Source organism: Mesoplodon mirus (assembly GCF_964341445.2).
Source record: "Mesoplodon mirus genome assembly, chromosome: 4".
NCBI lineage: Eukaryota > Metazoa > Chordata > Mammalia > Artiodactyla > Ziphiidae > Mesoplodon > Mesoplodon mirus.
This window is the reverse complement of record NC_138979.1, coordinates 24,208,172-24,496,529: the sequence shown is the minus strand read 5'-3', so window position 1 is coordinate 24,496,529 and position 288,358 is coordinate 24,208,172. Positions and strand designations below refer to the sequence as shown.

Below are 288,358 nucleotides of genomic sequence, written 5' to 3'. Positions count from 1 at the left end.
TGCTACAGTTTCAAATGTCCAAATTGTTTCCTCAAATGATTATTCTGGTCTTTTTTCTTGGGGGGGGTCTATTTTCTCCTTTCTTGATATTATATTTAGCATTCTAAGGAGCCAGTTTTACATCCAAGTGGGAACCCAAATCCAGTGGTAATTCCCCATGATTCTAGGAAGGTATCCCTGTAGCCTGACATCCACAGTGCTCTGTGTGTGCCTCCTAGATCCCCCAGCTCTTCTTTCACAACTCCCTTTACCACAATTTGTTCCAAAAGCTAATCCTGACAGTGTGATGATGATAGAGCATCATGACTCCTGTGATCCTTGAGGAGCCCCAAACAGAAGAATCTCTGGACAAATAAGAAGTGAAAAGGCAACCCACAGAAAGGGAGTAAATATTTGCAAATAATATATCTGATGAGGGTCAAGTATCCAGAATATATAAAGAACTCTTACAACGTAACCATAAGAAGACAAACAACCCAGTTAAAAAATGGCAAAGTATTTGAATGGCAAAAAACAAACAAACAAAAAAAGAAGGTTCTGCCCCATTAGCACCAAATACTGTCCATATCCATCTTAACTAAACCACGAAGGGACTGAGATTTATGGAGACATCTATTCAAATAACACAGGGTTTTTAGCTTCTTATCTTTGTGAAATGAGAATTACCCAACAGGGGTCCATACCCTTCTCATTTATTTATTATATCATTTCTACAAGGCTGCACCATGCATTATTGGAAAATAAAAATGCCACTAACATCTTCTCTACCATTTTTTTCCTGGGGATAATTCTGATATTAAAAGCATTGAGGACAGTACATAGTGGGTATTCAGTAAATGTCAACAATCAGGAATAAATGTCACTAGTCAAGAATAATTGCAAAGGAAAAACAAGAGAGCAGAAACCTTGATGTGGTTCTGGGAAAGCTAGGGGCGGAGGCAAGAATGTTGCTTCTTGTATTGTTTCTTTTCTTTTTTCTTTTTTTTTAACATCTTTATTAGAGTATAATTGCTTTACAATGGTGTGTTAGTTTCTGCTGTATAGCAAAGTGAATCAGCTATATGTATACATATATCCCCATATCCCCTCCGCCTTGCATCTCCCTTCCATCCTCTCTATCCCACCCCCTAGTTGGACACAAAGCACCGAGCTGATCTCCCTGTGCTATGTGGCTGCTTCCCACTAGCTATTTGTTTTACATTTGGTAGTGTATATATATGTCCATGCCACTCTCTCACTTCATCCCAGCTTACCCTTCCCCGTCCCCATGTCCTTAAGTCCATTCTTTATGTCTGCGTCTTTATTCCTGTCCTGCCCCTAGGTTCTTCATAACCACTTTTTTTTTTTTTAGATTCCATATATATGTGTTAGCATACGGCATTTATTTTTCTCTTTCTGACTTACTTCACTCTGTATGACAGTCTCTACGTCCATCCACCTCACTACAAATAACTCAATTTCGTTTCTTTTTATGGCTGAGTAATATTCCATTGTATATATGTGCCACATCTTCTTTGTCCATTCATCTGTCGATGGACACTTAGGTTGCTTCCATGTCCTGGCTGTTGTAAATAGAGCTGCAATGAACATTGTGGTACATGATTCTTTTTGAATTTTGTTTTTCTCAGGGTATATGCCCAGTAGTGGAATTGCTGGGTCGTATGGTAGTTCTATTTTTAGTTTTTTAAGGAACCTCCATCCTTTTCTCCATAGTGGCTGTATCAATTTACATTCCCACCAACAGTGCAAGAGGGTTCCCTTTCCTCCACACCCTCTCCAGCATTTATTGATTGTAGAATTTTTGATGATGGCCATTCTGACTGGTGTGAGGTCATACCTCATTGTAGTTTTGATTTGCTTTTCTCTAAAGATTAGTGATGTTGAGCATCCTTTCATGTGTTTGTTAGCAATCTGTATATCTTCTTTAGAGAAATGTCTATTTAGGTCTTCTGCCCAGTTTTTGGACTGGGTTGTTTGTTTTTTTCGATATTGAGCTGCATGCGATGCTTGTATATTTTGGAGATTAATCCTTTGTCAGTTGCTTCATTTGCAAATATTTTCTCCCATTCTGAGGGTTGTCTTTTCGTCTTGTTTATGGTTTCCTTTGTTGTTCAAAAGCTTTTAAGTTTCTTTTAAAGATGCAAACAAGCCATCACAGGTTCGTTACAAGTCCTGTATTTCCTGTTCAAAACAGCCCTCAAGGGTTATTGTTTCATGGGTATAGAGTTTCAGTTTTACACAATGAAAAGAATTATGGGAGACAGGTGATGGTGATGGTAGCACAATTAAATGACTGCATTTAACACACTGAACTGTGCACTCAAAAATGGCTAAGATGGTAAATTTTATGTTGTGTGCATTTTACCGCAATAGAAAAAACTGGGAAGAAAAAAACTACCATCCAGCATTCCAGTAACACAAGATAACTAAGTTCCCCAGATCTAATGTACAACAAAATGACAGTAGTTAATAATACCATAATTGTATACTTGAAATTTGTTAAAAGAGTAGCTCTTAAGTGTTCTAACCACACAAATACACAAGTAGTAACTATGTGAAGTGATGGAAATGTTAATTAGTTTGATTGTGGTGAATATTTTATAATGTATATACATATCAAAACATCAAGTTATATACTTAAATATATACAATTTTTAATTGCCAACTATACCTCAATAAAGCTGGAAAAATACTAATAATTTTTTTTTAAGTTACCTAAAACCAAGGCTGATTCTGGGAAAGTGTCAATGCCTTGTCACCCCACATTCCCCAATTCCTGACCCTAGATAGCCTCTCTCTGGTTAGGGCCATTCTCCCAGGAGTGAAAGTGAAGGAAGGAGGTGAGGGGTGGAGGTGTCAGGGGATGGGCACGAGGACTCCACTTCAAAGGGGAGTTGTGACATAAAGCACTTGACCTGCCACATGGAGAGTGGGAAACCTCAGAAGACAGAACTTACATCCCCACCATCTTGCCTAAGGCTGGCCCTACGCATCATTTCCCAAGAGGAGGTGGTCCTCAGTTCTAAAACAACACATTCCTGCATCTCCCTGCTTTGGACCCTGCACTCTGGCCACAGGAAACTGCCTCTGTTTCCCACTTACACAACATTCACTCTTCTTGCACCGCCAAATCATTTAAATAAAAAATCATTTAAAGTTTCTTAACCTCAGTTTCTTCTTTGACCAAAGGGCCATCACTGTACTATCTCAGAAAGGCCGTGTGTCAGATAAATTACACAGGCTCTCCCAGCATACTGCATGCAAAAGGCTGCATCCGCCTTGAAAATAAACATAGCTCTGGTTCAAATTTGATTTGGAGGCTTGAGTCAAACATGAAAAGAGAGTTGTGGAATCTTTAGCCTTGCTCCCATGTATATACGCCCTTAAGACTGTGTGCTTTCTCCTCTTAGCTCACTATGCTGGTAAATATTTACTTAAGGTTCATAATCCCTAGTGGACTGTAAAATCCATGTGGTGCCACAGAATTCATAGTCACCGCTTCATCCCCAGGACCTGGCGTTGGTGGAAAGTGCTCAGTAACATTTACTGGTTGAATGACCAACCGGCCGACTAGATGGAAACCCAGTACATTTCCATAGGTCTAAACAAGGCTCCTTTACAGATTCGATCAGTGCTTTCTTGGAGAAACACCTCTGAACAGGAATCAGATCATCCAAGTCCTGCTTCTCTGTGACCTTAGGTAAACTGCATTTTCTTCCCTGTCTAGGTTTCCTCGTTTGTAAAACAAAGGAGTTAAACTGGGTGATCTGTGACACCTCTTTCAGTTCTGCATTGAAAGTCATAGACATTTGATCATTGGCTGGTTTATGCAATGTCCTGGTGATCCTTTCAGAACTACTCATTTCTCCTTAATTAATCTGAAGCAATTCTATATGACAGAAGTGCTGGTCTGCAGATTAACCTCGAAACAATAAAGGGCAGAGAAACAATAAAGAAAGGATGATCTAGATGCTCCCAGAGAAAACACGAAAGGAGCTAGCAAAGACTGTGGTTCTTTGTTGGCAGAAAGAAGTTGAAATGAAGGTGATTTCCCATGTTCCCCAAAAAGGAGATGAGGGAATGTGGAAATCCGCTGAAGGTGTCCCATGGGACCCATCTCCCTGAAGTGGTTTCTCACTGTTCTTTTAGATGCAAATGGAGATCATATGACTTGGCCTGTGGACCCAGGTGCCCCCCTTGTTTGGTTCTCGGAAAGTTCCCACCAAGCTGTAGAGGTGACTTAAGCCAGGAATCCACACTCTCCACCACCACTTTCCTGAATTAAGAACCCCACACACACTGTCATACTCACACTCACACTGATGTGGCCTGTAGACTGGCCAAACATATTTGAGGGGATTCAAAGGGAAAATAGGTTATACACTTTTTCACTGGTTTGTACTCAAAACCCAGAGCTTGTTTCCCAGGCCAGGGCAGGGTCCTGTCTGGAATGAAATGAGGATGGGAGCTCAGGCCCCATTAAGAAGGGACTGTCTTCTTCATCTCAGCCTTGTCAGTCACTGAGGAAATTAAGGAAGGTACACAGTCAGCAAGAGGCAAATAGAAGTATCTCAGCCCATTTCATGCTTTGCTAAACCTCAGGGCAAACCTGAAAGTGTGGACAGCTTTCAAATCTTCATGAGAATGTTTCCTAACTAGTGAAAGTTGGGGTCGTAGGATGGTAAAGCTAAATGCAGAAAACAAAGGTTTTTAAGAGAAGAACAAACAAAACAGAAATGAGGACAAAATGGCGTCTAGGTTAGAGGCTCAGAATGAGCAGAAATGGGAAAGGAGCACATTTTCTTTTAAGCTTTCACTCCCTTATTAAGTTCCAGCTCCTCCTCTACCTGACTTTTCACATGGTCCCTCCCAGTGTTTCAGAGCTACCCAGGCTCCTTTTCCACTCAACCTGCCCCCGCCATCCTGGGCTGACACTTGTACTCTCTAGTTAATGTCTTTTTTCAACTTCTTGCAAGGAGACTTGGACCCTGCCTCAAGAGACAAACAACCATCAACGGACCCGCCCAGTCCTCAAGTTGCCCGTGAACCTGTCACACTTCATGCCCTTCTGTGCACAAACCAAACCCTTCATCAGCGCTCCATATATATTTGTATTACAAATTATTTTAAAGTTTTCCAAATTTCATGAGCTCTTTGGACATGCATCTTTGCATACCTGGCTCATTTTTTTCTGGGGTTAAATCCCTACCTTCCTAAATTCCAGGGTCAAGGCTGTGTGTGTTTTAAATTTTGAAGCGTATTTTTCCCAGCCCTCCAAACCAATTTACACCCTCACCCCCAGGACATGAAAAAACCCTCTTACCCAGAAATTTTAGGTGGAATACAGTTAAGAAGGAAATCTAGAACAGAATAGAATTTGAACCTTTGTCCAGCTGACACTTTTTGACTCTCCTTGATAAAAACAAAACAAAACAAAAACAAACATATTATACAGAGTTTTAAACTCCACTGAAACCTTTGAAAATTAAAACTAAGGCAATAATTCAAGCTGTTATTATTTGGGGATAGAAATCTCTTTACCCCTGGGAGCAGACACAGAAACAGTCAAACAAAAGAGAATTTCTTTTTGTCCTCTTGGGGTTTCCTAAAGCATCCTCACATTTAATTAGTGGCATCATCTTATCCATTTCTTCGAACACGTGCTGGGTAATCAGTTGTCCTCATACCCGATCCATAGCTGCCATGGGACGTGTCCAGAGGAAAAGTACATTAGCATTATTATTTATTTCCACAGTTCTCTAAACTGAACAGTAAATCCTCATAATGTTAAATGCAAGAGACAGAGCAAAATGTGCTTCGAAGTTTGAGTTCATGTTAATCACAGGTTGTATTAAAAACCACATGGCACTCAGCTGACCAGAGAAAGCTGCTTTGAACAATGAGAATGATCATGTCCAATGGTATTTGCATTTTCAATGTAATTTTTAGTCAACTATGTTGATGACGATGATTAAACAAACATTCTGTAGCTCATAAGAAAATGCACACAGACAAAATAATTATTGTGAAGAGACATGCAGATTACCTAGGCTGAAGACTGTCATTCAACAGGAGCTGAATACCCACGTTGGCCACACTGCCTGGTCTTAGGTTTTAGTTAGAGGATGAAGAACTGCAGGGTAGAAAGGCAAATTCTTCGTACTTGGGCTTTGCTATCAAGTACTACTTTTGGGACTTTGCAAAATGTCTGTAGGGCAAGTTGAATCAGTTCAGCACTTCACAGAGAGTTTAGCCTCCAAATTTGGAGGCAGTGACAATTTTAGCCTAAAAGCAACCATCTTCATTCATTTTTTTAGCTTAAAAGTGATCTTTTCACCACCATGTCAGATTCCCTATAACAGGGTATGCTCCAGGCTTACCATTATCTCTCCTAGAAAACCTAGGAGCACCATTAATGATTGTTGAATGAATGAACGAGGGCTTGTTGTGTTGGTTTATCTGTGCCATGTTCTGCATCTTCAACTCTTTCAGTTTTCCTTTGAAAGTGTCTAGGTGGGAATTTTTCCCCCTAGGATGCAACCAAGTGAGTAGATTTTTGCTATTACTCTTTGGACATAGAAGGCCTGGCTCATGAAGCCTATGGTTCCATTCAAAGGTCATGACGATTCTTGGTGTAGTAACCTTAAAATGGTTGCTGAGTTTCTGGAAGAGCCTGTTTGCTGATCCAGCAATGCACAAAGAAATAAAAAATATCATCCTAAGGCTGATATAATACCTGCCATTAAATATTGGAAACGGTGTCTCGACGAAGAGGGAATACATTTGTGGAGACTGAAAAGGCAAAACAACAGCCATGGATTGGAGTGATGGGAGGACAACTTTCAGCTCAATGTGAGTGTTATGGACTGTGCGTTAGACAGGGTTCTCCAGAGAAACAGAACCATTAGGAGACAGATAGATACATATACAAATAAGGGATTTTTTTTTTTTTTTTTTTTTTTTTTTTTTGCCATACACGGGCCTCTCACTGTTGCGGCTTCTCCTGTTGCAGAGCACAGGCTCCGGACACGCAGGCTCAGCCTGAACGCGCAGGCTCCGGACGCGCAGGCTCAGTGGCCATGGCTCACGGGCCCAGCCGCTCCGCGGCATGCGGGATCTTCCCAGACCGGGGCACGAACCCATGTCCCCTGCATCGGCAGGCGGACTCTCAACCACTGCGCCACCAGGGAAGCCCCAAATAAGGGATTTTTGATCGGAATTGGCTCGTGTGGCTATGGAGGCTGAGATGTCTCACTTTCGGCCATCAGCACGCTACAGAACCAGGAAAGCCAGTAACGGAATTCAATCCAAGTTCAAAGGCTTGAGAACCAGGGGTTGATGGTGTAAGTTCTGGAGTCTGAAGACCCAAGAACCAGGCATTCTGATGTCAGAAGGCAGGAGAATATAAACGTTCCAGCTCGAAAAGAAAGAGGGAGTTCACCCCTTCCTCTGCCTTTCTGTTCTATTTGGGTCCCTCAAGGAATTGGAGGAAGCCCACCCACATTGGGGAGGGCAGATCTTTTGTATTCAGTCTATCAATTCAAATGCTAATCTCTTCCAAAACACCCTCAAAGTCACACACAGAAATAATGTTTTACCAACCGTATGGACATCCCTTAGCCCAGCCAAGTTGACACATAAAACTAACCATCACAGACCACGTGTCTGTGTCCCCCCAAAAGTCATATGTTGAAACCCTAATCCCCAATTTCATGGTGTTTGGAGATGGAACTTTGGGGAGGTGATTGTCCTGAGGGTGGAGACTTCACGATGGGATCGGTGCCCTTATAAGAAGAGACGGATGAGAGCTTGCTTCTTGCTCTGCCATCCGCCATGCAAGGATACAACATGAAGACCATCATCTGTAAACCAGGAAGAGAACCTTCACCAAGAACCCAGCCATGCTGACACTCTGGTCTCAGACTTCTAGCCCCCAGAACTGTGAGAAATAAATATTTGCTGTTTAAGCCAGCTATTTATGGTATTTGTTATGGCAGCCTGAGCTAAGATAATGAGTAAGGTTTTCCTGACAACTAGACCTGGAACAGTTAACTCTCCATCAAAGAAAGTAATCAATAAAGTTAAGGCAATTCTGTTGCTTTAACAAATAACCCCCCAAATTTCCATGGCTTAGCACAAAAGAAGTTTCTTTCTTGCCCACATAATGGCTTGATGCCAGAGCTCCTGGTCAGCTAGTCCTTTCTTCCACGCTGTGACTCAGGATCCCAGGCTCTTGCATCTCGCTGCACTGACCCCCTGGAGAGCTCTGGAGTCCTCTGCTTCCCTCCAGCGGAGAGGAAGTAAAAAGTGGAGAAAATGCAAGTGCTTTTTAAAGAACCAGGCCCGTACTAGTTCTGCGCATATCCGCCAGCAAGAGCCAATGACATGACTGTGTGTGGAGGCAAGAGAGGCTAGGACATGTGTGACACATCATCCATCCCAGCTGGGAGGGCTCCTGCCAGGGGCAGCTCCAGAAGGAAGAGGACATCCTTGCATCTCCACCTCCTCAGTGATGCCACGGACGTCATTTCCACATCGGGGAGGAAGCTGGGCTCCATGGACGCTGTGTTCCAACTCTGAGATTTAATTTCACTAATACAAGAGGGTAATGTTTTTTTGGTTTTTTTAAATTTATTTATTTATTTATTTATGGCTATGTTGGGTCTTCGTTTCTGTGCGAGGGCTTTCTCTAGTTGTGGCAAGCGGGGGCCACTCTTAATTGCGGTGCACGGGCCTCTCACTATCGCGGCCTCTCTTGTTGCGGAGCACAGGCTCCAGACGCGCAGGCTCAGTAATTGTGGCTCACGGGCCCAGTTGCTCCGCGGCATGTGGGATCTCCCCAGACCAGGGTTCGAACCCGTGTCCCCTGCATTAGCAGGCAGATTCTCAACCACTGTGCCACCAGGGAAGCCCGAGAGTAATGTTGAGTACCAAATGAAAACACTGTTCTTCTCTACCCATAGAACACTTTGGACACCAAACATGTGGGTTTTTTTTCCCACATCAACCAATTCTCCAACTGTCCAGACACCAGCTGTGTGTCCTACCATTCAATGATGACAGTAGTTACCCAGTGTTAATGCAGACTCACAGGTGAAGGGCTCAGTCCCACAGGAATTCTCAACCCCACTTCAGACGCCAATTGTAAGTCCTGGTCTCTTGTACTTAAGATTGAATAAATGTGGAGTTCCCATGACCCCCTCCTCCCGTTCATTAATTTGCTAGAAGGGCTCACAGAACTCATGGAAACACTTTGTCTCCTGGTTTATTATAAAGGATACAAGTCAGGAAGAGTGAAATGGAAGAGATGCAGAGGGCAAGGTAGACAGGAAGAGCGTGGGGCTACCATATTCTCCAGGTACCACCCTCCCAGCACCTCTGTGTGCTCACCAACTTGGAAGCTCTCTGAACCTCATAGTTTATGGATTTTTGTGGAGGATTCATCTCATAAATATGATTGATTATGAATGCAATCTCCAGCCCCTCTCCCCTCCCTGGAGGATGGGGTGGGGAGGTCTGAAAGTTCCAAGCTTCTAATCATGGCTTGGTCTTTCTGGTGACCAGCCCTCATCCTAATGTTAATCAGGAGCCCACCCAGAGTTGTCTCATTAGAACAAAAACACTTCTATTACTGAGGAAATTACAAGGGATTTAGGGGCTCTCTGTCAGGAGCTGGGGGCAGAGACCAAATACATGTTTCTTATTATGTCACAAGTACTTACTCTATCCATAATTGATCATGCCAAGGAATGAAAAACAAACTAAATGCACATGGGAACTACCACCTGGAAGCTTACATTTTAGAAAGGAAAGCAAGACAAATACACACAATGATATTACACAGCACAATGTTATTGGAGAGGTTTAAAATACAATGGGGGGCTTCCCTGGTGGCGCAATGGTTGAGAGTCTGCCTGCCGATGCAGGGGACATGGATTCGTGTCCCCGTCCGGGAGGATCCCACATGCCGCGGAGCGGCTGGGCCCGTGAGCCATGGCCACTGAGCCTGCGTGTCCGGAGCCTGTGCTCCGCAATGGGAGAGGCCACAACAGTGAGAGGCCCGCATACCGCAAAAAAAATAAATAAATAAAATAAAATACAATGGGAATTCAGGGAAGAATGAGGTCATCTGAAAAGTTTGCCCTGGAGTAAATGGCTTCAGGATGGACCTTGAAAGAAGGGTTGGATTTTAACATGTAGAGAAGTGAGGAAGGTCTTCAGGGCAAAATAACCAGCATGCATATGGTACAAAAAGATTATTGAAATTCCAGTTGCTATTACTTTGTTTTCTATGAGCCCATATTAATATATTTTCTTAGTAGAAATGAATAAATGCCTTAATCATTAGTAACATAGAAAAAACCTCAATAAATGGTAGCTACTAGTAGCTGTAGGTGTAGAAGTATTTAAAATATGGGATATTATGGATTTATTTGTTTATTTCACACTGTAATCATACTTGGGGGCCCTCAAGCTCTCTTAAATCCCCTTGATATACAGGGAATCCACATTCATAGATCCCCCACTAACTTATAGTTTAGATCTGTTAACAGCGAAAAGCAAAAAGTGAATTTTCTCTGAAATAATATAAACAGAGTCACTGCTTTACCTGAATTAGTGGGATGATCACGCAGATTCTTGGGCTAGTTTTGTACTGGAGACTAAACACCAGTGTCCCAACATAGGTCACTTGGCCTTCATATACCTTGCTCATTCCCTTGAAAAATGGAAATTATACCCAGTGCCATCCATGACAGAATGAGGTAATGTCTGCAAAGTACACTGCATTCCTTCCAGAGCCGGCCCACCCCCATGATCCCAGATAATTACAAACAAATACTTCAATCCTGTCTGAGTTCATTGGATAGGTTATATCTGAAAGGAATCTCCTTGGAGATATTCTAATTTAATTCACCTGGTGTCAGCCCAAGATTTCCACACTGTCCTTTATAAATAGATTCATCCTATAAAGTGATGGAAACTCTTGAATTCTTGGTATATACTTAGATTTTTTGGTCTCTTCCATAGTAGCTCAGGGACTTTAAATCATTAGCTGATCCTGACAATGAAGGATGAACAACAAATTTCAAAGCCTCAAAAAATCTACCCTAGTAGATGCTGCTAAGAGTTAGAATTAAATGTTCATTTTCAGGCAAAATCAGGAATCTTCAGTGTCACCCAAAGAATTAACAAACACTCTATCAGGCAGCATTGAAACACATTATTTGCTAATGAATTTTAATTTGATGAGACTTGATGGGTATTTTGGAATGACTTGGACCTCAAAATTTCTAGAACCTACATATTTCAGTGAATGTCATTCCTCCAATTTTTAGGAAAAAAATATGGAACAAGGGTTTCACTTTCTGTTACAATCCATGGTTATTTGAATTATGGGATGAACTAAAAAGATATGAGGACTAACAAGTGAAGGAGGAAAGCATCAGGGAGGAGAAATAGATTCTATTTCATAATTAAGTTAAAAGGAAAACAAGTGAGTAAGTAGGTGGACCCAAGGTCAGCATTAGGAGATTGAGGTCCTATGAAGAATCATGAACAGAGGAAGCATCATCACAGTAGTTACTTCATAGTTCTGTTTGCAAAAATGAAACGGTGAATGTGTGTGATGCTCTTAGCACAGTGCACAGTAAGCCCTCCGTGGAGCCCAGCTTCCATTACTATTACCAAGATCCAGGGAAAGTGCTGACTATTATTTTTCTCTCAACCCATAAAATACATATTTGTGATGTAAGAGAAGTGAGGAGGGGAGGGCATATCGGAAAAATAAATTAGTAACATATATATGTATATAGGCACACAACATACATATCTGTATGTGTATGGAAAAGGAAAAATATGGGGTTACAGGAAGTCTGTGAAGCCTAATTTAGCCACGTGTTTGCAAAAATATTGCATGACCAATTTCAGATCTCTTCCAATCCAGGCTGACACCAGGTTGCACAACTGTAACTCATCCCACTACCTAAATTCCCTTTGGATTTCCAACTATGCAGAATGAGCTTTCATTCCCAATTCCCAAACTGCACATTGACGCTTCCCAGCTGTTTACTCTAAACCTGGTCTGGTCCCGTTATATGGTACACGAGTGTCATTCATCCCCCAATGACCACGTGAAAATAGAGGCTGGTCCATAAGTGGGTCTTCTCTAGCCAATCAAGTCCAGGGGAATGTTGAGAAGATTTCCTCTAAAGCAAGATACAGAAGGGGAGAGTGCAGCCACCTGTGTATTTATTTGTCCTATGGAAGGGCTTCCATAGTTAGAATAAGACAGCAGACATCTTTCTTCCTCACTGGACTGTCAGCAACTTTGCGGAGGCCACAAGTCCTGCTCATCACGGGTCCCCCTGTGCTTGGCATTTGCTCCCCATGTGTTTTTTTGTTGCATAATTGAAGAAATGTTATTTTTAGAGTAGGCTATCAGTAGTCTGGTTGGAAGGTAATTAGAGTCTGAAATAAGATAATGGCAGAGATGATAGTCAGGGATAGATTTGACAGATGTTTAGGATATAGAACTGTTAATATTTTGTAGAAAGATATATGGAGTGATGAATAATAAAGCGTCCAAGTTTTCTAGGTTTTTTGACTTGTGTAAGCCTGTGGATAATAATAAATGAATGAATGAATGAATCCTCCCAGTAAGGCTCAGTTCTGTGGTGGGGTAGGGTAGTGGTAAATGTTGCTATTGGCCTAGAAGTTAGAATATCTACATCCTAGACCTCTCTCTGACATAAATAATACATTTTCTATTGTGCGCAAGTCATTTATGATCTATGGGTTCAGTTTCTTTATCTGGAAAATGCAGGGATCTGTTGAGTTGATATTCCTTTGAGCGCCATCATTCTGGCTCTTTCTCTCCCTTCCTTGGGAGTGATTTCAGTTCTCAGTTAACTTCAGTATAATGGAAATAACTCTTCTCTAAGGGTACGTGGCTGTCTTTCAAGATACAAGCATTCTCAAACCTCATTTGGGTGTCCCACAAATGCAGAAGATGACTTCCACTCTTGCAACAAGATACTTTGAGGAACCTGCCTCTGCTGGCAAAGCTGAATTACATCGCCTCATCCAGCAATGCAAATCTCAACCTCGGGTTTACAAAGGAACGGAGTCTACAAGTACGAATGACAATAATACCAACACTGTGTGTAGATTTGTGGGTGCATCTGCTCTTCCTGAAGGGACCTGACTCCCTTCAGGGGGTGACGTCCACCAGCAAGCCAGCCTGACTCTTTCTTAGGAGGTGTACAGCAGTGGCAACTTGCGGGGGGAAAGTCTACAGTTTTCAGAGTATGTTCCCACAGTAACCTCTCCTCCTGAGATCTACCAGTGGAGTACGTGTTTCCAAAGTTGGTCATTCTCTTTTCTAGCCTATGAAGGTTGAGTTGGAACCTGCATGGTGAAGCTCTTGTTCAGAACCTCATTTCTCTTTCAAGACAAATCAGCCCACTTAAGTGTCTTATTCTCTACACATGTCAAATCGAGAGTGGGAAGGTGCCTCAGATGGAGAGAAATGGGGCCACACATGGGGACACCAAACAACAGGTAGGACATTCTAGTGGATGCTGGCAGGGTTGCAAGTCACAGCCTGTCTTGTGAGCAAGATGGTAGTTTCTAGGAGGAGAAAGGTCTGATTTGCAAGGAAGGGGAAGAAAAGAATCTCTTAAATTCAGAAATTGAAAACAATAAAAGAGATGTTAGTCTATCCACGTTCTTGTAGAAATGCAGTTTGGCAAAGTGGTTAAGATCAAGGGCTCTGAAATTCATAGCAAGGCTCCACTACTATTCAGCTGTGTGACTCTGGGTGAGGGAGTTAACATCTCCCACTGTGTTTTCTCATCTGTAAAGCAGGGGAGATAACAGTACCAATCTTGTAGGGAATCAAATGAAGATAAAGATGGTCAAAATGCTTAGCACAATTACTGACACCCATAAATCCTCAGTCAATGTAAGGGATCATACTTTATATATCAGTCTAGAGATATAGGCAAGTACAGAACTAGCTTTAACCTGAAGTCCCTTTTTCACAGGAAACCGTATACACTTTTCTTAGTGATTGACTGTGGCTTCTATATTTTCAAAACCCAACATCAGGATAGGTGGTTTCTAAAGTTCAGAGTACTTTGGGGACAATGGAATAGAGTATTTTAAATCAACATGACTAAGAAAAATAAATCAGAACATACAGTGCGATAATGTTTATTCTTGTTGAACTCTCCCTGTAAAGAACAATGAACACTAAGGATTTAATAGTAAACGAGCTATTCACAATCACATGAAAATATATAGACCAAGAAACTGTCTTGCATTGAACACCATCAATGCCTTCACTGTAACCAGGGGGTCAACCTCTTCTGAACAGACAGGTTTGCATTTTATTTGTGTTACCTGCTCAATACAAGGCAAGGATCCCAGGGGTGTAACTTGAGCCAGAGATTTATTTTGAAGAAAACAATAACAAAAATGGCTACTGTGATGGCTCAAGAATGGGTGGCTCCCCCCACCCAATCCCCAGAATTCTAGGCCATGGCTAGTGTTTGGAGAACAACATTTTACTGCACCTTGAAGAGAGAAAGAAATGCCCACTCACTCTGATGATGACCAGCCCTGGTTCTCATACACTCTAAGTACATTGGGAACAGACTGTCGAGAGGAAAAAAAAGTCCATACCATACAAATTTATAGACAAAGTTTTCGTTGAGGTTCAATATTATTTCAAAAATACCTGAAGTTTTTAAAAATATATGCTTGGGGGACTTCCCTGATGGTCCAGTGGTTAAGACTCCACACTTCCAATGCTAGGGACATGGGTTCAATCCCCAGTCAGGGAACTACTATCCCACATGCCTCACGGCACAGTGAAAAAATATATATATATATGTATGTAAACATATATATATGTGTATGTAAATATATATATTTGGGAGGATTTCTTTTCATTGATGTGTGCAGAGGCTGAGCTCCCTGCTCACATACAGGGAAAAAGGAGGAAAAGTACACTTGGCAGATTTCTGAACACAGTAATACAGTGTCAAGTGCTAAATAAATATTGAAACGAATTTCCACATAGGGAAATCTACTTGCCATAAGTAACCAGGATGGAGAAGTAAATGAAAGGCCTCATTTCTCAACCTCAGCACAATGCATACAAGTCCTCTGGCTTGCCAGACGAATCTTTGCGTGGACCGTGTTGCTTGGTTGTTAGCATAGAGATGACAGAATGAGCTATTTCTGAAGACCATGGATAGTCCCTGTAGCCTAAACCAAGTGGAATCAAATCTGAATAAAAAGCTTGCTTAGTAAGTAATAGTAAGGACTAGCCACTGAAGGCTTCTTAGAGGAGAACCAGGTGGTAGATGGGAAGCAGACAATGTTAATATCCTGCTTAGTCTTATAAATTGAGTTCCAGTCATGAGCTGTGGAATTTGATTCAAAACCAAAGTAGGTCACAGAATTGTTTCTAGAACACAGGAGTTTCAGAGTTCTAGAACTCTAGGCTTCAGTTTCCTCCTTTGGAAAATGTGAATGCTTATTTGCACCCACCTCAGAGGATTTGGGGGGGATTAAATGACCTGATTAATGACCTGATTAATTAACTGACCTGATCTGTAAAGTGTAAAGCACTCAGAGCAGTGCCTGACACACAGTAAGCACCTCTACAGTGTTAGCTGTTGTTTGGTCACCATGGTTGTTGCTGCGACCTTCTTATTCTCCACCCCTCCAGACCTTGTGTATGCAGAGAGCTCGTGAGGGCAGCAGACAGAGGTCCCTAGACTGTAGGCTTTCATCAAGGATAAATTTTTTTTTTTTTCCGATATGCGGGCCTCTCACTGTTGTGGCCTCTCCCGTTGCGGAGCACAGGCTCCGGACGCACAGGCTCAGTGGCCATGGCTCACGGGCCTAGCTGCTCCACGGCATGTGGGATCCCCCTGGACCGGGGCACAAACCCGTGTCCCCTGCATCGGCAGGCGGACTCTCAACCACTGCGCCACCAGGGAAGCCCAAGGATAAAATTTTAAATCTGGAATATTATTGTAGGATTGACTAGTCTATGCTTTGGTCAAATAAATACATTAAAAACAAAGTAGAGAACAAACTTATGGATACCAAGGAGGGAAGGGGGGTGGGATGAATTGGGAGGTTGGGATTGACATATATACACTACTATGTATAAAATAGATAAATAATGAGAACCTACTGTACAGGGAACTCAGTGCTCTGTGGTGACCTAAATGGGAAGGAAATCTAAAAAAAGGGGGATATATGTATATGTATAACAGATTCACTTTGCTGTAAAGCAGAAACCAACACAACATTGTAGAGCAACTATACTCAAATAAAAATTTTTTTAAATAAAATAAAACAAAAAACAAAACCCCATCATTGAATAGGACAGGAGAGCATAATCTGGGAATAAAGAGCAATTCCTTAAATTGAATGAATTTAGCCTGATGAAAAACTCATATTTTTCTCTTCTCATTTTGCTACTGACCAATGAAAATTTGTCATGAGCTGCCAGAGGCTCACGGCCCCAGACTTAGGACCAACAATGCTATATATAGGCTAGAATCTCACATAAACAGGCTCTGAGATGGTGCAAAAATGTAGTTTCTAAAACATGCACAGATGAAGCCCAATTTTGCCTATTTGTATTTCTTCCTGAAAATCATTTTATATCATGAAGGAATTTATATTCTAGGTGATCAAAGGGTCATTAACCTCAGAATTTTTTACTATTTGATATAATTGAGAAAATAGACCCAAAGTAATTCAGAAAGGTGAGAAAAGTTAAGAACAAGGAGTTAACCAGCAGCACGTAATCTGAACAATCTCCAGTTTTCATTTTTCCCTCAACTGCCTATTTGGATTGTTTTGTTGTTGTTTTTCATAAGTGAGTATGGTTCTATAGGGCTTCAGAGGGACATTCTTGGACAATTTCATCAATGCAGCTGCCAGTCCTTCTGCCTTGTTTAAGGCATGTGCAGCCAGTGAGTTAACTACTGGCAAACAAAGCCATTATGACTAAGGTGAAGAAAAATATGCATGGGGCAAAAAACCAAAGAGAATGGAAGGAAATAGACCAAAATGGGGGTGGGGGTGGTTAGGAGTGATTTTTCTTTTTCCTCTCTTTTTTTTTTAACTTCAAAACACTGATTTAGCTGGACACTGATCACATAGCTATTCCAAAATGGCTTTGGAATGCTCCTTGCTTTACCTTCAGATCTCTCCCGTGGAAATCACTGCTTTCCACAATTATCTGTAACCCCTGTATTGTCAGAAACATTGTCATTTCTGAAAATGAGCCTACAGTAACCTTGGTTGAGTCTGAAACATTTCTGGATTGGACCCTTATCAACGTTGTCACCAGTATACCTCGTCTCCTTCAAGGAAATTGTCAGGCTGAAAGGTTGGGGCTGGTCACCAGGGACCCCTAGAGTGAAGTGTTGGAGGATCTGGCCAAGAAAATGCTAACTTCTCATCACACACTTTGTTGCAAGAAGTCAGCCACACTGAAAATTTCTGATGACTCACACTTTACCTCCATCCAGACTTAGAGGAATGCTTTCACGAAAGGCTGGAGTGAATTCTGAGTGCTGCTCTGGGTTTTGTTTATGGAAACCAAGGGTTTTTTCCAACAGTCGATGTACCTTTGTAATTGAACAAGAACTACATGTGTCCATCAAGTTCCCATGTGCAAAGAGGGCCTCTATGCCTTGCCAATAGACACCTAAAGAAAAGGTACCACTAGAAACAACTCTTCCAGATCCATCTGACATCTGTTGTTTGGCAACCTCTCCTGAGAATACCATCAAAACGAAACAAACAAATCAAGAGTTACTTTACTCTGGTCACTGAAACTCCTGAGGTAGAAGTAGTTGAAACTGTACACCCACTTGAAAACCCTTCATGTTTTGTGCAATTAAAGTTCCACTTCTTAAGTGGGTTGAGGTGTCCCCAGCTAAGCCATTTCCTCTGACAATACTTTTATGGTTTCACATAACCTTCCACTGTCACAGGTGTGTTGCCGGCATTTCAGCACAGGCATGAGTAAGAATACAACACAGAAAAAGAATTACCAATTTCCCTTCCCACTCCAAGCGTCGGCACCTTGAGAAAAGAACTCATTAGCAAGAAGAGAGGAAAATCCAATTTCCAACTTGCTGTCTCTCTGCTGCAAATGTTGATAGCAATTTCAGTCATTAGTCTCTTTCATAAATGCTGAAATCATTATGGTAACAGAATGGCCAAGGGACACCCTGATCCCAGGTTCATTCTGAGTCATACAGGGGTGTGACTACTCGCCTTTCAAAATAATTACTGGAGCGGCCACCTCGGCCGTGAGAGAAGACGGTGTCTAATAAACCTGGTCTTTAACCTAAGCCAGGGCAGACTCTGGTTTTATTGTTATTTTTTTCTTTTAGAATGAAGCAATGTGGTTTTTCCCTGTCTCTGCAACATAAAATCCCCACTGGCCTTTAGAAGAGTTATTTGTTCACCAAGAGAAAGAACAAAGTAGGGGCAAAGAACTTTTGTTTTTTATTTGTGGCTGGCAGTAGTGTCTTTTGAGCAGATTTTGCAAGCATAGGAGCATAAGCCTGTAAGATCAATACAGTGTAGTGGTGAAGACGGGGGTTTTATAGAATCAGTCTGCCCCAGGTTTGAGGGAAGTCTCTATCTCATAATAGCTGCATCTTCCAGGGCGAGTGATTTAACTATTCTGTACCTTCCTTTTCCGAACTGTAAAATTAGTATGCAGTAGACCCTGATTCATAAAGTTATGCGTAGCACCTGATGCATGACACTCAATAAATGGTAGCTTTTATTACAGTTATATTTATAATAGCTTCCATTTTTCATGGCGTGACAGCTGCTTCTTGTAGGAATCCGTTGCTTCTGTGATCTCTATGGTGGGTCTTCCCAGCCAACACCTCTAGGGGACAGCAAAGTGCAGTGCCTGATGATGCTCCCTAATGGGAAGTCTAGAAGGTTCTTTGAGAAGTACTTCTCTGGGAAGTCTTCTTGGTGGTGGGGTGGGGGTGGGGTGTTGATTTATTTTGTTTGAGACATTCAGAGAAACAAACCTTTGTGATACGACAAATATCCAATCCTTGAGAAAATAAGTGGCATTTCAACAAGTGTAACATTAACAATAAAAACAATTAGAACTACTGTAACTGAAGACCTTCTCTACAAGAGGGGTTTCTCCACCACAGATACTTTACCTAAACCATCACTAAGCCCACAGCATTCTTGAGGGTTGATATGCTAGTCCTCATCTTAAAAATGTGGAAGCTGAGGGTCACAGGGGTCAACGAATTTTCTTTCATACGGAAGTGATGGATGCCAACAAGATTTGAATGCAGGTCTGTCTGATTTTAAAGGCCCTGTTCTTTCTGTCCTGCCACATTGGTGGGAGGGTTCATCAGTTAAGTCATGCTGCAGTAACAACCAGCCCCCAGCTCTCCGTGGACTGTCATCACAAGGGTTTATTTCTCACTCAGGTGACGTGTCAGGTGTGGGTTGGCTTTGACTCACTCTTCTGTACGTCTTCTTGACTCCAGGACTCAGTTGGAAGAGTAGCTACTGTTTGAGGCATGCTGCTCTCATGGCAAAGAGCAAACACCATCAGGGGAACCCTGTGATGGCTCTGAGAGCCTCTGCTCTATCAACCTCACGGTTCAATAGCCAGAACAAGTCATGTGGCCAACAGTGATGTCAGTGGATGAGAAAAATGGCAGGAAGGCCATGGAGGGATGGGCCTGGTAGAGAGGGATGGTAAGCATTTCAGACAAATAGGAGAGGGTACCACAGAGGGTCTTCTGGGAAGAAAGATCTGTGTACACGACTCCAGGGTGACACAGAGTTTTCAGGAACATTGAGTTGTCCAGTCTGTCAGGCTTAACGTGTACATATTGGAGTTAGATAAGGTTTGAAACTTTATGTTGACTTTATGTTGTGAAGAGTTGTGAATGCTCAGCCAAGGAAGAGGTGCTCAATTCAATGGGCCATGAAGAACATTCAAGTAGGGGTTCAAGACCAAACGTGAGGTCAAGTACCAACAGCACAGACAGGGCACCCACTTTGACATACTTCGAGGAACGTTTCATTAGAGGAAAGACAAATGTAGGTAATTTTCACAATAGCAATAAAAACAGATGTTTTAACCCATTCACAGGATCCCTATTTGACCCTCCCACATATGTGTAGATTGCCATGGTAGGTTACATTGTTTTCAATTCTTCGCTTCCTCCGTATTATAAAATTATATTTTCCATGTGACTCTGCAGCAGCTCCCATGGTGGAAGGTGTGAACTGCTCTCCTGTTTGATGTTGGCTTTGGCTCTGAGACTTGCTTTGACTGATGGAATGTGGGCTTAAGTAACTGTGCCATTTCCAAGTAGAGGCCATCAGGAGCCATGGGTATCCCTCCCACTTTCTTACAGTCCTGTTGTCCATCCAGAGGAAGGCATGCCCTGAATACTTCCTGCCCCCCAGCCATGGCCCCAGTGAGACACGTGGAAAAGATATGAACTCAACATTCAGCCCAGAGCCAAGCCCAGCTGAGATTCACCAAACCATAGCCAATCCACAGACCCTAGAGAAAGAAAAATATTTGTTTGGGGATGTTTGTTACATAGCATTATTGCACCAATAACTATCTAATAAAGGTCCATTTTACAGATGGAGAAAAGCAAATAGAGAACTGTGTGCCCAAGTCATAGAACCTGACATCCAAACCCAGGTCTTCTTTCCTCAAGGCTATGCTCTCCTACAGACCATCATATTCTCCATTAGGTGGATGGGAAGAGATTGAAGATGCAAGGTACTTTATTCATAGAGAATGAGGGGCCCAAAGACTCAAGGGAAGAACCAATGAAGCAGGCCTGGAGAAGAAGCGGGGCAAATCTTGATCATGATCAACAAAAGCCACAAACATAGCTGTGGAAGCCATAATGATTAATAATGGATATGCAGGAGGGAAGCTGTTTCCAATATCTTGGTGCCCTCGATTATCTGTTCACTGAGTCATCTAAGTCATGTCTTCTCTTTAATCTCTGTTGTTTCACTTCCTTAGGAAAACTTGTGCTTGGTCAAGTCACATGTATTCTTTCTTCATTCATTCATTCCTTTAACAAACATTTATTAAGTAACTGTATGTACTAGTCACAACTGTCCTCTTATACAACTTACAGCCTAAGGCAAATAATCAAATTGTTAAATCAACCAAGATATAACTACTAATTAAGCATTTTAAAAGAAAATAACAATGAACAAGGAGAACTTATTACAGAGGTATCTGATCTAGTCTCAGTGGGCTGGAACATGGCCTTTGAGCTAAGATCGGAAGGCTGCATCAGGACTAACCATGGAAAGAAGGCTGAGGGTAGATGTTCCAGAAAGAGAGACTAGCATGTGCAAAGACCCTGTGGTAGGGGGTTCTATCATTGTCTTCATATACGGCTACCATGGGTTTGTAGTACAGTAGTGCTATCCAAAAATTCTCTTTAAGAGCATATGTGTCATCACTGTCAACACCGTCTCTATCAACGCGTTATACTCATCATATAGAGACTTGAGAATTTTCATTAACTTATAGTCTCTACTTCCAAGGTTCATAAGCAGAGAAACACATGCATGTAAACGCACATAACCTTTCTTTAACTAATAATGAAATGACTAAAACTTGCCAGCATAAGTTTGAAGTTAAGACATGTTTACTGTTTTCCCTCAGCTTTGTTGGCCGACGACAGAGCAATTTTAAGGGTTTTGTGCTGTTAGCTGACCACACTCCAGACAGACCACACAGCCCTCTGAAGTTTCCAAATAAACTTGGAGACCCTTCTCTAAATGGGTTTTTCACGTTGACTTCCTTCTTCGGATTTGGAGCAGGAATGGCTTTTCCATGACTTTGGGGGCTGGTTCCAATTAGACTTCCTCAGGGCTACAAATGTTCCCTTCTGGGAAGGGCATCACGCCTAAAACTTCAGTTGGAGGCTGAGGGACTGGAGAAAAATTTTGCTGACTAATAAGTAAAACTCAGATCTGTGTCAGAATAACAGATGGTATTGCCAAAGTCAAAACCTCCTCTCTTTAATCACTCATCTGTGTAAGTATACAAAGTCAGTGGCAGACAGACAAAATTTACAGATGGAGAAACGCAAAGAGAAGGTTCAGTGATGGGTTTGAAGTCCTATCAGAACTACACTGAGAGGGGTAATTCTAGAATTGTAATCTAGGAGTCTGAGCATCTAATTTGCTCCTTAATTACTCAAATTCTCTTTAATTTCTGCATCTCTAAAATAAAAGCAGTAACATCAAACCTAATAGTCACATTACAAGAAATAATGATGGGATTCAACAGACACCCCTAGCACAGGGTCTGGTACGGGGTAAGCAGTGCTTAAATGTTAAACCTCTTCCATTAGTTATAAAAAAATTTCAACACCACGTGTCTTTCTGAACAGGTGTACTCTGAAGTGATGTTGCCTGCTTCAATTACACCAAATTTGACAAAGAAGTCTCATTGCCAGATTTCAAGAAGGAAACATTTTGGAAGAGTCATGATCAAGATTGTGGAAAGGAAACACAGCATTGTAAATCAACTACACTTCAATAAAATACATTTTTAGGGCTTCCCTGGTGGCGCAGTGGTTGAGAGTCCACCTGCCGATGCAGGGGACACGGGTTCGTGCCCCGGTCCGGGAAGATCCCACATGCCGTGGAGCGGCTGGGCCTGTGAGCCATGGCCACTGAGCCTGTGAGTCCGGAGCCTATGCTCTGCAACGGGAGAGGCCACAACAGTGAGAGGCCTGCGTACCGCAAAAAAGTAATAATAATAAAAAATAAAATACATTTTTAAAAAAGATTGCATAAAGGAGTAATAAAGTAGAAATGCTAATGTGAGCGCCATATGCTTTCAGAAACCCTTGCCCAGGTGTTGGCGGGATGAATTGATCCAGGTAGAAATTAAGAACACCTTTGAAACGCATTTGATTTTATCACCAAGGCCACCAAACCTAATTAAAGGGGGAACATGTACAAATGGGTGATGTTGGCATGAGGGTGTGAACAGTCAAACCTTAGGAAAGGAATTTCCTCTTCTCAATATTTATAAATGGACAGAGTATCAGAGCTGGAACTTACAGAAAATGAGGTCAATGGGTAGACTCCAGAAGTTGCGTGATTTCCTGGAATCTTATGTAAAATATCATGTGCACGTTCATATGTGTGTCTTCTAGGGACATGACCCATATATTTCATCAGATTCTCAGAGGAACAGAAGACACCCCAAAAGTTCAGAGTCACTGATTCAAACTAGTCTTATCTTTAGCCCTGGCCCTTTCTAATCAATAAGCACATGCCTCACTCTCTTCCTAGTTTCTGATACTGTCTGGAGCCTGCCAGAACTTTGGAGGTCCCACCATTTGTTCTTCTGGTCTCCCCAGAATGCTTCCATCCTGGGGAATTAAAGGTGGTGGGAAGAAGAAATTAAAATCAAGAAATGTCAACCTGGTGGTCTTTTAATATGAAAAGCTAACTCATATAGATGGTAAGTTTACATATAGATTTCATAGCCCTCCTCTGTGTTACCGTAAGAGCCGACCCTTGGAGGAAATGTTGTTATAAGAAATTCATCATTAGAAGTTGTCACCAGGACTAACATGAAATCTCAAAAGAGCTCACAGGTGGAGTTCAGTGGTGGCCCTGCCAGCACTTGCCCTAAGAGATGGAGCAAATCCATCCTTCCCTCTTCCTGCCATGTCCTCACCTGGATAATTAAGTGATGGGCCAAGTGGTCTCAGTGTCCCCTCCATTGGCCACCACGAGTTACAGAGGCTCTAGTCTGCTTTATGCCAGGCAATGAACACACATAATCATATTTCCCCCAATCCTCTCAAACTCTGCAGGACAGCTCTGCTCTTCACCCATCAGCTCTGACTTGTATGAGGTACCACGTATTAAGGGCAGAACTTGAACTAGGACTTGGGTCTTCTAAATCCGCCATAAATATTCTTTCCTCTATACCCATGGTCTCTAAACGTTGAACAAAAAAATGGTTTCGAGCACATACTCTCAAAGTATGTATATATTTTCCTTGTAAATTATAAAGATATGCACATATACAAGTTACTTATAAAATATATGTGTATACATGTTGTACTATCCTCATATATATCATACACGTTACATGTATATTGTCCCATGTAAATACATGTATTGACTTGTAAATATCCCATGTATATTACAAAATAGATACAGATACAAGTTTGCAAAGGATGAACTAAAATTTAATAATGGATTATTTGTTGAAGGTACAAAATTGTGGTCTTTATAAGCAATTATTATTAATATTCTAGGGACCATAATGTAATTGAACATCATTATTTTTGAAAATTTTGATTAAACATTTGTGATTGAACAACCTACAGTTTATTGTAATTCAATTTACAAAATTTACAATTTACTAAATTCAGCCTATTCCTCAATGCAGTCTTAATGGCTGTTGTAACCCAGGTGGAGGAAGTCATTTTTTGTTCCCTGAATCTTCTGTTTTCAGTCCCTTCCTTCAAGCACACAAAAATTTGTTGAAATTCAGCTAATACATTTCTCTCTTTGCAAATGTTTTCATTTACTAACCGGAAGGTGCTACATTTTTTTATTTTCAACAAATTGGCTCAAAATGCTCTGAAACTCTTCTGTTTAAACATTGTTTCCAAGTTTTTTAAGTATAAAAATATGAAAGTCTCTGTAAGTGATTCATTTAAACCATTTTCCTCAGAAAAGTCACATAATGATAGTAACATTTCCCAAGACCCATGTTCAAAATGCTTTCTCCATAGCACTAGCTTCTTTCCAAAAGCTCTTTTTTTTTAATGTCTTTATTGGAATATAATTGCTTTACAATGTTGTGTTACTTTCTGCTGTATAACAAAGTGAATCAGCTATACATATACATATATCCCCATATCCCCTCCCTCTTGTGTCTCCCTCCCAACCCCCCATCCCACCCCTCTAGTTGGTCACAAAGCACTGAGCTGATCTCCCTGTGCAATGCAGCTGCTTCCCACTAGCTATCTATTTTACATTTGGTAGTGTATATATGTCAATGCTACTCTCTCGCTTCATCCCAGCTTACCCTTCCCCCTCCCCGTGTCCTTAAGTCCATTCTCTACGTATGCATCTTTATTCCTGTCCTGACTCTAGGTTCATCAGAACCATTTTTTTGTTGTTGTTTTTTAGATTCCATATATATGTGTTAGCATATGGTCTTTTTCTCTTTCTGACTTACTTCACTCTGTAGGACAGACTCTAGGTCCATCCATCTCACTGCAAATAACTCAATTTCATTTCTTTTTATGGTTGAGTAATATTCCATTGTATATATGTGCCACATCTTCTTTATCCATACATCTGTTGATGGACATTTAGGTTGCTTCCATGTCCTGGCTATCGTAAATAGAGCTGCAGTGAACATTGTGGTACATGACTCTTTGAATTATGGTTTCTCAGGGTATATGCCCAGTAGTGGGATTGCTGGGTCGTATGGTAGTTCTATTTTTAGTTTTTTAAGGAACCTCCATACTGTTCTCCATAGTGGCTGTATCAATTTACGTTCCCACCAACGAAAAGACAACCCTTAGAATGGGAGAAAATATTTGCAAATGAAGCAACTGACAAAGGATAATCTCCAAAATATACAAGCAGCTCATGCGGCTCAATATCAAAAAAACAAACAATCCAATCCAAAAATGGGCGGAAGACCTAAATAGACATTTCTCCAAAGAAGACATACAAATGGCCAAGGAACACATGAAAGGATGCTCAATGTCATTAATCATTAGACAAAAGCCCTTATTTTTTTTCCAATGTTAAGTTGCATTGGCCACAGAAGGATGGATTAAGTGCATCTATTATTGCTAGGTAGCACACTCTGACAGCCACTTTTCATCATAGGAAATGCCCACAACTCGAAGCTCTTGTCTTTTTGCAAAAAACAAACAAACAAACAAAAAACCGTGCAATTCATCTTTCCGTTCCCAACTGTTTTAAGTTTTCCACAAAATAAGCAGCAAACCTCTGGGTGGTAGAAAAGATATTCACAGTCACTCCTTATCTTTACGAAGTATGTTAAATATTCTACTACTTTTTAAAAACTTTTTATTTTATACTGGGGTATAGCCAATTAACAATGTTGTGATAGTTTCAGGTGCACAGCAAAGGGACTCAGCCATACATAAACATGTATCCATTCTGCCCCAAACTCCCCTCCCATCCAGGCTGCCACATAACTTTGAGCAAAGTTCCCTGTGCTATACAGTAAGTCCTTGTTGGTTATCCATCTTAAAAATAGCAGTGTGTATATATTTAAAATGTGTAAATGCATAAAACCACTTTCCCAGGCATGAATCAGCTGATGACTCCTCAACATGCAGAAAGGAAGCAAAAGGAAGAATAAGACCCAGCAGAATGCCTGGTCTTAACTCAGAAACCATCAAGCCACATGACCACCTGACCTGCAGATCAAATGTAAATGTGTACATTAAATATTCTCCAAAGATTCATTTCTTTCATATCTTTTTGGTATAAATAGCATTAAAACATTTCTTCCCATATGCTAATGACTTGCTTATGCCCTCCCTCCGTATTTGCCCACTGCCCATTGAAAGGCTCCCCCCCGGCCCCCCAGAACTCCAGTCAACACTGATCTCACCCTTTCTCTGTGCATCATATCTGTACTCTAGACATTGTCGTTTGATGATAATATTCTTTCCGTTACACCCCGAGACTTCTCTAGAATCCAAGGATCATTACTCCTCTGTTTAAAATGATAGCCAAGAACAGTCTGTGTAGAAGGGGTCTCCCTCTGACTTGCTGTCTCTCTTCTACGTCTTATGGAATAAACCCTCCACCCCAGGTCCCTTCTGTCGGCTTTTCTTGCCCACACGAAGCCATCACAGATGGTTTTATCTTCCTTTCCCTTGAAGGTATTGTGTGTGTGGTGTTTATTTATAGCTAATCTCCTTTTTAAGTGTGAGTATCTACATTTAAAGCGTGAGTTTCTGCATTTTAGAATAAGAACACCTTATAAATCAAGAAGCAAAACAGCGTAACAGCTTTTCAGAGAATATCCAATAAACTTTTGAAATCTCTGTCCCATTTTCAAAAGGTCAGAGTGTAATTTAAATGAAGCATGGAAGGGTTGCAATAAAGTAGCAGCTGTGTAGAATGAATACCTTTCTCGGTACCCACCAAAAAGTGATTCATATAACAGCAAAGGTCTCTTGAACTAATGAATAGCTGTTAAAGATCTGTGCAGAGAATAATATGTAGGTGCAGGGCAGAGACTTCTGGAATTATAGCTACACTATAATTGAGTTCCCGGCTGGCAGAAAGACCTTTGAAGACCGATTATCTCTGTTTACCCACAGAACAATAAAAGTTTGTAGAAGCCTATTTCCAATCATTCACTTTTTCCACTAAGCTAAAATTCCTCCAGTGCAGCCCAGGATGTGGGGCAGAGAGCTTTTCAGTTCTGCACATGGACTCAGAGACACCAGCTCAGGTCTGGCCGGGGGTTTATGTTTTAGGGCTGAAGATCTGATTAGATGGTCAGAAATCCTAACTCTCCCCCCACCCCATCCATTCACTTTATAATAAAATACAAGCTTTTTTTAAAAAATCCATTTGCTCACCTATAAAAAGTCCCTGCTCGTCATTGCTCATTCATTTTGATATTGACAAATAATCTTCTATGCTTTTTACTGATGGCACCCACTCATTCAATGATTTCCAATCTGCGGTCACATATATGTTCAAATGCATAAACGATGGAGCAAAAACGCAGTGTATTTACATCGTTCACTTTTTAACTGATTGCCATGAACACAAAGCCCCAGGAAATGGGAATCATTTCCAAATCAAGAGTATTTTGTTTACAGTGGTTTTGAAAATAATTAGAGGGATTGGTTCCAGTGCCCTAGAGTCTGCACTTCCTGAAAATTCCCTACTAAAGATTTTTCTCAGGGTAAAGATTTATTCAGTGAGCTGAACTATTCATGTCTTTATTTTTTTTCATTTTTATTGGAGTATACTTGCTTTACAATGTTGTGTTAGTTTCTACTGTACAGCAAAGTGAAATCCGCTATACGTATACATATATCCCCTCTTTTTTGGATTTCCTTCCCATTTAGGTCACCACAGAACACTGAGTAGAGTTCTCTGTGCTATACGGTAGTTATCTAATTTATACATAGTATCAATAGTGTATATATGTCAATCCCAATCTCCCAATTCATCTTAAAGAAACAAAGAATGGACATGTGGTATACTTCATTCAGTGCCCACCTCCTTCCTTTATTTCATTAGCAAACAGATTACATGCAAGTATATCTAGGGTAGAAACCTCACTTCCTAAAACTTAGAGTTAAAAGTCGATAACTTACTATTTATTAACCACCTACACGTTTGCAATATATAATAGATGATTCTTAGAGGGTAAAACACAAATACTCTATAAAAGTGCTGAAAACACTATTACGAAGAGACTTCGGCGTTGCCCTCCAGCGCGCGTGATGAAAACCGAGCCGGAGTGGGAGGCGGCGTGGCTGCAGCGCCGCGGGGAGGGCGCCTCAGGTCGCCTTCTGCAGCCGCGTCTCCGTCAGTTCCCGTTGCCGTCACGGGGGCGCCGAGCGGCTCCAGTCCTGGGCCGGGGCGGAAGCTGCGGTCCCGCCTCAGCGCCCGGAGGACACGCGGGAGGGAGAATGAGCCAGAGGGCCACGCAGGCGCGTCTGTTTGCCGCGGGAGGATGTGGTGGCACAGTGGGAGGTATTCTGACATGTCCACTGGAAGTTGTAAAAACACGGCTGCAGGGCTTCCCTGGTGGCGCAGTGGTTGAGAGTCCGCCTGCCAATGCAGGGGACACGGGTTCGAGCCCCGGTCTGGGAAGATCCCACATGCCGCGGAGTGGCTGGGCCCGTGAGCCATGGCCGCAGGGCCTGTGCGTCTGGAGCCTGTGCTCCGCAACGGGAGAGGCCACAACAGTGAGAGGCCCGCGTACCGCAAAAAAAACCAAACCAAAACAAAACAAAACACAGCTGCAGTCATCTTCTGTGACACTTCACATCTCTGAAGTTCAGCTGAACACCATGGCTGGAGCCAGTGTCCATCGAGTAGTGTCTCCCGGACCTCTCCGTTGTCTAAAGGTGATCTTGGAAAAAGAAGGGCCTCGTTCTCTGTTTAGAGGATTAGGCCGCAATTTGCTGGGGGTGGCCCCTTCCAGTACTTCGCTGCTTATTCAAACTGCACGGAAGATTTGAATGGTTTATTTGATCCTGATTCTACCCAGGTACACGATTTCAGCTGCAATGGCAGGCATTTACTGCACATTTCTCCCGAGAAAAGAGTGAGATTGTGTCATCTCATGCTCCCCCTCTGCAGGTCACTTCCTGTAGAAATATGGACTGACTTACACCTCGTTTTACCGCAATCACAGCGACCAACCCCATTTGGCTGATAAAGACTCGGTGACAGCTTGATGCAAGGAGCTGTGGGGAAAAGCGAATGGGCACTTTTGAGTGTGTCTGTAAAGTGTATCAGACAGATGGACTTAGAGGATTTTATAGGGGCATGTCTGCTTCATGTGCTGGCATATCAGAGACTGTTATCCATTTTGTTATTTATGAAAGTATTAAGTAAAAACTACTGGAATATAAGGTTGCTTCTATGATGGAGAATGAAGAAGAGTCTGTAAAAGAAGCATCAGATTTTGTGGGAATGATGCTAGCTGCCGTCACCTCAAAAATGTGTGCCACACTATAGCATATCCACATGAAGCTGTAAGAACAAGACTGCGTGAAGAGGGAAAAAAATTAGATCCTTTTTTCAGACACTGCTTTTGCTTGTTCAAGAAGAAGGCTACGGGTCTGTCTCTTTTTGTGTGTGTGTGTGTGTGTGGTACGCGGGCCTCTCACTGCTGTGGCCTCTCCCGTCGCGGAGCAGAGGCTCCAGACGCACAGGCTCAGCGGCCATGACTCACGGGCCCAGCCGCTCCACGGCATGTGGGACCCTCCTGGACCGGGGCACGAACCCGTGTCCCCTGCATCGGCAGGCGGACTCTCAACCACTGTGCCACCAGGGTCTCTTTACTGTGGTCTGACAGCTCATCTGGTGAGACAGATTCCAAACACAGCCATTATGATGGTCACCTATGAATTAGTGGTCTACCTGCTCAACGGATAACCACCAGGCTGCTGCTATAAAGGGGGAAGACCAAAAGATACAGTGGACCATGGAGTACCGAAGCCAGCTTGGCGGACAGAAGGAAAATAGTGTGGGAACACGGAACTATACCTAAGTGGAAGTTTGGTTGTAGGAATTAAAGTAATCATAAACACATTACTTAGTCTTTTAGTAATGTGAAAAAAACCCCTGGCTGCCTCCAAGAGAAAGCCTTTAGAAGCGCTCCTTCTTCAAAATTGCCATTTTCTCTGCCATGTCCACAGGACACAGTTGGCATTTTGTTGATTTATGGCAATCAGAGTATAGTGTTTATTCCATGAGCACTTTTCCAGTCTTCTAGACAAAGCCATCTGTAACTATATACTATACTATAACTCTCCAAAGATGGTATTGACAGTCATAAATTTCTAACTTCTGTATAATTCCTATAAAATTGAAAAATAACAATGATAATAGTATTTTTACATTTCCTTGAGAGGATCTGGCACTATATTTTAAAGTTAATCATTTGGCATTAGTAGTCACGGTTTTTTTTTTTTTTTTTTTTTTTGCTGTACGCGGGCCTCTCACCGCTGTGGCCTCTCCCGTTGCAGAGCACAGGCTCCGGACGCACAGGCTCAGCGGCCATGGCTCACGGGCCCAGCCGCTCCGCGGCATATGGGATCCTCCCAGACCGGGGCACGAACCCGTATCCCCTGCATCGGCAGGCGGACTCTCAACCACTGCGCCACCAGGGAGGCCCAGTAGTCACCGTTTTTGACAACAAATGAAGTAGTGTCTAAACGTGTTTATTTTTAGCTTTAAAATGTTTTGGTTTCCACTGCTCACAGGTGCTTTATGTTTAGCATAATTGAACACAAATTTTTTATTGAGTATCAACTCAAATGGTAATAGTCTGGGACACAATAAATCAGTAAAATGTTGACTCTTGGCCAGTTCAGTGACTTGAGCATGTCCTCTTATCTTTTCTAACCTAATGATACATGAATGAATGCAATGTCTTTTCAGTGACTTATTAATTATGAACTTGAATTATCCCCTGTCATACCTTCTTAAAGTGGAAAAAATTTACTGCTTCTGAATCTTTCTCTATTTGGTTTCACATTAAGAATTTGAGGGCTTCCCTGGTGGCGCAGTGGTTGAGAGTCCACCTGCCGATGCAGGGGACCGGGTTCGTGCCCCGGTCTGGGAGGATCCCACATGCCGCCAAGCGGTTGGGCTCGTGAGCCATGGCCGTTGAGCCTGCGCATCCGGAGCCTGTGTTCTGCAACAGGAGAGGCCACAACAGTGAGAGGCCTGTGTACCAAAAAAAAAAAAAAAAAAAGAATTTGAACCTTTGAATTATTTCCAGAAGCTCTGCATACATTGCATTTATTTAGTAGAGAAAATGGTAATTTTCAGCTTTGCCCTTACAAAGTGTTGTTTTTTTTTTAAGGTGACGTTATAAATATCTGGGGCAGCATAAACATAATGAAGAAGGGCCCTCTGCTATCTGACTGAGCAGGTAGTGATCCTAATTAACTTATAGTTTTATAAATGAACAAACTGCTTTGGACAAGGAATGTATTCCATCCTAATTTCTTGAATGGTAAATCATAGAAAGATTCAAGTTAATTCAGATTAAGCGTGTTAACAGGATATAGCTTTTACATTTTGCTGTTGAGTTCAACTGCACCTTTTAATACTTTAAATGTATTATATGTATGGCCCTTATGAAGATATTTGCTGTAATTCTATGAAAAGACTTTCACTTATGGATGTTGCTATACTGATGTATGAAACTTATACAATTAAACTCCAGTGTGGTACTCAGAAAAAAAAAAAAGGAGAGATTTCGTCTTGCAGGATTTTAGAGCTAGGAAGAGATTATCTAGATTAAACTCTTCATTCTACAGGTGACAGAATTAAAGTCCAGAGAGGTGACGAGTCATTCCCAAAGTCAACCAGTAGTGATGGTACCAAGACAGGTCCCAACTGGGCTGCACCTGTGTCCTAGTCCCTTACTGCTGTGCTTTCTGATTGGCTAGAAACATATATGTAAGTGATCTTAATTATTTCCCTGAGTCTGTCTATCACAAGTGAATTAACAACAAAAATGATACCAAGGCTTTAGAAAAACGATTTTTTTTGAGCCCTCCCAGCCACACACAATAGAAAGCAAATATCATCCGCTGCTATTTATGCTCAGGAATTCAGTTTTCTATTTCACAATCTCACAGAACAATTTCTGGCTCCTGGCAAGTCTGATGTAAATCCTGGAGCATGTAACTGACACTGTGTGCTAGAAGGATCAGAGAACTCGGTGGGATAAAGGACCCCAGCCCACCAAGGGCCACGTGACTCACACATTCAATCCGATGAAGAGGCTGGTGACATAGCACCATCAGTTCTGTTAAATGCATTTCTCCTCCTCTTTCAAAGCCCCACTCACTGCTGGTCCTTCCTTAGCCAAGACTTTTCCAACCACATTATTATTTCCCTATTATCTGTTTCATGTCATACTAATGTAATTAGGGGTGGGGATGCATCTTTCCTAATCACACCCAATTTCTCTTTATTTTATCTTCTGGGAAGAGAGACTATTTCAGGTCACCATCCATCCATGCACTAGACACAGACTTTAAAATGACTTGCTGTTTTCCGACAGGCATATCTCTGGAACACTGGAAAGTTGATATTACACTTGCAGAATGGTGGCCCTTGAAATTAGGTCAATAGTAAAAGAGCTCCTGTGACTAGGAGTTTTGTTTGTCAGTAAATATTTGCTGAGCACCTGTGTGTGCTAAGCTGTGCGGCTACAGAAATCAAGACATCTTTCAAGATCTCTAGAATTCACTCTCCTTGGGAAGGAAGCTGAATGGAGATTTCGGTGTGACAAGGGAGATAAATGAGGAATCAAAGAAACAGAGAGGAGGAGTGTCTGGGGCCAGCTGGGCAAGTCAGTGAAATCTTACCTGGGGGAGGTGATGTCTGCGCTCTTATCCGATAGCCAGGCAGAGAGAAGACAGTGGCAACAACATCCAACTGGGGAATTATAAGTAGTTCCAACAGTGCCAAAGGGTGGCTCAGGAACTAGCAGTCCCAGCAGATGGGGTGCAGCAGGTAAAAGGGGTTGAAGCACTCCTTCCTCTTCTGTAGTTTTCTCTCCGCAGAGCTCTTAGCTGCCAAATGCCAAAGATGACCCGATCTGTTTAGCCTAGTTGCCCAAAATACGTTTCAGAATTCCTAGACATCTTTAAAATTCAACTCCCATTCACTGAGGTTTTCCACCTCTCCCAAGGACACGGGCAATCAGTGCCTGGTTTTTGGAATATTGCCCTCAGGTTCACAGCTGCTAAATTATTTTATTTTATTTTATTTTTGGCTGTGTTGGGTCTTCGTTTCTGTGCAAGGGCTTTCTCTAATTGCGGCAAGCGGGGGCCACTCTTCATCGCGGTGCGCGGCCCTCTCACTATTGCGGCCTCTCTTGTTGGAGCACAGGCTCCAGACGCGCAGGCTCAGTAGTTGTGGCTCACAGGCCTAGTTGCTCCGCGGCATGTGGGATCTTTCCAGACCAGGGCTCGAACCCGTGTCCCCTGCATTGGCAGGCAGATTCCCAACCACTGCGCCACCAGGGAAGCCCAGCACAGCTGCTAAATTCTTAAAGCACAATCAACAGAGCACTGAAGCGAACATGAGAGGCATCCTTTCCCCATTAAATGAAGAACTTTGGGGGGTATTAACCAACTCCTTCTTAATGAAAAGTGATTTCCCACTTCGAAGAAAGGCTTTCCCCTTAGAGAAAAATCTGTATTTCTCAAATTGTTATTTCTTAAAATAGCTAGCAGCCCCGCATTATTTGTGGGGTTTTTTCTGTGTTTTGTCTTTGGAACTCTGAACTGTTCTTAAAATATAGTATATTTTCAACAGTTAAATGGGAGAGAAGGGGGTATGGGTGGTTCAGAGAATTAAAAGTATATGAACATTTTTTGGAGACTACTGGAATTTTTATGTCCTTGGCCAGAGATTGTCTGAAAGGAGTAGAAAAATCCTGATTTTTTAAGGAGTAGGTAAAAGTCCTGTAATACCTCTGGAGAGAATACTTCAGTTGGATTCAAAGGGGTCAGGTCTCTTTGTATAGATAATAGAGGCCATACAAAGAATGGATAATATTAACCATAGAAAGAAAGATGAAATATTTAGGTTGGTGTCTCCACAGGACCTACGACAAAGAATAACACCAACTTCATCTTACAAGTCTTTTTTTTTTTTGCTACGTAATTATGCCTTTTTTTTCCTCCTCTGCAGGGTACTGCTCAGTGCCTAACTCTGGCTTAAATTTTAAAGGCAGTAATTAAGCCCTAGAAACTTCTGGTGCCAAAGCTGTTCTGCGGTGCTGTTAGTACAGTAAATCACCAAGCTACCCCCTTGGGGCTCCTTCCCAGAAGCTGTCAGAGGCAACTCCATGTTTATGGGAGAGTCTCTCGATGCTTTATACTCACTGGGATAAAATTAAATCAAGGAGCATTCAGTTAAAATGGCAGGGTAAGTAAATGAGCTGTACAGGGCCCCTCCATTTAATTTGCATCAAAGACTTCAAACTGGGGGAATAAAGATGCTGGCGCCGTGTTCTGGCTGAGTAATTCTGGGCTACAGCAGGTATGAGTTTGCTGATTAGGTCATGGAAGACTGGAGACGTACCATCTCTTCTGTGGATGCTCAAAAAAAAAAAATAACACAGGCATTTAGAGGCTCTGATACCAACCCCCAAACTGGACAAGAACTGGTGAAGCACCAATGGGATAATATGCAACTCTCATACCTCGTTGGAGATGCAGAGAAGAAAGAGCACATGTGGTTTGTGGCCTCTGGGAGTTTACAGATTAGTGGGGAAAACAATTTAACAAACAAGGGTACAGTGAACAAAAGAGATGCAATAGAAATGATCCTGGATGTTTGGCTATAAGCGGTATTAATTAGAGAAAATTTGAAACTGTGAAATTTTGAGAGCCAAGAGACACCATAGACACTGTCTCATCTATAGGTCCAAGCCTTGTCTCATGGATTCTGCTGAAAGTGTCCCATAATGTCCCCTCTGCAAGGTTGCCAGGAGAGGTTAACCCAGGTGGCAGTAGCAAATTGTCCTCATGTCACACTGAGGACGTTTTTGTAATCAGTCAGCCCCCATCACCAGCCACAATTCCATCCACATGCATCTCTACATACACCCACGTGAGGCCTTCCTCGATGCACTTACCCAGTGTGTGAACTACTCCAAGAGTGTATACATCACCCTTCATTGATATTCCTGCTGACGCTCCACAGGTGAGCCAGCCTCCTTGCCCCTCCTACTTGTACTCATGCTTCCTCCGTCCAGTCAGCACCAACCAGCCCAGCCCTTCCATCTGGAGTCTTCTCCAGAAGACTCCAAACCCCCTTCCTTGACCAGCAGCCTCCCAAACACTCCGAAGTGAGCTGTATTCAGCTCTCCTAACCTGGATCAATTGTTCTGCTTTGTTCATTGACTTTGTCATTATACCATGTTAGTCTTTGAGGATCAGTATCTTTCATTTTTCACCCACTGTCCAATGTGAGAGCATCATGTAATGGATGTTTACTGAGTTCAACTTAAAGAATGAGTCCCTGCTAAATGATTTCTGAATGACACTCTTTAGCACATTTAGAAGTGCGTGCTTTACTGTATTTTGATTTACTCTTATCCGTTTACATAAGTTTAATTCCAAACAATCCACCAACATTTTACCAAAGACTTCCCTTCCTAGTAGTTGGGCATTCATTTTCCTAATACCTTGCATCCATTTAAAGGCAGTTTCCTGTTTTCATGCATTTCAAGCATAACAAAGATTGAATAAAGAGTAGACATCTATGGGACATCCCAACAGAATCTGCTCTAGTTTTGCCAAGTTCATATAAAACTCCGCTATTCTGCTCTCAATTACTCTTTGCTTGGTAACCAGCCCAGCATCAGTCAGAAGGCACATAAAGTCTCCTTGGTTAAGTCCAAGTATTGATATAATATCTGGATCTCGCTGATTCTGTACCTTTGTAACAGTTGCTTAGAACCACTTTTGGAGGAAATGTGTGAGAATCGTTGCTATCCTAAGCACATTTATCCTCCCCTGGCATTCAAGACTGGCTTGACCACGAGGACAGGGCCACTTGGCTTGCCCTGATCCTTTAAGTGTTGCCTCTGGTACAGTATTTCCATCTCAGCATCATGCCTGTCTACATACTTCAGAAACTTCCCCTGGGCTGACCTGTTGTCTCTGTAAATATGAGGCAACTCACTTTCATTAGAAAATGAGCAGGTGAAAAGCAAAATCTTCCAACTCCATGTAGGGGGAAGTTAAGACTCACCCAAACTTTCAAGGAAACAGTTATAGTGAAGGTGGAATTGGCAGTGGCAAGACAGAAATAAACAAAGATTGCCCACTTCAAAGACCTGGTATAAACCTAGGACATGCACCCTTGCATTGAATATGGCAATTCCAGGTGACTCATGTGAATGAAAGAAAGAAATGATCAACACCAACACGAGTCAGACATTTCCCTATGCGTCTTTGGTCAGATTTCTCACATCCATATTGATGTGAGTTTTGCCTTCTTTGTGTCCTTTCACTATAGGCAGTGAAATTGATAAGGCAAGGCCTTAGAAGATGAGATGAGCAAGCTTTTTAAATAATCAGGAGTTGACTAAAGACATGGATCTTGCAACATGCATTTTGTGGTTTTTTTTCCCTTATAACACATCATTTTTTCTCTCTCATTTAGATATGTATGTGTGTATGTATGCATACATATTAACTATGCATTTTTAAAAATTGTACCTGCTATTCTTTGAACTGCTTTTTCTCCCACACAATATATTTTATTTTCCCTTACAATTAAATGTTCTTTGTAAACATGTTTTTTTAACAGCTCATCTATCAAAAGGCTTCATTATCCGATATACTACTGTATTTGACCAGGACTCCACTGTTGGATATTTTGGTTGTTAATCTTTGCTATTATATATAACACTACAATAAACATCCTATATATCTCTAAAAAAAGACATGGATCTTGCAGTGAATGCTGCTTTGAGAGTGAGAACCAGACCAATGTTAAAAACTCTGATTCCGGGCTTCTCTGGTGGCGCAGTGGTTGAGAGTCCGCCTGCCGATGCAGGGGACACGGGTTCATGCCCCGGTCCGGGAAGATCCCACATGTCACGGAGCAGCTGGGCCCGTGAGCCATGGCCACTGAGCCTGCACGTCCGGAGCCTGTGCTCTGCAACGGGAGAGGCCACAACAGTGAGAGGCCCACGTACCAGAAAAACAAACAAACAAAGAAAAAAACTCTGATTCCAACAATTCTTTAAAGAGCTGTAAATTGCTAAAAGGCAAATCTGTGTGCTGTGCTTACTGCATCCTTCATAATATTGAGCTCTGAGGTCTTAAAGTAGAGAACACTCCCCAAAGTTTTGTCAACTAAAATGAATTAACATTATCGTCCCCACCAGTATCGAATTTCCATATCATATTCCACAGAAAAGCACGAAGAGGGCTTCCCTGGTGGCGCAGTGGTTGAGAGCCCGCCTGCCGATGCAGGGGGCACGGGTTCGTGCCCCGGTCTGGGAAGATCCCACGTGGCGCGGAGCGGCTGGGCCCGTGAGCCATGGCCGTTGGGCCTGCGCATCCGGAGCCTGTGCTCCGCAACGGGAGAGGCCACAGCAGCGCGAGGCCCACATACCGAAAAAAAAAAAAAAAAAAAAAAAAAGAAAAGCACGAAGAGACACAATCTTATTAAGATTCTATCAAGATTGTAAAAATATTTCTGGCAGAATTAAACTTTTCTATTTCTTTAGGACCAAGGTTACTATGTATAATAATAGGTTGACAAGACATGGAAGCAACTTAAATGTCCATTGACAGATGAATGGGTAAAGATGTGGTACATATATATACAATGGAATATTACTCAGCCATAAAAAAGAATGAAACAATGCCATTTACAGCAACATGGATGGACCTAGAGATTATCATACTAAGTAAGTCAGAGAAAGACAAATACCATATGATATCATTTACATGTGGAATCTAAAAAATACATACAAATGAATTTATTTACAAAACAGAAACAGACTCACAGACATAGAAAACAAACTTATGGTTACCAAACAGGAAAGGCTGGGGGGAGGGATAAATTAGTAGTTTGGAATTAACATATACACACTACTGCATAGAAAATAGATAATCAACAAAGACCTACTGTGTAGCACAGGGAACTCTACTCAATATTCTGTAACAACCTATATGGGAAAAGAAAATGAAAAAAGATAGATATGTATATGTAAACTGAATCTTTTTGCTGTACACCTGAAGCTAACATAATATTGTAAATCAACTATACTCCAATATAAAATAAAAACTAAAAAAAAAAGAAAAAAGATAGGCTGAAAGCAGACTAGAAAAATTCCCTGATATAAAGAAGAGTTAGCATTACCATAAAAAAGTAGAGTGTTCAGAAAAAATGAAGATATTTTAAAAGATTTATGCCATGGGTTGCCAGAGCCTTCTGATATTTCCTGATGGCACTTTATGTAAAAGCTGAACTTTAAAAAAGTTTTACAGTTTATTTTAAACTTAATTTTGTGCATTAATTATTAACTGGGAAGTATGCAACTGTGATAAAGTAGCTTGCTAACCGTAGCTACCGAGGGATTACACAAACTCTACTGTATTATGTAGTTGTTCTTTTGCATATTTCATTTACTCAAGGGGAAAATATTATAATTTGTAATTTCCATATTGCCAGATTATTGTGCACCCTCCAATGGTTACTCTCTCTATTTGTTTGGAATCTGTCAATTTCTGCACCATTTAATACGACAATTTGACTTCCCAAACACCAGAAGAATCACGGAGGGCTGCATTTCCATGGAAAATTCCCTTCTCAGGAACTCAAGCTCAGCATTACCATTTGACACCACTCCTCCCCGCTCCCGTGAAGCTTAACTATTCGATTTCATCTTGCAATGATACCACTTACATGAATATCATCTTCAATATATTATTTTAATGCTGAAATAAGAGATGCAGGCGATGCAGTTATTACAAGTTTGCTCTCTGTAGCAACTACCTTACAAATACACAGAGATTGCTGGGGAGACTGAATGCAGTCACTCTCTTGCAAAGACGCAAAAACAATTTCCACAGCATTTCATATGCCGACTGTATAAACAGCTTCCAAAATGATTGTTAAAGAAATTCTATTTGGCCCTTGCCCACACGTTGTCCACACTTAACAACATTCTCTTCAACTGCCTTTCAGTCCAGAAACCAAGATGCTCAAATACCATCACACGGCCTTCACATTGGCCCATTTAGTTTTGTTTTCTTTCATCAAGTTGTTCCCCAAATAGGTTTTGCAATTAGTTCCCATGTTGTATCAATCACGAAAGTCTATTTGTTTGATTCCATCCAGTCAGCAAATGTGTATTGAATGTCTTCTCGAAGTTGGATGCTGAAAATACTCTTTTCTGCAATGTTATGAGCTGCTGGCTGGTTGGATCCTTTAAGGATTTTTTCAGGCTTGTTTAAGCTCTCAGTTCTTCAAACCAGAGATTTTTTTTTGTTTAACAATAAGCTTTAGTTAACTTTATTTTTCATGCCCATTAGTGTTGTTATGGAGTAATTTTCCTGAGTTCAACACTTTGCCTAGGCGCTGTACAATATGGAGGATATAATAAAAATTATAAATATATACAAATGTAGAAGCCATCAATTAGACTGAATCTATATGCCAATGTATCACTGAGAGCTGGACTCGAGTCCCTGACCTGTCCGTTACTGGTTGATGACCGTAAATTAGCTTAATTTCTCTAAGTCTCAGTTTTCTCATCTGTAAAATGGAAATAATAATAGAGAATGCCTCATAAGGCTGTCGGGGGATGAGATGAGATAATCCCTACAATCCACTGGGGTGAGACAGCGAATCTGGATGGCCCGGAGGCTGACTTGGGTCACTAGGCAGAGAGCTGGCTCTAGGGGGCTGAGTTAGCAAAGGAAGAGCTGATACAACTGTTCATCTCCAGAGGGTCCCCCAAACCGGGAGGCTTCCATAGTCACACAGTCACATAGTCGTCACATAGCTCTGTGGGCCCAGAACTATAAGTATGTGGACCATGCTCAGGGCAGGACTTCCTTCCCTCCTTAAATTGTGACCAGAGTACGCAGCCCATTTATGCCTGCTCTGAAACACAGGTTAAGACATCAGGAGATGGTATGGGCTCTAATTCCTCTTTGCTTGTAAGTCATCCCTGCCCCCATAAACTATTTATATTTGTATCTCAGTGTGCTGCTGCTGAGCATCCATCATCCTTCAGCTAACAAGAAATCAGCACAGAGCCTGGCACATAGTAAATGCTCGATAGATGTTCCCATGATGTCATTGATGATGTCGATGATGACGATGATAATAATAATGATGTCATTGATGATGATGATGTCATTGTACTTGTTTGAACTCTGGGTCCTAATATCTTAGCGTGAGCCAGAGGATTGAGTTGCCATCTGTAAGAGGTGTGAATTCAAACAGACTTGGAACATTTAAGCATATTCAGTTATGCCAAATGTTGATGCAAGTGGTATTAAAAATTATTTTTTAAAAAACAAATGATCAGAATTGGCCTTTGTAAAGTGAAAATGGCACCCTATGTTTTTATTAAAATTATACCAGACTATTAGAAGACTATGTTTTAGCCTCAGATCTTATATCTGATTTTTCCATTAAAACGTATGTGCCTTGAGGTTGAGGATTATGCTAATGTTTAGACACAAGAGAGTTAACGATATAGTACAAGCATTTGTAATATACTGAATAAATGAATAAAGAGATAAATCTTTCCAGGATTAATCTCCATCCACGACGATCCTTCCATCCTTTTAAGTCTCTGCTTCTTAAAGCTTGTATACCACAAAATCAAGCGTTGCACTACAAAATATCTTGGGTTATTTTCCAACTCTTTCATATACATGATTATCTAATTTCTCTAAACTTTAAAACCCTCAAGCTGAGCTGAAGTCCTTTCTCCAAATTGGACAATACACAACAAGTGATTAATTTACATTTTTAAAGCCTTAGAGGGGTCATGCAACATGCTAGAATGTGGAGATTCCTTAGACAAGGAACAAGACACAGTGCCCACTTTCAAGAAATTCCCAGTGTGGTGAGGAAGACAGATCGGGAGCCAGAATTTAATATACTGTGGATAAAGCTAAGCCCAGGGCTCTGGGTGAACACGGGGGAGGGAAGCGTAGCCCAGGTGGCACGTTTCATATGGTTGTTGTCAGGACTGGATGACATAATAAGTACCGGGCACATGGCACAGGTGTCTGCTCCACAAATGTTCATTCACAGAACCTTCTTCCTTCTCACCTATCCTTGCTGCAAAGGACTCTATTGCTAGAATAAATTAAGCTGCTTTTTATGCTGATCTTAAGAGCACTGGTTGATGTGGCTGTTATTTTAGGCTAGAAATAGGCCAGGTTGTATTAAATTCACTATATGCCTTGCAACACAGTTTGATCACCCTGAAAACAGGGTGAAAACATCTCTCTACAAAAGTGTCTGTTTACTGATTCTAACATAAGCTCCTGTTCCTCTGGCTCATGACTCTTGGAGGAGTAACAGCATTCTGGACTTGGAGAGACTCGAGTTCTATATCCTGACACAATCTTTCTGATCATGGTCAAGTTCATCCCCTAAACCTCATTTTCTTTGGCTATAAATGAGGGAAAACGGTACCCACCTCAAGCAATCGTTGTGATGATTCAGGAAGATGATTCATGTAAAGATCTTGTCTCATTTATTTATTCAATAAATATTAATTGAGCACCTATTCAAATTCCGAAAGGGAGAAAACGATCAAAGACCCAAGGGGGTAGCACCTGGTACAGGTAAATACGCGGTCAAGTTTAGGTATTTTATCAGTACACACCTTTGTTCCACTTCTCTGGAATTGGAATCCAGGAGATTCCGAAAAGAAGAAACATAAATAACCAATAAATGTATGAAAAACTAAAATATTTTTACTATTCAAAGAATGCAAATAGAGAATTAGGAGTCACGATTTCTTTTCTCCTACCAATTGACAAAAATTACAGGGAGACTCTAACCATTGCCAATGAGAATATATAAAAAGAACGACACTTTTGTACAGTTTGATCAGAATATCAGTTGGGACAACCTGTAGGAAGGCATTAGGACTGTGAATATGCAAATCTCTGGATTTAATGATTTTACCTAGAAGTTTGTCCTAAGGAAATAGAAAAATAAAAGAACATAAAGGACAAAATATTACATATATTTTCATACTTATACATCATGGCTTTATTATACCTATAGACTTTAAGCCAAAATAAATTCGAGAAGAATTAACGACTGGAATGTTAAAATAATAAATGTGTATGTGTAGAAAGTATGTGTAAAGATGTTCACTGAATCATTGTTTACAATACAGAGAATTAGAAACAACCTAAGTATCTCTCTTGGAGGATTGCTTAAATAAATGGCAGTATAGCTATGTAGGAAAACACTGTGCAACTGTTAAAAAGGAAAAGGTAGATTTTTACTTTATTGAGATATTATTATGTATAAAAAGGTTGTCAGATGATATGTAAGAAATACATATATATGCACATATGTAATTTATATTGATGTTTGCATTTTAAAAATCTGAAAAAACATGAAACAAATTGCCACAGTGTGACTTACGCTTGGGATTACAAAATTATGATAATTATTTGTTGTCTGAAAAGATGACAATTGTACTATTTTTAAAAGATATACAGGGAGCTTGTTAATCCTTAATACACACACACACACACACACACACACACACACTCTAAAGATCTTAATTTCACACACGAGTACTTTGCTAGGTCCGAAGAGACAGCTAAGCCATTTTGAGTGAGTCATTCATTTTGGAGTCATTGGTACAATTATTCCTTGTCAACTGGCCACATCCTGTTTTCCCTTTATCCACCAGTCAGCATCGTTTCATCCACCTGTTGGCATCGTCTCTCTGACCACACAAGAAGCCCTTAGAGAACTGGCTCTTGGTGTCGCTCTTTCCATAGCTCACAAAATCCTCCATCACAGGGTCTCAATTCCACCAGGTTAGTCCTCATTCCCATTTCACAGAAGGAACAACCAAGGCCTAAGTTGAATGACGAGCCCAGGATCACACAGCTGGGTCCCACCCTCAGCAGCCAGCATGGAGGGACCACATTGTAGACACTGAGCCGTTATTGACTAAAGCTGGGAAGGACAGGCTCAAAAGCTTGACAAGCATGAAAAAAGAGAGGGTGAAAGGATGCAAAAGGAAAGATCAGATCAAATTATTTCTTGCTTTAGGAATTCCAGGAGTTTTTGGCCAGAAGAGATGCGAGAGAATCTTTCCTCTCTTCTCCTCAGCCACCAGAGACAACGGTCTCAAGTTTGCCCCCAGTCCCCCGGATTGTGGTGTAGTGTTAACTCAGTAACCAAACGTGCTGGCCCTGGGTATTTCTATTTGTAATCTTCCTGTCATTTAGAATGTCATCTAAACGTGTTCTACATTGTATGCCATTTAGCATCTGATGAGAAACAATTACGGAAAAGCAAGTGGTCCTTTCATGGGACAGGTCCTTGTGAGAGATGCAAAAGCACATGCTTTAGTCGGTCGGTGGTTCTCTGGTGGCAAGATTGCCCCAGAGGGGATGATTATTTGTTCGTTTTGAGAAAAGACCCTTGGGATGTGATGATCAGATCTGCATAAGGAAAGAGAGGGGGGAAAACCCAGCAATAGCCAGTAACACATTCATTAACTAGTGTCAATGACAAATCTAGTTACAAGAGCAGGTTGGGACAGCTCCAAACTACCATATAAAGTTAGTTTTCTCCAAGCCATGTTGGCCACAATGTTCTCCAATTTTTCTTCCTTTGGGGAGTCCATATTTTTCATTTATTTTTTTGAGGACTCTTTGATTACTAATAATAGTGATCTTCTGTCATAAAAGTACAAACAATTTTCTAAACTTTGTTTACTGTGTCTCTCAAAGTCACACTTGTTATTTTATTCTCCTTTGGTGTTATATAAAGACTACCTTTCATGAAAATATTCCCCTATTTTGGTGCACATTCATTACCTTAGCATTCCATCTTTAATTCTTCTTGAATTTATTTAGGCTTAATATCTATGCATATATGTATAAGTAATGCTGTTGTAAGTATGAAAATGAATGTAGTATCTTGGTAAATAAAAATTTAAACATTTATATAACATTTTATTATTTTCAAACATTTATACATATAAGCTCTTAATCTTCACATCAATTTGAGATTTAGTTCCATATCCTTATTTGTAGGAGACAAAATTAGACTCATAATGATAAAGAATATTAACTTCTACCTACAGTCAGTGGGGAGTAGGTGGTTATAGACTCAGCCTCCCACTGGAAGCAATTAGAGGATAACACCTAGGAAACAATAATTTTCAGAAGTAGGACACAAAAGAGGTCATCCCTGTGGACACCTGGACTTCCTGTTTGGAGTCATGTCCAGATTGACTACCAGGAACCAGTGGTCCCAGTTTACCCAGCACTGGCCTGGTTTTAGCACTTGCAAGTGCCCCCCAGACACCCCTCCATCCCAGGCAAAATGGAATGGTTGGTCCCCTCCTTGCCCCCAAAGAAGGAACTCAAACTCAGTGACCTCAATGTGTCGAGATTACAGAGGTCAGAATTCAGAAGGCCTAGAAGGCTAGGATTTATGGTGCACCATCATCCTTAAAATGTTTGAATTTCATTCCAGCCTTGAACAATTTGAGATTTCTGGTTCCCCTGGGAAAATGAGAAGATAAAGCAGCAACTGGCCCAGAGTCTTCCTGACGGCGGCTAAGAGGGCAGGTGCGTCCTCTCTGGTTCCCAGGTGCCCACCAGGTCCCTGCACTCATCTATGTGTCCTGCTGACCCCTGCAGGCATTTGAGTTTTCAATCCCACTTTACAGCCAGTAACAAAGGCTGGGACCTTGCACGGGAATCCGGGAAGCAGTATAAACATCCCTTGTCTCCTTAGTTTCAGCCTGACCTGCCATTGTACACACATCAGCTCCTGTTTTCCTTGACAGGGATTTCCAGGCTTCATCTACACCCCTCCTAGGTGGCTTCTGCCCTCTTAAGAGCAGCAAACACAAGGCTGTTCTTTTTCCTAATGGGCTTAGCACAATATATCCACTTAGTAAGTGTGAAATATTTTTGTTATATGAATTCATGTTCTCTTAAGATTCTCATAAGAATGACTAGCTTCATATATGCTTAAGCATCTCATAAAATGTTTCCATTTCTGTTCACTCGCATAAATTATTGGGACAGCATAGATAAGCTCTTTTTTTTTTTTTTTTTTTTTTTGGCTGTACGCGGGCCTCTCACTGTTGTGGCCTCTCCCGTTTTGGAGCACAGGCTCCGGATGCGCAGGCTCAGCGGCCATGGCTCACAGGCCCAGCCGCTCCGCGGCATGTGGGATCTTCCCAGACCGGGGCACGAACCCGTGTACCCTGCATCGGCAGGCCGACTCTCAACCACTGTGCCACCAGGGAAGCCCGATCAGCTCATTTATATGTGAAGGATACCTGGTTTCAGGTCGGTCAGATGATAGGTAGCCTGTAGCACCAAAATCTGTATTTAGACAGTGTCCATACTTAATCATTCATGCCAACAGTGGGGAGAGAATGGATCACTTTGCTCAAATTATAGGAGGCCTAAGCATTATTAGTGTGTGATCTAGAACAGAACAGACCACTCTCACATTTAACAACACTCCAACTTCACGCCTCTCAGGAATTTATGACAAAAAGTCACAGGGGATAAAATGCAAAGCAGTTTTTTCAAACCATTTGTGGAAAAACGAGGTTTTACTAAGAGTTAAACTATGCAGAAGAGACATTTAGAAATGTCAACTAGCTGAGCGTTTTGGGAATTGTAACTCAAATGAACCCCATGTGAATATGAATTTTCATATGGGCTAAAGATCTCATTTCTAAATAGTCTGAATAAGGCAAAAATTATTTTCAGTCTCCAAACATGCTCTAATACCACCTATTACTTGGAAGAATTTTTTTGAAAGGTAATTTTGGAGAGACTTTCAGTCAAGATAGCTCTGTAAGTTTAAACTTAGACACACATCCTCTCTTCAAAACACAGAACAAGGACAGATAAATTAGAAAATCGTGGATGAACTCAAAAATAAGGTGAAGATCTCCACTGACAAGAAAGGTAGAGAAACAAAACGTGGTAAGTAGGGCTGCAGCCAAAGGCTTGCTGGGCTCTGGAGCAGGGCCCAAACAAGTGTAACTGGAAGCTCTGTCCTTGTGGAGAAAGCGGTCCATGAGGGATGGGGTGGGAGCTGGGCTCAGGGTTTGGAGCAAGGCTAAGGCGGATTTTCTCCAACGGCAAGGAAAGGCTGACCCTGGTGTAATGGGCTTGGAAAGCAGGAGGATGAGGACAAAGCTTAACCACTGGAAAATGAAATAAGTTGACCATTGATTAGCTCAATGGCTGGATACACAATAGCATGACAAAATCGCCATGGGCCAGGAATGCTGCCTTCCCCAAAAATATCAGACCTGGTTCTGTTTTGTTGGTCTACAGGATGATGGAAGCACGTGCCAAACCATTAATTCAATAAGCAGGAGAAGAAAAGGGAAAACAAAAACCTCCACTCAAAGTGATCTTGCACATCAAAATTCCAAAACCATAAAAAACACCTACTGCTAAGGAAAGCAGGGCAAAACATTCAGGATGGAAATTTCTTTCAGTTGGGTTCACAGAAGTTTCTAGATAGAATACTAGCATATAAAAATCAATAGAGCTCCCAGTAATAGCTAGCAAAACCTAATAGAAAAAAAGGTAGTCCAAAAATTATAAAATATATATAGGGAATGTATTTAACAAAATATGTGTAAGACTTTTATGGAGAAAGAAATCACAACCTTGTTGAAGGACTTATAAAAGACATAAATCTTGATAAATAAAGGATTACACCGTCTTCTGGTGCAAAAGATTCAACAGGATAAAAGAAGTCAATTCTTTCCGAATTTTCCCATAAATTTAATTTAATTCCAATCAATATCCCAACAGAGTTTTCTACAGAATTCAACAAGTTGTGCCTAAAATTCATGATGAAGAATGGCAAGTCAAAAATAGCCAAGGGCTTCCCTGGTGGCGCAGTGGTTGAGAGTCCGCCTGCCGATGCAGGGGATATGGGTTCGTGCCCCGGTCCGGGAAGATCCCACATGCCGCGGAGCGGCTGGGCCCGTGAGCCATGGCCGCTGAGCCTGCGCGTCCGGAGCCTGTGCTCCGCAACCGGAGAGGCCACAACAGTGAGAGGCCCACGTACCGCAAAACAAACAAACAAACAAAAAAAATAGCCAAGACAACTTTGAATAAGAAGAATAAGATGGGGAGATTTCCCTTTCTAAGCATCAAAGGTAGTACGAAGCCATAATACTTAGTGTGGTAATTGCACAGGGATAGACAAACAGACCAATGAAACAGGATATAGAGTCAGACACAGACCCACACATATCTATAAACTTGAAACACGTGGATGGCAGGTCACTGGGAAAAGCATAAATTTCTGGGCAATTTAACTGCCTTATTCTTTCCATTACTACCCCATTTCCACACTCATCAGATTGGCAATAATTAAAACCATGGCCAAGTACAGGTGAGGATGTGAAGCAGGGAGTGTAAACTGGTACCACCTTGTAGGGCAGGAGTGTAAACTGGCACCGCCACTTTGGATAACACAGGAAATACCAGCCCCCCAAAAAATATTCTAGAGAGATTGGAAAAAGGAAAACGTATTAACCCTTAAAAAGAAATAAAAGGGACCATCTTAAAGTCTTCAGAGTAGAAGTGGTTTCCTAAACAAGAGAATAAAAGTAAGAATCATAGAGGAAGGATGTGACATATTGAAGTACATTCAGATTGAAACCTTCCTGGATTACAAGGGGCAAAATGAAGTAAAAGGACAAAAGCGGAGTGGAGAAACACATTTGCAACACAGACGATTGATACGGGGTTAATACCAAGAAGTTACTTTTTAAAACTCTTATAAATCAGAGGGAGAGAAGGAGAGAGGAGGGAAGGAGGGAGAGAGAGTGAGCACCATCGGTACAGGTGGTGAGCAGGCCTTCACAAAAGAAAAAAAAGCATAAATGGCCAATAAGCATATGAAAAGATGACAGACTTCTCTCACGATTAGAGCTGTGCCAGTCAAAACTATCTTGAGTTACCATTTCCACACTCATCAGATGGGCAAGAATGAAAACCTCTGCCAAGTATGGACAAGGCTGTGGAGCAGGGAAAGTGCATCCACTCCTGGCAGGAGTGCAAACTGGTACCACCACGTGGGACGCCACTGCAGTGCCCAGTAAAGTCGAAAACGTGCACAGTCCGTGCCCAGCAATTCTGGTTTTGGAAATGTCCTTTAGAGACGCTGTGACGTGTGTGTATAAGAAGAATCGTGTGGAAACTTTCATGGCAGCGTTCTTGGAAATAGCAGAAGAACCGAGAATGTCAAGGTCCACCAACAGGAGACTGGATAAGTCAATCACGGTATAGCTGATGGAATTCGTGCCGCAGTGGAAATGAAGGAATTAGATATATTTATATTAACACACATAAATCTCATAAATATAACATTGAGCAAAAAGAGTCAATTGCAATACGATGCAAGAAGCACGATAACACTCACTAAAGTATTGAAAACCCACAAAACAGTGGTGTACATTACTATGGTCCTATTAAAACGTAGTAATAGTATAAAAATTGTGCCTAGGAATGGAAAAATTGGAATTGTGGTTACCTCTGGGATGTGAGGGAGGGAAACAGAATCAGCGGGATGTTAAAGGGGTTTTCAACTCCATCTATAGGATTTTATAAAATACATAAATCTCAAGCAAATATGGCAAAATGCTATTATTTCTAGAAGCTGGCTGGATGGTACATAAATATTTGTAATGTTGACTTATTTAAGTATTTATCGAAACATTAAAACTATTAGCTGGATAAAGATGTTTAACTCCACCCCACAGAACATGATTATAAAATAACTGTTAGTGGGAGTTTTTTAAATGGTATAAACAACTAGATTCAAGATTGTGTTATAAATCCACATGGAAATATGATAAAGTGGTCATTGGTCACAGTGAGATAACAGGGCAATTTAATCACTGTCCCTTACTTTCCAAATTTTCTTTAACGCACACATATTACTTTAATAACCAGAAAGAACATTTTCAATTTAAACTTTCAACCCGTGTTGTAAAGTCATTCCAAAAGGATTCATGTTACGAGCAGTCCCAATTACACGAGGCTGGTAGGTTTCCCAGGCTGGATTACACCAGCATATTTTGTCCTTATTATTTGCACATTGCCTATGTGAGTGTAACCATAGCTGCCTCCTGTTTCAGGCTTGTTCCCTAGAAAACAGATCCTGAAGATAAGCTCACAAGCTGAGGCTTTATTGGTAGAATCCCAGGCTGTGGGAAGTTAAGTGTGGAAGGAAGGAAAGTCAGTGCAAAGTAGTGCATCATGGAGCTGGCCACGGTTTCATGAGAGAGCAGGGGTCTTGTTCAGACACGTGGGGTGTCTCTGGACCACCAGATGTGGGAAAGTCCATCTTGGGGGAGGATGGGAGAGGAATCTCCTTGCTGGCTACATCCTGTCTCTTATGAATCAACATTTGCTTGTGGGACAAGAACTCCCGAGCACGTCCAGGTTCTGTCACCTGAAGCAGCCACAGTCCACGCCCCAGCGCTTCATCTGGGCCCAGGGATGATGGGAGGAATGAAAGCTTTGATGGGTCTGGAGCAATGGATCCTGAGCGCCAGAGGGCTTGTGGCTGCCACCATGACAGCCCTCGCCCTGGGGGTGGCCACAGCAGCTGGCGGCGTCGGGAGGTGATGTAACAGCCGCAGTGGCCGAGTTTATCCACAAAGGAGCTGCAAGCCTGGGAGCAGTGGAGGAACTGAACTGACCCAACACCGGCAATCCACTGTGCCTCTCAGATGCACCACGCGGTCCCGTGATCCCCAACTCTCACAGGCTGAGGACAAGATGCCCTCATTTTTTCCCCAGGAGGGCAAGTGCAAGGCCCTGCAAACTACAAAAATGAATGAGCCTTAGCACAGCCCTGATGTACATAGTATATCCATCACATTCCTATAGTTTTTCTGACTCCTTCCTCAGTACCATGAACAGGATGCTCTGGATTTCCACCTTGTTTATTGTAGGCCAACATCTGGAAACCATTCCAGGTAATCACGGAACTGGCTTCCAAGTCATCCTTACAAGAATATGAAACCCCAAGTCACAGGTAAACACCCAACGTCCTGAAGTTCCCAGATCCAGTCTAGTATTCTGTCCAGCTTGGTCTAACACCCTCATCTACCCCCACTAGAGTCCCTCAGCTTCTGCCAGGGTGCACTGGCCACATCTTGCCTTTCCTTCGGTGAGTGGACTGTCCTTCCATGATCAGGCTTTGTCATTCCCAGCCCGACTGTGCCGAGACCTGTCTGGTTACCATGGAAGCGATGGTGAGCAGGAAAAGGGTAGGGGCATATCTTAGAATAACGTCATGTTGCAAAGCGCCCCCCGCCCCCTCAGGTGACGTTGTTCTACAGGGTTTAGGCCAGGGGCCTGCTTCTGCCAACTAGGGAGGGGTCGGGGCAATGTGAGGTTCAAGATACTTGGATCATGTGCCCAGTAACCCCACCCCAGGTTTCAGAGGTTCACACTGTCAGCATCAGGGTCCTGACTCTGCAGAAGGAAAACTGTCCGTTCTGCACATTTCACATCCTTTGCAGCTCTGCCATCCTTGTTGCCTGAGGTTTCAGCGGGTCTTCCCTGTGGCTGGCATCTTTGAAAACCACCTTCCTAAGCCTGCCACTTGCCTTTTTCTTTATTAATGTCACTGTTCTTGCTCACAGCCTTGCCTTCCACCTGCTGCTCATCCAGAGGCCAAAGCTTTAGTAACTGCAATGCTGCTGTGGGGATTTGTCACCCCTGCTTACTAAGAGTGACAGGGTCCCTACTGCTTTCAGACGGGTGACAATCCCATCCCAGATCCCATCTGCAGGCTCTGTTTTCTAGAAAATATCTGGCACCTATGATCTTACTTGACATTCCAAAGATAACAGAGTAGGAGGCTATGCTCATATGGTAGTATTTTTACTGTGGAATAAACTACCAGGACAGCAGCAATGAGGGAATATGGAAATCGAGGCAGGGGAAGGAGGGAAAACATATAAAGGTGATACGTCACAGAGTTCGCCTCTAAGAAAACAAAGATGGCTCCTCCAGTAGGCGAGACCCCTCTGGACATGCCACATAGAGCGGTCACGTTCCTGCCAGGTCCCTCCCACTTCCTTCATGGATCTGAGCTGATATTCTAAGGTACTCATGCCTGGAGAGTCAGCTTGGATCACCCAGCCCTTCTGGTCAACTGCTGTCCCTGGAAGCCAGATCCTGCAGCTGGTGGTATGTATTTCATCTGAATCCAGAAATGGTGAGACGGGCACCAGCTCTCAAGGGTTTGATTGGTTTGGGCCTGGGTATCTGAGGTTCCCACCAAGGAGGGAGTGAAGGAACCAGTTAGTGGTGGCCCAGACATTCCAATGAATAAGTGCTTAAGGGCCCAGGAGTCGATGGTGCCCAGTGAATGAGGATCTGAGTCACCTACTACGGGCCAGACTCGCTGCCTAGAATCACACACGACTTCTAGTCCTATCAACCCTGGATGGATATGTTACTCTCTACCTTCTATAGAAACAAAAACTGAGGTTTTGTGTTACATACCTGGCAAATGTGAGAAAAAGGATTTGAACCTAGGACTGTCCGAAAAGTACAATTTGTACTTTTCCTGCAAGCCAGTGCTATCTGTCTTCATCTGGGTCTCTCTCTCTAGGCAACGTACACCTAGATAGATGTAGCGCATCTGTCACTCCCGAAGTTTGAAACCAGTTATTTGGCAATACCTATTATAAAGCAGATCTTGAGGCTGGGTGGGAAGGTGGGGTGGTGGTCATCGTGCTTTGATCTGACTTCAGAAGAGTATTCTTGGAGAATCCACATTGCAGAGGGCACTTCAGACATAACCAAGGAACCGCATTACATGGGATGTGTGGCAGCTCGGGTTGGGCTGACTTCCAGAAAAGGTCTCGATGAAGTTACTCCCTAGTAAATCTTTGTGGCCCATCTATTATCTTGATGGAGTATTTTTACCCCAGCGGTTAAATGTCCAGCCTTCACGCTGGAGTCACCCAAGGTCACATCCACATACAGTATTTTTTTTTTGCGGTACGCGGGCCTCTCACTGTTGTGGCCTCTCCCATTGCGGAGCACAGGCTCTGGACGCGCAGGCTCAGTGGCCACAGCTCACGGGCCCAGCCGCTCCGCGGCATGAGGGATCTTCCTGGACCGGGGCACAAACCCACGTCCCCTGCATCGGCAGGCAGACTCTCAACCACTGCGCCACCAGGGAAGCCCCAAATACGGTGTTTTTTAATGCAGTCTTTGCACCCCCCCTTAAACAGGATGCAGTCCCAGAGGCTTGGAATAAAGCTGCAGCACCAGCAGGAGCCAGCTCAAAGGGGAAGCGGCTTCCAGTGAACTGGGAGCTGTAAGCAGCCTTGCGAGATGGCGGAAGAATTAGAAATAGGCTTTGGGTGGCAACATGGAGAGAAACGTAGATATTGTTTTGCCTTAATTCATTCAATCTAGAAGTCTGGAAAAGTGTTTGGCTTTCACTTTATTATAAATTTAGTCTTTAGATTTGTTGTCAAAGGTCTTCATCACAAGTAGAAATACGATGATCATATGTACTTGGCCACATAATCCTGCCCTAGATGCTTCTAGAATATTTTGAGAAAACGAACAATAGGCTTCCGCTCTTGTCTGCCCTCGTAGGCTTTGTTTTGTTATTAAGTCTTTGCTAGGAGGCAAAGCTCTCATAATTAAAAACCAAACAAAAAAATCTATACGCAGAACTTGATTGCCAGCAGGGCAAAAGAAAATGTTTAAAGCGAAGTAAGATGCTGGAGATTGTCTGTGGTTGGAAGCAAGAATTGCTCAGCACTCCCCCACCTCCCTTCCCTAAATGCCCCTTATTCCCCTCACCTTACCTCTCCCTCCATGATGCTACCAGCAGCAGCAGTGGGGGAGGGGAAAGGAGCATCCTAATCTGGCGACAGAGACAGAGATGGCAGGATGGGTGCGAAGATATCTCTTCCTCTTCCAACTTGGATGCCCAAGACCTATTTGTGACACTTCAGGGGCAATGAAAAATGTAAATACGGCTGTTTACTTATCGTTCTCATAGACATAAAGGAGTGTTTCTACTAATGCACCAGGTAATCATAAAATAACTAAAGTAATGGAAAATGGGAAGGCTAGAGGCGATCGTGAGGATGTATAGTAATGTTTTAATAAAAAGAATAAACCCAAGTTCCTGAGTAAAAGGAACCAGAGCTAGCAGGTGACCTTGAAAGGTAACGTAGGATTTTGAGAGCCATGGTTATTAAAACCCTATAAACATTTGCTTCAGTGCATGGTGAGAAAAAAAAAAAATCTTAATGCAAACCTTAGAACCAATATTTAATAACTTCCCACATAAAGACACAAACACCACCATAGAATTTATTCTCACTTTATTAACAACGTGGCTTACAATTTTTTCAAGTAAAAAGGGTTTTTCATTTAGAATAAAAATTAAAATATAACTCTGATATAGATTTTCATTTATTTACATGAAAACATATATACAGAATACAATCTTACAGCAAACCACGACATGCCCTTTGTCCTGCAAATATCTAAAGTAAAAACACCAACTTTTCCCTTTTATGCACCAAAACATACACAAGATATGAATCAAATTCCAATACAAACTATTCAAACTGGAATGCAAAGCAGTAAAAGGGCTTTCGACATTCACAACTAGGGGTAGTTTATGCTTCTAGATATCATGCTGGCTCCCATTTTGAACAACAAATGAGATGATTTTTTTTCTGTCATTTAAAAACTTTTGTCTCCGATTGCCCATCGTAAAGTGATTTTCAGCAAATGCTTGTTAGAACTTTACTTTTTCTTCAACACATCTCTTCGGTCCACACGAAGTACCCACTCTGCCTGGTGATGTAGGTCTTGACCTACTGGGACTCCCTGGTACTGTATCCTAGCCTTTTTTAAACAAAACCAAGAAAATGGAAAGTCTGCAGCTCAGGAAATTGTATTATTACTGATCATCTAAACCAGAGATTCTTTTCTTAACCAAAACCCAGGGCAGCATCATGTATCAACACTTAGAATTTTTAGGTGAATTAAGTGGGTCAAAAAGAGCACAGTTGGATCTTACCACATCGTGTTTGGGATACGTAGAAATCAACTCTAGTGATAAAAGCTATGAGAGTCACCCAACGTAAAAACTCAACTAAGTTGAAGTGAGTAAAGCAATTTCCAGAAAACTCTTTAACAGAAAAAAAAAAGTGAAGGAAAAAGAGAATCATTACAGTGTAATCGTTGCCAATAGAGCCTCCCTTGCTATTTAGTTACTGCACCAGAGAGACATGGGCAGTATGTATGTCTCCCCAATGATTACTTCTTCCTTAAAAACTACAGATACTTTAAAATTTACTATTTTTCCCTTCAAATAATTGCACGCTTAGCCACAGCTTCCTAAAGACAGAATAGTGTAGGACTTGGAGCCTAGACTCACCATCTTAACCAAAAAAGCAACAATGATGCTCAAACCACAAAGACTTAACACTACTGTTTTTATAGTTCCATCTACAGAAATAAATACAAACGGGTGTTCGACAAAAGAAGTATGAAACCCCTAACGCTTCCAAAAAGAAGGGAGAACAGCCCTTAGAAAGGGGCGTTTGGTTTAAGATAAAAGGCAAATCTCAGAACTTGCCTGATAACAACACTCAAGATTCTATGACACAAATTAAGGAAACTGAGACCAATCTTCAAAGGCTGATCAAAATCAACCTTCCAGAGACTTCAGTGTGGGGCAAAAGGGGGCAGTTTGAAAGGCCTGAGTCATTTTAATTTATTGAGGAACAAATCAAAGCAAACACAAGAAATCATCTTTCAAATATGATCAAATAAGGCAAAGCAACCTAATAGCTGTACAGCTCAAGCACGCTGAGTCAAACTTTGATCAAATGAACCTAATTTTAAAAGTGATGCATTTCTCCATGCTATGCAACTCTGTGGTGAAGCAAACTGGGTTTTTGCTGTTGCTATTTTTCTTTTTAAAGCGAAGAAGTTCTTCCGGAATGGTGGCCTTTCTACGTTTATATTTTTGTGGACAGGATATTTTCCTCACACAGGACAAAAGCAGTCAAGAGGTCAGAGGTCGATACAAGCTCCATTAGTTTTAGGGCGGGACTCAGTGATGGACTCTCAGCCTTAGAGATGAGGTGGCATTTCTGCTTTTCAAGTGATACACACTGTACATACAGACTGCAGGGTCTGCTTGGCCGGGAAGGGGTACACAGTTCTCGGGCCATTCCCAGAGGCAATGAGCAGCCCGGTGTATGCCGGACGCAGGTACACAGATCAGAGGACTCTGACCCCAGAGCACTGTCAGAGAGACAGCGGGGAGACGGGAGCATCTGGCGATGAAGAGGGGAGGGGGCATTGCCAGCTGGAGTGTTTCAACCAAGAAACGTTTATCTTAGGGGCTGGGGTGCCTTGGGGGCTACAGGTGTGAAAGCAAGTCTTCCCGCCATAAGGGACGAAGACAGAGTAACAACACTGTAAAATGTTCCTTGAAAACTGGCCCTTTCTCTAAGGCAGAAGCTGGTGAGAGGTGAATCCTACAGAGAAATGAACACCACCTGATACTCCTGCAGCCCAAGTCCTGCTGATGTGGAGAAGCACAGACCCCCATCACAGAAGTCCCCAAAGAATCTGAATCGGAGGGCAACGCTGGCAACACTCAGAGCAAAAGCATCTTCCTGCCCCTAAAATGTTTCCTGGCTCGCAGCAGGCAGGGAGATGGCATGCAGACAGCCTTTAGGACGCTTGCCCCGGAGCCGGGCGTCCTCTGCCTCGGCCACAGCCGTCTCCCCACCAGGCACACGCAGAGCGCATGTGGTTGACAGGGCGGATCCCACAAAGAGACTGAGGACAAGCAGAGTTCTGGGCATCTGGTCCCTCGGGAAGAGGATGCCTCCCCAGCAATGGTGGCCGCGTCTCCCCCGGGCTGCCGGGCAGGAGGCCTCCAGTTCCTCTGGATGGGCCCCAGGGACTCCCCCTACCCCCCCGGAGATCCACTTATTCCCATGCAGCACCCTCTCCTCTGGGCCATTCCTGGAACGGGCACGAGAAGGTGCCATTCATTCTGAAAGGAGCCTGCAGCCCTCACATCCCTTCATTCCCGTCCCACGTGCAACGGGAAGAACTCAGCTCAAAAAGGCCACAGTGAAGGATCACAAACGTGTCAGCGACGGGAAAGTGCCCCACACCATGAAAAGGATGCCCTCTCCAACTGGTTGACAGAGTTCAACTCCACGGGACTGAGCCTTTAAGGCCAAAAGCACATGGCTGAGGAGGCAGCGGTGGGGAACCAAAGAGAGAAATGGGACCGCAGGCCAGGCTGGGATCCTCACGGACGCCGCCCATCTGCACAGGCCAGGCACTGGGCCTCCCAGCAGAGGCAACCAGGCAAGTCCAGCGCCAAATGTTTAAACTTGACTTAGGATCAGCTACAGGGGTGACGACAGTCTCGACCACTAAATATATGTTTTCTCTTTTCATCAGTAACGGTGACAGAATGTTGACAAAGGTTAGCCTTAGTGATGGAGTCTCTCGAAATCTGACAGATAACCAGCCCTCATGTGGCAGGAACATGAGCCGCTCGTCAGCCAACCCAGGATATTCGGCCTGGAATTGCTGGCGCTCTCGTCAAAGAGAAGAGGTCAAGGTAATCACGCTGCTAAAGGAAGAGAAGGGCGTGCAGTACCCACTTTTCCTGGGCAACGTGGAGCCTGAGCTTCCTCACACGAGTTTAAAAAGGCATCTGGGCAACAACCAGCACAGAATACAGTGGTCCGTTTGGGCTTCAAAGAATATACTGGATCCATCCAGGGTGCACATAGACGAAGCACCTGGTACAAAAGACTAGCTGGTCCCCAGAGCCACACGTCTCTCTACAAATGACTAGATCCACTTCATGAAAACAGCCAAGAAATGTCCTAAGCAAACCAGAGCCGGAGTGAGCTGCAGGAATTACACACTCTCTTTTGCTCGCTTTGGCCAATGTGGACTCTTCCCTGACAGCAGGAGCAGGATAGGGACAGGGGCACACGTGTCCGTGCCACACGCCTACGAGTTCAAACCTGTTACTCTACCGGAAGGAGGTCCAGGGTGATTCAGAGTCAGCCCAGATGACGGGGTCAGTCAATGGCCGAGCCAGCAGAACGTGGGGCTGCCTCCAGGGCCAGGGCCCCTCATCACCCTGTGGTACAGGCGTGTGCCGGGGCAGGGGTGACTGAGCAGGGCGGGGCTTGGAGGGAACCTCCTCGGGAGACCCAGCGCAGCGCCCCTCTAAGGGAAGGAGCTGTCGGATCAACAGCCTCCCTCGGGTCTTTTCCCCGCTCTTGCTCTCTGGAATGAAGCTCTGCCTTCAATACACAATTCAAGATGCCCCAAGAGACTAGAGGAGACCCTCCCTGACCTGGTCACAGTTAAATGAGCATATCGGAGATCTCAGAGGTTCCGTACAAGGCTGCAAGCACACCTCCTCCCTGCAGGCTTCCTGGATGCCCATCTCCCTGTCATGACACCCGGCCTTCCTTCTCTGCCCAGACTTCCTGAAGTCTCCTCCGACAGGCGGAGTCCCTCATTTGCTAACTGCCATCCTGAAACATCGCCTAGAGCTGTGCGTGAGAAATGAGTCACCACCAGATCAAACTGCAGTGACAGCTACATGCGTGTCGACCTGGAAGAAGCATCTATGGACGTGCCTGGGAACAATCACTCTAAAGCCGTCTGCAAGGCCTCCTCCTGGGTCACAACCTAAAAGACATCACTTGCGCCTTAGTTTTCAAAGAAGTGTGGGCCTTGGTTTAGGAAACCTTGTTCCGAGGAAGCTGCCTGGTTTGGGGTGGGAGAAAGGCGGGGGGCGTGGTCTGCAGAGATGCACGTCCACATCTGCAGGGTACAAACTTAAATTCACACCCTCTGGGAGCCACTGCTGCGGGGCCTGGGGTGCTTTGGAAACATGGAAACCTCGAGCAGGCTGGTGGGCAGAGGAGGCCCTCGTGCTTCTCGCCTTGTGGGGACACAGCATGTGCACCGCCTCACGCATCCCGGGAAAACGGAAGTTCCAGTCCCGGAAACCTTTCGAGACACGAGACGCTGCATCACCGGGACGGCGGGTGGAGCGGGCGGGGTCAGTTGGCATACTGGGCATAGAAAGCCACCTTGACTCTCTCGATCTGATGGCACAGCTTGATGGCGGGCCCCAGCTTCAGCTCCATGCACTCCTGCACCGTGGGGAGGGTCAGCAACAGGAGCGCCTGGCCGTCGATATCCTGCCAGGAGACAAAGCCGGGTTAGAGCCCAGGCGGGACAGGGTGCACGGGGGTAGGGGGTGGGGAACACGTGAGCCACGGCGGGCTTCCTCCCGGGCCCAGGGCATGGGGGTGGCTCTCGTTCCCTCTGAGCCTGCAGAGCGCGGGCCAAGACGGCGAGTTGGCTTGATGGCTGCCTGATCTCCTGGCTAATAAAATCTTTCTGCTGAGATAACATTGGCTGCTGTGAAATTCACCAGCCTGGGCTGGAGGGGATGAAGAGCTGGACTGGGCTCTCGCTAAGCCCTTCGCCTCTTGCTGGTGAGCCCCAGGCCCCCAGATCCAGTCCTTCCTGGGCTTTGGTGTCCTCCCTCTGCTCTGCTGTGACCATCTGAGCCCTGGAAAGGGTTCTGCAGGAACAACAGAAACGTTCTCTCTTCCCTGCCAAGCCCGGACAGTTTACCATCAGAAGGGGTGAGAAGATGCCACAGCACGATCTTCCACAGAGGAGAACACGTGTACTTGGACACGTGTGTGTGTGCACGTGCACACACACACACCCCGCATCTACAACCTGTGTCACCCAGAATGAGGGGTCTGAGGTCTACTCTCTGTGCTATCTTACTTAGCCCTTCTGCATCCATACCCAGGGGTCTCCACGATGGAGATATTCACTCAATCACCGTGAAATTGCATTCACTGTAGAAAGAAAAGGGCACAAAGGCTCAGCCCCAAGCTTTACGATCACCCCAGTGGGCTTTGTCTCTTCACCAGCTTGCTTCCTGTAAGAATCGGGTTTATTTATCTAGACATCGTTTGATTGGGTTACTGAGTGTCAAGGCAACCCCTCTTCCTGTTCACCCAGGCTTCATGTTCTGGAGGAAATAAACGAGGGCCCAAGAGCCAGCAGGCCCGAGGTAATGATAAAGGTCGTGGTGGAACAGGTGCAGACACTGAAGTCGGCACACACACCAGGCTCTCTGCCACGCGGAGAAGCAGTGCCCTAGGGCTACCATGAGACACAGAGATGCAGCAGCCACACCATCGACGCAGGCACGTATCTCAGTGACCACGTGTCGGTGAGTTTCACATAGGCAGCTTTTTTTCTTAAACTAACAGTTTATTTAGCTGTCTTGAAAGCAACTAAAGCAAAAAAACCCAAAATGGGTATAACTGTTGGCCTTGCCTTCGAAGACTAATGTTAAGGATAAGCAACATTTATCATTTGATCGGTTTTGAAAGCCACCTTGATGCACTATTATCCCCTAAGACGTATGGAAGCAATAAAGAACTTAAAAAGCATCAATGCAAATGCCATTTATTATCGTTAAATTACGGACAAGCACTGGCTGTGATGTGTGCGACTATAAGCCACGTCTCAACCAAGACTCCAACTTGACCTCGTCAACCACAAAGTGAGAGCATAGCGGCCTTGAGTACACCCTGAAAGTAGGAGACAAACTCATAAAACTGTCAATGAATTTCTGATGCTATATCTTTTTTTCCCTTTACATGTGCCTTTACACCTTATTTTACATTCTTTTCACATGCTACCTATAAGACCACGAAGCAAATAATGGTACCCCGTGGCCCGGGGCCTGTTAGCTGAGTCCACTTTCAGAGCCAAATCCACATATATTCTATCGAAACTAGACCTGGAGAGTGCAGGCCAGCAACACTGGCTGGTCTAATTAAGATCACATAGCTGGTGAGAGACAGCGGTGGAACTACGATCATGGTTTTCTGAAATTAAACTTTGGGGGGAAAATTGGAGCTCAGCTCTTCACATCTGCACCAGGTTGTGATGGCTATCCTTGGGCACACAGATTAATTACAATCGAAAATCAGCCCTAAAATATTTGTATAACTCTCCACAGTCAGTTTCAGTGAAGGTGGCTGCCATATGCATGCACCACATTGAGTGGAGGATGTCACTGATTTAATCACTCAACGGGCATTTATTGAGCAACTACTAGGTGCCAGGCACTCTGAAGGCCTCTGGGTGCATCACACTGAACAAAACGAAGACTCGTGCCCTGGAGACGCCAGGAATCTTAAGGGAGGTAGACAAATAAGCAGACCCCTATGATATAGGGAACTTTATGTATGGACGTAGTGCTACGGGCCCCATCAGGCCAGGCTACAGAGCCTATCTTACAGGAGTCAAGGAAGGCTTCAGAGATTAGACGATGAGGTACTCAGACCTAGGGGACCAGTGGGAAGTATTAAGGTGAGGATGGACTCAGGGAACACAAGTGGTTCATCAGTGCATGGAATTCAAGGGGCGCGGGGAGACACTGAAGGCAGAATTGAGATGGGCCCAGACAGGAAATGGGGACTTATTCTGGAGATGTGTGGTAAGTAGTCACTGAAGGACGTTAAGCAGATAAGTGACTTTATCAGGTGTCTCTGCAATCTAATATTGGCCACAGGGTATCAGAATGAATTAGGCGGTAGGGTGGGAAAGGGATGAGAGGCTGAAGGCAAGGACCTTTATTAGGAGGTGGCAAACTGAGTCCACTGAGAGAGCACGTTGGCCAGAACTCGGATGCTTCCCGTCGGATGCGTTGAAGTTTACTGTAAAGCAGATAAACCAACCACAGAGCGGGGGGAAAAGCCTGCTACGTAAACAACTGACAAAGGACGGCAGCAGTATCCAGAATACAGAAGGAGCTACTACAAATCAATGAAAAGAAGATAAACTTTTTAAAAAAATTAGGCAAAAACCATGAGTAGGTATTTCACAGATGAAACAAAAATAGTGAAAAATTTAAGAAAAGATGCTTAACCTTCACAGGAATCAGGGAAGTGCAAATTAAGCCCACACTACAATATAATTCTATACCCACAAAAGTTAAGAAGTCTGACAATATTAAGTGTTGACACAGAAGCCTCTACGTGACGAGTAGAAAGGTACATTCATATGCTACTCTGGGAAACATTTTGGAAATCAAACAAGAGCACAATAAACACAAAATTCAGAATAGTATTAACTGCCAGTGGAAATAAAGAGGAGTGTGAGAGGGAGGACGGCCTTGGTAGATGCAGCCATGTTGCAAAGTTCCTGATTCTTCCTTGGGTTACTGGCTTTCATGGGTGTCCCTTTTCTTAATAAGCCCCATATGTACAAATAGAACATATACTCTTCTGTATGCACAAACTAGTTCTCAATAAAAGCATTTCAGTGCATCTACATCTCTGATGTGAATCGGTATTTCTCACTGGTTTTCTTTCTGAAGTGAAAGTTTCTACACTTTCCTGACACACCACAGCCAAGGAAATTCATGGATCCTAAATTCATGGATCTTAATTTTGGGGAAGGTGTTATAAGCCTTTTAAAGCTGTTTTCATGTCTTTGCCAAATATTTATTAAATTATTCATATGTCAGACCCCAAAGGAGATGTGGGACATACAAAATGAGTGAGACTTGGCTTCCTCCTTCTGCAGCTGGGGAGCAGAAACACCTGAGCAAGCAGCTACCAACGGCAAATTTGGAAAGATACCCAGAGCCAGAGATGGGCCCTGGGACACTCACCCCGGCTGGGGGAGCCAGGGTGGCCTCACGTTTAACTGTCTTGCGATAAGGCATATCAATGTGGGCATGGAGTTTTGTTTTTCCCTGCTCTATCCTCAGCACCTAGAAAAATGCCTGCCGGGCACATAACAGGTGCTCATTAAACATTTGCTGAATAAATAAATGGGAAGAATTGGCCTTGGTAAACTTAAAAGTCAACAGAAGGGTAAAAGAAAAGGGTAAAAGATGAAGAAAAGGAGGTGGAGGAGCAAGACAGGGGTGGAGATTAAGAGCCCCCAAATGGCCAATATTTTGAAATAACTATAAACACAATATAACCTTTAAAAATTGTGAATCACTAGTTGTACACCTGAAACTTATACAATATGTGCATCAACTGTACCTCAATAAAAGTTTTTTTAAATAAAGGAGAGGGTAAGAGAGAATCTGGAAGGTGGACAGAAGTGGAGGAGAAAGAATAGGGTATTCTTGGGCTACCTTAGTCTGTTCCGGCTGCTATAAAAGAACACCATGGAATGGGATGGTAGCTTATAAACAACCAACATGGATTTCTCAGAGTTCTGGAGGCTGCAAGTCTAACGTCAAGTAGATTCAGTGGGGTGTCTGATGAGGGCCTGCTTCCAGGTTCATAGACTTCTCGCTGTGTCCTCACAGCAGGGAGGAAGCTGTCTGAGGTCTCTTTGATAAGGACACTGATCCCAACGTGAGGGCCTCACCCTCACGACCTCATGACCTCCCAAAAGACTCACCTCCAAATACCATCACACTGGGGGTTAGGATTTCTACATATGGGTTTTGGAGGAGACATAGACATTCAGTCTATAGCACAGACACCACAAGCAGTGTCATGAGGCTCCTGCAGGGAGAGCTGTACCGTCTGTCGGGTGAGCTGGAATGTACCAGAACGCACCCCCCCACAGTGCTTCCTGCGAGGTGCCTCAAGCAGGCTGACAGGGACCAAGAGTAGCTCCTTTAATTCAAGTCCTCAGCTCCCGAGGACTCCCTACTCTCTTATGGGAAGAAATGAGGACGATGACAGTGAACTGACTGAGCCGCATATAGCCTCAAAATAAAAACTCACATCCAGTGGTGAGGGGGTCTCCAAATCCCCAAACAGAAACTCGAAGATGGCCCTTCAGTTTGTCTTTTCCAGGGCAGAGAGTGGGAGTAAATGCAGTGTTTATGGAGCTTTGAGGACCATGGATTCCTTCCCATACGGCCCAAGTGTTGACCCTGGGGGATCCACAGCGCCTTAAATCAACCACGAAGACATGCCGGTTTACATACGCACAGAGTCTGATCCACTTCCATAAATGACTCCCCGAACTCTGACCTCCTGCCTGTTGGGACAAATGTGCTTGGTCCCGCGATCCTATAATTGATTGTGCAGTCAGCACCAGGGTGGCCGCTGCTATCAAATTCCAAGCTCATCGGAAGAGTGACAGTGACTTCGAGAAACACAAGATGTGTTTGCAAGTGTGTGGGGCAGCATTCAGAAGCGCACAGCGGACACGCAAGGATTCCCGAAATGGTGAGGTGTTGTAAAATATGCCTGAGATAAAGTGGGGCCTCAAGATTAAGTGCTAAATCTGCCAAATTACTTTTACAAAGTTGGATAAAGAATCTGGGCTCTTTCCCGGGACACTTTTTGGGAAAACACGTTGTTTGGACAGGTAGCATGACTGACTATCAGCCACGCGGACCACAGCCCTGCTCTCCAACCTTGCAGCTAGCAGCTGCTCCGGGCACCTCAGCTGTAAGCCCACCTTCCTGCAAAGACCCCTTGTGTGTGCTCTGGCTCAGCCGACCCAGCCTCACTCCCGCAGTCGGCATCACCTTCTATGGCCCTATTCTGGGCTATATCTTCCCAGATTTCTCTGCCTACAGCTGCGTCCTCTCCTGCACCGAGGATGACACTGTTTCAGTCTCACGTGCTGCTGCCAGCTGCTGATGTGTCTGTTGTCCCCAGTCGATCGGAAGCATTCAGAATTGCAAGCATCTTACCCACCTTTTTCTTCAGGCAGCTTTTAATAGAGCGCCTTGCACATAGGTTATCTGTAAATTCTTGTTGAGATGAGGAGAGATCTTACACATCATCGGCTAACAGGAAATCAAGGGCTTTCTCAATGATCCACCTCCTCTGACTTGGAGAAACCTGAGCATCAGAAGGTCGTGACCTCCCATTCCACGCCCACAGTGCCCAGCACCACGCCAGCACACATGTAGGTGCTCGGATGATGGCTGATCCTCGGAAGAGCGATGGGAGATTTGGAAATGGCATTTAAAGCAAGAAGAACACAGGCTGAGGCCTCTGTGAGCTTCCTCACATTTCCTAGAACTGGGGTTCACGGCATGGAGAACTAACCTGCCCTTTATTACAATGGATATATTTCAGCCCTCTGTTTTGGAAACTTTGGATGAGAATGCTAAAATGGATACAGCTCAGGGATACTCAGCATTTTTACAAAGGCAGAGAGGTATCTGTCTGTCAGATGCCAGGCTGGCAATCTAAAAATGTGGTTTAACTCGGGCTTCCCTGGTGGTGCAGTGGTTGAGAGTCCGCCTGCCGATGCAGGGGACACGGGTTCGTGCCCCGGTCTGGGAAGATCCCACATGCCGCGGAGCAGCTGGACCCGTGAGCCATGGCCACTGAGCCTGTGCGTCCGGAGCCTGTGCTCCGCAATGGGAGAGGCCACAACAGTGAGAGGCCTGCGTACCGCAAAAATAAATAAATAAAAAAATAAAAATGTAGTTTAACTAGAAATAAGAATGGTGTATTTAAAGGGAGAGTTAAACAAAATTAGCAAGAAAATTCCACCTGCTGATTACATGATTAGTTTTTTTTTTTTTAATCTATAAAGGTGTGCAAGTTATAGAAGGACCAGCAAACTGTAGTCTGAGTTCTGTAGAATTATCTTAGCAAATGAGTTGTGAGAAATAATGAGCTAAATTCCAGCTACTGGAGTGAAATCATGCAAGTCACCACTGTAGGCAGTGAAAAATTGAGGGGGCGGGGGGAACCCCCCTTATAATCCCTCTCATCGTAGCTTTTGTTTTGGTTCCAAAGAAGTTATTTTTTTCATTGATCATGTAGTTACAGACCTCACAGTTGATTTAATTTTTAGAAATATGCTCCCGTATAATTCAGAGTGGCTGGCAAATCACTTGTTATGTTAAATACAGAATTACCATAAATGGACTACTAATTTTTAAGAAATGAAATAAGATAAAATACAGAACATAAAAGTTATACTTAGTACATGGGAAAATCACATTTATTTTGATACAGAGGTCAGTTTAGGAGTTGGTGGTTCCTTAGAGGGGATATTCAGGGCTTACAGCAGTAGAAAGAGAAGGGAATTAGTCTAAATGTGGATTACACCTGAAGCTATCCTGGAATTTCTTTATTAAAAGTAAACCACTAGGGGGCTTCCCTGGTGGCGCAGTGGTTGGGAGTCCGCCTGCCGATGCGGGGGATGTGGGTTCGTGCCCCGGTCCGGGAGGGTCCCGTGTGCTGGGGAGCGGGCTGGGTCCGTGAGCCGTGGCCGCTGGGCCTGCGCGTCCAGAGCCTGTGCTCCACAATGGGAGAGGCCGCAGCAGTGAGAGGCCCGCGTACAGCAAAAAAAAAAAAAAAAAAAAAAAAAAAGTAAACCACTAGGGCTTCCCTGGTGGTGCAGTGGTTGAGAGTCGGCCTGCCGATGCAGGGGACACGGGTTCGTGCCCCGGTCTGGGAAGATCCCACATGCCGCGGAGTGGCTGGGCCCGTAAGCCATGGCCGCTGAGCCTGCGTGTCCGGAGCCTGTGCTCCGCACCGGGAGAGGCCACAGCAAGTGACAGGCGCGCGTACCGCAAAAAAAAAAAAAAAGGAAACCACTAATTTGGGTAGTTTGCTTATTGCATGGCTCTGATTCACAAAAGGTGAATGAATAGGCAAATTTTTATTTAAGACTTTCCTATTTTTTATAGATGTGTGGAGTTTCCCTGTATAATGTACATATTTGCAGCATGAAATTATAGAGTATAGATTTTTTAAGCAGTTACTATAACATTTCAGAGTTAAAAAGCATATATTCTGGTAATGGGAAGTTTATAAATTTTGTAAATGCTCCGTGATTACGGTAGTCTCTGAATTTATGACTTGGAATCCAGGGAGTGAAGGCGCTGTGATTTCTCTCACATGCTGGCGGATAAACCCCCAGCTCCTCCCCATTCATCTAAAAACTCATACGACGCCTGGAGTGACCCACTGGAGACCCCATCAAATCAGAGCTGTGGTGTCTGACCTCAAAGGTGATAGAACAAATTAGTAATTAAAGGTCTGGTTGAACAAAAAACACGCTCAAGTGCCCACGGACTTCAGGCAGCCCCGCCTGGAACAACCTTTTACTGTGACAGATGAAACGGTCTAACGTAGAATTTTAAATAGAAATAAGGCTATAATCAATTAAATTCTACCTATTTTTCTCTCTTATAAGAGAAATAAGTAGGTATGTAAGGCCAAGTTTTTAGGTGATGTGAGCAGATGCCCCTTGTTGATCCTAGAAGTGGCCGAGTGTCGGGAATGTTTCCTTCTTAGATGCCTTGGCTTGGGAAGGCACGAAACTTCCCGACATGTTGTTATAAACAGGGATTAAAGTCCAATTAAGGATGATTTAGTATAAGTAGTATTTTAGCCTTTTTCACAAATCAGCTTTGTTTTCACCTTCTTGCTTATTACCAGATATTTATGAAAGGAATCAACACTGAGTTTGTCTGTCCTTCACAGCTTAAATAGCCTCTGGTCTTTGTCCCATGAGAGGCCCAACTGGAAAGCATTTGTCAGTTCAAAGCGGCACGTGAGTCTCAAAACAAGACCTTGGACTAACACAGACCAATACCTTTGGTATCTGCCTCGTGGATATTCCGAGGTCTGTACCAGACACTCAGTGGGTGCAGACTGAATGAACATAGGACCGGCTGGAACACGTGTTAAATCTGTGTCATCAGCACTTGTCACGTATACAGATGCGATGCTGTTTTCAAGGTGCTGCTAGTAATAAATACCAGACCGGACAAATGCTGCATCGGGCAATGCTTTAAGCAGGATTTCAGCCTCCTGCTTTGTTCTCATTTTCAAGACCGAGATGCAGTTTCTCAACAAGCCCCAAATCATGTGAGTCCTCACGTTTCTCACAATTCTCTTTCTTTCCTGTTTGTGTGTTTAAATGAAGGGACATGCTCATTACCACGTTCTTTACGGACAAGGAACCTTTTTCTTTTTGTCTGCTTTTAAGTGTCGCCCAGAGAGGAAGTGCAGCTGGTGTCAGACAGCGAGGAGGTGGCCTGGCCTTCCAGCCACCATTCACTCGTTCGGTGCCCTTACTGGGTGTCTACAGAAGACGCTAATGGCCCATCAGTGGAAACCCTGGGAACACTGAGAACTCCCCTCTCCTGGGAGGAGCTTGGAACCACATTAATTTGCTTTTTACAATTCATTACTGCATTTTGGTGGCCTTTGGAGAAAATCTGAGAAATTCACTGGGTACGGGGGAAATCAGAGGCCTTTCTTGTTTTCTTAATGATTTAATGCTTGAATTACCCTCTTTCTAGACTATTGGTTTGTATAATCTAAAAAAAGCTAGATGGACATATCTTTAATTTATGACATGGAAAACAGTACTTTAGTGAAATGCAAGGTTGTGAAAGATACTTACACTGTGAAACAATGCAAGAAATGTCAACAAATTGAGCAAACATAGTAGAGCAAGTGACAGGCTTCCACTTGAACCTTCTATGTGAGGCCAGTGAGAAGTGTGCAAGGTGGATTATATTTAGAGTGGGGATTTATTTTCATACTAACTTAAGGGAAAACATAGATAAAAACCCTCCCTTCCTTATGGCACATCATTTCATCTGCTAGATTAAAAAATTTTAAGGTATAAATTATATCAATAGTTCTCCCATTTATCCATAATTTACCATAGTACCTAACACACCATAGGCTTTAAAATAATTTACAAAGAAAGAAGTGAAGACAGTAAGAAAACAGTGACAAAAGCAGCATTAAATAAAATGCAATGGCCCGAGGGCTTCTGCCTCTGGGAAGATCAAGTAGACTTTTCCCTCTTTCTCTGGAGAAGTAAAAGCCCTGAATGTTATAAATAAGACAAACATAAGAAGGCTCTGGAAGGTGGAGAAAAGAAGGCAGACCAGCCAGGGACAGTGGGACTCCAGATCTGACACGGTAGCCAGTTCTTTTGAGTTTTTGTTTGTTGGCCTCCTATGTCTTTAGTATTACACAAGCTGGCAGCCCAGAAATGCCAACGGGCACAAATGAAAAGAGGGCCAACGGAAGCCTGTTTCTCTACTGGAAAGGGGGAGCTGGGGAGACAAAAGCCTTTCAGACGACAACTGCTCCACCACGGGACAATGCGCACCCCACGCGCCAGCCAAGTCAGAGCTGGGAGCCCTGACCTCCAGCCTGGCCAGGCTGCATAAGACCCAGCCCTCACCAAAGGGCATCCGAGAACCCCTAGTAGAGGCCAGAGCTGCTGACTCCACTGCACGGCAAAGAGACCCCACGGAGCTGCAGGTGGGACCGCACGTGGAGCCCAGGTGTCCTGCTCCCCTGCCCCCAGGGACGAGGAAGCCCCCCACCCCCTGCCGTGGCCAAGCCCCAGGAAGCCAGCTAACACAGAAGACCCAGAGGCTCAGAACCAGAACACCTGCTGCGCAGCGGAACCCCGTACCTGCTCCTGAAATATTTTGGCCAGGGGGGCACAGTCCGTCAGCTTGATGAACCTCACCACGTCTGTCACCGACCACTCCAAGGGGTTGCTCTCCAGGACCAGCCTCTCCTCCTCCTCTTGCTTCACCGCCTGCAGAGGGAAGGGAAGCAGGAGGCTGTTTTATCGCTTCCTGGACAGCGGGACCCTCTCTGAACCCTGAGGGCTGGAGCCGGGCTTTTGGGACCACTCGCGGCCTCCTCACTAGGCACCTGGACAGGTGCAGAGGCGGCCGGTATCCAGGGATGCTCTTAGCAACTCGTCTGGGTTATGACTTTGCTCCAAAGACTTGTGTATCTTTAGAGGTTAAAAAAAAAGGCACAGTGACGGCCGCTGTTGACCCCCAAGTTCAGGAGTCTGGGGCTGAGTGCGGGATCTCTGGTCGAGGAGGAGACAGGGCAGGAGCCGGTGTAGGCGCGCGAGGCCGCTATGCCCCCATTTACGTGTGTGATGCTGGTGCCAGCGACCTTCCAGCTGATCGTGTAACACGTGGGCTCAGGGGAGACCAGATACCCCGACTACACATTTTATAGCATCACAAGGTCTCCTAAGGAGGGAAAGCCTAGTGTTTAATGAGGCCCTGAGGACTTATTCTGTCTGTTCTCCTGACAAGAATCCCTGTGGTTTTAAAACCTTCCAGAAAAAGAGGTGCTATTACTTCTCCCAGAACCGCAGCCTGAGGTTCACCGTCCTGCTCCGTGGGATGTGGAATCACCAAGCTTTCTGCCCCTGATTTAGCAACACAGCCGGAGCAGCTGCTAGTGTTTAACTAAAACAGGGGTTCCCCAAGCGAGGCCCTGTGCTGCCCCACTGGGGACACTAGACGGGCCAGCTGAAGTGGCCTGAGCTTTACCTCCGCTGCTTCCTGGCTGGAGGCCGGGCCCCTGGGGGCCCCCTCGGTGCTGGGGGTGGCCTGGGCCCTCCGGCCCCTCCGCGTCCTCTCCACGGGCGCCCGGCGCTCGGGCTCCGAGCTGCTTCTCAGGGTCACGGCCCTCCGGGGCCGGGCGGAGGGTACCTCGGCCGAGGATGTGTCCGTCTGGTCATCACGGAGCTCGGAGCCGGTCTCCTCACTCCCGGTGTCATCATCCAGGGCATCCGCATCCTCCTCTTCACTTTCCTAGGAGGACAGAAGATGCACTGAGGCGGCGGGGAAGGGGGCCTCCGGGAAGGCGGGGGAGGGGGCCTGCAACTCCACCCCAGACCCTCTCCTGCCCAGGTGCTGGTGCCACCCTCCCACTGAGATTTGTCCAAGGAGGCCTCGGAAAATAGATCCTACGGTCCCACCCCGGGTCCCACCTGCAGCCCCTTTCCAGCCGAGATACTGCAACGTTAAGTCTGCGTTCGACAAATAAGGAGGGGCTTCTGGCAGTTCACGATTCTCACCATTTAGCACCAAACTTCAACCTGGCCTTGGCTATGAAGCCAGGGCCCCGCTTCCCGATCGAATGTGGGAAGCTTCCGAGCAGAACATACCTCCCCGGAGCCTGCGGCAAAGCCCACGGTAGAGGACCTCCGTTTCTTCTGCACAAAAATGGATTTTCGTCGTTTCCTGCGTCTGGCCGGTTTAGGGTGTCCGCTTTCAGCACTGCTTTCTCCAATCGGGGGCTTAATGATCTTCTTTCTCTTCCCATAATAATAAGCTACAGGGAGAGAGATGATGAGATTAAAAACTGCATTAAAAGGTTACACCCATGGGCATGCATGGATGGGGAGGATGGAGACAGGAGCAAGGCAGAGGGAGGAGAGAAGGGAAAGTAAAAGGAGAGGAAGGGGGAAAGTGAGAGAGATCATTCCTTCACTTGAGACCATCAAAACTTCACATCCCGGGACTTCCTTGGTGGCGCAGCGGTTGAGAGTCCGCCTGCCGATGCAGGGGACGCGGGTTCGTGCCCCGGTCCGGGAAGATCCCACATGCCGCAGAGCGGCTGGGCCCGTGAGCCACGGCCGCTGAGCCTGCGCGTCCGGAGCCTGTGCTCCGCAACGGGAGAGGCCACAACAGTGAGAGGCCAGCGTACCGCAAAAAACAAACAAACAAACAAACAAAAAAAAATTCACATCCCATTTACACCTCAGGAGTTCTGAGGAAAACAGCTCCACAGGGGGGAAACCTGTCCCCAGTGCCCTCGTGTTTACAAGCTGTTACGGACAGAACAGCGTCATCTGCCACCTACAAATTCAAATGTAGAAGCCCTAATCCCCAATGTGACTGCATCTGGAGATGGGCCTTTAGGGAGGTGATTATGGTTAATGAGGTCATAAGGGGGAGGCCCTGACCCAACAGGACCGATATCCTGACAAGATGAGGAAGAGACACCAGGGATGCACAGAGGGAGGACCCTGTGGGGACACAGCGAGGAGGCGGCCGACTGCAAGGCAAGGAGGGAGGCCTCAGGAGAAACCAGCCCCACTGACACCTCGATCTGGACGTGCAGCCTCCAAAACTGGGAGAAATGAATGTCTGTCGTTTAAGCCCCCCAGTCTGTGGGACTTTGCTGTGGTGGCCTGAGCAGACTGAGACAGAAGGTGAGCCACACAAGCTTAGAGTTATTTCAGGAGTTTCTCTCTGCTCCCCACCTTCCTTGCCCCCAACACTGCACACAGTGGTGGCAACCACTCCCACTGGAGACGCTCCGACAGCTGCCCCCGAGTCTGAAGCTCGAAGAGCCAATAAGCACAGTGAGCACCTACTGCAGGGTCCTGGTCACGAAGGATTTCCCCATCTCTCGACCTGACCGAGACCAACTGGCAAACACATAGCCCCAATTAATGGGGCACTTTCTGTCTTTTCAAATAGTGTTCCTTACCTACTACATAATTATACACTTTATTCTTTTCTCTCTCAGTGGAGACTTTCATTACTTCTGAATTCAATAACAGAGTTATATGTCTGTATTACCACCTAGAGCAATAGTTAGAAAATTATTTACCAACTTTCAATAATGATTGATGTATTTTATCATTTGAATGTATAATCAACTAACTAAAACCTATTATGGGTCCAGTTTTCAATTATGATCAACACTGAGATGCTTCCTCATTAGCCAAAGCCTCAACTGTTCCACGTGGAACTCCCATTATTCCATAAAAGAACTAGATGCACCAAAGGGAACTTTATCTATGGCTGGAGGCATACAAAGGAAAACACCAAATGCACAGCTCCTGGATGACAGCGGCTGTTTCCCACCCTGCAGTGAAGCACGTGTTCACACATCCCCACACCACTGTACCCTAGAGGAAAGTCACTCAGCCTCCACACCTCAAATTCCTTATATGCAAAATGACCGACTAGTGTAGGTTTCTTTCAGGACTAAAGCTGTCTATTTCCAGTACCTTCCACTTGAATTTGGTCCATAAAGATGGCACTTATAAAACTGTCAAGAAACGCCATGGGGTTCTTGGGTGTGAACAAACACTTATCCATTAGTGTCTGACACCTAGAGAGAACCACAAAGCAGCTCATCCTGGAGTGTGGTCACAGCAGAGCTTGAGACATCCCCATCCCTTCCTTATTCTAGGAGAGAAACAAGTATCTACTAAGTAAACCTTAAAGAATTCCCCCGTAGCAATTCCTAGGAAAAACTATGCAAAAGGTGTTTAAACAAAAACAAACAAATAAACAAACGAACAAAAAAACAGTCCACCAACTACATGACTACATGGTCCGCGGGTAGGCCCACAGACCAACGTTCTTTTCCGATTTGCACTTACTGTATTTGGTTTTGGTGTGAATGGAGCAGTTCTCCGGGCAGTTTTCAGAAACCAGCACAGGACTGAACAAATTTGGACAGCATTCGAGCTTGGCACAAACACGGCGGCAGAAATCCGCTACTTGGTCAGATGTTCGGACGATCTTGGCCACGGCCCTGTATGTTTTGCCTCTATACCTAGAAACAAAGAAGAAAAGTGATGGAGAGACCACACACTTACTCAGATCTATTTTGTACAGTGGATTCCAAAGCAGCACCATTCACTTTCTAAAAACAAAGCAGGTTGTGTGTGGTTTCTCTGTCATTTGTTTTCATTGTTCCTTATGAGTTCACAAAAATATTTTTAAGAAATGCCCAGTGCCATGGGCAATGTATGTGGCGACCAGGCTAAAACAGGATCCCAAAATAAAGATTCCAAGTTGGCGTATTCTCACCGGGGTCTACGTAATTGAACACCCCTCCAGAATGCTTCTGGAATCTAGATAGTATCACTCGTTGCTCATGACCCCTGAGAAAAAAAAACTTTGTCCTCCCCAAGAAAAACCGCATGAAGTCACCAACGAAAAACTAGAAACCAGATCTTCTGGAAAGCAGGTTGGATGGACTCCTGTTTTCAAAATAAGTACTTACAGCCCTCATCCAAATGCCTATTTAATAATGATGGAAACCATGCTGGCTGAAAAGGTGAGCTCTTTGAAATAGTTTGAGTCACGTTTCAATACAGTTTTTAAAACTATCATTGGTACAAAATAATGATAAATTTCTCAGTTGGCAGCAGATCATATGTCTTTATTTACTTCACATCTCACTAAACTTAAGAGTCCACTGAAATGAGAATACATCCAAATAGCTGGGCCTATTAAACTATGTCCTTGATGTGCACCCTAATTTTCAAGTTGAAATCCTGAACGATAATTTATTTTCCAGAAAAACTGCATGTAGTGGCAGCTCTGGCTGACAGCACTTGTGTTAATTTTTGGAAAACTAAGCAAAATTGAGAGAGAAAGAACCGCCAAGGAAGGCTGACCTTGTCAGTTTCCACATCAGCAGTGTCAACCTGCTCCTTTGCAGAGCTGTATGCAGATCTTCCTTGACTTCCGATGGGGGTGACATCCCAATAAACCCACCTTAAGTTGAAAATATCGTAACTCGGAAATGCACGTAATACACCCAACCTACTGAACATCAGAGCTTAGCCTGGCCTACCTTAAATGTGCTCAGGACACTCACATTAACCTATGGCTGGGCAAAATCATCCAACACAAAGCTTCTATCATAATAAAGTGTTGAATATCTCGTGTAATTTATTGAATACAGGAAGTAAAAAACAGAATGGTTGTCTGGGTCCAGAATGGCTGTTAAGAGTACCTGCTGTCCACCCTCGTGATTGCAGGGCTGACTGGGAGCACACTTTGAAACAGTACAGGAAGGCAGCACGAGGGAGAGACCAGGAAGGATTGCCTCCCTGCTGCGAACGTGGGGACCCACTCAGAGTCTCAGAGTGCACACAAAGACTATTTTAAGAGGAAGATGTTTACGATTCAACAGATACAGAAAACAGCTTTCTTGGAGTTTCCATTATCTGACTAAAGGCAGAAATTTCTGAGCAATGAGGATCGCCATAAATCTCCTCTTTGGGGGGCGCTTCTCATCCTAGGGATAAACCTACCATAAATCCCCTCTTGGAGGAGTTTCATGACCTTGAAGAAGACAGAAAGGCCACTCCTGCCTGCATAAACAAACTATTCCAAACTTTCTTCTCTCCCAGTTTTTCTCCTAAAAACCCATTTGTCTTTCCCAAAGAAACCTATTTGCTCTTCCCCAGAGGCCTTTTCTCCCCACTCCCTTCCCCCCAACTAAGTTAGGGATGACTTAGGTATAAGCTCCAAACCCTAACTGTCCCTTTGAGTTACACATCATAGGGCATTTCTGTGTGTACATCCATTGCACCAGGAAAGAAATGGTCTTTTTTTTTTTTTGCTGTCTTTTGTCAGTTTAGTTTGCAGGCTCCCAGGTACTGAACCTAAGAGGGTAGATGAAGGGGTTTTCACCCTGACATCAATAAGGAAGTGTGGGTAGCCTTCCAATAATTTCCTATCAGCCAAAGTAGGGATTTATGTCCACATGTGAGTGCATGTGGCAGGGTAGAGACAGACAGATGAAGATGGACAAACAAGAGTTCTGGGGAAAATGGTCTCTTCTCTTTCAGTTAAGAGTTGAGAAAAATCAAAATGGATGTTGAGTCAAAAAGAAATACAAAGTGAAAACACCAACGCTGATCCAAGCAGAATGACTTCAATTTGGCCTAAGTTCTATCATTCATCTTTCAAAATCACCCATATCAGGACCTTTCTTAAAAATCTTGTGATGCAAGATTTACTTGTGACAGGACTGTGATGACAGTGGAGAATAAGGCTCCAGTCTGTCAAGTTGAATTCACATCCTCAAATATTGAAGGAAGAATTAAAAGGGGAAAAAAAGATGGTAACTGCAGAAACAAGGATGCATGGCACACAGTGAGAAAAATCACTCTTCTCATTAGCAATAAATAGTAAGAGATGGCCCTGACTTCCTTCAAAACAAAACTTTTACTTCACTGGTCACAGATTCTTAATCTAGAACTAGAGTCACTGCAACACTGGTTGTCAGTCTTAAGATACTCAACCTCAGAAATTGTTCTCATCCTTCTTGATTCCTTATTTCAAGTCATGGGAACTCTGTGTGATAAATGGGGTGGGCGTTTATTTTATGAAAGACAACCTCTAATTCAGAACATCCTAAACTGGTCTGTGTGTGACCCAGAAATGCCATGCCCATAACCTGATGAATTTATTACACACCGAAATTCAGTCTTCTCTTCAGAAACGGGTTCACCCGCTTACTTAACATAATTTTTACGGCATACATTTTCACGAGAGCAAATTTCACAAATCTGAGCAAAGTAAAAATTAACATATGAACCAACAAAATCTTTTTTCAGTGAAAAGTCTCTCCATTTGGGAATCCTTTTTCACATAAATCTCCTTGATAGTCAAATATTACATCTTACTGTTCATAAAGCATGGGCATGAATAAATGTCCCCAAAAGGTAAAATAAATGAAAACACATACAAAATTGTCATTGCTTATGAAAAAAGAAACCAAAATATCATTTCCATAGAGCTGAACATGACTCACCTAAAAGTAAAGATTTGACTTTATCTCCTTGCTTCTGCCTAAGTGATAGTGAAATCTAGTTCACTCAGAATTACATCAGGATATTTCCACTTTAAATATTCTGCATAACTGTAACAAAAGAAGACTGGGAAAATCTATGAAACCTCTGCCTGGCTTTTATAAAGGTTGTCACAAAAGCCATTCAAACAAGAGTTAACAATTTTTCCCCCTCAGGAAGATTCTATAACATGTTGGAAAACACATGTAAATGTCTCTAAAAGCATAGGACTGGATTTTTTTTAATCCCCCTAAGGTATAGCCAGGTATAGCCTAAATTCCTCCTCCTGAAATTCTAAATAATGTAGGTCAATTTAGTAACTTCAGTCCATCGGAAAGAAACAATGTCCTCTTCCACAGCTGCTGAAGTGAACCACACTAGCATCCCATTTTCCTTTAGCACAAGCTATTCCTGGTTCTGCCTTTCCATCCAGATTGAAGACTCATTATATGATAGGCTTCTTATACAGTGTTCAAACATTTCGATAATTTGTTCTAGTATAAAAGGTATGGTTGTTGGCTAAATAGGCAAAATCACTGGGGGACGACTGTAGATGACAGTGTCCGTTTTTCGCCTATTTATAGATCAACCCTTGTCAATGCCACCCCTACCCTCTCAACTAAATGGGTCTTTTCAGAAGAGGAAAAAACCAATCAGAACCCCCAGGTGCTAAGTGACAATGTTCCCAAAGGTCTACAGAGAAGAATCTCATGCCCTTTCTTACTGAGAACACTCTCTGTGGTTAATATAATTCAAGGACCACAACCAAGACAACTGAATGCCTTAAACGCAGGTCTCCGCCCTCGCTGAGTTAATTTATTCACGAAAGAAAGCATCTTAGCCTTTCAGCAAAATGGGAAGAAGTCAACTCTCTCTCCTCCCTTTGGCACCAATGAAAACATCAAAGTTATCAAGATCTAAAACGTTGTCGTTTTACATCAGAAGGAAAGAGGTGACTCAACATGTAGTATTATAAGGGATATTCCCGCTGACTGTAAATCTGTCATTGTTAGCAGCTGCTTTAAGATGCTACTGTGATCCAGACACTTGAAATCCAGTTCAGACACACATTTTCTCATTATAAGTTGCTGTGTAAGATTCTGCTAAGGAACGCGCTGTCATGTTTGATATAATAGGTAATACGTTGCCTTTACGATACAGCAGGGCTGGGTCGTGCTGTGTCTGTTTTGATTGTATCAGGCTGGTTTCATAAAAGCTCTGATCAACTTGGCAATGGGAAAATGAGTGCAAACAGTGCAAAATGAACTCTCCCTGTCACTCTGGGAATCTGGAGTGAGTTTCTGGCTAGCTTAGGGAGCAGGGGAGGTTTTAATGGAATTTAAGATTGTTGTACTTTTACTATTTCCATATCCTTGGGTGTATTTTGGATGTACTGAATTTTACAGAAAAATTTTAAAACAAGACATAAGAAGGGTTTCTCTCTATAAATACTTGCCGGGGTTTCCTGCCACCACTATCAGTATGAATCGACATTATAACAAAGTATTCTACTGTGGCTGATGATCTCCAGCTTATATAAAGTAGAAAAATACAGAATGTTAGATTGGAAAAATAACATGTTTTATTTTTTTCTGGGCTACAGGTGAAGCTCAATTAAATATTTATTGGGAAAGAAGGGAAGCGTGAGGTATGGTGTCCATCTTCATTGACATGACACCTTCCAACAAACCAAAACTCTCCTTCCTTATTTACATGTACTCCCTTTAACTTTTGTGGTTTAGTGGAGTATCATTAGACCATACATGACTTTTGTTGAATCTAAAATTATAGAGATGCTCAAAAAAGACACAGGAAAGGCTGAGTGGATAACTAACAATGAATGCGAATAACTGTGAATTTCTCCACGTCTGTACTCAGTTCTGGTGTAAGTTAACCATGGAGGAAAATACCACTGGTCATATAAGTTATTTAATATTCCTTAATTTTCACTACAAATAGGACAGGCACTTTCCCTCAAGGAGGACTTAGGTATGTTCTAGCCATTGAAAAGTAGTTCACTGTTTAAACAGCATCATTTTCCAAATGTTACAGCTAAGTGATACCTTTTGACACCATTATACAGGAAGTGGATCAATGAAGATCTATTCCATTTGAAAAGAATTAAGTGGATATGAAAAGCCCTCTCAAACCACCAAAAGTATTATTAAACATAAAGTTATCTTGAGACATGGGTCTTTTTCTATCTGTCTCCTAAACAACTGAGTTCTCGCAAAGCAGGCCAGGGGGTGTTCCCAATTTCAGAGTTCAAGAAACTTAAAGCAAAGCAAACATTACCTTTCCAATTAGCCTGTTTCCAAATAAAATAAGTGACCAACTACATGTCCAGCCACAGCCTATTAACCAAAACCAAAGAGAGGTATTGGTTCTTCCTATTTTTTAAAACTGGTCGCAGAGTAAGGAACATTGTATCTGGCATAAACTCTATAGTATCAGATATTAAGATCTGTTCATGAAAAACGTATAATAATGATAAGAGAAATCCTCTCTTTATGTAAATGTTTCCCTTTGGATCAAACAACCCATCAGTACATTTTTATTCTGAATATTTAACACAATACACTCTGTGTGTGGTGCACAGAACTGCAGAACAACAAGCCTTCTGTTGGTTTCCACTTCTCTGGGCCATGTGAAAAAGAGGAAGGACAAGTTTCAAAGTGGCAGGCAAAGAACGCTGAGAACCCTGGTTTTCCAGAATTGAAAACACTTACTTGGCCTTCAGTGTCTCCTCCTGAAAATTCCAGTGTGGGTCTTCCACCAGCTGTAATTCCCGTAATACCCTTCCAGGTTTGTAAGCTGCATTGATGATCATGCTGAGAACCTGTCGGGAAAAAGGAATCACCGTGAATGTCAACTGCATCCATTTCTGCTGAAACAAGGGTGTTTTAGAAACCACTCCGCTGATACTTCAAAGCTGTCTGCCCTGCACCTCCAGTCAGCAAAGGGCTGGGATGGAGTCAGAGCGAATGTTTTGCAGCTTGGCACTGACGTGCTCGCCATCAAGGGGATAGAAAGGGCGGTGAAATCCGACGCCTCTGCCTGGGAGAGTGTGAACCACTGGCCAGAGGGGACGGCTGGCTCTCACTAATGTTGCTGGTTGCAGAAAAACTGAACCATTTTCTCCAAAGAGCCATGGATCATCCTTCAACTGGATTCCTCTTCAGTAGTATCGGTTACTAAGAATTCCATTTTATCCTCAAAAATATATTTCAAAAGGAATCACTAAGATGGAGATGGGAGGTTTGTTCCAACGCTTCTGGATAAGCTTCAGATACTTGTACGGAGGGCTAACAAATTACTTGAAACTCACCTGACGCTGACCCAATTTATGGACATTTAACATCAGGACATTTCTCAGAGACGTGAGTGTTTTGAAAGGAAGCCTGAGCGTCTAACACCATCTGACAGCTTCCTCAAGCTACCCCTTCACTCCCAAGTCCCAAGTGCGAGAAAATGAACACGTGGTCAGAACCACTGCAACAGTCCCAGAGGGACCAGACATCTCCCTTCTAAAGCCTCAACTTCACGCTCTGAGGCACTCGTTTTCCATAAGCAAATCCTCATTAGCGATGAACATTTAGGAGTTCTGGCAAGCTCGTGAGCTGCTGTTATTTGGAAAGAGAGCTCAAGAAAATGTGAAGATGCAATGCAGCACATAAAGGAACACCGAGACCTCGGGGGCTTCATTCCATGAAACGCCCATTCGTTGAGGATCTGCCCTGTGCCAAGCCCTGGAGCATACAGACAGCACACAGTACCCGCCGTTCCTGAAGCCCCTCCCCGTCCAGAAGAGGAACGAGCCGGGCACTGAGTTCACATGCCATGTTTCAGAGCAAAACCCCACTGAGAGAGTGAGAAAAATTCCTTATTGAGTTGGTAGGACACTGGCTATATTGCTGAAGCGCCTACTATTTTGTGAAGGAGACCAGCACAGTATTAACGGGAAGAAAGAAGATGAAAAGTATGCTGCAGAAATTTTCAAGTCCCAGTTTTCATGTACCTGGTGTGTTCTGGAATGTAATTGGTGTGGTCTGCACCCTGATTTAATTAAGAGAAACAAAGCCTTCTCATAACTTAGGATTCGATCTTGAAATATTCTATACTCTGCAGTCAGCAGGACAACTGTCTTTTTCTTGCCTGGGTGGCATTTTGCTATGTTCCCAGGTCCCTGTAAAGCCCCATCAACAGAACATGTTTCAGCCAAGACGCTAAAAGGCCAGGACGCAGCAATACAAGCAGTTCTATTGTGTTTGTTTTCTCTATTAGAATAATCATCTGATTTTATTATTTACTGTCAGTACAATTTACAGAAACCGAGTTTAAAAATAAATCCATTTGAAACTGGCTGAAATCATGCACCAAGTGTTTATCAACAGACAATAAAGTTTCAACTGAATCTTTTCATTGTGTTTCGTTGAGAAAACCCCAGAGCTACATCTTATTTGCTGCATAAAGAAATGCATTTTGTGACTGTGAAAAGAAAATGCCTTCCAGAGTTCAATTCAGAGTGGAAACAGGCAGCAATTAAATCGTAAAAGGCATGTGATATTGAATAATTTTCCCCTGGCTTTTCCCAATGTCACATCATTTGTCTCTAAATTCAACAAGCTCTCTATAAAACTTTGGAATTGTGAGCTGAATAATTTATGTACCTGACATCTTAGTGTATTATAGTTACTCCATGAAAATAACTAAATTGACAGCTGTTATTATGACCCAAGTTAGACTGAATTACTGTACCTTGCAAAACATCAGAATTCAAGTTATTACACTCTTGATCACAAAGGGTAGCTCAGACCCTGCCCCCAATTAACTAACAGGATATTAGCTGTGAGGCTGATGAACACTCTTCCCAATAAACTGGCATTAAGATTGCTTTGAGTATCTCAAGGAGGAAATTAGCGCTAGAGCAATGCCTCACTGGATTTCCTAGGCTTCATGAAATGTTTATTGGGAACATGCTTCTACACAGAAGTCCCCACAGTATATTATAGCAGAGAAGCAATAGCCTTTGTAAAGTTGGACAGATATGGGATGGGATCCCAGGTCCACCCCTTAGAAGTTAATCAAGCTTAGGCAAGATGCTTGATTGACTTTCCTCATCTGTATAATGGGGGTGCTGCCATTTACCTGGTTCACAATGAAGGGGGTCAGAACTTGTCACCTCAAAATATGCCACTTTGGCATAGGATTAATTTTGCCCTGACACAACTGAGAAACAGAAGACACGGCAGGAACTCTCTGCCCTCCCCCTTTCTGCCTAAAACACTGTGAAAGCGTCCCCCTCCCTGTTCTTGGACCAGGAGGAAAACAACCCTTGTCACTGGAGAAACAAAGATGGCCCAGAGATGACTCTGCACAAATAAATATTACTAGGAAAAAAAAAAAACCCTATCTTCCGTTAGATTCCCACATATACTTAACAGTCCTGGAGCCCAGACCCCTTTCCCTTTGTCTGATCACCTCTCCACAATGTACTGTCTTTTATTAAAATGGTATGTAAAAATCTCAAGCTTAATGGCTTCTTTGGTTTTTAATTTCTTTTCTGTTTTCATTTCTTTCAACCCTTTTCTCCTGTTAATCTGTCTTTTGTCAGTTTAATTTACAGGCCCTCCGTACAGAACCTAAGAGGGTAGAGGAAGAGATTTTCTCCCCTGTCATAAGGATGTTGTGAGAAATAAAGGAGGTTAACAGCTCGGCATATGAAAAATGTTTAAGGTAGCCCTCTTCTTGATATCCAAGCAGTCCTCATCCACCCACAAAATAAACTCTCCCTGAGCCTTCCTCTCTCTACTCTTGTTGGCCTGTATTGATGTTTCAGTCTCGCACCTTCGCTAAATAACTCTCCTTCGAAGCTCCTGACTTTCTTGCTACCGCCTCTTCTTCAGAACCCAACTTCTCAAAAAAAAAAAAAAAAAAGTCTATACTTTTAAATTCTTCATCTTCAATTCTCAACCCACCCAAATCTGGCTTCTTCTCCAAGCGGTGCAGAAAACTGAAGGGCACCGATGACCTAATTCTCAAATCCGATTTGCGCTCCCATCTCTCTGAACCTCCGAGGACTCCGACAGTGCATTCCATGGCCCCGTCCTGCTGCACCTCTTGTTCTCCTACCTGTGCTCCATCAGACGCAAACGTTTGCTCAGCAAACGGTGAGTGAGTCAGTTACAGGAGAAGAGAGAAGGGTCACCAGAGGGCGGAAGAGACAAATAGAACAGAGCGTAGGTGGTGTCGGCAGGGGGAGAAGCAAACAGCGCCAGGCGCCTGGTACCCGGGAGCCCCTCAGTGAATGCGTGTCTCCTTCTCTTGCCCCTGCCCTTTCAGGTACAAAGTCAGCACTCAAAGGATTCCGTAAATCGATGGGATTTTTTTCTGTTCACTTCGTGAAATCACGGAATTCCGTTATTTCCTTTCACATGCACTATCATGAAAACTTCTCCCCAAACACCGAAAGTAACTAAGATGGTTTCCAACCTCAACTATATCATATGATTAAAGTTGTAACAATGTTGAAAGTGCAGGAAACCACTTAATAGGAAAATTAGTTCTCTGAGTGTTAAAATTAGAAAACACTTCAGAAGGCAAATATGAGCTCCCACAGCTCAGGCTGGGCTAACTTAATGGAAAGAAGACAGGTTCCTGGGCTTCCCTGGTGGCGCAGTGGTTGAGAGTGCGCCTGCTGATGCAGGGGACGCGGGTTCGTGCCCCGGTCCGGGAAGATCCCACATGCCGCGGAGCGGCTGGGCCCGTGAGCCATGGCCACTGAGCCTGCGCGTCTGGAGCCTGTGCTCCGCGACGGGAGAGGCCACAACACTGAGAGGCCCGCGTAACGCAAAAAACAAAAAAAACAAAAACAAAAAAAGACAGGTTCCTGGGCTCCCCTGGTGGCACAGTGGTTGAGAGTCCGCCTGCCGATGCAGGGGACAAGGGTTCGTGCCCCGGTCTGGGAAGATCCCACATGCCACGGAGTGGCTGGGCCCGTGAGCCATGGCTGCTGAGCCTGCGCGTCCGGAGCCTGTGCTCCACAACGGGAGAGGCCACAACAGTGAGAGGCCCGCGTACCGCAAAAAAAAAAAGACAGGTTCCTGACCTCAAAGGTTTGTCATCTGTTGAATTCTAGTGGCCAGGGTGGGAGATGCCTCTTTAGGGCAAACATTTAGAGAGAGACTGGCCCACAGGGAAACAGGAAGGAGGATAATCTCTCTCTGGCGAAGTCAGAAGAAGGATCTGGATGCAAAGGAGCCCCTCCACACATGTTCACTGTTACAGCAGACCTTTCTGCTCTGCAGTCTATCCAAGAGCCAGTTACAATAATTAGCTCTTTATAGAAATCGGGACCATCAAAGGCCCTCATGGGCCTCAAAGATGATTTCTTTCAATTTCAAAATCAGATGAAATGGAGATAATTTTATGAATGGGTTTTTTTAAATAATAAAATGATAAAAAATTTCTCTTGCCTAACCAGCAATTTCTCCATCAGTAGGGCTTCACCAGGTGGATGGGATACATAAAGTGCGAGAGGACCAAAATGAGACAAGACTCTGATGTGAGCACCTGTGCTGTCGATACAATTAGAGGCCCGGCGAGTTGCAGAGCAGACAGACAAGCAGAGTTTTATTTTTGTAACTAGATTTAAATGGAGAATATTAATTAAAACATGTCTCCAAACCCAAAGAAGGAGTTTGGGTTTCAGACGAACTGTAGCAGCTGTGCTTCTTTTCCCGGAGTGAAGTCACATTTATCCTACACCCCCCAGAGGTCCCCAGTGTATCAATGGAGTACGCAGCACTTCTTCTTCTTCTTCTTTTTTTTTTTGCGTTACGTGGGCCTCTCACTGTTGTGGCCTCTCCCGTTGCGGAGCACAGGCTCTGGACGCGCAGGCTCAGCAGCCATGGCTCACGGGCCCAGCCACTCTGCGGCATGTGGGATCCTCCCGGACCAGGGCACGAACCCGTGTCCCCTGCATCGGCAGGCGGACTCTCAACCACTGCGCCACCAGAGAAGCCCCAAAGTGACTCTTTTAGGTACATTAGACATAGATAGATAGATAACGATTAATGGATAGAAAGATGAAAAATGATGGAGAGATGAATGGGTGAATATGATATATAGAGATAAATGATAGAAAGATAGATATAGACAGATGATGGATGGATGGGTAGGTGGGTGGAGTGAGGGGAGGATAGTGGACGCGTGCACATGTGTGTCTCTGTATTTTACGAATCAGGAACAACTTTCCCCCTTTGGTGGAGCAGGGCTGTGTCTAGCCTCACTTATTTTATCTTATCCACTTAGCCCGTCGTATTCAGACTGGTCCCTCAGTGTCAGGGTGAGTCAGAGGTCCCAAGCCTGGCGATCTCCACTAAGTGGGGCCGACAGTTGTGCTAGAGGGAAAGAAGCAACCAGGGAGGCTCATGGATCCAGAAAGTTTCCTGAGTGTCCAGGACTCATATTGCTTTCTCCTAAGTTCCACATCAGAAAGAAAAGGCAATAAAAATCCAGTGCCGTATTTTTGCTTTTCCACAGAAAAGGCACAACCTGTCGATTTTCCCTCTATAAATGTTCATTTCTTAAACGGCTGAAACCCTGCTGCCCAAAGGCAGCAAGTGAAACACAGGTCACCCCTGCTGCTGAGGAGCAATTCCGTTAGCACCTGTAGCTTCACGCGTCGGAAGGTGATGTGGAAAATGGGAAAAAGGACTCCTATCGACTCCCCACCGAAAATGATACGTTTCTCTCTTTTGCTAAAAACAGAGGTTACACGCCGCAAATAATTTAAACCAAATAATGTTTAAGAAAAACCCTGGGCTCCCCCCAAATCTCTGTAAGCCACGTGGGATTTTATCCTGGCAGGCTGCCTTCAAACCCATGGCCTTTAGAGTTGCTATGAAAATACAGACTCTCATTCTTCCTGAGCAGGTGTTTTCAGAGCCATTTCTGCCAGGAGGACCCGGTCGGTGTTCTCCCATCTCATTGTGTGTCTGCATTAGAAGCTGAACTTTCCATCACAGGACACATGGACAGGAGTGAATACATCAGGTGCCCCCCACCACCTTTTCCTCCTGTGCTCACTAGCTCTCTCTCTCTGTCACACACCGACACAGGCACACAACGTCTGACTTACTGCACTGTAGACAAAGTCAATACCACGGACCTGGCCACTCACGAGCTTGCATATAAAGCACGATGCAGAAGTTCTTTGAATGCCTCTGCGAATGGCCGACAAGACTCCATCCCACAATGCTGATGATCTCAGAGGCGTGGGAGGCGTGGGATGCAAAACCTCCCAAGTTCACCGAGGGCCCCCAGGGACCTGCAGTTTAGTTCACTCGGGGAGACCCTGGCGTGACTGGGGCAGGCGTGCATGGCAAAGTACTGGGGATAGAAAAGGACAGTCCTGGGTGGCGGCGACCATCCTGATCCTGCGAGTTTCATTTATGACAAACACCATCACTTCCTGTCTGTCGTCACAGGGCCCACTCTCCCTGCGACTGCACCCGGGGGTCCCACAAAATGCCCCGGGGACCTGAGGGGCTGTGGATGGGCTCGACCTGCCCCCTCCCCTCCAGGCTACTCGCTGGCAGCCCCTTGTTCGAGGTGACTGGACCTGACTGGGCTCCTGTTCTTAGAGGTTGCCTATCTCCCTCCACCGCCCTCCTTCTGGAATCGAGGTCCCTATGCCCTCAGCCCCACTCAAGCTCAGGATGGTCACTGCCCAGAAAGCGAACATGCGTTCATCCTCCCATTTGCCAGAAACTTCCTCCCCTCTGGTCCACCGCCCTCTCAGCGCTCAGGACCCCTCTCCAAAGGCCGGCTCCACATCCACGCCCACAGACCTTACGTATTTCTCCAAGAACCAGACAGAGGGAAAACAGCCATCACTGTACATTTTCCAAAGACAGAAAAATGTTAACATCCCTGATGGCCTGAAGAAGCGAACGTGCTCCGTCTTTGCTCTACTGCCCTCATTTTCTGTAAGCGAAATGCAATTGGAAACCATGCCCAGGTCCTGGGCTGAAGCAGGAGTATTAGCATGAACGCTGGTTTGGTGGGACTTACATTTTTCTTGCATTCACGGAACTGAAGTGCTTGCTTTTCTTCTTTCTTTCTTTCCTGCCTCATGCTTTTTCTGAACATCAGCAAAAAAACTAGTTCCTGTCATCAGAAGACTGCTCTGGCCTAGCTTTTTTTTTTTTTTTTTTTTTTGGTTGCGGAGCACAGGCTCCGGATGTGCAGCCTCAGCGGCCATGGCTCACGGGCCCAGCCGCTCCGCGGCATGTGGGATCTTCCCGGACCGGAGCACGAACCCGCGTCCCCTGCATCGGCAGGTGGACTCTCAACCACTGCGCCACCAGGGAAGCCCAACATACTCTTTTATACCAGTGAATTTTACACCTATACGTAAGGACAAATGCTGTCCTCCAGCCATACGTGACCACTCTGAACTCCACCGGTGCAGCCTTATCTGTGCTGTGCACTCAAGGCGCCATCACTTTGCCTACTTCAGATCAAGTGTCACATCCAGAGATCCATCACATCCCACCCTGCGCCCAGACCACACGCTCTGGTCTCCACCGAGCCTTCACCCGACTGTACGTCTCACTTAGAATTATGTCATCTCCCCAAGAGGACCGTGAAACCCAAACGGGCAGAGGGCAGGGGGTGTTTATTTCTTGACCTGGTGCTTGATGCCGTGCCTGGCTCCCAGAAGTTGCGGAACACACATTTGTTCAATGGATAAATGGACGGATAAATGGATAACTGGATCGTTGTGCCCAAGGAATTAAAACACACTCATCATGGTATAGTTTGATGTTTGGGGGGTGCTTTTTTGTCACAAAAAACAGGAATGTACCTACACAAAGGCTCAAAATAGGCCATCTTTTAAAACAAAAAAGCGATGATTCACAAAAGACTTTACTCAAATGTAGAGCAGCGTTTCCCTGACTCGGGGTGGAAGGCACATCCCTCCCACTAGACAGGGAGTGTTTCCGGGGCAGGAACACCATTTCTATCTCTATACCACCAGCCTCCAGCTCACAGGATTGAGAGGAAAGAGGTGCATGTCATGGTTCATGTTGCCTGAATGGACTCAAATTCCTATGACCCCCTTCTGCAGGGATTGTGCCCACGTGGCCACCACCCCGTGAAAACCAGTCCCCTGTGGCTGTGGATGTGCTTTACCTCTTTAAGGACCAGCACACATTTGCCTGGTCCCACCGACTGAGGCAGCTCTGCGATCCTCCCCTTGTTGAGGTAGGGGCCCGAGAAACACCTGTGGTTGATGAAAAGCTGAGGACAGCAGTACTTCCCGTTGACGGTACCTGCAGGGAAGAGAAACACAGCTGATGCTTTCGGACCGGAGAAACCTGCATAACCCACTGCGTTGGCAAAACTACCCAGAGGTGCACTGTGTCTTCATATCAGAACGTTTTACATCCACAGTAATATCTTAGGAATCCTGATTATTTTTTTCTACCATATAAATGAACCTTTCTGTTTATGACGCAGGACTCAAAACACACAAAACACAAAAAATAAGACAATGACAACTAAGGTATCCTCCAACGTAGCTTAAAGAGAAAAACACCAGTTACATAGCTAAGTTCCCCTAACCTACCTCAGGAAATCCCGCACCCAACGCCCCAGAAAGAACCCACTACCCTGAAGCTGGCATTTACCATTCCCACGAGTCTAGAAACTTTACCACACAACATATATGTGTATGCACAAGCAATTCAGGATACTTAGGTTATTTTTAAAATATTCCATAAAGGTTTTCTGCAACATTTTGTCAGTTCAACATGAGGTTTCTGAGATCCACCCAAACGGGTAAATGTATATCCAGAAAATTCATTCACTTTTCACTTTGTGTAGTATTCCACTGTGTGAATGTAACACAATTGAATTTTCTATTCTCTTACTGATGGACATTTAGTTGTTTCTACTTTTTAAATATTACCTATGGTGCCTTAATGAACACAACTGTGAAAATCCACTCCTGCTTACGTAAGGACAAGAGATTCTTCCAGGTCTACAACAAGGGGTGGAGCCGCTCAGCCACTGGGTCTGTGTACCGTTTTACTAGAAGGGGCCAAGCTATTCACCACAGGGACCCGAATTACACTCGAATAAGCACTGCCCAGTTCCTGTTTTTTTTTTTCAACTGAAGTATAGTTGATTTACAATGTTGTGTTAGTTTCAGGTATACAACAGGTATACAACACAGTGATTCAGTCATACATATGTATGTATATATCTATATTCTTTCTCAGATTTTTTTCCCTTATATGTTATTACCAAATACTGAGTAGAGTTCCCTGTGCTATACAGCAGGTGCCTGTTGGTTATCTATTTTGTATATAATCATGTGTATCTGTTAGTCTTTGCCCCACACCCAGGCCAACCCTAGGTATGGTCAAGCTTCCTCACTTTGCCAGTCCATGGATGTGAAACGCGCCTCCCAGGGGCCTAACTCTGCATCTTCCTCATTAGCCTTTCCACTTAAAAAGCAAAAGGGCAAGGTGCTGATCTAATTGTGTCTCAAGCTGCCATGGGGAAAAAGCAGAACAACTAAATGGTGAAGTATCCCTGTCATCACTGGGATGCGTCCTGACGTCTACACACACGGACTGCGGTCACACAGCCAGCTCAGATTCATCTTCTCCTGCCACTGTTTCAAGTCAAGCTGCACTAACAGTATGAAAACTTTCTTTCTGTATAAAAACTTGTTATTCGGGCCTCCCTGGTGGCGCAGTGGTTGAGAGTCCGCCTGCCGATGCAGGGGATACGGGTTCGTGCCCCGGTCTGGGAGGATCCCATATGCCGCGGAGCGGCTGGGCCCGTGAGCCATGGCCGCTGGGCCTGCGCATCCGGAGCCTGTGCTCCGCAACGGGAGAGGCCACAACAGTGAGAGGCCCGCATACCGCAAAAAAAAAAAAAAAAAAAAAAAAAAAACTTGTTATTCATTTGGGATGGTGATTTGACAGTCTGGGAAGCTTTGTTCTCACAGGACTTCAACTGAGAACCAACAGGTAAGGAGGGAGACATGTTACTTTTCTGGGTATAAAACAGAAGAAGTAAAATAACAATTACCAACTCTGAAAGATGACATGGTTCTTTTAAAACCATTCTGAAGTTTGAATTTTATACAACAGGAAAAAAAAAAAAAAGTCCATAGCTGCATTTACATGGTAATTTGGGGACAGGATTACTCTGCCCAGACCTTTAGGAAAAAACAACCTTAGTAAGTCTACTCACAAAACCGCTCTCTTTACTACAAAGAAAACTTTGCCTAATAGGATTCTTCCACAGTATATAGGTTTTAATCCTGGAATTCAGAACAGGCTTCGTTTGGGCTGGAAAAAAGAATTCTTAATCAAATACATTACTTAATGTACAAAGATGTCTATAATCAGATTTGTGGTCAAAGGGTAATTCACATCTGTGTTTTTAAAGGTTATTATAAGACACAGGACTTCATACATTAAAACACATATACTGTTCCCAACCAGCTATTCAAACAGACGGTTTTAGGGAACAATTCAAAAGCCCACAGGGACCTAAGGATTAACCACGAGTGTAAACATGCAAGTGCAACTGGCATAAAATGTCCAAAGAGAAATGCCTAATAACGATATTTTCAACTCCTTCTTTTTCCACATGATTATTCATGATACACAGTCCTAACTGGGCTCGTAATTTCCAAGTAACACATGGACCCTTTTCCTCAGACCACGGGAAGTGTCCAGAGCTACTGACCAAGAAGCAGAAAAGAAGAGGCACCAAGAATTTAGCTTAGAAAATTTTTTAAAAAGAGTAGGTATCTGTAAATAAGCAGCAAGAAAAAAAGACAGTTGGGGCTTCCCTGGTGGCGCAGTGGTTGAGAGTCCGCCTGCCAATGCAGGGGACACGGGTTCATACCCCGGTCCGGGAAGATCCCACATGCCGCGGAGTGGCTAGGCCCGTGAGCCATGGCCGCTGAGCCTGCGCGTCCGGAGCCTGTGCTCCGCAACGGGAGAGGCCACGACAGTGAGAGGCCTGCGTACCGCAAAAAAAAAAAAAAAAAAAAAAAAAAAAAAGAAAGAAAAAAAGACAGTTGGCTCAAAGTTGAGTATTCTCATGTTGAACTAAAAATATATCCATGTCTCCAGTCACAGCGACATACTGGGAAGTGTCAGGGCGTCCTAAGTAGCTCGTTTACCTGTGGTGTCCAGGTGAGGGAATAAACAAAGGTCGTGAGGTATTTTCTCAACAGGCACTGTGGATGACGATCTGTGGATAAAGAAAAAACTCCCATGGGTTTCACGGTACCTTCCAAAGTCTTTTCATAACTTAAAGCAACTATTAGAGAAATCTAAGCTAACAATGTGGTCAGATACAATGTGTGCATGTATAACAACAGGTAAGATCTTTGCAGGCAAGTCTTACAATAATTCCAAGAAGCCTATGGGTCTCCAGCCCCTGGAGGGGTCATCACTGATCACTGAGATTCCTCTAGGGCACTCCTGGACTTGTCACTTGTTACAGAATTATAATAATGTCCTTAATTATATTTAGGACACGCAGAAAGTCAGCTTGCATTGACTATTAAAGTCAGCTTGCACTAACTTTAATTAAAGTCAGACTTCTCATCAATGACTTTCTCTTGACGTTTGATTTCTGGTGTCCATGCTTGTGTGGGTCATGGCCGCACTGAAAACAAAATCTCCAAAGAAAATCTAAGAAGTGATGATTCTTAAAATATGAAGTAGGTTTATGAGTCTAAGACGGAAGTCTGTTCTGTTGTTCAGTAAAACGTTGCTGAACAAATATAAAAACTGTCACCTTGGGGGAAAAGAGGCAACTTGGCTCTCCCGGGGATGTACAGGTTGGCTGTGTAGAAACCGCATAGCTGGAAAACTATGTAAACTCCAAGTAAACGGTAATGAGAGATCTTAGTGGGGTCATCTATGGTGCTGGTTCCCAAAGTGGGGTCCCCCAGCTGTCAGATCAGCATCACCTGTTACACCTGGAGATGCTCAGGCCCCATCACAGACATCCTGAGTCAGAAATTCTGCAGAAGGGGCCCAGCAACTTGTGTTTTAACGAGCTGTCTAGCGACAGATGCGAGTAAAGGGTGAAAACCACTGATCCACGGACTGCAAATTGAGGAGTCATGAATTCAAATTTGGCCTCCGTGATGTGACTGTTAGTTTAGTTTTTCCTCTCTATTTCAACGTTATCCAGATAAAACTGGAGTGAGATGATTAACCTGAAACACTGTTAGAACTGTAAAAAGAATACCCAGAAAACTGTTATTTGCATCAAATAACAATGCAGTTATTATTCACTTTCATTTTATTTAAGTTTCAATTCAGGTACATGAAAAAAAAAAGCTGTTTTCAACTCCCTTTCCAACAGTCTACTAAGAAAACATAATGATTTGGTAAGGGATGTGCATCATAGTATATTCCAGACGTTTTCCAATATATAAGAATGTTACCAACAGTGACGATTTTCCAAAAATATACAGCCGGCCTGTCCACAGGCTGTCAAACACCCTCCTTCCTCATAAAATTACGATAGAAATGTGGCGTAACCTAGATTTATTCAGCAACAGAGGGCCCACACATTTTCACATAGAATCTAATTTAATCTTCTTAAAACACCTGAGAAATGGGTATTTTACAGAGGAGGGCATTGAGATGGGGAGAAATAAAGCAACCTGCTCCAGCTCACTGGGCTGAGAGCAGGCAGAGACGAGGCCTGGATGGGCAGCTCTGCGGGGCCCCTGGGGGCATTAAGAACCATGGGCACAGAGTGCCTTTACCAGCAATGCAGGGCACTGGGCATCCTTCAGGTCAGCTGAGCTGGGAGGAAGGTGAGAAGTTACGATCTGGAGAAGAAGCTGCTTTAGAAGCAAGACCTGTGTCCTGCACGTAACAGCTGCACAATAAATAACAGGAGCTATGTGTTACTGTCCTCTCTACTACCGTGCTAGGTGTTGACTAGCTCTCTACTGAAAACAGCCCTGTTTCCCATCCTCTTGAAAGACACTTCAGAGTTTACCACGGAGTTTTTGTGAAAAAACAAACTTACTGTTTTTCTGGTTGCACAACTGCGATCTTTCTCTTCTTTTGTGCTGTAAAACAGGCAAAAAGGGAAAAAAAGAAAAGCAGCTTTGATAGCTAGCGAGGAAGAAGCATTTTTTTAAATGGCTCGGTAGGTATAGAACTGTCTGTTTTAAAGTAACAATTTAAAAACTGAAAAGTTATTTCATTCAGGCCACAATTTTATCTTAATTTCTTCTAGCATAAAATAGACTTTGACTTTTCAGAAATGAAATCTAAATAGAATGTAGTACATTTAACTTTATCACTACACTCCCTACTTTATTCTAAAATGTGCTTCTAATAAAAAGAAAAAGAGCACACATATCAGACCTCCCAGGAACACAGCTGGTAAGATGGATTGGTATAAACATGATTACCCAGATGACTTTTTTCCCCACAGAAAATGTGATAAGTCAAAAAATTTTACCATAGCAGCATGCTCCCAAATTAGGATTAGAGGCATGTTTATAAACTACAACTTTTTATCATTAAAAGGAGGATTGGTGCCTAGCAAACATATACGTCTGTCAAATAGTGACATAAACCAGCCAATAATAAACTTGGGGTTAAGAACATTTCCAGTTTACATTTATAACTGGTTAGAGTCACCTTCACAAAGACAGACCAGAGCTTCTGGCATATATAAATTTGGGCAGAGATAAGCCTGCATCTTCCAACATTAGCAAAAATTAATTCTAACAGAACTTCTAAAGCTGTCAGAGTTTGGCAGATTCATTTAGACTTTGTGTCTTCAAAGCAAAATGTACGTGTGAGAAACAAGACAAAAACAAAAATAAATAAGAGAAATAGTGACTCAAATTTTATCTATTCTTGATTTTATTTAGTATCCAATTCTAGTACAGGCAGACCTCAGAGATATTGTGGGTTCAGTTCTGGACCACCCCAATAGAGTGAATATCGCAATAAAAGAGTCACAGGAACGTTTTTGTTTCCCAGTGAATATAAAAGTTATGTTTACGCTATACTGTAGTCTACTAAGTGTGTAATAACATTATGTCTAAAAAACAATGTACATACCATAATTAAAAAATACTATATTGCTAAAAAATGCTAACTGTCATCTGAGATTCAGTGAGTCGTAGTAGTAACATCAAAAGTCCCTGATCACAGATCACCACAATGAATACAATAATAAAGAAAAAGTTAGAAAAATTGCAAGAATTACCAAAATGCGACACAGAGACACGAAGTGAACAAATGCTGTCGGAAAAGGGGCATCATAGCTTTGCTTGATGCAGGGTTGCCTCAAACCTTCAATTTGTAAAAAACGCAGTATCTGTGACAAGAGGTCTGCCTGTAATTACTACTAAAAAGTATGAACTCTGTGATCTCTAAAGTGAAAAATGAGTGTAGACTAACTTGCCTAACTCAGTCTTTGCTAATTACGGTGAGATGCGTGAAGTGTGTGATGTTTTGATGAGAAGCCACACACAACAGACCGGGAAGCGAAGTGCGAAACAGAGAGGAAACATCATTATGTTCATCTTAACCCCGTGGGATTTCATCCAGAAAAACTCAAAACTCAGAATGCTCGTCACCTCCCAAATCCATGTGAAGGAAGGAGGAAGAGGATCAGGGCACAGATTTCTTTCTGAGGCACAACCAGGCACAGGGGATCTGGCCCAAACCCGGAGAACCCGGGGAGAACCTGCCCAGTGGCTGTGGAGGCTGAAAGCCAAGGAACCGTGTCATTTTAAGTGAAAATAAAAGAAAAAGAAAAAGAATGCCCTTGAGACTGAAATCATTATTCTAAGTTCAAATTTTTAGAAATATTTTAAAGTGAGGGACAGTGATGTCACTGTTATTGGATCAGATTCAGTGTGCAGTATGGGGTACAGAAGAATCCCTTAAAATCCGCCTCTGTCTATAACCTGGGCCCCCTACTTTGATTCACACGGATAATGCCCCATCCAACTCGTAATGAATATGTAGTAGGTCTCTTAAGTGTCCTTCAAAATCTGTTGACATCAGGGAACAGGAAGCCGACTATGGGATGGAATTCTCTTTATGGCAAAGTTCTGAGCATCTGCGTAAGCGGACCTTAGGGTAGGATGCTACAAAGAAGTCAGCTAGCATATAAATTAATAAAGAAAACATTAGAAATATAATATATTTCACAAAAAATTAAAGCCCCTTACCTTTAAGGACTCACATTTTAAAATAATACTTCTGTTACCCATTGTGGGGAGTAATAAATGCCGAGATTGATTAGGTTTGAAGATTTTTAAATGGTTACCATTTCAGGAAAATGACCTACAATAATATATGTTAAAACACACACTTGTAGGTATTTAAGTGGGGTGTGTGTGTGTGTGTGTGTGTGTGTGTGTGATGCTGTGTTGTTTAATTACTAATATTGTTTTAATTTGGCATTTTTGTGATCAGATATTTTATAATGCACTTTTCAAAGTCCAGTTGAAATCTCACTGGTTTAGTTAGTGCTCAGAGTAGTTAAGTGTTTATATCTATGTCAGTAAATTATTGGGACCAATTATGATTATTTTGGGGTAAACCTCATGAGGAAAAGTAGTTCTTTCTCAGATATGATCATACAAACATATAGTATTTAGCTGAAATTTTTTCCAATCGAGATCACGAATTGTACACAAAATGGGGAGTGAAGATTCCAGATCCTCTCTCTGACTCATTATGTGACTTAGTCTGTCAACCAGGGAAATGCTTCCGAATATTCATCTCACGCAGACATTAAAAGGATAAATGAGACAAAAGTACTGGTGCTCTGTGTGAAATCAACAACCTTTTGTGATTTTTACAATTTGGCCCCACTAACTTATCTTTACCAAACTGCCTGTTTATTCACCCAAGTCCCAGATGTTACCCAGTTGGGCTCCGAGCAGGGTGATACTTACAGACTGTCTTGTGCGGTGTGGTCAGAGGGTAGGAGTTGGCTTCACACCAGCCCACGGGGAAGATGTCCATGGATTCAACGTCAACAATGAACTCTGGAGCCGGACTCTGCAGGCCTGCAAGGAGTCAAGACAGCAGGTGAAAACAGGTTTTACCAACAAAGACACAGAAGAAGGAGGGAAAACACAGGGCACCCCTGAGATGGAGGAAGACATTCCTCTGAATGTTAAACACAAAGCCGACAGTATCTTACAACAGATACAAATGCCTGAAATGTAAAGTAGCAGGAGTACAAGGCATTCACGTGAAGTGGGGGTCTGGAGAGGAGAGCTACTTCCCCCTGAAAATGGAAGGAAGAGGAAGGAATCTGGGGACAACTGGCATCTAAGCCAGAAAGGCTGGAAGGAACAAGCCTACTTCTTTCCTAAGAACAGCTTTGAAATTAAGGAAGGTGGTCCAGCTTGTGGGGTGGAAGCGACAAGACTTCTTCACCCAACATCAACCCATGAAAGTTAAATGCTCCAGTTAAAAGGAACTAGTAGGGCTCAGTAACACTAGTTATCAGGAGTGATCATCAAGGCACAATTTCCTAGGGAACGTGTTCGTTGATCCTGTGATGGAAGTCACTTATTTTGAACTCAGTTTGCAATCTGCATACTTTCGCCATTTCACACAAAAATCATTTATACAGGAATGTCTCTTTAGTGGGGATGTGCCTACATATCACCTCCTGTTTCATAATCATAATGATGCCTGTGATAAATCAGCATCACAGCTGAGAGACTCTGAAAGAGAGAAAAGATCTGGATGTAATATGAGCAAAGGTTCCAAGGAGCTCTGCTTACTGAGAGAGTTAAATTTAGAACCCAGCAAACTAGTGAAAAGGACTAGTTCTACACCGAATCAATAGTTCTTTAAAAACACTCTTGGAGGGAAGACACTCTTGAACTAAGAATCAAAAGATAAGAAAGAGCTCTATTAATAGAATGACTCCCTGGCTCTGACCACTTAATCTTGCTGTGCTTTGGTTTCTTCACTGCCAATCAAGACAAAAATAACACTGTAGAAACTCCATCACACGACATTTGATGAATTTGGAATAGCATCCCCCTCAAAACATAACTTCCTGAAGCTCAATACCAGCAAACACAAAAGGTCCTAACCATTTTAGCTACGCTGGCTCCTAGAGTACGTTTTTTGACAAAGGTAGGTACCCAGTTTAGCGCTAAAACGTTATTTTGGTGTAGACAAAGTGCCCTGAACACTCTGACAGTGGATACTTACACATACGTATTATCATCAACATTAGTCACGCTGAACTTTTGATTTGTTCTCAGAGAAAAGTCATTACTGTGATGATCAATCCTAACTTCCTTTTCACTGAATTCTCCTATAATTTGAAGGATATGTAAGCTACAAGAACACAAGGAGGTTTATAGAGATTATTTTCCAACACAGTTGACTGAAAGAAAGCATTTCTGTCTTGTGTGATAGGACTCAGACAATATTTAACCTATTTGCCAAAGAAATCATCAAATACACAAGAAGATGTCCACAACAGACAAAAGGTAAAGAAACTCTCCAAGTAGCTTCAAATGTGGAAGTGACTTTTCTTGTCGAGAAGCGTGCTGGATTCTGTAGAGGGGCCAATGAAGAGGGTCACCAGGCTGTTGCCCAATTCACAAGGCACAGCCTCAGCTTCAGACTCATGAAAACACAAAGATAGAGCATATTTCTTAGCTACTCAGCAATTTTGCTCACAGGTTGAATTCATCTACTAGATACATTTGTATTTCCAGATTTCTGTTTAGGTACAAAAAAGATTTTCAAGGTCAAAGAAGTACTTCAAAAGGGAGCATAAAGTGACTTTATAGCTTATTCCTTCCTGAATTATTTCTATCTTCCAGTGTTCTGCTAGTTCATACTAATGCTTTAACATATACACTTCTATAACAATATATACATTCATATATTTCTAAGGCCATCTTTACCATACTTTTTTTTTTTTTTTTAGATGTTGGGGTAGGAGTTTATTAATTAATTAATTAATTTTTGCTGTGTTGGGTCTTCTTTTCTGTGCGAGGGCTTTCTCTTGTTGTGGCAAGCGGGGGCCACTCTTCATCGCGGTGCGCGGGCCTCTCACTATCGCAGCCTCTCTTGTTGCAGAGCACAGGCTCCAGACGCGCAGGCTCAGTGGTTGTGGCTCACAGGCCTAGTTGCTCCGCGGCATGTGGGATCCTCCCAGACCAGGGCTCGAACCCGTGTCCCCTGCATTAGCAGGCAGATTCTCAACCACTGTGCCACCAGGGAAGCCCCTACCATACTTTTAATATTCTTTGATCATGCTTTCCGTTCAAGTAAACAAACACTTAGGAGCTACAGATGTGTCAGCAACCATGTTCTCAAGAAAGTTACAGTCCTGCCTTCCTTCCACCCCCAAATCTGGCCCATTAAGGCATCTATTAAATAATAACTGATGGAAAAGTGGGGTGTTTATCATCCAGGAAAGTATTTGTGAACCTGAAACTTCTCCAATCCTCTTCTGAATGATGAGTACTAATTTTTTATTTCCTTTTATCCATCTTATGAATCTAGAAATATACGGCTGGACTCACAATAATTTTTTAAAACATAACCCATTATTTCCCAAGATTAGAGACTCAGTAGCTTACAAAATAAGTCATTAAAATGTTGCCAATGCTCCTTCTTGATTATTCTAGGATGGCCAAAACTACCTATGTGGAGAGATACTCCACTAAGGGCCTCTGCAATATTCCTTATCATTTTATAGAACAATGTCCGATGAAAAACACAAGGCCATACTCAATCTCTGACTTTGTTTCAGCTGCATCAAGTCATGGATTCTACTTATTCATTCTTACCCAAAACCTTCATCTCAAAAACCACTGGGAAGCCTAAATCTCCATCTACGGGGCCATACTTGAGTAAGTTACAGTACATTCCTATAATGGAATATCCATCCTGCTGCCATAAAAAAGAATGAGAAACCTCTTTATATATTTATACATAAAGATGTATATTTGAGCAAAAGAAAAGCAGGGCACAGAACACTGTGTATATTTAGTATGCTACCATCTGCTTTAAAGGGGAAAATAACATACTTACTTACATGTGCATGAGATAAATCTGGAAGAAATGAAAAATCCTAATTCAGTGGGTGTCTGCTGGGAAAGGGCCTGAGGGACAGGAGTGGGGGGAGACAATATGACCAAAGATACTTTATGTATTTTCAGCCCTTGTGAATGAATTACCTATCTTACAACTACAACCTCGCCATCATCACAATGACAACCACACAACAAAGCTATTCAGAGAAGAAAGGAGGCTCTCACATGGTATGGCCACAGAGGTTGGATTAAGGGAGGACAAGTTACCTTAAAAGGAAATTAAACTATGATGTTTAATAGAAAGACTTTCCATACTCACAGGGCCCATGTACCAGCATATAAAGTTGGAGGAATCACTTTGGAACCTTAAAATGGTTTTGCAATTTGCGATATCCTGAGACTCTGTCCTCAGACCGGCGCATCCCATCCACTTCCACAAAGTGCCTCTTGCCCTTCTGTCTGCAGAGACTGTATCACAGCTTCACCCAGCAGAGGATGCAGGGCACTGTGATAGAATCGGTGGCCCCTTCTATTGGGAACTTCAGGATGAAAGAAGAGGATGGCTGTGATGATGCTAAAGTATCTTCCTAGGAACACGATCCAATCAAACTTCTCACAGTAGTAACTGCTTCATTCCCAGCAAACTATGGATGGGAATGAGCCTGGGCGAGCACCAGTGGAGATGCTGGTGGGACCAGAGGCAGGAGGGCTGTGAGGGCAGAGGCTAGGAGCAGCCACGGAGGAAGTACATGATGTTCACAGACTACACTAATAGAATCCGAATGGCCCCTGCATCTCAGGTGAGAGCCAGCACAGGAAGAAAGGCGAGAGGGACTGAGGGACTCGTCCAGTGCCCTCATCAAGAGTTAAAGGCTACACCAAGTTGTGATGGGCTCGAGTGTGTGATGAAAAGGTAAAGCACTGGAAGAAAGAAAAGCAAGAACTGGGTGCTGGAAACCCCACCCGCCATCTATCCTGGGCCCTCCACCTGCAGACGGGGGCCCCCAGAACAAGATCTCAGAGATCGCTTGTCAGCTCTGGAATAAATTCCTAAGGAATCAAGAGACGGCAAAACTGTGGCTGGCAAGATCGACATGTGATCGGAAGCCATCTGAAGGAAAACAACAGGAACGGGACTAAATGCGTGAGTGGAGGGAGAGATCCATCCACAGAATGGCAAACTCTTACAGCACTTACTCTGGACCAGATACTTTTCTAAGTGTTTCATCCTCACGACCCTAAGAGATCGGATGGTTTTCATCCCCATTTTATAGATAAGTAAACTGAGGGTCAGGAAAAGATCAACCAGCCAGTAAGAAGGGGATCTAGGGTTCGAACCTAAGCAATCTAGCTCCAGAGCCTGAGAAAGCAATCGAGGCGGGCTCGTGAGGAAAACGTGGTCAGTCCGAAGTCACACTCAGCACAACGGCAGCTTGAAAGCCCAAACTTTCCTTTGGTTCCTGCTGCAAAGCCCTCTGGAGAGGCGATTCCCCCCTCCAGCCTCCCATCAAAAGCCTTCCCCCAAATTCCCATTTTGCTTAAGAAAGCCAGAGCCAGGGCTGTCGCTGACCACTCAGAACCTGTGTAACTGATTGGGAGTCTTCAGAGCCTGTTCAAAGACAGCACCCAGTCCTGGGCCATGTTCCTTAACTGTGCAAGAATACAGGTCCTGCTCCCATATATACCCCCCTATCTGCTAAAGCAGCTTCTCCCCAAAATGTCTCCTGCAGCCCATACCTCTTTTTAAAGATTTAAAAACCACCCACACTGGCTTGAAATGTAATTACTTTCACATTTGCATTTTCCCTTGTTTCATTCTTGCAGGTCTCTGCAAAACGCTATTAACCACCTGACTTTATCACAAATTACAGAAAAGGCTTAAAGAGCCGTTTTCTGCACCTGGTCTCCTAGACAGAAGAGGTTGCGTCACCTGAGTTTCTTTGCCCATTTGATCTCCTAGAGGCCTTTACAAACTCTCCGTGCAAAAGAATCATCCGGAGAGGGTGACATGAAAATGCAGATTCCCAGACCCTGTTCCCAGGACTCGGAAGTCATGGGTCTGGAGCAGCCCCAGTAATGTGCACTTTCATAGGACTCCCGTGTGTTATGATGCAGAAGGTAGTTTACTGCAACTGAACCAAGCACACACGGAAAAAAAAATGACCAAGGAGTTTTTGAATTTTAGCTTACAAGTAAAAAACATCTCACTGTCTCAAAACTCGGTTAGCCAAACAGTTCTTAAGGGGCTGCTCGTATCTTAAATCGCTTTCTCGTTAAGGGACACCGATTTTATTTATTCCTCGTATCTATTCAGCAAGCCTTTAGCAAGCAGAGCACACGTGAACTCTCATACAAACATTGTTCTGTGTGATAAAAGGCAAAGAGCACAGATGTTTACAGACACTAGGGGTCCACTCTGCTGGTGCACAGGCTCCAGGCGGGGAGGCTGAAATGGAAGGGTGCTGCCTTCTTTCTGCTCATCAACCTCCTCCACTTCCTAGGATGCGCCCAGCATAACTCGAGCACCTTATAGATGGGACTTCACCCATAACCATCCTATAAGGCAGAATCCGTTACCCTACATTTTATGGAACTGCACGAAGAAAAAGGAGAGTCTAAACTCACAAAGTACTCAAGATCACACATCTAGGAAGCAGATGTGCATGTCAGGAGGGGGTGGCTGAATGCTGAGTTATACAATTTGAGTCTTTGCTCCGTGAGAAATACAGACTCGTTGAATACTTAGAAGAAGGCAGGGGCTGTATTATACAGAGCTAAGCCTTACTGCTCTATGAGGATGGGAGAGAAAGCAGTTGAGAGACTACCGACATCCTAAGAGGAAGGGATGGAGACTTGGAACCAGAGTGTGGCAGGGAGAGGACAGAGATGGGGGCGGGGGGGCCTGGAGTCGCTACTGGTCATGGGGGCAGTGGGAGAGCAAACAGACAAGAGGATGACTTTTTGGTGTCTAATGACTTTTTGGTCATTTTTTTTGGTGACTTTTTGGGTAGAATCATGGTGCCTCTGGGTGAGATGGGAAAGTCGAGAAGAGCAAACACAGGGGTTACAACAGTGGCCTCCGGTTGGGAAACGCAGATGTCCTCAGGGAGACGATCTGCAGGTAGCTGGAAACAGGAGTTCTGAACGTGTTTGCTGTGAGCGCTGGGCATCTGGACACGTCAGCACAGAACCGCTGCTTGAGTCACAGAGGAAGAGGAGGTTGAACGGGAACCGGGGAAATAAAGGATGTTGAAGAATTCTGACCTTCCCATATGAGGGAAGGAAACACCAGATGACCAATGAGTACATGGGAAAGACAAGGGCAAAAAGAGAGGGTTGTGGGAAAGTCCACGCATCAAAAGTGAAAGGTTTACACCCCTACGCCAGCCCTCCTAATAACAGAGTTGGAAGCTGGCTTAGGATGCTGGTATCAGGTGAAGGAGGCAAGGACATGGTCTCTGCAAGCTGCTTGCTGCCTTCCAATGTTGAAAGGTGAATGACACTGAAAGCAAGCAGAGGAAACCAGCAGAGTACAAAGTGCCAAGAGATCCACCTCCCCACAGCCAAGAAGCTGGGAGCGAATCAGATACATCAGAAATGCCACTGGACAGTTGCAGAGTGTATGCGTTTCTGAAGAGGGAAAAGGAGAGATCACATCCGTCCTTGAATTGTCGCCGGTGTTTAAACACCTACGCCGAAAGTCTACTTAAAGAGCCCATGCATGGCTCGCGATGGTCATCTCCTGCGGAAATCAGGGACCACGTTCCTGCACATTCGGTCCTTGTCAATGGGGATGTGAAGTTCACGGTGAAAGGATACGGTTCCTCAAAAAGCTACCGTCCAAAGTGATACACAGCTCAGACCCACAGATTGAAATTTATACACTATGTTTTGATAGTATTGACTGTGGAAAAATTTTATTTTCTCTAAATTTTGTTTCAGAGGGCAGCAAAAAGTAAAGATCATGAGATGCTAGTAATAACCTAAGTTGATGGTTTGAGTTAAGCTCCCTGAACTTACATTTTGGTACTTCTCCACAGACCTGATGACCTCTGGGTCATCTTCATTTTTTTGTTCTCTGTATGTTTGTTTTTAACAAACCGGAAGGGAAAGCCCCAGGAAACAAATGATGGGAGGGCCACCATCCCTTCCCCACGTTCAAAGTGCAAAAATGCCATTCCAGAACCCCCTCCTCTTTTCATTTTTAACAGGCCTCCCAATGTCAAAACTAGGATTTGCTGCCATGTTCTAAGCTCTCTATACAAATTCCTGTAGTGGCAACAATAAAAGACCTAAACGACCCAGTGGAAATGAAGCCTGCAGGTTGTGATATTTTTATGACATAAAAGGAATTTTCTGCCTCAGCTAAAAGGCTGAAATACCTAATACTGGGGAATAAAGGGAATACGTATCACAGCTCTTTGAAACGGGAGGAAAACAGTATTAATAATAACAGAGACAAGAGAAACCAAGGAAGGCAACGCAAAGATGTCAACCCTCTTCGTGAATGAATGCACTTTGAGAGTGAATAGAACACCCGCACCCTACTTGTCCCGTAAGAAAATGATCGCCAATGAATGTAACGTGACTTGGATTGTGAGATGCAGATGTACCAGGGTGTGAGCCAGTGTGTGGGGCTACGATACGAGAGGTACTAAAACTGAATGTAATTCGTAGAATATGAAAAATGCTCGTAACTGTAGAGATGATAACCTAGAGCAGATAATTAACATAAGAGAACACATCACAACGTCCTTTCCCAAACACAAAACCCCATCATCAGAAACGGCCCTGGCTCGCTGTCAGTGGTTTTTGAGAACTTGGCATTCTTCCCAAATATGCACCCCAAATAATATTACACTAATCTCACGTATTTGATTTATCGCTTCCTCTTCAACATCAGTTCCTTTAGAGGCACTTAAAGAACCATCTGACTTTAAAAGAAGTCAAATACTAAATTAAAATGTTTTTTTAAACTATTAAACGTAGTCAATTAGCCATGTGTTGAAAATACTTCAAATCAATTTATTATGTAAAAATAACTAACAAATTGGTATGGAGTACGTTATAAATTGTCATATAAACGGTCTATAATAAGAATCACCATCATCGTAAAAATAATTTAATTGCCCCAAAGTGACTGGAGTGAATCTCTAACATTTTGTCCCCAGGACTGAGGAAAGAAAACACTAAATACATAAAACTTGGAGATAAAATGAGAAGTAAGTGCCATTAAGCTTGCTGTCACTTTAAAAGGTCAGTGTCCAGGAAGGGCCAAAAATCAAAACAAAACTCCCCCCAAAACCCCAAATTCAAGAAAGATCAGCAGACTGAATGAATTTTAACTTTAATTGATGAGGCAAATGTATAATGTTGACCAACAGCATCAGGTGAACAATATTCAACAGATTGGTTTTTTTGAATTTTTTAATACGTAAGGTCTGGGAAAATGGACAATCAATTTCCTAACCTGCTTCCTAACGTTAACTAATTTTCATTACTCCCAATGAAAGCACTCCGGAGAATAAGAAAAAGGGCTGACATGAGCTGATTTACATTCCTCTGTTATAAAACCAGAAGTTTATAACCAAAGAAAAAGCAAGACTGTCAAAAATGTTAAATATACACTAGACATTGCTCATCATTCTTTTTAAGAATTGGGAAGTTGTAGGGTATGTTGAATTAAGCAACAAAGATGTCAAGAGCAATGAAACCGAACCTCAGGCACATGTTAATGGCTTAGCTACTTTCTCCATCTATAAAAATCAGGACCCTCTTACTGCTCTCTCTGTTAGGTAGTTAACAGCTAAAAGCACTTTGGAAGTACAAACTGCTAAATAAATTATGACTGCCAGAGAATTTTAACTGTCATGTGCTAAATAATAGTGATGAAACATGGGCCTTGAACTTTACCACTTTTGTTTTCAAATTAATCATGTAAACAAGACTCTAATCTCTCATAATATTAGGCTTAGCACAGTATTAGGTAGCAAGTTCAATTTAGGGATTCCAAATCACCGAAGGGATCTTGTTTTTCCAAGAGCAGTTGATTCAACTTTATATGCAGTAATGAAAGTAAGTTCACGTCCTACTCCAGTAGCTACAGAAATATCACCATGATATGTGTGTCTACATTTTGGCTAATTCCAACTCGAGGCCATTCTACTCGAAAATCTACTAAGCTACCAACTTTTTGAGGATTTCCTTTTATTTCAGATTGATTTTGAAATCCTAAACCATAGTTATGTTTTAAACTATTTTCTGGGAATTAACAACACACTGGACTTTCAGCTAAAATCACTGTTCTCTGCCCCTCCCAATCTCTTAGACTATAATATTTATTAGATGGTAGGCCTATCAAAGAACCTTCAGTGCTTTTTTAGACTTGTTTACTGACGAAAGAGGATAAAGATACTGGCACCAATTCTATGACCTTCCAAACTTTCTATTCCAATGGTGGTTGACCATGTCATAAAATTTAAAATTTGGATTAGGAAAGCTAACATCACTTCATTAGTCATCTACAGCATCTTATTCTTTTTCCATATTCATTTGAAATAACTACCAAGTACTGTGAAACTGAAAAACAATCAAACAACTAACAAACAAACAAAAGACCCACAGAATTTTAAATCACAGAAAGATGACACAATCTTAGAGAGCAAATTCATTTTAATTCTTCCTCCCTGAAAATATAACATCTGAAAAAGACAGTCTCCTATCTAAGCCCACAATCTGATCAAGGTTCTGCTTACAAAGTGCATGGCTCTGTGAATTATCTGGACAATTAGAAATAAAATGCAGCTATGAAGAACAGTTCAAACATCATTAAACAAACAAGCCTAAATTCTGTTTATTATATATTTGGGGAGAAAGTCATGTCCAGTTACTACTTTAAGGAAAAATTAAACATCTACGAAAGAAACCAAAGTAAAGGGTATGATTCACAGTAAAATGCAAACATATAATTTTATCCTCTTAATAACCAAGACCTCAAATACCAAGTTTTAGTGACTCATATTAATTTAATTGTGACATTAGATTTTATAATCAGAGATGTACAAAGACCACTGTGCTCCAAACCTAATTATTGCACCAGAGTCTCATTTCATGAAATGATTAGTTAAGATGAGAGCCTCTGAACAAATTCATATTTGATTAGTTTCACTTATTTAAGAACGCTGAATAATTTAAGACAGTTGAAATAAAAGGAAAGCAAAAGGGGCACTTCTGAGCAGTGCTGACGTCATCTGCACCCTGCCCTCTCCAGGTGGACCCTGAATTCAGAACGATTATGAACTGTGAGTACCTTCCAGGTGAAGCCACATCAGCCTCCCCTTCACAGCAGTGACAGAGGCCACGCAGAGTTCTCCCGGATTCCTGGGGTTCACAGCTTCAAGTTTCATGTTCTGTGTGAAGCCCCGGCTGAATGACGTCTGAAAGAGAAACAGAACTGACACTGAGCCAGCAGATACCACAGCCAGATAACACGCAGCGAGAGAGTGGCCAGCAAGCACGGCAGAGATGTACGCACGCGCATGCGCACGCACACAGATTTATTGATAAGACAGACAGGCGAGTGCACCTGCTTAGTCTTTCCTCCACCATCCACGAGGAAAGAACCACACACCCTTCGCTTGTTTCCCAGAAATGAGAACTACGCTGGGCACATGGCAGGTGCCTAACAATATCTGATGAATGAGTGTGAGGGTGAGTCCACTCTGGCTTCCCAGTTCCATGTGCGTCCTTCCAACCTCGGAATCACTGCAGTACCGATCACTCCTCCCACGTCCCTGTGCTCCTCACTCACGTCCTCCTGGGCGTATCTGAGGGTGAAAGGAGACGGCGACCTCCACCTGGGATCATCTCCTTCAGCAGGATGTCTGTCCTCTAGCTTTTCTTTTGGTGCAGGTCCACTGGTGATGAATTCCTAGTTTTCTTTTATCTGAAATGGTCTCCATTTTCCCTTTGTTCTCTGTTTATTTTTATTTACTTTTTTGTTGTTGTTGTTTTTGTTTTGTTTTTTTTGCAGTATGCGGGCCTCTCACTGCTGTGGCCTCTCCCGTTGCGGAGCACAGGCTCCGGACGCGCAGGCTCAGTGGTCATGGCTCACGGGCCTAGCCGCTCTGTGGCATGTGGGATCTTCCCGGACCGGGGCACGAACCCGCGTCCCCTGCATCGGCTGGCGGACTCTCAACCACTGCGCCACCAGGGAAGCCCTATTTTTATTGACTTTTAACATTCATTTTTAAAAACTCACATAGAGGGAAATTCACGTTTTGGTGTGCTGTTGTAGGCAAGCAGGGCTGTCAGGTGAATGCACACAGTCATGTGGCCACAACCACCATCACAACACAGAGTGTGCTGTCACCCCCAAAACGCCCTTGCACCGGCCCTTCGGTGATCAGTCCCTCCTAGACCCCCAACTCCCGGAACACTGATCTGCTTTCTGTGCCTGTAATTCCACGTTTTCTATAATACCATCTAAGTGGAATCCTACCTTACTTAGCCTTGTCAGTCTGGCTTTTTTCACTAAGCTAAGCGCATCTTAGAGTCAGTCAGGCTATCACACAGATGGGTACCTCATTCTACTTTACTGCTGAGTGGTTTCTACAGATGCACCATGACTTATCTATCCATTTACCAGCTGAAGGACAGCTGAGTTGTTTCCAGGTCTTGGTAACTGTGAATAAAGCCACTATGGACACTCAAAGACAAGTTTTTGTGTGAGCATAAGTATATTAAGCTGCTCAGGCTGCCACAGCCAATACCATGGGCCAGGCAACTTGAACAACAGAAATTTATTGTCTCATGGTCCTGGAGGCTGCAAATCCAAGATCAAGCTGTGAGCAGGGTTAATTTCTTCTGAGGCCTCTCTCCTTGGCTTGAAGACGGCCATCTTCTCCCTGTGTCTTTACATGATCTCTCCTCCTTGTATGTGGCCTATGTCCTAATCTCCTTTTCTTATAGGGACACCAGTCATATTGGAGAAAGGCCTACCCATGTGACCTCATTTTACCTTAATTACTTTTCTAAACACTCTAAGTACAGTCACATTTTGAGATACTGAGAATTAGTGCCGTAACACATGAATTTTGGGGGGACAAAATTCAGCCTCTAACACTGAGTTCTCATTTCTCTAGAAACGGAAGGATTGCTGGACCATATGGTAAATGCACATTTCTAAGAAACTGCCAAATTATTTTCCAATATGCCATTTTGCACTCGCACCAGCAGTGTACGGAGTTGCAGTTGCTGAACATCCTCACCAGCACGTGGTATTGCCAGTTTTTCAAATTTTAGCCTTTCTAATAGGTAGGTCTAGTGGTATCTCATTGTGCTTTTTTTTTTTTTTGCGGTATGCGGGCCTCTCACTGTTGTGGCCTCTCCCGTTGCGGAGCACAGGCTCCGGACACGCAGGCTCAGCGGCCATGGCTCACGGGCCCAGCCGCTCCGTGGCATGTGGGATCTTCCCGGACCGGCTGCATCGGCAGGTGGACTCTCAACCACTGCGCCACCAGGGAAGCCCTCATTGTGCTTTTAACTTGCATTTTCTCTGTAACCAATGAGGTTCAGCACTTTTTCAAGTGTCTGTCACTTGTACAATCTTCTTGGATGAAATGTCTTTTTATCTTCATTCCGTAAGTATATTTTCGCTGGATATAGAATTACAGTTTTCTTCTTTTAGCATTCTAAAGACATTAATTCACCATCTCTTAGTCTCCATTGTTTCTGATGAGACGTTTGTTGTTATTTAAATTGCCGTTCCTGTATAAGGAATGTATCATTTTTCTCTTGATGCTTTGAAGATTTTCCTCTTTTTGTTTGGTTATCAGCAATTTGACTAGGTTGTGTTTCTTTGTATTTGTGTTGCTTATGCACTGAGCTTCCTGAACCCATTAATTTAGATCTTTCAGCTACTCTGGTAAATTTGGAGTTTCTTCATCTATTTTTTTCTTCCACAATCTCTGTGGCCACATCTTCTGCGTCACCAAGTACACATGATATGGTTGCTCAGATCCCTGGATTCTATTCATCTTTCCCTCCCTGCCTTCCAATCATTTTTTTCCTCTCTGTTCTTCAGATAGTATAATTTCTATTTTCAAGGTCATGAACTCTTTGCTCTGTCATCTCTATTCTGCTATTAAGCCCTTCCCATGAATTTGCTTATCTTGGATATTGTATTTTTCGGTTCTAAAATTTCTCTTTTTTATCATCTCTACTTCTGTTCTGGCACTTCCTATCTTTTTATTCATTACAAGAATATTTTCCTTTACATCAATGGTTTGAAACTTTAGAGTGTATCAGAATTATCTAGAGAGCTTTTTAAAAACATAGCCCGCTAAGGCTTACCCCAAAGTCTGTGATTCAGTTGATCTGAGGTGAGGTCAGCAAATCTGAATTTCCAACAAGTTCCCAGGAGATGCTGAAGCTGCTGGTGCAAAGACTACACTTTGAGAACCACCGCTTTACTCCACGGAGCTTAGTTGTGATAGGGGCTTTAAAATACTTGTCTGCTAATTTCAACATCTGGGTCATGTTGGATTTGGTCTGTGTTGATTTATCTTTTCTACTGAGAATGAGTCTGATTTTCCTATTTCTTCATGCATTGAGCAACTCTGGATTGAAACCTGGATGTTTTAAATATATATCAGAGAGACTCTGGATTGTGTTATATTCCTCCCAAGAGTGTTGATTTTTCTGTTTTAGCAAGCAATTAACTTGGCTGGACACAAACTACACACTCTGTCTCTTGAGAAGCAGCTCAAATCTCAGAGTTCAGTTCTTTCATCCTTAGCAAGGCTTCTTGGAGTTTTCCTGGCACATACATGGTACAGGGATCAGTTAAAGATTTAGGCAGAGTTTATACACTGGATTTGTGGTCTCCCCTCCTGCCTCTCCCCTGTCTGAGTCTTCCCTCACTTTCTAGTAGCTGTGGTTGCCCAAATTCTGTTAACTGGTTCATCAGACCAGAAAGACCTTGAATTTTATATCATTGTTTTCATTATCCCCTATGTTGTCAACTGTGGCTGACCTTAAGCCAAAAGTCTGTAAAAAATGGGTGACCACTCCTGCTACTACTTTCTTCCAAGCATCTGCTCCCCTCTAGAATCCTTCTGCTTTTGTTCATTTTCCATGTCTCTCAGGTACTAGTTTTGGTATTCTGCCCAGAATTTATAGTTGCTATCTGCAGGGGGATCAATTCAGTATGAGCTTACTCAGCCAATACTAGAAGCAAAACTCCCTCTAAACACTTTAAAAATAAATACGAAATTTTCCAAAATTACCCACTACTATACATTTTTTATCAGACATTGCAATACTATATAAATGTATCTACTTTGAAATACATAAACTGAGATAAACAGGTTCCTGTAAGTAAGAGAGATTACATCTTTATATGACTCATGGAAAGAAACCAAGGTAATTCACATTTCCATGTCTTTTTATAGAAGTTAAGCTGAAAATGCAATTATATTTTTATGTTACCAGAACAAAATTATCCAATGTATGTTGAGAAACCAATATGCTCCTTTCCTTTACGTTTCTTCAGAAATCGAAATCAAAGGAATTCTAGGTTGGCTGTTTTTCTGCAAGTCGTCTGGCCTCAGTCATGCATATTAGGTATTGAGTTTCTTTTTTTTTTTTTTTCTTTTTGCTGTATGCGGGCCTCTCACTGTTGTGGCCTCTCCCGTTGCGGAGCACAGGCTCCGGATGCGCAGGCCCAGCGGCCATGGCTCACGGGCCCAGCCGCTCCGCGGCATATGGGATCCTCCCAGACCGGGGCACGAACCCGTATCCCCTGCATCGGCAGGCGGACTCCCAACCACTGCGCCACCAGGGAGGCCCTTGAGTTTCTTTTTGATGACATGACTCGATACACTGCCTGAAAAGCCTCTAAGTAAGTTAAAATGCATTTTATCCTACTTAATAAGGGAAAGCTACAACCGTGTAACCTATTTTCATTTCAGCTCACTGCCTGAGGGTAATTTATAAAGGATCAATAGCAAAACTGTTACCTTTGAGTTTATTTTACTAAGCATTTGCCTGTGTCAATCCATCTCAGAACAGCCTCGGATTGTTAAACATCCCCAGGGAAACGTCTCCCATGCATCCACTTCCACACTACCCCTCCTCTGGTACACATGAGATGTGTGATTAAAAAATGATTCATGATAAGCATTCCATTAAAGAGCACTTGTAGCCTGTTAACATCACCCAGCAAAGTACCAGTAATGCAATGCACGTGCCACCAGGCAGATAACAATCCTGTCGATTAAATAAACGGACAGCAAGAAACAAAGGGGGGCATCTTTGTAACAAGTGCATTCCTAATGAATACGCCAGCATTTTCATTAATACAGATTTCATCTTGGTAGCTGAATCCTGAAAGCTCAGAGGCCACCTGGTGATACGGCTCCTGGCTCCACTATAAAGATCCATGTGGACAATGGCTGGCTGATGGGAGCAGAAGACAGATAAAAAGACACTTTGGGGGAACCACGTTGTCACAGAAGAAATAACTCCCTAAATCCAGAACAAGGGGGAGATGTGAGGAGTTTCTTCCCAAGGCTAAAGAGTTAGGGAAGGGCGATCTCCCGTCTGGAAGAAAGCACAACCTCAAAGGGGTTTGAGGATGAAATGAGGAGTTTCCACAATCGCAAATAAAAGGCAATGAGGCCAGCAGATTCCATGACAAGTGATGTCAACACGGTTAGAAGTGTAGTAAGACTCCACTGGACTTAATATGCCTTAAGAGCTAACCAGCTGCTGTTTCCATGGTGGCAGGTCGCACAGCTGTCTCCACACCACCTCACACCCTTCATACAGCTCTTTCAACGCTTCAGAAAAGCTACCTTTGTGAAAGGCAATGTCATCCAGTAGAAGTTCATTCAATCATGTAAGGAGCCCTGATTTCCAACCCTGCCACTGACGTGTTTCCGTATTTATGAGCACAAGCTGACCTCGTCATCAACCTACTTAATTCTCCAAAATCTGATTATGATTTATGCTCAGTGTTGAGCTTCTCTCTATGAAGCCAGCTCTTCCCATCAGAAAGCGTTGCCAACTGAATCCCTGGAGTAAAAATGATCGGTGGGGCAGCAATGAATCAGCAGCTCTAGGCGCACGTGCCCAGAAAACCATTGTTTGGTGTGGGAGCACACTGCGCTGGAGTATCTGGAGTCTCCAACCGGAGGACTGCATCTTTTTTCTTAGCATAAAAAATTAAGTCTCGTAACTAAATGCATGTTAAACACACGAGGCGATACATCTCTGCCTCACTCTCAAAACGAAGATGATAATTCACATCCCTTTTTAGTTCCTACGGTTGATAAAGCTTACATGAATAATTTGTAAACTATTTTATACAACAAACTCCTATAAATAAGCAAGTACACACACGTTGGCACACACACACACGCACACACACACACACAAACGGAGTTATTTTATGTGTCTCTGTGCCGATAAGCTGTATTTGAAGAAGGAGGTGGCTTAAAGTAAGCACAGCAGAAAACTGTTGGGTTAGCATCTTATTACTTTAATCCAATAAAAACTTTAGGAACATATGTTAAGAATATACCTCAGGAGCAGAGAATCTCCCATTCAATGAACTTATCAATATCACACTCCATAGCAAGTGCACAGCTAATGGTGGCCCTGGTGGCTGGCGGTCCACCAAACTCCGTCCTCCTCCTGCCAGTGTACAGGCTCAAGGTGGGGGGACCGCCCAGCCAGGGCACACTGCCTGGTCTCATTCATGGCGTGGTGTAGCCGAGTGACTAGTTCTCAACGACAGAAGGTGACAGAGTAAGATGTAATATGTGTCAATATCAAGCTACGGTGTCTAGAACTAGGGTTATCGTCTCCTGGTTCTCTTTTCCTATCTGCTCACTAGATTCAGATGACGAAGCCGAGTACAGACCTAGACCAAGGCTCAGTGCAAGGAGAAGAACCACCTGCTAATCACGAACAACCTGGACCGTCCATAGGTGAGAGAGAAACTTACGACATGTTTAGTAGTTAATCTGTCACTACAGCCCAGCGTCGCCCTAACTGACACAAAAACGGGAAGGAGGACTTTTCAAAACTGACCAAAGGCTTAGGATCCCATGGTACAGGGTAGCACTCTAACCTCATCTTGTTCAATAAATAAAAAGCAACTTATACAACTCAAGGTGGACAACATTTATGAGTAAAGGCGTAACAAGAACCAGGCTTCTTACGTTTCTGAAGCAGAAGGGAGGCGCTTCTTCTGTCCCATGCTGCTTGTGATAATCTGCCCAGTCGAAGTCCTGGCCAGAGTAACCTGTGTGTGAGAAAATGCAGATAAAACGCATTAACCAAGTCGCATCTCAGACCAATGAACAGCACCAGGGTGTGTCGGGAATTTAAAGTAATAAGGGCGGCAAGCATAGGCCCCCTCCCCAAAAGGTGAAGCCCTTTCTCATGTGTGACAACATATTGGATTTTATGAGGGTTCAATGAAATATTGCAGACAGTGTAAAGTACTAAATATAGGTAGGGTGTACCATCATTATCATAATTCGGTGCTCGAAACGAGGTGAAGACGGGGGGAATTTACCCCCGTCAGTGCATGCCGGGGCATAGATGTGCTCTGGGGGAGAACAGAGGAGACAGAACATCCCACAGAGCACACCTGCACAAGGCATTTGGCAGAAATACACAACACGTGCCTTCATGTCAATTCTGAGTTCAGGTGAACTTACATCTCGACATCTTCGTGGAAACCGTGAGATTTTATTGGAAAACAACACTAGAGGAGGATACTTTTTAAAGAGTAACTGAAGGTAAGACAAATGGCAAAAAAGGAGTTGAGATTCTAGCGGGAAATCCTCCAAAGACATGGAAGTCGGGGAGGAATAAACCTTGCCGTAGAACTGAATCACAGAGGAGGATGGAAAATGAGAACTGGGGAAGGTGCGCCTCTCCGGATGAAGTTTGGGGGGCAAATTTGAGATATTGGGGGAGTTTGAGAACCAACTATTCATAGGTACTAACTTTAACATGGTTTTTTTCTTTCTTTCTTTATTCATGTCACTTGGGGTTGGGGGAAGAGGTCCATAATTATACAATATATATCGATCTATCGTGACCGCCAAGACAAGACATGGGAGAAGTTTAAAACATAAAACAAGAAAGGAGTTGAGTGTATGGCTGAACCTAGGTAGGAAAATACCTCTTAATGTGTCATTTGCATTTCCTGTGAACAAAGGAAGGGAATGGAACCAAAAAATACGGTACCAATCAGGATTACCTGAAACTGTGCAAAATGTCCCTATAATCATCACTTACAGTTCTCTCTTCACTGGCTTAAGTATATGTAAAATAAATCTATAAGGGATTTCTTAAGTATATTTTTAAGCCAAGCCCCTGATTTCTTTGCCCTGTATCATCATAAATTCTACACCTGCGAATTCACTTAACATGGGGAATTGTGTTACTAAATCCACACTTGCAGAAAGACTAGAAATTCCATATTGAAGAAATTCAAGATACTGTTTGCTTCCTACCTCCACCTGTACAAAATAGTATGCTTTTCATTAAGTAAGCTCAATTTACTCAATTCTTTAAAAGATGGGAGTGGAGGTTAACCAAGAAGGCAGTTGTCTTCCTGGCCCAGGGACTGACCCTCCCCCCTCCCCCTCCCCTGCTGACCATCAGTGACAGAGCACACCCCCCCCCAACTTGCTCCTGAGACGTCCCTGGAAAGAGTGACAGCTCCTCACTACTTTCCAACGAGGAGATAAGACGTCTCAGAGTCCTGAGATGCTGTGTAATGTCTCTAGCTGGTTTTGAAGAAGTTCTGCACATTCTTCCACATTCCCTTCCCCCCAGACCTTCTGTCCAGAGCTGTCCCTCCAGCCAGAGGGCTCTGGCACCAGAGGTCTCTGGAAGCAACCAAACCAACTTTCTCCTGAACATTTGCAAACAGAGCAAATGTGTCTTAATCAAGGCACTGCGAGTTTCTTTACAATTAATGTAATCATCCACTTCGAGTACTTTCTCTGTAACTGTTTTGGAGCAAATCCTTGCGTTAATATATAAGAATAGAAGAATTCACCGAAAGACACCTCAAACTGGTGAGAAGTCACCTCACTGTATGAAAATACTGGACCAGAAAGGAGAACTAGATGAAGGACCCAGTTCTACCAGGACTTGGATGAACCAAGGTCGAAATAAATTAAGTCTTCTGTACCTGGCTTTCCCTATCTACTAATCCACCAAAGAAAGAAAAGAGCTTCAAACTCTCCTCAAGCTGCTGCATTTCATGATTCAGAGCCACTATTATTAATTACCATTGCTATTTAGGATGATTTCCCTTCCCTCTGCGGTTAATTCCCTTCTCTTCTCCTAGGGGAAAAGTGTGACAGGTTGGATGAAGAGAGGATATATAACAAGACATTCCCTAGAAGAACTCTCAAGTGAACAGCTGGAAACAAGCTGAATCCTACAACAGAAGGACCCTGGTTGTTTAGGCTCATGGCTAACAGGCTTTGTTAAGGTCAGGACCTCGTTCTGTTACATATCTCTTCCCTGGACCTCTGCTACTTCCTGAGTTAGTTTGTGAGCAAAGGAAAATCTTATCAAGATCATGGGGGAAGGGGAGAAATAGGGAAAAAAAAAACCATACAAATGAACAGCAAACCATTTTCTGAAATAACATCAAATTTAGGTATTCTGTATGGTCAGTATCTGTTCAGATAAAACTTTCCAACTTAGGGGTCACCTCTACACCCTATACAGATAGACATTTAGCTGGATTTTCTATCACGTTCATAACCACCAACTTCCAATGGATTTTCAACCCACTCCATAAATGCCAGGCTCACGGTTTCTTGGACCTATATTCAATCTTTCTACATCCAGTCTCCAAGATTCTCTATGGGGAGCCACTTTTAATCTAATAATTTCAGGAGATATCCAACTCTTGCTGGGTACCTAAGCAACAAGCCACTATTCTGTCCCCAGAACGCTCTCCTTTCCTTGAATATTGGAACAGCTTCAACTTCTCTGCCTCCTCCTTCTCTTAGGGACCTTTATTCGCTTCATCACTTAAAATTCTTCTCCTTCAGGCTGATAATGAGCTCGCTTTGTAAGGCATTTTTGTGACAGCTCAGAAAATAACTGTTACATAAAAACAAATTGCTGTGGCTCATATAATAGAGACAACAGGGGTCAATTATGCTCATTAATCAACAAAGACAGAACAAGAAGTACTAAGGCTTAACCACAGCCAGGAAAGCACGTTTTAAACCCAGGAGGGAGGAAAATACCAGAGGGGAAAAGAAAATAAAAGGAAATCAAAACCCCTTGGGCTATTAAAATTTGCAACAAGCTGCCATCAGACTGTTGAACTTCCACCACTAGGGTTATTTAAGCTTTAATTAGTGTTTATTCTGCATGAAGTTCCAACTATTACAGGTCCAAAAGGAAACAGGTCAATGACCCATTTTTCCTTATGATACAAATTAATTGACATAAAACAGCTCCACTTGCAAACATTACTATTGGCAGTGCAGTTGGACAATTCTTCTGCAGAACAATTTGGCAGTAAAAACGTCCATGAACTCTGACACAGCAGTCGCACTTCTGGAAATGTAACCCATAAAAACAACCCCCAAAACGGATAAAATGTGGTACATTAAGATACAATGGCATTATTACTGATAACTCTGATTTAAAAAAATCTTTATATCCAAAAGTAGAAAATAATGTGAAACTTAGCCAAGTCAATGGAAGTCATGCAGGCATGAAAATTGCACCTAGTTTACTAAAAAAAGTCATGAAAAAATGATTACTGTAAGTTTAGATGAAAAGACTGCTACAAGCATACACAGAATTATCAAACTTACATTAAAATATGCAAAAGAAAAGACCTGAAGAAATGTAAGAAAAACTTACAAGGAAGTATCAAAATAATTATCTGTGTGGTGGGACTCCTGGATACCTTTTTCTTCTACCTCCTTGTATTTTCCAAGTTTTCACTAATGTTCATGAATTACTTTAATAATACAAGAATTTTGAAAGCATAGCATCTTCACTCTATCTTAAAAGATAATCAGAGCACCGGTCAACCAATCCAGGAATACAGCATGACGACCTCCCCTCAGCCATCCTCCTGCTTCTCCTTTGCTAACAGAATCCTGACTGTATCCAGTTCCTAGAGGAAGTTAGGTCTCTCCTCAGCACCAGGAAGTGAATCATGACAACCCTGAGACAATCATGGCGGTCTCACGCCCCTTGCCAGTGACTTGGGATGGAGGGCAGGGCAGGGCTTTAAAAAAGATTTCTCTCTCTCTCAAAAAAAAAAGAGACCACTGGAGTCAAAGGTCCTGCTCTGTGCTAGGTTTACATGAAAAAAAAAGTACAATCTTAATAAAAGATAAAAATAGCCAAAGAATATCATGTTTGACATCTACCTGAATGACAAAATGAAAAACAATGAGACAAATCCACCACTGTAAAGGCTGTCTAAAATAATTACATAGAAATACAAAGTTACATAGTCAAGGAAACAGAAATCTGAAAGAATATACACCAAAAGTTATTTTTTTCAGGATAGGAAACTTTTCTACTTTTTATCAGAATTTTAAAGAATGCATGCATATTAAATCTGCAGTTTAAAAGAAGTGTTTAGAAATAGACCCTGAAGTCCTAGAAAGTGGTAACACTTTCTAAAGCAAGGAAATGCATCCATTTCATAACAATTCACTGTAAGTCTCCAGCTTGCTGGACTCTGCTTAGTTGCTGGTAAGACGAGGATGCAACAGGCATGTGCTCTGCTTTCACCTGCTCCGGCAGCTAAGAGAGTGACAGACACACGGCGTGGGAAGAGTGACGCAGTGGGTAAAGGCAAGGGTGGAGGGAGACGTGGAGAAAGAGGAGAGAAAGCCCTGAAGAAAGCCACCCCTCATGATGGAAGATCACGGAGCTCCAGGGAGATCTTCCGCAACTCAGAGAACGTACACATCCTTGAGGTGCTGGAGCACCTGGGGTTCACAGGAAGCTTCTTTAGCTTCTAGTTCAACGTCTCTTTGAAAGGAAATATGACACAATCATCTTCAAAGATCAGCAAAGAGCAGGACCGAGATACAGGAACGAAAGACAACACGACAGAAACCACATTATAATAAGAGCAGGTTCTTAACCCTTTCTCAGAAAATCTCATGAAAGCCCTACTGGGCACCTTTCCAGGGCACTGATCTCCTTACTGAAAGGTGATCTCTCTCCTCTCCAGCCCGAGGCTTTCACTGAGTCCCTCGGACACTTACTCAGGCTTAGCCCATGACAGCATCTCCTTGACTGAGCCTCACAGCCACCGAGTGATAAGTAGGATGGAGGTGCCCACCGCACGGGTGACGCAGCAGGACCACACAGTCCTCAGGTGCAGGAGAGCTAGGTCTCTTCCTGAGCAAGTGTTCTCAACGACCTCCTCATTTGTTTCATGAGTTTGCTTATAGGGAGCAAGATAAAAACCCGGGTCATGGATTAAAGCACTTCCTTTTGTCCATGTCATGTTTTAAAGAGCTACCACCCCCACTTTGGAATCCACCAGCACCCTCCACATTCTCAGCTGATGTTCATTTTCAAGACCTCCCTGATGGAGATCTTGAGATCTCTTGAAATAGAAGAGTCAAGGTTGACCCGGTCTTCAATTGTATCTATGATGCTCTGTTTCATTTTTTAAAACTCTGAATCAAAAATGGCAAAATGGTAGCATCTGCTCAACTGAGGCGGGACAACCATGAGTATGTTTATTATTTTCTGTCCCCTTTCAGACATTTCTGTTGGTATGTCCGAAAGAGATGACAGAAAGGATTAGGTCACATGAGTCAGTGTCTGAGGAAAAGAGAATACCAATTAGGGTTCACCAATGGGGGTCTTGATAATCATTAAAAAAACACGTTTACGGGCTTCCCTGGTGGCGCAGTGGTTAAGAATCCGCCTGCCAATACAGGGGACATGGGTTCGAGCCCTGGCCCAGGCAGATCCCACATGCCGCGGAGCAACTAAGCCCGTGTGCCACAACTACTGAAGCCCGCGCGCCGTGCTCTGCAATAAGAGAAGCCACTGCAAAGAGAAGCCCGCGCACCGCAACGAAGACCCAATGCAGCCAACCCCCCCCCCCAAAAAACCCACATCTTTACTTCTTAAATTGTGTGAAGTCTGTGTGTCTATTAAGATGGCCAAAGAGCAGAGACGAAGTGCAAAAATAAGTGACTTACTTTAGCTTTTGCTCACACATTTTACAACAGAAATGGATAGGCTTCACTTGTCTACAAAGATCCCCCTGCTGATTCTGTGACTAATCCTGGGTGTTACATGCCAAGGAGATTAAGGAAATGATTTAAAAATAGCAAGTCATGGTTGGTAACCTATATGCATTTTTGCCTGCTTGATTTATTTACTTGTTTGACCCCGGTTCAGAGAGCCTATAATATTGAATTGTTGTTTGCTGGGTTTCAGCAAATGGGATAAAATCTCCAAGATTCTGTCCTTTGCTTACCAAGAAAGCACATGCTCAAAGACAACACTAAAACATTTCAATCCATTCTAGCTTATACTATTTGTATATAAAGTTTGGGGATAGATTTTTTAATAGGAAAGGAGTCAAAATAATGTGAGTAGGGATGTATGCTGTCTGCACATCTCCTCTACCACCCAGGTGTCTTGTTTCATCAGCTGCTTCCCACTGGGGAATGAGTGGGTACTCTCTTTTGGGGATCAAGCAACACGTTGTAACTATAAGCAGAAATCTAAACAATGTAATAATTTTGTGGGAAACATACCTATAAGAAAACATCTAAACTCACTTCTCAACATGTGTAATAAATCCTACATACTCTCAAAATTCAAGTGAAAAACAACAAATTTTTAAAAGAGCATACATACATTCATACATTATACATTCATACATTAATAAAGCAAAGAATGGTGTTGGAAAACATCCGACAGCATGATTCCCAGACCAGGTGTTGACACGTAAGACACGTAACAAGTTACTTCAAAAAGAAACCATAAAATCATCACTACCGAAACCACCAGCATCTCTCAATTTTAATTCACTTTAATTACAAAAATAAATATACTTTACTACATATATGGTACATATAAATATACAGTCTCCCCAAATGGTAAGGGAGCTCAGTAATTAAAGTTGTGGCTTTGTTATAATGGCAAACACTTGGAATATTATTCTCTAGAATTGAAATTCTCCAAATGCTTTGACACATAGATCATTCCAGTCATGGGTAAGTCATGGTCCATTGACATCCCTCAGTCCTGCATAAGGCCACCAAAAAGCCCCCAAACTACTGAGAAGGATGGCTTTTACGAAGGTACCAGTGAGAGAAAACAGCAATAAAGGGTGGATCTGGTTATATAGAAAAAGCATTCAATTTGGGATCTTAAGACTGGGGTTTTAAGCCAAGTTCAGCCCCAAGACTTAAAACATCATTTAACACAACTGAGCTTCAATTTCCCCACATATATAATGATTGGAGTTGATGAGATAATCTTTAAGAGTCCCTTAGTTATAAAAACCCTCTACTTGTAATATCATATGATTCCTTTTGAATAGATAATACATTCACACTCTGATCAAAAAGAAAAAAAAAAAAGATTTTAAACGTATTCTGTGAAAAGTCTCATTCCCATCTGCCCTGGTCGCCACCTCCATACCCCACACAGAAGTCATCATTTTCGTTAGTTTCTTTTTTTTTTTTTTGAATTTTTGCATTTTATTTTATTTATTTTTTTATACAGCAGGTTCTTATTAGTTATCCATTTTATACATATCAGTGTATACATGTCAATCCCAATCTCCCAATTCATCCCACCACCACCACACACCCCCTGCCACTTTTCCCCCTTGGTGTCCATATGTTTGTCCCCTACATCTGTGTCTCTTAGTTTCTTATGCAACCTTCCAGAGTCTCTTTCCAGGAATATGTGCACACATAAATATATATCCTCATTAACCTCTTTTCTAACAAAAAAGACATCATACTATAACTCACTGATCTGTAACTCACAGTATATCTTGGAGAGCTTCCCATGTCAGCATGTAGAGATTATCCTCATTCTTTTTAACAACTGCATAGTTTTCATTATATAAACATTCAAAATTGACTTAACCAATCCCATACAGACAGGCACTTGGATTTTCCCCAGTCTTTTGCTATTATATATCATGCTGCAGAAAAAACCAAACTCTTATGCATATTACCTGTAAATTGTAAGTTTAAGAGAAATTTCCACAAGTCGAACTGCTAAGGCAACGGCTAAATGCATCTACAATTTTGGTTAAATTTGCCAAACTGCCTTCCATACAGTTTGTACCTACCTGCGTTTTGCCAGCAAATCTGAGAATCCTGTTCCTCCAGACTCCCATCAAAACAGAGCCGCTTCTTTCTTTCTCTTTTGGATTTCTTCCTCATCTGAGAAATCCATGCCGTCTCAGTATGATTTTTAACGGGCATTTTCTCTTATTAGGATGAGTTTACATAAGAGTCGTGATTCTATTACTGTGAAGTATCTGCTCATATTCATAAACCTTTTTCTGTAAGTTGTTGCTCTTCTTCTCACTGGTTTATAAATAAAAGCTCTACTATTTCAAGACAACAATCCCACAGCCAAAAGACAACCTCTACAGATTACTAGTGTATCACAATTCCTGAATGCTTCAAGGGTTTAAAAATGGTTACCACTGAGATTTTCTTACTGGAAGGTACTAATCACCATTACTCAATATTTTACAAATAATATATAATATCCATAAAGAAACTTTCCTCTTAGAAAAGGTATGCTTCACGTTCAAAAGGGGAAGGAATAGTTTGGAAGATGACATGAAGACAATTTCATTTCACCAAATATCAGAAACACTTGGGTGACAGAGAAGAAGCAATAATTAAGGCTAAACAGTAGGTATAAAATGCTTAAGACATAAAAATATTTAATATCATAAATATATTTGTACCGTCATTTCACTGCACACTTAAGAGTTCAATTACATTAATATAAAACAATTTTCTTAATATCATGAAACGCCATTATCCAAATAAGCACGCCCATTTCCTAGTAAAGGTCCAAGCTATGTGAACAACCTCGTCTGAAACATATTTAAAATTCTAAAGACCCTGGTAAACGTTAAACCTCTGCCATCCATGAATCCAAAATGCATATATAAATGTTTTTCCTATTTTTTTAACTATATGAAGAGATACCCAACTCGTTTTTTAAAAAGCCTTACATAGATCCTATTTTACTAGGAACTAACTAGGAATTTGCAAAGTCCAACCAAGCAATATTTTAAAGATATTTTTTTAATGTGGATCATTTCTAAAGTCTTTATTGAATTTGTTACAATAATGCTTTTAACATCTTTATTGGAGTATAATTGCTTTACAATGGTCTGTTAGTTTCTGCTTTATAACTAAGTGAATCAGCTACACATATACATATGTCCCCATATCTCTTCCCTCTTGCGTCTCCCTCCCTCCCACCCTCCCTATCCCACCCCTCTAGGTGGTCACAAAACACCAAGCTGATCTCCCTGTGCCATGCGGCTGCTTCCCCCTAGCTATCTATTTTACGTTTGGTAGTGTATATATGTCCATGCCACTCTCTCACTTTGTCCCAGCTTTTTTTATGTTTTGGTTTTTTGGCTGCAAGGAATGTGGGATCTTAGCTCCCTGACCAGAGATCAAAAACGCACTCCCTGCATTGGAAGGCGAACTCTTAACCACTGGACTACCAGGGAAGTCCCCCGAGCAGCATTTTAGATATCCAGAAAACATCTTTCTTCACTGACATGGGACCCATCCACACATATGCTCTGATTAGAAGTTGGCCTGAGGGTTTTCAAACTCTAAAACTGACCAGCTGCTGAAACTTCACAGCAGGAAAAGGCTTCTCTTCCCTACCACCAATAGGTGTTTACAGCACAGAACTTGTACCATCATTTAAAAGATTATAAAAATATGTGGACGTGTATCATGTCTCTGATTCTGCAGAGTACCTGTGGAATATCAGGGTGTCCTCATTTAACCGTCTTGAAAAACTGAAGCACACTGATTTGGACAGTCACCTCTAGGCACCCAAATGGACACAAACACTGAGGCCACGTGAACTGGAGTCCTCACCACCCACTACTGAGCACAGAACCAGAAGCCTGACCTCCTGTCCTGCTACTTACTAAGCCTGGGGCCCTGGGCACGTTATATAAACTCTCTGGAACTAAGTCTCCTCGGAGGGCAATCCTCATTTTGAAGATTCAGTGAATTTGGCACTGAAAACAGTGGAATCAGTGTTCTGTAGAAGCTCACCACAGTATAATTAGACTGCACTCCATTACTGAAGAACTTTAATGGGAAGAAGCACCGGCTGCATGGAAATAATTCAGAAGAATCTCCTCCATAGGGATGAGGATGGAGTGTAAGTTAGGATAAAAGCCCAGGGGAGTACAGTCACGCCATAGGTAAGTTAGGTGCAGCACAATTAAAGTACAAGTAATCCAATCTCTGGTGATCTGAAAAGGTTACCACAAAACCCCTGCTTTGTTTGAGATTATCTGTTAAAATCTCCACTGAAGTTTATTTTTCTACTCGCATTCTGCTTTTGTCTTCTTCTATCATTCCCTTTCTTTTCCTTCCCATCTTCTCACCTTTCTCCTTGCTGCATCTTCCCTGGATAAACCTTAGACCTATAGGGACAACAAATCACGTTCCTGAAGTACAGCATGGTACATGTGGTTTATGGGTCTCAACTTAAAATGACTTTAATGCAACCTGGTTCCCAACTTAATTACTGTCATGTCTTATGGCATCAAAGTGTTGGAATTCTGAAAGAAACTGGGCTTTGGGGAAAATTCAACTTACTGAAGATAAAAATGTAAAGAAATGCTTCATTGGTATGTTGTCGCCTTTTTTTTTTTTTTTTTTTTTTGCGATACACGGGCCTCTCACTGTTGTGGCCTCTCCCATTGCGGAGCACAGGCTCCGGATGCGCAGGCTCGGCGGCCATGGCTCACGGGCCCAGCCGCTCCGCAGCATGTGGGATCCTCCCGGACTGGGGCATGAACCCACGTCCCCTGCATCGGCAGGCGGACTCTCAACCACTGCGTCACCAGGGAAGCCCTGTTGTCGCCTTTTTAAAGCCACTTCTCTTCACGTTCAAGTTTTTAACCCCGATCACTTAGCAATACTGTACCCTTTTTCAACACACAGCAGCAACACAGCTGCCAATCATACAATAACAGACAGGGAACAATGGTTTATGGAGAAGCCCAGGGCCACACACCTCCACAAGGGAGGGAGCTGTACAGACTCCTATGTCAGGCTAACCATGAAACACACTATTTTCTCACTACATCTAAAATGTTTACAGCGTGAACTTCTCCAGATTAACAAAAGCATCACTTCAGTGACAATACGACGCCCTCCTGAATCACCCAAACCCTGTAAATCTTCACAGAATACAAACCTTTGGGAGGTGTGAGATTGACTCCGTTTTTAAGGCACCACTGTACTGGTAAAATCCCCAAAGAATCCGCATGGCACAGCATCGAGAGTTTACTAGGTTCTGGTCTGAGGTCATCAATAGTCACTTGAAAAAAACGATTGTTAAAAACCTGAAAGGCAAGACAATAGAGCCTGGGATTAATTCCTTGAGATTAACATGTAAGACTCGTAAGAAATAGTGGCACAGCTTCCAAATGCAGTAAGTATATTTCATCCCAGTGACCGCAGCACAAACTGGAATTTCAATGTATATTACGAAAGTGGTCCAGTTGCGAAAAAGTTAGTGAAAAAATTAGTTGATCATTGTGGTCATATTAATGGAAAGTAAACAAACAACTAGAATATGTCGGAGACAGAGAAGGAAGAACATCAGCATGACTTTATAGAAGTAAACCAACAGCCAAAGCCAGAGGGAAAACAAGCTGGTGAAGTAAGACAGACAAGCCCTAGCCAAGATGGAACCATCTCCACCATCTGGCTCAGAGATGTCTAGCCTCACCTTGCGTCCCATCCCTCCAACCCAAGAGGAAATCACTCACACTGGGCATGTCCTTACTCAATATTCTCACAAGTCTAAATAGCCCACTCCACTGTCCGTGTATTTTTCAAGATGTGTCCCCAAAGCCACTACTGCTGGAACGCCCCCCTCCCCCCGCCCCCGCCTCACTCCATGTTCTGGCACAGCATCAGACGTGAACCTCTGAACCAAAAATTCTCATTCCCTCCTGTGGTCCGATACCACATCTATCTCTCCCAATAGACCTCAAGTCCTTTGAGGACAGCCTCCTGTTTGTTACTCATCAAGATATTCCCACAATGCATAGCAAACGCTTTGTACGTAGGAACTGGTTAAACACCTACTTGAGTATAAGGAAAAAGTCAATGAGGAAAAGAAATAGAACAAGACATGCTGATGGAAAAAGCAGAGTGCAAAAATCAGGTGGACAGCCACACTGAAAAGCATGATGGATTTAAAGAATGTAGAATGTAAAACAGGCCAGAGGCAAAAAATCGCTTCCCAACTCAACAGACATAAACCAGTCTTTCTTTGGAAACTTAACCCTCTTACTAAGCTCTGATTCCTGGCTCCTTCGTTTACAAAACACTTTGTGGAAGCAACCTGGTTCAAAGCTAAGCAGGAAGAGTGAACTCACTTCTGTTCTTCTTGATGTTATAACTCCAGTAACTCGTTAGAAATCTGCTGCCTGAGATTTGCTTTTGGAAACAGCCTTTAAGGAGCAAAGGATCAAGCTTCCCCTTCTCGGGGAGGCTGTTCCTGGTAGCGCGAATTAAAATCACATCTTCCTTCCTTCCACTCCAACACCCTAGAGGTCCCTTCCCTGATGCCCCTTTCTCCTTAGCATTTAACATACTTTATTTCCTTATTAATTTTATTTATTGTCTGCCTCCCCCCCATCAAAATATAAGCTCTGTAAGAGCAGGGACTTTATGTTTCCAGCATCCAGAACAGTGCCTACAAATGCTCAGTAGATATTTGTTAAATTAATGTGATCTAGACCCTCATGCATACACGCACACACATACTCACACAGAGATGTATCATGTAATTTTGGAGGCAGGATCCCTTAGCAAAACTGGACTGTGTAAGAATAGGCACTAAGGAATCTCCAAGCCTATTAAAATGCACGTTTCTGTGCACACACTTCAGAGGAAAAGCTAAATTAAGTTCCCTCAAATCTATCAGTTCATGGTCCCAAATGGTTCAGAGACAGTGGTCCATCTGGTCCAGAACCACAGGCCTCAGAATCAAAGCCCAGAGCAGTTAGCCAACTTGCCCAAGACTGTGCAGCTCACAGCGAGCAGACCTAGAAACAGAACCCAACACGTGTAAAATTCCAGGAAACTTTGTCTAAACCATACATCTCACATACACAGATGATATTCTCCCCATCCCGCGAACACAGTACCCCTGTAGGGCCAAAGGTTGGTCATTTAATACTGAATCTGCTATGTGCTTCTCTGCTTTCTTGTCTATTTGTTATTTCTTTCCTCAACAGTTGTGCCGTGAAGAAAAGCCCCAAGGAAGATAAAAATGAAACTTTCATTAGGATGAGTACTTAACAGCACAGTGTGTTATATATAGTCTCAAACGTAATATTCTAAAACCTTTTCCAATGTTAAGAGAAATCAATTTAATTATAAGCAGCTGCTACATTAAGAATATTCTACTACTTCATGACCTGTAGGTGAGTCCTGCACCTGGCGAGGTGCTGACCCAAGTTCTAGGAGGGCAGCAGTATACGGCCAGTAAGAGAAGGAAGAAGGAAGGAGGAATGTGAAACAGAAAGACTGAAGTCGTTTATCTTAGGTACAAAGGGTAAGAAAAAATAAAATGAAAAGGGACTCAAAAACCCGAGAAAATACCTCCTCACCCCCAACCTCCAATGACATGTATTTAGAGAGAAGATTCTTTTTTGTGAAAACCAAACTACTGTCCCTGGAAGTCTATTCAATGAGATGAAGATATCTGGGCTGAAACTAATGATAATCAGGATGTCACATTCTAACGTTATGTATTACAATTATTTAAAGGTGGAAAAATGTGAGAGTCAACCACTGACAGACTGCACCTCGGTTTGGTTTATTTTATAAACACCAGGTGAAGATGACACCACGGCCTCTTAGAATGAGAAGAGGATGACACATACCTAGATAAATGGACAGCTGGCATTACCGAATCACCTGCTTGGAACAAAGAGGAATTCCGGCCAGGGTTCAACAAGGTATCACTCCTTAGTTTTGGAAAAACGTGCCAACTACCAGAACACACAATAAGAACCCTAAAGGCCATTTCAAATAAAAGGTTATAAATGAATGGTGTATGAACAGCGAGAGCATGCACTTCAACCCGAGATGATCATTCAAAGCATAAGTCATTATTTGTTCTATGCAGCTATCCTTTAAATAAATTGCTTGAACAGTTACAAAATAATTTATGTCCACTAAAGAAAAAAATCTTTAAAAAAGAAGAAAAGGACGTTTCATTATAACCATTTCCCATATTCTGTAATACATGATCACCACTGTATTTCTCAAATTTTACCAAATCTTGAATAAAATCATAAATAAAAAAGCATGACTCAAATAACTTCATACTATTAATCACCACATTAACAATCCCGTCTCCTTCAGAAAAAGAAATTAAAATGGAATTGACTTTTGAACCCCAGGAAATGCACGGAAGGCCGTTAAGTAAAACACACGTTGGCTAAGAATCTTAATTTGTTGGTATCTCGTGCCATTAACAGGACATAAATAGTGTGTGTGTATGTATGCATATACATATATTTTTTTAAGGTAGAAACACATACTTTATATGTTATGATAGGTAACTTTGTTGAGATTTCTTTGATGCGGAAGGGAAATTATAATCTTAAAAGACTATCAAGGCCATAATAAAAATGTCTTTGCGTGAAACGGTACTTTCATTTTAAATCTACGAATCTTAGACGTATGACTTTTCCTTTAGTCAATGAAAGTAGATGAGAGAAAGGAAGCAAAGCGCTGATCCCCTGGAGATGGGAACTTGCTTTTCACCATTTTCAAGTATTTACAAAATAGATCATATGAACTATGATCAGTGCAGCAGGAGAAGCAAGTTACAAAGATTACAAACTCATCAGCGGTTTCTTCTCACGAGCACAGGGACAAATGGCAGTTTCCATGTCACTGTGGTTAGTAAGAGAAGGTGGCACCTATTCAGTGGCTGAGTTCACTGCTGTGAACTCACAGTTGAGCATCTGAATCTTCCTCCAAGTCTCTGCAGTACACGAGCGTCTGCATCCTGTACTATCGGAGGACAAGTGAAGTTCACCCCACCCATTGTAAGAGGAGGCATCTGATCACACTCGCTCGGACGCTCCTCGGATATCAGTGATAAAAAGGGAGCTTGAGACAGCACTGTACTGGAGAGGAGGCCCTCCTCCTTGGGTTTACTTGCGTCACCAGAGATCCCCACACAAGTCTATTTCCTCTGGTTGGCTTGGAGTAGAAAGACTTACTGGATCCACTCCGGAGGTGGAGGTGAAAAGCAAGGGAGGGACCTCACCTTGGTCACTGATGCAGGACAGATGTGAAAGGGCTCCCTCACGTTCACTGTTTCTAGCTTCATCCCAACTGTGAAAAAATGGCTTCTCAAATCTGCATGGTCCTACGGGGAAAAGGATGAAAATATTAAAAGCAATGGTATTGTAAGCTAATTCAGTAACTGTCTGGATGCTTTCCTTGATCGTTTTAGTGGGCGACTGAAATCGGATTGAAATCATTAACCCTCCCCCATTTCAGATTTCTAATTACGGCAAGATATCACGGATTTAATTATTTTCTGCAGGCTAAATTGCTTTTCCAAGGGAGAAACAAGCTGTGGTGGCCAGGCTTAAATTTATACTAAGCAAAAAAAATTCACACCACACAGCTTTGATCTTCCTAGGGGCCATCAGGAAAGCTCGGCAGAGTAATAGAAGCAATCAGTCATCTAAAACACGGCAGGGGCCTCCTCAGAAAACATGGCCTCTTGCTACTGGAGTTACTTCGCAGGCTTCGGGGAGGATCTTTGGGGGAAAGAGCTTGTCTTCTGTGCTGAAGAACACTCAGGTTATCAGTTACTGGTACTGATATTGGTCCTTGGACATGTGGGTATAGAAGACTCCAGAACAGCCCTGTGCCCAATCAGAACCCGTCTCTTGCTCTATAAAGATAAGCCACACCCCCTGTTTAATAGGTGCCTGGCAGTTTTTATAGACAATTCACAGCAACCTTATGTGTGTGAGTGGAGCTTTCCTGCCTTCTCAAGAAAACAAATTTCAATAACCACTTTAGCTACACAGCAACAGATGAGGCTGGCGGGACTATGGACACCAGGATTTATCTTGCAGAGATGAAGGTCACCTCATAACTCACAGTCCGTATAAACAGTAGTGGATAAATAAATGTCTCTGCAGCCTGTCCCTGAGGAAATAATAGCTGCAAGTAAATCCTCCTGTTTCTAAATACATCAATTGGGTGAGAAGTACAAAAATATCTGGGGATCTATGACTTTCTTTTATCTGCCAATGTAAGGTGGATTTTTTAAAAATTTTTATTGAAATATAGTTGATTTATGATGTTAGTTTCAGGTGTACAGCAAAGTGATTCAGTTATACATACATACATATATTATTTTTCAGATTTTTTTTCCATTATAGATTATTACAAGATACTGAGTAGAGTTCCCTGTGCTACACAGTAGGTCCTTGTTGGTTATCTATTCTACATACAGTTGTGTGTATATTTTAATGCCAAACTCCTAATTTATCCACCCCCCACTCTGGTAACCCTAAGTTTGTTTTCTATGTCTGTAACTCTATTTCTGTTTCGTAAATATGGTGTGTGTGTGTATATATATATACCATGGAATATTACTCAGCCGTAAAACAAAATGAAATAATGTCATTTGCAGCAACATGGATGGACCTAGACATGATCATACTAAGTGAAGTAAGTCAGACAAATACAAATATCATACGGTATCGCCTATATGTGGAACCTAAAGTGGATTTTTCATTAATTCAAGGATGCCATTCTAAATACACCCAACTCTGAGGACCGTGCAGAGCCCACAGGGCTGTGCCTTCTCCTCCCACAAAAGCTGATCAGAACAGGACAGTGTGTGACACCAGATCCACTTATTAAACTCACCACCACCACTTTGCTTTACCAAAGCAGGTACAGAATGTAAATGCCTATAGAACCACAAGGACCTGTCATTTCTCATGTGGCCACAGCTGCCTGCAAGTCTCCATACCCAGTGGGTGAGCAATAAATGCTGGGTCTGGCTGGAGCACACGGTGCCTCATGCAGGGAGCGGGTTGATCAGAAGGAGGAAGGTGATGTGCTCCGTGGGCAAGGACTTACATGACAAAAACTCATTGAACTTAACAATCATCACTTGATTAAAAAATATTCTTAGGTACAGAAGATGATTTCCTTTTTTTATTACTGAAAATAAAGCATTTACTTTTAAAGGTGGCTTGGAAAAGGAAATCAAAAGAAACAGCATAGAGATTTAATGCAAATCAACACACATCACCCCAAACACCAAGGCAGAGCCAGAAACCACAGGTGTTAATACAAAAGTAGGAAACCCAAAATGACTGAAAGAAAAGATTAAAAATTAATGCTCTCAGCAAACATCAACGCACCCCAGTATCTCACTATCAATAAGAACTGAATCACATAAGTGGATTTTGCAGAAAAATATTTTTTCCATTTTAGGCACAAAACCCTTTAACCTTCTGAAAAGAGGAATTATTCTAAAGTTAAGACATACTATAAAACGTTGCCTGAATGTACTCAACAAGTTTATCAAGCAGTCGTTATACTATTTGGTATTACATAAATGGCCTCAGGCACTAATGACATGTGCAGCTATGATAAACGGGCAAGATGAATGTACTATTTTCATGGAAGTTCTTCCGTTTCCCTCTGCTAGCAATGTCCTTCCTTGCTGCAGTGTCTCTCCCATTACTCACAGCTACAAGGCTAAACGTTCTTGAGATGCGGTTCACCAATAACAGGAAACTCGTGCCTATTCCCTGGCTGCCTCTAACACTAGGGCTCTCCTTGCAATTTTGATCTCAAACCTGCTCTCCTGTTTGCTTCTCCTTTTGTTTCTGCTGGAAGGCTGTCCTGACAGCATTCTGGGCTTCTGGTCTACCCACCATCCGAATCCCCTCTTGATTTCAGACTGTGTGCCCACTCTCTGACCCACACACTTTTGTCCCTCCCTCTGCACTCTGAGTAGAGCCAGCTTTCTAAGTAGGGTTGACCCATAACCCCCAGGCACTTTCTATATCCCAGGCTCTCACTGTGACCTTGACCACTGACTTGAAGTCTTTAGCCAAGTCTACAGCCATCTCATATCTTTGCCAGAAGGTGCTCAATCACAGCTCCCAATGCTGGGTTGGAAACCCTAAAGCCCCCAGGAACCCTACACTAATGATTGTCCTTTACCTGCTGCCTTACTTGATTCACAGTTGTCTAGTGGGACCTGCCTTTCCTTAGAAATAAAGCATACAAGCTTAGGATAGCAATCTGGTCCTCAGATAACTTTCTCTTTTCAGGGCTGTGGACTCTATTATAAATGCTTATCGTTAATGTCTCCAGGGCACCCTGCATCGAACAGTACCTCTAGGTTAAGAGGGGATCACTTTGTGCAGATACCACACATTTTCTTACTTCTTTGTAGATGTCCCTGTGCTCCCTTGTCAACCTCTGAGAATCTCTCTCTCTGCTCATACATAAGGAATACCACCCACCTCAAAATCATCCATGGCCACATGTGGGGTGAAAATAAAATGTTAATGACATATTTTTAAACAATTAAAATATTGACAATGTTCTGTCCTGATGACATTAAAATATTAAACAGTTTAAAAATATTGCTTAGTGAACAAAGTTTTAGAAACAAGTTTTCCCTTGTGAATCACCGCTCAGATTTCCTACACCTTAAATTACTTCTAGTAGGTTTCAGTTGGAAGCACACAAATTTCTTACTTGTGGAAATGCATCTGTTTTTGTTCCAAACTATGTGAAAATTCCTAAACTCTATTGTTTAATATACTGAAAAAGAAGCTGGACATTTTGAGAGGTAGCTGCATACACACATAGGTTTTTTATATTTTGTTCTCAAATATCCATATCTATCTGTTATACCTTATTAAACCTGAGCTCCAAATTTCAGAAAGGAACTTGAAAACTATAAAATACATCCCTTTATCCCCAGCCCTAACTTCCACTTTCTTAAGGTCACTTTTTAATCAGCATTTAAAAGGAAAAAAAAAAAGAAAACTGGTAATAGTGTGTACAAGTCCCACCAGTTTCAAAAGCAAGTCAACAAAATGAAAAAATTTTAAATCCAAGAGCAAAGACCCATAATGATTATGAGTTTGATTATGATTATAAATCTGCTACTCAAATATTTATGTTATTCATGAATGGTAATGCCAGAAACTTTGAACTCGAGAGGAAGCGCAGTATTTTCTAAAAGGGCTTGCCCATTAGATTTCTGGTCACTGGAAATCTTTAAAACACATGACTGTTAGCCATGTAGTACATGCAATATTTTCCAGTCAATGCCAAACCCTCTCATTTACGTTATGCAGTTCAATAATTATTGAATTAAGCTGGAGAAACATCAAAAACTAGATTTCTTGACATCCATTCTGATTCTATATTCTATCATTCATTCATTCATTCGTTTGGCATTCATTAGAAACCACTGGGGTTCCACACACCATGCCACTAGGTGATGCACAGAATACACACAAAAACTGCATTTGTCAAAAGGGAGAAGGAAAAGACATGAAGAACAGCTATGGAAGCTCCAGGTTTAGAAAAAATTTCAGAACAAACACTATTTTTACTTGTGGCTTCAAAAAATTATAACCACCAAAGTGACGGCAGTCCAGGGATTTAAAGGAGTGAAACTTAATTTTGAATATAAAAAGCATGAGACTTAGAATGACAAAGAAAAGATTCTGAGAAGGTGGAACTGTAAATTTAGTTAGGGAGACTGGGTCTTAAGAAACTGGATTGAGGCTTTTAAGTCTGATTTCAGAGGCAAAAGGAGTCATTCAGCACTCCTAACAAACACAGAGATTTTTATGATAAAAAATTCAACACCAGTTAATTTCTAAATAAGCCAATACATAGACCATCTGAGCTCTCTGTGTGCATAAATGTACATCCATATTAATATATAAGAAAGGGTACAGATATTCTCATTGAAAAACAAACTTATCACTCCTAGACCATTTACTTCAGGCTGTTAATGCAGTCAGAGTACATGCATTCATTTACAAACACCAGCCAATCATTCTCAATTCTAAGTGGGGAGAGGGAGACAGAGACAGAGACAGAGAGACAGAGAGAGAGTTCCCGGTTCCTGAAATGATTCACAAAACCGATTATCTACCGGGAGATAATGGGAAATTCACTGTGGGTTGAAAGATACATTCTGGCCTTTGCAAAGCTCTAGAGAATCCTTCACACCTCTAAATTATTGGATCAAGAATGATGTTATTCCTGAGATCAGGAGTAAGTAGTAAATCCTCAGGACATTTACAAATGTGCCTGTCACATTCACGAAATACTGTTTATTCAAACGAACTGGAGTCCAGTTAAATTGTTTACAGAAAAACTCCTTAAGACAGGCTGACAATGTCATTCCCATCTACATTCATGGCTACACATTTTATTTTTGCCCTGAAGTAGTTTATATTGATCAGAAGTAAAATACCATTCATTTTATTGGAGGGCTGTCTTACTAGCCTACCTTAACAATTGCTCTTCAGGGAATCTTATTTTCAGTCGAATGACAATGTAAAAGAGATTATATACACATCAACTTCCGTAATCCACACGAATTTCACCAGCTTCCTTCTCTCCTGACCCCACGGAGCTTTCACTCACTCCTAAGATACACTGGCCGCACTGACAGCAGCTTGGTTTGGTTTATAATATTCAAGCCGGTAGAAAGAGTAACAGCAATGAACACACTGTAAATACTTGTGAGCACTTTCCTTGATTATTATTTTCCCCTCACAACAGACTACGGGGTAGGATCCAGCTTAGAGAGGAAACTAAGGCACAGAGAAGTTAAGTTACCTAAGCAAGAACACACAGCTAATAAGAGGAGCCAGGACTCAAATCCATGTGGTCTGACGCTAAGTACATGATCTAGCCATCCGATTACCTAGTTGTGTGTGATTAGCTATTAGGTTATGGCACAGACCGGGAAGCAAAGACCAAAATGGATCTTTGCGTTTTTTATTGCTAATGGTAAACAAACAAACAAAACCCTTGTAACCCTTATAGCTCCTAAGATGCTATCTCAGACAGATATTGCCAAGTTAAAAAGTGATAGCTATTAATACCGACCACTTACTGAAAACGTCCAATTTCTGCTGTTAATTCACAGCACTTTTCAATGGTTTATGAAAAAACCGTCAGACAGACAATTTAGACACTAAAATTACCTCCCAATGTTTATATATAAAGTCAATCAGTCTTTATCAACAATGAACCATTATTTTCTTTTTACTAACTGCTTTCGTGTTCTTTAAGCCACGACGATTTTAAAAATGTGTCCAGTAAATGTCTGTGATGCTCTACAAGTTATCCGTCGATACCTATCTCTCATAACATTATCAGTGTTAACCCAGACAGGTTTACCTGATAAATGTGGTTCATCTAGTAAACGTCCCCAGCTGCAAAGTCCCCATGAGTCTCAACCTGCCAGTGGTATTTTTCAATACTCTATGTTAAGCACTAACCTGTGTACTGAATGAAGAAAAAAAGAAGAGGAGGATGTGGTTCCCGACATTGAGAAGCTTGAAATTTAGTTAGAAAATGACAGAGATGTGATAAATACAAGTACAACGCTGGAAAAAGAAGTCTGGACAAAACACAGTATATCTGGTTGTTCTGCCTTTACAGTTTGGCTGGTGTCCCACTTTATTTCACCTGTGAGACAGAAGACATCAGACAACCTCAGAGCACCCCCAGGTACTCACTGGTCCCCTAAGTGCCTCTGAAGGGACTACCAGCCCTGGGAAGAAAGCACAACCTGACTCTGGAAGAATCAAGCATCGCTATTTAAGAAATACTACTGTACAGAGCTGCCTTAATATTGGTCATTGGCAGGACAACGAAGCTTCAGGGTAAATACTGAGGTTCTCTATGAAACAGATGAGTGACAGAGTATTAATCTATGGAAGGAGGAGAAGGTATTACTAATTGAGAGACAGAAGACAAGGAAAAGAAAGAACATTCGATCATCTTAGGTTCAACTCATCTCTCAAATGCCTCCTGGATCTTAACCCACGGCTCTCCGTTTACTTTAGAGGCTGGAAGCATTGCCAATTACGCTCTTACAATTTAGTATGTGCTGATCACAGACTCCCAAGACAGCTGATGCTTCTTGCCAGCCCTGCTTCATTGGATAAATACACCCCACACGATATAAAAATATGAAGAATGTGGCACAGGGGAGAGGGAGTTCAAACTAATTAACACAACACAATTAAAATGCACTTGGTGAGGATTTTCATGTAAGAAAAGCAGTGCCTCATTCCCTGGGCAGAAACCTAATTCTTACAGCCTGAGTTCCACAATCAAATGCTCCAGGAATTTCCTTAATGGTGGCCATCTGATTCTCAATCTTTAATCCTCTGGTTCTTTCTTTTTGCTTATGTTGATATGAAAAAAAATGGACAAAAAAACTGATAATGCAATTCAACCCCCCTCCACATTTTTTTTAAGTACTAAAATCTTTGAGTGCATCATACACAAAAACACTGCACCATATAATTTTTTCAGTTCCAACATGCCAGTTTTTGGTCCACAGGGACCTCAAACATTGCATAGGCATCTTTTCAAAGGCCTCAATTAATTTGCAGAATTTCCAAGAACAGGCTTCAGAAAAGTCAAAGGAAGGTTTTAATTAGTACTACATATATAATAACCTAGGCTTTAATTCCTTTATTCATATCAGCATGCTGTGTTATGCTAAAAAAAAAAATCCAATGCAGTTCATCATACTGTTCCTCTTTTTGTTTTACGAAAGACCTAATGCTCATATGTTCATTAGATAACTACCCTCATTGAACATTAGGATGCCAGCATTTATTAAATCAATAGCATTATTATATTTCAATTCCATTGCACTGAATTAAACTCAGCCAATGAAATATTTATAAAAAGGTAATAAAAAATCTATAAGCTGAACACTAATAAGCGTTTCCATTTTTTTACTTACAGCTGTAAACAGCAATTTTATCAACTAGTCCTGCATTCAATCAAGTTAAAAAATAGTCATGAGAAAACGTAGTACTATATACGTCAACCTGAACCACAAGAATTCATAACAGGCGATTATAGCAGGACTATTTCCACAGTAAGTCCAAAAACTGGTACACTGGTTGTTTTAAAACAACAGGGGCAATGAGGATGCCTTTCATTAATACTTAAGCACCATAAAAGCACTGTAATTGGCAAGAAATTCAACCTTACTTACAGCACCACTATGAGAAAAAAACAGAGCCTATGCTGTGGGTACAGGTAAACAGTGATTACACTGTCTGTTCTTAAGCTTAGTTACTTCTCTCCTAATGAGCCAGGGTATCTCCCCACGTGTCCAGCCTGAGGGCTGTGGGCTAAAGAAAACCACAGTCAGGGCTCTGGGGGTTAGCTTTTCTCCAGCCTCACACCCCACTGCCAGGATGCGGTTGACAAAATTATTGCTGGGTGTCCCCTTCTATTGAGAGCCCTCAATGCAACTCAACTGTTGTCATGGAAACAAGGCCAATGGCCTTGAACTGTCTCCCCGCATGTGGAATCCAGCCTTCAGAGGGAGAATGAAGAGTCAGTGATGGGCAAGGTTGACTCTGTCCTGCCCTCTCTGGACACAGCAGGAGCTCCTGAAACACAGGGGCTTACGTCCATCTGTGTTCTTTCTGCCACAGGTGGAGAAGATTCCCAGTGGGAAAGTGCCGACTGCCAGCCAGCCCAGCACAGATCTAAGAACAGTGAAAATCTCAAGCATCGTCCTCAAATCCCGGCTGCCCTTGCCTTCCATGGGTCAACCTACCTCCTGGTTAAGAAAAAAACCCATTCTCTAGCCAGGGTTTCTCCACCTGGTCACTGCTGGCATCCTGGGGCAACTGATGCCTTGTTAGTAGGGGCTGTCCTGTGCACACAGGATGTTCCGTCCATCTCCAGCTTCTACCCACAGATGCCAGGAGCATCTCTCCCAGCTCTGTGTCATCATCAAAATGCCCCCAGACACTGAGAGAACTGCCAGATACTCCCCAGTTGAGAACCACTGATTTAGATACAGTTAAGAGTGAAGTCAGTAAAGATTTGCATTTGGGTCCTGCTTCCACCATAGGCTCTGTGTGAGGTAGGACAGGAGACTAGCTTCTCTGATTTTCCTCAAGTTACAAGAAGACTAATAATACCTGCACGTCAGGTTATCGGGAGGATAACGAGATTACATGGGAGAAGTGGTTGGTATCATTTCTTCCGTCCTGTCTGGGCTCAACAACTGAAGCAATGGTCGACATCGCTGCAATGACTTTCCACTGGAGGATGATGTGGGCGTCCAGGTGAAGTCTCCACGGCTTGATTGGCGTTTTTATTCTGTACGCTATCCTGAAGGGTCTGAGCATGTTAATATACTGTATATTCCAAAGATATCCCAAAGGTGTGTAACTTACTACAGGAGAACAAGGAATTGTGATGCGTCGGCCACGCCCTGCTCACCACCCCAGTGGCTGATGGACCTGAAGTCTCCCAGGAGCCCTGGAAGCTCAAAAACAACCAAGGTCCAGCAAGTGGACTAACTTGTACAAAACCACAAGTGAAATGATCAAATGTTCCAAATTCCTTTGCAAATGCGCATTATGTGTGCCGTGTATGCTTGTGCTTACTCTGAGCACAATCAAGATAATTAGGCAAAAAGTAATTCTGCTGGAATCTAGAAATCTCTCCACCGACTCCAAGCATGACATGTTCTTAAATATCGGGGGGGCTTTAAGTCAGGTTTCTACTATTCTAAACTCATCCATTCCTTTCCTTTAATGTTAATCACAGAACATTATCTATTCATGTAAAAGTTTATGTGATTTGTTGAAACAGACTCACAGACATAGATAGCAAACTTATGGTTACCAAAGGGAAAAGGGGGGACGGATAAATTAGGAGTTTGGGATTAACATATACACACCACTATATATAAAACAGGTAAACAACAAGGACCTACTGTATAGCACAGGGAACCATATTCAATATCTTGTAATAACTTATAACGGAAAAGACTCTGAAAAAGAATATATATATATATGTATAACTGAATCACTTTGCTGTACATCTGAAACACTGTAAATCAACCATACTTCAAAAAAAATTTTTTAATAAAATAAAATAAAATAAAATTTTAAAGTACACACACAGGGCTTCCCTGGTGGCGCAGTGGTTGAGAGTCTGCTTGCCAATGCAGGGGACACGGGTTCGTGCCCCGGTCCGGGAGGATCCCACATGCCGTGGAGCAGCTGGGCCCGTGAGCCACGGCCGCTGAGCCTGCGCGTCCGGAGCCTGTGCTCCGCAACGGGAGACGCCACAGCAGTGAGAGGCCCACGTACCGCAAAAAAAAAAAAAAAAAAAAAGTACACACACACATGAACACATGTAAAACTGGGGCCATCTGAGTAAGATCATGGATTGTATCAATGTCAATATCCTGGCTGCAAAACTGCGTTTTTTCCCCAAGATGTCACCATTGGGGAAAACTGGGTGAAGAGTAGGTCTCTCTGTATTATGTCTTACAACTGCATCTGAATGTACAATTACCTCAATAAAAATTTCAGTTTTAAAATAAAGTTTATCTGATTTGTTTATATGGGTTCTTCTGGTTATAAATGGAGCTGGAGAAGAAACAGGGGGCAGAGTCTCACCTTATCCTTGACTTTGTGCCATCGACACGGAAATTCACTGTACACTGGCTGCCCACGGAAGGAAAGAGAGAACTCGCAGGACGGAAGGATTCCCACGCTTTCATTTACACCTGCAGCTCACACAAACCTCTGCACCAGGGGGGCTTTCTCAGGCAGGAGGGAATATGTGGAAGGTTCAGTAGCTGGGGCCCCATCATACGTGGTCCTCATTTTCCATTAGATTTTAAACCTCTGTAGACAGAATGAACTTAAACTTCTCTTACATCCATCTGCCTACTTGAGATCCTGCAATTTACAACTGCCTATCCATGAAAGAAAAGATGGAGATTAAAAGTACGACCTAGGGGACCTCCCTGGCAGTCCAGTGGTTAGGACTTCGCCTTCCAATGCAGGGGCTGCATATTCAATCCCTAGTCGGGGAGCTAAGATCCCACATGCCTTGTGGCCAAAAAACCAAAACAAAAAACAGAAGTGATATTGTAACAAATTCAATAAAGACAAAAAAAAATGGTCCACATCAAAAAAAAAAAAAACTTAAAAAAAAAAAAAGTACGACCTAACCTACAAAAAAAATTAATCTGTCTGTGTTTTGAGGGGAAAAAAAACCCTGCCTCCATACAACTATACTATCATTTATTATCAAATCATCCACAGAAAAAAAGAATTATGATCAATTCTTAATTACTCTAACTACTGGCGAGTAGCATGGAAAATCTAGAAAAAACTAAAATATGCTATGACAATCACTTTGAAATGCGTCTGCTTCATAAGTAAGAGATCGATGTCCCCTCCTCGTATCCCAACACCCATGACATGAAGTTCACGCAAATATTATCTTGCTTTCCCTGAAACCCAGGAACTGGAGAGAGCCGGAATAATCAGCGGCCAACAGAAGCCATTTGTGAAGGATAACTCACAGCTCAGATAACTAAGAGTGGACTGTATTTTTAAAGTCTTAGTGTTTAGAATTAAAAGCAAGTCGCTATCTGGCAGATGCAGGCAGCGGTGTAGGGGGCCCTGAAATCAAGCCATTGTTGAGTGAACTCTTTATACCTCTGGGCTTTGCGATTTTCATCGTTACCTTTACTGTTGGACCAAAGTTGCCCTCATTAGCAGGTCTCACCAGATTTTTTCCAACATGCATAAAAACATGATGTCCCCGTGGCGCTTTCTGAGTTAACGTAATGCGTGGGCTGCAGTTCAAGAACCCAGAGCACATGAAAAATAACACAAACAAGCCCCTCCTTCTGGTTTCTGAAAGTGGCAAAGGATGGGCATGACACAAACTGAACATCTCTGCGATTCACCATCCCCGAGAGACTTTAACAAACCTCTCCAAGTCTTTAAAGAGATGAGAAGGACAAAGGAGGGAATGGCAGAGGGCAAGCTCCCAGGTCTGGGTGTTCGGGGCCAGAGCTGGAGGTAAGCCAGCCTGGGACCAGTTGCTGGGCAGAAACTCAGAAGTCAGGTCATCAACACCAGCAGGATACAGGGGTCAAGCCACCAGTCCGGTCACAACATGACCTACTGCCTAAGACAGACTCTCTTTCAAAGAACCACTGGGGTTTCAGTTGGTGAGAAGGAAATAGCAACCAAGAGTCACACAGACACTTATTGCTAAATTATTTGGTATCAGACACCCTGCCAGGTGGGACAGGGAATGTCATGCTCAGGAAATTAAGTTCTGGCCCTACATAGGTGGCCTCGAGCAAATTCTGGGAGAATCCAAGGATCCCAGTACCTGAAGGCCAAACTCAGCTACGAGTTTTGTATTGCTGCTGTATTTACCTACCAAAAGAGAGCAAAAGTCGGTCACCATAGAAACCGTAACCTGACAATCTATGGTAACAGCGGCTCACACCCTTTCTTACCCCTTTGGCTGGACCAGACGGAATGAGAAAGGAAAGCTTTTCACTCTTGGCCACACTTAACCTTCTCTCTCTGGCCTGTAACCTAGGTCTCAGATGCGAAAACAGACAAGGAGTTCTCTCCTAAAGGTTGAATCTACAAATGCACCAACAGATACATAATTCAAAGCTGAAAAGAGCTAAAGAAATAACAGATGTGGAATGTTCCGTGTGTTATGAGCACAGCCTGAACACTCGCAACAGAGAAGAAATATGTGCATGGAATGCCTTTCCTTATGTATTTGTGTAAAAATATAATAATGGTCACATGTAGCATCTTTTTTCTCAATTAGCCTTCTCTCAGCGGCACCTTCCTTCTGTTAATTAAACATGAACTTATGGGGAAAGCAAGAAGCGATGAAGCAAGTGAGACAGGAATCACTTGAGACCAAAGCAAGCTGAATTTAACGTACTGCTTTGCCATTAGTGGAAGCCCTTTATTTACAGATGCCAAGGGAACTTTTAATGCGTATCAGTTATAGATACACAATTCTGGATCCATTCAACCGCTACCCAAGTCAAAGACAACAGGAGCTAAGCTATGGGGGGGGGGGACACCAGGAGCCTGGGTATTTTATCCAAGTACCGGACCAGGTACACTTTTTACCTGCTGTGAGTCCTGATGAAGTAAAAGTCTTAGTTACCATAACCTCGACTCCCTATAGCCTCCACCTTGGCCACAGATATTGATAGGGAATTGGTCAGGGAGGCAACAACGGAAGGGAACATAGCTAGTACCACGGGTGTAGGTGTCCCACTGAAAATCACATCTCTCCTCAGCCTCCAATAAAACGGAAATAACCCGGAAACATCAGGTCATCACTGTCCAACCGCATCCCATCTGTTCACAGCTACAACCATATCAGAGGAATTGCGTGTGATATGAGGAAGGCATGCACAGCAGTGGAAAAACAGACGGAGCAGAAGGCAGAAACCTGTCGTTTATGGCCAAGTCTGTCCCTTAAACTAACACGTTCCCCCCAGGGCGTTCCTTAAGCTCCCTGTGTGTCCACTGATCTATGTGTTTAAAGAGGAAACAATACATACACCATACACCGTAGCACCTGACACTATGTTATTGTCAAGACCCTGAGAGATAGTAGGGCCAGATGCTTTGAAAAGAAAAAACCCACAGGCAACATACAGGAGGCAATATTCCCTCTACTCTGTGATCACATCCAGCAAGAAGCAAACACTGGCCCTGCAAGCTCACCTGCAATGGGGTGTCATAGAACGTGGGGGGTTTTATGCTGAGCTGTTTTCTTCATTTCAATTCATCCCTAATCTTCTCCTCGGTGCTCTCAACTATTTCCTCCACTTAGCCAAGAACTGACCTGGGGTATTTTTAGCTGATCATGAAAGTACCAGTTTGGCACTGAACCCACCAAACAGGAGCCATCAAGCCCTTTGCCTTCCTCGCTGTACAAAGTCATCCCTGTTATTCGGAACCGCTCGCAGGGACTTCCTTCATTCAAGCTGTACTGACGACCTCTCCTGAGCCTTTAACTTTCTAAGTTGAGATCTGTACTTAGTTCTTCACTAACCTACTCAAGAATGGACATTGAGTGCTTAAGATGGGCTGCACTGTTCAAGGCACCGGGGTGGCGCAGTCATGAAAATAAACAATCTCCTTTCACGGAGGGTACATTCCAGGAAGAAGAAACAGACCAGACACAGAGAAAGCAAACTGATGCAGACTATGTGGGCGGATAAATGCCGAGCAGGCTGTGGGGAGATGGAGGTGAGGGTGCTTTTTTTAATTTTAAGCAGAGACTTGAAGAAAGAGAGGGAAGAAGCCTTGAGGCATTGGCCAGAGGGACCCCTTTCTAGGCAGAGCATCACTGCAAAGGCCTGAGGACTCAGTGTGTTGGATGGACAGAGGAAGCCGAAGGGTGGAGCAGAGTGTACGAGAACCTTGAGCAGCAAAGCGGCTCAAAGATGGCATATCACACCTGAGTCAGATCAGAAGCCACAGAAGCAATGGAGTGACATGATCTGAATTTTTTTTTTAAAGAATCTGTCTGGCTGCTCTTGGAAGAACAAACTGCAGAGGGGCAGTGAATAACAAGCCCAGAAATAAATTCTGAAATGAATGCAAGAGTCCAGGGAGGATGATAGCTTAGACTAGGGTAGTGGTGATGGACGAAGTGAAGGGTGACTGAACTCAGGAAGGAATTTGAAAGTAGAGCCAACAGACTGTGTGAAGGGACGGAATGGAGGCGTGAAGAGAAGAACCAACACATGTAGCAGGCCTGAGACTGCGGTCCTGAGAAAGGTCTGCTTCCAGGATCAGGTCTTGGCTGGCCTATGGGGACACAGCTGATAAACTGAGCCCGACAATGACATGAAACCTTCCCTAAATGTAAGAGTGGTCTACTGTGCCTACATGGTTTGTACCAACCATATGGTTTATACTGATCCCCTCCCCCAGTTTTCCTCTGGGAGTCTGGAAGATGGGTACATGCTGGGCAAGATGGGTACCCACACAGCCGGCCCCCCATGACAGCCCTGGGCAGTGAGTCTCTCATGAGCATCCCTAGCACATGTTGGCCCAACACGCTATGGGAGGAATTAAGAAGTTGCCTTGGGGCTTCCCTGGTGGCGCAGTGGTTGAGAGTCCGCCTGCCGATGCAGGGGACACGGGTTTGTGCCCCAGTCCGGGAGGATCCCACATGCCGCGGACTGGCTGGGCCCGTGAGCCGTGGCCGCTGACTCTGCGCGTCCGGAGCCTGTGCTCCGCAACGGGACAGGCCACAACAGTGAGAGGCCCGTGTACCGCAAAAAAAAAAAAGTTGCCTTGGGCAACTTCTCTGGGAGAACACTCTTGGAAGCGTGTGTGTGGGTTTCCAGAATTCACCCCATGAGACTTTTCCCTTTGCTGATTTTGCCATCTGTCTTTCACTATAATAAACTGTAACCATAATTATAACAACCTCGAGTCCTGGTGAATTACCAAACCTGGCGGCAGATCTGGGGACCCCCACATAGAAGGCATGCAAGGTTTATGGCCCCAGCTCAATGCTTTATTTAGAGTTCCTTCGACTCTTCTGCAAATCTCTAAATAGCTTCTTTGGTATTTCAAACACCAAAGGTTTTAAATATTTTGTTAACAGAAAGAATGAAAAAAGATTCAAACAATTTCACTTTTTTAAGGGGTAAAAATGAAAAGCGATTTTAGTGACACTTCAAATAATGTTCTTTCCTTGCAATTACAAGGTGCAGTCACAAATGAGGTGCACTGAAAAGCCCCCGCTTTCCCTGGGCTGAACATGTGTATTCCTCTAAGGGGAAAGTACTGTATTTCGAGTACCTGGCAAATTAGGAACTGCTGTTTCTTATTTGCAGGTCTTTTTGATGTATATAGGAGTTGTCAATGAAACTTCTATAACAACATTTGCAAACAAGAGGGGTCACAAATGAAGATTACAGTTTACAAGAACAGCAGAAAATGAAAAGTAGCAGTAATTATAAAAGGCTTATGAGCGCCTCACACATGAAATACTACATTCTTTATAGTTAGACTCTTCTGGTCTAGTCTCCCTTGACCCTATTTTTAAAACTTAACTAAATTACCTCAAATCCACTCCTTATATTGTAGTAAATACTTAGTGAATTAGAACTGAAGCAGTATAAAAATCCCTGGCCAAAAAACTGGATTAGCCCTGTATTAACTTCATTTCATGACAGAAACAAACTCTGAGAGAAACCCACCCTAGTAGTCCTTTGTGAAGACAAAAGTAAAAAGCTTTTATTGAAATTGGGGCATTTCACTTTATTTGACAGTGGGATGTGTCGTAAGTTAATCATATGATGGCCTGCAAAGGTAATATAATAAGTAAAAAAGAAAGCTAGTGAGAGACCTTGCTGATTTGCAGTACAGGAATATATACTAAATATTTTTCTCAGATAAATTAGTATTGATATATGGATTATTCTCAGCAAATCTATTGGGTCTCTAAATAATGAGACTGGTTTACAAGAAAAAAATTTTCATTATTCATGTTTCAATAACAAAAAATATTTTTTAATCCCTTCCCCCTTTTTGGTACTCATTTCATTAATTACTTATTTTTCTTCTAAATATATGTTTTGAAATTTACCTGCATTTTCCAAATAGGGAAGTCAGAATTCTCAGGAAAATATGGCAACCAAAAGTCACTTGAAGTGTTCTCTCAAATCAAGGGCAATAAATCTCTCATTTTTATTAAAATGAAGCAACTGCTAAGAGAGTTTGAACCTTATCCCATGCCCCCATGCAATGCCTCTGAACTTAATCACCTCCATTTAAGTGGAATTACTTGGTAGAGAATACTACTATGTGGTTTCTTAAATTACTGTACATCCATGAAATTTGGTTGTACTGGGTGGAACAGCAACCCCTAAAAAAAAGGCATATCTACCCAGAACCTGCGAACGTGACCTGATTTGGTAACAGGGACTCTGCAGATGCGCTCAAGTTAAGCTGCGGTCACGCTGCCTTAGCACAGGCCCAAATCAAACGACCAGTGTCCCTAAGGGGGAAATTTGGACAGACACGTAGAGAGAAGGCCATGTGGAGACAGTGGCAGAGATTGGAGGTCTGCTGTTACACCCAAGAAATGGTAAGGACTGCAGGCAACCCCCTGCAGAAGTGAGAACAGACTCACGGGACAATGTCTCCCTCAAAGCCTTCAGAGGGAGCGTGGCCCTGCTCACACCTCGATGTTTACCTCTAGTCTCCAAAATCATGACAGAATACATTTCCCTTGTTTTCAGCTATCCAGTTTGTGGTAAGTTATTACAACGGCCTTAGGGAACTAACAGTGGTTGTTCTCAGGATTTCAAAATTAAGTGTATAAATATTCCCTCCATACAAAGTCTGGTTCAGAAAATTGCCCCTTTCTTTTCCGTCAAATTGAAATAAAAGAAAACATTTATAAAAGCGTCTCACACGCTCTAAGAACACAGAATTTTCAATTCAGCCAATTTTTATGTATTAATTGTCCACTCCATACATCCTGTAGGCCCTGTGAAAAACAGAAAATATTCAGTATCTACTCTTAAAAGCAACTACTGTATAGCACAGGGAACTCTGCTCAATATTCTGTAATAATCTAAATGGGAAAAGAATTTGAGAAAGAATACATACGTGTGTGTATAACTGAATCACTTTGTTGTACACCTGAAACTAACACAGCATTGTTAACCAACTAAACTCCAATATAAAATAAAATATTTTTTAAAAAGCAACCATTAATTATAAACAAAATATTGAGGACAAGGAGAATTCTCAAGTACTCCATAAAAATAGTAGTCTGATTTCTAACAGAAAAACATTAAAGTGAGGGAAGGAGGCAACCGTATTTTAGAAGAAAATATAAACAATTATGAAACCCTGGAATCGGGTCAAGAGAATTATGTAGAGAATAACTGCTCAATAAACACTTACTGAGTTACTTAATTATTAGTTTAAAATATATGAGGATTATTAATGTTTATATATTTTGAGTCTTAGTATTCATAGTTCTAAATAATAAGTGCATATCCAATTAATCTGTAACTACATTAACTCAAAGTATTTCAAATCAGTGAGTTAAATGCATTTTTCCATTCAATAATTCATCGTATATTTGAGAAATATTTACTGAGTATGACTATAGCCAAGGAGTTATGTTTCACTGAATGAAAGATGTGGGAGTTTACCCTACAGTCCAAGCTACAAGACTTTAAAAAGGGGAGTCCCACATGAAGACGGCTGACTAAAAACACACATTAATTTCACCTCTTCCTAAACTCTAACCAAAATTACAGTAAAGAATTTTAAAGACGCAAAGCCACTTGAACAGAAACTAAAGAATAGAAGCTAAAATGCAGATGAACAAGAAGCAACTAATTTAACATATTCAACAGAGCCAAGTCCCAAGCCTCCTACAGAAAAGCTGAGACCCAGCCTAATGAACGGGGCAGGACCTTCAGGAGGCTCAGAAACCGGTAACAGCAGGTATGTCTGAAACTGGGGGTGAGTGGGAGGTGATAGAATAAGATGCGTAGGGACCTGTCTAGGAAGCAGGTGGACCCCAGGTATCCTCCCCTCCCTGACTCTACAGACCAGTGGTCCTCCAGTTTCCTCAGAAAAGGATGAAGCAGGTGGTCCCTGGTCTGTGGATGCAGGAAAATACAAACTCAGCACGGAAACCCCAGGCTCTCTTCTTGCCACTCAGCTCCTAGAATGCGGGCAGCTCGACCTTGAACCCCAGGCTGGAAGTTGAAATTCTCCTCCTTGGAAATCAGCTAAAGAGGAAAAACCATCATACAAAGAAGTAGCCTCCATACAAAGAAGGTCCCCCTACGTGGACCAGTCCGGCCCGCAGCTTTTGAATCTCCCTCTTACTCAAGAGCGCACAAGTCAAGGATTCTCAGATACCCAAGGAAAGCCTCTAGCAAGAAAGTTAGAAACCAAAAGCAACATGGAGGAAACAAACTACTCTGGGAAAAGAAAACTGTAAAAAATCAATACTTCCAACAAGATAAAGTCATGCTTCCAGGCTGCAAGAAGAGGAGGCCATAAACAGAGCAGCATTCAGAGAAAAAGCACCAGACAAGTGCTCATAAAAACACAACAGCACAAATGAGTGGAGAAAACCTCTGACAGCAGAGCAAAAACAGAGGAGAAAATGAAAACCTGAAATGAAAAGAAGAAGAAAAAATTACATAGCCAGCCCAGGACTACCACCTGGTCACAGATGAAGAAGACAGGTGGAAGAAGAGAGGTGGAAGACGTCATTTTAGAAGAAGCATCCCCAAAATTAAAGGTATGAGTTGCAGACACCCGGGGAACCCTGCGTTCTGGATGGAAACAGACACCTGCAAAGGCCTATCATCGTGAAATTTCACAACAGTGGAGAAAAGGAGAATATGAGATGCCCGAGGAGAAGAGGAAAAATGGAGCAATACCTCCAAATTCTTGAGAAGAATGACAGCAGATCTAGAATTCTATACCCAAACCATCAGGGAAGCGTGAGGACAGAATCAGGATTCTTGCAGTCACTCGAGGTGAGAGGCGAGCAGGCTGCCAGCACTAAGACGCTTTGCTTCGTTTTATCATCTTTGTAAGCTGAGGACAAAACGCCAAAGTAAGCCGGACCCAGACTGTTAACGGCACCTGGCTTGTCCTGACCACACTCTGAACAAGGTCCCAGGGACCCCTCGAGGTCCCGCTGCCTGGAGCAGAAGAGAACATTCAAGTCACTGCACAGAAATGCTGTGCTGGGCCTGTTCTGAGAACCGGAGCCAGACCTGTCCGCATTTCTAAGGGAGGTCCGGTACCTGGAGTTCAAGCTGCAGTTTGGCTGATGACCCAACTAGTTCCCTAAGATTAGCTCAGGACTGTGCCTACTCAACTGCCCTGCAAACTCTGTGGGAAAGCGAGGCCGGCTTAGGACCCAGGCACTGTCCAGCCATCCTCCACTCTGGAGAACAGGAAAACGCCCTCTCCTGAAACAATCAGGGTTGGTCTTGTTTCTCGTGTTGTCAGAAGTAAGTTGTGTAAGATTAAGGAAAACATACATAGGTAGCAATACTACAAGGAGAGGCAAGGAAATGGTTAACACCAAAGTTAGGGAGCTGGTTACCCAGAGCCAGGAAAGAGGATGGGGAAAGGTCAGGTGGAGGGATGCTAACGGACCCGCAACTTCCCGTGTCTAGACAGGGGGCAGGGGGGATTTGTATTTCCACTATATCACTCTGTGAACTCCTCACATGTATATTTCAAATGTATGTGTATAATATATTCCAAAATAAATATATTGATACTCTATTTTGAAATAAAATTTATTTTCTCAAGGGCAAGGAACATGATCAGATTTATACATTTAAAATATCACTAAGGGAAGCAACCTAACTGTCCATCAAGAGATGAATGGATAGAGAAGGTGTGGTGTATACACACACAGAACACTACTCAGCCATAAAAAAGAATGAAATGCCATCTGCAGCAACAAGGATGGACCTAGAGATGATCATACTAAGTGAAGTAAGTCAGACAAAGACAAATATCTATGATATCACTTATACGTGGAATCTAAAAAAGTGATACAAACGAATTTATTTACAAAACAGAAATAGACTCACAGGCATCAAAAACAAACTTACGGTTACCAAAGGGGAAACTGGGGGAGGGATAAATTAGGAGTTTGGGATTGACAGATACACACTACTATATATCTAATAGATAAACAACAACAAGGCCCTACTGTATAGCACAGAGAACTATACTCAGTATCTTGTAATAACCTATAATGGAGAAGAATCTGAAAAAGAATACATATATACACACACACACACATATATATGTATAACTGAATCACTCTGCTGCACACCTGAGACTTATACAACATTGTAACTCAACTCTACTTCAATAAAGGTGTTTTTTTAATATCACCAAGGCCACTGGGAAAAGACAGTAGACACCAGCTGTAGAGGTCAAACGAGTGACAAGCGTGGTGGGCTGGCTTCCGAAGAGGCAGTGGAGCCAGTTCACGGAAGAGTAAATGCTCTTTTTCTTAATTTTTATTTTTATTTTATTTTATTTTTTGCAGGAAAGGAGGAGGAAAAAGAAGTTATCTGGTCAGTTAGCAAAAAATAAAAAGCCCAAGATAATGTTGCATGATCAGTGTGATTATTACTGCTAATAATAATTTAATAATTATTTTCAGAAGAGGTCTTAAGTCCAATGTTGCCAATGAGAAAAGTGCGGAACAAGAGTATCGGTGATTCACCCTGCTAGGTTAAGGTTTTGAGCGAGGACTTCCCCGTAAATAAAATCCAGGAAGCCAGCGCCCCAGTCCGAGCCTCACACACTCCTGCTGCAGGCGGTACCTAGACACCGTTTTAATTTCATTTCCCACATGAAACTTCTACGGCCCTGCAGAAATGTGCCCGCTAGGAACTGAAAAGCAGGTTTACGTCAGCCCACCACAAGCCCATCCACAAGTCTCCCAGGAAACAGTCCATGTAGAGCTGTTTCCCACCTACTCGAGCTCCAAATAGGAAGAGACCGTTTTATGGGTCCCTCTTGCTAGAGGGATCACTCCTGCCCAGAACTTAATATTCTACACATCATATAAATTTTAAGCATAATTTTTAAGAGTTTTAAGAACTAGGTGACCTATTTCAGTCGTGGTACATTTCTTTCATTGTCTATTAGAGGAAGGCCTACTACCCAACAGATACTCATGAGTTTCTCAAGCCATCAAGAGAAGCATCATTTTCTATCATCTTTACCGAGCAAATACCAAAATTAGGCTTGCTCCATTTTCTTTAGTTTCTTTGGTAAGCAGTGAGAGGGTGAAAATGAGATTTCCATAATAATATAAGATGGAGAAAAAAAATGTAAACCTGAAAAAAAATTTAATAAGATTCAAATTACCTTATAATATCCTTATTAATTACTTGATAAAAGATTTTAAGCATTATCTTGGAATATGGGTATTTGGGAGGATTACAAAACAGAGCAAAATGGAACAGATAACATTTTAAACACTTTAAATGAACACCGGCCAAGAAGGTAGCTTTTTAAATAGTGGGAAATAATTTGATATGGGCAACTTTTTACAGTTTATTCTCGAAAAGAGGAGAAAAACTGCTATGAATCTACGTCTTACCTTAAACACTTCCATTGGAAGAGGAAAGTTAGCAGCATCAATAAGGGATTTCTCCAGAGCACATTTCCACTCTGAGTCCATCTTCAAATGATAGATTTCTGTATCAACAGCAAATCACATAAGAGTTTAAGGGCTGAAATGTTTTACTGGGTGGTTCTTTCTCGGATTTTATCTTCTCAGGATTTCATAATAACTTGGCAGGCGCAGCAACCCTAAGAATTCACACCCTGCCCACCATAAAAGGCCACCTGCTAAAGAGATTTCCTGAAATTAAATAGCAATTTGGGATTCTGCGATCAGAAATGAAGAATAAACTTAACAGGGCTCTTCTTCAGGGAATATATGCATGCATTCTGGGCATAATTTAATAGTATAAATCACATTAACCACACTTCATCCATCCACTGCCCCGAACTCCATTCCATCACCTGGGAAGTAATATCCATGGATGAAGAACTTATTATCTGATAAATTTCCGAACTAGAAAAGACTCTTGTCTGGTGTTTTCAGTTATTACAGCCTATTTTTCACTAAATCTCTAAGCTCTCATATGCTAAAAATAGTCCGCGTTTAAGTCAGGAAATTATGAAAAGGTAAATTAAAATTTACCAACCAAGTCTAATATTTACACTTGAAATGTTGCTAACACATCACGTTGCCCATGTTTTCCCCCAGGCAGTGGGGGGAAGGGATTTACAAAAGGTGGTTACACTGTCTGAATACAAAATTAAAAGAACAAAATTGTTGAGCACTGTTTTTACCAACTGCTGAAACTGCAGGGGAATTTTATGATCTGATCTCAACAGATTTAAGACCTTATCAAAATAGGATTTGCAGAAGCACTCACTTGGAGTAGATGTGTTTATACCTTCCCTATATCAACCCAGGCTACTTCAGACAGACAGCTAGGATATGAATATGAATTTAAGCACAGTTAAAAGGCAACATTAAGCCTTTGGGGCTATATTTTTAATTTCTTGCATGTCTGCTTTTTAGCAGGCGGCCATATATTTTGATGATCATAGCTTCTGAACTCACCTTGAGCTTGAAGCACCTGTGTTTCAGCAGTTTACTTAGTCTTTTCAGACTATCACAATTATGGTTAGGTGAGAGATGCTGTCAGAAGGAGTCAAGGTATCAATGCCCTGCCCACCGTCCCTCGTTGTCAGACACACCAAGTCACATAAAGGACAATTAATGACAAGATAGGCTCTACTTGTGTATAGTATCTGTAATTCTTTCTAGCCTTTTATTTATGCTCTTACACCGCTGCAGAATTTTTTCCCCCAATTTGGCGTTTCTCTATCAGAGACAAAATAGCCTGTAATTCTTCTTGGTATACATGTTTGGGGGAACACAGTGAGGTCCCCCCAACAAACACCTCTACAGAGAATGAATGAATGGTCCCTCCAACCTCCACGGGTGGGGTGGGGGGGGTCCTGAGGGAGAAACCGCTTATCACAGAGTCCCACAAAGGAGGAAGAAGGACCAATTCACGGAGCCCTACAAATTGTCCCGAGACGGTGAGGCAGATTCCCTGGAATATACCAGTGGTTCAGCTCAGGGGCACTGCATCAACGTCTCGGTGAAAAGGGAAGGCAATTCGGGATTCTAGGAAGCAAAGCCCAGAGGACACCAAAGGCAGCAGTTCAAGACGGGGTCAGGAGGGAAACAATAAACAAGACCCTGGACTTCCTCAGTAGAACAGAAACAAATCCACTCTTCCAGGGTTCTGGAAGCAGGTCGATGGGGAGTTCAAGCTTGACATGGTAGTAAAAGGAGAACCAAGTAATGGAAAAGGATGGTGACCTCCAAAGACAAGGTCAAAGGAAGGGTCTGCAGACATATAGGGGATAGAAAAAGGGAAGAGGAAGTGTTGGTGCCCAAGCTCCCACAGTCTGTAACTGAGGTCTCTGGGGGGGAAGGGGAGCCCCTGAGGCAAAGAAGAGGGTAAAAGATGAATGGCTTAAGAATTACCCAAGCCCAGAGCCATGAAAACCCAACATGGTCAGCTCCAAACTCAGAACTGAGTGAGGAGACAGGCAGCCCCCAGAGGGATGCTCACAGCCTCTCCTGACACCTGGACTCACACACACTGGCAGAGCAGGACTGGACCAGCCACATCATCCTAGAAGGCTGCATCCACCTGATGCCACGTCTGTTCCACCAAACCAAAGACAAGTAGCCTAAGAAGCCTGGTGCTTGGATCTGAATATGCCCCCCTCCCCCAAAATTCATATGTTGAAACATCTAAGGTGATGGCATTAAGAGGTGGGGCCTTTGAGAGGTGATGAGGTCATGAGGATGGAGCCCCTATGATGAGATTAGAGTGCTTATAAAAGAGACCCCAGAGAGCTCCCTCGCCCCTTCCTCCAGGTGAGGACACAGTGAGAAGACGCTGTCTATGAACCAGGAAGTGGGTCCTCAACGGACACTGAATCTGCTGTTACCTTGATCTTGGACATCCAGCCTCCAGAACTGTAAGAAATCAACGCCTGCTGTTTATAAGCCACCCAGTCTGTGGTGTTGTGTTACAGCAGCCTGAATACGTGAGGACCCCCAGGAAGTCTCACGGGACTTTTAACTCTGTCCTACAATCTTAAGCTTTGTCTTCGTGCTGCGGGTGTTGAATCCTAATATGGAATTTAACCCCACGGCAGGGCATACTCCTTGTCTTCAAAGGTGAAAAGCAACTGCAGTTTTGTCAGTACGCTCAACCACCTGCAGAAGCTAAACACCTCCTAGTTTCAATAAGCAGAGAACAACAGACCATGCGTGTGTTTCATTAGACAGAGAGGCACTTGGTTACGCCAGCAAGTTTATGGACAATAAATAGCACCATTAAAAGAACATAAAACAGGTTCTTAAAGTGATCGTGTTGCAGGTAATTTAATAGAGTGTATCATGTCAATTTCTGTTGGTGGGAAGTAATAAGCAATTAAAACCTGTCCTGATTCATCTTTAACTAGAAGCCTGAGTGAAAACGAGGTGTCCCCCCCTGTGCATGTTGGCAGTCCATCTCACAGAGAGTGTGGCAGGAAGAGGAGTGAGCAAAATCATCATCTCTCAGCCTCGGGTGATCGAAGGCCTGGAGGGGTGATCCCCTTTATTCATGCACCTCACACCCTCCTCTCCTTCCTTCTCCACCAGGCTCTGACCAGTAAGGAAAGGCTCATCTATGCTTCTTAATAGACACTGGGAAGTGCTATGGACTGAATGCTTGTGTCCTTCCAAAATTAGTATGTTGAAGCCCTAATCTCTCAATGCCATGGTACTCTGGGAGGTAATTAGGTTTAGATGGGGTCATGAGGGTGGGACCCCCATGATGGGATTAGTGCCCTGGTAAAAGGAAACACCAAAGAGCTCTCTTTCAAGTGCATGCTTGCTCTCTCTCAATACCCCATAGATATAGATACAGATAGAGATATAGATATATACATCTCTATGCACACATAAAGAGGAGGCTGGGAGACTTCCCTGGTGGTCTAGTGGTTAAGGCTCCATGCTTCCAATGCAAGGCACATGGGTTCGATCCCTGATCAGGGAATAAGATTCCACATGCTGTGCAGCATGGCCAAAAGATTTAAAAAAAAAAAAGAAGAAGAAGAGGCCAGCTGAGGACCCGGCAAGAAGGTGGCCATCTACAAATCACGAAGAGAGCCCTCACCAGTACTCAACCATGCTGATGCCCTAATCTTGGACTTCAATCCTCCAGAACCGTGGATTTGTGTTTTTCAAGCCCCCTCCCCCCATCAATGGTATTTCTTTAAGGTAGCCTGAGCTAAAACAAACAACAACAACTCTTTTTGAATGAGAAATAGTTCAAGTAAGAAGCATCTGAATTAGATGATTAGAAACTTCTGGCTCTAGAAACTACCTAAAATAGAAAGAAAGGGGGGGAAAATGGTTGACATAAAGATTATGAAGGGAAAAAATATACAAAAGAATATAGAGATAAGGATTTTTCTTAAACTTCAAAAAGTTTCATCTCTAGTTTCTGCAAAACCATGTCAGATTCTACCTTGCTTTCTAAACATCCAAAAATATGAAAGCAGGTGGGGCCTCTAAATGACCCCTGACCTCAATGACCTACTTAAATTTCTTAGAAGATCAAATATAATCTTAAAACTCTGATCACAGATTGAATATTTAGAAAATACCAATCACCTGAGTAATACTTAACAGCACAGCAAATGTATGATTATCCCCATTTTACAGATGTAAAAACTGAGGTTCAAAGTAGAGTAACTTGCCCAGAAGCTCTGTAGCCAGTGACAGAAGTAGAAAGAGCGGCTGACTTGAACCCTGACTCCAAGCCCATGTTCCTTCCACTCTGTTGGGTTTCTAAAGCTCTGTTCATACATGGACCCTTTTAAAGGAAGAAATTCTCATCCTGAACCCCACAGACCACATTCCCGTGCATCTTATATCCTGGAGCCATCCTGGGTGCTAAACAAGAGATCACATCTCTACTTGCTCAGAAGCCCCCCTAACACTTCAGGGGAAAGAGGACAGTACAGTCCTCCTTGTGTGGAGGTGCCTCCACCTGGGCTCTCACCTCCAAATTGGCTTCCAAATCCCCATCAATTATTTGGCTCCTGGAAGGTGGACTTGGCTGGTTCCTTCCTTCTGTCTAGACACACCCGAGTTTTTATTCAGTCAACTCACTCAACACATATTTACTGAGCACCTACTATGTGCTGGGGAGGGTGTCAGGGAACACAGCAGAGAATGGGTCCCGCACTTTCAGTTTCAGCGGTGAGTGAAATCCTCTCATCCAAGGTCTGGATGAAGTGGGGGCGTGGTAAAGCAGCATTCCAAAAGAGGGGACACGCATAGAAAGCTTGAGGAACACAGAGAAGGCCACAGGACAGGAAAATAAATAAATGAGGGGAGGTGTTAGGGGTACACAGCTGGAAAAGCAGCTCCAGGTCTGTCTAATCATGATTTGCCTTCCATTCGGCACTGAAGAAAAGGCACCCGTGGATTCCCAGTCCTGTCCTGATAATGCCTGAATCACTAAGGACCACGGGAAGCCACTGTCCTTCCCATGATTATCGGCATTTTACCCTCTTCCATTCCCTCACCTGGTCTTCACTGAAGCTGGACTCCACCTACCCCAGCAGCACTGCAATCCTGATGGTGGGTCGAGTGGGGCAAGGTGGCTTTGCCCCTCTTTCTAACCTCCCATTACCCCACCCCGTGTCCTCTGATTCCATCCAAAGATGGGATGCAGGCTTCTCACTGGCAGACAGCATAAAAGCCAGCACCTTCTCCTCCAGTGTTTGAAGACTGACTAGCCAACTACTTTCTGTCACCTATTTCTATACCTCTATTCGCACCAAACATTTGAGAAATACTGTGTCCTGCAAGAAGTAGAAAGAATAAGGAAAGGAAAGGAGGAGCTATGATTACTTTCAGCAAAGGTGTTGATGTCAGCACAGCGAAGAGGGCATCGAGAGTAGGCTGACCTGGCACGGCCTCACTCTCAAAGTCCAGTCAGCCCTCCCGGCCCACAGGTCCTGAATATTCCACCTGCAGTGGGTGGAACCCGTGGATGGAAGAAACCACAGATGGAGGAGCCCGCGAACGTGGAACCTGGGAAGGGGAAAGCACAGGTGCAGAACACCTCCAACCCTCAATGCAGAAGGCCAACTGTACTGTGCTGTTTTATACAAAGGACTTGAGCATCCCTGGATTTTGGTATCCTCGGGGTCCTGGGACCAATCCCCCGTGGATGCCGAGGGACGACTCTATACCCAAGGTCTCTCTTACCTGCTCTCCTCCCCAACCCTTCCAGCACCAGTCAATGATGAACACTTTTCATTTACTTAAGCGTGTTTGGGAATAAGAAAAAACAGCCTAGTATTTTCTATGCAAGTGTGAAATTTTACTCCCACCTAGATTTCATTCAAGGAAAGAGCCCTATCATCTAAGTTTAACAAGTCACACTGGGTTCTGAAATTAATTTACGCAAAGGATTGGGTTCTGTTCCCGTGTGTAAAACCTGGGTGATTAATTGCCTTCCCGGGTGTTGCTCTGCTCAATCAGGTAGGAGGAGAATTCAGTGTTCATCTTGTAACTACTGCATCTGAAGAACTAAGAGTCACATTTGGGGGTGTCCTTTCACCTTTTAATTTCTTCTTCCCACCCATAGCCTTTCCTGCAGACAATTTTTTTTTTTTGCCACTGCCATCAGGACTTATTGCTTGAAACAAAAAGTCTCCTGATGTGTCTGGTCTGACCAAGATCCATTTTAAACCTACAGTACCCCAAACTAAGTTTAGCTGCCGACAATTTAAATGTTGGGAAGATAACTTCTTGATGATGAATGCCTTTTCCAAAGTCTTTAACGCTTCAGTGAAATGGACAATTCCAGAAAATTACTAAGGTGAGTAAACACAATTTATTCTTGTCTTATAAAGACATCAAATTATCTAAAGGAAGAGAGAGAACTCTCCTATGGAAATATTTCCTTAGTTTCTGCAGGGACACTTTCCATTCTGGCTGCTGAGTATGAGTCCACGATGTCATAGGAAGGGCACACTGCACAGAACCTAAGAGCCAGTAGTAATCCTTTGCTTTGCTATAAATTTTTACACTGGCAAATATATTTTTCTTAAAATTTATAAAGCAATTAGATACTGAGCTAAGACTTATACACCCAACTTTCTGCACAGAGTAAATTTCTCCTGCTAGGTTATGCATCCCAAGGCAAACATGAGCTTAGATCTCTTCTCACAAAACTGACAGGCCCTTCGTTTGTAATCATATCCCCACATTACTCAGGGTATAAATGGATTTCCTGGCTGCTTCTCAAAACGTTGACAACAATAATACTAATAAAATACCATGTTCTATGTCTATATGCCTGTCAAATTCAACTCAAATGCAAACACATGACACACAGAACCAAGACGTTTTTTCAATTAAAGCCCTTGACTGACGGAAAAGGGAAATATAACGCCTCAGCTTCATGTCTTCAAGACTAACACTGGCAACTAAGATGGGAGGGAAAAAAACCTCTGGCAATTTTAATGAAGGAAAGAGCCAAGTCTTTGCTTCCAATAAACCTGTGAAATTGACCAGAATGAAAATCAGCAAATTTGGGAAGAAAGGAGTATTCCTTCCTGGGCATCTTTAATTCCATAAGAATACAACATTTTTGTTCTGAAGCTACATATCGAAAGGTTTGTAAGGCCAGTCAGAGGCAGCAGGGGGAATTGGATGGAAGAGGGAGGGGACCCGGGAATTTGAATTACAGCACGTTCCTCCTACAAACTGGGTGATCTTGGACGAGTACCTTAAACTCAGTCTCAAATTTTCTCTGCTGTAAAAGGAAACAGTCACATGAAATAGTTTTTTGGAATCAAAATAAACATCAGAGCAGATATAAAATCACCTGGCATGTAGTAAACATTCAAGAATGGTTCTTTCATAAACATTGAGATCTTTGCCCAGTTAGGTATGTCAGGAAGAATAATGCACTCTTCTACCCAATTAAGTCTCTGGAAAGTCATCTGACAAGGTATTTGAAGCTACTTAAAAATCTATGATATGCCAGGAAAAAGAGCATGATGATTTTCTCTTTGCTATTTCCAGGTCAGGACAGATAACATAATGATAAGCATTTGGTTTGGATATTCAGATGGATGGATGGATGGACGGATGGATGGATGGATGGGTGGGTGGGTGGATGGATGATGGATGGCTGGGTGAGTGGATGGGTGGACGGGCAGAAGTACAAAGACTTTAGAACCTACTCGCAAGACTATCAAATTCCTAAAGAAAAATAGAGAATATCACCAAGCCCCACTCTAGTGTGTGTTTCATTTCCAAACCATTGATTCCAAAGGAACCAGATCAACTTCTCCACAGCCTCCAGTTCTGCTTTCTCATTTTTGAATGCTATTCATAGAAGTCTTGGGTTCTATTTGCTACACAAAGCATTTGAAGTTAAATTGCTTCATATCCACAAGTACAGATGTAAAAGACACCACAGAGCTAATACATTTTCCAGAGAGACATCCAGGAAAATAATCACATCTCTTTCTAAAACGCTTGAGAGCAGCCAAAGCTCTGGCCCTTACCTGAAGGTGGGTCCATTCTGTATTTATTCTCTTGACACCAACCAACTGGTCGAAGTCTGTAATCCAAGTAAAACAACCACTGGTCATAGGATTCAGTGTCCTCCAATCCCACATAGCGAAGGCGTAATCTTCCTCCAACATTCTCAATCACACTAACTATCCAGTACTGAAAAGGGCTCTGAGAATCCTGGAGCTCTATTAAGGAATCAACTGTAATGAGGTCTATAGGGCCTTTCCCTCGCAGAGGCTGTTTAAACAGAAGCAAAACTCCTTATTTTAAACTTTATTTTAAGGTTCTCATGGAAACAGATGACAGCAGAAGATAATATTTTTTCACACCATCATCCAAGCTACTGGCAAACAGTCTGGTGTTTCCCTCCACCCCACTGCCCCCGCCCTCCCCTCCCCTCCCCTCCCGCGCACACATCCATTATACCCGACTCCGTATCCAACAACAAAGCCACAAGTAAATAGAAAATGACAGTTTGTGCTAAGTTCTCACCAAACAAATCACCCTTCCCAGATAAAACTGCATTTGTGAGGAACGAGGGTGCTTTTAAGAAGCGTTACACCAAATTTGCCTCGAGCTAGAAAACATGCGGTAGCGAAATGTCTGCTCTTCCCATAGACGGACACATCTGATATGGGGCGATCAATTTATACCTTGACTCAGCAGACATTTATCTTACGATGGCCCCACTGTCATAATCAGGACACTCTCGTACTTTGATTACGTGAGTAATGCATGAATATGTGTAGAGGACATTTTTGATGAATGCCTAATACACATTAATAATCAGCTAAATTAGGCTATTGTGTAATTTGTACACTTAACCCCATAGTTGGTTTACAAAATATATATAACACCTGCCCCATTTAAGCAACCTTCTTAGCACATGTTTGCATAGGAAAAGGGTGTTTGTTCAGCCAGCCTTGCAGGCAAATATGTTTAAAAAAATTTAACGGAGTAAAACAATTTGTTCTTTTGAAAGGGTCAACAATCATCATTTTGATTTGTCAACCAAACAATTAAAGTAGTAGCCACTGAGATACAAAACTACATTAGGCAAAAATCATCACAAAACAAAACCAGATGACTGTATATTAGACCGTGGTGTTCCAAAATATCAATAGCATTTATGACAGGTGAGAAATTTATGGTTAATGTTAAGAGAATAATGAGATTGTCAAAACCCACGCTGTATTCTTGGTCATTCATTGTGGTCTCCCCTTTATCAGGGGAATTCTTCAAACAGATTTGGTGACTTAATAATTATTTATAACAGTATATTTCTCTTCCTGTTCTAGAATGTAAATATTAAAATGTTTTATGATAAAATTATTTTCATATTACCATCAAGATTGCAGATTAAACTGTTTTTACTTCAGTACCTTAAAATGACCTTAACCACATTTAAATATGGTTAGCCATTTCTATTACTTAATGTGTACGTGTTTAAATTTCGGCCTCGGAATGCAATAGTTAATGGAACCATTTATCAATACACTTTGAGACTACACCCCAGCACATATATGCTTAAGTCATCACCTCTACAAAACAGTTATTCTACAGGATTTTATATACATTCACTAACATAAGATAGAGTCTTAAACATACAGCATAGTGGATACCTATCCTAACATGTTATTATTTTAAAATGTGTTCATATAAAAGCAAATTTTCCACTTATTGATTGGACCAAAGGTGAAGATTCTTCAGTGCCATTAGAATCAGTAACCTAAGTAATTTGGGAAAGGACAGGAAGTTATGCTATTTGGACACCGATATCCGTGTGGACGCATGTACCCGCAGAAGGATATATGCAAAGGTGCTCTTAGGTGTGAGCTCATGTAACTGTGCTGCTTCAGACAGAGAATAGCTGGATAACAATACATACACCTTCTAGGAGGCTGGCTGGGGCCGTCCGGGAACCAGTCAAATCACGAATGAGAAATTCTGTCCAGTCCGTGTACTTCTCTTTGATTGCTGGTGAGACAAAGGAGAGAAAAAAAAACACACTTCAACAAATCAGTGGAGCTTTCAACATATTAAAATCCCAGCACTGTTCTGTACACATGTGTTCTTTCATGACTTTTCTTCGTTTTAAATGCCGTGCTTAAATGAAGTACTAAAATGGCAACAACAATCTGTCAGCAGTGGGTGACTTCACACCTACCACGTGCCTAGATTTTGCTGGGCACCAAGGAGATGAAAGAATGTGAAGCCCTGAAGTCTTATCATCTGTTCAGAAACTTCTGTAAACAACAAAGAAGAGGGACTTCCCTGACAGTCCAGTGGTTAGGACTCCACGCTTCCAATGCAGGGGGGGAGGGTTCAAGCCCTCGTCAGGGAACTACAGATCCCGCATGCCACGCGGCGCAGCCCAAAAAAAGAAAATTAATTAATTAACCATTAAGAAAAAAATTATTTTGAAAAAGCCTAGAAAATATTCTAAAGCACAGAATTTAGGAGGTTCCAAGAAGAAACAGCTCCATGAGGGTGCTTTATTTATTTCCAGGTGGGAAAATAAAGCCAGGCTCTGAATTATATAAAGATTTATTATACAGGCAGAGAAGAGGAAGAAGGGATTTGCAGGCTGAGAGGAACAGCATATGCTAATGAGAGTGATGGAGGGAGGAGATGGAGAAAGTGCAGCCCTCGGACACACGGCCTGGCCTGAGCACAGAGCATTGGGAAATCATGGAATAAAACGGTGGACAGCCAGAAAGCCAGCACACACGTTTAATAAACAGGAAACCTCTGTATAAGATGAATCTGAAAATAGCATAAAGGCTTGAAGGGAAACAAAGGAAGCTAACGGCAGAGAAGCCAAGGTAGAGGCCACTGTCTGGGGCCCCGAACAGCGGTGAGAGCACTGCATTTGAGACATCTTTTGCAAAAGAAATATCGGCCTTTGGAAGCCAGCATTCTACAAGTGCTTCAAACCCAAGACTTGAGAAAAATGTAACTTCTTGGCATAGCTCCCAGGCTACAGATGTCCCAAAGCTAAGGTTACAGCCACCCCTGGGAGAGGCCCCAAGCCTTCTCAGGGCATCACAGGATTCACAACCTTGGCCACATGAGAACAGCACACTGGCCCAGACTCCCATCCACCCACTGTGATACCGACCTTCACATCCCATGAAGACCAGAGGACCCAGGAGCACTGCCCAAGGTACCACATTCAATACATAGCCTCTGTGAAAGGTTGAAGACTCAAGCAGTTCATAGATTGTTTAGGTTCTTCCAAAGCAAGATGCAACCATTTCTAGCTCAAACCTAAAGGAACAGAGTTATTACCCAAGGGAAAGAGGCCACACCGGTGGTGGGAAAAGCAAGCTCACGGTGTGGTGAAGACCTGGACTCTGAGCTGGGCTCTGCCATCACTGGCTACATGACTTTGAGTAATTCACCTAATTTCTCTTTGACTCTTTCCTCTAGTGTTACAACATTTTGCTTGTGGGATGCTATAAGAATTAAAGAAGATACACCTGTCAGAAAAATATAACCATACCTGGCACATCTATGCAATTAATAAATAACAACTCTAGTTTTGTTATAAGTATATACTGAGTTATTACACATTCTCACCAGATAGTTTTTATTGATTCCCACAAACTGAAGATGGAAACTTTCAACATGCTTTGGCAGAACTGCCAACAGCTTAGGGATCAGTGGCAGCAACCTGCTGTTTCAATCACTAACCTGCAGCTCAGTCAATATCTCCCACCATCACCCATTACTGATCATAAGACCAAGAGAAACATCAAAATGGAAGAGATTCAAGCAAGACGAAAGGGATGCGGGCAAAGTTGGAAAGCCCAGCTTTGGGTGGGACAACAATGTCCTAGACCTGGACCCACTTAGCAAAGAGCAACCCACATCTTCAACATCTCTTACTACTCGGGATTTTTTTCCTCAAATAAAATACCATCTTCTGCATACATACTTATAAGGAAATGCATATATTTGGGGCAAAAACTGTATTATTGGGATTGGAAAATGTTATTTGCCATCATTAGCAAGTGTAGCAAACATTTTTCAATGCTACACCCATTTCTATGGACTGAATGTTTGTGTCACCTCCAAAATTCATTTGTGGAATCCTAATGCCCAATGTAACTGCGTTAGGAGGTGGGACCCTGGGGACGTGATTAGAATTAAATAAGTTCATGAGACTGAAGCCCTCATAAGTGGGATTAGTAACCTCCTAACAGAGACCCTCCTCGCCCCTTCTTCCATGTGAGGACACAGCGAGATGTCTGTCTATGAACCAGGAGGCTGGTCCTCACCAGACATGGGGTCTGCCTGTATCTTGATCTTGGACTTGGATCCAGCCTCCAGAACTGTGGGAAATAAATTTCCACTGTTTACAAGCAAACCAGTATTTTTGTTACAGCAGCCCGAATGGACTAAGACAGCTCTCCCGCTTGCCTAAGGTGACTGAGAAGACCAAAGCAATGGAATACTAGATAAATTAATTAAAATTTGTATTTATCTTTCACTTCACAAAGCCTTTAAATTTACTTTGTATCTTTGGATCATCCTAATAATGCTATGAGGTGGCTGTTCTTAACTAACTTTCGCCCAAGTTCATTGGAAAAACAAGGGCAGAGCCAGCCTCAAACTCGAGCGTGCAGATGCCAAACTTACAAGGAGTCTCTCCACTAGGATCTATGATTCTCAAAGCTTTTGCATACAGAGAAATCAACCATTTAAATTGTAGGCATGAAAGAGATAATATGAAAATGACTGCTTAAAAAAAGTTTCAAGATTAGGACAAAATATACAACAGCACCCAATAAACATGCATTTCATTTTTTACTCCAAAAGGATGACAATTAGCACAGTCGAGGGAAACATGGTCCTGTGACTGACAGAATTTATGTCTACATCCCCTATGAGAAGAAAACTCAATTTTTCATTTAAGGGTTGTTTCTAACATCCATGTAATCAAAGTTAAATTAGAATTTCTGAAATATGTATGCACCCTGTGAAGACATTGTGCAGTGTTGAAATTTAAATAGTCTGAGTCACAGCAAGAAAACACTGGAGATGGCTGTGAAATTTACATATTTGGGGCCCTGCACTCCAAAGGTCCTGTAACTGTCCATTAATATGCTTTTGCATGAGGCTCTGAAGCAAGCTTTTATTTGCCACAGAATATCTAGACAAATGGCTCTCCATGGAAAAACGTATCTTAGCTACAAAGGTAGGTTAGAAATTTAGGTTAGAAAGTAGAAAGAAAACAGTTCTCTGGAACTGTGCTAATTTTAGAACAACTATTTCAGTGGACATTTAGTTCTCAAAACTCTAAATTTTCAAATGTAAAAATCTATGACAAGAAGTACTGCCATATACACAAAACTATGCATGATGAATTTACAATTCCCAAGCAATGGGTTTGTTTTAGACAATATTCAATTCAGTTAAATTCTAGTACAATAAAAACTGCCCAGAAAGCCCTGAGAATTCATTGCAATACAAGCTGATCTGTAATTTTCCACATATAAATTTCTAACTAAAAAATTGTAAACGATGAATTTTAATTTACTACAGAACATCTCTCTTCAAAGACTCAAAATCAAGGCGTATGAGTGTAAGAAAAATCTCCCTCAAATGTAAACCAATTTCTTGCCCTATGGTCCTGATCTTTTTCTTCAAATGATCCACACATTAAATCTCAGAAAACTTAACACGCAACCTAACTATAGTAAATGTGAACTTTACAGCAAGAAAGAAATGATTAAACTGGTATCCACAACTTGGTAATCATTTTCCCATTTCTTTAATTTATAGAGAGAATCTCCTGGAAGTCCATAAAAAGAATAAAATCAGGATCTTTCTACAACGTTCTCATGTTTTCAAGGTTCTACTCAGTTATAACATATAAACATTCAACTTCACTTTTTTAAAAGTCCCAGTTACATTTTTCATTTTCATACCTCATTTTGGAGAGGTACCCACATCTCACCTAAGGAAGCCATCATGAACTTGAGTTTCAGAAAAAGGAAACCCCCCCCATACACACACTCTTTTTATGAAGACATTTTAGATGACCCCAACATCCTACAACTGCTTTATTAGAGAGCTGTCTATAATAGGAGTTCCAAATGAAAGGCAGATTACCATCATTTTTTCAGAGTTTGGGAAACCACCACTCTTGGTGGATTTCCAGCCCCACTGAGCACATGTAAGCATAAAGTAATTCACCATTTCTCAAGGATACTGCTTCCTATGGACATTGGTCTGGGGGAACACAAAGTCACCCATCCGAGTTGCCCATTCAGGCAGATCCTGAACACTGAGACCTGGGCTGGGGTCAGATGGACACACTTACCTCTCCTTCCCTGTCACCACATAGAAAAGACAGGTCCATGGAGAAGTCGGCTGTATCATGCCTTTCTGCTCATTTGAAAGATGGGGAGAACAATTACCATGAACAGTGAGGCCACTTTCACTCAAACAAACTCTGGGTAAAAGGAAAGTCACATTCCTTATAATCCTAGAGTTTAAACAGAGGATATTTTGTTCTTCTTTCTGGCCATTTGCTCAACTCACTTTCCACCAACCCTTCTCTGAATCCATTGTATCAGTCATGTTCTTAATTTGTAATGGTTCTTTCTTGCTCTTTGGTTGTTCCTTTTTTCTAAACATTTTTCTTACCAGATGCCATTTTTCAAAACCCCTCATTATAGTAATTAGAGGATGTTCTCCTCTTCTGTGCCCTGGATCCTCTGATTCCTAGGGGTTTTTTGTTTTTTTATCTGCCTCTTTCTCTCCTGTATCAAAGGCTCTCCTGGAGTGACTGGTGGCCTTTAGTCGTGCATCATACTTAAATTGGACACTAGAGAAAGCCTGAAAGTGAGATTCATGTCCCGGAACAGAGGTTTTTGACTCAGACTGGGCACTAAGCAATTCCCCTCTGTGAAGCAAACTCCCAAACTAGATTCCCTGCTTCTCCCCGGTCAGTTCTGCCCATTTCTTCAGAGATGAGCTTGAGGCAGGAGCCTATGGATTCCGGTCCTCGGTTGTACCAAAGGGGTAGGGGAGACAGAGCCTGGGAGGTGTTCCACTTACAAGCATTCTGTTCAACCCTGTGCTTCTCAGCCCCACGCGGGACTCCCACCCACCGGGCATTCAATCCAAAGGCCGGTGCCTGCGGGGGAGCCCAGGGCCCGCTCAGCTGCAGCCCGCACGTGTGTCCAGGGCTGCGGCCGCCCCTACCAAGCATCGGCAGTCACCAAGCCTTCGTCAGCTCTCAGGCCACCAGAAACGTGAAATTTCCTTCCTGCGTTGGTGCCTCTTCCATTCTTTCTGTTGCGGTTTATGTATTTGTTATTCCTTTACTATCACTTTAATGGGGTTTCTGGAGGAAAAAGAGATAAATAAGACTGTTCAATCCACAGCTACCCCCAGCTCACCAGAGAACTGGGCCATTACAAAATGTAAGGCAGCAGCCTTTGACTTATCGGGAAAAGATTCTTTAACACAGAGTTTGCTAAAGAAATGAGGCAACAGAGAATCTTGAATTATAAATGGAAGCACTTACACATACTATTAAGAATAAAAGACTGTAGAGTTCTCTCCCTTGGAGATTTTTAAAGGAAAGAATCTGTACTAATATTTCACATAGGGTTCAAATTAAATTGTTCCTACAAACAAAAGAATAGATCATAAAATGATTGGACAGGACTGATAAGCTCCTACTAAGTACAATGGACCACATTACATACTACTGGGGTTCAAACATATAGACAGAAGTATTTCTGTCTTTAATAATTATTACAGCCTCAATTAAGATATAATTTGTGAAGAATGTCATAAAAATCATATATATGTGCACAAAAATACACACACACATACACACACATTCCTCAGAACTTATACAGAATGGAGGAAAAGTTTCAATTCAAAGTTTCAGACCTCTTTCCATTATATAAATATACTTGTATAATTACAAAAAGAAATATTATTATTATTTTGCTCCAAAGAACAGAATTCAACAAAGAAATTATCTAAGAATTGTTGGAAGCAAATGATGGAGACAATGATAACCTTAGGTTGAAACAGAAAAAATAAGTTGACCTCAGAATATTCTACATAATTAGGACATTTAACATTCATGTCATACTCATTAAAACCTTGGTCAGTATTTCTGCATAAATGATTTAATTTATCCCTTAAAAAGATAGGCCTTTGCTACTTAATATTCCACACATTGCTTAGAGATTTCCTCAATATTGGGAATAGATAAGAAGTTATCTTTTGTTGAAACTAGCTTATCATGGGGTCAGATGTGACTTTTAATGGCAGCTACTTCATTGGATGGTTGTATGGATTAAATGAGAAAATAAATATAAGCTTCCTAGCAGTTATTACTCAAGTGGTAAAGTATCAACCCTTGTAAAAAGTGAAGTATTCTTTGATAATGTAGCCAATCATTCCTTCTTTAATGCATTCCAATGTTTGTATAACATACTAAGTTTTCTTTCAGAAGAATATATATGAAATGTCTCCAAGTGATGTTTTAACTACAGGCTAACAATTTCTTGCAATCCAAATTTAACTTTGAATAAACCTGTACACCAAATCAATGGATACAAAATGATGGCCATGAGTATAAAATCACATATTAATATTTTATTAATTTGAAAAATTATAATTAGAATAAAAATTCCTTCCAGAATTTTCAAAAAAGGGTGACTTTTTGCCTTCTAATCTCTTACCCGCCCCTCGCTAACTTGGATGTTAATGCTAATTTTGCCATCATGATCACATCATGAAACACTGACAAACTGGCACACAAAATAATAATAATCTCGGATGAACCTAGAGATGATCATACTAAGTGAAGCAAGTAAGAGAAAGACAAATATCATATGATACCACTTACATGTGGAATCTAAAAAAAATGTATTCACATATACACACTACTATATATAAAATAATCAACAAGGACCTACTGTATAGCACAGGGAACTCTACTCAATATTTTCTAATAACCTACAAGGGAAAAGAATCTGAAAATGAACAGATATATATATAGGTGTAACTGAATCACTGTGCTGTACATCTGAAACCAACACAACACTGTAAATCAACTATACTTCAATAAAAATTTTTAAAAATTATAATCTACCTCATGGAAAATAATTCCTAGTATAAACCATTATGGGAATCCAATTCACTTTTATCTTCTATTCCTGCTTCTTCACATTATTATAAAATTGATCACCTGCTGTATGGTAGTGAAATGCAATCTCTCTGCTTAAACTTAGAAATAATAGTCTTAACACAATACACAGGATACCCCATGCACAAAGATCATTATTGGAGATAGTAACTTGCTGACATTTTTTAGGAGAAAGAGATCAGTTGTGAATAGATGACACAGTGCTTATATCAATATGAATGTTTTACACACACAGCTATTTATACATAATTTTAAACTGACACAACAGAGCACACTATGGTTCCCAAAGTCTACTGTACATTTCCTCCACATCGAAATCAAACTTCTGTTCTTTATGTTATGCACAAAAGCACATAGAAACAAGTAAAACAGCCCACTTGAGATAATCACAGAACTCAGCATTCATTCAAACCAGATGTCATTACCCTTATACTCCAAATCTGGCTTAAGCAGTTGCTTTGCAACTTCACTTCTCGGTTAAATTATTCCTACAATTTATGCAAGTTGCAACTTACTGAAGAATGAATTGATTCTAATAAGCTCTTCTTGTATCTTATTTTGCCTGTTGAAGTAACGCAAGTACCTCCCTATATATCTATTTGCAGGAACGGACTGTTGAGGGGATTTAGTGGGATTACATAATATTTGGAGGAGCAGCACGGAATGTCCCTGTCAGGGACACACAAGAGGTGAGGTGGCGCTCGCCTTTAGGGACCCACTGCCATGCCTGTTCTGCTTCCTTTAAAACCACCCACTTCCAAACCAACAAGGACCTACTGTCTGGCACAAGGAACTCTACTCTTTATTCCTATATGTAATATAGGAATAACCTATACGGGAAAAGAAAATGAGAAGGAAGAGATATATATGTAGGTATAACTGAATCACTTTGCTGTACACCTGAAACTAAACTAAACATTGTAAATCAACTCTACTCCAATAACATGTTTTTTTGTTTGTTTGTTTTTGTTTTTTGTGGTACACGGGCCTCTCACTGTTGTGGCCTCTCCCGTTGCGGAGCACAGGCTCTGGACGCGCAGGCTCAGCGGCCATGGCTCACGGGCCCAGCCGTTCCACGGCATGTGGGATCCTCCCGGACCGGGGCACGAACCCATGTCCCCTGCATCGGCAGGCGGACTCTCAACCACTGTGCCACCAGGGAAGCCCTCCAATAACATTTTTTAAAATCTACCCACTCCCAATCTTGCCCAGCCCAGGTCCACACACTCTGAGTCCTTCAACCTTCCCATCCTCTGTCCCCACTCAGCCTCACCTCCAGGGCCCCTCTAAAACTACAGCGTCTAGACTTATAACTGCTGGGGAAAGAAAAACACTGGGCTAAACCATCACCCACAAGTTCTGGAATCACTCACCCTTTTTTTTTTTTAAAAAAAAAGCCCTTGAACTCACTTGTCTGACAATCCCCTACCTCCCTGCTCCCCTCCAAAACCAAACTTAGCAAAGAAGACTTAACTCTTCAGTCACTGTTCAGCCCCTTCAACTTCACCCCCCAGAACTTCCACCAAGAAGAGAATGATCAACTGTGTCAAACGCTGCTGATAGGACAAGGAAGAGTACGGCTGAGACTAGGCCACTAAATTTTTTTTTTTTTTTGCGGTATGCGGGCCTCTCACTGTTGTGGCCTCTCCCATTGCGGAGCACAGGCTCCGGACACGCAGGCTCAGCGGCCATGGCTCATGGACCCAGCCGCTCCGCGGCATGTGGGATCCTCCCGGACCGGGGCACGAACCCGTGTCCCCTGCATCGGCAGGCGGACTCACAACCACTGCGCCATCAGGGAAGCCCCTAGGCCATTAAATTTTACAGGAGACATTCCATAGGATCAATTCCTGGCAGTAGAAGAGCAAAGGATTTACTAGATATCAGCAAACTGCCCTCCAAAATCATGCTTGCAATTCGAACGACGACCATGAGTATATAAAAGTTCCCATTTCCCCCCATTCTTACCAGTAGTTTATATTCTCAGACTTCTCTGATTCTGTTACCAATCTCAACCATACGAAACTGATTTTTTAGTTTTCACTTTATTGATATCAGGGAGGCTTAGTATCAAAACATGATGACAATTCAGATTTCTTTTCTGGGAACTTACTCTTCATGTATTTTTCTATAGAGATACCTTTTATTTTTAATGCCAATTTGTAGGAGCTCTTTATTTATGGTAGATGTTAATTCTTCATTAGGTATAGCAGAGGTCTTAACGTTGTATATCATATTCAGCATGAGCCTTTTAAAACAAGGCATGAGATCATGTCACCCAGACACTGAATCTTGGAATAAATTTCTAGCTCCTAAGCCAGGCTCAACATCCCGCATCACTGGGGCCACTCCACTCTTCTTCCCTTTGCTCTCTATGCTGGTTTTCTCTAAACCCATCTCTTCCAAAGGGCTGCATTAGGGCTCTGCACATCCTCTTCCTTCTTCATAGAAACACTTTCCCCCATCTCGCCCCAACCAACCCTTCCCCATCTCACATGCTCCCTGATCTTCCCTAATTTCCATGATAAACTGTGTTCTCTTCTGGAATCCCACATTCTCTCCCTTCCTAGACTTAGTACAATTTATAATGACATGTTCATACTCATTTGTGTAATGAGTCCCCACCTGACGACTCTGTGAGCCTAGGAATCATCATATCACTGACTTACTACTATATACCTATACCTATAACAACTGCACATAGTAGGTGTTTAATAAAATTTTATCATAGGAGGGAAGGTCTGACAGATTAGATGGTCTTATAAATTGTGTCTGTTTTTTAAATAATCTTTGGATGAAAGAGAACTTGTTGAATTCAGGTTAGGAACTACCGTTACCATGGATATTACACAGACCTTTCGATAAAATATGATTTAGCACTATAGTACACCAAAAGCATTCATAAAGGAACTGCCCTTGCTTTTTGTTTCTTCTTTCATTGGGCTGGCCAAAAAGTTCGTGTGGGTTTTCGCAACATCTTACGGAAAACCCGAAAGAAATTTTTGGCCAACCCAATATTTGCCTGGCTCGTAACTGCTTACATATGATGTAAGTTACTGTTTAAGATTTTAGTTTCGGCATACATAACCCAGAAAGCGAGAGATCATTCATTTAATTGAGTCAGCATTAAACACCTTATGAGATAGGACAGAAATTTAGTATTTCTCTTGAGTTCTCCTTCTGGGTGAGTACATGGTATTACTGCATTAGGCAACACTGATACTGTTCATTTCAGACAAGGGCATCACCCAGAGATTAAAGAAACACAAGGTACTATATATCCATAGCTTAATCTCCAAGGGACCAACTGCTTTCTCTGAAGTTCCCCAGGACCTCTGAGCCCTATAAACAGCCATAATTTACAAAACAAAAGCCATAAAGATAAGAACTATTTATGACATTCTCAAGGTATAACTCATATTACTCTGCATCATATCTTTAGGAGCAGAGAAGATAAATAGCCTCTAAAACTATTAGAAGAAATTTAAAACCTTATCACTGTTTGCTGGTTAAAGACTTTTATCCAATAAAATATGGAATTTCTCTCATTCTTGCACATTTCCCTTCAATTCTTCTCTAGCTGTCAATATTTCACTTTATAGACATTTCTGCAATTGCTTTAAACATTTTCCTGCTTTTAAAGAATACCCTTCCAAAGAGTCAGCAACTATTTCTTCTCTCTACTAGGAAAAATTTCCTACAGGTCTTTTATTGGCTATCACTGCAGAGAAACAGTCAAGACTGAATTGACATATCACAAAGGTCCAGGGCTCTGAATTCAATGGAGTAAGACAATTGCTTGTTAAAGATTTTATTTTCATCGGTATATCTCTCTCCCTCATACATGACTTATTTCTTTCTGTAAAGTTACCTTCTTTGCTGCAGCTAAATAGTTTCCATTCAAATTTTTCCCAATGATCCCCTTAGGGGAATGTTTTAAAAAGAAAGAAAGCAGCTTGCAAAAAAATTTAAATCCACATGCCCTTTGTATATCTAATTACATGAGTCAGTCTATTTTTCAACAGCTTTCACATTACTGTTCGTGATGGTTAATTTTATGTGTTGACTTGGCTGGACCACGGTGCCCAGATATTTGGTCCAACATTATCCTGTTAACAAGAGGATGTTTTGGGATGAGGTTTACATTTAAACTGGTGGACTTTTGAGTAAAGCAGATTGTCCTCCTTAAATGTGGTGGGCCTCATCCAATGAGTTGAAGGCTCAAATAGAACAAAAGACTGACCTCCCCTGAGCAAGAGGGAATTATGATGAAATCAGAGGAGAACTAAATAAATGAACAGATATTCTTGTTCATGGACAGGAAGACTCAATTTTGCCAAGATGTCAGTTCTTGCAATCTTGCTCTACAGATTCAATGCAATGCAAATCAAAACCCCAGCAAGTTATTTTGTGGATATTGAAAACCTGTCTCTAACGTGTATGCAGAGAGGCAAAAAACCCAGAACAGCCAATACAATAATACAATATTGAAGGAGAGCAAAGTGGGAGGTCTGAGACTACGTGACTTCAATACTTACTATGAAGCTACTGTAATCAAGACAGTGCAGTACTGTCAAAAGAACAGAAAAATAGATCAATGGAACAGAACAGAGAGCCCAGAAATAGACATACATATATACAGTCAGCTGATCTTTGACAAAGGAGAAAAGGCAATACAATGGAGCAAAAATATCTTTTCAGCAAATGATGCTGAAACAACTGGACATCTACACGCAAAAAACGAACCTATACACAGACCTCACACAAAAAATTACCCTTCACAAAAATTAACTCAGGACTTCCCTGGTGGCACAGTGGTTAAGAATCTGTCTGCCAATGAAGGGGACATGGGTTCAGTCCCTGGTCTGGGAAGATCCCACATGCCGCGGAGCAGCTAAGCCTGTGCACCACGATGACTGAGTCCTTGCGCCACAGCCTGCAAGCCACAACTACTGAGCCCCTGTGCCACAACTACTGAAGCCCACATGCCTAGAGACCATGCTCTGCAACAAGAGAAGCCACCGCAATGAGAAGCCCATGAACCGCAACAAAGAGTAGCCCCCACTCACTGCAACTAGAGAAAGTCCACACACAGCAACGAAGACCCAACACAGACAACAACAACAAAAAATTAACTCAAAGTGGACCTAAATATAAAATGCAAAACTATAAAACTCCGAGCAGATAACATAGGAGAAAACCTAGATGATCTTGCGTATGCTGATGCCTTTTTAGATAAAATACCAAAGATATTAGCCATTAAAAAAATAACTGAAAAATCGGACTTCATTAAAATTTAAAACTTCTGTTCCCCAAAACACATTATCAATAGAATAAGAAAACAAGTCACAGACTGGGAGAAAATATTTGCAAAGGACACATCTGATAAAGGACAGTTATCCAAAATATACAAAGAGCTCTTAAACAACCTGATTTAAAAATGGTTTAAAAAATTTAAAAATGATTTAACAGATACCACACCAAAAAGGAATACCTGTGGTAAGTAGCTTATGAAAAAATGCTCACATCATACATCACCAGGAAAATGTAAATTACTACTTTGGGCTTCTACTCAGAGCCTTGCTCCAAAGCCAGACCACTATGCCTCCACTCACCTTTCTGGAGCAGCCCCAAAAGAGATGCTGGAGACCGAGACCCACCCTTCACATATGACTCTAGTCCAGCTCATGCTTGGCTTTTCCATCTCTTGGGCCGCCATATTTGGACTGCTGGCAACGTCACTCAACCAAAAGCCTGGCAGCCAGGTCAATCCCCTCATCTTAGACAAGCTCATTACTAAAGTCTCAGACTGACCAGTTATTTATCCCCAAAGCAAAGATTCTTAACTTACAGTGCGTGACTGCCTTCATGGAGTTCATGAAATTGAGTACAGTGAATAAATGAGCTCATAAAACTGAATACAAAATTGTGTGTTTGTGTGTGTGCATGCACGTGTGTGTTGAAGGCCTCTTCCAAGAAGCTGCATTGAGTTCATCAGATTCTCAAAGTAGTCTATGACCCCAGAAAGATTCAGAATGATTACAGACTTAGAAAACAAAATGATGGTTACCAAAGGGGAAAGGTGGGGGGGAGGGATACATTAGGAGTTTGGGATTAACATATACACACTACTACATATAAAACAGATAAACAACAAGGACCTACTGTATAGCACAGGGAACTCTACTCAATACTCTGTAATGACCTATATGGGAAAAGAATCTAAAAAAGGGTGGATATATGTATATGTATAACTGATTCACTTTGCTGTACAACTGAAACTAACACAACATTGTAAATCCACTATATTACACTATAAAATAAAAATTAAATTTAAAAAGAACGATTACAGAGATGATACCATATTAAAACACGGCTACAATTTACGTCAGTAGACTGAGTTCCCTGAGGACGACATGATCTTTCTTATCATCACTGTTGATCCCAGCACTCAGCACAGAGGCCCCAATAAATGCTCCCCACACAGCTTTCCGAAGTGAAACAACTTCTCACCTTTCTCCAACCCAACGGGTATGAGACACTACAGTTCTGATTACAAAGACACCTACTAAGTCTTCGTTACGTACCAAGCACTCTTTCACATACAGCATCTCAGTTAGTGCTTCCAAAAACCCAATGAACTAGTTATTCTCATCCCCATTCAACAAGAAAAGACTCAAACAGAGTAAGCAGACCTATCACAGTTGGTGGCAAATATATTAAAGAGTACGTTTGTAACAGGCAGATTTCTGTTAACTCACATCCTATGCATAAAAGTTCCATTTTAGAATAGTAACTCCTCCAAACACATGCATTATATAATTAAGAGAATAAAACAGATGCAAAACACCAATTATTTCAGAAATCAAGGACGTAAAACACAATTACTCAAAAAAAACCTTAGATTCTGGATCAGATTTCTTAAATCTACTTCTCGTATACTTTAAAAGATTTATATTACTAGGTAAGCAAATTTTAAACAAATGTTTGAAAATATAAAACTCCTGTTTGCCAACAACTACACCTCATTAAATGTTATTTCCCTTAGAATGAAATTTTTTAAAGAGTAATACTCTGTGAAAATACGTAACTGAGTATTACTTTCTTAAGAGATTCAAATCTGATAAGCATGCTAATTATAATCATTAAAAAGGTATCATCTTTAAATACATCTCATTGAAAGTGTGTGTGTGCCTAATATGAACAATAACACGAGAAAAGAAATGGAATAATTCTGTAAGCATTCAACATTGAGATCTGACATATTTATGACATGCAATGAAATTCCCCTTATTAAAGTCAAGTTCAAGAAGATTCAGAACATGTTCTTCAAGAGAAGAGGCATGATTCATACATAATGAGTCAGGTCCAACTGTGAGTGCCAATAGCTTGCAGGCATTCTACAAGTAATGGACAAACTCAGTGACCTAAGAGTCATGCCTGAATATAAAACACAGCCCCAGAGCTGGTTAAATTCTCTAAACCTGCCATGTGTGTGAAGACTAATAAAACATAAACTCTCTTCTATCAATGAGTCCTATAAAAACACTGAGATTCTGTCTCTGAAGTACTAGAAAACAGAGCTTCTTGGCAAAATGGAGCCCCTGGAAAGTATGTTCTTGAAAATAGATTTCTTATCTAGCTATTGTAGTTTTAAGTCCTTTCCATCCCTACATTCTATGAGGACATTATTATTACCTGTAAATTTTCTTAACCTGTTAGCAAAAAACTATTATTGAATTTTAAGGGGTTTTTTAAAAACACATTTTGTGTGTCTAAATAAGAGTCACTGACAACTCAAAATCACAGAGGTGGAATGACATCTAAATTACCGGTCTGCCAACTGGAGAATAATCCCAACATATAACCTCACTCCTTCACACATTTCTTCCCTTAGAAGAGAACTCTATATGGCAAGATTCAGAGATCAATTTCTCATCTGTCAAATCCAAGGGCAAAGGCTGTAACAGAACAGAATTGCCTGATGCCAGGGCACAACTATTTGGAAGCAGGTTAAGCAAGTACCATGAAGCAAGTGGGGCGAGACTTGTAGAGTACAAAACAGAGTGTAAAAGATTAAGTAGGTAGTAGTTTAAGATCACCAGTGTCTTCCATACTGCCAAATCCAATGGTCAATTCCCAATCATTTATGTATTTGATGTAATTAAGAGCACTGGATAAGATCACTCTCTCCTTCTTGAAACATTCTTCACTTAGTGTTATGTTTTGAATGCTTGTGCCCCGTCCTTCCCCCCAAAATACATATGTTGAAATTCTAACCCCTAGTGTGATAGTATTTGGAGGTGGGGCCTTGGGAGGTGATTAGGTCATAAGGGTGGAGCCCCCATGAATGAGATTAGTGCCCTTAGAAAAGGGACACCAGAGAGCTCCCCCACTGAGAGATGAGGACACCTGTCTTGGTGTCCTTTCCACCAAGAGAGGACACAGAGAGAAGTCAGCTGTCTGCAACCCAGAACCCAACCATGCTGGGCACCTGATCTCAGACTTCCAGCCTCCAGAATGGTGAGAAATAAATATCTGTTGCTTATAAGCCACCCAGTTTATGGCACTTTGTTAAATCAGCCCCAACTGACCAAGACATCTTGCTTCTCAGCTATCAAGCTCTCTTGCTCATCTTACCTCACTGGGCATCATGTCTCAGTGTCCTCTGCTGTTCCTCCTCATCTTTTCACCCCCTAAATCCTGGAGCATCCCAGCACACAGTCCTGGGACATCCTCTCCACCTACATGCATCCCCTAACTGATCTCATCCAGTCTCACGGCTTCAAACACCAGCTGTATGCTGGCAACATCCACACCTCTATCCGGGTCGCCTCTCTGAACTCGAGACTCATACACACAACGCCCACCTCGACGGCTCCACCAACACCCCAACTTAACACGTCAAACACAGCCTATTGTCCCACACCACCACCACGTGCTCTGCCCACACTCTCCCAGCTCTGTAATAACTGTGCTTCTCCTGCTGCTCGGGCCAAAACCTGCGGAGTCACCCTTGGCTCTGACACTCTCTCCCTGACCCTCAACCCCCCCCAGCAACACCCCCAAAGACACACACAAACACACTTACGTCAGAGCCACCAGCAAACCCTGTTGACCCACCTTCAAAATCCAGAATCCAATCACTTTTTTGCCAAATCTACAACCACTACCCTGATCCACTCCGCTTGGATTATTGCTACAATCTTCTCGTGGATGTGGCCTCCCCACAGAGCAGCCAGAATGATGCCTTCAGAGCACAAGTCATGACTGAGTGACTCTGCAGCTCAAAACCCTCTGAGGAGGAAAAGCCAAAGTCTTCACCCCAGTCTACATGGCCCCATGGGCCACAGCTCCAATGTTCCTCCCTGTCCCACTGTGCAGGCCTCCATGCTGCCCTATAACACAGCAAGCACATTCCTGCCCCAGGACATTTGCACGGGCTGTTTCCTCTGCTCAGAACGCTCTTCCCCCAGTTATACCCAAGGCGTGGGTTTACCCTTCACTTCCTTCAGGCCTCTGCTCAGATGGCACTTTATTCCGGAGGACATCCTACCCCCACCATATAAAACATCTCTTCTTGTCCCACCAGCCACTGTCATTTTCCTTCTTACAGACCTCACCAACATTCTATCCAGAGCACCTATTTCCAGCTGACAGACTAAACACTGGTATGTTTACTGTCTGCCTCCCCTTCTTTCTCTAGAACTTAAGGTCCACCAGAGTATTTTGTTTCCTTCACAGCTGTAGAAAACCTAGCACCTAGCAGTACTGCTACATGGTATTTCTTGAAACAGCCTCCCCCAAAGTTAACTGGCATCTCCCATAAGAGTCCTCCCCTCAAGGCTGCCCAAGGAGACGGGGACACACCTACACAGCTCTACATCACCAAAGGGAAAAAATGTTCTGCATATTCTTTTTTGGTTTATATCTTTAAAGTATTTTATTTCCATCACTTAAATACTAGAGCGGATGATTTTTTTGCAAATGAAAACATCTACATTAACTGCAGGGCCACAATTCACAGTATAAAAATGACATGGTTTTATTTTATCTTTTCAGTTTTCTTAATAAACATATACTGTATAGATTCATTATATTTTGGTTAAAATATAAAAACAATACACTGAATTCAGGTTAGAGTATTTTTTAAAAATCAGGTCAAGCATGGGGGATTCCAAGAGTCAACCTAGCGTGGGTATGTGGACCAGAACCTACTAACCACAAGGAACAGAGGTGACAAGGGATGGGGGGAGCATAAGAGATTTTCAAAGACCTCAACATGGTCCCAGAGAGACAACCCCAAGTCAGAGAACACACCATCCACTCAAAACAAAACAAAACTCCTGGTGAGACAACTGCTCAACTTGCCTTTGTAACATGCTTGCATTTCTCCCTGTCGCTGGACCTTCTTAATTCTTTTTCTTTATTTTTATTGGAGTACAGTTGTTTTACAATGTTGTGTTAGTTTCTACTGTACAGCAAAAATGAATACGCTATAATGTATACATATAGCCCCTCCCTTTTGGACTTCCTTCCCATTCAGGTCACCACAGTGCATTAAATAGAGTTCCCTGTGCTATACAGTATATTTCCATTAGTTGTCTATTTTATACGTAGTATCAAAATATAAATGTCTCAATCCCAATCTCCCAATTCCTCCCACCCACCCCCGCTTTCCCCCTTGGTATCCATACATTTTTGTCTCTACCTCTGTGTCTCTATTTCCTTTTTATGACTGAGTAATATTCCATTGTATATATGTACCACATCTTCTATATCCATTCCTCTGTTGATGGACATTTAGGTTGCTCTCATGTCCTGCTTATTGTAAATAGTGCTGCTATGAACACTGGGGTGCATTATCTTTTTGAATTATGGTTTTCTCTGGGTATATGCCCAGTAGTGGGATTGCTGGGTCATATGGTAGTTCTATTTTTAGTTTTTTAAGGAACATCCATACTGTTCTCCATAGTGGCTGTATCAATTTATACTCCCACCAACAGGGCATGAGGGTTCCCTTTTCTCCACACCCTCTCCAGCATTTATTGTTTGTAGATTTTTTGATGATGGCCATTCTTACTGGTATGAGGTGATACCTCACTGTAGTTTTGATTTACATTTCTCTAATAATTAGTGATGTTGAGCATCTTTTCCATGCACCTATGGTCACCTAATCTATGACAAAGGAGGCAAGAAGATACAATGGAGAAAAGACCGTCTTTTTAAGTGGTGCTGGGAAAACTGGACAGCTACATGTAAAAGAATGAAGTTAGAACACTCCCTAACACCATACACAAAAAAATAAACTCAAAATGAATTAAAGATCTGAATGTAAGGCCACACACTATAAAACTCTTAGAGGAAAACACAGGTAGAACACTCTTTGACATAAATCGCAGCAAGATCTTTTTTTTTTTGACCCACCTCCTAGAGTAATGAAAAAACAAAAATAAACAAATGAGACCTAATTAAACTTAAAAGCTTTTGCACAGCAAAGGAAACCATAAACAAGATGAAAAGACGACCCTCAGAATGGGAGAAAATACTTGGACCTTCTTAATTCTGACCTCAATCTTCTTGACTGCAGCTTCAGCCAACCCCCTTCTACTACCTTCTTTTTCAAAGTCCCCATGCCACCTTCATCCAGATAGTTACTTGTCTGGTAATAAGACTCTGGGCATCCTCTCTCTTCTACTCATACATTTAAAATATTTCACAAATCAACCAGTTCTTTCAGTTTGAGTTCGTCTTCAGCATTTACTATGACCCCAATCGTAGTATTTCCTTCAGTAGGAAAAGTGTGGGAACTAATTACCATTCATTAGTTAACCACAGACAGAAGGGATGTTACTCCCTAGGCAAAGCAGCCAATAGGAGCTCACAGCCCCTAAGTTGGCCATGACACTGAACCTTGACCCTGGGTGCTCCCCAGGAAAAGTTTCTGAACAGGATAAGCAGGAATTCCAATGGCCATTCCAAAAACAGAGATACCTTGGCAATTAGCTGGCCAGATTCTTGTTGTTATAAGAAAGGAGAATAAGAGTGATTGACTATAAGGAACATTCCAAAGTGCAGGAAAACTGGGGTAATCATGGTGCCTAAAACAAGAGCTGTATTTGATGTGCAGGCACCAGCAGTACAGAAGGAGGTGTATTTTAGTGTACCTCTCTCTCTCCCTCTCTCTCTCTCTCTCTCTCTCTCTCTCTCTCTCTCATGATCCTCAGAAACTGAACAGGAAATTTCAAAAAGCAAAGTGCCTAGGATTTTGTCCTCTATGATTCTTAAAACCAACCAACCACCCCAAAATACTATGATAGTATATCAGAAGATATTTCAATAAAAATTTTGGGGCCTCCCTGGTGGCGCAGTGGTTGAGAGTCCGCCTGCCGATGCAGGGGATACGGGTTCGTGCCCCGGTCTGGGAGGATCCCATATGCCGCGGAGCGGCTGGGCCCGTGAGCCATGGCCGCTGGGCCTGCGCGTCCGGAGCCTGTGCTCCGCAACGGGAGAGGCCACAACAGTGAGAGGCCCGCATACCGCAAAAAGAAAAAAAAAAAAAAAAAAAAAAAAAAAAAAAATTTTGCAAAAGGGTCACAATACATAAAGGAATAGGCTGTCCCAGCAGCTGTCAGTAATTCATTTTGAGTGCTCACTATAAATCCGGCCTGCTCTATTACATAAACAGAATTCATTTGGATTACTGCATGTGGCAGTTCTTGAAAAAGGCAGCTGTAAACACAGCCTGGACAAATTCCCTGGATTTTTCTTCTATCAATTATGTGAGATCAAATTATGTTTGTAGAAATGAAGTTTTACTAAGTAATAATCATTTTTAGTCAATGAAATATAACAGATATTAACTTATGGTTTTCTTCCAGATTTATAGCTGTTTAACAAAACAAAAACTTTCAGGTCAGCCTTGGAAGCAGCAATTCATCAACTTCTGTGGGGCTGACAATCCATGCCAGATGAGTGGAGAGGAATAAATTTCCTGCTCATTTTGCAACCATGACTCCTTCCACAGAAGAAAGAGAGGGCAATTTGAGATTTTAAAAGAAGGGAGTGTACAATGAAACAGGGGCCTTCTATATAGACACTGATTCTCACCACAACCTGGAGCTGACTTGTCAAAAAATCACAAGAACAAAGAATGTAAAAAAAAAAAGTGGATATATGTATAACTGATTCACTTTGCTGTACACCTGAAACTAACACAACACTGTAAATAAACTATACTTAAAATTTTTTTAAAATAAAAAAAAAAATTTAAATCACAAGCTCTTGGTGATTTCTTTCATTTTATCCAGTATTTCGATACCCCCCCCAACACAATAAACTGCTGAGATTTAAAACCAGTCCCAAATGGCATTAACCTGGAAACATGCCTCTTTTAGTAACATTCCTGGTTACAATTCTTATTTTTTTAGACTATTTCTGCGGGAATAAAACGGAAAAGAAATATTTGTAATGCCATCATCTTAGGGAGACTGCATAAGCGGTTACATAAACACGGCCCCAGAGAGGAGCTGGACAGGAACCTATCTTGGCTGACCACGAAAAGGAGTAAGATTACACGGGATACAGAAAACCACAATTATTACATTCTTCCCTCATCTCAGTCCTCTTTTCTGTGTGTTAGTGAGGATCCTGGCTGGCCCAACAGGAAGTGCTGGTAGAATTGAGGATAGATCATCGTTACTGATACCTTCTTTCCATGGCTGAGTGGGGACCACAGAAATGGTTCTTCCACTGTAAGGGGTCAAAGGGCAGAGAGTGCCCGAAAAAGTCACTCATTTAAAGACCGTTACAGGGAGTGCCCAGCCTACAAACTGGTTTTGCTTCAAAGGTCCATTAATAAACCTGTTTCAGAACTCCCTAAGACATTTTGAGCAATTGCAAAGTTACTAGGAAGAATGCTCTGCCAGGCCAACCCAGGAGTCTACGTATACAAAATATACTGAATGGAATTTGAATGATGACTACATCCCATGTATGTGCCATCCATCATTAACAACAGTTTATTTCCACACATTTGTATCACAAATAAATTCAGGAAGAAAGAAGGTGTGGAGACTCTCAAGGGAACAATCGCTAAGAGTTACCCAATTACTGAAATACAAGGTTCTAAGTAGAGTTTGAAAGTAATCGACCTTCAGTATTACATATATTTGATATATTTCATTTGTTTACTAAACTATAAGTATTGCAGATCAACTTAATATTGCTTCATTTCCCAGGAGACTTAGAAAAACCTATATAAGTTGATTCAAAATTGATATTTTCAGGAAGGTCACAGAAACTTTTATTAAAACATACCTACATACTAATGTTACAAAGATGCAAATTATCATCAATGGGGGTCAACAAAAGGCTGCTAAAAATACATGTGTCGATGACAATTTGGTGGAGTAAGTATAAGGTTAGAGGCAAATGCAGCATCTATGGGGCAGGACTGGCAAACCAGGGCTCAGAGGCTAAATCCCTCCCACTGCCTGGGTTTCCACTGCCCACAAGCCAAGAATGAGTTTTACACCTTTAAATGGTTGGAAAAATCACCAGTTCATGATGTAAGAAAATTATCTGGAATTTGAATTTTGGTGCCCATCAATAAGCTTTATTGGACACAGAATTCTCCTTCATTTAGGGATCACCTGTGGTTGCTCTTGAGATCCGACGGTGAACCTCGGAGCTGCAACGAAGACCAGATGGGCAGAGACCAGACCAAACCGCTGACTCTCTGACCGTTTACCAAAAAATGCCTGCTGACCCCTGCTGTAGAGCCCCCAGAAGCAGCAGGTGTTAGAGAGATGAGAAAGGGAAGGTCAGAAAAAGCTTACGATTCGTTACGTGAAGAAATGCTTTCAAATCAGTATCATTACAACGAATAATAACCCTCTACTAACACACGCCAATCATAGTGACAAACAAAAAAAGAAAGAAAGATCCAGAGAATGAAGTAGAAAAAGGTGACAGAGAGAGAGAAAAAAAAAATAATAACAAATAAAGCAGGAGAAGAGAAAACAAGAGGACAGCTTCAGGACATTTTCTGGAACACCCTCAGCTGCTAGATTATCATGAAGAGTGTTGATTACACTGGTTAAAGTGATAAGTGCATGTCATTTTTATCCAGTATGGGGGGGGATGGGAAAACAACTAAAATCACCAGCCCTCCCTCCTCATCCAGAAGTAAGTGTTTCCAATAATAATGAGTGAATATAATATGCCCTAAGGCAAAACTTCCTTGAAGTCTCACAGCTCATATTAAAATTATTCATGAAAACCTTGCTTTCTACTTCCTCACAGATTTATATCTGGTACTTTTGACACTATGCTTAAAATACAGATGAAATGGACAAATTTCTAGAAACTGACTCAAAAAAAAAGAGAAAACTCAAATAGCTCTATAACCTCTAAAGAAGCTGAGTGCCTGAAGAATCTTATCCCTTTATACTTGCTATGTTTCCTCATTCATTAATCCTGATTTTTGCATACAAAATAATAAATAATAATAGGAGACACAGTCATCACATATCTTAGTTTGGGAAAAATTTAAGCCGTCTGTTTAACATTCAATGGCACTCTTCTTTTTCCAAAGGGGTGGGGGGAAAGACTTTCTAGAGGTATTCAGAAGGAGCAAAATGTATGCTATCCATTCAAAGATTTAAAGGGGCTTCATAAATGTTTGTGGACCAACCAGCACCTAGTAACATAGTATGTGTCTGGCCCTATTTTATAGACTGATGATCTCATCACCTGCGTAACATTCAACAAACATTCAACTGCAATAAAATTCAGGTCACCAGGGAGTCCAGTGAGCGGGCCAGGCATCCCTGGGCAGTGCAGAGCCGCCACTGCTCCCTGAGTTGGACCACTAGCCCCCGCCCCCGCTTCTACATTCTCCAAGGCTTCCCAGCGCGCATGCACACCTCCCAGGCCTCCTGCAGCTGTGCTGGGGCCACACGACTCTTTCTAGCCCATAAAAAGGGAAGCTGGGCCTTCTCTAAGCTCTTTTTTCCCCAGCTGATTGCAGACGAGGACGTGGCAGAGCCACATGATGGAAAACACCTGTGTCCATGAAAGGGGTCCTGCAGCAGAGACGGCCCATCCATTCACAATGGCCTGTGACAAGAGTAACACAATCAAATGAAGAGCTTTAAGCCTCTGAGACTTCACGTTTCTCTGTTATAGCAGCTGGCTAGGCACCCTACAGACCTACCCTCGTTATGCTAATACACTTTTATAAGGGAATATATACCCTCACCTTATTCTGATATTAAAATAATAATTCATTAAACTTCCTGCAGCCTCTTCCATCCATAATCATCATTTCAGCAAAGGGAACACGTCTATAATGATGAAGAGCCAAAGACAACTCAGCCAGGAAAATCAGTAAAGATCCAAAGTCCGAAATATGCCATTAGTAAGAGCAGAGATGTCTGTGGTTTAGACCAGGGTTTCTCAACCTCAGAACTCCTGACATTTGGAAACAGATAATTCTTCGTGGTGAGGGGCTGTTCTGTACATTGTAGGATATTTACCAGTGTCCCTGGACTTTACCCACTAATGCCAGTAACACCTAACCACTCCCCGCCAGCTGTGACAACAAAAATTGTCTCTGAGTGCTACCAAGTGTTCCCTGGGGGACAAAATCCTCCCCAGTTGAGAACCATTGGTTCAGACAGAATACCTGGTAAACAGGATCAAATACATGAATTTTTTTTTGCAGAGGATTCAAATCAACATAATATTTAATATGATAAAACTGACCTTAATGGGATAAAGCTAAGTCAAGGAAATGTGGTCTTATAGTGAGGGGGAAAATTCTTAACAGTGATACGTAACAAATATATAAATGTATTCAATGAAGTGACTGCTATCTAACCAAATACCCCAAGTTCATCTGATGCATAGAAACGCCTCTGTCAACACATACACATAGTGCTATTCCAGACCAGAGAGAAACGTCCAAGTGGGGAAAAGGTGCAAAATCTGGTACAAACCAAGAGTAAAGAACTCGGTGTCAAGAGACGGCCACTCCAACTGCTGGTGTCCCATGCCCATACTCTACATGCCCGTTATCCTGCAATGCGCCTTCCCTTTCTGGCTTGAAAGAAAATCATCACTGTCCTGTTTCCCCAAGCAACAAACAACTCGGACCGTTACAAAGGGTAATTTACTCACATACTGCCTTTACCGCTAAATATTTTAGTTAGGTGGCCCACTCTCAATCTGTTCAAATGAAGAAAAAGTGATGCAAATGATAAAAGGGTCAAGAATCCAAGAATCACTGACACTGAACTTCAGCAGTGTCTGTCTGATTTTTCCTAAATGCAACTTCTTTAAAAATGTCTTTTATCAAGGTTAATATTAAGTTGTATTTCCTGAATCCATGCTAACTCTGGGGAGGAAAAGGCAGGTCACACACAAACTTGACAAAAAAAGGATGTCAGTCTGGGTTAGAAAATTTTCTCTGGGGGAAAGAAACCCCACAGTATTTTGTTAATTTTAAAATATAAAATTCCATGACGACATCTGTGTCATTACACCCAAGATGAAGGTCTCCTTCCTAGTCTATCCAACAGCTGAACTGCTAAGAACATAACTGCCTTCTTTGCACTTAATAGGATAAATCTTGAGCAAGAGGTTTCCAGTGGCTATTTTATCTTTTATTGTGACACTCAGTTGGCTGCACTCTATTTTGCAACCTAGCAGATTCTTCCACTGGTGGAAACTCGTCATTTTCCTATTTGCAAATCCACCCACTAAGAAGGTAAAGTGACTTTTAAAAGAGAATTTCACTAATAAATCCATCACATCATCCACCGTCATCCAAGAGGCACTAACCCACCCAGATTTATCTTGATTGACATGTTTATCTTGATTGACTCATGGCTCTAACCAGCGGTCACTCAGCTCTACCAAGCAACAAATGATCTCCCCTGGCAAACTGTTGTGATGAATCACCACCCTTCAGGGAGACGAAATATCCCACTCACATCACATTGACAACAAGAAAAATTGGGTAATAAGAAGTGGCTGTGCTTTATCTAGGCTGGTGCTATATAAATTACAATCAGATTATGTAGATGAAATACGTGAGCTAAATTTATCTGCTGTACAACGACACTTGCCACAGTCTCTAAAAAGGATTTATGCTGGAGTCAGGGGACAGCTGAAGAAAGGCTGGTACCACCACTTCTGAAAAGCTCATCTGTCATCCAAAGTATTTCTTCTCGCTGTAGAAACCATTAGACCAAAGACCAAGAAACCAAAGACCATTTCATTGTCTTTCCTCCGTGTACTTACATCCTTGGTGTCTGTGTGTCCAAACTTCCTCTTCTTACAAGGACGCCAGTCAAACTGGATTAAGGCCCGTGCATATGACTTCATTTTACCTTCAGCACCTCTTTAAAGGCCCTCTCTCCAAAAGCAGCCACACTCTGAGGTACTGAGGGTTAGGACTTCAACATACGAATTTGGAGGGGACACAAGTCAGTTCACAACACAATGCAATGATCCTTCTAAAGGTAAGAACTGTTTTGTGAAGTATCTGTGTTGTGTGTGTGTGTGTGAGTTTACTGAGTCACAGTCAAAACAGCCTAAAAGTCATTCGTCTACTAGGCTAACCATCCATCTGATCATCCAGCCTCTCCTTCAATCATCAGAGTAACTAGAAATGTACAACTTTTATTCCTCTCAACCACTGAAAAGTTCTTTATAAAAGTTCCAAAATTACTCACACTAACTTCTACCCACGAATCCAAATTCTAGCCTTTGAGGTCATGCAGACTTTTTCCTTTGCAAAGAAAAAGGGAAATTATTATGCCCTCCCTTAATCTTTTCCATTCTCATATTATTAAATATCCATATTCCAATAACAACAACCTAGTTATGTGAATTTGGAGGTGGGGGGTCTTTGTTGTTTTGGGTCCATCTGAGAGACAGGCTGCTTGGAAGGGAATAAGCCTCATATGATTCTAAAACCCTCTCTTCCTTGAAAACAGCTGCTCCAGAAGCTATCACTCCTAATGCTCAGAATATACAGTATTTAAATCTTTACCCTTAATATAGACCATGTAGCAGAGCATTGCCAATTTTTACAAATACAGATGTTGCTTCTCCAAAAAAGTCTACCCTTTCAAAAGCAAAGGAACAGCTACTACTGGAAGCCTTTACAGCAAAAGGCAGCCTTGTGCGTGGAAAGCATTAGAAAGTACCATCCACTTCGGAATAATCTGGGAACACGAGAAATTTCAGAACCTATGTACTACAGGTATACTGCATTTTGGCTGATAGAGCCAGGGAGGCTCAGAGCAGAGCCTGAGTGCATTCGTTTAAACAAATGAGAGCTTATGGGTATAGTCATGAGACCCCCATCCTTAGAAATCAACATAAAAATTCACCTATCAGCAGTATCATCATTTAATGGCCAAGTTGACATTGTCAACAGAGGAAGAGGTAAAAGATGAGAGTCAGATCCTTGTGGAAACTAACCTGCTTAAGAAAAATACTGATTCATGTATCAATTTTAATCAAACATTAGGTGTCAAGTTCTATTAAATTAACAAGAAGATGCATGAAGGCCCCTGGTGAGAATGAAGTAGAAGACAAAAATGATCTCTGGATGAAAAAGACACCTGATTTTCATATACATTCCTGAGGAACAACAAGGAAGTCAAATGCAATGCTATCCTAATCACAATCGGAAGATAATCCAAAATATCAGCATAATGTTACAAAAATAGGCATCATATCAAGAAAAGAGGGTTTTTCTGAGACTCATAATAAATACTGAATAAATAAGAGTATTTTAACATATGTGTCTATGGGTCCTGTTACAGGTAGGTTTGACTTAGCCAGGAAGACACACCCACAATTCGCACATTCAGGGGGATGCAGGGGGCATCCTGTCAGGAAGCTTTTGCCTGTTTTCACTGATCTTCTCTGCTCAGAAACCAGAGCTTTTCACCCTTTTTTCCCCAATACCCCACCTATGAAGCCCTTTTAGACATTTTTTTCAAATCACACCCTCATGACGTTTTAAAACCACAGGTAAACTATATCTCTTCGGGTATTATATGTCTCTATGCTTTACATATTTTAAAAGTATGATTTTTTTCACCCCCTTAGAAATGCCCGATCACAAGGATGCCCATGGCCAAGTTCTCAGACTCAGCAGGACCACTGGCTCAGTCATGAATTGTATGACTTGAATGAGCTCAGTAACATTTACTTTTCATTAGCACAAGTTTAACACACTGACTCTGTTAAATATGTCTTGAGCCATAATACGAGTTATCAATCCAAGGCTATCTAGTCAATCTTTCTTTCAGTAAAACACAGAGCCTAGAGACTGAGGGAACTGCAGGGAGGAAAACTGTGGAAGTTCTGGTCTTTGCACCCTGATGTCCTGGGCTGGAGAAGAGGTACAGTCAGTTGGCAAATATGCTGTATGTCAAGGATACATGCTAAAAAAAAATAAATCTGCTAGCATGGGCAAGATTATTACAGTGGAAGGAAGAGCTTGTTTGAAAAGGTGACATTTTAGCAGAGACTTAAAGGAAGAGAAAGCCGTGCAATTATCTGGGGTCGGGGTGCTCCGATCAGAAGGTAAAAGGCCCTGGGGTGTAAATGAACTTGGCATGTCTGTGGAATGATGGAAAAAAACGAACAGACCAAGCAAAGCAGGGTCATAAAGATGAACTGCAGAAGACAAAATCAGAGAGGAGGTGGGAGGTGGAGAACCCACGGATGGATTTACTAACCACGTGCACGGAAAAACAGGTCATGCCGTGTGCCTCACTGAATCTTGAGATGGCTTCGGGGAGTATCAACATTTTAACAATATTAATTCTTCTACTCCACGAGCGCAGGATCTTTCCGTTTGTCTTCTTCGGTTCCCTTCATCCAAGTCTTGCAATGTTCAGTGTACAGATCTTTCACCTCCTTGATTAGATTTATTTCTAAGTATTTTATTGTTGTGGATGCCCTTGTGATCAGGATGGTTTCTCTTCCACCTCACCACCATCCTGGAATGTAAGTAATATCATCCCCATGTTTCAGATGAAGAAAATGAAGCTTAAAGAGTCTAATTTGGGGTACACCCAGTTTGGGGGAGGAGCTGAGGCAGGGATTCAGCGCTAGGGTTTTTCTAACCCCGAAGTCCACATTTTTTTATGACATCATGCTAATTCCAAGTGCCATACTGCATTGGGAGATTAAAATCACTGATTTCGACAGTGCAAACTGCCCTATTATGAGAGCCAGCAAATCCCATTTGCCAGCCTAACAGCCCTGACAACACCCCATTCCTCTACTGGTTCTGACAGCAAAGCAAATGAGATAAACTGCCTTACACAGCACTCCTTTTCAAAAATCTCCTCAACACGGATTACCCTCAGGACCCAGCGTGTGTTCTTCTTAAGTAATAATACAACTTTTATTACAGGATCACTTGTATATAAAACAAGTTAACAATCTCTCTGGGAGAGAAGAGAAGGAAAAATCTCATTTAAAAAAACAAAATGTGTATCTCCCCTTTAAAAAGGAGGGGGTAATTCAAAGTTTCACAAAAGCACTTATAAGTGTCCTAATAGCAATGGAGGGGAAAACAACGTCAGGGATAAAACATCCTGTCTTACGTACACGATGGAGCGGTCTGCCAAATCATTAAGTTGATTGATATGGTCTCTTCTCCCTTTGAATTATTTGTTTAACACAAGAGTCCGTATATTTTTTAGGATAATCACAATATTCTACCTTCAATAGTTTGTGACTCTGTCTCGTCCACTTTCAAAGATATAAACTGCTTGAGGGCAGGACTTTATCACTTATCACTTATCTGGATGCTTGGAGATCGAGTCTTTGACAGTTGAAATAGGAACACCTACATCTGCAATACAATTTTTTTGAAAATGCAAACTGAACTTAATACCATAATGGTACCAATTCCCCAATTAATAATAAATTCTATGCAACTCCAATCAAAAATTCAGTGGGGTTTTTCAGAGAACATGATAAATCTGACCTCTAAATTTATGCGGACTGTCAAAGACCATGGATCACCAAGACTAGTACTTCCCAAACTTTTTCACATCACGGTACACGTAGAAAATGATCATATCTGTACCCATACCATGGGAGCAAGCTTCCAGCTGAAAGTGATCAGCCCTAAAACTGACAACCCTATGTCCCCCTCAGCATTCCCAAAAGCTGACGGGATCATCAGGTTGCTGGGGAGGGCTGGACTCTGCTGGGGGTGCATCCCCGAGAAAAGGCTACCTGTGAAGAGGAAGAGTCGGGGGCACGATATGAAGGGCTTCATATATAAAGCTGCAGTACTGCAGACACCTGGATCAGTGTAGGGAAAGGACAACAGACTCAAGGAACAGAAGAGGCAGCCCTAAACCACCCCCATGCATGCAGAGAAAACTATGACAGAGAAGTCACTGCAGGTCACTGGAGAAGGGAAGAGAAGAGGAAGAGGAAGAGTCGGGGGCACGATATGAAGGGCTTCATATATAAAGCTGCAGTACTGCAGACACCTGGATCAGTGTAGGGAAAGGACAACAGACTCAAGGAACAGAAGAGGCAGCCCTAAACCACCCCCATGCATGCAGAGAAAACTATGACAGAGAAGTCACTGCAGGTCACTGGAGAAGGGAAGAGACATTCCATGTATGTTCCTGGAAAACCTGGTCACCGTCACAGAAAGAAAAGACAGGAAAACCCTCCAGCCTACACAGGCATCAACTGCAGATGGAATAAAGACCTTGAACACTTTAGAAATTCTAGAAGGAGGACACAAGAAGAGTTTGGAATAAAGGAAGGATGCTTACTGAAGACACGAAAAAGCACAAACAGCAAAGGAAAGGTCTGAACGGACTTAAAAAGAGTGGACAGAGGTGGGTGGGAAGAACAGTCAAAGGAAATCCTAACGGCCAATAAACACAGGAAGAGATGCACCACCATGGCAGGAATCAGGGATAGAGAGACAGCATTTCACACCCCTACCAGGGCAAAATCAAGTGTCAACAAGGATGTGGGAAAACGGGAACTTTCCACCTGCTTCTGTTACACGGTAACCACGGTGGGAAATAATTATTTTATTATCATCAGAGAAATTCTCTCAAATGGGAAGTCGGCCAAGACTTCCTTGTGGGACTGTTTATAAGAGTGAAAATTCGGGAAAAAAACTAAATGTCCACCATGAAGAGAACTGATACGTTGTGGTAGATGCATACAAAGCGAATTGAAGGATTATTTGTATGCATGTCATTGATGTAAAGTCTGAAAACATGTAAAAACAACACTATACATTACTAATGGAGAAACAGACATGCGATATAAAACACATCCGGGGAAAAAACACCAAACTCAGGAGAGTGGTTACCATGGAACAGGAAGGGTATTGGGGAAGGGAACCAGCACACAGGGGGTTTCACAGGATTATATTTTCTATCTGAAGGATGTCAAAATGTGAGACCTTGACAGAGCTATAGAGGGAGTGTGCAGGTCTTTCTTATTTAATCTCTGTACTTTTTCTGCCCATGTAGTAAGTCCCCAAAACAGTTTTTTAAAAAAGAAAGTACAGATCAACAAAAAGTTCCTTGAAACAGAGATAATCAGAGCAGTCTTCCAAGAATGTTGCACGGGAATGTTTTTTCTTTTTAGAAAAAAAAATTAATATATAAAATATTTGGAGATGTGTGTGTGTGTGTATACATATATATATATGTATACACATATATATATGTATGTCCTAAAAGTCCATCAAGTAGAGACCAGTTAGAGCCACCACAGTACATGCATAGAACGGAATTCCACGCAGTTATTTAAAATGTTATACATGCATCCATTATTTACTGCCAAGGACATCCAGGAACAATGATTTAAAAGCAATTTACCGGAGAGCAGCTATGGTAGGACCCCATGAATGTAAAACTGTCTGCCTGTCTAAAGAGGGGCATGGGGTGTGTGGCCAGTGCGTTCATGGACAGCTGTCTGGAAAGATAATGGTGGGTACCTCTACATAGTGGTATTTCATGAATGTTTTACCTTCCTTTTGTCCTTTCCTAAACGGATCGAATGTTCTACAGTAAGTATGAATCATTATTATAATCACACACACAAAAACACAAATCTGTTTTTTTGTGTTTGTGGGAGAAAGTTCTCTCTGCAGCATACTGGGTTGACTAGGCAATGGAGGCTTGCTAAACCCTACAGTTCAATAACAATGCAGTGGTGACAAGTAACAGAATAAGGACAGTAGGAGGTGATGGTGGAAAGGGCAGCCCTTCTTTGCTGTTGAAGAGAGAAAAAGCAAGGGAGCTCTCTGGTACTTCTTCTAATAAGGACACTAATCCCATCAGATCAGGGCCTTACCCTTATGACCTCATTTAATCTTAGTTTCTTCCTTAGAGGCTCCATCTCAAAATGAGCCCTACTGAGGGTTAGGGCTTCAACAGAGGAAGTTTGGGAAGACACAAATATTCAGTGCATAACATAAAGAGAGAGGAAAAAATGGATTAAGAAAGTTGTACTTGTGAGAAGTGTAAAATCCATACATTAATTATCTCAAGGTATTGGTGCTTGATTACTACCTCTGTAATAAATAAAGGTTACTTCTGTAACCTTTCTTCACATAAACTTGTTTCCAACATTTCCTTTATGATCCTGAAATGCCATCCATGAGTAACAAAACCTACCTCTACATACAATTTTTTAAAATCAATAAAATGTCCTCATTTTGACATAAAAAATACATGGACAGCAATTTATATCAAATTAAGGTGAGTTTCAGTATGTAAATGCTCTACCAGGGGGTAGAATGCAGAAGTCAAAGTTTTTACATACTTACAAGAAATCAGTTGGGATTTAAAAGAATATAGTATTAGACTGAACATTGCTGAAGCACTCTTTTCTATGTGACATCTTGAAAGAAGCAGTGTATTCATATGCGTTGTCATGTGTATACCTGCCCTGAATACAACCATCACAGGTGCACAGGGATACATGTGTGTTGCATGTTATTTGAATATTACCAGGGACATTGGTAATATTCAGGTAATATCCCCCTGCCCCAATTCCCAAATCCTCCCAAGCGGCAACAGGGCACCCTTGGGAATCACTGATCTCGCCTATTCAATATCTTTAGCTTTCAATTCCTATCTGAAATCAGCTTAGGCAGCTACAGCTTCGAAGACCCAGAACACTCGTGACATTCCATGTAAATATGATTATTAGTCTGAATACCAGAGATAACCATTTGCATTGTCTCAAGATAAATCTGTCTTCAAATCACACAGACTACTGAGTTTACCCTTTAATTTTCTGAACAGTGCATGGTAATTTAATTGTATGACTCTGATTAGCCACGATTTTGAATCATGCAGTTAAATCTCCACCCAGTGCACTGAAAAAGGAAAATTTCAAATCTCCCACTCTTCATAATCACATCAAGTCAAGCGCTGTTTTCTGGTCCCAAAGGAACCTCTCTTCCTCTTCCACATGTGCCCTTAAAACCAAATCAATTTCCCCCTTTTTGGGGGGAAGGGAGGAGATTTCCGATTTCTCCATGCATTTCCTTGGGTAATATTTTAGGGAGTTAACAGTTAAAAGAAGACAATCTTGGGAACGTCATCGTGAAAGGAAGCAGCACTTTCCTGTGACCCTCCACCAGCCAGTTTCCTGTTCACCCCTTCAGCAGGGACCACCAGCTGTCACGGAGAAACCAGGTCTTCCTTGTAAGGAGCAGTTCTCCTCATGCCTCTCTTGCATCAACAAAAGAAGTTATGAGGATTGCTTCTTTAATTTTTTTCTATTATAAGGCAAAATTGAACTTTTGGGGGTATACACTTGCATAAAGGTTAACACAGGTATAGATTCGCACTGTCATCACCGCAATCAGGATACGGGACAAGGTTCCATCCCCCCTGCCAAAGGTCCATTCCGGTGTCCCTCTGTAGTCACGTCTCCCCTCAACCCCACAGCCCTCGCATAGAGTGATGCTCTCCATCACTATAGTTCTGCCTTTTAAAGATTCCACAAACATGGAATCAAACAGGACATAACCTTCTGAGACTAACATTTTTCACCCAGATTAGTGCCTTTGAGAATAGTCCAGGTGGCTGCATGTATCAAGAGTCCATCCTACTTCACGTCTGAGCAATACTCCATCACACAGATGGACCACATTTTGTTGATCCATTCATTTCCTGAATGACATCTGAGTTGCTCCCAGTTTGGGACAACCGTGAACAGAGCTGCAATCAACATTCGTACACAGATTTTACATGAACGTTAAGTTTTCATTTCTCTAGGGTAAATACCCAAGAGTACGACTGCTAGGTCATAGGGTAAGCACCTGGTTAAATTTATAAGAAACTGCCAAACTGTGTACCAGGATGGCTTTCCCATTTTGCAATCCCACCAGCAATGTCTGAGAGGTACAGCTGCTCCCCAGCCTTGTCAACACTTGTTACTGTCAGCAATTTTTTTTTAACTTTAGGAATTCTAATAGGAATGTAGAATTATCTCCTGTGGTTTTAATTTGAATTCCTACAATGACTAATGATGCAAATAGCTAAAAAGATTATGTCTTGTCTTCTTAAGTATTTTACTCATTTTCTAATTGGGTTATTTGTTTTCTCCATGTTGTATTTTCAAAGTCCTTTTGGTTCTGGATACAAGTCCTTTGTCACACACGTAATTTCAAATAGTCTGTAGCTTCTCGCTTTATCCTTTTAGTAGTATTGTTCACACAGTGAAAGTTTTCAACTTTCATTAAATCCAATTTATCAATCTGGTTTTTGGTCTCACGTCAACAAACACTTTGTTTAACCCCAGATCATGAAGATTTTATTTGCTCCCACGTTCTCTTCTAAAAGTTCTCTAGTTTTACATTTTACTTTTACACCTCTGATACGTTTCAAGTTAGTTTCTGTAGATTTTTGTGTGTGATTTACATCCACTTTCAGTTCTTTGCATATTTGTATCCTACTGCAGGATTTTGAACAAAACAATCTCCTCTTTGATAAAGTAAATGCTAAAATTCTAATTGTCCCAGATAGAACTCACTTCTGAGGTCATCCTCTCTTAATGCTTAAAAGACAAAAGCTTCTCTACATACAAAGACTTCTCTATCTTAAAAAAAAATTATTTTGATTTTAAGAACAAGGGGTCTATGAAGAGTTCAAACTCACAGCCCTCAAAGCTCCCATTCGTTTCTGCTCAACAGGAGAACAGGAGGATCTTCTCTGATGGTTTGAACCCAGGGTCAACTTCTTACTGATCTAGAGTCTTTCTCTTGAGCAACTTCTTTCCAAATCAGGAATAGCAGGTAATCCCCTTTTTGATGATTTCTGAAAAATCTCTACCAACATGCACATTTGCCATGAAAAACCCAAACAGCCCTGAGCCTTGGACAGTTTGCCTAACATCTCATTTCTCCCCTAGACTCAGCCTTGTCCTGAATGTGCATTAGGCCAACAGGCACCCAACCGCCACTGCTACTGTGACTATGTGGCTGTTTTTATCAGCACCTTCAACACTCTCACAGGTTTCACATACAGCAGGGATAAAAGGGTTCATAAAGTCCATGAAACCACCTCAAAACTCAGGGCATTCACAGACTAACAAACATTAACAGCTGACAATGAAGTGACAAGTGGACAGGTATTAGGGCCGACGCGCTGAGATGCCGGCTTCTGCTCCCACCCAGGTTTGTGAACCTGGGGCTTCCGATCTGATTCCAGGGTCCCGGCCCGCAGGGTGCTTCTCCTGAGCCGTTCTGTGTACTGCCAGAGCTAGTCCTTAAGAGCCACAGGGACCACACAAGACAGGTTCTAGGACCTCCCCACAAACACAAGAGCAGTAGGGGAAGTGGAGAACTGGCATCATCAATCACAGAGGGTTGCTAACACAAGCTGGAGAAATGCTCCGGGCAGAGGCGGCAACAAGGCGGCAATGCCCCTGCTGCAGGGGTACAGCTGTGTAACAAGCCAGCCCAACACACTGGGGCCTAACAGACAGGCTTCTGATGCCTCTGGAATTCCAACAGGAATTCCAGAAATGACAGAGATTCCTTAAGATGCTCTGTGTCCCCAGGGACCACTCTCAGCATCTAGAAGCCTCTTATTCTGCCCAAAAATATGGTGTGTGAAGGCTTTCTTACAAGGGGAGGGCTATGATTCCTCTTAGAGCCCTGGAGCAACCTAGTTCTCAAGACTGTTTCTCAACGACCTGAAAGATACATTGATGCCTTCCACTAACTTTATAACATTTCTCATTATATTAAAAATAACTGCTCCAGCCAGTTCCAAAGCTGCTATTTCATGACTCCCTCACTTCAGCGAAACCTCGTAATTCATTTGAATCCCACCCCCCAGCTTCCAAGATCAAACAGGCAGTAGTCCCTCCTGTCCCAGAGGGAGGAAGCACGTAAGCTGAGCACCTCAGCACCCAGTGGCCTTATGGACACATCCCTTCCCCAGTTTAGTCCTGTGAGTGAGCACGGGTCACCCCAGAAGGTGTGTCACCCTGTAAGTACGACCTGTTAATTGATAATCACCATAATTACCCAGTCAAGAAAAACTCCATCAAGCCAAGCCACCTTAACTAAGTACCTCCCTCCCCCTGCCTTCCTCCCTCCCCCCCGCCCCCCTTTCTTCAGGTACTGCCAGCCACTACCCTAGTCAAATGTGCTTTTTAAATTTGTGCCACTTCCACTAAACCAATCTCTGACTGAAACACCTTTTTGCTGCAGGAAACACAGGAACAAAGACTTCTGATGCTTTTTCCTCTACCTGCTTCCTTCCACTGAATAGCCCTCAGTGCCAGGTGACTGTCAGAACTCTGACATCATTTTCAAACCCAGTCCCAGCCCAACTCCAGTACAGCAAGCCTTGCAGGGAGCAAAGCCTCAGTCCCTCTCTCACCACATCTGGGCACAGACCAGCGCAGGGGGGTTTGTTGGTCGTTTTTTCCTTGAAAACCTTCTCAGTGGCTACTCCTCTGGGACTTCTTTTGTGCTCGTATTCTGACAGCTTATTCAATCTTCATTACAAACCAAGCTACTGTATAGAAATAAAAGTTATATTGTGAGCTCTGGCTCAGACATCTCCCCCGTGCTAAGGTTTTCCCTCTACCTTCCATCACTCTGCAGCACATATCATTAACTCTGACACGCTGTCCAACCATGCGTCTGTAAGTGGGTTACTCTTCAAAAGGAAAAGAATTCTCACGATCCATGTGGACCGGGTGAATACTGTATTACAATAATCTCAGTAAATAACCTTTAAACGTACGCATCCAAGAGTCCCCTGAATCTAACTGTCTTCACCTGTAAGCACAGAATGTCATTTTCCCAGGAGGGGACAGGCGACCAGAATGAGCTCCCAGGTGGAGAGTTTTTCAGACTAGCATGTCTCTCACAACCATCCACGTCTACCCCATCCATTCCTGAGTCTCAGTGGTGTCTTTTTGCAGGATTACTCATCTATTCCTAGACCCCCATCCTGTGGCCAACACAGAACTTCAGATCCAGCCGAAGGCTCCCATTTCACAGATGAAGTAACCAAGACCCACGGAAGCCCAGCTTCTCCTCCACGTCTAACCCTATATGCATGGAGCAAAAAGAAAGCAGAATAGTTATGGCTCCTCCAGGAACGACAGGGGACCTGAAACCTGTACCATCTCTATGGCAACAGGTACCTACAGAAGTTACCTGGATGGATTCTTGTTACTGATGGGCCGTGAAGTTTTTGTGTAGCTACACTTGACGGCTGATTTGTCCAGCTGTGACTGTTAGGCTTTATTCGGCTTTATTCTGTTTCTTTTCAGTTTTTCCAATGAACATACTTTAATAAAGTGAGTGAGAGTGGCCAAGAAGGCATCCAAGTTCCAGTGAGTGAGAAGAAGACTTACAGCATCAGCTGCCCTGGTCCTCAGGCCTCTGTACTTGGACTGACCACAGAGTGGCTGCCCGGGGTCCCCCGCTCACATTCCCAGATCACAGGACTTCTCAGCCTCCACATCTTGTGAGCCAATTCCTGTAATAAACCTCCTCTTATATCTATTGATCTATCCATCTATCTATCTACCTATGTCCGTCCTTTTGATTCCATTTCTCTGGAGTACCCTAATACAAGTAGTTTTTACCCGAAGACATGACAAAATGAAAGAAGTTTAAAACAGTGGTATTCACTTCAGTATCAATTGACACCTCTATGGTTATGCTTATTTTTCTTGTTGTTTTTGCTGTCGTTGTACAATACTACATAACTTACAGGTGTACAATAAGAGTGCTTCACAAGGTTTAAAGGTTATATACTCCATTTATAGTTATTATAGAATGTTGGCTATATTCCCTGTGCTGTACACTATATCCTTGTAGCTTATTTTATATCTAATAGTTTGTACTTCTTGCTCCCCTACCGCTATATGCTTATTCTTTAATAGTTTCCCCTGACTGGTCAGGAAAAGGATAGAAAAAGTTTGGAATTGTCCGATAATTCAACTTTTGTAATTAAGCTAACATATAGTTATTTATCCTTGCACAAGGACAAATGTTTGAGGAACTTTAACACCTTTCACTCCCCCCACCCCCAGTTACAAAAATGCTTTTACGAAAGCAAGCCAGAAAACAAGTCTCCTGGGCCATTTGCTTTAATTCCCTCGGAGAAAAGAATTATTGCATGAAAGCCTTGATATTTCCATGAAGGTCCATCACACAAAGGCAGACACAAACACACATGGAGAAGGGAGGAATCTGGTGTCCCCACCGCCGCCCCCCTCCCAACCTTCACAGCTCTCTGCATCACAATGTAGGGCCTGGGACGCATGAATAAATAACTCAGGATAGGCCAAAGAGAGAGTATGAGGTGCATCTAAAAGAAATCACTTTTTCTGGCCAGACTTCTGCTTTCTGACGATGTTCTCCTCTTGAGATAGGAAAAGAGGAAGACTGGCACAAAATGGAGAGAACCATTTAAATATCAGCTAAATGCCTTTCAATCTTTTTAAGATTGAAAGTCTTTCAATCTTAAAAGACTTGCTGTAATGCCCGGCACAGAGCAGCTCCTAGTAAGTATCTGTTGGATGAAGGTAACTTGGAGACTTAACTCAAGGAGGGGTCCAAAGAGCAGTGTTTAGAGCCCCTGGGGTGAGAATGTCCTTGGAGGCTGTCGGATAACCTTTTGATCAACTCTGCCGAGAGGGACCCGGGCAAACCGAATGCTATATGAATATCATACAGCCCCCTCCACTTCCAGAAACTTCTCCACGACAGGAGGAAAAGATATGTCCTCTCCCCCACCTTCCTTCCTTCCCTTCTTTATTAAAAACTATCTCATCTTTCTCTAGACTGGCGATAGGAGGCCCTGGTGTTATGGGAACCCCTGAAGGAGAGAAAGGAGTGATGAACAAATGAGCATCTAAAATCTGGGGAAAGCACACGTCACAGTTTATCAGGGAAAATCAAATTTAGTTGAGCACGTATTTTGTTTACTGCTCCCAACAAAGGATCAGTAGAAACCTCCCGTGCGTTATAATGCCGTATACTGAGAAAAAAAACTCAAGTGTATTTCCCATCTGGTCCAGCAACTCACATCACACCCACCTGGCGAGGATAACCAGGATCACGGACTCAGGAAACCACAGGGACCTCACCCCGACCCTTCGCAACAAAACCAAAAACAGCCAAGAAACGTGACCCTCAGACACACAATAAGGCCGCTTTGCACTGCCTCATGATTTCACAGTAGCTGCACTTTTCACTAGCTAACAGCACTTCTGTTTGGAATGACTTCTCCCCTATTTTTACTGAGCCAAAATGGAATCGGAGTGTCACCCGGCAGCACCATTAAAATCTCCTAACTAGCACGAGAACGCCGTTTTCCTTAGGGTTTCCATCATACACAGACCCTAACATCAAGCTGCTAATGAAAAGCATGACCCATAACCGATACCAAGCTGTAGTTAAAGCATCAACGGCAAAACAAAAGGATTTCTAAGGTCCTCCATCAATACAATAATATTGATTCAGCTTTAAAAATACTGTCCTCTTTTCTTACCATTTTCCATCAATGAAAACTGCAAATCAAACGCCTCTGGGCTGCCTATGGGATTCAGCTTCATTTGTTCACCACCCTACTGAGCCTGGCACCGTATCGCAGACACTCTGAAGGGCCAGGGATACAAGTAGCAAAGTCTAGAACCTGCCATCAAGGACTTTACCTGGGGCAATAAACACACAGATAAAAACGAAATAGCGTAGAAGTGTTACTATAACCAGAAACACGCTGTTCACCAGAAGTTTTTTTTTTTAACAATGTTCGAAAGAAAAGAAAACAGAATCTATTGGAGGATTTAGGTAAAGTTTAGGAGAAGCGGATTCTTGCCTGGAGTTGTCAAATTCATAGAGCCAGAAAGTAGAATGATGGAGGAGGGGTTGGGAGGAGTGGGGAGTTGGTGTTTACTAGGGACAGAGTTCCAGGCTGGAAAGATGAAAAAGTTCTGGAGAGGAACGGCAGTGATGGTTGCCCAACAACATAATGTTAATGCCAGCAAAATGGACACATAAAAATGGCCAAAAGGTTAAATTTCATGTTAGATATATTTTACAATTAAGAAATCAGAAAAAACAAAAACCAAAACCAGGACCCAATGTCTTGCAATCCATCTATGTCACAATGCCTTAGGAGGCAGGAGATGCAAACACTGCTCAGTGAGTACCTGGTGACCCAAAATGTCACTTGATTTTGGAGTAAGCACCCATTCTCCGGTTCGTATGTAGAATCTGCAGCCCACCACAATTAAAATTTCAAATACATATCTTCTCTTTCTCAAAAAAGTAACAGCCTGGAAACCATATACAGGAATATATATACCAACTGCTAGAAGCATCACATTAGCTAGAAAAGGAATCCCTCCCACACTGTTCTTTAGGACATGGGATATCCCATGAATGAGCTAAAATCCGATCCAAATCAGAAATGACACTTTTCTTGGCACCATAAAGTAACAAAAGATTAACCCCGAAAGCAACCGGCCAGCAATTCTGTGCTACAACCCTCTAACCTGATGGTTTTAGTGACCGTATCTGTACTTAAAACATCTGGGGCTATAATGCCTTATGAAATGAGACATAACCAAAGTTTTTCCAATACACTCTCAGTCACTAAAAAGGAAAAAAAAAATCCTCAAAGGGAGGACAAACACTTCTTTAACAAGTATTTCACCTGCTAGTGTAAAATATCAGGCGAACATACATAAAAATCGAAGACATAATAATAATTCAATCCATCTGAACTCAGTTCCAACAGTCTCTAAAATCCTTAATCATTTGTAAGTGAAAAATTGCCTTGAAATAATAAAACAGTGTAAAATATGTCCATGGCATCATACAAGCCTGTTTCCCTGCATAATTATGTTTCACTTTTCTTCTCGCTAATTCCTTCACAGCAGAATTAGCTAGAACTCTCTCTAAATACAACAGCAATTCATGGCTCATTACAAGAGTTTCACAAATAGTAGAACAGAGCTGAACACAAGCCATGACTAGCTTGGCCAAGGAAGGAAGAATAAATGCTCAGGGGTCAAAAGAGCAGAGCCTGTATCTCCCCTTCAGAGCTACTTTGGGGAAACAAGATATTTTATTTTATCTTCTGGGGTGTCACCAAATTAAAATGGTGGTGCCATTAGGTAGAAAAGCGAAGGAGAGCTGGAAATTGGATGTAAAGAACTATCGAGAGGAAATAACCAGGGAGGAAAAAAAAAAAAAAAAAAGGACAGTTGGGAAAACAAGGGAAGAACAAATGACAAATGCAATCCACTTATGAGAAGGTTGGCAGAAAAAGGCCACCGAATTCGGCAGTAAGAATTGCTGGTGCCCTGAAAGTGTAATTTTAGCACAACAATGGACAGAAAATTGAGCAGTAAGGAGAAAGCAGATGGAGAAAGAGGAAATGGAGACAGAGGATGTCAGACGAGAAAAATTCAAGGATCCCAGACAGAAAACACGGACTTAGATCCAACTGTTTATGGTATCAATTTACAGGGTACTTTCTACATCCAATTAGACTGAACCCCATGAAAAAGATAAAACAGTCCGTTTCTTTTCATTGATAATATGCGCCATGACTATGTCCATGGACTTGATATGTACTCTGATTTAGAGATGGAGTGCCTCTATTTCTTATTAAAATGGCAGTTTGTAGGAAAGCTTGTAAATATGCAAGATGACGTTACTCAAGGGTCCTACTCACTGTATGGGTATCTGTTCAAAACCGCTCTTGTTAGGCCCAAAGATATGAAAAGTGGGCTGTTGCTCTTCATGAGAAAAGGTTCCTTTGCCAGGACATCGTTTGCCTCTATTTGAAGGTCCAGCCTCCACGGCCGTCAGAGACCCACTTCCCCTTACGGCCTGTCTTGGGTCCCGGGCACCCATCCTGAGAACCCCCAGGACAAAGAAGGCAGCTTTCAGTCTTTCACACCCAGGATCACAATCACTCATGTTTTCAGCTCAGGTCAAGGTCTATCTTGAAACACTTTCTAGAATACAAATCCTTGCCACCCTGGACCTCTCAAACATAGCTATTCCTCATCTCACACGTTTAAGACCACAACAAACCCTATTTCACTGTGCTGGGCTCAAGGATTTTCCACTAATATTTTTTACTTTCGTGTTTCCACATCCAGGCTAACCCAGACACACATGGAGTCCTAAGTCAACCCAATTTCTCCCACTGTTTCCCACAGTCCAGCAATGACAATAGCTAAGAAAAATAAACATAATAATAATTCATTCATTAACATTTTTAAAACCTGGTTTATCCAGCCCAGGGCTAACCGGTAAGGAAATCTACCATGTGGGAAAATGAGCTCATCTCACAAAGATGCCATTTCTCCCCTAAGAATTACTTTGCAATTATTTTGCAATTGTTTTTGACTGAGATGCTTATGAACTTCACTGGAATTACTTATTTTTCAGATGTTAACATCTAACTTCCTGCTCTATTCCTGATTCCCCAACCGACACACTCTCCCTACATCACTCTGACCCCTGTTCCTTCACTGGTTATCTGGCCCCCCTGTAATAATGCAAGCGGATATTCACGTTTGATATATACTGTTCAAGTTTAGGGACATCTGCTTAATTTTAAATTTTCTGTAAAGACCGAATTGACTTTTTGCCTCATACTCAAATCAATTTCATGACAGAGTGTAATGCTCTGTTAATTCTCTTTAGGGTAAATCAAGAAATGGAGATGTTCTTCAGTTCAGAAAAATTCTGAGAGTTTAATAAGATCCTTATTTTCTCCTAGCTTAAGACAACCACAGTTTGAGTTTGGAATAAAATTTCTTCCAACCAGAATTTTATTTTTTGATAGGCAGGAAGCATAGGATTCTCTCCAGAGTTCTAAAATGGGAGGGCGGTGTGGATAAATTAGGAGTTTGGGATTAACATATACACACTACTATGCATAAAGTAGATAATCAACCAGGACCTACTGTATAGCACAGGGAACTCTACTCAATATTCTGTAATAACCTATATGGGAAAAGAATCTTAAAAAGGATGGATATACGTATATGTATAACTGAATCACTTTGCTGTACACCTGAAACTAACACAGCATGGTAAGTCAACTATACTTCAATATAAAATAAAAGATTTTTTAATTAAAAATTTTTTTTAAATTTTTTAAAAAGGTGTTTTAATTTCAAGTTAAGCTCATTATTGCTACCCCATCCCTCATGCTCCACAAATTAGCCTGAGTCCTTTAAAGTTATCAGATAACAGATTTTCTAGGAAGGGGAATTGCAGGCCATGGGATCTGCATTGTCCATCAGCAGGAAAATGCTTGAATAAATCTCCACCTCACATGAAGGTAACACGCTCCATGGCTGTTGGCAGCCAGGAACAAGCTTTCAAAAATCCTCTGTGTTTGCAGGCTGCTCCCATTTATAAAGTCTGGGTGCGTCTCCCTTTTTCCCACAGCAGGGCCTCAATGTACAGGTGCTAAACACTGACCCAGAAAGGCCGGCTGCAGGATGAGCTAGTGTCCAGGGCTCTTGTCCCTCAGATGAACACTGATGATGACCCACGTTGAGTCCTGCAGGTGACAACGCATCCTCAGCAGTTACAGCTAAAGACAAAGAGGGTTCCTCGTAGCCCCATGCACAACACTCAGTGAAAACTAATAATAGCAATACTCCTAACAACGTCATTGGAACAGAACTGCAAGGATTCTTGAACAATTGATAAAGTAGGAAAAGGAAACTCATGCAAGTAACTGGGAGCCTCTACATGACCACAGGCCAGTTTCAAAACCTCTGTGATAGAATAAGCTCGTCTTTTCTGCAGAGCTAACTTCTGAACATCACAGGGCAGCTCCATGCCTTCCACTCCCCAAATTTCCTCTTAAAAAAGCAATTAAAAATAGTAACACCGGGGGCTTCCCTGGTGGCGCAGTGGTTGAGAGTCCGCCTGCCGATGCAGGGGACACGGGTTCGTGCCCCGGTCCGGGAAGATCCCACATGCCGCGGAGCGGCTGAGCCCGTGAGCCATGGCCGCTGAGCCTGCGCGTCCAGAGCCTGTGCTCCGCAACGGGAGAGGCCACAACAGTGAGAGGCCCGTGTACAGCAAAAAAAAAAAAAAATAGTTAACACCGGGCTTCCCTGGTGGCGCAGTGGTTGAGAGTCCGCCTGCCAATGCAGGGTTCTAGCCGTGAGCCATAGCCGCTGAGCCTGCGCGTCCGGAGCCTGTGCTCCGCAACGGGAGAGGCCACAACAGTGAGAGGCCCGCGTACCGCAAACAAACAAACAAACAAAAATAGTAACAGCAGTACTAGAGCCTAATTAATTCACTCTGGGATGTGGAAGTTCACCCCCAGGGCTCACTATCATCCTAGCTCACTCCAGGATCAGAGCTAAAATGCTCCTATTATGTCCACTATGGATTAGTGCTCACGTGATGGGGCATTTCAAAATGCAAAACATAGAAACTCTACAACTGAACAGTGGCACAAAGTCACGTTCACCATGACAGTTAAACACGAACCTACTTCATTTAAACCTAATATTCCTTCTGGGTCAACCAAGGGAAGGAAAATGCAGCTTTTCATCATTTAAAATATAATAAAAGCAGCGTTCCTTTTGTTTTTCTGTTTATTTTGGGGGGAGGGAGGAGTGCTGACCTGATTTTAGCTTTTATTCATTCAACAAACGTTTAAGGAAATAGGAGATATATGCATTTAACTTCCAATTGAAGGGCATTTTTTAATCAATTTTTTGTTCTACTTTTTAAAAACCATTTTGTAAACAAAGTCTTCCCCTTAAACATCACAGCTTCTCAATGATTCTACACAAGTATGTGCATAATTATTCTTTAGAGACACTCAGTGAAATATTTACCGATGAAATATGTCTAGGATTTGCTGCAAAACAATACAGGCTGGGGAAATGGGTGAGGGTATTGATTACATAAGGCTGGCCTTGAATTGATCCTGATTGAAGTTGGGTAATGAGCATATGGGGGTTCACTCCATATTCTATCTACTTTTGCATATCTTTTAATTTTCCACAATAAACAAGTTTTAAAAGCAAAATTGGGGAGGGGAGCATTTCGCATTGATCAGGGAAATGCAAAACTGCAAACCACAGCAAATAACTCTTAGAGCTCCAGATTTTAGTTGAACGTGCCAACATAGAGTCAAGAAGCTGAAAATTTGGGGCATTCTTTTTTTCTTCTAAACCTACCTGGTCCTCATTAAAATGGATTTACCATGTGTTCATGGTGTAGACCCCCAAGGTCTCCAAGTGAAAAAACTTCAATAAGAACAAATTGGCACTATGTTAAAGGGAACTCCCTTATATATCAGCTTATGTCAAGAAAACTGAGCTATTATGTGTTTAGATCACATTTATTAGCCTACGACCAGTATGTTGGGCACACATATAACATGCATGCCTGTGTACTGAATGGAATGGGGAAAGCAAAATATCCTTCTAGAATATTCTGAATGGGAATGAGTGCCTACAAGATTCAGTTATCATATAGGAATGAGTTTTTTTTTGTTTTTGTTTTTGTTTTTTTTTTGCGGTACGCGGGCCTCTCACTGCTGTGGCCTCTCCCGTTGCGGAGCACAGGCTCTGGACGCGCAGGCTCAGCAGCCATGGCTCACGGGCCCAGCCGCTCTGCAGCATGTGGGATCTTCCCGGACCGGGGCACGAACCCGTGTTCCCTGCACCGGCAGGCGGACTCTCAACCACTGCACCACCAGGGAAGCCCAGGAATGAGTCTTTTAATAAAAATATATATATATTTAAGTTCATTTACCTAACTCCAATTTTGAAAAAGTAATCACTAATGTCCACATTTCCTTTATTTTATCCAAAACTATCAGGAAACATTTGCTTAAAAGACCCAAATCATAAGCTACTTTGACCCAAATTAAAAACACAAGCAATCTTACTAACAATAAAATGTCTTCTGAAGAATTCTATTAGCCTTTTGGGGGGAAAAGGAGGAGAGACATATGTATGTGTCAGAGGGATTAAAAAAAAAGAGCATTGTGCCAGGAACCTTTCTATACAAATATTTAGGCAGAATGAGCTGATAATCGAAACTTAGAAACATACCATTAAGGTCATGGGGACATTGAGGTGAAAGGGCAGAAAATATGACTTTATCACCAGAACGTCTACAAGTTCTGAGCAGGGTTGTTCTATAACATCTCCTGAGAATTCAGTAAGTGAGAGGAGAAAAAGTTCACCTGCTGAACCAAAGATCACCCACCAAATTCACAATTATTCATATGCTTCTGATAAGAAGCCGTGGTATGCTTTTACTTTTTTTAGTGCTTTAATTTGAATATAGTTAGTCAAGGGGCTGTTTCATGCCTTCTTGGCATAATCCTTTATTCTACTTCTGTCTGCACTGATTTGCCCGCCTCCTACAATGGGAGGGAAAATAGTTTGTCATCTTCCCTCCCTCAAACTCAAGTCCTGGCATTTTTGCATTTGATGGGTCAGGAACAGGAGTCCAACATAGGGATATGCCACCTTGAAGAGGGAACAAGACAGTTTTCATTTGGCTGTTTTATCTGTAAATCAAAATGAATTTTTTATGATATGGCACATAGATAAAGAGGGTAAAAAGAAAGCTGTGAAGTGATCTCAGGCAATCAGTAGGAGAGGGCTGGAAAGGGACCTCATGGAAACAGAAACTGGAAGAAAGAAGGAACCAGAAATGTGAGAATCCCACTTCCCTGCCCACAAAGAAGGGGTGAACTTACAAAAGAGGTTCCAGATCGTACAGCTTGCAGGGCTCAATCATTTGCATAAATGGCATTCATCTTCCATCCATTTCTCACAGGGACACATATGATACCTGGAATGTAAATCCTACAGGAGTGGACACGTCATCTATTTTGCTCACCACTGTACTTCTACTGCCAACAAACAGCCCTGACACTATTATACACTGAATGAAATTCCGCTACCTACCCTACTAAATTCCTACCATGTTTAAGGCAACAGTAAGGCTCTGAATACCTGAACTCTGTGGTCTTCACCTCCCCAGTTTCCTCACTGGTACTTAATTAAAGACAAAGGTCCAAAATGGCAGGAGCTGCTGGCCTAATTTTAAGCCTAACTTTGACCATACACATCAAAGAACATACACACCCCATAACCTCCTCTTTTATCTTTGTGCAAAGTAATTGAATCAAAATATTTTAGTTAACAGTCTGTATATAATCTGTATATAATGTTTTTCTTTCTAGACGCTTGTAGGATCTTTCTGACCTCGGTATTCTAAACTTGTATGATGCTACGTCTTGGTGGAGGATGTTTCTTACACCAAGTACTCATCTTAAACAGTTGAAAACACTTACCTTGAGAAAGAGGACATTTTGCAGGATGTAAGACACTGCTAGGTTTTTGTTTTAAAGAGCATTTTAAAATCATTTGTCTCTAAAATATTGTGCATCTATTAACTGATAAACTCAAGCTTAAAAAATAGAATCTAAAAATGAAAAAATTAATCTAGGTCCAATATGTTATGTTTAAGTACATAAACAGCCATCTAGCCGAAGTGATAAATGATTTTATGTACTGTTCCAGATGGACTGCAACTGAAAAGCACACTGCAACTATTAGAAAGGCAATGATATCACGGACCATTAATCTCTTGAGAAGTTCATACCAGGGAAAGTACAAATCCTATTAAATCAACAGCAGATACTGCCAGTTAGAAATCTAAGGTACTGGATCTGCTACAGAAAATGTATTTTGACTCCCAAAGAAAAAAAGTAGTCTGGTTCTATCTTTCAAGCGTTTTGACATTTCCCTGAGATGTTCTGCAAGAGTGAAATCGTCATCCTAAAAAACTCTGTGAGCTAGGGCTCCCCCGGTGGCGCAGTGGTTGAGAGTCCGCCTGCCGATGCAGGGGACACAGGTTCGTGCCCCAGTCCGGGAAGATCCCACATGCCGTGGAACGGCTGGGCCCGTGAGCCATGGCCACGGAGCCTGCGCGTCCAGAGCCTGTGCTCCGCAACGGGAGAGGCCACAGTGGTGAGAGGCCCGTGTACAGTAAAAAAAAAAAAAAAAAAATTCTGTGAGCTCCATGAGTTGTGGCAGGCACTGCTAGGCGTCCTCAGGCCTCTCTCCCCTTCTTTCTGTGAGTAAACTCCACCTGGAGTTTTGGCTACAAAGTTGGGCCCTGTAAGCTACTTGCGTACATCTCCCATCATCCCTTGCAAGGATGTATGGCCAAGTGCCAAGTTCTGTCCAATGGGAGGTGAGCAGTGGACCCTGGACACTCCTCTACCTTTTTTTTTTTTTATTGGAAAGGCTAATTTTTTTTTTAATTTTACTGGAGTATAGTTGATTTACAATGTTGTTTTAGTTTCAGGTGTACAGCAAAGTGATTCAGTTATATTATGTATACATATAGGCATTCTTTTTCAGATTCTTTACCCATATAAGTTATTACAAAATAGTGAGTAGAGGTCCCTGTGCTCTACAGTAGGTCCTTGTTGTTTATCTATCAAGCTGCCACTACGCAGATGTGCAAAACACCTGCCGGTGCAGAGCAAAGCGGAGAGAACCCAGTGCCTGATGGATCTAATGGAACAGAGGTACCACCATCCCACACTGCTCACCCTGGCCTCTTGCAGGGAAGAGCAGTAAACTTCTAAATCAACAGGAACCACAGTATCTCACAGTCTTTCTGTCATAGCAGCCAACGTTGTACCCTAATATATAAACTGGGCGATCAAGGCCCTCAGGTGAGCTGGAAGCGAAAATCCCTCAGGAAAGAGAAATTTTGAAAAAGAAAAATAGAAAGAGGGAAGAAAGAAGAAAGGTTACCACGAAATTGAGAAGAAAATTTAAAAATGATCAAATCTCTTTGTTTCTAAAAACCACTTAAAAATCTTCATAACACTCTGACATGCAGTATTCAGATGTATGCAGTGTAGACCTTGACTCCTTAAATGTAAAATAAAACATTCTTTTGCTATAGGAGAAAGATCAGTTACATTGGGAAGCTAAGCAAGCAAGCATTTTCCCCCAAACTAAATTTAATCTAAATATACTGTACTTCAATATTTGTTAAAGGACTCCTGCCAGCTATGTGAATAGAATTAATTGACATTTATTAGCTGGTTGATTATTTATGTGAACATCCCGCCTGCAGAAATGCTTCAAAGAATTCCACCCGAGAAGGACATGTAAATACATACACTTTACTGAAAGAGCCATTAGCAGAACTTATAACTCTAAAGCTCCATGTATGTTAGGGATCGAAAATTAATTTTGATGGGCTACCAAATTACACATTAGATGTACAGATGAAGAATCTGAAGAGAGTGTTGCTTTACTGATTTCACAAAACAAATCTGTGATTAGACATTGCTCCACGTAACACACAACAAGGCATATAAATCATCCCTTGACCTCTACAGGACAAGATAACATTTAAACCAGAAAGTAAGTTTTAAATAAATTTTTATTTTTTTGGCCACGCCATGCGGCCATGTGGGATCTTAGTTCCCCGACCAGGGATCAAACCTGCGCCCCCTGCCTTGGAAGCGTGGAGCCTTAACCACTGGGCTGCCAGGGAACTCCCCAGTAAATTTTATTTTCTTTGGAGTCTTTCAAAGAGTTTTGTTTCGCTTATGATTGAAGGTGGTGGGGGAAGCTGGTGTGACTATTGTGCTTTAGGACAGCCTCAAAAGATATTCATCACATAATTTTCTAAGAAATAAGCTGAACAGATGCTAATGACTTGACATGCTGTCTGGTTAAAAAAAATAATTACAGATTATTTTAATGGCTATAACTTGTTTCTACAATCCATGATGGGCTTTGGGGGGCTATCAGTCACTGTTGTATAAATACATCATTATGGTTTTTTATTAATTTGTATTGTTTAATCAACTATGCTTAACAGCTCTGTCCGTCGATAAGAGATAATCAGAAAAGTGATTATTAAAATGCTTAAAATCCTATGTCTCTTAAATTCTGCAGCACTTCCTTCTGATTAAATCTCTCTAGAAATACAAAATTTCTCATAGTTGGCTACTGTAAATTCTTGCTGCCTACCCTAAGAAGATTTGAAAAGATGAACAATAGTTTTGTGTACTCATTCTTTCCTTCAAGCTGCTGTATGGACCTAGATTTGTGCTCATCTTTGGAAAGCAGACAAATTTTTAAAAAATTATTGACATAAATTCTGGTCTAAGGAAAGTCAATTTCTACAACCCACGGGCCATTTCAGCCTGTCCTGAATGTGAACTCTCTGGAACTTCCATGGTACCCTTAGGAATTGGGGAGGGGGGCACACGACCTGGTGATTTCTACAGCATCTGGACCGCAGGGTCTTTAAGTGTGTGAAGTGATAATCACCATGGTAAGGATGAGACACCCACGAACGAGACCAAGAACTGAAGTGAACAAAGCACTGGACACACAAGAAAAGACGTGGAGGTAGCCTAGTGCGTGTTTCCAACCGCAAAAAAACGGTTTGAAAAGGCTGCACAGTGTATGGTTCAGACGGTATGATATTTTGGAAAAGGCAAAACTACAGAGACAGAAACAGATCAGTAGTTACCATGGGGTGAGGGGAGGGAAGGATTAACAGGGGAATCACAGAGAATTTTAGGGCAGTGAAACTACCCTGTGTGACACTACAATGGTGGACACACGTCAACATACATTTGTCCAAACCCACAGAATGTACACCACCAAGATTGACCCTTAATGCAAACTATGGACTCTGGGTGATGATGATGTAGGTTCACCACTTGTAACAAAAGGGGGGAATGTTGAAAATGGGGCAGGCTGTGCCTATGGGGACTCTTTGTACTTTCCCCCTCAACTTTGCTTTGAACCTAAAACTGCTCTAAAAAATAAAGTCTTTCGAAAAAAGCACTGGACACTCGAGATCCCGGTCTAGGGGCTCACCCCCCGTTCTCCACTTCTGTGATCTGAGCTTTCCCTCTGACTCTGAGGTCTTGAGAACCTCTGATATTTATAAACCTCCCTATCCATTTTGCACTCCCAGGGTGCATGCACCTGGCCCTGCCCAAGCTTGCTTCATTCAGGGAATCTGTTCAGGACCCTAGGAAGCATCACGGGGTCCCATTTCCCAGCTCCCTCTTCCCAACTCTGTTACGCCATTGGGGAGGTCAGGTCATGCCCTGACCCCTCCTGGTAAGCCCAGTGCCCAACACTGTTGTAGGTTCTAGAATTTTTTCCAAGGAGCCCACCCCACTGACTGGGGCCTTGCTTTGCTCTGGCCAGTCCAAGTCCCCAGGCTTGGGGCATGTGTCATGAACCTCCCATCTGATGCACCACCTACCAGAGAGGACCTGAAGGTGTCATCTTAGAGGATTAATCTCAATAGACAGCTGAAGGGTCACAGACTTTGCCTCAGCTGTGGACCCAGCCAGCCATGCTCGGGGGCAGCCTGACTCTCAGCCCAGCAGGGATCCCCACCCTAGGCTCCACACCCATCCCACTGGCTGACCAACACAGCTCATGACATCTCAAAACACAAAAATCGATACCATCTATTATCTGTGTGTTGGGTCAATGCCCCCAGGCTGTGTTGCTTGGGGCTTTACCACGTTTAAGGAGCCAGAATAATGACTGCCTTATACTCTAAGTCTGGGTATAAAAGAAGAGCTCTATGGAAGTTATAATAATAATAATAATAATAATACATTCAACTCACAGAGCACCCGTCTATCAAAGAGCAGCACCTATTTACAATCTATGTTTCTCCACACCATACCCCTCTGAGCTGAGCCTTTTCTGTTGCCCCCTACTTAGTAGATACAAAATAAGTAAAACCTCCTTGAGGAGTGAGAGTCATGCAGATCAATTAATATATAATAGCTGACACTTTACTGTGTAATAACCCCAGACCCTCCAGACCCACGACTGGGCTATTTGCTCCTACACTCCGTGGCATTATATTGCTCTTGGGTTAGTATCCACTTTCCCCCGTTCTTCTCTCTCCTCCCTTGCAAATGGGCTGTCAATCACCATTTAACTGTGACACAAGGATGTATGAGTCACAGCTCTCCTCCCTGCCTCTAACCACTGTTCCTGACACACACTAGGCTTCAAGATCAAGCAGTGTGACTGGGGTGCATGAGCGCGGCTGGATTTAAAAAGGCTTTTCAATAAACAACATGCATGCGCTCCTACAATTAGCCTCTGTTGTTGTCACTGTTTTAGCTCAGAGGCTTTGTTCTTTATCCACATAGCAAGGACGGAGCTTTAAGTCTGTGCGTGGTGTAAAAATAAGAGGCTGTGTGATTCCAACTCTATGACAACCTGGAAAAGGCAAAATTATGGAGAAAGAAGACAGATCAGTGGTTGCCAGGGGTTAGGATGGGGAGGGATGAGGAGGTGGGGCACAGAGGATTTTTTACAGCAGTGAAGCTACTCTTCGTATGATATTGTAATGGAAGATATAAGTCATTATACATTTGTCCAAACCCACAGAACATTCAACACCAAGAAGATACAAGTCATTATACATTTGTTCAAACCCACAGAACGTTCAACACCAAGAGTGACCCCTAATGTCAACTATGGACTGGCTGATGATGACATGTCCACGTAGGTTCACCAATTGTAACAGATGCACCATCTGGTGGGGATGGTGATGGTGGGGATGATACAGCAGCAGAGGAAAATCTCTGTACCTTCCTCTTAATCTTGGTGTGAACCTAAAACTGCCCCAAAAGGATAAAGTCTTTAAAATAAAAAATAAATAAAAACACAAAAAGACGAATAAAACACCATCTGTAACGAGAAGGATGAAGGGAGAAGAACCAGCATTTCTCCCTCTTCTCCCACACTTTTAGCACAGCTCTGAGGGGGTCATACAAACCCCACTTCATACACTATAAACAATCCTGAAAGGCAGCTATCATTATCCCCAGGTTACAAATGAGCACATTGAAGGTCAAGAAGTTTAGAAAGGAGGTACCTAGTCCAAGTTCACACACTTAACTACGCAGTAGGCTTAGAATCCAAGAGATGCGTTTCTGATTACACAGTGTTCACAAAACCTTACTTTTATAATCAAACGGGTGCCATCACAGATCCATAAACAATTACAACACAAGGCAAAAATAACTGTTGGAAAAGAGATATGACCAAAATTCTCCAAGATCACAGTGGGGAAAAAGGCATTCCTTGTCAGTGTCCTGGGCACGGAGCACAGCTGCGTGGGGGGCTTCCAGCTAAGTAAGGGGTCTCTGCGCCTTTGGAGCTGTTTTTCTAGGCTCCCCATGTTAGATGCAGGCACATCCTCCCTCCCACAGCCCCCTCTGTCCTCGCCTATTAAGGAGGGGACCATTAGGGCCTCTTTCATTTAAAAAAGAAGAAAAAAAATGTGATGCTAAGTGCCCTTCCCACTTCACAGTGTTCAACCCATTACAGAGAAGTTTTGCATCTGCCATGCAAGTTGCTGCTGACACCACCACCAAGAGAGCAAGGTCAGGTATTAATTAGCCATTTTAAGGATGCAGGGAGTTTGATGCAAAGAGGTTAAGTGACTTTTTTCCAAGGTTACACTCAGCAAGAGGCATAACTGAGCCACTAACCAGACCAATACTCTCCATGCCTCCATTTAGGTCCGAAAAGCACTCTTACTGCACAGAAGTCAGCCACAGAGACACAAATTTATTTTATTTAAATACCAGCAGAATACGGTCCCGAAGGACTCCTCCATTTAGCTGCTGGCAGATCACCCCAGAAATCAGGGTTCAGACCTCCATTACCAAGCAGGTCCATCTCTCCAGCTCTTGTAAATTTCCACTACAGGCTAGCCACCCTTTAAAAACGCTTAGCACACAAAAAAAAATAAATTTTAAAAACAGAAAAAAGAAGTGCTGTCTCAGAAAAGCTCCCACGCAAACAAGGAGAGAGACGTTATCCATGTTTCCAGAGATCAGAATTTCACATTGACTTCTGATACCTCTTAGTCAGACAAGAGTGAGAGCCTCAAGAATGAACAGCCAAAGCAGAAAAGACCGACAAATAAATAATTACAGCAACTGCCACATGAAACATCTTCTCCAAAAATAAGTTCATCATTATGAGTACATGCCATCAGCCAAAAGCTGACTGTATTACAAACGTGTGTCATACTAAATACTTAATAGTAACCATATTGTATATTCAAACCAAAAAAAAAAACAGGTACATAGTAGAACCTCAATAAATAATCCTTTATAGACTGATATAAAAATTATTCCATTATATGACAGTAATGCCATTTATGGACCAAAGCAGCTGCTGGCACCCCTGATGGCCATCAACCCAAGACCTTCCTCTACCAGGTCCTGTATTCCCATCAGCGGAGAGCTTTACAGGAAGATGTGCACTTTATCACAACCAAAGGAATTCAATGACTTACACATAAACTCCATAAAAGCCCTATGACGGTAAATACTTCCAAAGCCCTGAGAACTTCTAATCATCAAAATTATGAGAAAAACTGTCATGAGGGAACAAGAGGGCTGAAGGAGCACATCAGAGTCAGGGCGACAGAGGGATGAGAGGTGGGTTGAGGGTGGGTCACATCTCATCCCATCCCATCTCCAGGATGGATACGAGGGGGACGGAAGAGGGGAGGACATTCAAAATATTCAGAGACTCGCAAGGTCAGGGCAACGACTACTCAGGACGAATGTAAACCTCCCAGGTTCTACTTTTGAAAATCTAATGGCTCTACCAATTCACATTCCCACCAGCAGTGCAAGAGTGTTCCCTTTTCTCCACACCCTCTCCAGCATTTATTGTTTCTAGATTTTTTGATGATGGCCATTCTGACTGGTGTGAGATGATATCTGTACAGCCACTATGGAGAACAGTATGGAGGTTCCTTAAAAAACTACAAATAGAACTACCATATGACCCAGAAATCCCACTACTGGGCATATACCCTGAGAAAACCATAATTCAAAAAGTGATGTACCACAATGTTCATTGCAGCTCTATTTACAATAGCCAGGGCATGGAACCAACCTAAGTGTCCATCAACAGATGAATGGATAAAGAAGATGTGGCACATATATACAATGGAATATTACTCAGCCATAAAAAGAAACGAACTTGAGCTATTTGTAATGAGGTGGATAGACCTAGAGTCTGTCATACAGAGTGAAGTAAGTCAGAAAGAGAAAGACAAATACCGTATGCTAACACATATATATGGAATTTAAGAAAAAAAAATGTCATGAAGAACCTAGGGGTAAAACAGGAATAAAGACACAGACCTACTTGAGAATGGACTTGAGGATATGGGGAAGGGGAAGGGTAAGCTGTGACAAAGCGAGAGAGTGGCATGGACATATATACACTACCAAACGTAAAATAGATAGCTAGTGGGAAGCAGCCACATAGCACAGGGATATCAGCTAGGTGCTTTGTGACTGCCTGGAGGGGTGGGATAGGGAGGGTGGGAGGGAGGGAGACGCAAGAGGGAAGGGATATGGGAACAGATGTATATGTATAACCTATTCACTTTGTTATAAAGCAGAAACTAATACACCATTGTGAAGCAATTATACTCCAATAAAGTTGTAAAAAAAAAAATCTAATGGCTCCACTTCATGTATTTTCAATTTGGCATTCTAAAATTTTTCCTTGTTTTAAACAGTTACAAAGGATGTCATTTCCTATGTATTGCATATATGCCATTTTGAATAAAACTGCTATATCGCTCCCATAAATACAGTCAGTGGAATGATCCGATCTCTTCCATCACACATTTTAAAACAGACATGAATATTACCAGTCAGTTTGTGTGGTGTTCCTTTTTCTCCTTGAAATCCTAGATCCTCAGGCTCTCACTCTAACGTAGCATCTTTTTGTTCCCCACAATGTTTTAGAGTTCCTCTGACCCTACTTCTCTGAAATAACTACAAAAATTCATATGCGACCAATACTGTAATATATAATTAAACTTTTTTAAACTTCTCTGACCACAAAATAAAAATTTTCTTTTGGCTTAGGCTATTGCAATTATTTTCAGTCCTGAGCAGAACGATCCATGTAACATTACAAAGTTTGATGATTAAGCATAAAAAGGAAATTGTCGTTTCTTACGGTTGGAGGGTAGGTATGAGGCCTTGAGTAAAGGAGGGATCACTTAAAACTGATAGTTTGTGTTTAGTATCACAAAGCAATGCGCCCCGGGGACATTCTTCTCTAAAGTGGAAGAAGGAAGGCTGAGGTAGGGGAGGCAACTGAAAGGACACCAATGGTGTCACCTCAGGCAATGGAAACCGCCTCCCTAAATCGACCCATGGAGAGTAACCTTGGAAGGACTTCCCGTGCACAGGGGACCTGGAAAATGCCGTTGGAAACCCGGAACAGGCCCGCCCATGATGTGTCCGAGGCCCAAGGCAAGAGTACAAATTCAGGTCCACATAAACATGTGGAAGTATTTCTAAGTTATTAATCAAGCGAACCAACTGTGAAGTATGCCCTATCCACCTACACTGACAAATACGTCTTCATAACTGACAGAATCAAAAAGGATGGAAAAAGCTATGGTTTATATAGGACTGTAAGTTGGCAAAATGCTAAAGATTACTAAATTTAATTACGATGACTTGTCTGGGTGTTCTGTTGATGGGCTAGCAATGTTTGGATGAGTGATAAAACTAAAGACTTACATAATTGGTAAGCTGTTATATATATATATATATATATTCCATAAAATTTGTTTTCCTTGCCTTCATTTCAGCAAAATTATTATGTCTACTTAAAAAAAAAAAGAGAAAGGTCCAGATTGTCACATAATTTGTCTTCTAGTCACAGAAATCATCTCAAAGTTTAAATAATAAAAATATATTTATATCCAGTCTATACAATTTTAATATTTTAATCTAAAAACTGAAGTGCAAAAATAAAAATTTTTAATTATTGTGTCTTCAAAAAAGCTATTTTCCCTCTAAATATTCTAAATTATCTACTGAACTTAAAAGAGGACTTACAAATTATAATTCATGAACCTCAAATTTATAAAAATAAAATATTCAAATAACATTGAACATTTTATCTAGTTTTTTAAGAATTTAATCTTACTAAGTGGTTATAAAAATAAAATTATCCAGTCCAAACTTTCAATATCCATTCAGTTGCCAATGTGATAACTCAATATCACACTTAACACATGTCATGTCTAGAGCTACATATATGTGGGAGAGTATGAATTTACACTGCAAAATATATTTTTGGGTTTTGTAAAACAAAATTAAATTTTGTTAAATATTGTGAAATACTCTTCAGCCAATGTGTATAACTGTTGCAAATTCTGCACTAATTATTAAGTACCTCTGGAACCACAAGACAGACCACCAAAAAGAGTGAAGAAGAAAAAAAAGGACACTCAGCACTACTGAAAACTGATCCTTCATTACTCAAAAATTCTATTATATTCTAAAATATTCTATTATCTGAGAGGAGTTTTGTCTTTATTAATATATAGTCTTACTAATACATGTATTACTTTATCTTTATGGCAATGCCACAACCCACACAGTCCACAGCACTCAGACACAGCCCTTTGCTCTGAGGGCACGAGAGATAGGATCATCTGGTGTCTGAACAGTTAGAGAGAATGCTCAAAATTAGGGTGGCTCCGTGCCAGCACCGACTGCAAGATCCCCAGTGAACAAGGCAGCTCCGTACTCTTTAATAAATGCAGATGCTGGTGCTGGCGATGCACAGGGGTCTCTATAATGCAGAGCCCAGGTCAGAGCCCCTCTTGTCCTGGTGTCAGTGTAGCACTGACATCAAAGACCACTGGTCCATGATACCATCTCTCAGAGCTGAGGTCAGGCTACCTAATCAATTATGATGCACACCCTCTAAGCTAAAGACAGAAGAAAGGCACATGAACTCCTATCTTTTTAAACACATCACAGAACCCTGTATCTGATGTACACCTGCAGTAGCCAAAGCCCTTGTAAGTAATCCCAGCAGGCAGGTCGGCTCAGCAGCAAGAGCTATGGAATAGACACTGTCTCACGTAGGTCCTGCCAACCTCTCAGACAAAGGCTGATGGTCCTCCTGAGAAGCAGGCAGTGAGCCAGTGAAGTTCAACCTCTGTCCATTTCACAACAGTTTTCAGGAGAATCTCTGGCCCTTCACCCTGGCATTTCTGCTTTCAGAGAATTCAAAGCTACCAATGCATTATATGCATTATATTTACTCCACCATCTCTCAGCTTCCTCCCAGAGCATTCTGTGAAGAGCGCTGACATTCAGCAGTATCAGTGGAAGATCATCTCTTAAGGGGAAAACTGCTATATCAATTCAAACATACATAGAACATTCCTCCTCTAAGAAGGTGTTAAGATAGTAGAGGAGAACAGCCCTGTTAACTTGGATGTACCTCTTGAGTCCACACCGTTGATGGTTAATTTTATGTGTCAACTTGGCTTGGCCATCGTACCCATATATTTAGTCAAATACCATCCATGCTGGATAGTTCCTTGAGGGTGTTTTGGGATGAGATTTATATTTAAATAAGTGGACTTTGCATCAAGCAGATTGCCCTCTCTGATTGGGTGGGCCTCACCCAATAAGTTGAAGAACTGAATAGAACAAATGGTTGACCTCCTCAGAGAAAGAGGGAATTCTCCAGCAGACAGCCTTGGACTTCATCTGCAACAGCAGCTCTTCCTGGTTCTCCAGCAGACAACCACCGGACTGGAGTGGCAACTCTTCCCTGGGTCTCCAGCCTGCTGGCCTCTCCCATCAGACCATGAACTTGCCAAACCTCCACAACTCTCTGCACCAATTTATAAAAATAAATCTGTCTATATATATGCACCTCCTATTGGTTCTGATTCTCTGGAGAACCCTGATCAACACAACACCAAACTCTACTCTGAATCCCACTGCCCAAGCCCCCAGGACTTTGCATATTAGTTGTATTCACCAAGCTTTAACAACTCAGGAGACAACCTATGCAAATGTCAGTCATTCCTTTAGAGCTGGAGTCAAACAAGGCAGACTCTCCCAGGGACCTGCCAAACAGAAGGACGCAAACTGGAAGCATGATCCTGGAATGGAGGCATGGCCATGGAAGGGGGGCACGGACCTGGAATGGGACACAGCCCTGGAAGGTCAGCATGACCTGGGAACGTGGAACCAAGATGGGAGACTTAGTAAGAAGCAGTGAGGGGTCAAGAGACTTGTTCAGGAACACAAAGCAAGAAGAGAAGTGGAAGCTCACCTGTCCAACAGGCTAGAGGGAGGTAGAGGCACGATGGAGAGCAGACAGATGGCACTGAGGGCTCCTAGACAGAGGGCACTGAGGGCTCCTGGACAGTCGGCACTGAGGGCTCCTGGAAAGACGGCCCGCACTGAGGACTCCTGGCTCAGGGCAGGAGAACAGGGAGGTCCACAAGTCAGGGTCGGAGCCGAGAAGAGCAGTGGTCCCAGAGGAACCCCTGTGCCCAGGGGACGAGTCTGTTTGAAGGCGACTGAAGATTTCTCTTGCAGCCTCTACATTAGGGTCACTGGGGTGTTAAAAGCATCTGCCCAGAGCAGAAACAGGGACCGGATGCAAGCTGAGCCCCCCTACATGGGGCCATCAGGACCGAACCCAGTTGGGAGCAGCCCGGGGCCAGGATCTCTAGACAGGCAGTGGGGGACCAAGGCCGAGAGTGGACGTGGGTCTGGGGCTCTGACAGCGAAGGAGATGAAGGATTAACCATGAGGAAACGAGTCAGATAACAGGGAGGGAAACCCGCAAAACGAACTTACCCTCACTTCCACACAGAATTAAACACCGGCTTGATTTAAAGTACATATGCCGCTGGGTTAGGAAGCAAAAGAAAATAAATGCATTTATGACTAACACCAAAAAGGAAAATCTTATAGTCCCTTTTTGTGCTTACAGTTTTCCTGTAAGCAGAAAAACCCAAATAGCATCTGATACAATTTACATATCTTTACATAATCTCATGATTACCATTTGGCAAGGAAGCTCCAGACCCAATCTCCTCCATTTATTTGCCTACAAAATGACAAAAATGTACAAAATAACAGTCTGGACAAGGAGTTTTTTACCCTCCTCTTAAAAATCACAAGAAGCCAATTCCACAATTTTTCTTAATAATATGTGTCCAATATTTCAAGTCTGAACAGTCAAGCCTTATTGACACTTTATCAATCAACAAATATTCACCAACCCTTGCTATTTTCGAAGCATTGATTTCAGAATTGGGAGGAAAAAAAATCGCTCTGGGCTTAAAATATACTCCAAGATGCCATCTTGGAGACAAATTATTTACACACCCCAAGCAACATTTTTTTCAGATATAAAGTAAGAATCGTACCAGTCAGTTTACAGTGTTGTTCTTAGGAGAGGGTTAAACTGAGTTGCTCGGTACATAGTAGGCACACAATAAAATATTTTGTGGGTGAGAGAAACTGTTTTTAATTGGAGAGCCATGACTCAAACACTAAAATTTGTGATTCAGCTATTCACTAGGCAAGAAAATGATAAAGGCGGCATGTGGAGTATAGTGAGTTTCAACAGATAAATACAAACACCAAACAGAAATTTATAGAAGACTAATTTTTTACTCATAAACAAAGAGTTCACCACTACCTATATATTCAAAGGTTTTTGACTTAGATGAAGACAATTTATAGTCTGCCTTTGTGTTTTTCATCTTTGTTTTTCCTTCCATAGGTTAAAAAAAAAACCACAGTTTCTTAGGCTTCTATTCATAAAGCCTATTTATTTCAGAGCCCTTTCAGAAATTCTTATCCATTGCTCTTTGAGTTCTTAGATTCAGAACATTCTCAAGCTAAAGGAAACCTTAGTGACCATACGGGCCAATGTGGCATGTTGTCAGATGGCGCCTCAGAAACTTGAGGTCACAGGCTCAGAGGCTGACACTCGAGGTGAGGACCCAGATGCCGACAGGGCCCGAGCAGATCAGAGGAACCAAGCAGGGGACAGAAGGTCTGGAAAGCAAAGGACCATGGGATGAGGCAGAGGCTGCAGTGTGGGATGCAGGGACGGGTCTACATCTCCCAAGTTCTCAAGAGATGCCGATAGATCATCCAAATTGTTAAATGACGTAATCTGTACATGGTAGACACCAAAATTATTTCAAATGCTGTTCAGATCAAAACATACAAATGCACACACATGCTCATACATGCTTATTAACACAAATGCTTGCAAACACACTTACATGTTCACGTACACACACGCTCATGCACACATATAAACGCACACACACGCTCATGCACACATTTGCAAGCCAGGTCCACTCTGGTCCATGCCACAGTGAATCTATACACAGGGTCTCCACATGATCAGATAGGACTCAAAACCACGTGTGTCGTTTTAAAGGGCCATTAAGTGCCTACAGAGAAAGGATTACTTTATTTCCTACCTGAATATTCCTTCTTTCACATACCATTATCAAAAGTGGCTTTTTTGACAAGAAGATACTAACTCACTTTTTTCAACGTATTAACTATGTCTTTTAGTTTATTTACTCTCATATTTATCAGACACATCCTACCCTTCCTTATAACATGGGCTTTTTTCTCTTTACATTAAACTATCTAATATTTAGTGAGAGTATGTGCTTCCCTCAACTCCAAGGACACTAAGGTCTACCTTTTCTCTTCGAGTTTTTAGCAAATATATTTAATTTTCTTATTAGTGTACAAATGGGATTCCAGTTACAGTATTAGGTGGCCAATGAAAACAATGTGATTGTCTAGGTTTCATTAGTATTACTAAAATATCATTTAAATTTTTTAAAAGATAGGAATTTTAAATGCTGATCATCTCATGTAACACAATCAAATTCTAGTTCTGAGTTAAACAATGGTTACAGACTGATAAGTCCTGTCACCCGCTCACTTTATGGTCCCGTGAACCAACTGCCACATCTCTCATTTCACAGTCAACTATACTGAAAACAACAATTCCCCAGAACAGTCTAGGACCAAGTTTCAGAACTGGGCGGGCTCCACCTCCACGACCTAACAGAAGGCCATATTCACACTTTTCTCCTAATGCTTCATGAATAAACATCCCTTATTCAAATAAGTTACCTATTAACTAACTCCAGTAATTTTGATTCAACTTTGAATGGCAAATAGAGTCATTCTGGCAAGACTGCAGAGTTTGCAATTCAAATTACAGAAATTTTAATAATGGGGAGAATAAAAATTAGTGGAATGATTCCTAAGGCACTGGAATTCCAATACTTTTATTGCACCAGTAGAAAGCTCACATAAATACTTCTCAATGTAAAAGCTGGGGGGAGGTATCTGGATGGGCATGCTCACACATAATTCACCTGTTGTCTTATCAGAGCATTCTTTCCTGGGACTCCATAGGAACCTTAAGACGCCAGAGTTCCCCAACCCCAGACATTAAGAGGCAATGTTGCTACTTCTCAATAAATAACAGTGAAACAGTCACTGGATTAAATGACTTCCTTACATTATCACCATAAACAATAATTATTTGGCTGCTGCCCTTTGCAAGCTTGCACGTGCTTATGAATAAATCAAGCCTCATTGATTTACCAAGCCAAAACGTTTTACATTTTGCTCCCCTAATGAGCGCTATCATCCTCCACTGCACTTCAGGAGGCTTTAATGTACTATGTTTCTTAATACTTTTAATATGAAAGATTAGTACCGATTAGCTCTGGAGCAGGGACACTGCTCGTGGAATGGTCAGTTGGTCACTAAACCCAGGTCTCCCTGTCTTTATTCAGGGAATTCTCTTCACAAAGTACAATAGAGCTGCTGCCATGCTGTTTCCTTCCCCCTAACTTTAACGGAGTAATGACGGCCAGCACTGATTCCAAGATTAATTTCACTTAAAAGAGCAAGGCAGGAAAATACAGGACTGCAAAGGATGCTACGTGCTTGGTAAAATATCCTCTAAAAATTTTTAAAAATGACTCTCAGGGCAGTGACTTCAGAAGACATAAGATTACTTGGAGAATCCAAAAATGACCAGGAAGATCTAAGTGTGACCAGAAAAGGCAGTCCTCTCCTTTCTCCCATTAATGAACAAAATCACCCCAAACTCCCATCCTCTTGCTTGGCCCAATGATATTTTGAAACTGACACCCACATACTGATGGATTTCTCGGGGACCCCGAGGTCTCTGACTTCCATGGAGGAACCAGAGTCTACAATTCTGTATTGGGTGAAATTCTATCCATGGCAGGTGACAAAGGACCCAAATGCTCATCATAATTTCCCAACCTAGTTTGCCTCCTAACCCACTGAAACTTCACCATCCCACAAAGTCACACAGAAACCTGACTTCGGTGCTTTGCACAGACTCCTGGGCTAGATTTCCAGCAATCCTAATCCCAGAACAAACTCCGTTCCTCATGCACACAATAGGAAAACTAGCACCCTCCTCCTTCCTTCTTTCCTTTCAAAAGATCACAAACCAAAGCAGGTGAGACTGGAAAGCTCTTTAGAGATTATACACTATCACGTCCTCATTTCAAAGATGAGGAAATGGAGAGTGAGAGGTACCTACATTAATGGCAGAGGCAAGGAAAGAAACCTGATCTTCTGGCTCCAAACGCCACGTTCCTGCTTCATCCTACCCCGATTCCTGGGATCAATAAGAAAATCTATCACCACGGAGCCTCCCAAACAAATACATGAGGTGCCATGGACCGCTTTCACTCGTGTTAATATTCTGGGACACCTTTTAAGTTTAACCACGACAAAGATCGACCAGGTACAGCTGCGGGATTTACAGTACAATGAGCTCTGTAAGACAGAAAACCACACCAACTAGAATCCTTGTGCAAGAACAGATCCTACGATTCCCTCTGGAACAAGCTGCCACCTCTGGCTACAAAGCAATAATTATCCTGCACTACAGCAATCAATAAAACCTCTTGCCCCATGAACCTGCTACTTCCTGATTTTGTTCTCTGTACTCGAGATTTCCAAGCTGTATCGATCACCTACTAAATTTTTTTAAAGTTCTTTAAAAGGAGCAATAAAGAAATTCTCCAATTAGCATCACTTGGGATGCTCTGAACAGACTTCAAATCTTTCATTCACATTAATGGTTTCTCTTTTCATGGGGCTTCCCCATTTTTCATTTTCCATTTGTCATTTTAAGTGTGTCTGTGTCTTGCCTAAGAGCACAGAGTCAGGAGGATACAAATTTGATAGTGTTTCTGAAACTGTGGCAGCTGCCACATTTTTCACCCAGGCAAGGAAGAAGAATTGATTCATCAACTCTGCCCTCTTTTCTCAAGCAACAGCATGGATTTTTTTTTTTTTTTACCAAATGAACCCATTAGCTCTTAGAGTGTTAAAATTCTGTACCCTGGAACTTCTCACTAAAATGATCCACTAGAGGCTCTATTATAAAGTAAAACCCTCTTACATCTTCTCCACGGGTGTTTTTAAAAGTGTCAAAATTTAAGAGTAAGTCATGAGATGAGCACGGACAGCAAAAAGGCAAGATTAGACACGGGAGAAGGGCCTGCCTCTCGGTCCCCCTCTATGCCCACCCCCGGTGTCCCCAGGTATGTATCTGCCCCTGGGATCAACTCATGTCTGGACCCCCCTGGGAGTGTGTGGGCATATCTACATGGCTTTTGTGTGCAGAGCTGGCAAGTGGGAAAGTGTCTAGTTCTCCAAAACTGATATTTTCTCAATATTCCATCAGTACAATTCATCCATCAAGACTGCTTTATTCTGAGATACAAACTACGGTGTACAAAATAGGCAAGCAGAGAGGATATACTGTACAACACAGGGAAATAGAGCCATTGTTTTGAAATAACTTTAAATGGAGTATACTCTATAAAAATACTGAATCATTATGCTGTACATCTGAAACTAATATAATATTGTAAACCAACTATACTTCAATTTTTAAAAAATTTTAAAAGAATTGTAATAACTATATAGTTCACAAGAAGCCGGAAAATGAAAAAAAGACTGATTTTTTCCATGACAGATCGGAAATCACAGGGATATTAAATAATCTTATAGTCTCACCTCAGTGGCTGTTTTAATTCAAAGCCAGATGGAATATTATTCAGCAGTTAAAAAGAAGGAAATCGTGTCATAGGCTACCACAGGGATGAACCTAGAAGACATTATGCTAAGTGAAATAAGCCAGTCACAGAAGGACAAATATTGCCCGATTCCACTTTTCTGAGACATCGAAAGCAATCAAGCTCCCATAAGCAGAGAACAGAATGGTGGTTGCCAGGGGCTGGGGTCAGAGTGGGAAATGGGTGTTGCTGTTCTGTGTGTATAAAGTTTCATGCAAGACAAAAAGGTTTCTAGAGATCTGACCACAATCAGAGTTAACAATAATGTACCGGACACTTCAAATGTGTAAAGAGGATAAAAAATAAATAAATACAAAGTAGACATGGAAGCACCCTAAGTGTCTGTCGACAGAGGAATGGATAAAGAAGATGTGATACATATACACAATGGAATATTACTCAGCCATTAAAAAGAATGAAATAATGCCCTTTGCAGCAACATGGATGGACCTAGAGATTATCATACTAAGTGAAGTAAGTCAGACAGAGAAAGACAAATATCATATGATATCACATATATGTGGAATCTGAAAAAAATGATACAAATGAACTTATTTACAAAACAGGACTCACAAACATAGAAAACAAACTTATGGTTACCAAAGGGGAAGGTGAGGGAGGGATAAATTAGTTTGGGATTAACATACACACTACTATATATAAAATAAACAACAAGGACCTATTGTATAGCACAGGGAACTACACTCAATATTCTGTAATAACCTATTAGGGAAAACAATCTGAAAAAGAATATATATATATATACACACATACACACACACACACAATCACATATGTATAACTGAATCACTGTGCTGTACACCTGAAACTAACACAATACTGCAAATCAACTATAGTTCAATAAAATTAAAAGAATACAAATAAAGAAATTTTTAAAAATTGAAGTGCCAGGACACAATGCCGGCTGGGCCTAGAGTGAAGGGAAACAGGCAGTACCTGAAGCAGGACAGTGCACAACCTAAACCCACCACTTGAACCAGTTTGGAAGTAACAAACAAAGCCTGATATTAACACCCATTCTCCCATGCTCACCTGAAAAGTCCTCCATGAGGGAGGGAAGACGTAAGGATGCAATCAATCTGGACCCAAATGCTAGGAGAAAGGGACAGGTGCTGCTTGCCAGGTGCCGGAACTGATTCCTTTCCTGAAGGCGTCCCAGACCCCTGGGCCAGCAACATTTTAATGTCTCCACTAGATCACATCATCAGTCAATGGCTGTGTACTGAGATCACACCTGGCACAGGTAATGTGAGCTATGGCTGGGCTCACACAGGGGTGAACTCACAGCGCTGAGCTTCCTGTTCAGCGGGGCAAAAGTTCTCTATTCAAAGAACCACACAACTGAAAGGACAGGTACACCCAGACGCCCATTAGTTGACAAACATAAACAAAACGTGGTCTCCCTACAATGGAATATTATTCAGCCATGAAAAGGAATGAAACCTTGATACTTGCTACAACGTGGATGAGCTAAGGAAAAGCAGTCATTCACTAACGGTTACATATTATACGATTCCACATATGTGAAATGTCCAGAATAAGCAGGTTTACAGAAACAGAAAGTGTGGATCTGTGACTGCCCGGGCCAGGGTGAGGGGAATGGAGAGAGACTGGTAAAGGGTACAGGGTTTCTTTATGGGGGGAAGAACACGTTCTGGAATCAGACATTGATGATGGTCGCACAACTCTGTGACTACAAAAATCACTGAACTGTATACACTTTAAAGGGATGAACTTTATAGTATGTGAATTATATCTCATTTAAAAAAAAAGCTTTGTGGGGGAGACACAGGTGCAAACATGATCAGTGTTAAAGGTTCATGAGGCCTTGGGAGCAAAGACAGGGTCTGACCTCGGTTCCCTGAGGAAGGGCTAGATCAGCTGACAGGCAGAGGAGGAAAGGAGAGGGAGAGGTTCCAGGCAAAGGGGAGGGCAGGTGAAAAGACCTAGTGCAAGAAGGAAAGAAAGGGGACTTCCCTGGTGGCACAGTGGTTAAGAATCCGCCTGCCAATGCAGGGGACACATGTTCGAGCCCTGGTCTGGAAAGATCCCACATGCCGTGGAGCAACTAAGCCCGTGTGCCACAACTACTGAGCTTGTGCTCTAGAGCCCTCGAGCCACAACTACTGAGCCCCCGTGCCACAACTACTGAAGCCCGTGCACCTAGAGCCTGTGCTCCGGAACAAGAGAAGCCACTGCAATGAGAAGCCTGCGCACCGCAACGAAGAGTAGCCCCCGCTCACTGCAACTAGGGAAAGCCCACACGCAGCAACAAAGACCCAACGCAGCCAAAAATAAATAAAATAAAATAAATAAATATTTTAAAATAATAAGTAAAGAAAGAAGGGCCTTCTCTCTTCTGAGACAATAAAGGGCCAACACATTCGCTAAGGCCAAGGCAACGGATTCACTCCTTACACACGTCACGTAAATGCAACTCAAACTCCGTGCGTTTGTTATGACACTTCTCTACGTAACTTTACAAATGCTCCAGAAGGGAAAAGCAATTGTGAATAGGATGGACGCAAGGAACCTCGGAGTCAGCTCTAATACTTTATGTGTTGCTTCGAAATAAAAATATCAAGTCAAAATTAAGATAGGCAGGCAGGTCCTAAGGAGACATTACACCTGCTTGAGAATTAGCATCAGGAGTTTTCAAGTGCGAAGAGGACGGGGTGTTGAGATGCAGTTTTCTGGTAAGGCAGTTTCTCTCACTTACAGGATCGGATGAGTTCCTGATCATCCTAAGAGGCAGCCCATTCTTTTACAGCAGGATTTCTCGAAGTATTGGCAGTTTGAGCCCAATTACGTCACCGTCTGGGGGGTTGCTGTGCATTGTAGGATGTGTAGCAACATCCCTGGCCCCTCCCAGCAGACGCCAGCAGCGCCCCCCTCCTCCCCTCTCACAACTAAACATGCTTGCAGACCTCACTGGATGTCCCTGGGGGGTAAAATCGCCCCAGTAGAGAACCACCATTTTCCAGCAACTAAATGGATCTAATCTAGACAAGCTTTGGCAATCTCTTTGAGAGTAATGTCATTTCTCCTCATCTGTTTGGTTTTCTACACGTTTCTCACCTTGACAGTGTCCCCACAGCAAGACAGATTAAAACCTATTAGAGAAACCTGTTTCTGAGGCACTATAGTGCTATTCAGAACATCAAGTCTCTAAAGCAAAAGAAAAGCAAGATAATCCATCAGCAAAGGGAGAACAAGGTCTCCATCACAGGCATCCCTTCAGTCTTCCTTTCCTACCTCCAGAAACCCACCCGAGGATTAGGCTCAAAGGCATAAAGGCCATGGCGGGCTCAACCGTCGGGTTCAGCTCCAACATCTGAAAATGCACCCAGACCCCCCTCACTCCAGCGCCCTCAGGCTAATGCAACTCGAGGAGAGACCCTGAAAGTGCTGGACCTTCCTAGGACATCAGTTATTGAATCTCTACAAGGTTTTCTCTACAAGCATCACGAGTGATGCCTGAGAGCTGGGCCCGCCCGTGCTCACCATCCGGGGGCATTAGGGTCTTATTGTTCTGCGTGCACCACCCTACGGGGTGCAGATCCGCGATCACCACGTCACACCAGAAGTCGGCCCGGCGGTCCTCCCCGTAACCACAGTAGCGCAGAAGCAGCAGCTGCCCGCAGGTGGTGATGACCGTGGCCACCCAGTACGTGTCCGGGTTCTTCTTGTTGGCTACCTCCAATTTCATCCCCGGCTGGAAGTTGCTCTGAATGCTGATCTCAACCTTAAGGAACACAGAAAATCGGTCATTACACTAGACACGTCCATCCAGAAGATTATGTGAACGACTGAAAACACGGCACTTAATATTTCTGTTACCCTAGATCAGCACCATCTAAGAGAAATGTAATGTGAGCCACTGGTGTGACGTTAAATTTTCTAGTGGCCACTTTAAAAAAAAAAAAGAGAGAGATAAAACAGATGAAATTCATTTTAGTAATGTATTTTATTTAACCCAACAGATCCCAAATAGCATCATTTCAAAAGGGAACCAATATAAAAATATAGTGGTGAGAAATTTTACATTTTTATTTTCCAATGAAGCCTCTGAAATCTGGTGTGTATTCTACACTTACAGCACATCTTGTTACCGAGTAGAACTTGGGTCCGTTAGTCAGAGGTGCAGCAAAGCCAGTCTACTGACCGGGCTGTGGTGAAGCAAAGTGCAGGGTTTACTGCAGGGCACCAAGCAAGAGAACGGGCAGCTCATGTTCAAAAGACCCAAACTCCCCAATGGCTTTCAGGGAAGGGTTTCTAAAGGCAAGGTGAGGGGTGTGGGTCACAGGGTGTGTCACCAGCTCACGAATAATTCTCTGACTGGTTGGTGGTGAGGTAACAGGGTGATGTTTCGAGAATCTCAATCATCAACCTTCTGGGGTCTACCTGCTGGTGGTCAGCATGCAGTTAACTTCTTCTATCTGGTGGGGTTTCAGTATCTGCAAATCAACTCAAGGATACGGCTCAGGATATTATCTATATAGACCCTGAGGAGGAACTAAGGGCCCCTGAATTTGTGTTATGGCTAAAATATTATTATTTTGTCTTGCTTGACTGCTTTCCTTAGTTTCTGCATTTTCTTCTCTGATTAAATTTGCTCTTTGCAACTCAGAGAAAGCCTTAGAAGCTGAAGTTTTGGAGGTGGGGACACGGCGGGGGGGTCTGTTCTCAGGAAGGCCCTACAGGGTCCTACTTGGTTTCAATCTCAATTTGGATGACACACTTTCCAAGTGCTGGATGGCTAGTGGCTACTGCGTGAACAGTGCAGCCTCAGAAAATGGATTTTCTTTTTTTTTTTTAATGAAGGGTTATCATCTATTAATATTTGCCAGCCCTCCCTGCAAAAGAAAGCTTTCCATCCTGGTGAGTTATAATATTCTAAGGCCAGCACATTGGATGTCCCTGAGTAGCTGCTGCTTAACAGATGATGGAATTATGAACTGTTCGCCCATGGGTCCTGGGCTACTCTTCCTTTAGGCCTGGCAGACAGGCCTGGGGACATTCTGCATCCAAAGTACAGGGCACTATACTGTGCCTCAAAGTGGGGCAGGAGAATGGACTGGATGAAAGAGAACAGGACTGACTCCGTATGCAGAGATACTGAGAACTTCCTGGTACAGAAAAGGAAGGAAAAAGCTGTTGATCTATATCTCATTCCTAAAGCGCCTGGAGAAACCTAACCAAGTCATCCTGGCATCGTAAAAGGCAGATGTTACAATGGCTTTTGCAAAACGGAATCCACACTGTATGCTGGGTGAGCTTTAGTTTTATTATGTTTTAATATTTCACTCTTGGTTTCACTAAATGGCCACAATCCCATTCATAATAAGCCAGCAATTATCACAGTATAAGTGTCAGTATAAAAAGAGAATCGGAATGCGATCCACCCTTAACGAGGTCATGCAAATTTAATAAGGTCTTAAATTCCTTTTCAAAGGAACACTTCACTTCCAAAAAGAATAAAATGTCACCTTAAAATAAAGTGGCTTCTTAATTCAACAAAAGAGCCAGAAGGAAGACCAGGTTGAGAAAGTCCCCCAATTTGTTTATGATACTGAGGCTAAATCTTTGCCTTGGAAAGGCCCAGTGGGGGAAAAAAATGTTTCTCAGTATTAAGTTTTCATTTCCAATAAAGCAATAGTAATACCTAAGAACTTAGGTCCTGGAAACTCAACCTTTTTCTTGCTAATGATATATTACCAAAATCTCATATCTAAGCAAACATCTGGTAAAAACTTAATTTTTTAATTTCCTGGGACTTGCCCTCTGCTTGGCATGCTATCTGCATTGTTCAAAAAACAGTATAGATGAGGGTGATTTTTTTTTGGTTTGATCCAAACATTTCCTGAATATTTATGGTCTTTCCTGTAATTTGACTCATCTGTCCACAAATGGCTCTAACACTTTTAGGTGTCTTTTCAAAAGAAAAACATCAATTCAAACTTAAAATATACAGCCATTACATCTCCTAAGAAGACATTACTCATTGACACCTACTTGCCTAGTTTGCTGGCTTTCTATTTATTCACATCAACCTTACCTGTCTCGGGCTGTGCGCCCCAGACAGCAGAGGACACATCATTCTAATCTGGCTTTTTGAGGCACACAATGAGGTTAAGACCACACACCATTTCTCAGGCTGAGCACCACCCCGGGGCCCAGCCCTGGATTAAAGCAAGGCCCACCTTTCCTGCAGCCCTCTGTGAAAATCAAACTCACTTCCACATCTCCTCTGCATTTCTAAGAAATCTTGGCCAAATTACTCCTTTCTTCTCATTCCCTTTCTTCCAATAAGTCTGGCATCTTCCTGAAGACACCCTTCCCACCCCCGCAAACAGATCAGAAGGAGAAAGGAGGTCACCCACATGTTTGAACGATGTGTGAGGAGCTGCGCTGGTCCCCGTCTCTTCCAAATACTCTCCCCAGTTAAAGCCGGTTTCCTCCAAGCTTGAGCCTTCTTCTGTCGAAAGACAAAAAAAAACAAAACAAAAAAAAACACAGAAGCATATCAATACTAGTGTGAAGAATGGAAAGGCATAGGCCTTCCATGTAAATCAGAAAATCCTTCATACAGGAGAGAAACAAATTCAATGTGTAGGAGAATACTGTTGAATTCTTTGCAAAGCTTCTGTTTGCTGATTTTAGAGACAGGTGACTCAAGAAAGATATGGAACCAACCTAAGTGTCTATCAACAGAGGAATGGATAAAGAAGATGTGGTCTATATACGCAATGGAATATTACTCAGCCATGAAAAATAATTAACTCATGCCATTTGCAGCGACATGGATGGACCTAGAGATTATCATATTAAGTGAAGTAAGTCAGACAAAGACAAATATCATATGATATCATTTACATGTGGAATATAAAAAATAGTACAAATGAACTTGTTTACAAAGCAGAAAGATTCACAGACATAGAAAATAAACTTATGGTTACCAAAGGTGGGGGGAATAAATTAGGAGTATGGGATTAACAGATACATACCACTGTACATAAAACAGATAAACAGCAAGGATTTACTGTATAGCACAGGGAACTATATTCAATATCTTGTAAAAAACTATAATGGAAAAGAATCAGAAAAAAGAATATATATACATATATGTACAAAGAAATCACTTTGCTGTACACCTGAAACTAACACAATATTGTAAATCAACTATACTTCACATAAAAGAAGAAAAGAAAAGAAAGGGAAAAGGGAGGGAGGGAGGGAAACAAGGAAAGGAAGGGAAAAGGAAGGAAGAAAAAAGGGAAGACAAGGGAAGGGAAGGAAATGAAGGAAAACCCTGAAGAAATTCTGCTCGGACTACCCTGACAGAATCAAGGGTAAGATTAAGGGCTCTTCAGTAAATGAAATGAGATTTGCTTCAAGGCATAGTTGCTGCACGTTAGCCTGTTTGAGATTATCCACTGGAGACACTCCGGTCTTTGAGGAGGTTGGAGGACAAGGTGAAGGAAACCACTGAGCACCAGGTAAGCACCTTGATGTATATACAGTACAACAGCTGGAGATTATAAAGTAATATCATAGATCATTGGGGCTTCAGAAAGCATTGACTCCAAAGTCATTTCGAGGAAAAACACTGAGACCCAGAAGGACCGCTCAGGTGTGTGAGGCGCCCGGCCAGTTAGCCACAGGAACTGAGCGGCTGTCAGACTGACCCCACGCCCACCCCGTCCAGGGACCCTCTCCTGCCTTCCCCTGAGACAGAGCTCTCAGGGCAGGGCACCCAGGTGGAAACCTACAGGACACGCACTTCTCCAAGGACAAGGAACAAGGAGAAATGCAATCAAATGTACGATGTGGCTCTTAAAACCATCACTGTTTTGGAGGAAATCAAGCAATTCCCAAAACATTTCAGACTGTACAGTAAGATATAATCGGTATAGTTGAAAAGCACCAAATATCTCACTTTAAAATATAGATAACATAAATGTGATGTCATAGTTTCCATTGGAAAAAACTGATGAGCCGTAAACGTTATTTTAACCTATTTGCAAGGCTGTTGTAAGGAAGGAACACACAGTAGTAAGGGTTGTCCAAACATGCAGGCCATTTAGTGCTTCAAAAGTTAAGACTCTCCTTTCTTTCCATAACACTCAATGGATACTGACGTTCAACTTGTGTATCTTCTATTAGCAAGAGTCCATTTCACTGGCCCAGAAGAAATGCTGTGATCAATCGTGTATTAATGTAGCAGTGGTATAACCCAGTAGGCGGGCCGGGGGAATTAGTGGCTGGGGGTATAAGAAAGACTTCTTGGAGGCTATCACTATCTTTTTTCTCCTAAATATTATAAATTATAAGTGGGAAAAGTTATTTTCTTGTAATACTCTATCTAGTCTCAGGAACTGATAGAAGAGGATAGCCTTTGTAACATCAGAAGATGCTAAGCCAAAAAAAGGCAGTTACCTTAAATGTCGTCTTCTAAAGCCAAGTTGCTAAGAACTTCCACCTCCAACTTTAATAAGGTGGTTTATCATGAAATGCCCGAGAACAGAAAAAGCCACCTGAAGAGAAAACCTTTCCCCTGGAGCTCTTCCAAGATGCAGAGCCACCCCGGGGTTCAGGCCCTCCCATCAGAATCATGCTCCCTGGAAAGAGTCAGCAGGTCCTACAGCCACCAGCTACCAAGGGCTGTGAGGTGGGTTTCCAGCTGCTCAAGGCAGGGAGGCAAACCCAAAGGGAAAGCAAAGCAGTCAGGCTCTAGAAAATGCCTCAGGGGGTCACCCAACAGTTCTGCCCACAATTCTTTTCACCCAAACTGCACTGGGCATCAATGATCAAGTCTGTTTTCTGACCCACTAGCTGGAGGCATGGACGCAGCACCGTTTCCTTGCCACGGTGGCCTGGTACTGAATCTCTGGGGTAGCTGACTTGTTGCAGTGAAAGTCTGTGCTTCCTTTACACCCTCCGGTCCAGCGGCAGCTCAAACCACGCCTCCTGCAGGCCCTGCAGCTCCAGCCCTGACAGGCACCTCCGTTTCCACCCAGAGACCATAGGCTGTCACAGCAGTGACGAGAACTGGGGGTGTCAGCCCTCCTCTAACTGCTTTACATGCAGCACCTTATTTAATCCTTCCAAGAACCCTGACAGACGGGCACTCAAGGGACTTACCAGGTCGCACAACTGTCCAGCTACGAGGCAGGGGTCCAACGCAGGTGGCCTGGGGTGGAAGCCGGAACTTCTCCGAGGCACCTTCCCAGGTCAGACAGCCCCGCTCCATCACCCCCTTCTCCACCTGGAGGATCCGAGGCGGACCCCGGGGCCAGCTCATCTGTCTCTGTGGTGGTGAGCGTTAATGTGTTCAGGGCCAAGTCAGGCAGCAGGAGGACCCAGGAGGTGGGGGGTGGGCGGGAGGCACCTGCCACCCCCGGGGAGGAGGACAGAAGGGGCAGGGCTCCTGGGGCCTGTCTGCAAAGAAGGAGGCGAGAGCCGGCAGAGGATGTGGCTGTGATGCTCGGCCCTGAGCCGACCGAGGCACTAGGTCCCGGAAGAGCGGTTTTTGGAGAATTCCAGCTGCTGAAAACGGATCGGGCTCCTCCAAATCAGAGACACTCGGGTGGAGACTGAGCCTTTAGGAGCTGCCTGCTGCACTTTGATGAACCTCATCAGGACCGCAAGAGACCTGATGATTCCACCACTTGGAGGCAGTGGTGAGGCGAAGACCAAAGCTCAAACCTCCCAATTGCAACTTTGAGACCCTTCATCAGAGCTCTTGATCCTTCATAAAACTCCCCACCTAGGCTGTTAACAAAAATTTTGTTTCCACCCAATTTTAATTCATTACAAGCTACGTTTCCAGTCTCTTCTCCCCATAAAAGACGCTGTAGCAGCTTTCGTGCTCACTCCAGCATTCACTCCCGTCAATCGAGAAAGGAGAAGGTGGAACCTCCCTGGCAGTCTGGTGGTTAAGGCTCCCCACTTCCAGTGCAAGGGGCTCGGGTTCCATCCCTAGTCAGGGAACTAAGATCCCACATGCCAGTAAATACATAAACAAATAAGTAAATAAAATCCATAAAAAAAGAAAGACAGGAAAAGTGCCACTGGGACCCACCCCCTCCCCACATGTGAGTCAGTGAGACCAGTGCTCAGGAAAGCCCTGCTGCTCTCTGCCATCAAAACAAACACTTTAAAAAGCAACCAACAGTCAGACCTAGAATGGGATTTTAAAGATTAAAACCTTTATGCCTTTAAAGGTTTATGCCTTTAACTCTAAGTACGCTGTTTTAACAATAAAATCAAACACAAAATTGGGGGTTCTCGGAACCTGTTACATATAACACTTCCTCCTCCACCTGTGCCCTCCCTGAGCAGCTGATTCTCTAAAGACATTTCAAAGAGCAAGAGACAGACATGCCATGTTTATGAGTGGAGGTCTCATAAAACCAGAGCAAATATTTACAGCTGATTCATAAACTTCTTAAACCCGTAAACATTTTATCAAGGAAACTCTGACGGCCTTTTTTCTCTGCATCGGAACTGGTCAGAGGCATTTCCCCACGATGTCATGCAAGGAGACCGTGAAAAGCTACTAAGGAAATGTCACAGCTCAGAAGAAGGCAGGAGTGTTCTTTAGCGGCGATCCAATTCTAGAACACAGAGAGCTGTGTATGTGACTGGAATCGTTCATGTTAACTAGAAAAAGAATACTCAAAGTGGGAGTGCAAGCGACTTCACAGTGAAAAATGGAATCAACACAGGACTCATTACCTTTTTTTTTTTTTTTTTTTTTTTTTTTTTTTTTTTTTTTTTTTCCGTACGCGGGCCTCTCACTGTTGTGGCCTCTCCCGTTGCAGAGCACAGGCTCCGGATGCGCAGGCTCAGCGGCCATGGCTCACGGGCCCAGCCGCTCTGCGGCATATGGGATCCTCCCAGACCGGGGCACGAACCCGCATCCCCTGCATCGGCAGGCGGACTCCCAACCACTGCGCCACCAGGGAGGCCCTCATTACCTTTTTTTAAGTCATCAGATCTTGGGTTGTAGAATGTAACAAGCTGAAATAAGACTAATCTTGCAGAGGAGAATATTAAACCTGTCACCAGCACCCAGTCAAGGAATAGAGAATCAGCAGGTTCACAATGAATGAAATCTTACAGGGCACCTTCTTGTGCGCTAAATACTTTTTTTTTTAAGTGGATAGAGCAAGGAAGAAGACATTCAATCTTTTGTCATTTTAACTGCTGATAGTCAGTTGGTAGGATCACAAGGTTTAGAAAATGTTTCCACTGTGAGTACATTAAACAGACACAGGGGGGGCTTCCCTGGTGGCGCAGTGGTTGGGAGTCCACCTGCCGATGCGGGGGATGCGGGTTCGTGCCGCGGTCCGGGAGGATCCCACGTGCCGCGGAGCGGCTGGGCCCGTGAGCCATGGCCGCTGGGCCTGCGCGTCCGGAGCCTGTGCTCCACAGCGGGAGAGGCCGCAGCAGTGAGAGGCCCGCGTGCCGCAAAAAAAAAAAAAAAAAAAAAAGACACAGGGTACTGATAAAACTCAGAAAGGACTAGCCAACATCAATCCTAAGTCTGAGTTCACAGCTGCAGGATTACACCTGGGCGGGGGGGGCGGGGGCGGGACAGAGTGGGGGGACAGACACCGGAACACAAGGTCCTCGAGAGTGTCTCAGCCACCCAGGCCCCAGAGGGCCAGAGAGACTTTCCAGAAAAAACGAAACACCCATCTCCTAGCTAGGGGAGGCAACAAGTATTCAAAAGAGACTTTAAAAAGGGGAGGAGGAGAAATATTATTGAGTCACATTGAACTAGTCCCCAGCTGGAAGAGTAAGAGATTCAGATTTTTCTACTAAGAACGTTGACTGCTTTCCTTCCCAAACAGAAGAGCCCATGGGACTCTGGTTAAATACTGCTAGTCCAAAAAAAAGAATCAAGCCCACATTTCCAGTGTAATTCTTTTACTGGGTGGCTTGCCCCGTCTAAATGTGCAATGCCACTTTATCTGCAGACTTCATCAGCAAATTACATTTAGCTGGCCTGGAAAAAGAATGTCAAGGAATCTACGGATCACTATGTCAGCATACTATTTTGCTTGCTTTTATCACCAGCAAGCATATTGCAATTGGAGAAACCGAGCACTCCAGGAATCCAATCCCGGTCCCCTTCCTTCTCTGTGCCCAGTAACGGGGCCGCCCAGGCTGTCTGCCGGCGAGGCCCCGGTGCCCCCCAGGAGGAGGAGGAATTTTACATGCTGCCTATTTCACTGACAGGACGTGAGTGTCAGTCATGGACCCCAACACTCTTTGAGCCTTCCTTAGGCAAAGAGGCAAAAGTGAAAAATAAAAAAGCTGTTCATACGAGTCATTTGTTTTAAGCTGAAGTTTCTAGTGCAGCAAAGCGGACCATCATGCGAGGAATCGCAGCAGCTGGGGGTGAGGGGGCGGACCTCAGCAGCACAAGATGCGCACACCCTCAGGGCAACCACGTTAGACTCCATCCCATGGTCCCCAAAATTTGGCAGAGAAGAGCCAGAGTATAGCTTGCTTCTCAGGGAGATGCAGTTGTGTGTCACATGACACATGGGGACCGGAGAGGGACGGGGGACAAGTGGAGGAGAGGACAAGAAGGAATCTGAGGTGCGCCTGGTCCCATAAAGTGTGGGGTGTTAGGGGCAGGGGAAGTGTGCTCACAGGAACACGTATGTATGAGGGTAACTTCTCCCACAGGGACAGCCCAGCGTTTCAGAGCCTCGGGATGCTTGAGATGAAACCCTGGTTGGAACACAAGAGCCAAGTGACTCTTGTCATCCGACGTTTCCTCATCTATAAAATGGGGCTAATAAAAGCAGCTGTCTCACTGGGCTGCAGAAGGATGAAGGGACCCAACATGTGGGACGTACTTAAGAGAGTGCCTGCCAGACAGTTGGAACTCAGGACCACAAACCTCTCCTCGCGCACCTGCCAGCCAACTTAGAAGCAGCTGCAGGCTGTCTGTGCCTTCTCTGGTTCATCCAACACATGAATCTCATCTGGACACTTCTGGGGAAAAGAACCTTGGCACCAAGATGCCATCCAGCCCTAAGCACATCACAGCGGGTCCCAGAACCAAAGAGCCCCACAAGCGATTCCAGAACGGACACTATTTTACTGGTGAACCGGTTAAAAGGAAACTCCTAGGGAAAATAAACTACTTGAAGACTCAGACTTGAGTCTGTGAACATCTCAACGTTCCAAACTAGATTCGAGTTTCTACAAGTCGGCCTCTGCTCGCCACGAAGGTTTAGATCCTGCCGTAAATCTGTTTCCTCTCTAGGAAATCCGTCTTGTGGCACCATCTAAATGCCTCCTCACCACACAAGGACATAGGGAAATTCCAAGGAGAAAGGGCAGGTTAGGCATATAGGGGAAAAAAAAAAGTGAGTCAGGACCAAGATCTGAAAAATGTTAGGATCATTTAGAGGTAATTTAGAGCTACTATTTCTACTAAAGATCTTAACACCTTGGATGATGCAGGCTGCCCCACACAAGAGCAAGAACTAACCACGTGTGTCGGATAAGTTTTCCCCACGGCATACAACCCCCCGCTGAAGATGTACCAAACCTGAAGCTCATGCTTCCCCAGTCATGGAATCACCCCAAAAGAAAGTCAGTACAAGTAATATTCCCGACACCGTATTATCATTAATGGGTTCAGGATCTACTCATGCTTGAGTTATACCGCAGCTGCAAGAAAATGAAAACTCAACACACGGTTGGCTTTGAGACAGCTTTGAAAACACACTGCTGAAAACAACGCAGTAACAGGCACCAGATGTGTGCCCGACAAAAATACAATAAAAGCTCAGTGACTCCAAAAGTGGGAAGATAACCTCACTTAGCAAATGTAATAAAGACTTTTAAAAAATATATTTGTACTTAAATAAAAGTAGAATAATTAGGATGAACCTTCAGCTATGAGGCTATGTTCTCTCTGAAAGAGAATTTCCACATTTCCATTGGGAGACACAGGCTCAGCTCTGCTTTTAGGAGAAGTTTTCTCACTCCTACTTTATGTACAGAAAAACACAAGTGGGGAGAACTAAGCCAATTTTGAAACAGGTACTAACATCTTTCAACATAGTTAAGCAATTATTTCAGGGTTTTCCAGATTTTTTTGCAGATAAAAAGATAATTCAGGTACAGATATTATTTGAGAAACATAATCTAAGAAACTCAATGATACCAGGCAATCTGTAATCCTGTCATTGTCTGGTCTCATCAAAATGCAAAGACACATCTCAAAACTTTTGGATGGTAGTCAAATCGCCCAGTGACTTAATGCTCTTTTTGTTTACATGAATTCACCACAGCAAACGTTTACAATTCAGAGTGCTGAGTTGTCCTTGTATAATTTGCTGTTATGAAAATAATGCAATCCTTTCTTTTTAAAAAATTATGTTTTGGGCTTCCCTGGTGGCGCAGTGGTTGAGAGTCCGCCTGCCGATGCAGGGGACACGGGTTCGTGCCCTGGTCCGGGAAGATCCCACGTGCCGCGGAGCAGCTGGGCCCGTGAGCCATGGCCGCTGAGCCTGTGAGTCCAGAGCCTGTGCTCCGCAACGGGAGAGGCCACAACAGTGAGAGGCCCGTGTACCAGGAAAAAATAAATAAATAAATAAATAATAAAAATAAAAAATTATCTTTTTAAAATAAACTATCATGTAAGTAGTTAGTAGTTACATTTATAAATTCTTTGGTTAAACATGAAATTCAATCAAAGATTGCTTTTGCTTTGTTTGGGATTTCTTACAAGGAGAAATATTTTAGTGCAAATTCACATGACCTAAATACTTTACGTCATGCACTTTTCTGAAAGATTCCTTCCAGGTTTTCAAAAGGTCTTAGGGGGAGTGCGCTGGCAGTCCGGTGGTTAGGACTTGGCACTTTTACTGCTGTAGTCTGGGTTCAATCCCTGGTGGGGGAACTAAGACCCCACAAGCCTCAACGTGCAGCCGAAAAAAAAAGAAAGGGTCTTGGGAAGGGGCATCCGATGCTTGGGCAGATCCTCCTGCCCTCTCTCTCCGGGCACATGGGGGGAAATCCTATTTCCCCCACCTCCCTTGCAGTGGCAGAAACACGCAACTGGAGGAGGAGTCAAGATGGCTCTTAGGAGGACGCAGAATTCCCGTCTCCTCACAACTAGGGCACCTACCAGGCACCAGTGGGGGACCACAGACACCTAAGGGGACGGGAAGAGCCCTCAGTGACCAGGTAGGATGTAGGGCCTCGGGGGAGTGAGGGGGGAGGAGAAGTGAGGCGGGACGGGGCTGGCGCCCCTGAAGGGCGGCTGGGGGAGGGGAAGGAATCCCACGCCCGACGGGGGGGACTGGGGAACCCCTGGGAGGGTAGAGGATCAAAAGGGAGCGTGGCCAGGTTTCCCGTGCCCACCCTTAGGAACCTGCTGAGATTCCGGGCCTGACCCTCTGCCCACCGAGGCCCCCTCCACCACGTGGGTCCTGAGGGAGTGGGACGGAGGGAAGGAGAAGCAAAAGTAAAGGCTGGAAACCCGGACCGGCACCCCTGAGGGGCGGCTGGGGGAGGGGAGGAGTTCCTACACCCAGCGGGACCCACCCATGGTTAGGGGTCCAGCGGCGACAGGGGAGACAGTGGAGGAGGGCTGCGAAGGAACGGAAGGGAACGGGGCCAGTGCTTTCCCTGTTCACTTAGGCACTGGGGAGCCTGTTGGGCTCCCGGGCCTAATCCTCTGCCCTCAGAGCCTCCCTCCTGCCGCACCCCTACACCCCCACCCAGAGCCCCACCTCTACACTCTGAGACCCCCTCCAATGCGCTGGGCCTAAACCCCAACCACACACCCTCGCCCAGGGCCCTACCTCCAAACTCCGGCACCCCACACTCCAGAGGCTCTCCTTTCAACGTGCTGCGTCTCCGCTTCCGCACAGGCCCTAAGCGGAGGCCCGGCCCCAAGTCTCCCCGCTTAGGCCCCACCCCCAGGGCCTTTTCCAGCTCCGCGGGTCCTGAGCCAAGGCCCCGCCCTCCCAACGCCGCCCCCACACGCATAGGTCCATCCCCACCCTAAACTGTGTCTTTTGAGTGTTTCTATTGTGTAAATAAGTTCATTTGTACTATTTTTAATGCTACATACAAGTGATATCATATGATATTTGTTTTTCTCTGACTTACCTTACTTTGTATGATAATCTTCAGGTCCACCCATGTTGCTGCAAATGGCATTATTTCATTCTTTTTTATGGCTGAGTAATATTCCACTGTATATATGTACCACATCTTCTTTACCCATTCATCTGTCAGTGGACGTTTAGGTTGCTTCCACGTCTTGGCTATTGTACATAGTGCTGCTGTGAACATTAGGGTGCATGTATCTTTTCGAATTATAGTTTTGTCTGGATATATGGCCAGGAGTGGGATTGCAGGATCATAAAGCCATTGAGTTTTTGAAGTGATGGGTCACCTCAATATAATGTAGCCCACTGTGCCCAGTATTTCTAACCAAATTTTGCATACCTTTCGAGCTGCTATATGCTTATAAACGTGCCCGCAAATCCCAGGAACAGGCAGTATGTGAGGTCTAGAATGCTGCCCCAATATTTTCTAAACATTTTCAGGAAGATATTGGTCAAGACATCAAAAGGCCAAATGCATTTAGAAAACAAAATCGCACCTGACTCAAGATCTCCGTTACGGTCAGCTGAGCTCTGATGTTTTTCCAAGGGTGAAGACGAAGGGTCCTGCATGCTAGAAACGGACACGCTGTTCTCCATTCTTAACAACTATGGATCGTCCTCTCTTAATTCATCCTGAAGGAAGAGTTACCTAAGGGCAACCAACAACAACAGAAATCAGAGCACTGTAATTGTATTCACTCGTTTTTCAACTCTCCAAAAATAACGGTGTCCCATCAGAGCTGCTACCATTTCATTACAACAGGCAAAATGCAATGTCATGTAACAGAAAATACCAGGACTGAAGACTAAAGAGCACATATCCACACAAGGTCAACAACAAGGTCACAGCACAGCAGAAGCAGCCACTTTCTACAGGTCATCATCACCACTAAGATGGACACATTTTTCACCAATAAATAGAATCGATGTGCCAACCCCCAATCTACCTTGGCAGCGTTGGCAAGACACTCCACCACCCTGCTTCTCCCTCCTCTCTCGCTGGATGCTGTGAAGCAGGAACACGCCCCCCACCCAGCATCCCCACACACAGGTAAGGTGTCCGCGGTCTCACAGGTGATTCATTACCAAAACCAGTTAAAGAATCAATGCTTGCAAATAACGTGCTTTTTGACCAACTGGACTTTTCCTGTAATAACAGGGCTATTTCACACTTACATTCTGATAGAGTGGGTGGAAAAACAGGTAAAATTACAGCTGGTTCTCACAGAACTCTACGATCTAGTTTGTGTACATCACAGCCCATAAAATACCCAGACACAGTCATTACTAAGGGTCAGCCACTCAGGACTGGTTTGCCAAAATAAGGACCCGATTCCTGCATTTCACTCTGCAGGTGGGAGTAGGCACTGCAGGGTTTCATTCCAGGAAGGGAAATGATCAGGTTTGTTTCAGAAAAATCATTTGGGCAGCTGCACACCAGACAGATGGACAGATAAGGGGAGGCTGAATGGAAACAGACGAAAAACAGAAACGTGCCAACTGGTAGGGCATCCCATGATTAAGACAAAAACTGAGAAATTACTACATAGTAGTTTGTAGCTCTTCATCCCCTACCCCATCCCCTCTCCCCACTGGAAACCACTGGTTTGTTCTCTACATCTGTGAGTCTCCTTCTATTTTGTTGTATCACTTTGTCTATTATATGTTTTAGATTCCATATATAAGTGATAACATACAGTATTTGTCTTTCTCTGTCTGACATATTTCACTAAGCATAATACTCTCCAGGTCCACCCATGTTGTTGCAAATAGCAAAATATCATTCTTTTTCATGGCTGAGTAATATTCCATTATATATCTATTTTAAAGCTATATGTGGCTAGCAGCTGCCGTAGTGAACAGCTAGACCACTGCCTAGGCAGGCAGGAGTTTATTATATTTGAGTTTGGAATATGTCCTAAATCATCACCAATTCTTAGCTCTCTTGAAGGTTGTAGTACAGCGAGCTAGTTAAAAGAGAACATAGGAATTTTAAAACCTAAGGAACTTCGAAAGGAGACTGAGCAGTTTCTCCATAATATTCCACAAATCTTTCATCACAATCTTCCTAATGTAGTAGGCTTTCAGTGAATGTGCTGGCTTTCATCAATTTCAAAAGAGGAATAGTCTTAGCAGCTAAGTTATGTCATACTATTATTGCTTTTTTCATTCATTTACAAATTCAAGAAAATCATTCCACCTCAAAATGTAACCAGGCAGAAAGTTTTACTTCAAGGAAAAATCTATAAACCTAACTATTAGTAAATCAGTCAAGCCCTTATTAAAGGAGGAAAAAAGTTTGCTTTTTTCAAGTTTTTAAGATTCCTATTGATTCAACTCTATCCATCTGCCTCTAACTAGATACTATAAAAAGGTAATCGGTGACTATAAAATAAGATCAATTTAAATGCACCAGACCCATCATTTTAAATAGAAGTCAAAAGCAATGACATAAATACCAAAAACCCACATTATTCTGTAAGGGCAAGTGACAAGGCTCTGTGTACCCCCAGGTTGCAAAATGTATTTATTTTGGCAAATGACATGTCACCGTTTGCTTTCTTGGCAATGTTTACTTTTTGCCTTCTCATAAAAGGTATACAACTTTGTACTCTCTTTAGAAGCCTTGCAAAATAAAATTACAAAGGAACAAAGTAAAATCACTTGTAATTCTAACACCCAGGGATAATCTCTTTTATTTTTATACTATCTCCTGATAGCTTCTCTGTGGGTTGTTGTTGTTTGTTTTTTACTTCATATGGAATTTAGAATTTTAATTCATTTTCCATTTAAACATCACATAGAAAGCATTTTCCCCACATCATTAAAATTCTTTGAAAACACGACTTGAAATGATTGTATGACTTTTATTATAATATGAACAGGTTATTTATTTACCATTCCCCTACTGCTGGCCATTAAGTTGTTTTTTTATTTTTCACCATTATGAACACTGTACTATGCATTTTCACATACCTCACATCCTTCCCACATTTTAACTTTGTTGGTATTTTTTATGGATTTTTAAGAGCTCTACGTATCTTATCCCCCAAAACTCTTGCAGATATTTTCCCCAATTCTCCCTTTAGTGGGTCCTTCTGATATACGTACGGAACGTGAGCTGTTTTTTTTTAACTTAGTTCAATCCATAATTGACGTTATTTCTTCTAAAAACTGTATTCCTAAAATGTCCTCCCCCATTGTAAGATACCAGAAGTTGAACTTCCCTAGGGTTTCAAGTTTTACATTTACCTTTTTAACATATGTCCCCATATGTTTATGCTCAAGTGCTTTGTGCGGTGCAGTTCTGAGCTGACCACCTCCCGTAGTTAATAATCCATTCCTACCCCATTGGGTTTTTAATACCCTGTCTTTACCATCCATGAAACTCTTACACGTACAAGACTGTGTTTCTATGCACCAAACTTTCCTTTAATTTTGAGAAAAGTCAGCAAAATAGGAACTATGACTACTGTTTATACATTCCCCCATCCTTAGTTCAGCAATCACTGAACTTGGGGCCATTTGAGGTAGGTTTATAAAGGGGTGACAAAGGTTTTGCATGGCCTGGGAACCCAGACTCACGGCTTGATCATCACACGGCATTCTGTGCACAGAATGTACCAGAACCTGCACACAGGTAGAAATGACTGTGCACCAGAGGCTGTTAAACGTCTCCCACCCCAAATTTCCATTTCCTCTTTTGTCTGCAGGGAGGACTAACTAGTTAACCAAAATAAACACTGCCGGGCCATCCTCGAAGTTGCATGTGGTCGCACCACTCTGTTCTGGCCAGTGGGAAGTTTGCGGAGTGAATGAGTTCAACCAGAAGGTCACACCCTTTGGTGGAGGGGTGGGCCTTTACCAGTCACCCCCAGAGCCACCTGAGATCACGCAGAGGAAGGCCCCACTGATGGCAGAGCTTGGTTCTTCCATCAGCTGCAGACGATTACTTCAAGAGAAATAAGCTTCTATCTTGTTTACACGGCTCTATCTGACGGTCCCTGATACACAGCCAATCCCAAATCTCAGCAAATACACCCGAGAAAGATCATGCTCCTTTGTAATAAGCTTGTAATTAGGATGCTTGGATTGTACTCTAGAACTCAGAGTGTTCTCCAAGTTTTTCATCAATAATGCCAAAGGCTGCCTCTGGTTTATTCCGCACCCCCCCCCAAAAAAAGTCACAGTTCACATTAAATCCTGACCAAGGTGCTTAAACCTCGAGGAGAACGAGGTCTGTAGGAAATGAAAAAGGATCCCCACGCAGTGGGGACTCACCCCCATGAGTCTAACTTCTAAAGAAGTCGGGGGTCAGCATTGTCTTTAATGTCATCGACTATTTCAGTGGTTCTCAAAATTTAAGGAACAGCAGAATCCCCCAGAGGGCGTATCAAAACTCAGACTGTTGGGCCCCCTGCCCAGAGCTTCTGCTTCAGTAGATCTGGGATAATGCCTAGTCATCTGGTATCTCTAATCACGTGATGCTGATTGCTGCTGGTCCAAGGACCACACTCTAAGAACCACTGCTTTATTAAAGGAAGATTTTTGCCTGGGTTGTTTAAAGAGAGAAAAATAGTTCCTCATCAAAATATATCTATCATAAGTACAGGAGAGAACATAATATTTCTGCAAAGTCATTTAAACGTGGGGAGAGGAAGATTGGGTTTTGTAGAAATGGTTTTGCATTAAATAATGTGCATGAGTTTTGCATTATAAATCATTTTCCTTATAGAATACCTGTTCTTCGAATTCCATTGTTTTGCATAGTCAAGATTTGCTTTACCATCTGCCTGAAGTCAGGTGAGCTTGCTGTCCGTAAAAGTTCGATAAGAGTTACAGTACCAAGAACTTACTGTGTTGATTGTTCGTGGCAGAGCCATTCTCTTCATGCAGCCAAGGATCTGGGCAAATTCTTTTTTCCCAGCCTCAGTTTTCTCAAAAGTCGAGAGAAGATTAGATCACATCGTCTCTAGGAACTCTCTGTGTTAGGTCCCTCATTCCTAGCAGATATTTTCCCCAGCTTTACTGAGATATAATAGACTAGCAGATGATTTTTTATATCAGTTATGTCTGCATATAATTTCAAAAGCCAAACATTCTACAAGGCTTGTACATGATGCACCCCTCCTAAAAAAAAAAAAAAGAAACAGCAGTCTCTTGCCCTCTCCTCCTTGAGTCAGTCACTTCCAACTCTTTCAGCGGATTGTTCTGGCATTCATCTCATCTCTGAATAACAGCTTACTTATTAATTGTTCAGTTTTTGTCTTTATCAGGTGATACTCTACCACTCACATCACCTCTCTCTCTCTTTTCATATATGTATGTGTGTGTGTGTGTATACATATATAAATATACATCCTCCTAATAGGTATGGTCCCATTACTATGGCTCTATAAATACATTACAGCAGATCCATGTGGTGTACTATGATTACTTTTTCTTTCTCACACAAGTTTTCCCTGGAGTTAATGATGGCCTTGTTTTTTCCATGATCTTAGCTTTCTACATACTTTTCACCCTTTCAAGGTCAATTTTTCCATTAACTGTCTAAATCTCTCGATAAACTGAGATATATAGGTATTTTCTTAATTTCATCTTGAAGTAATTTCTACCAAGGCTTTCTGTTCTGCTCTAATCTAGACTAACTGCCTTCTATGCCTGCTAGCAGGTGTTATCCTGAGATCTTGCTTCACTTCTTTTATGAGATTCTCCTCTTATTCTGTGTCCCAGGTCTTCCTCACTTGGTTTTCTCCCACCTTTTGATGGAGCACATTCTTCAAAAGGTTCCTAAGAAAGGATTTAGTAGAAGCATGTGCAGCCTTGCATAAAAATGTCTTTAACCTGTTCTCATGTTTTAACCCATAGTTTAGGTGGGTGAAACATATTCTTTACCATATGATCCATCCCACTCCTCAAGCATATATCTGGAAAAGACAAAACTCTAATTTGGAAAAGATACATGTACCCCAATGTTCATGGCAGCACTATTTACAATAGCCAAGACACGGAAGCAGCCTCAATGTCCATCGACAGATGAATGGATAATGGAGATGTGGTACATATATACAATGGAATACTACTCAGCCACAAAAAGAAAATGAAATTATGCCATTTGCAGCAATATGAATGGACCCAGTGGCTATCATACTATATGAAGTCAGAAAGAGAAAGGAAAATATCGTATACGATATATATATCACTTCATATATATCACTTATGGATTCCAAAATGTGGAATTTAAAAAAAATGATGCAAATGAACTTATTTACAAAACAGAAACAGACTCACAGACATAGAAAAAAAACTTACGGTTATCAAAGGGGAAGCAGGGTGAGAGATAAATTAGGAGTTTGGGATTAACAGATACACACCACTATATACAAAATAGATAAACCACAAGGACCTACTGTATAGCACAGGGAAGTATATTCAATATCCTGTGATAATCTATAATGGAAAAGAATCTTAAAATATATATAAATATATATGAATCGCTTTGCTGTACACCTGAAACTAACACAACACTGTAATCACCTAGATGTCAATTAAAAATCCTAAACTGGAAAAACATCCTCTCTTAGAATTTTGAGGGTTCCCCACATTGTCTTCCAGCTTCCACTGTTGAGAAATCTGGTCCCATCCTAATTACCAGATCCTCTGATGTTCTGAAATTTCACAATGAGGTACCAAATGGTAATCTACTTGTGGCTTGCAGGGCTCTGAATGACTTCCTTCAAGATTGGAAACTGTTCTTCAGTTCCAGGATATTTCCTGGAATTACTGCCAATTTCCTCCCCTCCGTTTTCTCTGTTCTTTCATTCTAATATTCATTCCAATGTTGAATCTCGTTAATCTCCCTCATTTTCCCTTTTATGCCCCTTTACTCTTTAATCTACCATCTAGGGCATTTCCTTGAATTCCTCTTCTAGCTCTTCTATGGAGTTTTACAATCTAATTTCAAGAGGCTCTTTTTAACTCTTTGAATATTCCCTTTTTCCATCCTACCTTGTTCCATAGATGTAAAATCTTCTATTATATCCCTGAGGCCATTCATGGTTTTTTTTTTTTTTTTGTAAGATGTTTCATCTCTCCTTTGTAAGAGCAGGTATTTTTCTCCCTTGGTTAGTTTTGGTCTCTACTGTTTTACATTAGCTGCTTTCCTCAGAAGTCTGGTAATACTTTGTGGTTTCTCATGTTTATGAGTGGGGAATGAAAAGGCTGACTGGCATCTCAGTGCACAGGGGTGAAGACTGTACACCTTGGGAACCACTGCACAGAGACCCAGCTGTGTCCTTCCCAAAGGAAACCCCAATGTGTCTTTAAGTCTTTGCTCTTAGGTTGGTCAAATTACACAGAAGAGGATTCTCCCATGTGCTAACACGAGGGCTGGGGTGGGGGTGGGGGTCTCCCGCCTACTGACACTGGTTTAGAAGAGAACATCCCAGAAACACAGTCATTTTCTTCCCTGCAGTGTAGGCTCTAAGAAACAAGATCTCCCTCCTAAATCCACAGCAATAAAAAGCTGTGCAGCCCCAATTTCAGATCTCCAGATGTGTGTCAATAAATTTTCTCCTTTCCCTAAGCTAGTGCCAGTACCCCATTTTTCTCCTTGATTTCTTTATTAGACGTGATAAATGTTGAACTATCATTGTGCAACTAGACTTTGAAATCAAAATTCTCAAAGTTCAGGTGAAAAAGTGAAACTTTACATTGGATTAATGAAGATACCTTAGCATTAGAAATCATTCTTCTCTCCATTCATCAAAAGGCAAGGTCCAGGGGCTTCCCTGGTGGCGCAGTGGTTGAGAGTCCACCTGCCGATGCAGGGGACACGGGTTCGTGCCCCGGTCTGGGAAGATCCCACATGCCGCGGAGCGGCTGGGCCCATGAGCCATGGCCGCTGAGCCTGCGCGTCCGGAGCCTGTGCTCCGCAACGGGAGAGGCCACGACAGTGTGAGGCCCGCGTACCGAAAAAAAATTTAAAAATTAAAACATTAAAAAAAAAAGGTCCAAAGGCGTACTACTCAGAAGGACTCACTCCAGGGAGCATTATTGTAATAGCAATAAAAGAAATGTTGCATTTCTTTTCAAGTTACCCAATTATCCAGTCCTTTCAAAGGGACCTGCCTTAAACTAGTTCAAGGACCGGGCAATTTTCCTACCGATGAACATGCTTACAATTTCAAGCTTGCTACTCAGAAACGGGAAAAAATGTTTGCAGTTGTTTTGTTTTTTATGTGACTCTGAAGAGAGACTCTTCCCCAAACTGAAAAGTAAAAGTGAAGGCCTAAACTAAAAGCTTATGGAATTCCAGACATACTCTAGCTGCCCTTGGAAATCTAGCATGTCTAAATCACAGAGAAAACTGCCTCATTTCACACTCCAGGAATTTCAAACTGAGCACAGGACACCTAATCTGAGCTAAGATCTTTCCAAACATTTCCATCAAAATGGAAAATCTCAGAGGATTCTGAAGGATGCACAACCCAAGTTGTGACCCAAACCTGATCTCTGAAAATCACTGCTTCCATTTCCCTAAGAAGCAACATGCAAATAACAGCCTGGGATCACAAGAGTATCTGCAAGTACGATACTTGTAAATGGCTTTGAAGATGCAAAGAGGGGTTAAGCGCCCAGGCACTTATCAAGGAAGGCTTCCTTCTATTGACATGCACCGTGTCACGCAGATCACTCTGTTAATAACGCATGATGAAGCCCAGCTCTCCCCACTCTCACCAGCCAATACAGCCTCTCTCAGAAGAGACGGGCCTTCCTGATTCCATCATCGAGGGAGACGAACTGATTCTCTGGGGCAGAAGATGCATGGAATTTTGCCATCCACCATATGCTCAGAGCTTGATTTACCTTGATTAGGGCCACAATCTCCTGGCCGTTCTGCAATTGGTTTTCACTCTAAATAGATTGAAATCTGACACAAACTGCTGCCCCAGCATAAGAAATGCTAATTTTTCACATCCCGATTCATACCTCCGTCCTAGGAAATAAGATATGTAGGGGATAGGAGGAGGTTAAGGAATAAATACCAGGGTTGGCGGTGGCCTACGATTCCCACAATAGCAAATTGTGTCTTCTGATTCATGGTTTGTCACCTCTTAACCTCCCAACCAAACGGCAAGTGTAGCGCTCCAGACTGAGCAAAATCGGTCGTTCAAAAGCGGGCATGCGAAAAATGAGAAAATGAGCCTTCCAAGTTACTCGCTCAAGAGAAGAGAACACCTAATCAAACTGCAGACTAGCTGTGCCCCATCCTGGAAGTTCATTTATTTATTTATTAACTGTTTACCTATGAATTATTTATGTATGATTCACTACTTATTTACTGTCAAGACGGCGGAGGCCTTGAAAGACCCAATTAAATCTACAGTACAATCAGTCTTTGCATCAAGGTAGTGATACAGGGTTTCTTACACCAGAAATTTACTTCCAAGCCACAGAGGTAAACACCAACCTTAGGTTAGCTTATGACTGACATGAAATACTTGACACAGAAGAGCCTGGTTGTAGGACCTTATCAAAGAAGCATGATGTTTCAGAATTAATGCAGACATTTAGTGCTAACATCTTGGACAAACTCCAAACATAGGATTTCCCCGTCACCTACAAATATTAAGAGGAATGAATTAGAGCATCGATTCAAGGCTGTAACAAAGCTAAGTAACCTCGTATTCTACAGGAGAATTGCATCTCACATTACACACGTGTGCATATGAGTCATTTTAGGGAAGCTAGCCCATGTGTTGTATGTACAGTCATGAGAACTCAAGAAGTAAAGAAATCTTACAAAGGACCCTTCTGTAAGCTAGACATGCATAGATAACATCTAATCATCAGTATCTAATTTTCTGAGGGGATTTTTATGAATCAGATGACTTCGAGCAAGACGGATGCAGAGCAGTGATGCTTGGGGGATACCACGCAGTCATCCTGCCATCAACTAAGACACCGACGATGAAAAGTACCAATCAGGACTCTGCAAGCCCACCTCTGAAGGATGCAGCCAGAGAGTCACCGCGGACTGCAGGGTTCTGCAACGGAGCTGAGGATTCCTAAAAGAACTGAAGAGCATTTCAGGTGCTGACTTTAAGCCATAGATACATATGCATAAAACTGGGCACCAATCACATGGTATCAGTGATATCATTTAAATGCAGAAAGGAAATGTACTAGAGTAATAAGATAGTAAATAATAAGATAGTAATAAGTGGAGCCCATCCAACTGCAAATCATTATGCAAAGTTAAGAAAAACACCCTAATTTACTTTGGTTATAAAGAACTTGGGAAATGTAACAAACCCTACCAAAGACTGCAGAAGATCTGGTTTTACCCCACAATGTAACCATCACTTAGCAGAATGTACTCTTGGCCTTTTTAACTGCAACAACAAGCAACACTGTTCTCATCTGCAAAACACAGGGACTGTTCTAGAAGCCTCCTAAAGTCGCCCCTCCCACTCAAACATTTCAGGAAATCTGGGTTTTCCCAGACCTTCCTGGTTAAAAGTGTATGTAGTAGGAGAGAACAATATAGCATCCGCTCCAACGGAATAAAGACTCAAAAAAGGAAATAGTCACCATGGTCTAAACTGGATCCCAAAAGCTTTCGCAAAAGAGGGGGGTCGGGTCCCCAATGCCCAGCTGGCTCCTCAAAGTGTACAATCTGCTACACTGCCCAAAGCCGCTCCAGTTCACAGTGCAGGGGTGAAAAGGGGAAGAGGGCAGTCTGCATTTTGCAGCTGGCTGGGAAGAATAAAGCATATTTAAGTTAAAGTTTTAAAGACAATAAATGACAAGGACCAAAACTCAAGGCTCCAAACATTCTGTTACCCCACTTAGAGCCACTCTCTGGCCTCCAAGCAGAACATCAAAAAACACAGAAAACCAGGGCTGGTAGGTTTGATTCCAGAGTTGGCTGTTCTTAGTAACAGTGCTGTGGACTGCTGGAGACCAAGGCAGAGGGGAGCAGAGAAAAACGAGTTGCTCCATAACCATCAGCCTTTATTAAAATGGTGGCACCCTGGGGCTTCCCTGGTGGTGCAGTGGTTGAGAGTCCGCCTGTCGATGCAGGGGACGCGGGTTCGTGCCCCGGTCCGGGAAGATCCCACATGCCGCGGAGCGGCTGGGCCCGTGAGCCATGGCCGCTGAGCTTGCGCATCCGGAGCCTGTGCTCCACAACGGGAGAGGCCACAACAGTGAGAGGCCCTCGTACAGAAAAAAAAAAAAAAAAAAAAAAAAAAAATGATGGCACCCGGGGGGTGGGATGAACTGGGAGATTGGAGTTGACATATATACCCGAATATGTATAAAATAGGTAACTAATAAGAACCTGCTATATAGCACATGGAACTCCACTTTGCTGCCAGTAAAAACTAACACAACATTGTAAAACAACTATACCCCAATAAAAAGTAAATAAATAAATGATGGCATCCAGCTGTTCACATCTCCTTCCCTGAAATCAGGGGAGCACATCTGGCAGGGGTTCAATCCATTAGGCGTGTGGCCCTGAAGGATCTTGGAAATTGTCAGCTTCAGTATGAAGCATCACCAGCTATGTTCTGCATAACTTTCTTTTCTGTTTCGTTAGCACACTGAGATTAATGCTTCTTGGAAGACTCTGGGCCTGGCTGACAGACCCCTCCCGGAACTCTACTCAGCTAGAAGAGCCCTCTCCCTGACACCTGCCACTGGATAAATATCTGAAAAATCAGCCCCCAAAAACACAAAAAACAAAAATCAAAAAACCTGGGAGGTAAGTCTCTCCAACACACATCTTTTTATCTTCTGGGGCTTTAAAAAGCCTCTTCTTAATTAGGCCACGTGGAAAATTAAGGCTGAGAACTGAGAATAAGATGGACAAAGACAAAATATGCAGGATGAGGCCTGCAGCATTCAAAAAGGACCAAAATCAGGCTGACGGGTCAGTGGAAATCTTAGCAAATCGATCTGGGCAAAATGAGCAAAACAGGGTCCAACCATTAGCCTGCAACAAACAGCTAGAGGTTGGGGTAGTGATTCTACATCTGTGGTTTGTATGTTTACAAATAAAAGATGATGCATTATGAAAGAATAACTATGGGGCTTCCCTGGTGGTGCAGTGGTTGAGAGTCCGCCTGCCGATGCAGGGGACACGGGTTCGTGCCCCGGTCCGCGAGGATCCCACATGCCACGGAGCGGCTGGGCCCGTGAGCCATGGCCGTTGAGCCTGCGCGTCCGGAGCCTGTGCTCCGAGACGGGAGAGGCCACAGCAATGAGAGGCCAGTGTACCGCAAAAAAAAAAAAAGAATAACTATGATTAGAAGCAGATGAACTTTAACCTATTGAGTTAATATCAACCATGATGTTAATTAAGAAAACAAGTGGGATGCCTGGAACAGTAAACTTCTGCACTCTGGATTTCTTAACATCATCTTCAAGACCTCTGTCCTCCGGTTCACAAAAACACAGGTTAACTCTCTCCAGATAAACCCTCACCTCCCCCCAACCCCCCCACATACCTTCATTCTAAGGCTGCCCTTGTCCACTTCTCTGCCCTTAGAAAGGCAGTGTCTTCCCTACAGAAATGTATGCAAACACCAGAGGAATCCAACCGAAATTTTGGCACTGTGCTTTTCCCTCCATCCCCCTAGATTTTTCTACCACTCCACTCTTTTTTGTTGTTGTCATTGGCCGAAAGACACGCAGGATCTTATAGTTCCCAGACCAGGGATCGAACCCGCGGCCCCTGCAGTGGAAGCACAGAGCCTTACCCACTGGACCAAGGTCACATGAAAAGCTCTGAACCAGAACTGGGGTTTCTAAATTCCCAAGACTGGTTCACTCTAACCATCCGGCCATAGTGTATTCATACCATCTTTAGTGCACTTTCTAAAATAATGCCAAAGCCACTTTCTATGAAAATCCAGCAACTTTGAGTTGGCAGAACTTGACTTTTAAGGAAGTGAAATCAACTTCCACTCACACAGGGTAAGTGGAGCTGGCTTTGAGCTGTCAGCTTCAAGCGTGAGGTCAACTCACCCCTGGAGGAGCCTGCAAGGAGCTGATGACCCAGGAGCAAAGAGAAGCAGAGTTGACCTAGACGTCCCAGGGAGAACAGCTTTGGGGTTTTATCTTCAGTTTCATACCACAGAAGAAAATAATCCAATAAAACATCAAGAACTTCAGTAGAATCTAGGAGACTGTGCTCACGAGTGGCCAATGCTACTTAGAAGGGAAAATTAGTACTTCCTTCCCCAGCTTTCCATGCTGTCTGATTTCCACTCTCCACTACTTCCGCGACTTGAGAATTTTTAAACTTATTCTCACCCTCATTAGTGGGTAGTGTCTTTCAGAGAGGAGGGGGGGAAGAAAACAGACTTATATTAAAGCCAATTTTTTTTTTTGGCCGCGCCACGTGGCTTGTGGGATCTTAGTTCCCTGACCAGAAATTGAACCCAGGCCACGGCAGCGAAAGCACCGAGTCCTAACCACTGGACCACCAGGGAATTCCCAATTATTTTTTAAATCAAGATGAAATTTCAGAAATTTAACACTTTCCAAAGCTTTAATGATCAAATCACGTGACTGTGAACAACATTCTTTCCCACCCCAGGAACACCACGTAATTTCACTTCAAACTTTAAAAACAGTGACTTAAGCTCTGTTCTCCCATGACCGTCTGAACTGAATGCAAAAGGAAAATGCTCTAGTCTTACTCTGTTTCAATAAAATATTTTAAGAAAAACAAACCTATTTGTGTGGCCCTGTATAACCTCCCCAAAGATTCAATAAATTACCGATAAAGATACCAGCACTCACCTATAATGATTAAATAAGCTAATGCACTTAAATTGCTAGGCTGTGTCTCACACAGAGCAGATAATCAATATACACAGTTTCAAGACATTTTAAGACTAGGATTCAAATCCTCACTCTCTCTCTTGCTCAAACTTGCTAGCAAGTGACTCAGGCTCCCTTTCCATCTCCCCATGTGCAAAATGGAGGTGACAACACTCATAAAATAGAGGATATACAAATACAAACAATTTGAAGAGTGACTGGCAAATAGTAGATGCTTAAATAAGTAGTTACTATTTTTTAAATATTATTCGGAGTAAACAGATAATTCCCAATCAGAGTAATCCCACAACCCTTTCAAATCCAAATGTGTGGTTTTTCAGTGAGCATCTGTTTGAATTATCTTTTGCATGAGACTTTGTAGGAACTTGCACTTGGAATTTCAGATGCTCGCATTGTACCTGAAAGTGACTGAGTTCATAAATTCAGTTTTGAATGAAACAGAAAAAAAAACAACAACTTGCCAAATTTAGGAGAAAGGATGCTTAAATAACTTTATAAGGTATCTTTTCTCAGCCAATACAACTGCAGGGGGAAAAATATCACAGGATACAAATCTGTTCCACCTTCCCCCGTCCCACCAGCTCCAAACCCCTCCTTTGTGGTCACAACTGCTGATGCTCTTTGCCATTCTTTGCCACTTCAGAATTCACCAAATGCAAGGCATCTTCCAAAATGTGTCACTTTTGTTTTTAAGAAAGTCAAAAAGAATGAAACCAAAAGCACAATGGATTCTTTCTTTAAATCAGTGTCAAAGACATCTATCTTATCACAAGAATAGAAACCTACATGACAAGAGAGCAAAACCTTTAGAGTAGTGAGTATCATCTTACCGGTAACATGAAGGACCCTAACTATCAATGTATAGCGAAGAATTAGCACGTTTTAAAATTCTCTACCGGCTAACCACATGAGGAGTATGATGGTGGCATCTTTTAATCAGAACACTGCTGTACTGGTCATGCAAAACCAATCCTTTGGGCTTCCCTGGTGGCGCAGTGGTTGAGAGTCCACCTGCCGATGCAGGAGACACGGGTTCGTGCCCCGGTCCAGGAAGATCCCACATGCCGCGGAGCGGCTGGGCCCGTGAGCCATGGCCGCTGAGCCTGCGCGTCCGGAGCCTGTGCTCCGCAGCGGGAGAAGCCACAACAGTGACAGGCCCGCATACCACAAAAAAAAAAAAAAAAGAAAAAAAAAAACCCTTTAAGAATTTTATTTGATAACTTTATATAAATCATATAACATTCCCTCTTAGACCACAAGCTCTAAATTGAGTATCTTCCCTTATTTACAATACACTGTCCTGTCTATAAACATCTTGTCTATTTACGCGGACATCCAAACAGCCAACAATTGGTTTAACCAACAAAACCAAGTTTCCTAAGAATGTCCCAGGACATTCTCAGTCTTACAAAGAGAGGAAGTACTTGCCCAGTGGCCCAGCCTGAAGGGCAGAAATGGAAAATGGAGGGTCAGATCTGATTCCTTCACTGGCTGGGTTACCTAGAGGCTGCAGCCATCCACCCACACTATGAATATAATCGAATAAGGTCCAAGCACTCACCCTGTCTGGGCAGGCGGTGTAGAGAGGGCTATTTGGAATGGCCCCTTCTAGTCTAGGAATTATTAGAGCAAACTCAAATCAGGTTTTTCTTTATGGCCTGTATTCTTTATGACCTGGCCCAGGCCCTGCCATTATTGGGATTATATGTGAAGGCTAGAGTGGTGTGCCTCAATTTTCTCTACACCTCTCCTTTTCCAGAGCACAAGTGAAATCATGACCCCCTGTGGAACTTGTATCCCTTAACAATAACCACGTTACTTCTGCACAGTGACCTGCGTTCAAAGACATCCTCTGAAATGATGGCCAGTAATGTTTGCACCCTACCTTCCGGACAAGGGTCTGAAAGATGAATCACTTGAGCAGATCTGCATAGATGTGTTGAACCACAGATCTTTTTTTTTTCCCAGATAGAACCATGGGGATCTCTGAGTGAGATTCCAGTCCAAAGCACCTAGTTTGCAGATGCGGAAGTTGAGGCTCAGAAAGATGACCTCCAGTAACTGGTCCAAGGTCATACAGCCGGACGGAAGCATCGCTGAAACTAGAAGCCAGGCTTCCTCCTGATTCTGTCCTCTCCTCCTCTGTCAGGAATCTTCCTTACAAAACAGAGCTGTCAGGTCACGGGTCACCACTACAAATGCACAGATGGTTTGTCATGACAAGTATCATTTCCCTAACCAGTTTTTCTTACTTGTAGAATGGTAACAGTAAGTTGCTACTAGGGCAGTGTCGATGTAAGAACAGTCAGAAAAAAAAAAAACTCTGAATGTGTCTTGAACTATGGATCCTAGTTTCTTTGTGGGACAAGAACCTTTTACAAGTTCTTCTTTATGGCCTCTACACTGTTACGGGAACTCCAAAAGTTCCAAAAATAGTGAAATACTAAGAAAGAAATGGTATCTAATACTAGAACTGGAGGTAATTCAAATTCCACAGTAGACTATTTTTGTTCAAATTACTTTAAAAAAAAAAGAACTCTTTTACTTTGAAATCTTCTGCGTTTTCACTACATGTGCTTCTCTGATCCCAAAAGCACCCTCTATCAATTCAAGGGAAGTCTCATTCACTTACTGCTCAGAGCAGTGTTTCCATCACCCGGCATTTTGGCTCAGATTTGGCAAGTCCTTTGGGGACAATGGCACAGAGAGAAAGGTGGAAAATGCCACCTCAACTAGAGTGGGCAAAATGGGATCTTATGACCCATCAGCACTCCCAGGACAGCAAAGGAAAGTCTTATTATAAAGAGAAAAGGGAAATCACCATGGTTTTCCCCTTTCTTCAGGACCCTCTTCTGCTTCCGGCTTCTTCTTCTTTTTTTTTTTTTTTTTTTAAGTCAAGAATCATAAAGCTAGTTATCATAAAGCTGGTTTTGGGAAACCAGCAAGGTTTCCCAAAAGATTAGTCCACAATTTCTGCAAGAAAACATGAAGAGGAAAAGCCCTCTCTGATCAATTATTCCCATGATTAGTGAAATTCATGTCCCAGCAGATGGCTTGTTTGAGGTTCAAGATGGGGGTAACCTAATGGGAAATGGGAAATACTCCTTTGTCACCCCTGCAGGTCTCAGCTGTGACTTCTAGAACAACACACATCAAGACAGATTGGCTGATGGAACTCTTCTCTGGGGTAAGGGCTGCTGAATCGCCCTGCCACTGGGCAGTGGTTTCCACTGGCCCTAGAATGGGTTCTGCGCCCAGCTTGGGTAGGGGACTGGAGGGTTTCTGGTGCGCATGGGTGTGTGGTCCCCCGCCCACCCCGGCCACCTTCCAGGCAGCGGCAGGGTCCCAGCAATGAACTAAGATAAAAATCTGAGACTACTTATTTATGGAAAGGAGGAAGCAGAGTGTGTGAAAATTTAATGCTTCGAACGGAGAAAGTAGCAGATCTCCTATCTCAAAGGACAGCCTAGCCAGCAATTCAGTCTGACCACCAAGGCCTCTCCCCTCCCCCCCCCCACCTACCCGCTCCACCTCGCTCCCCACCCCCAAAGACTTCCCAGGAAACGGGGCCGAATTTGAGCCTGTTTTCGCTTCTTCTCCGACCTGGTGAAACCTGGGTCCATTTGCTTGGTACAGACACGCCAATCGGTCCCCCGGGTCCCTCCGCTACGGTGCAAGGGTGGAAGGGTGAGGGAAGGTAGAGGGCGGCGGCGATGGATCTGGATTCAGGCAGGGTCTGCCCGCGTCGGAGGCAGTTTCCCACCAGTGGGCTCGGATCCGCCGCGGCTGCGCCGCTGGAACCGACAAAACGCGGCGCGGGGACCAAGCTCTCCGGAGTCGGGGCGGAGCGCGGGGCCTGGAGCCCCAGACCCTCAAAGGTGCCGGCGCTCGGTGTCCAGGGAGGCACCGCGGGGGACGCCCGGGTGGGTGAGCAGTCTCACTTCTGCACAGAAAGGGACGAGTAGCCCTGAGGCCAGCCCCTGGCGCCCTGCCCTTCCCGGAATCCCACCCAACTCTATAAACCCAAAGATCCCGAAAATTCCGAAAGCGAAACTGCAAGCAGGTCTACAGAAGTTTGGAAACGGCCTCCCAGGCTTCCCGGCGTCGTGTCCGGACTCCCCACACCACCAATGTGGTCAAGGACGAGCGGCCCTGAGAGTGGCCATCGCTCCGCAAGGCCACCCTCCGCGTCCCCGGGGCACCTCCCTGCGTTTTTTACGCGTGAAAGTCCCCAGCCCCGGTTTCGGGGCGGGGGTCGGCCGTGCTCCTGCCTCGTCTCGGTTCCTCCCTCCTCCCGCTCCTACCCAAGAGAAGGAAAACTTGGGCCCTGCGAGAATCCTGTGGAATGTTCTTCGCAGTCGGTTGTATGTTCGCTTCCACCGCACAGCTCGGTGCAAAATCGCAGGTTTCGGGGCGTTGGAGTGAATTGTGCGCTTGTCAGCCGCGACGTCAGGAGGACGAGGGGAGGGGTTCCCGGCTGAAACTGCAGTTTACAAGCACAGAGCCATCTTAGGCTGGTTTCCACTTGGGCGAAGCCCACGGGAGAGCTGTCCCCGAGGGGACGCGCGGGACCGGAGCGCCGGGGACGCGCCGCGCGCTCGGCCCGGGGGCTGGGGGTGCGAAGCGCGTCTGGGCCTGAGGGTCGCGGATTGCTCAGCCCCGCCGCCCAGGTCGGAGGGAAAATCTGCCGCGGGGTCTCGCATCTTGGTGATGCTTCCCCCCAGGCCCCACCCACGGGCCGCCGCGAGGGACTGCCCTGTCCAACAGCGCGGCGTCCGTCTAAGTGGGAAGACAAGCTGACCCCATCGGTCCTCCCTCCAGGCCTCTGAAAATGCCCAGGGACCACGTTTCTGCGGTAACGACAGACCTGGCCAGCGCTTTTTAACCCTATGATTTAAAATCATCTGGGCGCACTAGGAAGACGCGCCATCAGGCCACGGGCACAGAGAAGGTCCCCCGGACCCGCCCTCGCCTGGCCTGGCCCTGGGGACGGCGCGCGGCCGCCGTGTGGCCCCAGTCCCCCAGGTCCACCCCGCTGGCACCGCTGCGCGACCTCCGCTCCGCGGCTGCATCCTGGCCACTAGCGACCCCTGTCGGGGACCCCAGTTCCCAACTAAGGGCGCTCGGTTTGCTTGCTTTCCCTCGGGCTCCACTCACAAGCTCCGACTTTGCCCTCAAACTCCGCTCCCTGACCCTCTCCCGACCCGGAGGCCGGCCTTTCCCCGGCACCTCGCCGCCCTCTCAAAGCCCAAGGCGACACCCCCGCTCGCTCGCCGAGAAGGCCCCTAGCGGATCCAGCCCTCTCGGAGCCCGATCGGAGCAAGGGACACTTTCTTCCGCTAACGCTCTCCCCATCCCCCACCGCCCCTAGAGCGCAACTCCAAAAGCAACTCCTCCCCTCCCCCCTGCACACTCTGCAGCGGAGGTCCGCGCGCCCCCGCCCTTCCGCCGCTGCACTTTCACTCCCCCACCCCACCCACCGAGCCCCGGACGCCGCCCCCCCCACCTCCCACCGCGGCGCGAACTGCACCGGGTGCCCCCCGCTAACTGCAGCGCGCCCCCTGCACACAGAACCCCACGGGCGTCTGCAGTCCGACTTCACCCGAAACCCTGGACAGTGAGTCCTTTTAATAAGCACCTCCCCGCTCCACCTACCGGGCTTTACGCACACCGGATCCAGCATACAGAGAAAGAGAACTGGTCTCCTAGAAAGCCGAAATAAATCATTCCCTCTGCCCTCATGTATTTTGCACCACGTGTCAGCAGTTTGTCATGTCAAATCATGGTAGGGTCTGGTTCCAAGACGCACACACAAATTCAGGGCGGATCTCTTTGGCACCCTCCCAGCCAACTGCACACACAGGTATGCACACTGATCCAAAGGCACACAGAGCAGTTGTGCTCGGATGCCCCGGTCCGGGCCAGCGGGACCCCTCTCCCCTTTAGCAGTGGACTGGACACACGCAGACTCTAACCACGGAAAAAACTAGGGCAGCTCATTCCCTCTCTTTTTTCCCATTTAATTCGCTAAAGCAGCCACTGGAGTAGTCAAAGAGAGTTGAAACGAAGAGATGGCACCTCCGGTTGGGTTTTTTCCCACCTCAAAACCTTTATTTTCAGTTTTTAAAAGCCACCTTAGCCCGCCATATTGAAACTGGCACAGCTTCTAAATACTCCTTCCCCGCCGTTGCTTCCAAGAAAACACGAGTACGGATCGGGCTCTGGACTTGCGTCTGGCCACCGCAAATCAACCACTTCCCTCACCTAAGGCTCCCCCTTTCTCCGGTTAATCCCCTCCCGCCGCCTCGGGTCAAAAATCAGTAAATATATCTAGCAGTTCCTACAGTTGTTTTTTTGGCGGATTTTACCAACACACACACACACACACACACACACACACACACACACACACACAGAGAGACACACATTAAAAAAATAAACTCCCAAGCCAGATCAGATTAGTAATTGAAAGGTCATATGAGTGTAGACAACAGGAAAGCCCCAAGTGACAGGATATTACTTTAACGTAGAAGAAAAAATAATAATAATAATAAAGAAAAGGAAAAAAAGAACAAAAAGATCATCCATGCGGGAGCACGCTCCGAAACTACTACTGACAATTTCATTTCAGCTGTACAGGCAAATGTTTCCAAAGGGGGGATTCCGAATGTGTCCACGATTTTTAACCAACCCTTGATGGTTGGTCTCCAGTCCTCACCCCACCATCTTCTCCCCCCACTCCCCCCGCCACCCCAAACACACACACACCAAAAAAAAAAAAAAAAAAAAAAAGGAAGAAGAAGAAAGAGACCCCAACGAGAGAGCGCGGGGTAGCAAGGGCGGCTGCGTCGCTAAAATGAGCGCACAAATGAGGAAGGTGGGCGGCGGGAGGGGACAGCTTGTACCCGGGAAGGAGGACACTTTGCAACTACGGACGGACCCCCGCAAGGCCGGGCTTTGCAAAGCCGAGGGACCGGGGGAAGGGGACAGGGGGAGCAAAAATGACAACCCGGAGCGCAGAGCGGACTTTGGGGCTCTGCTCCAGTGCTGTCGCTTTCTCCTCCTGTCCTTCCCTTTCGCTCCTCTCCCTCAGCACCCCCTCCTCCAGCCCCCGACCCCCGGGCTGGCTACAGCTTCTCTTTTTTTCGGAGCTGGAAAAAAGAAGCTGACCGGCGCGCTCAACCTGCGGGCCGGAGGTCTGCTCGCTAGGCTGGCTGGGCGCGGGGACAGCGACCGCGCGGCGTCCTACCTGATGAAGTTCGTCCTCTCCGCGGCGTGGACCAAGACCCCGGGCGCCGCCGTGGTGGTGGGGGGACACCGGCCTCACCCGCTAGCTCTGCTTTGCTCGCTCCCCGCCCGCCGCCTCCCTAGCGCGCCCGCTCCACTCCGCCGACTCCCACTACAGCCTCATTCCAATATGGCATCCTCTCTGTGCGCATGCCCGGCACTCTTTTTTAAGATTATTATTTTGTGTGTGTGCAGCGAACTCCTTCAACGACCTTTTCCAAGCGCTTGCAGAACGTCTTAAGCCAATTAGCCTGCGGGACGTTCCGCACTCCTTCCATTGCCCCCGCTGTGACGCCCCCCCTGTGACGCCCCCGCGTCTGGGCACATTCCCCCCCCCCCACACACACACACAGAGGCACATTTCACGCTCCCGCTGCCCCCTCCCCGCCCCGCTCCCCTCCCTTTTTTTCTTTAGCTCCCATCCATACAAGATCTGCAGAAAGTTCCCATCACAGGCGTTTCCGCACACCCATCTGCAGGGAAATCTGGGCAAACTCCGCATCTCACTGGAACACTTTCTGTTTCGTCGGTTTGCAATCCCTCCGTGGACCAAATGCACAAATTTGCGCTTAATCCGCCGAAGGCTGGTTCCGAGCGGAGAGAAATTCAATTCTCTCCGCGACCCGCGACCCGCCCACTGCGCCCCACCCGGCACTTAAATTGCGCCTTTTCTATGGAGATTGAAACATTTCCTGGCCCCTTAGGGATGACGGGAGGGGGTCAGGGAAAGGTTTTCCAGGGAAACGAGCCCAGAGGGGTCGGAAATTTTAGTTGGGGTTGCTCGGGCCAGCTTGCCGCTGTGATCGGCAGGACACAGGTAACGAGGGTCGCCACGGCGTGTCCTGGGGAAATGTCCGGGCCGGGGAGACCGCAGAGGGCACCTGGCCTGGGCTGGCTCTTGTAGGGCGGGAAAGGAATCCTGTCCGAGAAAAACGTGGCCCTCTGCGATGGTGGGAGTGAAACAGGGACAGCGCAGACGGGCGCAGGGCAGGGTTTCCCGGCGGCGTGTGCGGGTCCGCGGGCACTTTGCCCGGGGCGTGGGGGGAGGACAAAGTGGAGCTCCCCGGCCCGAGCAACGGCTGGGCAGAGACTGAACGTAATGTCCCCAATGCGGAAATGCTGGCGACGCCCTAGTGGGCAAGAACGGAGAACTTCCGAAGGTGGGCTTTGCTGTACTAAGGAGCGAGGAGATGCTGCTGGGGGCTAGAATTTATTTCTGTGGGAAACGGAGAACTGACACGTTTTGTCAGGGTTTTTGCTCTATTGCCACAAGGGGTAAAATCCCCCAGAGTCTCCTAATTGTGTCCATCTCCTTCTTAAGAACGTCTCACGCCGCGCCCTCCCCTGGCTCGGGCCGGGGGGCCAGAGGACCCTGCGCTCCCAGGCTCCTTCGAGTTCGCAGCTCCGCCCTCCCTCCCCCGCCCTTCCACGTCCTTCCACCCCCGCGAGTCCTCGCGGACCGGAGACCTCAGGCACTAGAGGTCCTCGGAGGATAGGTGGACGCTCTGCAGGGCGGGGGACAGGGCGCGGGGAGGACCGAGAGGAGGTCAGAGTCTGAGCGCGCGCGGGACGGGCAGGGTCCTGCCCTGGCGAGTCCTCTCCCCGACAGCGGGGCCCGGCTGGTCTAGAAGAACCGTGCGAGGGACGTGCCGGGAAACTGCTCCAGCCAAGCCACGCGGTCGCGAGGGCCCCTCCACCGAAACGGTGGGCGGAGCTCGGAGATCCTCGGGGGCTTCGGCGGCAGTGAGACGCCGTGCACTTGCAGTCTGGGCAAATTGTATTTCCCTACATGTTGGAGGGCGCTCTGCGAGGTATAAAACGCCTTCGTCCTGTCACACGTTCATTCGAGGTACCACTTGAGACTCAGGAAGGACAAGCGACTCATAGTTCAAACTCCAGCCGGAGTCCGCATCCCCTCCAGCTTCCTGGTCCCCTCCTCTTGGGGACATCCGACCTCTTTCACCTGAAGGTCACTGAAGGCGAAGAATCCTCAAACCGACCGCACCCCGTTCCTGCACATTAACCCTGTCGCCTGCACCCCCAAACCGCCTCCCTCTGTACTCTGAGACGGCTCCCAAATGAGTCCATGTGTGCACCGCGGCTACTAGGGATCCAGAATGGGGACTCCAGGCAGGCTTCTGGACTCTACCCCCGGGTCTCGTCTTCTCGATGCTTCAACACACAGTCTTGCCTGTAGGCAGGGAGGGGGGCGGTGGACGGTGCCATCCCAAGGGGACTTACAGCGCGGGAGACCCACCCCGCGCGCCCTTCCCTTCGACAGGGTCACCAGCTTCGGCACCGCTGAAGCGCAGCCGCAGCAGAGGGGCCTGAGAGCGGATCCCCTCCTCCAGCCAGCCCGGCTCCCCGCCGCGCTGCGTCCACCGCGGTGGCCGTGGCTCTCCCTCGTGTGCCCCAAACCTCGCCGCGGGGCTCGGGCCCGGGAGAGGGCAGAGGATCGCTCCTCTCCCCCGCGCCAGGACTTCCGGGCGGCTCCAGTTTACAGAGAGGATGCACTTTCCCTCTCCAAGAGCTGCGGCGACGTGAGCTGCAGCAGCCATTGCGCCGGCTCTAGGTTTGTTTACCAGTTTTGAGTCATTATTATAAACGGAACGTTATTTCATCAAAATAAGAAACAATTGCAAAAGGACACCGAATCCCTAACTCGATGGCCTGTCCATACATTATCTTACGATTCCTCCAAAGTACTGGGGTCTCTTTATGTTTTTGGTACTCAGACCCCTGTATAACTTTGCCCGTGAGTCTGGAGAACAGTGTGGAGGAGTTAGATTTTTTATATTTATCGCGATTAAGAAATAAAATCATGAAGCCACAATACACGATGGTCATCACATTGTTACCTCCAAGAATCTCAACGTTGTCTAGGGTGAAATTTCTCAAAGTTCGGCAACCTTCTACTTTCATATTGCTTTTCCCACGTGACTTCTTGAACGTTCCTTGGCTCTTTATTTTGCATCCTGCCTCCATTCTCCTCTATCCAAGGACATCAATGAGGCAGAAGAAATTGGTTCGAAGACTCCCCGAGGTAATTAACGCGGCCCTTCATCCCATTCCAATACCTTCCCACTTTCATTTTTATTTCAGAAGCAGATACTTCAGGGATGTGAGTCTCCAGATGTAGAATCCACCCTAAATCAATTAAAGAAAAGGGGTGGGGAGAGAGAAAACAGCAGAGTTAGCCAAAGATAAAGCCTCGGTAAAAACTGGGACTGTTTCAAAGTAAAGAAGGTATAATACATTCCAAATCAGAGAAGTTCAACCACATAAATCTCATGATAAACGCCACGAGATTTCTCTATAAATTGTTAACATTTTCTAAAAAATCTTGGCAAAAATAAGGCTTTGATCACACTAACTGAGTGTAACTTACTTCATGCCTAAACAATGGTTACGCCATGAATTATATCACTTTTAAAATACACCTACACATCTAATTTATGCCTTCCAAGGGACTTTGGAATTCTTTCCTACGAATGGGGCTAAAGTATATAAAATATTAAAATTATATTTGCTAACTGGAAAATATTTAGCAATAAAAATAACAGTTGAAAAGTTTCCCACTCATTATTCTGTGTGTTTCAAAAAGTATTGCAGAAGAGTCGAAAACTATATGCATATTATTTATCTTATTTATGCTAAAAAACATATGATTACTTAAATCTTGTCACAATAATCTTCACACCAAGAAGAATGTTGGTCAACTTGCTCATAATTACTCCATGTTTAAGTTATCGTATGAGGAAGTGCCCTAAAGAAAATGAACCATTTTGCTTCCTTAACATAGAGAATCTCTGAGATATTAGACAAATTAGCTTAACATGAAAGCAGAAGGATGGAAAAGTGTCACCCAAAAGCCCCTGAAAATAAACAAATATTTGAAGAATGTATGCAATCTTCTTTTTGCTGGAGGCTTGGGATCTTAACACATTGTCTCTTAGGCCAGGTGAGATTGTGTTTTTCCATCACCCCTCCTGAAGTCCCTAAGAGTGAAATCTGAAGACACTCCCTTATTTTTTCACCCTTTTCCCCTAAACCCATTCAAGCACTTAGCTCCTGGGTTGGGAGTCAAATGACCTCATCCCCACTTCATCACTCATTTCCTGTGTGACCTATGTAAATTAAATGATGTCTCTGAGCCATTCTTTTCTCACGGGTAAAGGAGATTGGACTAGATGTTCTGTAAAGTCCTTTCAAACTCTAAAGAGTGCTTATCAATCTACCCCGGCCCAAAGCCACAGATTGCTTTCTGTAATATCCTAACACCATCTCTACCAATTAAAAATAGCCAAGGTGTAAACCCTGGGATCACAAAGAGGGAAAAAAAGGAACAGATCTGTAGGGGAAACACCTTCTTTGCCCTCCTGATCAGCAGTAAAGGTATTGCTCGAGTCATATTTTTGCCTCATGTAGATTACTGTTGTGTTTTTGTATTTACTGTATGGGTTTTTGTTTGCCCATTTAAGTGTCTGGGCCGAGGTACCCGAGAGTCACTGAGAAAAGCCTGGGTGATGGAGCTCACTGTTTAAATGGGTAAATGAGCGTAGTGGTGAGTAAGGGCTCCACAAAGATATCACCTGGAGCACTTTCTCATCCATTTCTAAAAGTTCCAGAAACCCACCGTTGCTTCCTGTACAGTATGAAGAAATTTCAGGCTTCCTTGACAAGAGAAAAAGATAACAGCGCACACACACGGTGTGTGAATTGTGATGTCTGAACTCTCCTAGGACATTTATTTAAAGAGCAGAGATGGTTTAGCTGTGAAAGTGCCAGTTTTGACTGATGGCTTCTTTTTCACTGAGGAAGACAAACATTATGACGAAAGTCACATCCAGCTTCTGAGGCTACTTGTATTGGGTGCCTAGTATCACATACTCCACTTGTGAGTCTTATTTTATATGAAGCAGAATATTCTAGATCTTGCAGCCTGGCTTCCAGCCCTTTTGAGAGGCAAGGAAGCCTGAGTCCAGGGAGGTGAAATGACAGAAGTCTCACCTACAGCTGAAGAGCAGGGCCTGGCCTTTCACTCTTGCACTCCATTAAAGAAGTAGAAAGAGGAGGGGAGACTTATTTAGCATCTATTTTGTGCCAGACGCTCTTCTAGGTGTCTTTACATACGTGATAGCATTTAATATGTTCTAGTCTCTGTTTTGTGTAATGTCTCCTTTAAATGGTTTTGAAATATCTTTTAAGCATGTATTCCTTAACATACAAAGCAGGACTCTGATCTGTGGTCATGTGTCATGTAAGCATGTGTCACGTTTTACGTGGCAGAACTGGAGTTGTCTGCAATTATTTACATTCTCTATAACTGAGGCTATGTATTGCCCAATACAAACACATACACACACCAAAAACCAGCACAGGTCAGGGGTATGGTTTATAACCCAGGCTCAGTTTTGCCTCTGCAAGTTAACTAACCTGAGTGAGATTGAATCAGGCACTGTGCAAAAGTATAAAAAGTCCCCTTGGACTTATAAAATAGACTAAACAAATTAAAATGGGCAGCCAAAAATCCCACATCAAAAAGTGGGTTTCACGTAAAAGCAAGTAGACAGTTTTTGTTATATGCACCCTCTACCTTCATAAATCCCCAACTATGCTAAATAGAGAAGAAATATCAGCGTCAGGACACTGGACAATGCAGCTTTATTGTAGCCTTAAAGCCCCCAACCTATTCGATTTTACTGCATAAGTCTCTTTAGTGCATCTCACTACAGAAATAATTATTCTGGTCAAAGAAATAATAGTTAATAGACCCATAAAGCCTTGATTTGCAGTGCCATCTACTGGAAACAAATTTTGACTTGCTTTCAGATTTTTTTATATAGTTTTTTTTTTGTTTTTTTGTGGAGTGTTGGGAATGCAGCTATCAGGGGTAAAGGAAGAATTCAGTGCTTACTATATTTGATTAGAGATAACAATTTGGCAGCTCTAGTTATAAGTAAACTGAAATATATTCATATGAAATCACTCCGTTTTTGAATAACATATAGAGTATATAACATGTTTCTTTGGAAAGTAAAACCTCTTCCATTTTTTAAAATGGGTCATTACAAGTAGCTTTTTAGTAGAGTGCTGTGATTTTTTTCCTTATCCCTGTAAAGATTGATTTTTACACTTATAAATGCTTCTGAAATAAAGTTGATAAGTTCTTAGAGGTTTTCATTTTAATTTCATACCCTGTCGGGGAGGGAATCAAGGATTTTTCAAGGTTTCCCAAGCCAATTTCTTGACATGGTAAATGTATTAAAAATTAGATATAGAAGAAAATTAACTCCTGGTAAGTAAAAATCAACCTCAAATATTTATTGAGTGCTGCCTATATTCATGTTTTTTAAGAGGCAAAAAGGTTTGCGCTGAAGATTGGACTGCATTAGGCATTACTCAAAGCTAACAGGTATCTTTTTGCCAAACTCACCAGAGGCCTTCAGAAAACTCCCTGGTTCTACTGAATCCACATCTGCCCCATAAGACAGTATGTTAGAATGGAAAGAACTTGGACTGGGAATTCCCTGGTAGGCCAGTGGTTAGGACTCTGCGCTCTCACTCTGGGGGCACGGCCAAAAATTTTTTAAAAAAGAACTTGGACTGGAAGCCAGAAGGACTTGTACTTAAATCCTAGCTCTGCCATCTTTGGTTTCCCTTTGTCTCTGTCTGTCTGTCTGTCTGTCTCTGTGTCTCTCTGTCCTTCCTCCCTCTCTACCTGTCTCTATGTAAAAATGGATTCAATTTCTCTTTCATAGAGAAGGACTGGCATATAAGAGAAGCTTCAGGAGTACTACCTGCTCCAAAATATTACCTGCTCCATCTCCCATCTGCCACTTGCTCAAAATATGCATTGTTCATAAACTTCTAGTACAGTCTTGTAACATTTTAAAATTCGTGTTTAATAACTACAGGTTGAACGATTGAATCAAATCATATCCCCAATTTATTTTCTGCACCACCAAGGTCTTGCACCCTGTGTGATCATTTCAGCCACTTCCTCGTTGACCATCTTCTCCTGTTATCTTTATTCTTACTTCACTATTCAATAGTTTCCTCTCCTGAAAATGCAAATAAAATATTCCAGAACAAGAATGGGGCTATCAACTGATTCATATGATATTAAAAGGCTTTAAGTTAGATTCTGCTTATTGGAAGCAAAGCGTTCGCACATACCAATGCTATACTACTTTTGTGAAAAGTTGTCCATCTCTAAAAGTCTAACGAATTTTAACACCCAGTTTGAAAAGCAGACAACAGCACCAATAGCCAGCTCCTAGAAAACTGTTTTAGATTCACATGTGATGGATCATAGACTAACACTACAGCCCAAAATAGTGAAAAAAAGGTATAGGGAATGAAGAGACTTGCATTCAAATCCCAGTGGTGTCCTCTAATAGAGTCTTTGTAAGTCAATGAATTTCTCTGAGCCTCAGATTTACCAACTGTGAAATGGACATAATAGCTTCTTACCTCATAGGAATGAGAGAATTTAAGGAAATGTATTGTAATAATATACCCAATGATATAACGCTTTGACTTGGGTACTAAAAAATGAAAATAAAAACACATTTCCTTTAGTCCTCCTGTTTTGTTTAATAATAAACTAAGTTTTTCAAGTCTAGCCCAAACCATGAGTCAAAGAAATCATAGAAAAAGACATGTTGTGAGGCAATGCTGTAGTCCAAGTCATTGTCAGTTATTGTCTGTTTTATTCCAAGCACTGTGCTACACACTATTTGCTTTCATATTTGTACTGGTTTCAAACTGCTCTGGACTCTTAGAAGCAACAGATCTATAAAAATGGAATGTATGGCTGTTATTTCTTTTTTTTTTTTTTTTTTTTTTTTTGCTGTACGCGGGCCTCTCACTGTTGTGGCCTCTCCCGTTGCGGAGCACAGGCTCCGGACGCACAGGCCCAGCGGCCACGGCTCACGGGCCCAGCCGCTCCGCGGCATATGGGATCCTCCCAGACCGGGGCACGAACCCGCATCCCCTGCATCGGCAGGCGGACTCTCAACCACTGCGCCACCAGGGAGGCCCTGTTATTTCTTAAGAATCTTTTGTTGGTGTGCCTTCAGCTGCTAAAAAGAACAAAAGAAAGAAAGAAAATCTGTGAAACCAGGAATTCTTTGAGACAGAAATATCTCCATCTTTCTTCTCTTGACTCAAAGTAGCATAAATCACATTGAAAGAGCCAATATTTTCTAGTTTAAAAAAATGCCAGGTTTTTTCTCTTCATTCCATTTGTCAATTAAAAGAATGCTTCTGACAAAATTTTCGTAGTGAAAAAATACATATCTGAAGATCACAACCTGAATCTGACATTTACCACGGTAATTTGTACACAGAAAAAGCTCAGTGAATGTTTGTGGAATTTGGTCTTGGCTTTGGCCTTGACCTGAATGTAAACTATGGAGTGAGGCACCTCCCTTTCTTCCCCTTCTGTAAAAGGAGTGGGATATTACCATGCATACACTTTTGGAAAGATGGTATGAAAGTCATCACAGTTTTGTCGCTTTTTTAGCTTCTTGGAAGAAAAGGATGATAAGGATTCTGTTTTTTGAAAGCAAAGGTTGTTTGCATAGCTTCTGAGTGACCCATTGCTTGCACTCTTCGGGTTTATTTACTTTCTGTTTTGTTGCTCTGGAACAGGAGGAAAGAGACTGCCGGGTAGAAGTCCCAGCAGCAGGCTGCCGATGCTTTTAATAAGAAAGCTATTTTTATAAACTGAATTTTAGTGACAAAACAATGTGGGGATGCTGTGCCCTGCAGTGTGGTCTGTACTCTTAAAAATCTGTGGATAAATGCCTGTCAAATTGGGGAACCTTAGGGGTGTAAAGACCTCAAAATCTTTCTTATCGCCAACGCTGCAGTAGCATTTTGCCAGCTTCAAAGAATGATGCAAATCTGAGCCACTATTAATATTGTTCTTATTCCATCTTGAGCCTCATTGCTGGGCTTTTGTGAGAGAACTTGCTGGTACACTGGCAACTTCATCTCAACACAACCCTGATTGTATTGCTTTAAAAAGTGTGATGAATTGGAAGATTGGGATTGACATATATACACTAATATGTATAAAATGGATAACTAATAATAACCTGCTGTATAAAAAAATTAATTTAATTTAATTGAAAAAATAAAATAAAAATGTCCATCTTCCCACAAAAAAATAAAAATAAAAAAATAAAAAGTAAGGTGAGGGGAATTCCCTGGCAGTCCAGTGGTTGGGACTCCACACTCACACTGCCCAGGGCCCAGGTTCAGTCCCTGGTTGGGGAACTAAGATCTCACAAGCTGTGTGGCACAGCCAAAAAAAAAAAAACAAACCACACAAAAATAAAAAGTAAGGTGTCCACCTTGACGGACACTCTAAAGAGCGAATAGTTCAGAGAAGTGAGCCTTCCTCTTCACAAAAAGTATAACATGTCTTTTTTGATTTTCCCTAGAGAAGGCAATGAGAGGTAAATTACCCATTGTTATTCATGTTTTTTATGGTGGCTTTCTTTAATGTTCACCTGGCATTCAATGTCATGGCCCCAGGCCAGAAATTTTAATGGTAAAAAGGTCCTGTGCAGTCATGGCTGGGAGTAGAAAGAGAGGTGAATTTTCCAGTTTATCACAGGAAAAGCACACACATTCATTTGTAAATGAATTTATTAAAAAAGGTATATCCTTAGACCACCAGCTTGAGGATAAAACCGGGGGTAAATAAATGGCACCAGCATTGTGATGCCTAAACCCCTCAACTTTCTTCGCTCTTGCAAAAGTGTAAGTGAACAGAACTTGGGGTTTGGAGGTTTTAACAGTTAATTTTCTGTGTCTACTTGGCTGGGCCACAGTGCCAGATGTTTCGTCAAACATTATTCTGGATGTTTCTGTGAAAGTGTTTTTTGGGATTGGACAAACATTTGAATCGGTGGATTTTGAGTAAAGCAGGTCATCCTCATGGTATCAATGGGCCTCATCTGATCAGTTGATGGCTTTAACAGAGCAAAGCCTGGCCTCCCCTAAGCAAGGGGGAATTCTGCAAGGGATAGCCTTAGACTTGACCTGACCTATCTCGGCATCGATGATATGGGCCTGTGGAGTTGCCACGACTGGCCGACGCTTGGCCAAGTATTGATTTAGACTCTTCTGGGGCCACTTAGGGGATGAACCCCTGGGTATGGTGTATGGCCCAACTGATTCCAGTTTTCTGCTCTGGTACTTATTCATGTTATTTTATCATACCACATTATTTTATTATTAATGACTAAAGATAGGTGGATTTTTTTAAATCCATCATTATATTTATAAACTGCCATATTGACGACTATAGTTGAGTCACCATTTCTGATACTTTCATATTTTACCTAGTACATTTCAGTTTTGTTTCAGTAAACAGATAGCAGTCTGGCAGTCACTATATGCTGCAGCGTGCTTTGACCCCACCTTCAAAATGTATTCCATACTCCATCACCTCCTCCCTCCCTAGTCCAAGCCGTCAGGCGCCCCAGGCCTCCAGGTCAGCCAGCTCAGCAGTGACCCCCAAACCAGCCTTCCTGCTTCTCCTCTTGCCCCCAGCTGTCAGGTCCCTACACAGAGGCACAGGAGAGAGCCCTTGAAGAGTAAATCAAGCCACACCATTCACTGCCCAAAACTCTCCAGTGGTTTCCCACCTGATGCGGGGGAGATCTCACATCCTCTCACAGCCTTTATGTCTCCTACTTCCGCCTGCCTCTCTGTCCTGTCCACTCTGCTCGCCTCCCTGGCTTCTCCCAGAGCTGGGTCAGCTGTTCCTTGGACAGGCTGGGCGCAGCCCTTTCTTAGGGCCTTTGCCTTCACCCTTCCTCCGCCTGGACTATGGTTGCTCAAGTACTGGCCCACTTGTTCCTTTATCTCCTCCAGGTTTCTACTTCCTTCTATATTTAAAAACACACCTCCCCCAGAGCCTCTATATCCTGCTTTATTTTCCTTCACAGGACTTACCATCATCCGTATCATATTATTTTTAAGAAACTTTATCATCCGTCTCTCCCACTGCAAAAGCAGTGCTGTGGACTGAAAAAAAAAATGCACATGAGAGTTGCAAGTTAAGTTTTATCTGGGGCAAAATGAGGACTGTAGCCCGGGAGATAGCATCTCAGATAGCTCTGAGGAACTGCTCCAGAGAGGTGGAGGGGAGGTCAGTATTGCTTATGACTTTAGTGAATAGGGGCACGTGCGTCAAGCACACATGTTGGCGGAGGCTCGCTGCTAGTCAGAAGGACAGATGTCACTGTTAACGATTAGTGCTTTTCTAGATGAGAGGAAATACAAGAATTGGGGCTCATAAAATCTTCTCCTGAAAATAGCTAACTATCATAAGGCCTGTTCTGACGGTTTTCCCAGAGCACAGAGGGCCTCGTTCCTGATCTCTGCCCTGAACTGTCAGGCTGTGTTGAGGGTCAGCGGCTACAGTGGCCAGTGACCTCATCCTCGTAGAGGCAGATGGCAAGTGCCAGTTTTTAGTTGGCACCACGAAAGTAGGGACTTTCTCTTAACTATGGCTGTATCCTCCACCCCTAGAACAGAGCCTGGCACATAGTAGGTGCTTTGTAAATATCTGTTCAATAAAGGGTGAAAGAAAGACCACAAAGTCTCCCTGAATAAGGCTGAAGAAACATGGTTTACATAAATTCTAGATTCCACAAAATCTGCACATGTGGATCAAGCAGGGACATATTCAAGTACAGCACATTTTTTGAACCCCTGAGGGAGAGCAGAGGGTAGTTTTACAGTTGAGGAAGGCTTCTGCAGTGAGCACACAAGAAACCAAGCGACCCCAGGCACTTGCCCACTTTACCTTATGAAAAAAACACCTCTGTTTGATCCTTGCCATGGTTCCAAAAAAAGATTTGAAGCCAGAGCTGCAAATGATCTTCCTTTTCTCCTTGAAGTTCCCACACTTCCAAAGGAAATGTTTAAAGTGTTTTTTGCTCATAAACTTTTTTTTCTTTCAGGTTTCAAGGTAGATTGCAGGCATTATCCAAGACTTATCGCATCAGTTACTTTAATAGTTTGAATACAATGCCACATTATCCTCCAGCACTTGAAGAGAGTGGATCCTTCCAAATTAACCCATGAGGACTCAAGTATTCAGGAGGCTGGCAAAAATTAGAGCTGCTGGGCTTCCCTGGTGGCGCAGTGGTTGGGAGTCCACCTGCCGATGTGGGGGACGCGGGTTCGTGCCCGGGTCCGGGAGGATCCCACATGCCGCAGAGCGGCTGGGCCCGTGAGCCATGGCCACTGAGCCTGCACGTCCGGAGCCTGTGCTCCGCAACGGGAGAGGCCACAACAGTGAGAGGCCTGCGTACCAAAAAAAAAAAAAAAAAAAAAATTAGAGTTGCTCTTGGTGTTAGTTCAAGGCTGCCCAGCTAACTTGTTGCACCATTCAGGAAGGCAAATCCTAGGTGAAAGACATGCACAGTACCGTCTAGTCTTTAATAACTCTACATGAACCTAATTAGGGTGCTTGGTTTAATGCAAATGACTCTAAACCACAGTTTAGGCTTAACTTCCTTTTCCTGCTCAGCCTTTCAGCAGCTTTATGAGTTTGATGAGTGATGTAACCTTCCAGTGTAAGTCTCCTCATATTAAGGGGGGTGGAGGGGGAACTAAAGTTTGAATGAGGCCTTCTAAATCTAATATTGTCCATTCCGCTCCCCACCCCCCATTTCTCTCCTCTTCTTATCATCTAGGCTGAGCCATCTAAAGAGCTCTTCTGATCCCCTTCCAATTGCAGCCCCACCCTCCTTAAGGAAAGCATTAACACGATATTCAGCTTAACTACTTAGGAGTCCATTAGCAGAAGGAGAGCTAATGCTACTTCAAAGATGAAGCAGTGAATTTCCTTTTGGAAAACAGAGAAAGAGAAATGAAATTCAACCAGGGACTCACTCACAACTTATAGCCAAGACCCACTCTCATCCTTTCCACCGTTTCCCTACCTGGGTACTGAAGGTGATGCTAGTGGCAAACACCTGCGCCTCCCAGCCACGGGGAAGCAAGAGTGACTCCATCCCTTTTCTCCTGCCTATAAACCACAACCTGCCTCTCTCCCGTGGAGGGAGAATTGAAAGGAAATAGCTCATTTCTTTATTCATGTTATGTTTCTTTTCAATCTCAACTTCACATACAGACCTTTTGCCCCGCAGTTGAATTTCTAGAAGTATATTCTAGGAAAACAAGACAATCACACAAATATGTATGTACAAAGATGTTCATCACAGGACCATACGGGGTCAACTAAACCAGCCAAGACTCGTGTGTATAATAAAACATAATACAGACATGAAAAATGAGTGTTGTACATTTATATTTATTGGCATGGGAAGCATTTTAAAAATATCATATATACCACAATCAATCCTGTCTTCGTAAAAACAATACATGTATGTATGCCTAAAGAAGGAATCAGGTACCAAAGTGTTGTGTTCATGGTAGCATTTGGAGTACTTTCATTTTCTACTTTATATCTTTCTGTATATATCATGTAATGTCTATTACAATGTACATCTATTAATTTAGAAAAATGTTTTTCATGGATAATACTTGCACAAGGTACAAAATTTAAAGGACACAAGAGTAAAACAATTAGAAGTAAGGCTCCCTGCCTCTTACAGTCCCTTCCAGAAGGCAATTACTGTTTCCTCTATCTTCTTTAATCTTCTGAGATAGTCTACACTTTTCCATATCAGAAAAACAATAATACTGGTTCCATTTTGAAAAAATAATTTCAGGAAAATTAAAATTAAGCCTTTGAACTTGAAATCAAGGACCCAAAGTAGTAATATAACGACTTGGATTTTCTTCTTTGTTTTGCAATAGAGCAGTGGACGGGAAATATTGAATATATTTCCCAACTCTGGGGTATGGAATAGGCCTTCTTTGTTATGTTGCATTTATCTAAGTATGTGTCTTTCTCCCTCATAAGACTATGCATATACCTTTTTTTGAGGACAGAATTGGTGTCATGCAATTTTTGTGTCCTCCACAGAGCCTATGTACAATAAAATAAAATAATATTTATACTATATCAAGATTTCATGTTATAAGGTTTTATTAATACTAGAGATTATCATGACTGCTAAATAATAATTTGTATACAACAAGCAAGAAATACATCACTCCTTAAGAGCTAAATAAATGCATATGGTCTGAAACAAGATTTGACAGTTTGATCTGGAGAGGCAGTGTTGACAAATACTTCCATGGTACTCAGTCTGTGTGAAGTGTAGTTCTAAGCACTTGACAGGTATTAACTCATTTAATCTTCTTAACAATCCTGGGGAAAATTTACCCTATTTTACAAGGATAAGGAATACAAGGCATAGAAGGAATTAAATAACTCACCCAAGATGGTCACATGGGCTCTGGGGAGGTGTTTCTTATGTTAGTAAGCCAGTACTTTTCACCTAAGCCTCTTAAAGTGTTTTATAGCAGACAAATAGAAATAAAACCATGCTTCAATACAGCACTTAATGTTGTTGCTTGTTGTAATGCCTAAAATAAATATCTTCCTAGTTATTGACATTGACAGGGCTGTCAATGGAGCTGACAGCCCTGAATCTCTGTCTCTTGCTCTACAGCATCTAGACCACACTCCCTCACCTGTAAGAGTAAGAGTTGCCTCATTTACAGGTGACAGGCCACAGTCCAAGAAACTGAAAGGAAATATGACGAATGCTTGCCATTTAATGAGGTGTTCATTGAGTATTCAAAGAACATTACAAGGAATCAAGGAGAAAGTTACTGGATAGCGAGGTCATTGTATCAATGCCAGGGTCTGTGGTCTCAAATGTAGGTGAGTTGAATTTAGACTTTGCCAAGCTTGTGGTTTTTATTAAAACTTAACCACATCCAGCATTTGATGTAGACTGCAGAGAGACACTGTAAATAATTAACAGAAAAACCTAAGCTGGACCTTTTTTTTTTTCCAGGATGCTGAGAGCAGTCGAGGTACCGAGTGTCCTAAATTCAACAGACAATTCAAGCAACGTGATGACAGAAACAGGAATCCTTGGGTCGTCTAACAAAATATCTTATGAAGAGGAAAGGAAAGGTGTGAATTATCATCATTACCAAAACACGGTCCTTAGACCAGCATCACTGGCACCGCTTCATAGCTGAGTAGATAGATGCTCAGGGTCCTACCCCAGAAACCTCCTGAATTCAAATCTGCAGTTTATCAACACCCCCAGATGGTTCAAACGCACCATTACAGTTTGAGACACACCGATCTAATTTAATTCCATTATTTTTCAGATGAAAAACCTGAGTGCTACCAAGGGGCCAAACTCAAAGGCTCATGCTCCATAGAGACAAGATTAAAATGCAAATGGGAAAATATAAAGGGACTAATACAAAATAGCTTTACTCATGCAGTTTTAAACTACCACTGTGCATATTAATATTTTTTGTGGTTATAAGTGGGAATTAGAGGTGATGTTGAAATAGGAAGTAACTTCAGCTTTTCTGTAACCAGTTGAACCCCATAATCAATATACTCCTAGCCACCCTTATCTCTACAAATGGGATAAAATGTCTTGGGCAAAATGTATTTCCTTAGTGAGGGCAATTTTCCCAGCATCAGTTTTTTTCCCCAGTCTTCAGGTACAACTGCAAAAAAAAAAAAAATTTTTTTAGGCTGTTTTCTCCATGATATGATAATTACTGCCATATTTTAAATGTAACCCTCTTCTAAAAATATAAATGTGAAATGCAATATCTTAGCTGTGCACTATGATTATCAATCATTTCCATTGCTCAAGTGATTTTCCAAACAGTATCAAATCAGCTAGGTATTTATTAGAATTTTTTTCTCTTTTCCTTTTGGAGGACAGAAGCATTTATATTTTCATCCATGGGAGAGAGAAAGCAATTATAGGTTATTTAAACATGGTTGGTCCCAATTCTAACTTCTTGGGAGGGGTTCATGATTAATTAGTATTTAGAAGCAGATTGAAAATTGAAATAGCTCCCTGAATGCTTAGAGATAAGTAATTAGGTACAACAGTTTGCCTGAAAAATGCAACACTTGTTAGTGTTTAACAAAGCTGAACAGAATAATAGTTGTTGACCTGGGTCTTAGTCAATTCAGCCTGTTATAACAAAAATACCACAGACTGGGTGGCTTGAACATTGATTTCTGGACAGTTCTGGAGGCTGGAAGTCCAAGATCAGGGTCTGATGAGGGCCCACTTGGCGCCTTCTCACCGTGTCCTTACACCACCCAGCGTGAGACCCATTCATGAAACTCTACCCTCATGACCTAGTCACTTCCCAAAGGCCCCATCTACTCTGGGGAGTAGAATTTAAACCTGTGAATTTTGGGGGTGACACAAACATTCAGTTCATAGCAACATCCAGCTCTAGTCACCTGAATTCATACCCACATTGCGTAAGAGAATTTGGTTGGATTTGTCCATATCAAGTAATAGATTGTTATCCATCTCTTTTCTCAGCAAGTTTCTTTCTGCATAAAAGATTCACCTGGGATATTTTCAGCTCTTACTGTGTACCCAGCAATGTAGTGGGTGCTTGCACTTACATTATCACACTGACTGTTCAGTCTATATTTACCTCTTAAATTGACCATGAGTTTCAAGATTCTAAAAACAATGATCCTCATCTGGGATTTATTCCAAAGAATTTTTTTTTTTCCTCACTCAAGTGACTTTTTCCTTTTTTTTTTTTTTTTGCGGTACGCAGGCCTCTCACTGCTGTGGCCTCTCCCGTTGCGGAGCACAGGCTCCGGACGCGCAGGCTCAGCAGCCATGGCTCACGGGCCCAGCCGCTCCGCGGCATGTGGGATCCTCCCGGACTGGGGCACGAAACCGTGTCCCCTGCATCGGCAGGCGGACTCTCAACCACTGCACCACCAGGGAAGCCCTCAAGTGACTTATTATTTGAGAATTCCTGATGGTCTATGGCTAAAGACTGACCAGCACTACTGGAAAAAAATGGAAGACCAGAGACACTTCCAGGAACCCATGGTCCCTTCAGACCACCATATCCCTAGTGGGTCACCATGCATGTATTTTTGCAGAGGATGGTGGATGCCATGTAGGAAATTACTATCAGAGCTGGAATTATCATTCCGGAGCCAACCTCTCAAGGTCATCTTCAGAAAGAATATTTTGGCTTCAGTTATTTGTCCTTGACAAAATGAAACATGGTATTTCCCAAGACTTTGCAAAAGTTGGATGTTTTCTGCACCAAATGGGCTGTGTATTGACCAAAAAAACTAAGCCATTTTTTTGAGGGAGAGTTATCAAGCACAAAGTGAAGTTCCATTTAAACTGAAGTTACATAGACAAACATACATGGCATGTTCCTCTCTTATCCCCCGAAACCCAAGGCAGGGAGACTAGGAAGCAAAAAGTGAGAGAGGAATACAACCTACACCCCAGCTCTTCAGGATTACCCAGCTCTTCGGATCTATAAGGAAGGATGGAAAGGGTTTTCTGAGTCAAAACTGAAGCATCAATTATGATATGTCAAGAGGCACGAGGAAAACATGAGTCCTCGAAAGGTTTGGGGGGCTTACTAGAAGGCTTCCATTTAGGTTATAATTTGACTGATCTATCCATTTTATTCAGTCTTATGGATGATATTCGATTTAGAGTTTTTACAACATGAATCTTAGTAGTCTTGCCGATGACACAGTGCTTAATTCCCTGAAGGCTTCACCTTTTTAATACATCTTTCATCCCTGTATTATAGTCTGCCCAGTGATAGACATCTTTCTGAAGATAATTATATGCCTCTGGTATTTTTTTTATTCTTCAGTAACTTCCACAGTGTTTGAAATCTACAGTCTTTGCTCTTTTATCTAATATGGCATAGTATTTTTCCTCATGAAGAGTTCTTTCATAAAAAGACCTTAAAGTTCTTTACAGATATTAATTAATTCTCTCAGCAGGAATTTACCTATTTTGCCTCCTTGGGAAACCGAGGGAGAAAGCAAAGTGACATATTGAAATCACGTAAAGACTTAGCACCAGAGCTTGAATGGTTATCCAGGGGATAAATTTTCACTGTTATCTTCAGAAAGAAATTGTATTCCAAACTTGACATAAATAATGGTGATCAAAAAAATCAAATCATGAAGTAGAAGAGACCTGCAAAATTTCACTTCAGTGACATGCAAACCTGCAGAGAAACTTATTTTTAATGAAGATTAAGCCACTAAGGCTTACAGTGAAACTCATATTACCAAGATTTTATTACCGTGCACATACACACACCCAGCCGGATTTTTAGTACCCTACTATGAAGTGTTATTTGAAATCATTAAAACTAAACTGCACCTGTCAAAATAAATCAACTAATACATTTAGTTATTCGGAATCCCTGACTCTTTATCTTTTCTATACATTCATTAATTCTTAATATTCTTTCCCATCATTAGAGTTTCATTTCCAAGTACGCCTGTCCTATAAAAATAGTGTGTTAAAATGAAATTGGGTATTTAATGCCCAATTCCGTCTGTGGATTCATCTGGGTTGAGCTTTGACACACAGTATGTGCTTACCGTGCTGCTATAGGGTTTTCCTCCTATAAAATGTTTTACAGCTTTACACTGTAAAAGTCAATCCAGCTGACAGATCTTGGCTGTTGCCTTTATGTATGTCTGTGTGATTTAACATGTTTCTGATTAACAATGGAGCTTCCTGATGCTGTCAAAAGAAGTAAAGTACGAAATGCCTTTCTAGAAATGACTATTTTTAAAAGTCATTTAAAAGTCACTATTTTAAATAAACAAGCCATTCCTGCTGGTAAAATAATTGATTATGTTGCTGACTATTTAATATTATGTTTAGCCAGAACTCCGTGGGGACAGTTTATTACATCAGCATAAACAAAGGGAGACCTGAAGGAGGGACACAGTACTCCATGAGGGAAGCAAATGAAAGGAGGCCACAGATATTTGTGTTTGAAAAGGGCGGAACAAATGCTTTCCTTGCTGAGGTCTCCAACAGATTGCATGAAAACACACATACAGACTCCAGTGTTGCCAGTTCACCAGCGCCATACTGGAAAAGGGACCTAAGTGTCTTATAAATAACCCTAACAACCTCTAACGATGTATGCAATTAAGAAAATCATTTACTTGATAAAGTTTAGAATCCTGACTTTAGCAGGTAGGAACCTGGCTGGTTTCAGTCTTCATTTTGCTTCATTCACAGTCCAGTTTTGTTTCTACTTTCTGGCTACCCTTGGGAAAAATCTATGAACCTATTTTCCATGGACTCCTTGAGTAGGGGTGTCAGGAAGAGAAACTGATCCAGTCTTCAAGCCTCCCTTGATGAGTTAAGCATCAAATATATTATTAGAAAACACGGAGCTAGCCACTAAATGGCGTCATGATTATATCTGCATGATCTGGGATGGCTCTATAATTTTTTGAGCATGTGCTTTCATTTTGGGATTAGGAAATGTTTGTTTCTCCTGCTACGGTGGATTTTGAGAGAAAGAAGGAAGTGTTAAGAATCTACTGTGTCCTCTTTTTCTATTTGTGAAAGCTGGGAGTTTTACAAGCATTCTTTTCTTGAATTTTCCCCCAAACCATGTGAGGTGGTTATGATTTGCTTATTTACAGTGAAAGAAACCAAGACAGAGTAAGGTTTAGAATTCACTCGAGGCCACACAGCTAGTGAAAGGCAGTGTCCTTGATGGCAAAGCCCAGGGTGTTTCTTGAGCAGGGAAGGTGCCTCTGTGCCCAATACTGCCTTTCCAGGTCCCTGGGGGAGAAGAAGGTAGGAGAGGAGGCTGAATGTCCCCGAGCCCAACAATGGCCAGAGCCAGTCAGCCTGTTGAGCATTCCCCCTGCCATCAAACATCCCCTCAACACTCTGTTCAGATTATTATCTAATATTTATTGACAGCACCAACACCATCCTGATTTCTCCCATTTTCAGGGATTAAAGATGGCTGAATAAAAGTGTCAAGAGACTTGTCTCACTTTAAGGGTCTACGTTTATTAACTTGAAAATGGAAGGATGGGTTTAAAGGTTGGGGGAATAATAATAGTGGGTGTAGAGATGGGTAATATTTGTTTCTCTTTTTCACATATTCCACGTGTAGCTTTTTAATTTAAGGATAAACGAAAGTCAGACCTTTTTCCCCTATTCCTTATTGCTAGTGTATTTTGGTTCATTACATATTTGCCTATATAGGTGTTTATGTCCTTAAACTATAACTCATAGTAGCTCCCGCCATGGGTGTGATCACAACCATATGACTACCTTTCTCAGCACCCGCCATGGCCCCAAACATACATGAAGAGTTGATTAGGTGGAGACCGTGGGCCAGAATTATCAAGAAGATTCAACTAGTGTATCTTGTTATCTGTGCTCCATGGGGCATAGTTTTAAAAGCATGCATTTTGGCATAAGAGAGGCTTGTATTTATAGGTCAACTAAGTAATTACTTTGTCAAACACATGACTTCAAGATTCAGATTCTGGCTTCAAAACTAGCTCTGTTGTCTTGAGCTTCATTTGTTTAAACTCTGAGCTTTGGTTTCCTTATCTATAAAATAAGGAGAGTATTTCCCACCTTACTGAGTTGAGAAGGTGTCATCCAGGTCATGATTTCCAGGCTGAGAGAGAGCAGGCAGCAGTGGGACCTGCAGGGAAGCTCCTGGTTAGGAGAGGTAGAGCAGGCAGGCTGGAGTGTGAGACATGAGGAGGGAGGAAGGTAAAATCAGAAGTAGGATTTAGAATGAGGGAAGGCTGGGGTGAAAAATGTGAGAAGAGCCAACTGTAGCTGGGAAGACAACAGCACAGGTCAAATCCACATGGGTGAGGCATGCTCCAAAAGATGGGCCTAAGTAGAGAAACAAGTACAGAACAGGTATGACATTGCTAGGACCAGTGCAGTAGCTTAAAGGAAGGTAGCAGATGAGGCAGTGGGAGAATTAAATGAGATAGTGTGAAGGGTTCTGGCCTGGAGCTTTATAGCAGACTCCTAGTTCTTCCTTCCATTTTTTCCTTACCCTTTTCCTTCTCTTTCCAATTCCTATGAAAGGGAGAGGCTCAGCTGCTCAAAAAACTGCTAAAAACCCACCTGACCTCCTGCAGCACTTTCAAATGAAGAGTCATTACTTCAGTGATATTTCTAAAGAGTGGTGCTCTCAATCCAAACACTGCCAGATGTGCCTTCTACTCAAAATGATGATGGTCATTTGTGCACATTTTGAATTTGTTAAGTGATCTGATCTATAGTGATTTATTAAGATAGAAATCAAAGTTCAGTTAACTTTTTTGACTCAGAAAGCCTAGCTTTTAAGGAGATGAATATTTAAATGATTTTAAATCCCTACTACATTTTCCAAAGCTCAACTTACATCATGAAAAAACAGAATTAACTTGTATGATCGAAGTTAACCCAAACAGTATTGTTTTTGCTTTATCTTGAACTTATATGCAGTCATTGATATTAACATCATGCTAAAGACCTTCTGCCATTAATCCATCCCCTCCTTCCTCTAGCACTATAAACTACCCAAGACTAAAGAGGGTTTCTCTTAGAAGGTCGCACCAAGTTTCTTTAATTTAATCATCAATAAGCATTTCTCATTTGGATGAGCCTCTTCTGTTGCTCCAGGCAATGGGACAGCCTAACCTATCACTGGGAGGGGCTCAGGGATGCCACTAAGTGGCCATAAGAGAAGCCTGAGATGGTAAAGGTAGGAAATGGCTGGATGTTTATGGCATGGACTCCAATTCCTTCCAAACCCAAACACATACCTCCAAGGCATTGGAAATGGGCTGACCAAGTTCCAAGGCCAGTTCTAAAACATACTAGCAACTTACTTCATTTAGCTAGTTTTCCCATTTTGTAGCATGGGAATAACAATGACAACTATACAGAATTTCGTAAGGATTAATTAAGACAGTACATAAAAGCACCCGTCACGTAATAGTCACCTAAAAAGTAGTGAGTGCAGACGTAATAGCTATTATTTATGAAGCATTTAATACACTCCAGGCACAGCAATAAGTATTTTATGGGCATTATCCTTTGTGTTCCTCTCAACAACCCTAAGAACTAAGCATTATTATTCTCATTTTATTGACAAGGAGATGAAAGTATAGAGCATTTACCTGACTTATTCAGGGTCCCATAGACGATAAGTGGTAAGTAGAGAATGCCAGTTCCTGTTTGTATAAGCCCACTACATTTTAATTAAATACATCAGGAGTTAACCCCCAGGGAACCATGAGATTTAGAAATGATTTAGAGCTTCATAGAGAAAGCTGCCATATGGCTATGATTAATGAAAGAGTACATTAATAAAAGAGTAAAAAAAGAGCGAGGTGACATTAACTTGAATTATAAAAGTCAGTGGGTACAAATGAACTTATTTACAAAACAGAAACAGACTCACAGACACAGAGCACAAACTTATAGTTACCAAAGGGAAAGGGCGGGGTGGCGGATAAACTAGGAGGTTGGGGATAACAGATACACACCACTATATATAAAATAGATAAACAACAAGGATTTATTGTATAGCACAGGGAACTATATTCAATATCTTGTAATAGCCTGTAAGGTAAAAGAATCAAAAAAAGTATATGTATATATATATATATATATATATATATATATATATAAAAAAAACTGAAATCATTTGGCTGTATACCTGAAGCCAACTCAATATTGCAAATCAACTATACTTCAATAAAAAAATTTTAAGAGAAAAAAAAGCCAGAGAGACTTTTCAGCATCTATTTTTTTAGAATTTATAAATTCCAATTTCAATAAACTCCATTTAAGTATCAAAATAATGATGAGTATAATGGGATCAAACAGAGGAAGGTCGAGATGGTTTGGAGAGAAGGGACTAGTCCATGGGAAAAATACCAGAACATAATTTGGGGCTTGTGATCTCTATTCAGATTATGACATAACCATTGACGATCATGCAAAAACAGCTATTATTTGCATGTGGTGCTGGATTCCAATCTCCCACTAAATTTTTAGTGGCTGTTGTCAGTTTGTTTCTAGAGAAATTCTGCTTAATGATGAGAGTGACAAGGCAGGTGTTTTGTGTGCATTTTTTGAAGGAGAGATTGTTCAAGCTCATTGAAAGGGTCCTGTGATGATTGCAGACTAAGAGGGGGACATCTTAGTGAATAGAAGAGGGAAAACTTCCTATAAAAATGTGAAGTTTAATGAGATGAAAGTGGAAAAAAATGTGAGGAAAGGCAGCGCGAGCTAAGGAATTAGAGAAAGTGTTTCCCTTGTCTGGGTGTTGGAGGGTGTTGAGTATCATTGTTAATTGCATTCCTGTAATGTCCTGACTACCAGGGCCTAATGTCCACTTTAAGCCCATCTCGAGCTCGAGCAATTGAAAGATAATAAGAGGAAAATGAGTAATGAATCCTTTTTACTATCTGCTGTAAATGGGTTCCATTGAAACAGTCTGTGTTTAGACTGGTAATAAAAATGAGTGATGAAGGCAGACATTTAACTTGGGAATTGGTTCAAGCAAGCAACATATTTTCTATTTCAAAAAAAAAAGAAGAGAACACCTCACAAATAATTTAGGTTATGGAGAAATTCCTTGCTTGGGAACTTTCTGCAACGACTGTGCAGTTTTTATAAGTCTTGGCAAGGTGTATGTGTGGTTTTTTTTCTTTCTGTGTCTTGAAACATTGGCAAGGACTATAGCAGTAGCTGAAGAACTTTATTTGTTAATTTGTCAGTATGCAGACCTTTGTTTCTCCACTGGGCAAACACAGGAGCATGAGGAATGATGACATTCATAAAACACATGCCACAACTTAGGGACCAAGGACCCTGCTAACACGAAGATCTGTTATTCAAATACTCCAACTAGAGCCTTACCTAGACCCTGAAATCATTAATCCAAAAAAAAGTATCATTTCTTCATCTCGTTTACACTCTCCCTAAAAGAAAATAAATCTGATTTATTATTTTCTTACCCATCACAGTGTAAGAGTCTGAAAAATGGAATTGCTCATTTTGGGAGAACTAATGTCCCTAACACCCTGAATACAGTCCTTACAGCGGCAGCCCAGCAAGGTGGGGACTTTTATCCTCCTCTTAAGGATCAGAAAATTAAGGCTCAGAGAATACGCCCACTAATAAGTAACGGAGCCTGGAATTCAGCGCTAAGTTGGACCAACTCTGGAGGCCCACATTCTTTCCACTGCACTGCAGCCCAAGGTTGGAGAATGCATGGCAGTCACTTAACTAGAAAGGACAATGATAATAGAGATCACACCTCTAGGCGTGCGTTGTGTAGCTATCCAAGCAACAGCATGTGCGCACGTGCACACACACACACACACACACAGAGCCCTCAGCCTTTTCTTGGCTCTCTCTTCTTTTTATTAAATTAAATTTCATTTTTAAATTAATTTTTAATGGGGTAGAGTTGCTTTACAATATTGTGTTAGTTTCCGCTGTACTGCAAAGTGAATCAGCTATACATATACATATATCCCCTCTTTTTTGGATTTCCTTCCCATTTAGGTCACCGCAGAGCACTGAGTAGAGTTCCCTGGACTATGCAGTAGGGTCTCATTAGTGACTTATTTTATATATAGTATCAACAGTGTATATATGTCAATCCCAATCTCCCAATTCATCTCACCCCCTTGCCCCCCTTGGTATCCTCATGATTATTCTCTTGGCCCTCTCTTCTGAAGCAAGTTCCCTGGCTTGCTTTTGCCATGGAAAACGTCCCCAGCAATTATTGAAGAAAATGTGATTAGGAAGATGGGGAAGAATGAGTGAGATGGGACAAAGATGAAATTAGAATAGAGACTGGGAACAGGAACGTGTAGGGGCCCACTCTCCTTGCCCCCTTGCCATGAAATGATCCATCAGTTGTTCATCAGTGTAATTTACAAAGCTTTCAGGCCACTGAGTCAAGCCGCACCTCCCCACTGGTCTTTGTCACAGGGAAATGGAGGTGATGGCATGGAAGAAAAATGATTCTTTTGCCAGTTCCATGTTAAGATCATGTACAACATCTCCTCAGATCACTTGGGCTTCTGGGAACACTTAGCAACTGCTAGGAGACACAGGATTGCTATAGGGTATTCTGTTCAAGGTTTGCATTATTTCTGAGACTGAAGAAGCAGGTAGTACCTAGTTAAAATGAATAGTTAAAAAGAATGGATTCCCACTTCTAAGCAAAAATCAAAACAAGATCAAAAAACCCTCACTGGCCAATGTTTTGTAATAATTGTAAATGGAAGGTAAGTTTTAAAAATTGTATTTAAAAAAAGTACCTACCCAACAGGAAAAAAAAATCCTCACTGTTTCAGGCATCCAAGCACTTGGGTGTGTTAGAACCCAAGGGATCCAAAGTCACTCAATTATTTCCTCCAGGCTGAGTATGGATTTTTTGCACTCTGAAAATGGCACTCGGTCCAGGAATCCCTGTAATGTGTGAAATATGAATATGCCATAAACTGGACAGGAAATGTAACCAGATGTGGGGACAATCAAAGAGCCCACTTCACCCAAACAGTAAGCCTGCAAGGAGCTGATCCAGAAAGATTATAGTGGGAGTCAGAAGCATCGGTGTAAAACCCAAACACTTGACCTGGTCCCCACCTGGCTCCCTACCAGTCAAAAGGAGAGCCCAGGGACACCTCATTCCACCTCGTAAGTGTAGGCAGTGCCACATTGGGGACCGCCCCATATTCCTGCTGGTTGGAATCAGCACCTTGCTCCAGTAACTTTTGTGATTGTACTACCCATACAACGCTTCTCATGGGTCTCCGGGCCCATGGGCTGACGGTAGCTCCGTCGATCAGATTCTCTAAAAGAAACCTAGCTTTGGTTTTGCACATGTGTGTTCTGCTTCCCTATTGGACGTCCTTCCCAATGGAGCTTTCCTTGAACTACTCAACTGGTTTGCACACCAGGGCTGCACCTGGGCTTAGGAGGCGACCAAGGAGAGGCTGTGGGGAGAGAGAAGGGAAGAGCTAAGGGTACCAAGTGATGGGGAGTCTGAGGCTCACAACTTGTTGTGGGAAATGCAACAAGTCAAAATGGTGAGTATCAGGCTGGAGAGGAGTTGGTGCCTTGACACACAAGCAGAGGAAGTACTCAGGGCCCACCTGTGCTCTTCTTTTTTTTTTTTAATTTTTATTTTTTGGCCACACCACATGGCATGTGGGATCTTACTTCCCCCACCAGGGATTGAACCCGCGCCCCCTGCATTGGAAGCACAGAGCCTTAACCACTGG

The 288,358-nt window shown here is 42.8% G+C and overlaps 1 protein-coding gene and 1 pseudogene across 3 annotated transcripts; one reads left to right on the top strand and one right to left on the bottom strand.

Annotated features, from left to right (window-relative positions):
- The first annotated feature begins 28,700 nt into the window (after positions 1–28,700).
- On the top strand, positions 28,701–30,255 carry LOC309802050 (solute carrier family 25 member 36-like; annotated as a pseudogene). Its single transcript has 3 exons — positions 28,701–28,886; positions 29,118–29,951; positions 30,152–30,255. The product of its transcript is annotated as a solute carrier family 25 member 36-like (transcript).
- Positions 30,256–53,903: 23,648 nt separating this feature from the next.
- SFMBT2 (Scm like with four mbt domains 2) lies at positions 53,904–262,208 on the bottom strand. 2 transcript variants are annotated; one of them, XM_082618047.1, is made up of 21 exons: positions 262,049–262,208; positions 241,437–241,588; positions 231,166–231,260; positions 228,287–228,527; positions 159,814–159,902; positions 157,916–158,162; positions 149,826–149,923; positions 127,834–127,935; positions 123,727–123,874; positions 112,446–112,528; positions 105,527–105,653; positions 95,092–95,205; positions 92,187–92,229; positions 90,310–90,380; positions 87,291–87,430; positions 78,818–78,927; positions 72,876–73,051; positions 70,641–70,807; positions 70,021–70,284; positions 69,132–69,260; positions 53,904–58,888 (listed from the first exon to the last, which is right to left on the bottom strand). In XM_082618047.1, the coding sequence occupies exons 2-21, from the start codon at positions 241,534–241,536 to the stop codon at positions 58,748–58,750; spliced, it is 2,685 nt and encodes an 894-aa protein (XP_082474173.1). In that variant the 5' UTR covers positions 241,537–241,588; positions 262,049–262,208; the 3' UTR covers positions 53,904–58,747. The 2 variants fall into 2 exon arrangements, with proteins under 2 accessions (XP_082474173.1, XP_082474174.1); XM_082618048.1 differs by having other exon boundaries at positions 231,166–231,257.
- Positions 262,209–288,358: the final 26,150 nt, after the last annotated feature.

Excerpts from the sequence above, each read along its gene's own strand:
- SFMBT2 (XM_082618047.1), bottom strand. The coding sequence starts at position 241,536 with ATGGAGAACAGCGTGTCCGTTTCTAGCATGCAGGACCCTTCGTCTTCA. Across the intron at positions 112,529-123,726 it reads CAATCTCACACCTCCCAAAG|GTTACTCTGGCCAGGACTTC; the intron begins GTTTGTATTCTG and ends TCTCACACACAG. Across the intron at positions 90,381-92,186 it reads GTTGTGCAACCAGAAAAACA|ATCGTCATCCACAGTGCCTG; the intron begins GTAAGTTTGTTT and ends CTTTATCCACAG.